The following is a 288,358-nucleotide window of genomic DNA, read 5'->3' as shown; positions in this document are numbered from 1 at the left end:
CATTGTGTTCATGTTGATCCTGTGCATGCCTCACGAGGCAGATGTGCAAACAGAACAAGGGAATTCTTCCTGGTTTAAAATTTCAAAAGATGTGCAACAGGGTTGTAGCTTCTCACTTACTTATTCAATTGGTATGCTGAGCAAATAATCAGAGACGCTAGATTATATGAAGGAGAATGTGATATTAAGTTTGGAGAAAACTAATTAACAACCTTCCATACGCAGATGACACTAGCTTGCATGCTGTAAGTGAGGAAGATCAAGGATTGTAGCCTTCAGTATGGATTACAATATAATGTACAGAAAACCAACATAATAAAAACTGGACCAATAGACAACATCGTGGTAAATGGAGAAGAAATTGAAGTCAAGAATTTCATCTTGCTTGGATTGTAAAATCAATGCTCATGAAAGCTGCACTCGAGATCAAAGATGAGTTACATTAGCTAACTCTGCTGCACAAGACCTCTTTAAAGTATTAAAAAGCAAGGCCATTACTTTGAGCACTTTCAAATGTCTCATATGCATGAGAACATTGGGCATCGATTAAGACTGAAGAAGAGTGGATATATTTATGGTGCTGGCAAAGAAAGTACCATGGAGTTTATTTGTGATGATCAGGAATGAGATTGAGTGGGGTGGGGGGGGGGGCGGGGGATCACATTGATTAAGGGCAGAGATGCATAGCTCATTGTTGAATGACCATATTGTACAGCTATAAAGGTATTTTAATAAGAGTTGTATGGTATTACAACAATCAAAGAGAAAGTGAGAGGGGGAGCAGAGAAAGCCACTAAGCCTGCTTATGTACATCCAGACACCTCATGGGATTCGCTTCTTTGATTTAGCGGTTTAGAGTCATGGTTTCATGAGACATCCCATTTAACTGGCTTAATAGCATGCTTAGTGCTTCAGTTCTAACTCTTAATTTCAGTATGTGGTTCCTAGTCTCTTAAAAGCTTTCAAATGGTCATCCAAGGTACAGTAATTGGCCTCTATTCAGCAGGAACAAGAGGGGAGGGTCAGGAATTAGACAGGAGCATATGAAATATGAGACTCTTTTCCCCCATGAAAAACTGCCTCTTTTTTCATGAGACCAGAACTGGATGCTGCCTGGCTACTGCTACTGAACATTTTGATTAAAAAAATCTCTAAGAGAATCCTGATCAAAAGGTGGGAGGGTTTAGCACAGAATTTCACATACTCGTGAACTCTAGAATCTCTGGAGCCATGGATGGTGGATACGTCCTTGAAATTGTTTCTCTAAAATTATCAATGGCTCTTAAACTAAAAATACCCCGTGAAGTCTTCTGGAAAGCAAACAATAGTTTAGATTGACTAGTAAAACATGTCTGCCTTGAGCATTATTCTATTTTAAAAGCTTTATATACTGGATCAAATTGACAACATTAACTTGAAAGATGAAGTAAGAAACCATGAGTTGATGTTACCAAGGAAAGGAACCAGTGAGAAAAGAGCAGTGAGAATGGTTGCATAATTTAAGACTGTAATCAATGTCACTCAGTTACACATGGAGACATGCTTTAATCAATGTGTTTTTCAGTACATAGTCTCAACGATGAAAAATATGTAAAAATTAGGCCAAAAATGGTTTTAAAAATATACAGACATATTAAAGCAAAAGAGAACCTAACCTAGTCCCCTCAAAAATGCTTAAAACCTCCTGAAGGCCAGAGGGCATAAAAAAGATGCTGGAAGGAAAAAAAAATCAGTCGAACAAGATTTTATACTTAAACAAACAAAAAAAAGAATTTTATATTTAACTCCTCAGAAATGAAAGAGAAATCAAGACATCCACAGATAAAAGTTGCAGAAATTTGTTATTAGTAGCCTCCCTCTGCAAACTGGTAAAGGAAGTCTCCCCGGTTGAAATGAAGGAACTCTAGACAATAACTTGACACTGCATTAAGAAGTGAAGACCAGCCCCTGGGTGGCACCACCACTTTGCACTCAAACACTCACTGAGATGCGGGTGACTTGAACTCCCTCGGCAGTATTACAGAAGAAAGACGTAGCGATCCACTTTCATACGTTCACAACCAAGGAAACACCTGGGAGCCCCAGGAGTGGGAAATGACTCAGATTCAACAGATCTGGTTTTAGTTTGACAAAATACAAAGAAAATGTCATGGGCAAAAGTGAAACATTTTATGTGCACATGATTTAAACTGTGAAATATATGTATATATATACATATATATATGTTATTGGCTCTACATTCTATAATTTTTAAATTACCAAAAAAATTGGAGTGAAAAATACATAATTCTATGATAATACTTGAAGCCTTCAAGATACCAGTGTCAATAATGAAAGGGTATGTAGACAAAAGATTTTCATGAAGAATTAGAGAACTTAAATAATACTATAAACCAACTACATATAGCAGGAGGTTCATCTCCAATCATAATGGAATGAAGCTTGAAATAATTCACATAAAACTGAAATATTCACAATTACTAGGAAATTCAACTACATAGTCTTAAGTACCCCAGGAGTCAACAAGAAAACTGTACCCCACATATCGAAGCATATCGCATGCGGTGAAAGCAATGCTCACAGGGGAAGTGGGAGGTGGAACTAGATTACAAAGCAACTTACTCATAAGCCTCAAGAAGTGGGAAAAAGAGAAGCAAACGAAATCTAAAACTCGCAAAGAGAAGGAAATAAAAGCAGTGATTACAGAACAGATCTCTTAAAATTAGAGAAACAATAAAGAGAATCCTCAAAGCCCAAAGTACTTTCCTTGAAATAACCAGCACCATTTGCAAACCTTTACCAAAGGTTGAAAAGCAAATAGAGAATAAATCAGATGTGAGTATTGAAAATAAAATCAGATGTGAGTATGGAGACATTACTACTAAACTTACAGAAATAAAAATAGCCATTTTTATTTAGTTGGCTATTTATTTAAATGGCTATAAGAAAATACTATGAATACTTATATCCCAAAGGACTGGACAACCTAGATGATATGGGGGGTGGGGGAATCCCATGATATAGACATGAAAATATTCTAAATGAAATCAAGCAAAAACAGAAAATCTGAACAGAGTTTAAAACAAGTCAAAATATTAAGTCAATAATCAAAACCTTCCCAACAAAGTACCAGACTAGAATCTTTGATAAAAAATAAATTACAGTGAAAACTTAAAGAATTCATACTAATTCACTCCTCTCAAAGTGGGCTTCTGTCTCAATACACATTTCTTTGTTGGTATAAATTTCTCACACATATATGAGTGTCCTGGTTTTCTTTTCTAGAACATCTAGCCTGATATGCCATATAAATTGAGTGAAGAAAAAGCAAACATGATTCTCTCAATTGATGCAACCCAGAAAAGCATTTGATAAAATCCAACGCCTTTTCTTGTTAAGACACCCAGAAAACTAAAATTAGAAGGAAACTTTCTCACCATCATAAAATCTACTTGCAAAAAAATCCACAGTTATATATCACATTCGATGTTGAAAGATTCAAATCTTTCCCCCTAAGAACAGGAAAATGACAGGATGTCATTTTCACCACTTCCATTCAACAGCGTAGAGGTAACTTCAGCCAGAGCAATTAGAAAAGAAAAGAATTAAAAGCCATCCAAACTGGAAAGGAAGTAAAGTTATCTCTTTAAAGAAAATATGATAGAAAGACACCACAAAAAGCTACTGTAACTGTAAATATATTCACCCAAATGACAAGGAACCAGATCAACAGTCAAACATAATATCTACACATTTCTCTCTGTACTAAACAATTTGAAAAAGACATTTAGAACACAATCCCGTTTATTATAGCATTCAAAAAATAGAAATACTTAGGAATAATATAACCAGAGAAGCGAAAGACATGTACTCTAAAAGCTAGAAAACACTGCAGAGGGAAATTAAGGAATTAAATGAATGGAAGGAGATTTCACGGTCATATAGATGAAGATTTAATGCAAACTATTAAGATTTCAATACTACCTGCCTTAGATGGAGTGATCCAGGAAAGCAAGACCAGCTGACCTTATCTATGTATATATAGAGAAAGGTTTTGACTCAGGAAAATGCCAGTCTAGAGGCTTCTCCTTACTCTAGTAACTGCCAAGTGTGGTGATGTGAAATTTCTTCACATGGCTCTTCTACCCAAGCCTCTATAACTCTCACAAAATGTTTGGGTGGGACTATGTAAATAGGACACATGTAACACTAATAAAGGGGATTGGTCAGTTTTGTTGTTTGTTTTGTTTTGCTTTTTGAAGTAGCAGCAAGAGAGAGAGAAACCCCAAAGACCTTGAAACAGTATGTTCAAGATCTCTGTCTGAAGTGGTGGAGGCTGCTGAGACCTGATGCATCAGAGACTGGCAGGGAGACTCAGAGGAACAGTGCTGAGACAAGGAGGGATCTATCTTCTCTTCATCTGCGTGGAAACTATGGGACTGTGGGATGGAGCTGCCTTCCTAGCCCATGTAGGCAAAGGTCAGGTGACCACGTGACTGCAGGTTTGAGAACCAGAAAGAGAAACTTCACTGTTGGCTGAGGAGACTAACGACTGTATTCTTACTCTTTGCTGTCCTGATTTGTGGTAACCTTTAAATGTCCCTAATAAACCCCCTTAATTGTGAGTATTGGCTGGGAGCTCTGTGTGGCCATCGCAATGAATTTTCCAACCCAATGGAGATATTTGTATAGTGGCATGGGAAGAACAGTTGGTGTTAGGGTAGGTAACAAAGGATGACGAGTGGAGGCACGTCTGACTCTTACTCATGTCAACAGAGAAGCCAGAGGAAATCAAATATGCCCACGTTCATGCCATTTATTGCACAAGGTCAGAAAGACCCAAGATCAGCAGATGCAAATGAATCCAAGCTTGGCAGGTCGTTTGTCTGACTTCAAAAGCTAATGAATTCAAGGTTTGAAGGCAATATGGCAGACTGCTGGCAACTCTCAGGATTGGCAAGCAATGCAGCAGGCCTCTGGCTCAAGTCCAAAAAAACCCCGAGATTGACATATTAAATGCAGGATCCAGGTAGAGAAAATAAAAGAAGGACGGGGTGGGGGGAGGGTGGCTAGCTTTTCCATAGTGTTCGATTATATAGGAAGCAGGACGCACCCTTGAGAAGATCTCTTTATGGAGATTTCTGGGTCTTTGAGAATTAAGTGGCACCTGACCGGTATTTTTAATCACCTCATATACAGGTGAAAGTTAGACAGTGACTAAGGAGCACTGCAGAAGCACTGATGCATTTGGATTATGATGTTGGTAAAGAATACTGATAGACCACGGACTACCAGTAGAGCAAACAAGTCTGCCTTGGAAGAAGTAAAACCAGAATACTCCTTAGAACTGAGGATGGCAAGACTTCATTTCACACACTTTGAGCATGTTATTAGAAAAGGCCAGTCCTTGGAAAAGGACATCATGCTTGGCAAAATGAGGGGTCACCAAGCAAGAGGAAGAGCCTTGATGAGCTAGATTGACACAGTGGATGCAACAGTGGGCTCAAGAATGACAACGATAGTGAAGGTGGCCCAAGACTGGTCAGTGTTTCATCCTTTGGACAAAGGATGCTATGAGTTGGAACCAATTCAATGGCTCCTAACAACAACAACACCTTGAAAAGGAAAAAATAAAGTAGGAGAACTTATGTCATGAGTTCAAAACTTACCACAGTGCTGAAGCAGTCAAAACATTGTGTCGCTGGTATAAAGTAGGCTTGTCCTTAAAGGTTGGTACTAGCACTGTGTTAGTCTGGGTACTTTAGAGCAACAAATCCACTGAAACTCATGAATAAGAGAGAGTTTTATATAAAGGGTAAGTGCACATCAAGAAAACAACCCAACCCAGTGCTTCCCAAGCCCACAAGTCCAACAATAACCCATATGTCCAACACCCATCCACAAAGTCCTCCTTCATCTCACAAAACACACACAGTGATGCTGACTACAAGAAGAAAGCCGTATCAGTGATCTCAATAGAATCATCTCAATGCCGGCAGGGGTCTCCACACACCTGCTCCAGCACCCAGGGTTGCATCAGGGTAGGTCCATGTGGCTTCTCCTTGGGAATGTCTTGCAGGAAGTCAGCCTTGCCAGCTGAAGCTGGCTAAGACAGCTGCACCCTGTTTCAACCATCAGAGAGCAAGAGACCGGAGAACTAGAAAGGAGAGTCTCACCGAGCCATTTATCTCTCCGCCCTTCAATTAACCCCATAGCTAGGTTGACACAATAAACTTTAACTATCTCAAGCACATATAACATCAGAACAGAAATGAGGATTCATAAATTGAGTTTTATATGTATATATACTCAATTTTTTAATGAGGATAAAAAAGCCCTTTTAGCAGAAAAAGAAGTTTCTTCAGTGACAAGATTTTCAGATGTAAAATAATGAAATTGAATTCCGACTTCAATATATAAAAATTAACATAAAATTGATCAATGCCTTAAATGTAAGAGTTGAGAGCAGAAAACATATCGGTTTATCTTTGTGACTTTATATTTCACACTGGAGTCAGCACAGCAAAAGCACACACAATAAAATAAAGATATGTAATCACGTGCACCAAAATTTAAAACTTTTGTAAAATTAAAGAACATTATCATTAAAGAGAAAAGACAACATACAAAATGAAAGAAAAATTTGTAAGTCATATTTCTGATTAAGGTTTAATATCCAGAATATATAAATAAGAACTACAACTGCATAAAAAATCCAACTAAAAGCTAGGTAAAACTTGAGCGGACACTTCTCCAAAGAATACATACAAATAGCAAACGCATTATTAGACTCAGAAAATAGAAATCAAAACAACGAGAAGTAGGGATGGAGGATAAGTTGGCGTCCCACTTGTCTGAGCAATCTCACCGCTGTGCCGCAGTATAAGGAGTAGATAACTAAGAAGATATGCCACGGGAGATGTGTGCGTCCCAAACGTCAACTGGAGAACCTAAAGGAAATTTGCAAAAGGAGGGAGACAGAACATGCCAAGGATGGAGGCCCAGAGTAGATGGACGTACACATGTGACAGCGTGGCTCCAGGAGGACATCTTGAGACCAACGGGCAGGACATCTGAGAAGTAGATGGGGAATTTGGAAACCTGTCCCCAAGCAGAGCGATATGGTGGGAGGGGCTTCTACAGGAATCGGACAGGCCCGAGGATGAAGGTGCTCAGGTGGAACATCAAATGGAGCGTGCGAAACCAGTGGAGGACTACTCAAGAATAGTCCTGGGGACTGAACTAGAGGGAAGCGCAGGCTAGGAAAGGGAAGTGGGTGGGGGGAAGGGAGTGAGGGATCGTGTTCCACAGCCAGGGGGAGCCCAACAATGGATACTCACTGGGCATTTACCCCTAAACCAGTGGTTCTCAACCTTCCTATTGCTGCGGCCCTTTAATACAGTTCCTCATGTGGTGGTGACCGCCCCCCAACCATGAAATTATTCTCGTTACTACTTCCTCCCTGTAATTTGGCTACTGTTAGGAATCCTAATGTAAACATCTGATATGCAGGATATATTTTCTTTTTTTTAAAAAACATTTTATTAGGGGCTCATACAACTCTTATCACAATCCATGCATATACATACATCAAGTGTATAAAGCACATCTGCACATTCTTTGCATTAATCATTTTCTTTCTTATTTTTTTCTTTTCTTTTTTTACATTTTATTAGGGGCTCATACAACTCTTATCACAATCCACACATATACACAGGATGTATTTTCATTGTTACAAATTGAACATAAAGAAAGCATAGTGATGAATCACAAAAACTATGTAATTATCATTGTGAAATATTTATTTCTAATTACAAATAAATGAGATTTTGTCTTGAAGCATGGCATAGCCTGGGTAATAGTCTTAATGTAACAACAGTAAACTACATTGCTACATGTTGCGACAGTATGGGTAAAAGTCAATGTCAGTGTGAAGGTTGAGATCGCTTCTTTCTCACCAGATCAGCATATCTGAGTGTGGGAGACCCGCCTGGAGACAGACAGAGGAGCGGTGTCTCGGTTCCTAAGACCATCGGAAATATGTGTTTTCTGATGGTCTTAGGCAACCCCTGTGAAAGGGTCGTTCGACCCCTCAAGGGGGTCGCGACCCACAGGTTGAGACCCGCTGCCTTAAACTCACATCATCCTGTGATGTCATCCATTGTAGATCCTCAGAGGTGGACCATGAGGCGCTCCCCAGCTCAGACGTCCACTGCAGGCTAGCGGTCCATCTAGTGTGGGGCATCCCATAGGCTGAGCTCCCCGCCGAGATTTAAGGGACCGAATCAGCAATTTTGGACATTCGCAGGCAGAAACATTTTCCTGACAGCTCAACATACCCTCTGGGCCACCACACTGAAACCTGACACCATGCACACGCTGCAAGAATAACTGACCCAACCGTGCGAGCCTGCATTCATCCAACCTCAGGTTGGCACTACTCACCTGGAAACTTGAAATGTACACCAACGCACTACACCTGACCCAGCACCACGATTACCCAACACCTCCCAGGACACAGAAGCCAAGCTACCTTACTCTGCCCAATGCAGACACCAGGATATTATCCCATGGCCTGCACAGATTCCTGGGCACCCCACGCAGGCACATGTGCCCCGTGGAGTCCCCTATGGACAGGTGCAGTGGCTGCTGCAGAGCCTCTGACCTGAGCAAATCCATAGGCTTCGTCCACGTGGCCCCAATTCTGGTCTAGCGCAGCAAACTACGCAGTGGTGCCCACGGACCAGGAGCGCACTGTTCGGCCTGCCCTAGGCTGGTACAGCAGACTTGCCTCACCCAAGCCCATACCAAGCCCAGCACCACAAACACACACTATTGGCCCGGAGCCTGAAACACCTGGACACGGAGAGGTGACCTTGAAGCAGACCAGGTCAAAGTACTTGAGCAAGTTCTCCTGGGATGAGGATGGTAGGATGAGGGTTTCGCTGGGACCGGAAATCAGCAACAAGCAAGCCGAGCAATATAAAAGGGAGGGCGAGACGCTTGGTTTTCTAACGTTAGAATAAATAAGTCCCAGTGTCCCGTAGGCATCAGAAAACAGAATACTACATGAAGAGACTAGAAAGGTGGCGCAAGCAATCAAACCAAGGGATCAGAAATAATCTTGTAGAAGAACAAATAATAGAAATTTTCACAGTGAATTCAAAGCATTAGCACTAAGTAAGCTTAATAAGGTAAAGAAAAACGCAGGGGAAAATGAATTGAGCCTAAGCCACATGTGAAACACCAGGAATAAAAATAATTTTCTTACTATGGGAGTTCCAGAGCAAAACACAGGCGCTCACAGGAATCTGTGAATAAATACTGGTAGAAATTTCTCATAATGAAAGATGGGAATTTTCTCATCCAAGTAGAACTGAGCACTCCTGGCAGGATGGATTCTAAAATAAACTCGTCGAGGTATTTGATAATCAGACTCTTGAGAACCAAGACAAAGAAAAACTTTGACGAGAGCATGAGAAATGTGAAGTATCACTTAGAGCGGTTTCCCCAAAATAAATGTTGACTTTTCGTCAAAAATACATTGTAAGCAAGAAGGCGCTGTGATGACATATTTAAAATACTGCAAAGAAACAACTGTCAGCCAAGAATAGTGCATGCAGCAAAATTATCAATCAAAGATAAAGGTGACATTAAGACATTTGTTGGTAAACAAATATTAACAGAATTTAATATTAACAGAGTAAACCTAAAAGAAATACTGCAGAAGTCCTCGGGAAAGAAAGCTATGAACAGCCACCTGAAATGATGCATGCATGGGGTAGTGGGGACTCCATTATGAAAATATAAAGATCAGTCTAAGACAATTTTGTATGATAAATATGAAGGACATCCTTCATGCTTTTGATGACAAAAATGTAGGAATTTTTTTAATGAAATATAAAATAATTACATAGAATGATAAAATAAATTCAAACTTAGAGAGAAACGGATACAAAAAATGCAACTGATAAATATGTCAAGATTAAAGAGGACTTAATTGTGTTGCTCTTCGCATAGACGTTTCCTATATGAGGCAAGTTTAAAACAGTTTCCAATATAACAGGTTGTTTTTCATGTAAGAGGTTAAACACGATCATCGTGATAAACGTAAAGTCAATCAGTCTACTTACCAAAAAAGAAGGGAACCACAAAGATTCAGTAATAAAAACAAACAACAAGTAAAAGGAAAATAACATGTATTATTTAAAGAGAAATCAGCACTAAAGTTAAAGAGGGAATGAAAAAGTCATTATTCTCACACACATGCACAAAATTGGAATAAAATGGGATCTATAAATCCTCCCTTATGGATAATTAAAATAAATGTAAATGAGTTAAACATTTCATTCAAGAGGCAGAGGGACAGAGTGGATTTAATAAAAAGTTAAACATGGCCCATCGATATGTTGTCTACAAGAGATGCCACTTAGGCACAAAGGCCTAACTAAATAGGTTAAAAGCCTACTGGTTTTTTTTTAATCCTAAGAAAATTGTAACCAAATAAGAGAAGCAGTGGTAACTGATTTTAATTATAACTGGCAAAATAGTTTCTGCGAAATAGGAACAGAAGAGAAATACTTAAACACAATTAAGTATGTCTACCAAAAGCCAACAGCCAACATTGCACACAGTGAAGAAATGCTGAGAGTCTTGCATTTGAGAGGATAGCAATTATGCTTTGGATTAATCAGAGGGCTGCTAACTGCAAGGTTAGTCGTTCCCAACCACTAGTGGTTCCTCTGGAGAAAGATGAAGCTTTCTGCTCCCGTGAAGATTTACAACCTCAGAAACCTGAAGGAATAGTTTCTACTCTGTCCTACAGAACAGCTCTAAACAGAAATCAAGTAGGTGTTTTTGTTTGTTGTCTTTTTCCCTCCTTGAGAACAAGAATGAGAAAAGGATGTCTACTATCAACACTCTTATTCAATGTCATGTTGGGAATCTTAGCGAGACCAAAGAGGTAAGAAAAAGAAATGAAAAGTACCCAAAATGGAAATAAAACTATATTTAGAGAAAAGATGATTCAAAATACCAAAGATTGTTGCACAGGAGAGCTTCTGCAGCTAATACAATTCATCAACTTTCCAAAGTAAAAGATCAACACACAAAATTGTGTTGGGTTTCTAAACATCAAAAAGAAGAAATCTGAAATGGAAATAAAAAACCAGTACTATTTCAATAACTTTTAAAAAACTGGTAATAAATATAATCAGGTATGTAAAGGACTTATACAATGAGAATTTTAAAAGCTGTTGTAAAAGACTAAAAGAGACCAACGTAAGGGATAAGGCATTGTGCATCATGGATTTGAAAGCTCAATGTTCCAAAGATGTAAACAGTATCCAAAGTGATCTACAAATATGAGGCAGTTTCCAAAGGTTTTGGGAAATTTGAATGAAAAGAATGTAATTTTGCATGAAGCTTTAAAAGCTCCTTTATACAATACAATTCTAACAAAAAATCTCCCCAAGATTCATTCCTGAAATTTTAAAAATGTATCATCAATTTTATATTTTCACATACACTTTCCAAGGGAAAGGTGCCCTAAATATCAAAATAAATTTAAAGAAGAATAAAATATGAGGTCTCACAATTCCCAATTTTAAACAATAGTAAACACTCTGGTATTGGTTCAAGTATAAATAGGCAATGGTAAAGAATTGAGAGTCCAGAAATAAATCCACCCACAGTTGGGCAACTAATTTTAAACAAAGAGTCTAAAGTTCATTCAATGGGAAAATAAGCAGTCTTTTTAACAAATGATGCTAGCAAACTTGTATGTCCACAAACAGAAAAATGAAATGGAACCCATACTTCATACCACACATAAAAACTAACTCAAAATGAATCAAGTATCAAAATGTTCAAGCTAAAACTATGAAGCTCTTGGAAGAAAAGAGGCTAAAACATTGCGCCTAGTTTTTCGTTTCACAGTTATTCTTCAACAATAGATTATCAAGCAGAACTACAAATGCACTTGCAGCAGAAGATAAACTAGATTACTTGGATCTCAGATAAATTAAATGCATAGGCTAATTGAAAGACTTTATCATGAGTGGAGCCAACCTACCAACAGGAGAAAAAGCCTTCTAGGATTACATATCTGGCTGGAGTCTAATATCCAAAATACACAAAATGTTGAAAACTTAAAAATAAGACGCATAGTCCATGTGGTAGTTACATAATCTGTTGTCAATTGAGCATTTAAGAGTGAAGGGGGGAGGTTAGCCTGTCAATCAGCTTGCAGCTTAATGATCTCACTTGGAGGTGCTAAGGAGATAAATGGCTTGCTGAAAGCAGGGCACAAGCTTACTCCCTGCAAGACATGCTTGCTGACAACACTCATGGAGCTATGCTGGAGCCCTGGAGCTGAAGGAGCCAAGCAGAGACCCATGCCATCTCTGAGATGCCTCTAATGCCACTGGATCCACAGGACTGCCCACTCACTGCCTGTGATCTTCCTGCATTCGGCATCATTGCATGTGTTTCCTGAGTCTGAAGAGGAATTTATAGATTGGTATTGGACATATGGGCTAATACCAGACTTATGGACTTGGTCTGGACTGGGTAGGATGTTTTCTCAATATTCAATTGCTCTTATATATAAAGCTCTTTCCTATACACATATGAGTGTCTGTCTATGAATTTGTTTCTCTAGTCTACCCAGACTAGTACAGCCCAATAGAAAATGGGCAAGGACATAAGGAGACATTCCGTTAAGAGGATATTCAGACAGCTGACAATCACATGAAAAAGGCTTTAGTTATTAGAGAGATGCAAATCAAACTTGCCATGCGATACCACCTCATCCATGCTAAAATGGCATCACTCCAGAAAGAAAAAAAGCCCAAAACCCCCAGGAACATGAAATACTGACAGGAGTGTGGGGAGATTTCTGTAGATTACTACATTCTTCTTTATGTAGTCAAGCATGTTGGGTTATTTGCTTAGCATGCAGATTGAATAAATAATTCCAAAGGATCCAATTCTGGTGCACACCTTTCTGATTTTAAATCCCGGCCCTATGCCCTTGTTTTTTGTTTTTGTTTTTTAACGACTGCCTCCTGTTCTGCAAGTCCTTTTCTTTACAATTTTTAGAGACCAACTCATGGAGAGGCTTGACACATTAACATATTAATGTTAATAGGGTAACATATTAATGACCTAAGACCACACAATTGGGGGAGAGATGCCAATGACATTATACATAAGGAAAACGAAGGGGCATTTAAAAGATTAAAAAAAGAAAGAGACTGGACCTTGTTCTTGAATGTGGCCCAGTTAAACAAAAGGAGGAACTGATGTAGTAAGAGGGCTGAACAGAAGATTTCAAAGGATCACCTGAGAAGGCAACATAAAGTACACATTACATAATGGAAGGTATAAAGACTTGGAGGGGGGAAACCAAGAGACCATGCTTGGCATTTACTGAGCTGAAATAACTGATGTCATTAAATAACTGAAGTCCAAGCTCCACTGAAGGTATTACCCAAAATTCATGAATCAGGAATTGACAGAATACCAATAGAAATGTTTCAACAAGTAGAATAAAGTGCTGGCTCATTTGTCTATGCCAAGAAATTTGGATGACAGCTTCTTGGTCATATCTATGCCCATTCCGAAGAAAGCTGATCCAACAGAATGCAGAAATTGGCAAACAATATCATTTACACCGCACAGAAGTAAAATTTCACTGAAGATAATTCTAAAATGTTTGTAACTATAGGGAACTTCCAGAAATTCAAACTGGATTCAGAATCAAATGTGGAATGAAGGATTTCATTGCTGACATCAGATGGATCGTAGCTGAAAGCAGAAAATACCAGAAAGATGTTTACCTGTATTTTATCGACTAGGCAAAAGAATCAGAACAAATTATAGATAGTAGATTATACCCTCAAAGAATTGAAAGCAAGAACTCAGAGGCTTTTAGACCTATGTTAATTACACTATTCACAATAGCCAAAAGGTGGAACTAATCTAAAATAGTCATCATTAATATATGAATAAACCAAATGCAATGACTATAAAAATGGCATATAATTTAATAAAAATGAATGAACAATAAACAAACTCTCATGACATAAAACTAACTTTATTTATTTATTTATTTAAATCATTTTATTGGGGGCTCTTACAGCTCTTATAACAAGGCATACATCAATTTTATCGAGCACATCTGTACATATATTGCCGTGATCATTTTCAAACCTTTTCTTTTTACTTGAGCCCTTGGGATCAGCTTTAATTAGTTTTATTATATTCTTATTTTGTGCTATTCAACTCGTCTTCCTTATTATTTATTTCCTTACTTTAACCAGAATTTGATTAATCAGATTCCACTAATTGAAGTGCCCATCCATTAGAAAATAAAAGATTTTTATGTTTTCCTGGGGAAATATTTATTTTCAATGGAGTTGGTCTGCCATGCTCTTATAAATTAAAAAGCTTTCTCTTCTTTCAATGTCGCAGGTATAGAAATTGCGGAGAGGCTATTATTAAACTGTGAGGTAAATAAACAAGAGGTAACCAAGCCTCCAAATTCATGTCTAGTGCTAATGACATAATTTTCTGCACTTGAAGTTTTATAAAAACTACTGACATTTTCATCTGGCATCAACTCTACTTAAAATAAAAAAGTATAAATTGGTGGCGCTTTAGTACAATGATCAGGATGATGAAGATTATCGAGAAAAGGGATTCCACAGTAGCAATTCCACGGTCTTCAGCTTCTGGTGTGCTTGAACATATTAAAGCCAGGTGAAATTAAACTAACCCTCTAAACGTATACAGTTGCTCACAGGCAAAGGAAGAATGCGGTGCCTGAAACTGCACTGCTTTCCTCTCGACACCGTGCCAGCTCCCGTGATGTTGCAGCATGTTGCCCTCGACTGAAATAATTCTCTTCTTAATCTTGTGTAAGTTATGCGACAAATTGCACCGAAGCGAGAAACAGAACTGACATCTGAAAAATAAGGGTAGAGCAACCAACACATCCTAAAACACATTTATAGTGCTTTGGGAAGTGTATGCTGCTGCTTAAATAAAGTTTTTATTTATTATTTTTCTCTTTTTTAATTGGGAAAAGATACACAGTGAAATAGTCAATAACACATTGGAACATTTTCAAGTCAATGGCATGGATGATTTTTCATGTTGTGCCACAAATACTGCTGCCCTCCTCATCCAAAACATTCGGTCACCTTCATGTCCTCCCCTCATATTTCTTCCCCCTATCTTTAGTAATCATCATGCGTGAGTCACAATTCATTCTTTTACATAGAGAATTACAAATTTTCCAGAAATTTTTGTTGAGCATCTCTTTCCTTATCTATTGAATGGACTTAACACTCTTGTTGAATAAGCTGACAGTAGATGCATGGATTTATTTCTGAGTGTTCAATTTGATCTGTATAGAAAGCTGTCTGTTTTTTTGTATGTTGACTTTTTATGCTGTCACTTTGGCAAATTCATATATTAGTTTCAATAGCGAGTGTGGGGTCCTCCATATATAGGCAAGAGAAAGACAACGTGTTGTCGCCTGTAAAGGTGTATGGTCTCTCGGTGGAGTTCTAGTCTACCCTGTCCTGTAGGGCCACTGTGAGTCAGAATCACATTCATGCCAGGGGATGTGGATTTTGTGTAAGATTGTGGCATCTGTATAAATGGATAGTATTTCTTCCTTCTTTCCAACCTGAATAACTTTTATTTCCCCCTTTCCCTACCCGAATTGCTGTGGCGAGGCTCCAGAACACTAATGAATATAACAGTGGTGAGAGAGGGCATCTTTGTCTTGTTTCTGCTCTTGATAAGGTTTCATCCTTTTTCCATTGAGTAAGATTCAAGATGTGGCATTTTCATGGATTCCAGTATTATACTGAAGACTTTCGGTTCCTACTTTGCTGTCATGAAAGGGGATTGCAGTTTGTCAAATGCCTTTTCTGCTTCAATTGAGATCATCACGTGATGCTTTTTCCTTATTGTATTAATGTGATATATTAATTGGTTTTCTAGCCCTCAATCACTCTGCATGACGGAGATGATTATGGCATATCATCCTTTAAGTATGCCATGGGTTTGTTTAATTTTACTGGTGGTTTGTTAAGTATTTGCACATATTTTCCCATCCCTGGGCTCTAGTTTACTCACGGACTCTGCACAGCTTTGGTGTCGGGCTATTCCTGACCTCAAAATGCTTTCGAACATGTTTCCTCCTTTTCCTCCTCCTTGTCTTCTTTTCTGTTTGTTCTGCTTCTTTTTGAGACGTTTAAGCAGGATTGGGGTCACTTTCACGACAAACGCTTGGTAGTATTCACTTGTGGAGCCATCAGGTCCAGGAATTTTGTTTGATTTTTAATTCCTGGTCCAATACCATCTCTTCTTATGGCTCTGTTGAGATATATTATTTCTTCTTGGGTCAATGAAGGGAGGTTATACATTCCAAAGGATTTTCCCATTTAATCTAAGTTATCAAACACATTGTTGTACAGCAGTGAGTCTTATTCTCCTATAATACTTTGGGTATTATATTTAAGATACCTGCAACTCCTCTCTCTTTTTCTTTGTCATTCTAGAGGATGGATTGTCAAACTTTTGAGATGGCAGAGCCAGCTCTGTCCCTCACAACAAATTAAAAATCATTCAAGAGCTATAAATATATATATTTTAAACATTTTATTAGGGGCTCATACAACTCTTATCACAATCCGTACATATACATACAACAATTGTATAAAGCACATCCGCACATTCCCTGCCCCAATCACTCTCAAAGCATTTGTTCTCCACTTAAGCCCTTTGCATCAGGTCCTCTTTTTTTCCCCTCCCTCCCCGCTCCCCCTTCCCTCATGAGCCCTTGATAATTTATAGATTGTTATTTTGTCATATCTTGCCCTATCCGGAGTCTCCCTTTCCCCCTCTTCTCTGCTGTCCCTCTCCCAGGGAGGAGGTCACATGTGGATCCTTGTAATCAGTTCCCCCTTTCCAACCCACTCACCCTTCACTCTACCAGCATCGCCCCTCACACCCTTGGTCCTTATAAATATATTTTTACAAACAAATGAAATCACCATTATCTGAATAATATCCTTTAATTTTTAATAAACTTTACATCACAGCCACATGTATGTCCAAAAGAACTGCAGATGGCTCTCAAGCTGCAGTTTGCTGACCCCACTTTAGACAAAGATTTGTGCATTTTATTGATCTTTCATAAAATCAATTTCTAGTTTTGTTGATTTGCAATATTATTTTCTCTATGCATTTATTTCTGCCCTGATCTATGTTATTTCTTTTCTTTCCTAGCCTTAGTTTAACCTGTTATGGTAAATCGATTATTTAACAGATAGGAAGTGGCCTCAGTTCTGTGAAGAATATTACTTCTGACAGCCATGTTGATAGTCCTGGTAATTTTAATGTCTGAAGGGTTTTTTTAAAGCTGTCTCTCTCTAATTTTAACTTTATTTTTTGTTTTAATTTAGCTATATATTTTTAACATCCCTTTCCCCCTTTTGTTTCTGGAACACAGAGAAAAACACAGTCTATGGAGGTGCACAGCCCACCTCATCCAATCAGTGACCGTCTCCCATTCAAAACCCCTCCCCGCCCCCTATGTGTGATCTTTTCCTGTTTGTTTTTCTTTCCTCACTCTCCTCTTTACCTTTCTCTCTTCCCTTTCCCTTCCCGCCCTTGCTTTCCCCTGCCCTGGCCTCCTCGTAGCCTTTAAAGTCTTATCCTTTAGCATAAAAATCATTTTCCCCTTTATAATAATGGTGTCATAAAATATTCATTTCTATGAAATGGGCTAACGTTGTTGAACAGAATGTCCTCCAAATTTGTCCATTTCATGAAGTGCTTTTATTAAAATCATTTTATTAGGGGCTCATACAACTCTTATCACAATCCATGCATACATCAATTGGGTAAAGCACATTTGTACATTCATTGCCCTCATCATTCTCAAAACATTTGCTCTCCACTTAAGCCCTAGGCATAAGCTCATTTTTTGCCTCCCTCCCTGCCCCCCCACTCCCTCTTGATAACTTATATATTATTATTTTGTCATATCTTGCCCTGTCCGATGGTTTTCTGTTGTCCATCCCCCAGGGAGGAAGTCACATGTAGATCCTAGTAATTGGTTCCCCCTTTCCAGCCTACCCTCCTTCTACCCCCCCAGTATCGCCAATCACACCACTGGTCCTGAAGGGATCATCTGTCCTGGATTCCCTGTGTTTCCAGTTCCTATCTGTACCAGTGTACATCCTCTGGTCTAGCCAGACTTGCAAGGTATAATTGGGATCATGATAGTAAGGGGGGCGGGGAGGTGGGGGAGGAAACTTTTAGGAACTTTGAGGAAAGTTGTATTTTAATGAAGCATACTATTCCAGTGTGTGAATGGATCAGAGTTTGTCCATTCCTCTACAGAGTTTTTTATTGTGTCCAACTTTTTGCTATTAGAGAAAATTGCTGCAATAATCAATAGTGTGTATATGTCTGTTCATGTTTTGTTCTCTAGTTCTTGAGGGATCTCTACCAACTAGAGAGATTACAGGATCATAGAGTATTTGTATTTTCAACTGTTTAAGGAGGCACCATACTGATTTCCCTAGTAGTTATACAATTCTGAAATCCCACCAGCAAAGTTCCAATCTCTCCACATCCTCTCTGCCATTTATTATTTTCTGTTTTTTAATTATGCTAAGAGTGTCAGTGTGAGGTGGTATATCAGTGTTGTTTTTATTTGTATTTCTTTTGTAGCTAATGAACTCGAACATTTCTTCATATGATTGTTGGCCACTTGGCTGTCATCTTTAGTAAATTGTCTACTCATGTCTTGTCCCCATTTATAATTGGGTTATTTGTATTTTTCTTATTAAAATGTAATTTTCCATAGATTTTTTAATTAGCTCTTTTCTGATAGATCATTGCCATTTTTTTTTTTTTACATTCTGTGCCACCCTCATATCTAAGGAGGAATCTGGTTGCGTTTCTTCTAAAATGGATTAATCTCTTTCTGACAGCTCTGGGAGATTCGATATTCTTCACCAACACGGTTGAAATGCATCAGTTCTTGTGTCTCCCTTTGTCAGGGCTGAGTTTTCACATACATATGTGGTAATTGTAAAAGATCCTGGTTTGGGTCAGGTGCATTATGGTCGTCATCAACGTGCATCTTTCTGAAACCTTGAAGAGGTCTTTTGAAGGACAATTGCCACTGCATAGATCTCTGGACTACTGTTTCCGTGAGTGCTGAGTTTTGATCTAAGTAGAATAAAATATTTTAAAACTTCAATTCTTCCCTCCATTTTAATGTTTATTGGTTCAGCTGTGAGGACTCTCATTTTTCATGTTTAAGAGTAATATGTACTGAAGGCTTCAATAGTGCGGGGGATTCCTCCTCCAACAACACCTTTAAGGTTTTACCTTAACAATTATTTACCTAATTAATAATTAATCCTATTCTATGTTTTCTGTTTTGAAATAGAAACACTTAGCTTTTAGCAGCGTCCAATTCGTTCCAGAGACAAAGATAAAGTGCTTTAGATAAAGGAGACAAAACAAAGAAAAGGAAAATGATTAGGAGGTTATTGTGCTGCTGGTGACACCGATGACTGTCTAACTTTGGGTAGGTCATGGTGACATAATGGTGAATCATACAGGTTCTTCAAGGTTGTCACGACACAGTAACTTCTCGTCTGGTGGCCCTGCCACTATTCCGATCCCACAGTACCAGGAGTAAAATGATAGAGGAGGCTAACTGTGTCAGTAAGTTAGTGAGTTACAAACCCACGTAACAGGGAGCGTGTCTGGAGATTACGAGCAAATAGCGTAGCTGTGCAGACCCACTGCCTTTGTGGTACAGTCGGAGAATTCATTCAGAATGAAAGATTCAACAACAGAGAGGATCCAGGAGAAAGAGGGAGAGGGAGGAAGAGGATCAAAAAGGAAATTTCAAGATTCTGATTATTTTACTTACTTTTTTGTAGTGATTCTTCTGTGTTGATTGTAACCAATACAATTTTGATAAATAAACTAAGTGATTTAGAGCAAGCTGAGGCTCAGACCAAGTGATATCTCACTTGTCGGTTGATGTTGTAAATGCATTATAATTCTAAACTTTTAACAAATACAAATACTTGGGCAGGATTTAATTTATAAAATGTTTAATATAATCTACACCCTTTATAACCTGAAGTTCAAATAGTAATCAGGTTTTCTGGATTTGATGTTAAAATGTCAGGATATATATTTGTTCCTAAAGTGTGTAATTATTTCTTCTATCAACCATATTTACTATTGGTATTTATCTAATATTGGAATAAACTATTATGTACAATATGCCAAAATTGGACTGAAATATGAGATATTTTGAGAAAGATTGAGTACTAAGGACTATATTAGAATGTCGACACTATTTGTATTTTAAATATAAACAACATGAAGCAATATGCATGTATCGCATTACATTATGGAAATACTTCAAGGTAGGAAGAACTAATGCTACAACCAACTCTAGCTGCTTAAGAAGAAACAGCCTGTGGAGAATGTCATAAGAAGATGTAAAAGATTCATATAAGCCTTTGTAGTGTATTTTCTCCTAGGTTTAAGATTAATCATCAACTTCATTTGAAAAGGAAAGAGACACAGGATAAGCAAAACACTTCTCAAGAATAAAGTAGGATATCTAGGAGGATCTCAAAATCTACTGTGCAACCACAGAAGTCAAAATAGCCCGGTATTAGTATCATGACAGATGAATGGAACTGAACTGAGATCCTAGAAGTCAATCTGTTTACCTAGCGGCAGCTGATCATTGACAAAGGGCTGGGAAATGCATTAACTGGAGAAGAGATAGTTTCTTTTAAAACATATGCTGACAAAACTGGATTTCCATTTACAGAATAATTAAATAAGCTCCACGGTTCTCACAATATATAAAACTAACACAAGATGTATCAAAGACCTAAACGTAAAACCTAAAGTCACAAAGATCATCAATGAAAAAATAGGAGCAAACTACTACATGGGATAAAGGCACTATCAAAAATAACGGAAAATGTACAAATAGTAGAAGGCAAAGTAAATGACTGCAACTTCCTAAAAATTAAACTTATGTACACATCCAAAACCTTTACCAAAACAGAAGAAAGAAATTACAGACTGGGGGAAAAGTCAGCAATGACATATCATTCAGGGACTGATCTCTAAAATGTATCAATAACTATAAAATATAAAAAATACAAATAATCATAATTTTTAATGACCAGTGGACTTACCAAAAAAAAAGATATTCAGATGGCCAACACAGGAAGACATGATCTCAATCATTAGCCATTAGAGAGATGCAAATCAAAATAACAAGGAGATATCATCTCACCCTAGCTTTAATATCAAAGTTTAAAAAAACACAAATCAATAACTTCTAGAGAGGGTGTGAACATGCTGGAACACTAATACAGTGTAACTCCTATAGAAACTAATGTGGCACAAGCCCTGTGAAATCACTGTGGAAAATGACACAGCAGCAAAAAAATGGCATGGTGCTTCCTTAAAATTTCAAACTGAAATACCATATGACCCACCGATGCTGCAAGTACATATACATGTCTAAGAATAAGAGCCCTGAAATGAACAGATGTACCCACGTTCATGTTCATAGCCACATTGGCTCAACAGAAAAAAGCCTTAAACAAAGTGTTTACCAAAGGGCGAAGGAATAAATATCCCTGGCATAAGTACGCAATGGAATACTAGGCAATGTAAAAGAAAAACCATGAATCTGTGAAACACCTCATGACATGAATGAAATCAATCAGTCCTCAAAAGACCAATATTGCATGAGACCACTAATGTTAAAAGTCTAGAAAAGGCTTACTCACAGAAAGAAACATTCTTTGAAGACTACCAGAAGTGGGAGGAGAAGGGAGAGTGAATCACCAGGTAGGGCAAAGGCACATATTAATTTGGTTAAAGGAAAAGACAATAAGCAATAAAGAGTGAGTCAGCACAGAACAATGGAGGCAGCAAAGGAAGACCTTGGGTAGAACACAGGAAAAAAAGAATGAAAGAGAACAAAGATAAATACTATTACACATGCAATGAGACAACAACAGTAGATTAGTAATTATAGAAGTAGATATGCATGATTTAAGAAAGGATATTGAGGCTGAACAGATGTAGGTTAGCAAATATATGTATTTCTTCATATATATATATGATTTTAAAAATACTCACTGGGTCTTCAATGCTGGTGAGCAGCTGTCTAAGGTACAACTATTGGTCTCTCCCCATGCAGAGCAAAGAAGAGTGAAGGAAAAAGGCATGGGAATAATGAGTCCAAAGGACCTGTGGGGCGCTTGAATTTCAGCTTCCATGACTCCCTAAAACCACCTTGATGCTATCAGCTACTTCCACTAGCTGTTTTGAAAAGGTTCACATTAGAAGATCCTGGATAAGTGAGAAAATGTGGATCAAAACACAAAATCACGGAAGATCAGGCTTACTGGTTTGATAGGGAGAGATTCGTGGAACTACCAAGAGCCCTGGCAATGTAGTGGTTCCAGGTTGGACTTCCATCTGCATGGTCAGCAGTTCGTAAACACCCGCAGCTCCACGGAAACAACTGCAGTCTCAGAAATCCACAGGGGACCCATATGAGTTAGCATTGACTGGATGGCAGGGAGTTTGGTGTTTTGAATGGAAGTGACCCTTAGGACACTTCAGGCCTGGAACTGAACTCACGCCTTTGGCTCAACTTTCAGCCATAGGAAAGGCCGATTAGGTGAGTAGAAACACCACTGAGATACACGCTCATTAGAACATTCAGCTATACAAGATCAAAAGGCAGCAAGCACCCAGGGAGAAAGCTCAAGAGGCAGATGAGATAAAAAAGAAGGATGAATGAAAATGGCAAACACAGGAAATGGAAACGATTGGGGTTACACTGTGTGGACTGCAACCTACAAAATCAAAATGTGTCTACACTGTTCAACAGAAAACCAATTTGCTCTGTAAAGTTTCACTTTTTTTTTTTAAATTGGTGACTGGAGGTAAAAACTATGTGATTATCTATTAAAGCATAAGCCAGATAAAATTGAATAAAGATGAAAATGGAAATCGCCAGGCTCAATCATTGTCTCGGTGGATGGCCACTGGACTTGAATTACTCCGCTGTGAATCCTACTGTGAAGAACACTAACTAAAGTTCTGACCGTGTCTTAAGAAAGAAAGAGTTGGCATTTACTGAGTGTTTATTATGAAGAAGTCACCATCGGCACTTGATTTTCATAGCCCCACTTATTCCTTACAACAGCCCATGGAGATAAGTGTCATTTAGTATTCACTTCACAGTTTTGAATTTAAGACTCAGAGGATCCAAGCAAATTACCTCCCGAGCCCAGCACTCTACATGATCGCTTCTACTAGCTACCATCACTTCTCTGACATCACACACTAGTACTCTTTCTGCCCTCTTCTGTCCCAGTCACACTGGACTCCTGGATATGCCAGACATTCCTCTGCCTCTGGATTTTCTGTTTCCATGGGGAAACTTTTCTTCTCTCTCTCTCTCTCTTTCTCTCTCTCTCTGTCTTTCTCATTTCCTTCAGTTTGTAAAACCATCTTTGCGAAGACTGCTCTAACACTTCAGAGTGTCATTGAATTGAACGTTCTATGCATGCATCCTGGGAAAGCTTTCGACTGAATAAGGAAAACTGAATCGGCCTGAATGATAGCTGGTCTCATGGAGACAGGGGCAGGACCAGGAACAGAGCCAGCTGCAGACACTTAGGGACACATATAGAACTGTGCGCTTATTTCAGGTGCCTCCTTTGCATTAGCTATGTCAAATATTCCTGAACATTCCATCTTCATGTGGCTTTATAGCTTGGCATCCCTAGTGAGAATTAGATGCCAAGGAGTGGAATGCCTGCTTCCTTGTGGCTGGAGGTGGCAGCAGGAAGACTTTGGGTCCCTCACAAGGGGTCAAGTCTCCATGGCTACATTCCCAGGAAGAAGCCGCTGGTCTAAAGACAGCATCTTACATCCTGATGCGAAGGCTACCTGCCCACACCTCAAGAATTCACACAAAGCACACTGGCAGTTGCTGGTCCCCTCAGTAGATGGAAAACCGAACCGTGATGGATTTCCGCTGTCAAGCTTGTCGTGTTGGGGAGTGATTCCCGGGCCACTGTCACTGAGCTTCCACTGACTGAAGCACATCCACGGTTATTTTCTGATTTTGAGTTTGCCCTACATGTGCACATGAATACCCATATGAAACTCAATGATCTTAATGAAAAAATGGCAGTGCTATTGATACAAGGAGAGACAGAGGCTCAGATCAAGTGATATCTCAAGGTCATTGTCCATTAAGTGCCTGGGCTTTTTGCTCCAGGAACAATGTTTCTTCCAACATACCAGGACATCAGTGCCTATTACTAATGCGCACCCGAGTGATTATCGGGCTGCAGCCCCAGGAGCCTCGTGTTTAATAAACTTTCCGTATTTGTTAGGAAACTTGGTGTCACCGTGGCAAAGTGCTAGGCAGCTGACTGTTAGAACAGCAGTTCCAACTCACCAGCTGGTGCCCAGAGAAATTGTAGCAGTCTGCTTTTATAATGGTTCAGTCTTGGGTTCCTCCTCAGACATGACTCAGCCAGAGGCACTCAGAGCCCGAGACCCCATAGAGCAGCCCCCACCCCCACCCCCTGAGCAGCTCAGAGGCAGTGAGTAATAACTCTTCCAGCCTGCAGTTGAAACAAAGCAAAGCCCCCAACAAAACTGCATGGGAAAAGGGGGTGAGAAACAGAGCAGAAAGAACACAGGAAGCCGGAGGCCGGCCCTGAAGGATTTGTCCTCCCAAAAGTACGGGAGCGACGGGTTGTGGATGGGAGGACGCAAAATGGAAGGGCTTGACAGATGCTGATAATACTTGGGAACCTGAAGAAAACCCAGGTGGTCTGGAATTAATGGACGCAGTTCTCGATTCTCAAAATGCTGGTAAAGACAGAGATGGCACACAAAGAAAGTCTGACAGTGAATCTGATGACTGCAAGTCCAAGAAGCAGAGAGGCTGCTGACAAACCAAGGGGCTTGGCCAGAGGCCTCGGGCCTGCACGAGCAACCGGGACCCAGGCAGCAGCGGGCAGCTCATGGTGCTCACGCGAGGGAGACCTGGTGCTGGCAAAAGGCGCAAACACGAAATGCCCTCAAATTGTAGTTGTGTTTATGAAGAGGCTAACTTGGCATGCCTAACCAGGAGATGAAGCTCAATAATTGTGTGTGTGTATGTGTATATATATATATATATATATATATATATATATATATATATATATAATAATTTGGGTTTGGGTCTTGTTTTTTTTCTTCAATTTTTAGTGTGAAGAACAACTACATTCTAATGGAGATAAAGTTTGATATGTGTTTGTTTTGTAATATAGTAGTATTAGGGGAATTGTTGGGGTTATTTTGTTCATATTGCATCAATAGCTTGGTTACTTTGAGCAAATAAAGCTTTCTGCAGTTGCTTCATTTCTCAGAAAAGAACACTTGATACAATAGTTTATTATTTCCTCTGCATTAGAGAATAGCTTTTCTAACTATTGGGAAATTCTACTTAGTCATTACTAAATCAGAACTTGTTTATCCACTAATGCATGCCTTGGGACCATTCTGGGTTTTTTTGTTTGGTTTGTGTGTGTATGCATAAATATATATGTACATTTTAATTTATATTATTCACCAAAAACAAGACTATTCTAAACAAAAATAGCATTTAACAATCATGGGTCATTGTTACCGGAAGACTATCCTTCTGAACTATTCAAGTAGATCGGGGGTGGGGGTAAGCCATAGCGTTCAAGCAAATAAATAATCCAGTCATTAAACAACTTAAGAAAATACTATCAAAATCAATACCTATAGAACCAAATAAATGAGTATTTATTTGTAAAATCCCCTGAGTGAAAAAATCTTACCACTGCTCACAGCCTCTCCCTACCCAAATACAAAAACTAGACTAACATGCCGGTATGTCTTCAATGTTAAGTGGGCATTTGGTCCTTTTATATAACCATATCTTTATGTTATATTGATTAAAATACCATGAATGATGGAATGTCCTGAAGACCTTGCTGGTGAAAACCTAGTAAGATGATTAGAAATGGTACCGTTTAGGACCGACTGGAACAAATGGGTGAACAAACTGTCATCTCGGCTATTGACCTGCAAGGTCTGTTTTTTATCCCAGCCAATTCTCTACATGTAGGTTCAACCTTCCCGGTTTGGGGTTACTCCAGTTCAGCTGCAGCCAGGAAACACAGCTCTTTAGTCATCAGAATATTAGTCCAATGGTATGTGGTTTACTTTCTTGTGAATACTGGTGAACACTGGTCAATAAATAGTTTTATATTACAATTTAAAAAAAAGATTTAGTCCTGGGAACTCATCTAGAGCAGTTCTCTGTTCTCTAAGGTTACTATTGAGTCAGAATTGACTAAGAGTTGGCAAACGGAGGCTTTTGAGTTATATGCTACTCTTTCAGTACATACAAATGGCTCTGAAGTAAAACTGAAAAATGTAAAGACTATTATTCAGATAAGGGTCCCTGCTTTTGTTTGTAAAAATATACTTATGGCTCTCAATTTGATTTTTAATTGTTGTGAGGGATAAAATTGGCTCTTCTGTCACAAAAGTTTTCCGACCCCTGGACTAAGTATTAGTGTATGGGGTCAGTATTTTTTGAAAATACAATCTTAATATAATGCTCCCATGAAGCTTCTCTACCAGTGCCGTTTCCAGGATCAGTTACATTTTTATTTACTACCAGGGACTCTGGGTAGAAAAAGCAAGTGCAGTTATGTATATATATAGGTTATAATTTATTTCATAGCACCTCATTTATAGCATTTTCAAGTACAACATTTTGCTCAACATCATTTACACTTAAAAACAGACACAACTTGGTAAGGCACGAGGTTACACGAGAAGACCTTGCTCTCATTTTGGCTCATGGAATAACAGGTGTGGCGTTTCTGTTAAGTATGTCAAAGACAAAGAACAGCATTAGAGAATGTTCATTTTTATATACATGGTAAAAAGGGGCAGAAAAACAGTTTGGGAGTATATCGTATCTTTAAATCTGTGACATTAACTACACTTTGGACGTTAACAGAGCATTCTCGAAAGCACATTTCTTATAAAAATCTTCCCTGCACACAGAGTTGCACACGTAATACTCTTTGCACTTTGAAGTGAATCAATTTGATCCTTAACTCAAACACATATTTTAAATGCATTTTTCATCCAATTCCATTTTCACATACAAGTTCAGTAAATCTTGAAGACAACCACAACTTTATCCTACTCTATAAAATAAAGCAACATATTTAAAACTGTTGCATTTAAATATCATCCCACTAGATTTTCAGCCCCAATAGTCCCGACTGTCTAATTTCTTTACTCTCTCAGGTTTCCAGCACAGCATTAGGGGCCATACCAGCCTTTTCTTCATCACAGGCTGGCCCAACCACCCTTAAGGTAGAGGATTCAGAAGGCTTACCCCAGGGGTACTAAGTGCAGCCCAAGTACATTGTCATATGAATAAAACATCTTTTAAGTTTTGTGTGTCCCTTTAAAAATCATTTTCACAGGACTGTATGACATTGACTTTCATATGAAAATATGTAAACTCACTGACCAGTTAAATAACCACCCCACCCCTATCTTCCTGCTCCCATTATCTGGGAAATTGTCCCATGTTCTTTGTACATCCAGGCAGGGAAAGCCCGTGTGGAATGGCTTTTCCATAAATGTGTAAGCTAGGCATGGCAAGATGAAAATGCATTTAATTAGGTTTATTTTACGCATCGTCACAAATGAAATTATTTTAATCATTTGAGTTGCAACGAATTGCTTTAGAAAACGATGGCATAATCAATTTCAAAGTGTAAACAGTCTATGTATTTTAGTGATTTAAATATTAACTTTTATCAAGCAAAGAAATTCTTTGATTTATCAAGAGGAAGAAAAGAAGCCTCAATCTAAAGTGAAATGTGATCTTTAACTTTTCTATAGAAAAACACCAATTGGGTTTTTAAAAGTTAAAACACAGTAAGACTCCAGAAAAAGATCAAATTCGTCTACCCACTGACTTTCTTTACACAAGAGTTTCCCAAGTTATTGCATTCATTTTGGATAAATCTGCTTAACCCAATGCAAGCTTGGGATCACAATTCAATATATTTATACTACTTTTTGGCATACCCCAAACATACCTAGCACATGATCAAAGCTATCTCCTGATACGGCATTTTTTTTTCCCTCCAAAGGAGTAAACCCTAAAGACTACCTTGAAGGAGAGACACATTTCACAAATACATGATTTTCTTAGTGAAGCAGCAGAATGTAAGAGATGTGGGCCCAGTACCCCTTGGTTTTGGCCAGCCTACAGAGGACCCAACCCCCTGGGATCCTTCACACAATCATCTGGGAATTCAAGGAACAGTTTCACCAGGTGTTAGGATTGTCTTATTTTTGCTTTAAGGTGGCCAGAAAAAAGGATGTCCAAATCAAGATCCATTTAAAGTTAAACCCACTTCCACCGAGTCGACGCTGACTCACAGCGACCCGAAAGTAGGTTTCTGAGATGGTCACTGCTTAGAGCAGAAAAGCCCAGGCTTTCTCCCTCAGAGCTGACGGTGGTTTTGAACTTCTGACCATGTGGACTGCGGCACAGCGGTCAACCACTACACCCCCAGGGCTCCCTAAGGTTATCTCTAGGGAAGGATAAAAGAGATGTCTCAAAAACAAAACACACAAAAAAACTTACCTTCTCTGAAGCCATTCGTTCTTAAAATCCGTCTTTTGTGGAATTGCTTCTTCCCTTCCCCCCACACCCCAAAATAACTTTTTGAAATACTGTATCAACAGCAAACACAGCCATCTATCCACACAGGTGAATATACAGGTGCGGTTGTGGGTGTGCACACACAGAATACATTTTGGGGCTGATAAGAATAGGTGTGTTTAATGCTCCCTAAACATTTGCTGTAGGCCCTTTCCTACAGACAGGGTCACTTAGGCACAGATGTTTAAATACCCACAGGGTACTTCCTGTTCCTCTACCTAGGATGTCAGCAGTTTAGTACACATGTCACAGCGCCCGGATGACAACACTCCATATTACAGAGCATGAAAAGGCTCCCGAAGAACACCTTCATGCTCTACATGCATGTTGTCTGTGTTTACACGCTGTAACGCAAGTGGTCGCAGAATAATTTCCTTTTTCATTTACGCTGAGACATAGGGTCAATAGCTTGCTCGTTGGTGAGTTCTTTATACATTTTCATCAACCAGGTATGACAAAAACTAAATTAGTGGATGTTCTGGGTTGCACAGAGAAAAGCCTTTTATTTTCTCATCATTTTGTTTTTGAAAAAGTAAAATAAAGCAAGGAGTTGACGTGGGATTTCAAAGTCACGTTCCATGGCTGACCTGGGCACAGAAAATATTAAACTAACAAAACAAACAAACAAACAAAACACTAACAAAACAAATGACCTTATTGCCAAGGGGTTGATTCGACTCACTGACCAGGGATGATAAAACAGAACTGTCCCAAAGGCTCCCCAAGGCTGTAATCTTTATGGGAGCGGAATGCCACATCGTACTGCCATGAAGTGGCTGGTGGGCTCAAACGCCCGACCTTTGAGTTAACAGCCAAACCCCCTAACCACTGCACCACTGGCGCTCCTTCACTGCACATGAAGCAACCTTGAATCAAGGGCAAGGTCATCACTTGCCCCCTTTTTCTTCTATACATTATAATATAGCAAAATATCATTCTTGACATCCATATCTGAGGTGTCTTTTTCATGTGAGATATAATTAATTCAAGAGGTGTGGAACTCTAAATTTCCAGAGTCGTGAAATATTCTAAACTTACTTCAGACACATTTTGCATAAGCATCTTATTCCTACCTCAAAAATCAAGAGGATTAAAGGCAAGAAAGAATACAGAAATAGAGAATTCCACTTGTCACACACACGTTCTCCATACAGGTGCTACACAGTCAAAGGAATTATTTCAGCTAATATAGCATCTAATATTGATTTCATCTGAAAATAGCTTTTCTGAGTCTCTTGCCAGGATTAAACAAAGCAACAGTATTTCTTCCACCAGGACTTGGAGAGGTTTTTCACCTTGTCCGGAGTCCTACTCTTGGACTTCTTTGGCTGCTGCTGAGAGTCTGAGTACTGAATGCCAGCGACGATGGCTGTGTCGAAGACTTCCTTGAGGTTTTTCTGAGTCAAGGCCGAGCATTCTATGTAAGACGACGCTTTGATTTCTTCTGCACATAACTTTGCCGCCTCTTCAGCCACTGGCTTCTCTTTGCATTTGTCTAATTCAATGAGGACTTTGACATCTTCGCGGAGGTCGGACTGAGTGCCAACGAGGATAATAGGCGCTTTGGGGCAATGGCACCGGATCTCCGGTACCCACTTCTCAGTCACATTCTGGAAGGATGACGGGCTGACCACACTGAAGCACAGCAAGAAGATGTCTGTATTCGTGTAGCAGAGAGGCCTGAGCTTGTCAAACTCATCCTGCAACCAAGACAAGGATCCAGCAGTTATTTGCCTCAGCAAGTTTTCATCCGCAAAAAAGACCGGTTGTAACCTTTTCCTTAAAAGCATTCTGGGAGTGAACAGACACCCAATGGAGTATAAATGGAAAGGATAAGACACCCTCCTTCTATCTAAGTGGGATCCACACTCCCAACTTGGCAGTTCTTCAAGGGTCAGCCGTGACAGCAAAACCCACTCCAAACCCATTCCAACACTTACAGACTGGCCTTATAGAAGGTCTCCGTGGCTGCAAACCCTTACAGGAACTGACGGGCTCCTCTCTCTCTTCAGAAGGAGCTGCTGCTGGGTTTGAATGTCCAACCTTGCAGCCCACCACTTCGCTAATAACTACCAACTCTGCCCCCATCACTATTTTATACATAAAAACATAGTTTTTAGCCCAGAGAACTTCAGACTGACTCTCTCAACGCTGGAAACTTAGCTACTTTCAAAGACCTCAATGTATCTAGGCGCACCCCCGAGACTTCAGCCTGACACCCATCAATCACAGTCTAGGAGGACGCCAGCCTCTGCCAGCTGTGGAGTAGGAAGCATGCAGATTATCATCTCACCTGCACTGGCCCCACACAAGACAGAGGAGAATGTCAACCAGACGAACTGGACAACCCAGAAAGGGAGTTGATGACCTTTGTTAGATCAGCCTCGCACTGGCGGCTCAGAGAGCATGTGACTCTCTGTGCCACTTCCAGCACTGCTTAGTGCCTTTTCCTTCTTGTTTAATGGATGAGTACCTCCTTTCTTCTTGTGTAACCTTCTCTTTCTGGTCCATAGTTAACGCAACGGACAATTTCACACTAGCGAGAAAAAAGGTATCCAGTCCTTCTGTCACCCAACTTGCATTACTGTCAAACTAACACATTTGCATCAGTCTCTGCCTGTGGCTTTTTCTCTAAGCAGAAAGGAAACCGTGCCTCTTTTATTTCAAGGAAGTTCCTTTGAGACTCAGATTACAATTGTGGGACAGCAGCCACTAATCAATATTAAAGCCAACGACCCAAAAGGATCCGAAATGAGTACAGTCATTTGCCAAGCTTCTCAAACAGAAAACCAAGAGGACAGTTTAAGTTTCATGGTGCCACTTTTGTGCTGAACGAATAAACAGAGAAACTCAACCAGGTAGATTATAGCTCAGCTCTGAATGGATTTTAACTGTTCCCCATGTTATCTGAAGATCTCTCTCTTTCTCTCTCCCTCCCTCCCTCTCTCTCTGGCAGGCACACACACACACACACACACACCACTGAAGATCTCTCTTTCTCCCTCCCTCCCTCTCTCTCTGGCAGGCGCGCGCGCGCGCACACACACACACACACACACACACACACACACACACACCAGTATTAAGTAAACCCTTCAGGAAGCTAAGCGTCACCACTTGAGAACGGTCATCCTGGTTATGCCCTAGAATCTGGGAGTGAATTGCCAATAGAAAGAAAGGCAAGCACCAGAGAGCCTGGGTTTGGAAAGCTGACTGCACAAAACCTCTTGAGAGTCCGAGGGCTCAGGAAGCAAACTAGAAGTTAAACCCTGCTGTTCATTGCCTGACCAGAAACCTTAGATATTTGCTAAAAATCAATGCAATACACATAAGCACAAGGAGGCCAGCTGGAATGCACCACTCAGTGAAAGGAGTTCTGGGGCCAAGCAATCTGAGTGTGCTTGCCAGGTCCGCCTCAAAGAAATTGCACAAGATTAAGTTTGGTGGCTGGGTGCAGGTGGGGCAGGGTAAGGGAGAGTCAGGCAGCTCAATAGCACATGGCCCTCTGGTCAAGCAGCAACCTGATCCCTCTCTCTCTCAAGCATACAATTTTTCTGAGAACGTCACAGGTCAGAGGTTGAAGAATTTTCAGCTCCTGTTGGCAGTCTGCAATGAATTACTCCCATTTCAACCATACTCTTCGCATGCCAAATGTATGTTTCTTAAAGTTCTGTCTCCAATCTGGTTCCACTGGGGGGAAAACTTTAAGTTCTGCATTAACTCTGAGTCCAGGGAGTCTTATATACTCACACCCTCTGTAATGAGAAAACCCCAAAGCACAAGATATAATTTATATAATCCATTCAGGCAATAGTTACCCACTTCCCTTTCACTTATGAACTCCTATATGAAACCTGCATTTTAATCTGCCTTTATGTGCTCAAGTTCTCCTAGTACTTGAAGCTCACTTAGGTAGATGGAGTCACTTTATCAACCCCATGAGGCTATCATGCAGACTGCCTAGGGGAAGGATGAATGCCATTAGCAGAGTCGATACTAGAAAATATAGCAGATGCCAATTCAAGTCTATTAAAGGATAACTTTTCTGGGTTTGAAACCACGGAGAAGATTAGCACCACGACCAGTTTTGCTAAGCTAAAGAAAATGCTAATATTTCTCTGGGGAATGATACACAGAAGAAAAAAATATACGTCTTTTTCCCGGTTATGTATATGGTAAAAGATATTCTTCTGTGATGAGGGTTTTTCACTGCAGTGCTGTCTGCTCTGTGTCTAAAAGGCCTCCGTAGCCTTTACATGTCCTGTGTTTTCCTGTCTTTTCCACCAGCTGTGAGCTGCTCTCCCCACACAAGAACCAAAACCAAATGCAAGTCAATGCTGACTCGTAGCGACCCCCTGTGGATTTCTGAAACCATTTACAGGAGTGAGTTAGAAAATATCCCCATAATAGGAAAATGTTCTTGCCTTTTCCAAAGCGATTTATATTTAGTTAGAAATACCAGCATGACATTCAGAAAGATGAAACACTAAAAGAGACTGTGTTCTTTTGCTTTCAAAATATTAGCATATAGATTGTTGTTGTTTTTTCTCTACTCCTGGTGAAGGGAAAGCTAAGGAGTTCCCAGGGTTAGGGTAAGGACGGATGAGGTTGGAGTACAACTGCTTTGGCCACGGCCAAACTGGTGCTCAGCTGGGCAGCTAAGGCTGCCAAATCTGTGCCACCTTCAGGTTAAAAAATAAAACCTGTCCTCAGTTCCTAACACTGGCTTGGGTAAATAACCTGGCTTCCCTGTTTTGAATAAGAGGTCTGGGAACCTGGGAAAGGCAATTTTTTTTTAAACACCTATGTTTAGGGAAGTTACCTGTCTACAGAGTATCCATTTCAGCAAACTCAGGAGGTACACCTCACATCTCTGGGCTCTGCCCTCAGAAGGCACTACATGACTTCAATGACTTGAATATTTGTGTTAAGAGATCATGAGTACCTTGGAAGTTCTCCAGTGGAACCTAACGGCGAGTCACACCACATGTCGCACTTCTGTACTTTCCCCATCATTCACTAATGGTGTTTTCTAAGTGACTGTATTAGAGGACTAGAATAAATGTTCAAAATGACTTAGAACAAATAAGTTCTGGTTTATGAATTTCTTTAGCTTATGATGTATCCAAAACCTGTATCTTTGGTACAAGAGCTGGGCTGGCCCATAGTGAGTCAGATCACAAATTACAAAGACAAATATTAACAAATACTGACCCACATAAGCACTCTCTTTCTTGAGCAATTTTCTAAAATATTTAGTTCCTTGCCCTTCGATAAACTATTGTATGATTACTGACCGTTTATAATTAAAAAACCCCAAATTAAATTATATTAAAAGTTTCAATAAGATGTTCTTGACTCTACTTTCCCCCCTGTGCTGCCCACACAAAGCTTGGCGGGATCCTGTTTGATGGGTGAGGACTGCGGGGGCTCTGCTTTCTCCCCCTCCCCCTCTGAGCTGCTGCCAGCCAGGGGGAGCTTACTGCGGGAGGCTTTAGAAGGACCCATTTATTGAAGAAATCATTCGGAAACTCATAAAAAGTTATTTGGAAACCTTTAAAAGGCTATTTCCTTTCCCAGGACCGAGCAGTAAGGTGATACTGACCTGGCCGGCTGTGTCACAAAGCTGAAGCTGAACAGGCCGCCCATCCACAGACACCACAGCTTGGAAACAAGGACAAAATGACCGTCAGAAGGTGGCTTTTTAACCCCTTTTCAGAAGAGCAATACAGTTCGTTTGTTCTTCCATTTTTGTTTCAAACCCTTCAACCCCTCTCCTGGGTCCCTCAGTGGATTAAAGACTTGCCTTAAACAAAGAAACCCAACCCAAGGCAAACATTTTTGTATACAAACCCTTCAGGCCGCCACCAGTCACTTCACTGAAACAGACAGGCAGCAAATCACTGCGCTCTTTGATGGCACCACCAGAAGGGCCCTTGTTTCCCTCCTACCCCAAGATGGATTTTCCTGTCACACTTCTTTCAAAAGACCTAAACACCACACTGAGAGTAAGTGGGAACTAACCTTACCCTTCTAAATCAGTGGAAATTCGCACTAAAATTCTGTTTTCCTTGGGAAGTTTTCCTGAGTTCAAGGCTGATCATAAAAGGTGAGCTTGTTTTGAGAACATGTGCAAACACAGCCTGATCTCGTCCCCATCGTCCTGTTTATGAAGCGGGCTACTGCTTATCTCCCCTCCCCATGTCATTGCACAGCGAATTTAAAAAAAAATGTTTTTAAAGGAAAGGACACCATGGTGCTGGAATTTGATGGGAAGGGGGTGACCCATGGGGTCCTTCTTTAGGGAAGCCTTGGCGGTTTCCATTGCAATTAAATAATCCGTTTTGTCTCCAGACAACTTGACAACCTTGTTGCCAAAGCTTGTTTATCCATGTCTTTACTAATCAGTGTGGAGGATAGGGGATTCGAAAGGAAATTTAGTATCGTTTAGGTGGGAAAACTCACTTGCTTAAATTAAACCCATTGCTATCAAATGGATATTGACTCATCGTAAGCTTGCCCAACAGAGTAGAACTGCCCCATAGAGAACTGCCCTGGGAGAATCGGAATCTGGTGGATTTGAACCTCTCAACAGTGGGTTAGAAACCAGAGCTCTTAATCACGGCACCAGGAGGGCTCCTGGGACTGCTTTATCTAGTCTGCCTTTGAGGTTACACTTTGGACAGCTAACCGCAAGGTCAACAGTTCAAATTCGCCAGCTGCTCTGCGGGAGACCGATGAAGGTTTCTACTCCCACAAAGAGTTATAGTCGCGGAAACCACCGGGGAAATTCCGTCCTGGTCTACGGGGTCGCTGTGCCTTGGAATCGACTCATACAATACAATAGTTTATGGAGTCTTGACTCTACTGTACTGTACCGCCCACACAAAGCTTGGCGGGATCCTGTTTGATGGGTGAGGGCTGAGGGGCTCATACACATTAAGAAGACGTCTAAAAAGAGGCCAGTGAGGCATTTTGTTTTTAAATGGGGGGGGGGGGACAAGAATGTATCTAACACGAACTTCTGTGAGGTTTAACTGTTTTCTTAGATTTAAAAAGACCTTAAATATTAAAAAACCAGCCCACAATGAAAAGGCTTCCTTTAGCTGTGTACCTACCTATCCAACCATGTGACTTTACACCCAAAATGGAAGCGCTTGCTAGTAGCTTAAGGAGACAACTGGGAACAAATCTTGTTCGCCTTGGAATCGATTCTGATTTATGGGGACCCAATAACGGAAGGGCAGAACTGCTCCCCGGGGTTTCCTCAGCGGAACAGGTTTCCAGGTTTGTTAGGGGTGAGGTGGCCAGGCCCATCTTTCGGTTAACAGCCTGGGGCTTACTCATTGCGCAATCAGGGCTCTTTCCCAGTTCTCTAGACTCGGGAAAGCCACTGACCTCGGAACTCAATCCATTTCCCAGCTAGAGCCTAACGTGGTGGCCAGCCAACCCCTTGGGAATCCCTCCAACAGCTTAAAGAGTTTCTGTAGCCAGGCCCTTCCTCTTATCAAAATCCCATTGTGGGGTGCCCTACAGCCAAGTGCTTGACAGCCCCAGAGGCCACCCCCGGCCCATCCGCTCCCCCACCCGCTCGGGCAGCCGACCCCCTCACCGGAGAAGTTGTCGAAGGCGGTGGGGATGTATTCGGTGGGGTAGCCGTTGGTGGTATAGCTCACCACCAGGCTCGTTTTCCCCACGGCGCCGTCTCCGACCAGCACGCACTTGATGCAGCGCCTGTCGGCGCCTCCGGCTCGACAGCGCGTCGCCAGCGCGGCCGTGCGGCCGCTGCGCACCCGGCGCGGGGGCACGGGGGGCACCTCGTAGGCACAGCAGCCCGCCACCGGCTTGCTGATGTACTCGGGGTTCCCTTGCTGCGGCGGCATTGGCTTCCCGATTCGGACCTTGCAGGCGAAAGGGTCCCGGGGGAGCGAGGGCTGGGGGTGGGGAAAAAGGAGGAGCCCGGGGTCTCCGAGGGCCCACCGCTCAGTGCCTTCACTGTGCCCGCCACCGCGCGTCCAGGGCGCCCTGAGATCCGGCTGGCGTCCACGCCGCGCGGCCCGGAGAGGAAGGTGAGCCGCTCCGGTGTGTCCCCCTTCCTTCTGAGCAGGCGTGCTGGCGGGCGGAGGGCATCGGCCAGGGAGCCGGCAAGGACCGGCAGCCACTCTCCGGTTGGCCCGCAGGGTGACGCGCGTGGAGAGCCGGGCTCCGGGAGGCAGGGATCGCTCACGGAGGGTGGGCTGGGGCGCAGCGATCTCCCCGAACCCGGCGAGCCCCGGCGCGCAGACAAAGGCGATCGCGCGGAGGGTCCCCGAGAGCGCGCTGGGGCCGCGGCCCCCGCGGCTCCGTCCGCTGGGCGCAGAGCACGCAGCCGACCCTCCTCTCCTACCCGCTCGGGCGCGACGCGGCTCGTGGGGCGCGGCGGGGAGGGAAGGACGAGGCGGCCCGGTCGGCGCGGCGACCGTCCAGCGCCGAGGCCACAGCGCTCTCTGCCTGCGCGCCGCGCCCCTGCACCTCCCGCGCGGCCTCGCCTGCGGCCAGGCGCTCCCACCCGGTGCCCGAGGTCCGTTCCCGGTGGGCGCGGCCGCCGCACTGGGCTGCTCCCTCCGGGCGCGGAGTCCGAGTGGAGCCGCCGACTCCAATTGGCGGAGCGAGTCTCCTCCCCTCGCCCCAGCGTGGGCGGGGACAACGGAGCCAACGCCTTCCCTGCTCCCTCCTCCCTCCCTGCGCCCTGGCCGCTTTTTACTCGGCACCGAGGTTCCAGCCCTGGTCCCAGACCCGCCCCTCAAGGACCGCTCCCGCCCCTCACCCGCTGGGCAGTCTCGCTTGCAGGCTGGGGTGAGAAACGGAGAGGAATGGAGTGTCCTCATTCAGAGGCCTTATTAACGCACTCAACTTCTTCGTCTTCTTCTTTCTGAAAACTCCAACTCTAGACCCGCAATGTAAACGTTCTTCTAAAACAGGCAGCAAGATGCCAACCCCATTTTTAAAGGTGATTCGCCTTTTTTCTTTACCATACCATAAACTTTTATTGCTTTTACGGTGCAGTAAATTTCTTTATAGCTTCAATTGGCTTCAGTTACTTAAATGTAATTTGGGGACATTAATATTCTCTGGGCGAGAATGACCCGCCTTTCGACTTTTACTCTAGTAGTTACAAACTCAGAAATTCACCGGGGCAGTTCTGAGCCCGAGCATGCGTATCTCTGACGCCTTATTTTCATCATATAGAATTGACCTGAATTCCTTTGTGTGGAAGGACACAAATCACAAATAGTGTCACAAATTGCAAATCCGTCGCTGTGTGGAGTACCTTTCAATCCTTCCTATAAAGATATAATGCAGTTACAATATTAAAACGGTGAGATTATGAAACTAAAACATATAGAAAAAACACAGCATTATGCAGGTGTGTCTTGGGAAATTCCTACCATGCGATCTCCGGCATCATTTGTATCATCAAGGCCATATTTTCCAGCTACTAATCCTTTTCATTTCCAACTTTGTTATTCCAATCACCAATAATTATCCATGCATCTTGATTGCATGTTTGATCAATTTCAGATTGCAGAAGTTGGAAGATTCTTCATTGTCTTCATCGTTGCCTGTAGTGGTTGGCAGATAAATTTGAATAATAGTCATATTAACTGGTCTTCTTTGTAGGCATATGGATATTATCCTGTCACAGATAGCATTGGACTTCAGATAGATCTTGAAATGTTCTTTTGTAGTTTACTTCCATTATTTGCTTATCCAGTGCTTTAAAAATTTTATTGCAAATTAGTAGAAAGTTTCCTGAGCAGATCATGAGTTTTACATACAATGATTCATACATATTTTGTTTGATCTCAAGCGTATCCCACTTCATCGTGGTGTGTCTTGTCTCCATTCAGTCTTTCTTAACCCTTCTGACATGTGCTGATGGATAAATGCTCCTCCCTTGATCCCAAATTATGTTGATTATTCTAAAGTGTGCACACCTCACTAGCACCGTTATTGTTCCCTCTGTACCTCTGGTAATTGTGCTGAAAATGGAATCACAGGGGTGAGCTCAATTGTACACCTAAGAGGTGACCAGGGAACATAAATTCAGGCATTACACCAGTCTCCATTAGACCAGCAAGCCTGGTCAATTTTATGATTTTGAGTTTTGTCTCACATTTCTCTCCCACTTGAAGACCTTCTAGTGCATTTAATAATGGTAGCAGAGCACTATCTAGTTCTTCTAGTCTCACTGTCCTGCTCTTGGTGGTAGACAATATTGTTCGAGTGGTCTACTAGTCTATTTGGATTAATTGACTCTATGTGTCTTCAATTTCCATCACTCTTCTTTCCTCCAGACAGGGAGATACCAATAGGTGTTCATTAGGTGGTCCCTTGTGAGATTAATTTTTTTTATTTCCCCGTTGAGAATTAGGTGAAGGGTTACAGAGCAATCATAGTTTCTCATTCAAATTCATACACATTCTGGTTCAACTCATCCATTGCAGTGCCTATCCCCAATCCAAGTTCATCCATTGCAATGCCTATCCCCAATCCAAGTTCATCCATTGCAATGCCTATCCCCAATCCAAGTTCATCCATTGCAATGCCTATCCCCAATCCAAGTTCATCCATTGCAATGCCTATCCCCAATCCAAGTTCATCCATTGCAATGCCTATCCCCAATCCAAGTTTCCTGCTTCTAATCCTCCCTCCCTACGTCTTTGAACTTTGTGCTTGGGTGAGTGCTGCCCTTTTGATCTTATATGTAGCAGTTCTGGTGACATTGTCATTATGCAGCGAGCAGCTACCTGCAAGGTCAGCTTTTCAAAACCACTAGCTGTTCTGCCCCGGGTGAAAGATGAGACTTTCCATTCCTATAAAGAATTAGTCTCAGAAACCCATGGGGGCAGTTCTATCCTATCCTATAGCCCCACTCTGACTTGTAAATTGACTTGATGGCAGTGAGATTTTTGTTTGGTTTCATTTTGTTTTATTTTTCATCTTAAATGGGTAATGATTCCAATGCAGAGGTCAGTTCAATTTCACAACCGAAGGGTAAGGGCCATAATCTTGGGGAATCCCACCAGCCACTATACCTCCAATAAGCCTGGTTTCTTTCATGATTTTGACTTTTGTGCACACCTGGTTTGCAGAAGGCTATGGATGACAGCAGAAGTCCAAAATCCACTTGCAAGATTCAGACATAGATGCAGCCTCTGGCGAATTCCCTTTGACTACGCTCCAGAGATATGAATAGACTTGTTATCCGAAAAAGAGCACTGCACAGCTGGTTATGGCAGATGCAGTTAGATTCAAATGTAATATCATCATTTGATCTCCCTTTTGACTCATTTTAAAGTTGTTCCCGTTTTTTAAAAAGCAAAAGCGTGTACAGGTGGATTAAGCCTCTGGTGCATCTCCTCTGACCATTAGACCAGGGATGGGAATAGCCTTACTATCATGCAGAGTGTATTGGAAAGCAGATTATTAAAGTTACTGTTATCATAGAATTCCATACCTTATCAATTGATATCCCTTTGGACCCCTTTAGTATAGATTACAATTCAATGTAAAGTAAACCAAAATCCTCACAACCAGACCAAGAGGTGGCATCAGAAGTGAAGAACATCAGTTTGGCAAGGCATTCATCTTGCTTGGATGCTTAATCCGTGTTTACGGAAGCAGCAGGCAAGAAATCAACTATGCATTGCATTGAGTGAATCTGCTGCACAAGACCTTGTTAAAGTGCTGAAGAGCAAGGATGTCATTTTCAGCATTCAGGGGCGCCTGATCCAAGCCATGGCATTTTCAATTGCCCCACAAGCATGTGAAAGTCGAACAGTGAACAGAAGACACTAAAGAAGAATCAAGGTATTTGACTTGTTGTATTGATGAAGAATTGTGAGGACAAACAAATCTTTCGTGAATGAAGTGCAACCAGAATGCTCCTGAGAATCAAGAATGGCGGGACTTGGTCTCACATACTTTGAACATGTATCAGAAGAGACCAGTCCCTGAAAAAGGACATTCTCCATTCAGCAAATGGACTGACGCAATGGGCTCAAACATAACAGACCAAGCAGTGTGTTGTTTCGTTATGCATAGATGGAGTCACTGTAGCTGGAAGTGACTCGACAGCTGGACAACTTGTCCTTGACATAAGTCAAACCAAACCCAATGCCAACACGTCGATTCCTACTCAGAGCTACCCTTTAGATCCCAGGAGCTCATAAGGGTTTCCAAGGTGGCTAATCTTAATAGAAGCAGAGAGCCACATCATTGTCCCAAAGAAGAGATGATGGGTTTGAACCCCTAACCTTAACCCACTGCACCCCACAACTCCTTTGTTCTCTTCTATTGTGCTTATCTATTCAAATAGGACTTCTCTCACTGCCACACTTGTTCACAATTTCCTAGAGGACGGGGCCCCTTGCTTTACATAATTCTTTAACCCCAGCACAGCATAGCTCAGCATTAATACATTTTCTAGGATGTTTTCTTTCCACTAAATACTTTTACCTGTGCTACTAGCAAAGGATGACTACTTCCCAAATTTACTAATTATAGTAAGTTTACAGGTGTTTAAAAATATTTTCCTACAATTATAACTACTGTCCAAATATACTTTCTACTTTGCATCTCTCACCTGTGTATATTTTGGCATATTCAACAAATATTACTGCATAGCTTCAGGTCCATTCCTCCTCCAGCTACCCTTTAGGACAGAGGAGACCTGCCCCCAAAGGGTTAGGCTTTACTGTTTTACAGAACCAAGTTGCCACATCTCTCTCCCAAGGTGTGGCTGGGAAGTTCACACCTCTGACCTTTCACACCCTTTATCATCTAAGCGCTCAACCATTATGCTATCAGGGTACCTTGTGAGAAAGCTTGGGACAGAGAGAAGAGTTTCCCTGTGGGAAATGCAAAAGCAAACTTGCATTAAAATTGCCCTGCTTTTACATGTGTGGGGTAATTGAAAAGATTATGGCTTGGGTCAGATACATTTAGTCATCAAAAGCAGCGACATTTTTGCTTTTAAGATTTTAATGAGGTCTTTTGCAACAAAATTACCCAATGCAATCCATCATCGGTTTTTTTGGCTGCTACTTCCATGGCATTGATTGTTGATTCAAGTACAATGAAATCCTTGATATCTTCAGACCTGTCTTGCTTATTGGTCCGATTGTGAGGATATTTGTTTTCTTTGTGTTGAGGTATAATCTATACTGTCGTCTTTGATCTTTAACAGTAAATGCTTCAAGTCCTTTTCATGTCCAATAAGAAAGATGGTTTTATTGGCTTATCACATGTTGTCATTGAGTCTTCCTAAAATTCTGATGCCTCTTTTTTTCCCCATATACTACAGTTTCTTGGACTATTTTCTCAGTAATCGAATGAAGTAATACATCTTTCTGATATCCTTTGTTCTCAGCCAAAGGCTCTCTGACATCAGGAATGACACCTTGCACTACTAAGTCCTCTTCTGTGTCCAGCTTGAACTTTTGGCTAGGATTTGGCTCTTTCTTCAACAGTGTCAATTTAATTCCTGCCCAGGCAAGTCTAAAAAGTCAATCTGTCACAAGTTAATTTTTTGGTCATGCAAAATTTACTGCAGATCAAGTGTCTCTCTAGAGCAAGTGAGGGAGGTCCTGTCTAAGTAGTTAGAAGATGGGTGACAGGTCATGTACCAACTACTAAATGCATCCTGTTGGACATGACTGCCTTTTCAACTCACTGACTAGATCCCTCTTCAGTGACAGGACACATGAGAGACATCTGGGAAGCACACAGGCCTTCTCTGATCAGTAAATGTCTGTCTCCTACTTTTCAAACTATGATTAATATCCTGCCCCTAAAAACCCACACAAGATATAAAGAAGAAGAAACTTTAGGCTTTATATTAACTATGTTTGAGGTATTGGATTCATCAGAATATTGACTGAAAAAATCATAAAAATATAAGGTTAGGCAGGTGTTCCTGTATGGAGGAGAGGGTAATAGGCCTCTAAACACGTGGTTCTCACGGTTTTCCCAGTGACAGCCTCCTATCATTGATGTTGTTAGACTCTAACACTTAGCAACCCTACGTACATAGAACAAAGCACTGCCCAGTCCTGCATTGTCCTCCCCAGAGTTCTTTGGTTTGAACCCATGGTTGTAGTCACTGTCAATGCGTCTGGTCAAGGGCCTTCCGCTTCTTTGCTGCCCTTGGACTTTACCAAGCATCATGCCTTGGTAAAATCTCTCCTGACAACTTATCAGTCAGTGTGTAAGACAAAAATCTCATCATCCTTGCCTCTAAGAATCATTCTGGCTCTACTTCTACTAAGAAAGATCTCTTCCGGTCAGTTGGCCAAGTAGCTGTTGTACAAATTTGCTGGCGTTGAGGCCTCCTCAGCTTGTTGAAACATTTCAGTTATCATTCCATCGATTCCTGGAGCCTTGTTCTTGGCTAATGCTTTCAGTGCAGCTTGAACTTCTTCCGTCAGTGCCATTGGTACTTGCTCCTATTCTTCCTCCTGAAATGATGCAGTTCTTGTTGGTATGGTGATTCTGTGTGTTCTTTCAATCTTCGCTTGATGTTTCCTGCATCATTCAATACTTTTTCCCATAGAATCTTTCAATATTGCAACTCAAGGCTTGAATATTTTTCTTGAATTCTTTTACTTTAGGATATGCAAACCATGTTCTTCCATTTGGGTTATTTAATCCTAGGCCTGTGCACATTTTTGTGTAATATTTTCTGGTTTTCTTGAGCTGCCCTTTGAAGTTTTCAGGTCAGTTCTTTAGTGGTATCATTTCTGCCATTTGGCTTATCGTTAAGTGTAAGTTTCACTCCGTGGAGTGAGAAGAAGCAGATGACTGATATCCAAATGGCACAGAACTGGTGGTTATTAGACTTTGGTTGAGCTATCTTGCCTTCAAGGTGCACAATAAATGGTAGCCTGGGACTACCATATGCTTTCTGTTTTAATGCCCTCTTTGCTCTGCTGTTGTTAATGAGGATTATTGAAAAATTTGCCCTATCACCAGCCCTCATTATTTGTGTAAATAGTGTCAAGTCACTTACAAGTTTAATACATACAAGTCAACAATTCATATATTTCAGTTCATAGCTATCCTATACTGGTATAATTTTCTTTTTCTCAACAGTGATTTCAATTCTATACCAATGACTAAATTAATGACACTGTCAGTAGTGCCCCAAAGGGATGATTTGTAATATTCTGTAACATAAAATGATAATAATATCTCTAATGAGAGCCAGTGACATATATACACCATAGATATATGAGTGGAACATAATTATAGTCCCAATCTAAGAACAATTTGTTCTAATGACATGGCCCTGCTTGATGCCCACACTCATGAGGAGATAAAGATATGGGTGATATAGCAGAGTATGGTGAAGGAAGTACATGGTGCCTGGCTATCAGAAAGAATAGTGTCTGGAGTCTTAAAGACTTGGCTTCAAATGAGCAGCCATGTAAGTGAGGCATCAACAAAGTCCACATGGAAGAAGCACACCAGCCTTTGGATCCAAGGAGTATAAATAACAAAATCCAAATCCAAAGGAGGGAATGGTAGCAGAGCATAAATTATGAACACCTGGTTTGCAGAAGGCTATGGATGACAGGGGAAGCCCAAAATCCATGTGCAGGGTCCCCACATGGATGAATCCACTCTGATTATAGTTGAGGAATATGTGAATCAGATAGAAAGGATTGTAAAGTCCCTTATGACAGAAGTTATGACAGAAGTCATCTCCTATCAACTTGCTAGCAAAAGGGTAGTCTAGCCTGCCAATCAGGTTTCAGCTTGATGACCTCATTTGGAGGCTCAATGGAGATAAATAGCTCACTGGAGGCCAGACACACCTTCCCTGGGAGACATTCCTGTTGACAAGCCACATGGTGACACAATGATGGAGCCAGAGACCTGGAGCTGGAGGAGCCACATGTAGACCCACACCAATGCTGAGATGCCTCCACCACTACTGGACCCACAAGACTGTCCACCCACAGGCTGGAATCTTCCTGGATTCAGCATCAGAAACATCCCAGCCCGGTCCAGATCAAGTCCATAAATCCAATATTAGCCCATATATCTGATACCAATCTATAAATTCCTCTTCAGACTCACACAGAAATTGTTAAGTTAAAATGTAATGCCTTATAATATGATCTCCCTTTGACCCATTCTAAAGTTGTTTCAGTTTAAAAAAGAAGAAGAGGAAATACACATGGATTATGACTCTGGTGAATGCCCTTTGATGACAGACCAGGAATGGGAGTAGCTTTGCTACCATGGAAGGTAGATGATTGCAGGTGCAGATGATTCCCTGGTGTTCAGGAGCCATCTGTGCACTACTGAAGGTGGATTCATTCAGCTGACTTCAGATCTCTGAATCCATCCGCCTGTGGCCTCTGTTGCCTCTGCTTTGTCATCTTGCTTCATGTTCATCAACTTCCACGGGTCAGGAACAGTCTGACTTGAACTAATCTGCATAAACCACTTCTTGATATAAATATCTGTCTGTATACAACCCACACAAGGTCACTGGTTTTAATTCTGTCGAGAAGCCACCCTAACACAGGCGGGATGCACCAAGCTCATGCTTCGGCTCTCACGGACTTGGTTTCGTTGTCTTCAGACTCCAACCTGAACTTCCATTGCACACTCTGGCGTGCGTTCCACAGTCAGCCTCGGGCCTGGTTTTAGTGGCTGATAGTGAACTTCTCTGTCCTCTCCTCCCACAAATATGGGTAATTTGATTTCTGTATATTTCATCTGAAGAAGTCCACGTGTATTCCATCTGGGAAAACCTTGTGTGTTATTGGAAAAAGGCATTTTCCATGAAGGTGTTGATCTGGCTGAATTCTACCATGCGATCTCCAGCTTTATTTCTATCACCAAGACCATATTTTCCAACTACTTGCCTTCATCTTTGTTTCTAACTTCTGCATTCCAGTCACCAATAGTTACCCACGCACCATGAGTGCATGTTTGATCAACTTCAGCCTAAAGACATTGGTAGACGTCCTTGATTGCTGAATAACTAGCTCTGTGGCTAGTGTGTACATTAGAATAACATTTGTATTGTCTAGAGCTCCTTGTATATGGCTAGATATTATCCTATCACAGACAGCACTCTACTTCAAAATGGATCTTAAAATGTCTTTTTCGATGATGACTGTGATGGCATTCCTCGTGAATCTGTCCTTCCTGGTATAATAAGCCAGATAGTTTTCTGATTCCAAATGGCTAACATTAGTTCATTTCAGCTCACTAATTCCTAGAAAGTCGATCTCTAAATGTTCTGTTACATTTTTTCATACCTTCCAATTTTCCTAGCTTCATATTGCATATAATCCAAGGTCCAAGTATTAATAGATATTTGCAGCTGTTTATTCTCATGTGAGTCCCGTACCATCTGCACATGGGGTTCCTGAAGACTTCCCTAAATCCTTGTCCTGATGGTTGACTCTGCTTTGAGGCGGCAGCTCTTCTTCAACCGTATGTTGACAGTCTTCTCACTTGAGGGGCTCTTCTTCTGGCCCTATCTCTAACAATGTTCCACTTCTCTTCCCGGGTTGTCGGTATTTGACAATGTTTCAATGTTGTTCATAGGCTGCTCCATGGCTAGTCCTCAGAAGTGGACAGCCTAGTCATTCCTCATATTCTATTCTTATCTGGAAATGCTACCGAAACCTGTTCATTTGGGATGACCCTGCTGGTATTTGACATGCTCGTGATATAGCTTCCAGCATCATTGGAAAACGTAAGCCACCACAGTCCAACAAATTGACAGACAAGTGGTGGATGGGTGCCTGTTGATATGAATCAATCAGACTGTCAATAGAATCTTTGTCTCTGTTCTGGGTAGCACTGTTTTCTAGTTTCAATTCAACTAAGATTTATCAGTACAATTTTAAATTAGAATGGGCAAGTTACATGTGTCTTAGTTTTTAAAGGCCCAACATAGAACCAAATGTTTCTTAGACAAATATGCTATTGTCCTCTGGTAAGAGTTCAGAGCTTCTAAGAGGTTACCTACTGATCCCCACTTCTCTCCATCCTGGCCCCCTGGCCCCCCGCACCACTGTGTTATAGAATAATTGCCTTGGGTGGCACACGCATTGGTGATGGGCTGCTAAACTAAAGCTTGACGGATCCAACCCATCCAGTGGCTCCATGGAAAAAAGGACTAGCAAATTGCTAAAGTGCTTCTTTAAAGATTAAAAAGACAAACAAATGCCATGGAACAGTTTTCTCTAATACATTAAGTCATAATCAGGTAGATGAAGATGAAATTCATTTGGAATGTATGTGCTGGCCAGGGCCTCAAATTTTAAAATTAGCCAATTATTTTTCTATTTAAAAACGTGTCCCTGAGGGTTAAGAGCTGTAAGTTTGGCAGTTCAAATCCACCAGCTGCTCCTTGGGAGAAAGATGAAACTGTATGTACCCGTCAGGGTTTACAGTCTTGGGAGTGCAATATAGGTTTGCTTTGAATCAGAAATTGCTCATTGCTCAGGGATTATTGATATTTTTAAGAGAAAATATTTTGAAAGAGGAATAAAGAATTTCCTTTCTGAATAAAATACTAAAACATAAAAGTGAATTTATTTACAAATACATATACATCTGGATTCAAGCAGTTACTAAGGTGTTATCGTGAGGTCTTTAGAAGAGAAGATGGAAAATCTCACGTCCTTTGGACATTTTATCAGGGAAGACCAGTCCCTGGAAAAGGACATCGTGCTGGAGAAATGGAAGACCTTCGGAAAACGAGAAACCCCTCGGCGAATAGATTGATAGAGTGGCTGCAACAGTGGACTCAAGCAGACAAGCAACGAGGAGGGCGAGGCAGGTCTGGGAAGTTTCTTTCTGTTTTCCGTGCGTCGCGAGGATTCGGCATCACTCAACAAAAGCCTCTAACTCTAAGTTAAAGAAATGACTATTTTGGGGTATATATCACCACATAACAAACCACTCCAAAAATTGCATCATTTACAACAACTGTCCTCATTTCCCCTCACTCTCCTTTGCTTGGTTGGGCAGTTTTTCTGTCAGTCTCACCTGAACCCATGCCTCTGGCTCCCTTCTGCTGGTGGGTCCATTTCAGCTGGACTTGGCCTGTCCGGTGGAACACCTGGGCCTCCAGGAGATATGAGAATTTTCCAAGCCATAGAAAACACGAACTATAAAGAATATATAAGGCATAGGGGTAACCATCACATAAAATTCACCCCTGTACATTCTATTGTTCAAAAAGTTCACCGCCACTCATAATTCTCAGGAAGAGGAAAAGACTCTATCTCACAGAGAGGCGTGGCATTCACGTTCAAGCACAGGTGTACTTGTTACTAACGAACATGGCAGATAGTCTACCTCATGCGTCTTCTGAACCAGCAATAGACCTTTCCCAGGATTTACTGTCTTACAATCTGGGAAACTTTATACTGGGTTTACTATCAGTGAGAATCACTCGATGGCAGTGAATTTGCCTGAAGTTCTGGAGCTCTGTTGGTTTGTTTTAAGCAGCCATTAAAAGGCCTATGAAACACGCTCTACTCAGACACGCATGGGCCTCCGTGCATTGAAACAGATTTGGCAGCAGTGGGTTAGGTTTTCTGGTTTATATAATGACTGGACAGAAATGCATGCACGCATGAGTCTCAGAGAGGGTACACATGCCTTTCCATATGTGCAGACCTGCATTTTGTGCGTAAGTACGTGGACAAAATCGTATTTTTTAAGGGTTAAAAGATTGACTTTTATTAAGTGGTGGTGAAGACATGGACCAACTGGAATGCTCCATCCATGACCACTGAGAATGAATATTGAACAACAGTTTAATGTGGTTTTTATTTAATTACTTAATTGAAAGTCTAACAACATGGAATTCACGAATCCTACGGTTCAGTGGGTTAAATATATTAAAGGGAGTTGTGAATTATTAGAAAATACATTTTAGAACATTTTCCCACTCATATTCATTATTATTAGCTCCCTGTTTTCCTCAACTTTCCCTACTAAAACCCAAAGAAACTATTAACAGTTGCTGTTTCTGTAGATTTACTTATCTTGGATTTCTTACACACAAAAACATGCCAAACCTCATCCCCAATAACAATAACAAATGAAACACAGGAAAACTTCAAAAGAAAGCAGAAAAGTAATAAAAACTATAACACGTTTTAAATGAGCCAAACAGAAACCAAATGATAGCGTGCTGTATTTTAACCTAGTTCATCTGCATGAATCGGCTTTCCAATGTGCCCTGTAAGGTTATTCATATTTCTGGTCCCTAGTCAGAGTTTAATTCACATGGGGACTCTGCAGATGAATTCAGGGCATTCGTTGCCATTCATTCAGAATTCTGGGTGTTCAGTTGCCTCCTGTGGCCTTGGATTTTATTAGTCATAATACTTGGATTATACAGGCTGGTATGCCGCTTCTGTGTGTCTTAGCTGACACTCACTTAGATAGCTGCTTGTTTTAGGACAAGCCGTTAAGATCACAGTTGCTATTCTTTCTGATACCAAGGAGCCATCCAAAAATAGCATTTTTATAAGAGCTAATAAATGGGAACCATCTAAATGTCCCGGCGAGTACAGTGGGGTTGTTATTTTTGGAATTTATGTGGCACAATCAAATTGAAACAATAAGCGCACTACAGGCACATGTACGAGAATGAACCTCAGCAACAAAGCGAGGCGTGAAAGAAGTTAAACGTGAAAAGAACACGCGCTGTGCTTTAGTTGATATGAAGTGTATAGAAATGGGCAAAACGTATCTACAACGGTAGGTATCAGAGTAAGTATTACTCTTAGGAAGGAGAGGGGATTTAAGGGGTTTTGAATGCTCCAATCATATAGTTTCTTTTTTAAATTTATTTGATTGGGAGCGCTTACAGACATCATAACATCCCATAGTTCAGTTACAGCAAGCTGTATTGTACAATTGCTGCCACAATCCATTTCAAAACAGTGTCTTTCTTAAACTAATGTTTCTTGATTTGAGTGATAGTTGCAGGGAATGTTAACTTTATAATAATTAACTACGCTGTTTACTTGTTTTATTCATCTTTGTGTGTCGTCTTATGTTTAAAAATTATACCATTTAAGAATAATTAAATTAAAAAATCATTAAGCATCTATTTCAAGAGGCTATTTGTCTTCTAGCCTAGCACAGTGCTAATTACACACGGCCCTCTTTTAAAAGTAAATAAGCTCATATAATAAGATTTAAATATGACTTGATTTACCATAACTTTACTTTTATGAAACTTTTCTAGGAACACGTATTACAGTTTTTACACCGCTGATATTTGGTTTTTAACACGAGTATCACTTTCCATTCGTACTATTTATTGACTTTAACTGTATTTAATAAAGTGAATATGCTGTGCAGGAGTGTTCATTTAAATGTCCATTTATCATAAGTTCTTGGAGAAAGATTGAAACTCTCAGAGAGCCCTTGGAAGGACAGCAGGTAAATATGAACTACGAAGAAAGGAGAATCACTGCTCATCCTGAAAAAGGACGCTGGGAAATGTAGCCTGGGCCTCTTGGGAGGCTCCTTTCCCCCCATCTTTGTTTATGTTACTCTTGAACATCTCCCATCCTAGCTCTTCCCAGCTGTTGACCTCTGCCATTCCCCTTGGTCAGGACTGCCTTTCCAGTCCTGCAGCACCAGCCTGTCAATGTTCCCCGTGTGACCTTCCAGCTGTTCTAACCCTACGCACATGAAAAACTCCTTTTCTCCGTCCCTGACCCTTTTAGCAACTGATGCGCTTCCAGCTTCCCTCCCCAAAAACACATCATAGAAACTGCCTTGGACAAACATGTTCCAGCTGCCCAAATTCTCACAGTTGATAAGAACTCTTTAGAAACCCCTCTTAGCTATTGCAAAACCTTGACCTCCGCTAACTTTTCTGCCATCCTGAAAATAACAACTGGCCACTTAATTATTTCATAACAACCATAATCACCCTCACGAGCAATTCTGAAAGGAAGAGGCTGTCCTCCTCCCACTCACAAACGGTAACCTTCTCCCTCTTTTCTAGGTCTTATAAATTGAGGGGACGGAAGCACCCACTAGCTGACAATGGGAAGGGGAAAGGCATGTGCCAATATTTGTAAAACAAAATTACTGAGTTTGCATCAACAGAATAAGACTTAATATAAATGTGTGGGTATTCAAATGCTATGCAAACACACTTGCTATGGCAGGAGGTTTGTTTTCTCATAATTATGATGTAAAATACTGTATAGTTAGCATAATGGGATGTGCAAAATACAATAGAAATTAAGAAGATCTTTCAAGCTAACTTGGGAAAATGCAGTAACCTTCTGCCTGGAGAAGACTGTTTTGGCCTATCACTCCCTTTTCAGGGAAAAAAAAATTACTCAGTGCCCCCTGGCAATTAAAAAAATTGTCTTAATTGGCCATAATTCAAGATAAAGTATAGGTATCTGCTTTTGCAGCCCTGCTGAATTGCTCTCCAGGGGACGGTATCACCCACTTTGGGAAACACTGGCTTAGATGGGTCCATTCTTGCCTCACCAGCATCTTCTGATTGATCATTTATTCGAAACAATTTTGAGCTACAGCAATTAGGCTCATGATGTCCTAAGTATTTTACATTATTTCATATTTAACTCTTACAAAATCTAAACATGTACCTAATTTTATGGGTTAGAAAATTGTAATTTGTAGAAACTAAACCTTCAAGGTTGCCCAGCTAGCCAGTCAAGAGTTCCTAGTTCTGTTTGACCCCAAAGTTTGTTTGTTTTTTAAAAACCATATCCTATAAGCTCTTAATTAAATCACTTGATATATACTACACAGCAAAGTAGTGAAATGATCTTAACAATAAGTTTTAAGAAATTTCAGCAACATAGTCACAATACAGTGCTTAGATTTAATCAAATGGTCTTCTTGATTATGAATTCAACATAAAGTCCACACTGTACATGAGGAAGCACTGATATGTAGGGAAAGACCATGTGAACAGGGCTTAAAATATTCATGGTACTGGAAGAGGGAAGACAATTTTAAATGCCCTTAGATATGGTAAAATTGGAAATTCAGAGGGGCATTTCTACCCCATCCTATAGGTTCCCTATTAAGTTGGCATCGACTCAATGACAGTGAGCAAGAAGTACTAGGAAGGACAAAAAAAGAGAAAACTCACAATAAATGGGAGTGTAAAAAATCACAACAAGAGGCTAGAGCAAAGATTTTTCTCCTTATAGCTATATTTTATATTTACTAAGAGGATTGCATATTTCCTCCTAGGTAGTTAAGGAATAGACTATACCTGGTGTATGTGTTAGGCTGGGTGGTCTAGAGAAACGAATCCTGTGATATGCATATATGTAGAGGAAATAACTTTGTATCAAGCTGTAAATGTATATCAAGGAGGTATCCCGAAACAGTCCAGCCCAAGTGGATGAATCTGATGCAACCTGGGGCACTCTCCAGGCTCACACAGCTGAAGGCGATGGTGCCGCTGGTCTCCCTGAACACCAGTGAAGAGCGCTCTGAAAAAGACATCAAGCAAACAATATCGTTTATCCAAGGCAAACAAAAGATAAAGTACTTAGGAATAAACTAACCAAAGAGACAAAAGACCTACACAAGGAAAATTATAGCCCACTGTTTGAGGACATCATCTTTCATGATCAAGTTCAAGACACTTTTGAAGCAGTGATAAATAATGAGTCATTTAAGTTATCCCTAAAGAACTGAACATACTGGGAATGTAACCATGTCAATGCAGTCTTTTTGACATTACTTACTGATGAAAGATGGGTGTCTTTAGAGACTTTTCTAAGATTGGGAAAGAAAAAGAAGTCAGAAGGAGCCAAACCAGGACTGTAAGGAGTATGCCTAATTATTTCCCATTGGAACTCACAAAATTGCCTTTGTTTGACAAGAGGAATAAACAGGGGCATAGTTATAGTAAGATATCTAAGGAAGACTTCCTTGATGTTTGTCTGCTGAAGCTTTGGCTAACTTTCTCAACACACTCTCAGAATAAGCGGATGTTAGCATTATTTGACTCTTCAGAAGGTCAATCAAAAAACCAGACAGGGCAAGATATGACAAAATAATAATAAAATAAATTATCAAGGGTTCATAAAGGAGGGGGAGCAGGGAGGAAGGGGAAAAATGAGGACCTGATGCCAAGTGCTTAAGTGTAGAGCAAATGTTTTGAGAATGATGACGGCAATGAATGTACAGATGTGCTTTACACAATTGATGTATGTATGGATTGTGATAAGAGTCGTATGAGCCCCTAATAAAATGATTTTTTAAATTCCATTTGAAAGCTCTGTTCTTGTCTGCAGCTGATCTGGGTGCAACAATTTTGGCTCCCATAGAGCAGATCATTTACTCAACGTTAATTCTCAGAGTTATCCATGCTGAAACAACTGAGATGTGTTGACTATTGTTTCTGTTTTAATCATTAGTCAAATTCAATTAGAGTATGGAGGAGAAAGGGGGGAATATCACCAACAGATAACAAGTATGGGGGTGAGCTCAGCGACTGCCAGAGAGGTTCTCCTAGGAGGGATATATTGCACTTCCTGGAAGCAATAAATTCAAATTAAAACCTAAATAAACCCAAGTTTCTTAAAGCGGGAAGGCAGTAATGCTAGTGACAGACTCCTCTTTCCCGCTGCAGAGTGTCACAAGTCACGTGTGTGAGCTCCATTCCTCCCCGGCCCAGCTGATTATAGCTGGTCCCTGAGGCAGCCAGCCAGCCAAACCTGTTACCTCAACTGTCTTGGGGAGCACTGTTGACTAGCAGGCAGTGTGGGTAGTTTGGCGCAGCTATATCCATTACCCAAGCTCTACTTTTCACCATATTTTCCCTTCCTCTTTCTTCCCCGCTTTGTTCCCTGGTGCCTTCCTCCCATGCACACGGCCCATCTCCCCCACACAGCACACGTGGACACACAATAAGACGACCAAACGAACAGGAATCTCATCCACGGGCAGTTTTCTGTTTTGCTTTATTTTGTTTTCTTTGGTGTTTGTACTGTTGTTCTATTATAATACTTTTATAATGTTTTTCTAGTTCTCTCCCATTTCCTCTCCTGCTGTGTGTTAGACTGGGTTGACTAAAGAAACAAATCTAAGGACACTCATATGTCAAAAAACAATTGTATATTGACAAACCATCATAGCCCAACCAGATCAAGTCCGTAAGTCCAATATTATCCCATAAGTCTGATATTAGCCCATGAATTCCTCTTCCGACTCATGCAGCACATGCAATGATGCCAAACTCAGGAAGATCACAGGCCAGTGAATCCAATGGCAGTGGACACATCTCATCGCTAGCTTCTCCAGCTCTCTCAGTATGTCTCCTCAACAGGAAGGTGGAACAGAGAGAGAATGTGTCCTGCCTCCAGGTAGGAAGAGAGGAAGTTCCCAGATTCCTCATGAGAAAGCCACACCCACAGGGACAGATCATCAGGCTAGACTCCACCCCTTCATTCTTATATCAGGTTGACATGAAATTACATAAGTACCACAGGTTATCCCTTGTCAACTTGACACCTTTATACAACTCATTAGCAGTATGTAATTCTTAAAACAAGGACAATAATCCTATTTTGTCTAACAGGATCTAATCAAAATGCATACAAATAAAAAGGGGCCAGTCTTATTTAAACATAATATTCTATGTGAACAAAATAAAAATAGTCTATACCTAACAATTGCAGTTATGCAATCACCTACACCCGAATCCTATAGTTCAATCAACATATTCCCCGACCCATAAAAGTTTGTAAGCCAGTCACTTCATGTTTTTATCCCACCAATTTTGGGTATATAATTTCTATACTGCCCACATATCAACTCAGTGCTCTGAAGAGACACACATGTTCTTTGATTTGAAGAATCATCATTCCAGTTGAAACCTTGTGAGTCTAGATCCATCAGCAAAGTCATCTCAGGACAGAACTTCCAAAAAATCAGCAGCAATATGGATCAATTCTCAGGCTCAAACATTTTATCTTCATCTGGTCAGGTTCTAAGCAACTCAATGTGTGTCACCTTGCTTAGTCTCATCAGGGTACACATTGGCCACCTCACCTTTTGACTGTGAGCCCTATCACAAATACTCAACAACCCATCTCTTTATTGTTGTGTTTCTCCTACTTCCACTGAACAAGTGGATTCAGAAGGTTACCTAGCAAGCATTTCCCACTGTCCACTGGCTCGCTTTATCATTCAGTCCTGGAGAGGAGAGTTCTCTCATAGCACCAAATTTTTCCAGCTTCAGGCACAAACCACTAGATCAAAATTTTAAAAGCCAAAAAGTTTCATTTCTCTTCTTCAGTCTGTCAACAGAACCCCTAGCAAGTCTTTTTGAATGTAAATGTCCTGAGTATTCCAAAGCACTGTGTGAGGCTTATCTTCAGAGCTTTTTTTGCAGGTGTGTGCTACATCCATTTAAAGATCCATTTTAATGGTTGCAGACAAGAATGCTTACAACCTCTCTATTTTTACTTCCCAATCATTATTTCCATCAATCACATCAATAACAATAGTCAGAAGAAAACAGTATAAACCTAGTACACAATTCTTTAAAAAGACAAGTTGAAGCCTTATCTATCTTAATCCTTTTCTAAACTATACCAATGATACAAATTAAAACCTTAGGCCTCTGACTGCATCAAGGTGCGGCCAGACATTTTGATCTACTGTCAGCCATTTTCAGAGGGCAATTTTACCATGAGCTCAAAATATACAGTAATCATATCATTTTTGTCATTCCAAACAGGAATAATCAAGATAACCAAAGAAAATAATAAAAAATGTAACTTCCCATATGTAGCTTACTGACCGAGTAATCTGCATGGCCATATCTGACCTCTGGCTAGCCAGAGAAGAAAAACTACCATGAGGCAGAGGTCAACCAAGCATCCACTCTCCATCCTTATGATTTGTTTCTCTAGTACCCCACTCCCAAGGTACCATAAAGCATTAGACTGGATTGACTAGATAAACAAACTCAAGGACACTCATGAATGCGTACAATTAAGATTTATATCAAAGAGCAATTGTATATTGAGAAAACATCCCAGCCCAGTCCAGATCAAGTACATGAGTTTCATATTAGCCCATGAATTCCTCTTCAGACTCACGCAGCACATACAATTTTGTCAAAGGCAGGAAGATCACAGGCCAGTGAGGGGAAAGACCTGTGCATCCGTGGCAGTGGACGCATTTCAGCACTGGCTTCTCCAGCTCTCTCACTGTCTCCTCAACTGGAAGTTGAAGCAGAGAAAGAGTGTGTCCCACCTCCAGGGAAGAAGAGAGAAAATTCCCAGAATCTTCATGAGAAGGCCACACCCACAAGGACAGATCATCAGGTGTTGTTGTGACCTGATTGACAGGCTAGACTCCATCCTTTCGTTCTTTTATCAAGTTGATATGAAATTGTGTAACTATCACATGGTGAAACCCCTACACCTTGATACTACACATTCTCCCTGCAGGCAAAACCAGGAAGGCCAGTAGATTCCAGCACACCCCCACAGAAAAAAAGATGGTTTTTGTTTGTTTTTTGTTTCTGAGTACACAAACACACATATTCATACTGCCATAGTAATAGCACTTCAGTATCATACTCAAGCCACACCCAAGTCTTTTGCCTTTTTTGTCCATCCTTTTCCCTGCATCCCATTAACTCTTTATTCTTTCTCTTTTTCCTTGTGAAGTACATTTCCATGAAACCTATTAATTCTTATTACCCCTCTTAAAATGCATTTCCCATTATTTTTACAAATATGCTGGCTTATCCAGATAGCCACTTATTATTACTATCAACTATCATTACTTGTATTTATTTTCACTCTTCTTTCCTTCCCGCTTTCCCCACTTACCCACTTCTCTCTCCTTTTCTCCATTTCACCACTATATGTTTCCCAGTTCCTATTAGACCTCTCTCACATCACTAAACTGAGCCAACTACCTCTACATGACCCTGCAGCTCACACATCATTAATAACTGTATCATCATACCAAGTCAACCATAATCAGCCACACTAAACCCAAAAAATCAAGAAAAGCAAACACAAAGAATGGAAAATATCTCAAATTCAATGGAATATTCTGAAAAAGTGCCCTTGGAACTACCAGAAACAGAATTGAGGAGAATAATCTTTTGGCCCTTTCAAGAGATGTTGGGAACACTGATGAGAGCAAGGGATGAAAGGGAAAAACCAAAATCCTTAACCCAAATATAATCTCATAAGATAAACAATGAGATAACAGAATTTAGAAACAGAGCTAAAGACCCAAGAAAGAAAAGGGTGATAGAACCAGTGAGCTTGAAGACAATTGCTCTGAATACAATCGATGAGAGAAAAATTAACAACATAAAAGCAAAAGAATCAGGAGAAAGCCTGAGAATGATGTTGACACTATCAGTAGAAACAACCTATGTCTCATCAGGATCCCAGAACATGAAGAGAGAGAAAAAATCTACAAAGAAAATAGGACAAGAAATCATGGAAGAAAATTCCACATCACAAAGGAGAAAAAGCTGAGAGAACCCCAAACTGGACAGATGCCAAGAGAAAATTCTCCAGTTCCAAGGAAAAAGTATCCTGAAGGAAGTTAGAGAAAAAACAGTCACCTACAAAGAAAAACCAATAAAGGTAAGTTCAGATTCTCAGCAGAAACTACGCAAGCAAGAAGACAATGGAGTGACATATAAAAATTTCTGAAAGAAAACAACTGCAAACCAAGAATCCTATATACAGTAAAATTATCCCTCAAATATGAGGAAGAAACAGAGGTATTTCTAGAAAAGTGAAAACTACAGGAATGCATAAAAATAAGGCCACTGCTGTCAACAACTAAAGCCAAATCTGAAAGCATGACACAGCACACCACTCCCAAAAAACCAATATTATGAAACAACACAGAAATAGAAGAGGAATAAGGAAATCGATAAACCACAACAAAGGGGAACACAGGAAAATGGAAGAATCAAAACTGCACTGTAATTCATCTGAATTAACCCAAAGATGAATAAAATTAAGGAGTAGTACCACAGAATAAAACAATATCCATTTGTTTTCCGTATTTGTGTGTGTGTGTGTGTGTGTATGTCTGTGTGAGAGAGAGAGGTGTGCAGGACAACCAACAAGAATGAGCAACTTTGCTCTGTCTGCTACTAAAAAAGGAATTAAACTGATGGATTTAATTTTGCTCACTTCACTTCTTACCATGTGAATACTGTCTGCGTATCAAGGGTATATATAATATCTAAGTAAATGACATCATGAAAAGGAAGAGTATATTTAGTAAACAAAATGTTTACCTTCCCTTAAGAGGGGACATCACAAGTAACACATGCTGGCCTTCAATGAATTCAAAGGGAAACATTTTCAAGTCACTGTGGATTTAACCTTGATTCTGAGACTGTGGTACTTTCCAGTCTAAATAGGGGACAGTGTGTAGGAGGGATTTCAACAATTTACAATTCACTCTTTCAACAAATATTTAGTGAGGTAAATACTATAATATTTTGGAATACCAGTGAACACAACAAAAATCCTTTGCCTCAATGAAGCTATAACCCAAATAAGTAAATCATATCTTAAAATGTTAGAAGGGTCATAGAAACAAAGAAAAAGGAAAAGGAAGTAGTTTTACTTTAATCACATGTTACAGAAATACCTCTCTAAGGCTCCATTTGAGTTCATAGTTTGAAAGGGTAAGGGAACAACTTAATGAGTCTATAGGGGGAAATGTTCTACGTAAAGGGAATATCAAGGGCAGAAACCTTAATAGAAGGGATATTGAGAGATATTGGAGGGAAAGAATGGAGACCATGGTGGCTAGGGCAGAGTCAGTAAGAGATCATGAAAGAAAAATTTAAAGGACATAGTAAAATGTAAAGATGTTAGCGATTCTGCATGATATTGGAGCCATTGGATTTGAACAGAGTAGTGACATTGTCTGACTTAGGATCTACCAAGATCATTCATGATGGGGCCTGAAAATTAAGAAGAGCAGGCCAATTAGGGCACTGAAGTTCTGGGAAAATGTAGATGGCAGAAATTTGGACCAAGAGTAACAGTAGATATGGTGAAAGGACATCAAGTTCTAGATATACTTTTTAAAGTAGAGACAGTATGACTTTCTGAAGCATTGAATCTGGGTTTGGGTATAAGACACACACACACACACACACACACGTTCATTGCCATTTAGTCAAACCTGACTCATAGCAACCCTGTAGGACAGCATGGAACTGCTCTTGTGGGTTTCGTAGGCTGTCTATCTGTATGGGTATATAGATTCTTTCTCCTGAGGAGTGGGTGGTGGTTTAACATTGCTGACTTTGAGGTCGGCACTCCAATGAATAATCCATTAGGCAACACCATGGCCTAAGAGAAGTCAAGGATAATCCATGATTTTTGGCTTGAAAAACTCGGACGCCATTAACTGAGATAAGAAAGACTTCAACCCCTCAGGAACAATAATGGAAATAGTGATACCATGAGGGTAGGGGGAAGGTGAGGAGAAAGGGGGAAACGGACCACAATGATCGGCGAATTAACATACACCCCCCTCCTGGGAAACAAACAACAGAAACATGGGTGAATGGAGAGAGCAGACAGTTTGTAAGATATGAAAATAATAATAATTTATAATTTATCAAGAGTTCATGAGGTAGGAAGGGTAGGGAGGGAGGAAAAAAGTGAGGAGCTGATACCAAGGGCACAGGTATAAACAAAATATTTTGAAAAGAGTGATGGCAACATCAACAAATGTGCTGGACGCAATGGATGATGGATTGTTGTAAGAGCTGCAAGAATCCCCAATAAAACAATTTAAATAAATAAACTATATAAAAAAGAAAGATTTCAACAGCAGTTTCAGGGAGCAATATTTATACATAGACAAGGCTGTACATACATGAGCTCTCAGCGACCTTCCATGTTGTGTCCCTTGGATTCTCTTGACTCTGTCTCCACGGGCCTGTGGACCCCTTCTCCTGCTTCATCGTCCTAGTGAATCAGACAGGACCTGGGTGAGTCAGGAAGGGTCTTCTGCTGAGCATCTGCCCAAACTTGAGCCAGAGAGAGTCTGCCACTCTGACTTTATGGAAGTTTTTTCTTTCTAACAAATAAGAAAAAGGTTTATTGGCATATAATTCACATATCATACAATTCAATAGGTTAATCATATTAAAAAGAATTGTGCAAACATTACCACAATAAATTTCAGAACATTTTCTTCTTTCTTGTGCTCATTATTGTTAGATCCCACTTCCCCCTGACCAGCCCTGCTATCCGCCTAGGAAACTATTAATCTAGTGACTTTCTCTATAGATTTACCTATCCTGGATTTCATATGCAGAAAACATATGAAATACAAATAAAAACAAACAACCCACACATATATGGAGGGTGTTTATTTCATTTCTTGAGATGGGCTTTATAAATATATATATAGTACGTTTCTTTAGAAAACAGCACAAATAAGTTAAAATTCCCTCCAGATTCTTTATCCCTCAAAACTAAATAGTGGTTTGAATGGCTAAAAAAAAAGGAGTAAAATTAAAATTAAAATGGACTTGAAGTCTTTAGTGGCAAACCCGTTCATCTCAAACAACAAACAAAACTTGACAATGACCAAAAAAACCCAGAGCAGGAACCTTAATTGAAAGGAACCAAAAAATACTAAAAACTGGAAAAAAATTAAAATTATTCAAAAAGGAGATCAAATGGTAAGGTGTTACATTTTAATATAATTATACCTGCAATAATCCACTTTACAAGACATTCTATCTGATAGCAAGACTATCACATATTTACATCCCTGACTATAATCAGAGTCTTAATCCATGTGGGGACTCTGAAAATGGGTTTTGGGTTTCACTGTCATCCATAGCCTCCTGCAAACAAGGTGCTTACAATTCAATCTCTAATACCATTCCTTCCTCTGGTTTTCGATTTTATTATTTATAATCCTTGGAGCACACAGGCTGGTGTACATCTTCTGCCTGGACTTAGATGATCCATCACTTAGATAACTGCTTGTTTTAAAACAAGCTATGAAGGCCACAGACCCTCTACTTTCTGATAGCCGGGCACCATCTAGTTTCTTAGCCACACTTTGCTCTAGCACCCATATCTTCAGTGATCTCCTTGTAAGAGCAAGTATCAAATAGACCCGTGTCATAAAAAAACTGTTTTAGACTAGGGCTTTGACTAAGTGTGAGCTCAAAATCCATTCGTATATTTATGATTTATATATCCATGATTCACTTTCAAGATTTCATTATTATTTTAGTAGGGATTATTATAAAGCATCCCCTGGGGCATATGGTAGTGCTGCTGAGAGTATCATTAATTTAGCTAATGCTATAGAATTTAAAACACTAGTAAGACTAGAAAATATCTATATATACATATACATATCCAATATTAGCCCATCTGTTCAATACCAATCTATAAAGTCCTCTTCAGACTCATGAAATACATGGAATGATGCCAAATGCAGGAGGATCACAGGCCAGTGGGTTGGAAGTCCTGTGGATCCAATGGCACTGGATGCATCTCAGTGCTGGCAGGGGTCTCTACTTGGCTCCTCCGGCTCCAGAGATCTGGTTGCATCAGGGTAGGTCCATGTGGCTTCTCCAGCTCCCAGGGCGTAGCGCCATGTGTCTTGTCAGTAAAGTGTCTCTCAGCGAGTGAGTCTTGTTAGTAGAGAGTCTCCAAGGGCGTGAGCAGAGAGAGACAGTGTCTCCCACCTCCAAGGAGGGGGAAACAGGAGTTCCCAGAATCCTCAGGAGAAGGCCAGACCCACACAGAAGCCTCATTGGCTATGATCCGACTGGCAGACTAGATTCTACTCCTGCACTCTTAATCCTCCCAAATCCCAAATTGATACCAGATATGTTACTAGCATATATATATATGACTGCTCTTTAGACCAAACTACATGGATTGTTGACTTGTACAGATCAACAACCTAAGTGGGTGGATACTATTTATATGTCATAAGGGTTGGCCATAGGAGAAAACTTTCAATAATAGTCATTCACAAAAGTATGCCTGCTAGAATAAGACATGTCATAAAAAAGCAAAGAGACGCTATATCTTTTGATAGCTGGGCAACATCAGCTTTCTTCACCACATTTGCTTTTGTACCCATTTTGTCTTCAGTGATTATGTCGGGAGGGTGAGCATCACAGAATGCCAGTTTGTTAGAACAAAGTGTTCTTTGGTTGAGGAAGGGCTTAAGGCTTGAAATTAAATAAGGGGCTATCTAGCAGAGAAGCAAAAAAGCCCACATGGAAGAAACACACCAGCCTGTGTGATCACAGGGGTTGATGGGATCAAGTAACAGATATCAGAAGACCCCAAACAAATATATATATATATATATATTGCTGAAAACAACAGGGGTGACAGCAGAGACCCCAAACCCATCTTTAGACAATGGGACATCCCCTCTCGGAAAGGTCACAAGGAAGGATGAGTCAACCAGGGTGCAGTATAGCACCAATGAAACACAACATTCCTCTGGTTCTTTGAGGCTTCCTCACCCCCCATCATCATGACCTAGTCCTGCCTATCAGTTCTGGCTAGAATGGAGCATGCACCCTGGTTTAGATAAGAGCTCATAACATCCAGGTCAGATTAACCCCTCAGGAACAGAAATAGGGGCAGTGATACCAGGAGGGTAGGGGGATGGTGAGAGGAAGAGGGAAGGAAGGGGGAACCTATTGCATTGATGGACTCATAACCTCCCCCACCCCAGGGGGATGAACAACAGAAACATGGATGAAGGGAGACAACGGTTAGTGTAAGATATGAAAACAACACTAATTTATGATTTATCAAGGGTTCACAAAGGAGGGGGGGAAGGGAATAAAGAGGGGCTATGACTAAGGGTTCAAATAGAAAGTTAATGTTTATCAAATAATGATGGAAACATATATACAAATATGCTTGATGCAATTGATATATGGATTGTTATAAGAGCTGTAAGAGCCCCCAATAAAACTATCTTTAAAAATGTAAAATAAAATAGAAAACTAAATGCAAACAGAGCATGAAAATAGTAAGCATAGGGGAGTCCGGAGTCGCCATTCACTGGGCACCCTCAAAGCAAGAAATCCAAACCAAAGTACAGCCATCTATAAATCCAGAACCTTGGGATAGCTCACCCTCTGCTGTTTCTCACACTAGGGCATTTGGGCTTTAATCCAAGGTAATATTTCGGTTCCTTAAATCTGATACAGGTGAATTTAAGGTAAAATATCATTCATTTATTGGGGTTTCCAAATTGGATCCTTCTGCTGTGACCTATGAAGAATGTTTTTCACCTCAAAAGGAAAAATCTAAAGTCCCAGTTGTCTATAGCTTGTAGCCTCATCACCAAGGGCTTGATAGACACTAGGTCAAAGGTTTCCAATTAGGAATATAATAGTGGGCACATTCTCCCTTTGGGGGTCTATTAAAAGGAACTGTTAAACATTTTTCCAAATGGTGGGTTACCCTACCTGGCTTACCCATCAACTTGAATTTCCAGTAAGGTTCACTGAGCACGCTTGTAGAAGGTCAGTGAACTGGGGGTAACTGTAGAACAATGTTGTATAGCAGGAACTAATAGGTTTTCTCCCTCTCCCTCCATGATGAGAAATTGACCCCAACTGAAGTGAGACCTCCTTTGTCCAAGCGGTTTTCAATAAGTATAAATGAGGGGGTGATAATGGTCCATGATCACTGGGCAGACACATTACGTCCTTGCTTGGGAGACCGTATTAGAAGAGAACATGTCTTGCTGTTTATTCTTACAGTAGAGCTCTCTTCCAATATTTGTCCTTTTGTGATTACGTTCACGTAGGATAATGGCTTCCAGTCTACCCATGCCATGAGGTGATTCTTGCTTTCATCCCTCTGTTTACGGGATTCATAGTATTCTATTTTGTATACTCATATGTACTAGAGTTGCTCTGTCCATTCTTCTACTGATGGGCGTTTGGGCTGTTTCCAACCTCTTGCTTTTGTGACTGTGCTACAATGAATATGGGATAGCATATGTCTGTTTCTTATATGTTTCAGAGGTATTGCTGGGTCCCATGGTATTTCTATCCCCTGTAGTTTTAGGTAGCAACATATAGCTTTCCACAATGGGTGCATATGTTTACAAGCCCATCAGCAGTGTATGCGGGTTTCAACCCTCAGCACCCTCTCTAGGATTGTTTCCTTCCTACTTTCCCTCCTTCCTTCCTTCCTTCCTTCCTTCCTTCCTTCCTTCCTTCCTTCCTTCCTTCCTTCCCTTTCTTTCTTCCTTTTGAGCTATCATTGTGGAGATAAGTTTATATCTCATCATTGGTTTGATTCGTGCCTCACAAATGGTTAGTGACCAAGAACATTTTGTCATGTATTTGTTAACTATTTGAGTGTCACTTTGGGTGAACTGTCTGTTCATATATTTTGCCCTCTTCTTAAGTAGATATTTTTTTCTTATTGAGGTGTTGCAAAACTCTATAGATTTTAGTATTTCATACCCTGTCCATTATATCATTCCTAAGAATTTTCCCTGCAATCTGTGGGTTCTCATTTTACTCTTTTGATGTGTATAAGTGTTTGATATTTACAGGCTCCAGTCATCTATTTTGCCTGTCATTGTGCGTGCCTCATGTATTATATTTGGTAATCTGTGTATGCCCTGTAATGTTGCCCTTAAAATTGTCCCAATTTTCTCATTGATGGTTTTTGTGACATAGTGGGGTTTAGGCCTTTGATACATCTTGATTCTATTTTTTGAACATGGGGAGAGGTATAGGTCCTGTTTCATTTTTCTGAAGATGAAGATTCAATTTTGCCTGTAGCATTTGTTGAAAAGGCTGTTCCTTTTCTGTTTAATGTGTTTTTGGGGTCCTTTGTGAGGTACAGGGAATCCAGGGTGGATGATACCTTCAGGACCAAGGGTGTGAGGGACGATGCTGGGAGAGTGGAGGGTGAGTGGGTTGGAAAGGGGGAACTGATTACAAGGATCCACATGTGACCTCTTCCCTGGGAGAGGGACAGCAGAGAAGGGGGGAAGGGAGACTCCGGATAGGGCAAGATATGACAAAATAACGAGGTATAAATTACCAAGGGCACATGAGGGAGGGGGGAAAGGAGAGGGAGGGAAAAAAAAAAGAGGACCTGATGCAAGGGGCTTAAGTGGAGAGCAAATGCCTTGAGAATGATTGGGGCAGGGAATGTATGGATGTGCTTTATACAATTGATGTATGTATATGTATGGATGGTGATAAGAGTTGTATGAGTCCCTAATAAAATGTAAAAAAAGGAAAGAGGAGAAAAAAATGACTAGGGCAAAGACTGTACAGATGTGCTTTATACATTGATGTATGTATATGTATGAACTGTGATAAGAATTGTATGAGCCCCAATAAATTGTTAAAAAAAAAGAAATTCAGGTAGTATAGATTCAAAAAGAAAAAAGAAAAGATCATCCTCCTAAGGGGGAGGAACAACAGAAATGTGGGTGTAAGATATGAAAATAATAATAATTTATAATTTTCCAAGGGTTCATGAGGATGAAACGGTAGAGGAGGAAGGGGGAAAAAGAGGAGCTGATACTAAGGGTTCAAGTAGAAAAATGTTTTGCAAATAATGATGGCAACATATGTACAAATGTGATTGATACAATTGATGTTATAAGAGCTATAAGAGTCCCCAATAAATTATTTATATACAAAAAAAATGTATCGCCTGTAAGTGGATGTATTTATTCTCGGGTAGTCTAGTCTCTTTTGCTGTACCATTTCTTTAAAGAATGAAGTTGGGATTTAGAGTTGAATTACATTGTATTTAAAGATTGCTTTAGGTAGTATTGGAATTTTCACAATATTAAGTATTCCTATCCATGAACATGAATAGAACGTTCATATTCATTCTTGCTACTGGTGACCGCTTGATGCATCCGTGGCCCAGGTGATGACTGTGGCTAGGATTGAGTTAACTGGAACCCTGCCATATGAAAAGAGAAATATTTTGACCCTGTGCGCTGATGTACATGGCTGCAGTTTTAATGAATGGACAGTTCTAGACTAGACTTTGATTATGGATGAGATGGGCAAAATTCCAACTGGACTGGATTCATCACATTAAAAAAATATGCTTGTCTCCTCAGAATATTGGTTTAGAAGAATGGGCAACTTAAACATTGGATGTCCAAAATGGAGGGAGATGGATGTGTGAAATGGTTGGCTTGCAAACTTTCCAGGATATTTTGTTTCAAATAGGTGGAACAAGGAAGGATCCTCACTGAATCATTTTCTATTTTCCTAAAGGGTCTAGGGAATAGGGTATGAGGAAGATGATAGGATTGGAGGATATAGTTGTGATTGTTAACAGGATTAGGCAGCACATTTTTTGTTTTGTTTTATGTAAGTGGGATTAGTGTGTTTTTATATGTATGCATGCTAATTGTATCATGCTAGGCACAAGTATGCTTTTATTATTGTCTTAGTTTGGAGATTATGTATACGGTCAAAGAGATGTGTAACAAAGAGTGGACTGTGATAGTTAGATTTTGTGTCAACTTGACTGAGCCAGTTCCTCAGTAGTGTGCCAATAGAGTACAGGTGACAGCCTGGTGGCATCTCCTTGGGAGTTGGGCTTATTTTGTATCTATAAATAGACAGTGGATAACTGGTGTTTGATGCTTATTCCTACTGCTGGCCTGAATATTGTGTCTAGTTCCATGAAACTTAGGCCAGAGGCCCTCCACATGGCCTTCCAGCCATGGGAGCTTTTAGTCTGCATGTTGCCTGCTTTGGTTCCATTTGACTCTGTCTCTGCCAACCTGTGGTCTTCCTACCACCTGCTTTGTCTTCTTACTTCCTCATTCAGCAGCCATCAGTTGTGTGAGTCAGAAAGGAATCCAAGCTGAGCATCTATGCCCAGACTTGAGCCAGATTGGGCTTGTCATGCTATGATTATGTAAACTACATTCTGATACACATTTCTTTCTTGATATGTATTTTTTCTTAGACATATATGTGTGTCCTGTTTTGTTTGTTTGTCTATCTAGAAAATCTATTCTAACACAGACAGCATTTCTGTGACTGGAAGTGCCACAGCCTCATTCACCCTGCAACTTGTTAATTCACCCACTACCAAGAATATTTCCCTTTATCTTTCTTAATTTATTATTCTCTTCTCCTTTTTTGCCCCAATGTTTCTTACTCTTCCTTTTATTCTACCTAGATACCATGATGTGGATGCCTGAGCCCCTCCCAACAACCTCCACAGGGAGGAGCACCCGCCCACACCTCTCCCTGGTCAGCGTTGTTGACTTCCATGGAGTACTGGAGTACCATGGCCATGTAATTGACAGCTAGTACCTATGTCAATAATGTGCTACATTTTATTCCTTTATCTTTTTCTTATCCTTGGTACCTCCGCAATTTTCTTTTCCTTTCGCGCTACTCTTTTTTGTTCGTTCTCTCTTCACTAAAAATTGTTAAAGATTTGCTGGAAGAAAACTCATGGAGATGAGGAGATATTCATTAAAAAAGTCCAATAAGCTCAAAATAGAATAGGGCCCAAGAAAATCACTAAGATATATTATAATAAAACTTCCCAAACCAAGGATAAAAGACACTTACACTTTTTACCTATGTCTCCTTCTGCCATCTTATTCAGGAGCACATTCTGTGGTGTGTGCTCCCATGGGCAAGTGGCCACATACCTACCACAGTAGCTGTGTTTGGCAGCTAGCACTTACACCAATGTTCTGCTGCATTTATTTTTCTCTCTTTCTCTATTTTCCTATTTTTTCCCTTTTTCTTAGGCCAGTTTTCACTGTTCCCCTTTTTTTCTCTTCCATTTACTTCTTACCTCCTTTGAGCATTGAGCAGCCAGATGCTGTTCCTATCCATACCCACTATACCTACTGAAGCACCCGATTCAGCACCACTGGGTTAATACCAGACATCAGACAATACCCACTCAATTCTGTCCTCAAGTGTTCTACACAAATAGAGATTTGATACTTGTACCCCTACCCCTCTTCCCTTTTGGCAAATCCACCCTGAGACCAGTGGTGAATGACCCAGTGCCACCAAATCAGCAAGAGTAGAATGCCACCCTGCTGTCCAGAAAAAGTTAAACAAGATGAAACAAAAAATCAGGCTAAAGCAAACCAATATACAATAACAAAATTAAACAATATCATTACAATGCCACAGAGACAAAAAAACTTCAAAGAAAAAACAAAACTATAGAAAAATTCAGGAAAAGAATAGCAGAAACAAATTACACAGAGAAAATGAAATTAGAAATCATACAAAAATAACAAATAGAAATCCACATGATTAATACAAAGATTTCAGAAATCAATAATACACTGGAAGGATAAAGGAGTAGACTTGATCACCAGAAAACAGAATTTTCCAAATTGATGACAAATATGTAAATACTAATTTCACAGAGGAACAGTCAGAAAAAAGATCCCAATGACATGAAATATGCCTAATAATTATTTATCAAAAAATAAAATAAATATACAACACTGAAGCTAAGGAACCAGATATGCCAATTTGTAAGGAATAATAACTATAAAACAAAAAGTAGGAATGAATTGTATAGGTACAGAACTTCCAAATGTAGAGAAAGTAAAGACAATATAAAGACAAAGATGGAGCAGACTATTTTAAGCTTGGAAGGATAATAATAAATTACATGGCACCATCAAAGAAAATTATTAAACTTCACCACAATAAAAAATAAGAAAATTATAAACGTTCAGCAAATGATAAAATAACAACAAAAGAAAATGTGTAGGCAAAACAAAATAAACTCAGTACAGAGAAATAGATGGAATAAAGAAACCACCAACACATACACTGAGAATGATAGCAGTAAATTCATACCTATCAATATTTACACACAATATAAACATTCAATGCACCAGTCAAGACACAGAGGGTAGCAGAAATTAAACCCATCAATATGCTAATGAAAACACATATATGTGAGTCATAAAAGTAGGCTAAAAGTCAAAAAGTCAAAGGGTGAACACATATATCAAGCCGATGACAATAACAACCAAAGAGTAGACATGGTAACATCCATTTCTGGAAAAATAGACTTTAAGGCAAGAATTAGCAAATAAAACCTGAAAGAAATTGTATGATAATTAAAAAATCATTCCAAAAAGGAGGACAACCATAGTAAATATGTGTCCACCCAATGAAAGTACCCCAAAGCAAACTTGAACAGAATTTAAGAGTGGTTGAGAGCTCCACAATAATAGTGATTGTTGTTGTTAGGTGACACTGAGTCTGTCCTCATAGTGACACTATATATAAGAACAAAACCCTGCCCGTCCTGTGTCATCCTCACAATCATTGTCACATTAGAAAGAGCCCATCGTTGCAACCACCACATCACCCCATCTTGCCAAGCGTCTTCCTCTTTTTAGCTCCCCTTCCATTTTTCCAGGGTCTGGTCTCTCCTTTTAACAAGTACATGAGACTAAGTCTTACCATCCTCACTTCTAAGGAAGATTATTGTACTTCTTCCAAGACGGAAAGAGCAAGGACTACAAAAGAACAGTAATAGTAGGAGACTTTAATGTACCACGTTTGATGAAGGGCAGAAAAATTAGAGACTCAAGCTCTACACAACACAATAAACCCACTTGACCTCATAGATACATGCAAAACACTCTGCTTAACAGCACAAAAGATGCTTTATTTTCCTGTGCACATGGAACATTCTCTAGAATGGACCATATATTAGGCCTCAAAGTAAGCTTCAATGAATTTCAAAATATCAAAATACTACAAAGCATCTTCTAAGATCATGATGCTATAAAATTATAAATCAGGAAAAGTAAGTTCAAGAATAAGACATCAAATACATGGAAACTAAACCACACTCTGCTGAAAAAGAACTGGCGAAGAACTAAAAAATGAAATAGAAAAGATGAATGAAATGAGAATGATAACACAACATACTAAAATATTTTGGACATGTCAACACTAGTTCTCATAGGGCATTTTATAGAAATAAATGTACACGTCAAAAAAAGAATAAATATTGACACATTAACCAACATTTCTAACTGTTTTCAACATTAACCAACATTTCTAATTTTTCTAATTAGAAAAAGAATAGGAAAGTGTGTACAATCACAAGAAGAGAAATAACGAACAGTGGAACAGCAATAAATGAAACAGAGAGAAAACAAAGGTATCGACAACACTACATATTGATTCTTTCAATGGATTAATAAAATTGAGAAATCATTGGCAAATTTAGCAAAGAAAAAGGGAACATGAAAAAAGTGAAATTGACAAGATCACAACGGAACCAAATGAAACAGAAAAGATAATTAGAGACTACTATGAAGAACTGTATTCACAGGGAACAGAAAACCTACAAATAAGTGACATATTTCTTAAAATGTACTACGTATCCAAAGTAACAAAATTTGAGGAAGAAAATTTGAACAGACCCATCACAAGAGAAGAAAATAAATAGGTCATTTAAAAACACCAAAAACCACAACATCCTCCCCAAAACAACAAAACAGTCTTGGCCCAGACAGCTTCACTGACAAATTCTACTAGACTCAGAGAAGAGTTGACATCAATCCTACTCAAAGACATACCAGAACATAGGGAAATCATTCTCAAAATCATTCTATGAAGCGAGCATGCCATTGAAACCAAAACTAGGCAGGCAAACACACCTAAAATAGAAAATTATAAACAAGTATTTTTTATGGACAGAAACACAGTTGCTGACTGTGGTCAGATGAAATTTTGGCAGGGTAGAATCACATTGAAAGGCCTTGTTCCTATCTATCCACAAACTTTCTACTAAAAGCAAGCTCCCTGAAACACATTTTCTTGGAGTCTGATTCCATAGACGTTGAGGAAAATTAGCTTACATTGAGTTGTAGTAATTATTAGGTGCCATCAAGTCCATTCCAGCCCATAGCGACCCCACGCACCACAGAATAAAATACTGCAAAGTCCTGTGCCCTTCTCCCAACTGTTCCTCTGACTGAGCCCATTGTTGCAGCCACTGTGTCAATCCAGCTCATCGTGGGCCTCCCTCTCTTTCACTGCTTCTTCACGTTGCCAAGTAGGATGACCTTCTCCAGGTAGTGTCCCTCCTGACACTACATCCAAAGTATGTAACATGACCTTTTGCTATTCTTACCTCTAAGGAATATTCTGGCCATACTTCTTTCCAGACAGATTGGTATGTCCTTTTAGCAGGCCATGACATGTTCAATATTCTTCTCCAGCACCACAATGTAAATGCATCAAGCATTCAGTCTTCCTTACTCAATGTCCAACTTTCATACACATAGGAAGCAATAGAAAACACCATGACTTAGGTCAGACACATCTTAATCTTCAAAGCAACACCCTTGCTTTTCACCACTTTAAAGAGGTCTTGTACAACAGATTTATTCAGTTCAATGTGTCTTTTGGTCTCTTGACTGCTGTTTCCATGAGCACTGATTGGGGATCCAAGCAAGATAAAATCCTTGACAACTTCAACAATTTCTCCATTTATCATGATGGTACCTGCTGGTCCAGTTGTGAAGATGTTGGTCTATTTATATTGAGTCATAATCCATCCTGAGGGCTACAGTCCTTGATCATCATCATCAAGTGCCTCAAGCCTCTTCACTTTCAGCAAGCAAGATTATGTCATCTGTAGATCGCAGGTTGTTATAAGCCTTCCTCTAATCCTGATGCCATATTCTTCTTCATGTAAGCCAGCTTCTCTGATGATCTGCTCAGCAAACAGATTCAACAAGTATGCTGAGAGGATGCAACCCTGATGAGCACCTTTTGTGATTTTAAACCAGGCAGTATCCCCTTGTTCTGTTTTCACAACTGCCTCTGGACCCATGTGCAAGTTCCACATAAACACAATGAAGTGCTCTTGAATTGCCATTCTTCTCAAGGTTATCCATAGTTTGCTATGCTCCACACAATTTAATGCTTGGAATAGTCAACAAAACACAAGAAAACATCTTCCTGATAGTCTCTGTTTTAGCCAAGATCCATCTGGCTTCAGCAACAATATCCTTTATTTTCATCTGAATTCTTCCTGAACCTCTGGCAGCTCCCTGTTGATGTACTGTGACAATTGTTGTTGGATGATCATCAGCAAAATTTTATTGTGTGAATATCAATGATATTGTTCTATAATTTCAGCATTCTGTTGGGTCACCTTTCTTTGGAATGGGCACAAAAATGGATCTCTTCCAGTTGGCTGGCTGAGTCACTGTCTTCCAAATTTCCTGGTATAGATGAATGAGTGCTTCCAATATTTCATCAACTTATCGAAATATTTCAGTTGGTATTGAATCAATTTCTGTCCCCTTGGTTTTGGCTAATGTTTTCAGTGCTGTTTAAACTTCTTCCTTCAGCACCATTGGTTCGTGCTCATATGCTGTCTCCTGAAATGGTGGAATGTCAACTAAGGTTTTTGGTTGGGTTTGGTTTTTGTACAATGATGGTGTAGTCATTTTATCTGCTTTTGATGCTTCCTGCGCCATTCAATATTTTCCCCATGGAATCTTTCACTATTGAAACTCTAGGCTTGAATTTTTTCTTGAGTTGTCTTGAATTTCAGATATGCTGAGTGGGTTCTTCCTCTTTGATTTTCTAACTCTAGGTCTTTGCACATTCCATTATAGTGTTTGGCATTGTCTTCTTGAGCTGGCATTTGAAAATTTCTGCTCAGCTCCATCAGCTCTTCCATGTGCTTCAGCTACTCCAATTGGAGAGCAAGTTTCAGACTCTTCTGGCATCCACTTGGATTTTTTTCTTTCTTTCTTGTCTTTTTAATGACCTTCTGTTTTCTTCATGGATGATGGTTGTGATAACCTCCCACAACTAACCTCCCACAACTAATCATTAGTGTTCAATGCAGCAAGTCTGTTCTTGAGATGTTCTCAAAATTCAGACGACCTATACTTGAATAGAAGCCGACCCGAATATCAGCCAAGACACCTAATTTTACCACAAAAGCTGCATAAAATTTGCTGAAAAATCTCGGCTTATACACGAGTATGTATTGTGCTTTGGTTCTGCTGGACTTGTTTTAATTTTCCTCAGATTTAACCTGAACTTACAAATGAAAATGTGATGGGCTGTTCCACCGTCAGCCCCTGTTTTTGTTCTAACTGCTGATATTGAACTTCTCTCTCATCTCTTCCCACTGATGCAGTCAATTTGATTTCTGCGTATTTCTTCTGGTGAAACCCATGTGTGTAAGTTGCCTTTTGTGTTGTTGAAAAAAGGTATTTCCTATGAACAAGACTTTGGTCTTGCAAAACTTTATCATTGAATCTTCAGCTTCATTTCTATAATCAAGTCCATATTTTATAAGCAATGTTCCTTTCTCTTTGTTTCCAACATTTGCCTTCCAATAACCAATAATTAGCTCTACTTTAAGTAGAGGTTTTCAAATATATGATGTGTGTGTGTGGCTTTAAAATGTTTCTTATTCATCACCAAAAATCCTATGAGACATGTCCTAATAAGGTTTTTCCTTGGAAAGTGTTTTATTATTATTTATTTATCAGTTTATAGTAAAAACTCAGTTTAATTTGGTTTGCCTCATCTGTATTTTATCCTTGTTTTCTCTTATTTTAATAGCTTATTGTTTGACATGTGTGCCTTTACATATTATACTTGTGATAGCAAATTGTGTGTATCAATTTGACTATGCCTAGATTCCCGCTGGTTTGACAATCGTGGAGACTAGATGGACTGTTTCCTGTGATGTCCTGGGATACGTTGTGAGCCTATGGAATGTAATCACTTTCTGTGCTGTGATATGATCTGTTGAAAGGTGAGTTTTCTCAGAGATATAGCTGCCTTCAGAATATAAATGAATATTCTAGCAGAGCTCATTCTCTATCTTGATCCTGCAGTCTTCTCTTTGCCTGATTTGACCTTTAGAGTTTGGATTCACCTGCCCCTACAATCTCATAAACAAGCAGAATTTTCATCTTGATGCCCACCCTATGGATTTGGAGTTTGCCAGCCCTCCACAACTGCATAATTTCATGAGCAATTTATCTAGGGAATTGAAAGGTAATGGAATTTTCATCAATTTCTTTTGAAGCCCTCTCATATACACATCATCCTGATTTTGCTTCCTCAGAGGATCCAACTATGACAATATTAATGTAATAATTTAGTATTTATTGGTAGAAATTGATTAAGTATGTTAAGAAAATTAACATATAAGAAATTATTACTTGTAAACGATGAGGAAAGATCAGCTGATAAATGGGTAAGCAAAATACAGACATAGAATACTACTCCGCCATAAAGAAAAATGCAGTTCTGACGCATGCTACAACATGATTGAATCTTGAAAACATTATGCTAAATTAAATAACTCACACAAAATGAAAAATATTGTAGAACTTCACTTACATGAAATATCTAGAATTAAAAACCTGGTGGTTACTAAGGAATGGGGGCCAGGGGAATTAAAAGTTATTGAAGAAGCACTAAGGTTCTCTTTGGGGTGATGAAAAACTCTTGGAAATCAATAGTGATGTGATTGCACAACATGGGGAAATTAATTAATATCATGGAATTGCACACTTCAAAGTCAAAATGGCAAACTTGTTGGGTGCCATTGAGTAGGTTCCAACTCATCGCTACCTATGTACAACAGAACCAAGCATACCCCAGCTTACACATCTTCACAACAGGTCCCATGCTTGAGCCCTTGTTACAGTCACTGTGTCACAGCGTGTCATTGAGGGCCTCCCTCTTTTTCGCTGCTTCTCTACTTTATCAAGCTTGATGACAGAGTAGCTTTTCTGGTTGGTGCAGACATCTGAAAAATTGTTGTAGTGGTTGTGTTTCCTTGAAGGCTGATAAATCCTAGCACAGACAGGAATACTTCAAGATAGACTGTGAGTTATCCTTTTTCACAATGAATGCAACACCATTCTTCTTGACTGTGTCATTCCCAGCAGAGTAAACCGTATGATTTTCTGATTCCAAATGCTCATTACCAGTCCATTTCAGCCCAATAACACTAGGATATCCATTTTTATGGGTCTGTTTCATTTTTGATAACTTCCAATTTTCCTTGAGCCATACTTCATAATTTCAATATCTGATTAATAGTAGATCTTGTCGCTGTTTCTCCTCATTTTAAGTCATGACCCATCAGCAGATGAAGCTCTTGGGGGCTTTCCTTTAGTCTATCTACCATAGTCAACTCTACTTTGAGAAAGCAGCTCTTCCTCGGTCACATTTAGAGTGCCTCCAACCATTGTCCCTGACAACATTCTACTTCTATTTGTTAGGCCTTCAGTATCTGACAATGTTTTGATGCTAGGCCTAAGGTTTTCAGTGTCTACTTTCTACAAAAGGGGCAGCTGATTCCTTCTTTGTAGTCTGTTCTTGTTCTGGAAGTTCCGCTGAAACCTGTTCACTTTGAGTGACCCTGCTGGCACATAGCTTAACACAGAAATAAACCTATTCACCTATAAACAACTGATTTCTGATAAAGGGTCAAAATATACTAATTGGGGAAGAGATAATCTCTTCAAGAAATGATACTAGCAAACTTGGATTGCCATTTGGAAATAAATGAAACAGGTCTCATCCCTCACCCTGTATGCAACAGTGAACTTTAGATTAAAAACCCAAATGAAATTCTTAGAACTATAAAAATCATCAATCAGAACAGAGAGAAAAACTTAAGGGTTCCAACAGAGGGCAGGAACACACTTTGAAGCATAGCAAAGAACACACAGCAGAAGATAAGATAGATGACTGGGATGTACTGAAAATAAGACCATTATGTACATCTTCAGAATTCATCCAAGAATGAAAAGAGAATGCACAGATTGGGAATATTTATTTTTCAGCCACGACACATAGGGCTACTCTCTAAAGTCTATGGAAACGTCAACCTTTGAATTAGGAACAGATGAATAATCCAATTTTACAATGTGCAAAAGTCATGAACAGGCGGTTCCCCAAAGAAGTCATGCAGGCATCCCATAAGCACATGAAGGAATGCTCATGAATGTGATCACTAGCCATCTGAGAGAGATGCAAATAAAACAAAGGATGACGTACCACCTCCCACAGCCATTAATAACACAGTTTTAAAAAACAGAAAATCAATGCTACAGAGAGATTGTAACTCTCATCCCTGCTGGTGGGACTGGAAAACTACAACACTGTGGAAAGTGTTATGGGGCTTCCTCAGACAACTAAGCATAGAAACACCCTGCTTGTTATACACCCTAAAGAAGTAAGGGACGTAATGTGAACAGACATATGTACATTCATGGGAATGCAGCACGAGTCACAACAGCAAATACTGTATAAGAGCATTATTTTATAATTCAAAAATCAAGATAAAGGTTTTTCATGTCATAAGAAACAGACTTTGATGTTTACTAGGGGATGAAGGGGGAGAAAGAGAAAGAGAAGCAATAGACTCTCTAGCCAGCAGAATAGAGCTGTCAGATGCCGTCAATCAGCTCCGACGCTAGCAACCCTATGTACAACAGAGTGAAACACTGCCTTGTCCAGCACCATGCTTTCAGTTGTTCTTATGCTGAGCCGTCACTGCAGCGACTGTGTCCATCCATCTCCTTGAAGACCTTCCTCTTTTTCGCTGCCCCACTACTTTACCAAGCATGTTATCTTTCTCCAAGGACTTGTCTCTCTAACAACATATCCAAAATATAAGAGACACACCTTCACCACCTTTATGAATAAGGAGCATTCTGGTTGTACTTCCTCCAAGACAGATGTTTGTACATTTGGCAGCACATGGTACCTTCAGCATTTTTCGCTGGCACCATAATTCAAATACATCAATTCTTAGTTCTTCCTTATTTAATGTCCATTTTTCACATATATATGAGACAAAAATATCACAGTATTCGACAGGCACATCTTACCTCTCAAAGAAAGTCTCTTTGCTTTCAAATACATTGAAGAGGTCCTGTGGAGCAGGACTACCCAATGGAATGCATCGTTTGACCTCTTGACCTTTGCTTCCATAAACATTGATTGTGGATCCAAGTACAAGATGGATGGGTGTTAATTTGGGTGAAGGACAAGATAGTATTCTACATGAGGGAGAAAAGAAATCTAGCTAATTAGAGGTTTGATAAGAAGTTTATGTTGTTATACCAGCATGAAACAGGGACTCCACAGAGAGGTCAAAGGGGGCTGGCCCCAATCCCAACTACAAAGATATACCCCCTCCCGCCAGAAGAACTCACTTCAGAGGACAGCACTGAAGCTACAGCTCAGGACATGTCTCATCAGAGCACACAGGAGCAAATGAAAGGGGAAGAAGAAATTGTGGAACACATCTTGGCTCACCAAGTCCTGAGGATGATATTCCTGTTCAGAGCAGCCAATGCACAGAGAGGACCATAGGGCCGGTCCCATTATGAGACAGGACACCTCTCAAGGACCCATAACGCTACCGGGAACAACATTGGAGACACAGTGCGGGAATTGCTCCTGATCTGACCCCACCACACTGAGAAGGTATACTAAAGGTGTGCAACAGAGCAGCAAGGAGAGCAGAGCAATGAAGTCCCCAAGGAATACCAAAAACAGACTTGGGGCCAGGGCTGGTACCCCATCAGACTCATCCAGAAAACACTCCACAAGGTCAACAAACAGATCTTGAACAATTTACAGGCTTTTCTTTTTTGTGTCATTGGTTTTTGTTGCTATTGTTTTGTTTTCTTTTGTTGCTTTGTTTTGCTCTGTCTTGTTTTTTGTGCATATTGTTATCTCTGCAGGTCTATTTAGATAAGATAGGCTGGATAAACAATCTGGAGGAGAAAACAATGTGATCAAAGGTTCTGGGGGAACATTGGAGAGGGGGAGGTAGGGGAAAGGAAGTGGGTGTTAACAAACCCAGGGACAAAGGAACAACAAGTGAGCCAAAATCAATGGCGAGGTGTGTGTAGGTAGCCTGGTAGGTATTGATCAAGGGCAATGTAACCGAGAGGAATTACTGAAACCCAAATGAAGGCTGAACATGATAGTAGAACAAGAGGAAAGTAAAAGGAAATAGAGGAAAGAACTAGGAGGCAAAGGGAATTTACAGAGATGTAGATATAGGCATTTACTTATGTAAATATATTTATATATGATGATTGGAAAATAGATCAATGTACATATATTTATAGGTTTTATATGAAGGTAACAGATGGTCATGGGGTCTCTACTCAAGTACTTCCTCAGTGCAAGAACACTTTGCTCATTAAACTGGCATTCTATGATGCTCACCTTCCTGATACGATGCTGAAGACAACGTGGTGCATAAGCAAATGTGGTGAAGAAAGCTGATGATGCCTGGCTATCAAAAGATATAGCGTCTGGGGTCTTAAAGGCTTGAAGATAAACAAGCAGCCATCTAACCAAGAAGCAACAAAGCCCACATGGATGAAGCACACCAGCCTGTGTGAGCACGAGGTACCAAAGGGATCAGTTATCAGGCATCAAAGAAAAAAGAATCATATCATTGTGAAGGATTGGGAGAGTGGAGTGGAGACCCAAAGCCCACCTGTAGGCAACTGGGAACCCCCTTACAGAAGGGTTGCAGGGAGGAGACGAGCCAGTCAGGGTGCAGTATAGCACTGATGAAGCATACAAGTTTCTTCTAGTTATTTAATGTTTCCTCCCCCTCACTATCATGATCCCAATTCTACCTTACAAATCTGGTTAGACCAGAGGATGTACACTGGTAAAGATAGGAACTGGAAACACGAGGAATTCAGGACAGATAAAACCTTCAGGACCAATAATGAGAGTAGCCATACCAGGAGGGGAAGGGGATGGTGGGGGAGAAAGGGGAAATCGATCACAATGGTCTACATATAACCCCTTCCCTGGGGGACAGACAACAGAAAAGTGGGTGAAGAGAGACATCAGGCAGTGTAAGACATGAAAAAAAAATAATTTATAAACTATCAAGGGTTCATGAAGGAGGGAGGGTGGGGAGGGAGGGGAAAATGAGGAGCTGATACCAAGGGCTCAAGCAGAAAGCAAATGTTTTGAGAACGATGATGGCAACAAATGTGCAAATATGCTTGACACAATGGATGGATGTATGGATTATGATAAGAGTTGCATGAGTCCCCAATAAAATAATTAAAATAAAAAAGTTTATGTTGTTGAATACAAAACTGATTATATGAAATATAACCCCCTATAATCCATAATAAACAGATATATATGAAAATTTCTCTTGCATTTCCCAATTCAATTATTTCAGTCTTCAATACTGTTCATTTTCTTTGCTTTCAATCTTCATACTAAGTTTCTCATTTTTTTTAATCTTATTTTGGTCCTGGATCTCCATTAAATTGTTTTCTGTGTTTTTTGTTAAACATATTTAGTGCTGCTTTCTGGAAGTGTATTCTTTTAAATCCTCTTTGCCGTAGGAGCAATATCTGCTTCTTAATGCTTTGATTTTGATTGGGGGTTCTTCTTTTGTGATCCAGTATATTTTATTATTTTACTTACCATGTGGCATTGTAATAATTTATGGGGGTAATTTGTGAGTTTTCTTCTGTGAGTGTCTTCTAATGTCCACAAGAGGGCACTCTAAAGCTTTGCTCTTTCAGTCCTGAGTTGGTTCTGTCTGAGGATTTAACACTATTATTATCCATAGGCTTTAGGTGTTTGGGGAAGTTTTGTGACTTTGATTGCCTATTCTGATGTTTTTTTCCCCCCTAAAGTGTTTGAATTTATTGGTGTGAGACAGTTCTGTCTTCTGTAAAGTAGGCTAAAGGCTAACCAGACCCTTACACTCCTGTATCAGTATTCCTTCGCTTTCCTTTGTAGGATCGGGACACAGCTTTGTCAATCAGTGACTGGCATGGACAGGACTTTGTCACCGGCCACCGGTAGAAGTGGTGGTACTAGTCTTTGCTGAACTAGGGAGGGGAGCGTGGTATTCCCTCCCCGGTGATCCTGGATAGTCTCCTGCATTGCCTAATTGTAGATAGAAGGTAAGTTGGTGAATGGTGTTGAAACCTCAGTGGTGATTGGTTGTTTGGGATGCTTTTGTTGTAGTTTTCGTTGTTTTTACCTGGGTGATGACTGGGCCCCTCGACTCCTCTGTTGCCCTGGGTTCTGGTGAAAAATTGGTAGAGTCTGAAGGAGATTCCATAGCACTCAAATGAGCATACAACCTTCCATGCTCCACTTCCGGTATGAATTCCCCTAGCCAATCTGCATCACCCAAATTAGACTACACTTTTCTCCGTTTTTCCCCACCTGAATTCCTTACTCAGAGTGTTGCTATCCATCTTATACATATGAGTTTCTGTGGATTTGTTTCTCTAAAGTCCCCAGACTAACACACTGGATCCTCATCTCTGATTTCATGACTCACCTCAGATATTTTATTATTATTGTTATTAAACATTTTATAACAATCTTATAACAATCCATAATTCAATTGTATCTCAATTCAATTGCACCAAGCACACTCGTACATATGTTGCCATCGTCATTTTCAAAATATTTTTTCTATTTGAGCCCTTGGTGTCAGCTCCTTTTTTATCCCCACCCTCCCAACCTCATGAATTAGTGATCAATTACATATTATAATTGTTATTTCATATCTTACACCGTCCACTGTCTTCCTTCACCCACATTTCTATTTTCATCCCCCAGCAGGGTAGGTTATATACCCAAACTTCTGGTTGTTTTCCCCTTTCTCCCACTTCCCCACTCATGGTATTGGTAATCCTACTACCGCTCCTGGATTCTATTTGTGGAGAGCTCTTATCTGTACCAATGTATATGCTCTGGTCTAGCAAGATTTGTAAAGTAGAACTGAGTCATGATTGTGGGGGTGGGGTGAGGAAAACATTCAAGAACTAGAGGAATGTTGTGTGTTTGGTCAGTGCTAGCCTGCACCCTGGCTGAATTGTCCCTTCCTGTGACTCTTCTGTGAGGGGATGCCAAATTGCCTATAGAAGGGATTGGGTTCTCCACTCTAACCCCCCTCATTCACATTGATATAGTTACTTGTTTTGGATCTTTTGATACCTGATTCCATCCACAACTCATGATCACACAGGTTGGTGTGCTTCTTCCATGTGGGCTTAGTTGCTTTCCTGCTAGATGGCCATTTGTTTAACTTCAAGCATTTTAGACCCCAGATGGTATATTTTTGATAGTCAGGCACCTTCAGCTTTCTTCACCACATTTGCTTCTGCACCCACTTCGTCTTCAGCAATCATTTTGAGAAGGTGAGTATCACAGATTTCCAGGTTATTAGAAGAAAGTGTTCTTATGTTTAGAGAGGCCTTGAGTAGAGGCCCAAAGTCCATCTGCTACACACACACACACACACACACACACACACACACAAAAGCCTATATTTATACCTCCATAAATGTCTTTTGTCTCCTAGTTCTTTCTTTATTTTCTTTTACTTTCTCCTGTCCCACTATCATTTCACCCTTTATCCGGCTCTCAGTAATGCTTCTCAGATATATTGTAGTTGATCAAACTCCAACAACAAGCATTCTATATCCTATCACCATCAATTTTAGATCCCTTATTGTTCCCTTGTCCCTGAGTTTGTTGGCTCCCTTTTCCCTGCCTCCTCCTCTTCCATATCCCCCTGGAATTGTCGGTCCCATTGTTTTCTCCTCAGGGTTGTATATTCTGCCTATCTTATATATATAGATATAGAGAAAAAGAAAGAAAAAAGCCAATACATAGTTCTAGGTATGTCTGCTGACCTTTACGAATGTTTTCCAATTGGGTCTGATGAGGCAAGCCCTGGCTGCCAAGCCAGAAGTCCATTTTCATGATTCCTTGGGGACTTTGTTACTTTGTTCCCTTTGCTGCTCTGTTCAACTAGCTTCGTGTTTTGTGCCAGTAAGGGTGGGGTGTCAGACCAGGCACAGTTATTGCCTAACTATCTCTCTAGTACATATCCCCAAAGTGCTGTGGGTCTGTGAGGGGACATTATATCTGTCTCGTGGTGGGCAGGCCCTACGGCCCCCTCCGTGCCTTCCCTGCTTCAAGCAGGAGTGTTGTCTTCAGGGCTTGGTGGGCCAGGATGATGCGCTGACTTGCTCTCTCTCTCTCTCTCTCCCAACACACACACTCTCTCTTAGTTTGCTCCTGTGTAGTTTGGACAGACTCAGCACTCTCCCCAGTGTTTGTCCTCTGTATTACATTCTTCTGGGGAGGGGGTCAATATAGCTTGGCTTGGAATCTGCCCCACTGTCCTCTCTGTTTGCCGCTCCATGCCAGTGTGTTTACCTCAAGGCCTGAGCTCCAGGTGAAGTCTGGTCCCTTTTCCCTTTCCTGTGGAGACATAAACAATACCCTCCCCTCCCCATGGGGTGATTAGCACTCTCTTCCCCCACCACTCTCATCTTTTTCTCCCCTCCTTTTTACTTGGATGCCATATGCACCCCTGGGTTGTGTCTGATCCCTGCCAAAGTTCCTGGACCTCGACCTGGGAATCATGCATTAAGCTTATCAGTGCTACATAGAGCACAAGGCAGGGACACCAGCAAACTCCAGCATTCAACTGACGGTTGGCCCCAGGTATGATCTTATCTTTGAAGTAATCCCACACAGCATCTGTGGAACCCTACATCAAATGGGTACACCACGCCACTACCTTGAGGAAGAGTTGGAATTCATCCAGCCTCACAGACAGGTGATGAAGTCTCAGTTATCTCCTTACCTACTACTCTATTATTTCTCTCTCTATTCACTACCCCTCTATTTTTCCCACCGCAGTCAGCCTCAACGAGCTCAGGTATGTGTTGGGTTTCTTTTTCTCTCTCTTTCTTCTTTTTCCCTCTCCACTCCCTCTCTTTATCCTCCCCCACTCTCTCCTATCATATGCCACTACTGGCTTCCAGGTCAATACCCTGCGCTTAGGGCAAATTAACCCAAATAGCAGGAGGAACTCCAGCCTGCCCTCCATGGAAGTGCTGTACACCACACAAGGCAGCTGGGTCAACCATCTACACCGCACTGCTGAGGAGACCTCCATTGGACCATTAAGGCGATTGTGTCAACTAGGGCAATTCTGCCCAACACCCCTGGGTCCCGGCACTAAATGGGCACACCAACCTGCCGTTGTGGGCCAGGGTCTAAATCCTTCTGGCACCACATTCAAGCAATCAGGGTTCAGTTATCTCTTTATTCTTTATTTCCTCCTTCTCTCTCTCCTCCCTCTTTACCATCACAGCCAATATTAGTGAACACCGTTGGGTTTTATCCCCTTCTTTCTCTATATTCTCTTTTTCTTTCTTCTTTCTGTCTTTGTTCTCTTTGTTTTTCTCTCTGCTTGGATGATTTTCTCTGCTCCCTCTCATTCCATTCACATGCCACTGCTGGTTCCCAGATTGCTACACTCTGCCTAGGGCAATCCCATCCTCCCAGTGGGCAGCCTGACCCCTAAGACAGTGCTGCACACAGGAAAAGTCAGTGCTACACACAGCACAGCACAGGGTTAGCTATTTCTTGAACTATTTTAACATTTGTCTCTCCTTCCTTTTCTCTTCACTATTTTTCTTTCTTTGTGTTCTTCTTTCACGTTTTCTTATTTTCTCGTCTTCTTCTAGCTCTGCTCTATTTGTTACCACAGCCTCAGCAGATTTAGGTCTTCTTTTTAGTTGTTTTCTTTTCTTTTATACTGTTTTCACTTTTGTTTACTCTGTGCATTTTAGTTGTGTGTGTGTGAGTGAGTGTCAGTTTGCTTGGCATTACTGCTCTAGTCTGTGTCTTCCTCTTTCTTTCTTTTTCCTCTCCTTTCACTCTTTCCTGTCACAAGCCACTAGCAGCCTCCAGGCCACTATCCTCTGCCTAGGGAAACTATGAAGGCCCAACTGGGGCAACTCCCACCCGCATTTATTGGCTTGGCAAGCAGCGAGAGAATTCACGCCAGTCCTCTTCCACACACCAAACAGCAGGGGATAATCCCCTACAAAAAGTGGGGACAACCCCAGCCTAAATCCTGAGGCCCTACAAGTGACTAGGGGAAATGCCTGACCACCACTTGTGGGGCTCCATGATACTGTAGTAATATCCCACCCAACCTCCAAGGTGATCTCTCTGTATACAGTAATTCCCCTGTCAGCTACAGAGCTCTACACCAAGAAGGGTATACCCGCATGCCCTCCTCAGCACTACAGTTGCAGACAAAAACACCACAGGCCAGCCGAGGTGCTCCAAGAACTGTGAAGCCTATTTAGAGATATGCCAGGGAAGCAATGCCCTCGGGGGCCCACAACAACCTGACCAGTGTCACATGAGAGGAATATCCAACACACATTCCAAGTAATGGAATACTGGATGGCTAGGATAAGAGTAAAACCACAGGAAGATATAGCAATAGCCTGACCCCTCAGTACAGCTACCGGCAAGTAGTTCATATAAGTATTCATACAAATCCCCCAAGAGAGAGCCCAGGGCTCTTAAACTCAGGAAGATGGCTCCAGGCTCCTCTAAAACAACACGTAAAAAGCTTCGACAGCTAATAGCTTCAACGAAAAAAACAGGAGAAACAGAAGACAATGCCAGAAGAAGTCATGAACCTAATGATGGGCATAGAAGTAGCAGATATTGACCTGCCACAAAAAGAAATTTTCAAAATGCTGTTTAAAGTCATAAAGGATATGAGGGAAGCAATGCAGAAAAAGATAGAGGAGATAAAGGCAACGCACCAAGGGAAATACAAGAGTTAAGGGAAGAAATAACAAAATCCAGTGACAAATTGACAGACCTTGTGAATAGGCTTGAGGAGGCAGAGAATTGCACCAGCGACCTAGAGTACAACCAAGCAGATCTCAGCAAACGGGAAAAGCAGTCAAATAAGACAATCAAAGAAGCTGAAGAAAACTTGAGAGCCATGTCTGATACTATTAAAAGAAATAATATTAGAATAATTGGACTACCGGAACAAGACACAACAAAGAAGTCAACAGCGAAAATAGCAAAGGAATTCTTAGAGGAAAACTTCCCCAGCTTAATAAGTGAAAATCAGGTCACCATTCAAGAGGCTGAAATAACACCAACCAGACTGAATCCCAAGAAGTCACCAAGACACATACTTGTCAAACTATTCAACTATGAGGAAAAGGAGAAGATCATAAAAGCAAGTGGGGAAAGGCAAACAGTCACGTATAAAGGTACCCCAACAAGAGTATGTTCAGATCTATCAGCAGAAACGATAAAGAAGAGGAGGGAATGGAGTAACATATTCTAAAAATTGAAGGAAAACAACGCAAACCCAAGAATACTTTACCCAGTCAAATTATCTGTTAAGATAGATGGAGAAGTAAGAGTCTTCCCAGACAGGGAAAACCTCAAAGAATACATAAAAAGAATCCAGCCCTACAAAAAGTCCTTACCAATCCAGTATGGGCAGAAGATCAATACTCACTGGGGGCATATAAGAGACTATCACATAGAACAACTCCACCCATAGGGCAACAAAGAGGAAACAGCCCCCAGGATACCATCAGCTCAATAGTGGAAAGAAGGCAAACATAAACCATACACACAAAACAAGCGGATAAGATAGGTAGATGGACGGATATAATAACACTGAATATCAGTGGCCTTAACTCAGGCATTAAAAGGCAGAGGCTAACAGACTGGCTCAGGAAACATAACCCATTGATCTGCTGGGAGACTAAGAATCTGAGAATCCTCGTCCTCGATCTGAGAAAACTCATCTCAAGCTTACAGACAAAAACAGGTTGAGAACTAAAGGCTGAAGAAAAATATACCAAGCAAATGGTAATGGGAAAACGCAGGGGTAGCGATCTTAATATCTGACCAAATTGACCTCAAGATACAGGCCATAACAAGAGACAAGGATAGTTCAACATATGAAAGACCATCAGCATTATTCACCACATTGGCAGGAAAAATGATAAAACCACATGATAATATCGATAGATGTAGAAAAAAGCATTCAACAATATCCAACACACATTCCTGTTTAGGACACTTAAGAAGATAGGAATAGAAGGAAAATTCCTCAACATTATACAAACCATATATGAAAAACCAACTGCTAATGTGGTAGTTAATGGAGAAAAGACGAAAACAATTCCACTGAAAAAGGGGACCAGACAAGGATGCCCCTTGTCCCCACTCCTATTTACCATTGTACTGGAGGTCCTAGCTAATAACATAAGACAAAGGAAAGATATTAAAGGTATTCAGCTGGGGAAGGAAGAGGCAAAATTATCATTATTTGCAGATGATATTATTCTATATATTGAAGATCCCTTAAACTCCACAAGTGGAGTGTTGGAAGCAATAGAGGAATATGGCAGAGGGGCAGGAAACAAAATCAACAAACAGAAGTCTATTGGACTGCTCTACACATCAGACAAGATCACAGAAGAGACAATTAAAAAGGTATTACCCTTTACAATACCCAAGCACAAATTGAAATACCTAGGGATATACCTGACTATAAAAACAAAAGATTTGCATGAGGAAAATTATAAAACACTACTTCAAGAAATCAAGAGTGACCTCAACAAATGGGAACATACCCCATGCCCATGGATTGGCAGACTCAATATAGTAAAGATGTCAGTTCTGCCCAAGGCACTATATACGTTCAATGCAATCCCGATACAAATACCCCCTTCATTCTTCAAAGAATTGGACAACTAGATTACCAACTTCATATGGAGAGGGAAGAAGCCCATAATTAGCAGAGAACTCCTCAAGAAGAAGGACAAAGTAGGAGGGCTTTCTCTACCTGATTTTAGCACGTACTGTACGGCCACAGTAGTCAAAACAGTGTGGTACTGACATGACAGATATTCAGACAAATGGAAAAGAGCCGAAGACCCAGAAATAAAAACATTAGCATACAAGCAACTGATCTTTGACAAGGGCCCCAAAAATATTAAATGGGAAGCAGATGCCATCTTCAATAAATGGTGCTGGAAAAGTGAATATTTAGCTGCAGAAAAATGAAGCAAAACCCTTACCTCACTCCATGAACAAGAATAAACTCAAGGGGGATCACAGACCTTAAGATAAAACCCCAAACAATTAGGGCCATTAATGAGGTAATTGGGACATACTTGAGAACCTTGGCACAGGGAATACATAGGCTATCAGAAACAGGGAAGGATTCAAATACAGACAAGTCACAAATAGACAAGTGGGATATACTGAAGATAAGACACCTGTGCACATCGAAAGAATTCACCAAGAGAGTAATAAGAGAGTCCACCGACTGGGAAAACATCTTTAGCAACGACACATCAGACCAAGATCTTAATAATAAAATCTACAATAATTTGCAAGTTTACAATAAGAGAAAAACTAATTGCCAACTGAAGAGGTGGGCAAAGGACCTGAACAGAAGTTTCATAGAATCTGAAATCCGAGTGGCCAATAAACATATGAGAAAATGTTCCTGATCATTAGCCATAAGAGAAATGCAAATCAAAACAGCTATGAGATAGCACCTAACACCCTCAAAGATAGCCCAATTAAAAAAATCAGAAAACAACAAGTGTTGGAGGGGCTGTGATGAGATAGGAACTCTCATCCACTGCTGGTAGACCTGTAGGTATGTACAGCCACATGGAAATTGATTTGGCGATTTTCTCAAACACATGGGAATTGAATTACCATACGACCCAGCAATCCCCCTACTGGGCATATACCCAGAAGAGGCAAGAAACAACCACGGCCAGACATCTGTGCTCCAATGTTCATTGTGGCACAGTTCACAATCGCAAGGAGCTGGAAACAACCCAAATTCCCATCAACAGACAAGTGGATTTAAAAACTGTGGTACATACATACAATGGGATACTATGCATCGCTAAAATGCAGTGATGAACGCATGAAATGTATCGCCACGTGGGAAGAACTGGAGGAAATTATAGCAAGTGAAGTAAGCCAAGCACAAAGGACAAGTACAACATGAGTTCGCTGAGGTAAATTTATATATATATATATTTTTTTTTCCCACAGCATCTATTTATTTATTTATTAAACATTTTATTAGGGACTCACACACTCTTATCACAATCCATACATATACATACATCAATTTTATAAAGCACATCTGTACATTCTTTGCCCTAATCATTTTCAAAGCATTTGCTCTCCACTTTAAGCTTTTGCATCAGGTCCTCTTTTTTCCCCTCCTTCCCCGCTCCCCTCTCCCTCATGAGCCCTTGATAATATATAAATTATTTTGTCATATCTTGCCCTGTCCGATGTCTCCCTTCACCCCCTTTTCTGTTGTCTGTCCCCCAGGGAGGAGGTCACATGTAGATCATCCTTGTAATTGGTTCCCTCTTTCCAACCCACTCTCCCTCTACCCTCCCAGTATCACCACTCACAACCCTGGTCCTGAAGGTATCATCCGCCCTGGATTCTCTGTGCCAAGTTTTATATATATATATATATATATATATATATATATATATATATGAGAGAGAACAGAAAGATAAGTGCAAAGGAGGCACAGGGAAAAAGCAACTGTACACAAACACTCCAGGGGTGAGGTCCAGGTAGTATGGCAGGGGCCAGAACAAATCCAGGAATATATATGGTAGCCAACTAAAAATTGGGTGGAGGGAGGAAAGGGGAAAGGAAAAAAAAGATGTGTGATGGGGGAATAGGGCACTGATCCACCCAAGGGGAGGGTTTGTTTGTGTCTCACAGGGAAAGAGGGACCAGTCATAAAGCCAGTGCCAGATGAATGCAGTGTGCCGGCAAGGAGTGGGGAGCCAGTTCAGGGGCCTGAGGTCTAGGCCCCCAAGCCAGCTACATGGACAACTGCCCTTCCCCCCAGAAGAATTTACTTGAGAGGACAGCACTGAAGCTTTCCCACAGCATCCAGTCCACTGGTACAGGAAGTAGACCACACCCTCCAGGAAATTTTGTTTCCATTGCATCAGGGTGTGACCTGATTAAGGGGGTGGCATTTCACCCTCATCTTTTAACCACTGCGTGGCTACTTGTAGCCCAGTTGTTGCATTGTGCTCACTCACATCACATGTATATTACTAGATTTTAATTGCCAATTCACTGAGAATCCTGTCCTAGTCAAGTTTATGCAAAACCTAATTATAACATACCTATTCTTTCATACACATTATCACACATATGTATTCTTTCACACTAACAGTAGCCTTAATCATAACCTAACCCTAGTACTAGCCTTTATCCCAGATAAAACCCAAATGTTAGCCCTAACTCAAGCCCTCTCCCTATCCTAAACATGATGCCTGTCTTAGTCATCCTATCCTATCTCTAGTCCTAGCCCTAACCATAATTCTAACCCTAAACTTAACTTTAACCTTAGTCATGATCTTAACCCTAATTCAAAGCCCCTAAATACTGATGTATTTCAATATTTCACTAAAGACATCTATACATACTTAACAAACTGTTAAAACACACACACACTTAAATGCTAAACTGACCTATAATTTTAACCCCGGTCCTATACTTAGTTTTAACTCTAACCTGTTACCTAACATTAATTGTAGCCCTACATATCAATCACCTTCAACCTAATCCAAGCTCCAACTTAAACCCTTAGCACTAATCTTTGTCCTACCTGGTACCCTATTGCTAACACCAAGCCTTATTTAAATCATAACCATAACCACAATCCTAGTCTAAGCCCTCTATTTAAGAAAAAAAACTAGAACAAAAACTGTCAACCAAGAAAATGGTACACAGGAAAAATGCCCTTCAAAAAGAAGAGCAAAATTTCAACTTTCCTCCCAACAGCCCACACCCTCCCCCACCCCACCTGCAAAAAAACACAACAATAACGAGAGTTTATATCCACCAGATTGGCTGAATAAGAAATGCTAAGGGGAGGTTTTCAGAAGATGCAAGGGAAAAGTTTTGGTGATCTCTTCTTATAGTGATTGCATCAGAAACTCTGTGGGCAGTTCTACTCTGTCCTTATAAGGTTGCTACGAGTCGGAAGCAACTCATCATGAGTAATGCAATCTACTAAAATATTAGGAAAACTATATTTAACATAGCTATTTTCAAACTTCCTAATTATGTCTGTGCCTACTATTTTCTTGTATTTATAACACCAAATCTATTGGCATACTTTACAAAGTCCTGAATAGAGTGGGAGAAAAATGAGACAAGACTCAAAATCATAAGAGAGACCTGTGTTATTGGTTTGGAAGGAACTGATGACCCCCAAGACTATGACTCCTAGTCACACTTCAGGTCGAGACCTGAACTCACCCCCATGTTCGAACAAACAACCACTTAATATCAAGGAGCAGCATTTACCCAAGGACAGAGGGTTAGGAAAGGAGAAGAAATAGAAATAGGAAACCGTGGGATACCCAGTGGTACACTGAGTGGGTTGAAATGGATAACTTGAAACAAAGCATGTAACAATTACTTAATATAAAGCTGATAATATGTTCTTCAACTTTCACCTAAATCACAATAAAAAAGTTTGAAAATATATCTCTATTGACCCCAAAATAAAAATTATATTTAATGCAACTAGATATAAAAAGGATATCTTATACTGTTATATGATGACAGGGAATTGAAAAACTAGGTGAACATAGCTAACTGAAAGAGATAGGCCAGGTAGTATTATGTCTGCCAAATTATGTATTTAGCATTATCTGTCACTTGTAATACACTCTGTGATTCATTAATACCTAAATTCTGACCATAGGTTTGTAGGACGCTATGGTTAACAGTGATAACCCTAAATCCATTTTTGAGCATACATATAGATTCAGTCTCCTTTGAATTCTTTCTGATTATTATTAACCAGCAAGGTGAACAGCTTTGCACTCAGAGTGTGTTTGAAAGTACATTGCTACCAATTCCCTGGCTAGCAAAGGGAGGGGAAGCCTAGCCTTTAGGAACTTGCCTGGGTATGCCCAGAATGAACTTTGAGGTACTAGGATCCACATCATAACAACTCTATAGGCAACAGTAGAACTGCCTCTGTGGGTTTCCAAGACTGTAAATCTTTATGATTGATATAAGAATGAAATGAACCAACTCAATGACGGTGAGTTGCAAGCCCAAGTGGTCATAAGTTATATCCTGAATGCCTTGGCTGGATAGTCCTGAACCAATCTTATAAGGTCTTCTATTTGGAATCCTGTACCTATGCCAATCCCTGCCTCTTTCCTGCTTTTGAGATTCTGCCTACAACTCTGATGAAATGATCTGACACCAATCATGATTTTGTGACAGTCTCCCCTGTACTCATCTCTGTCCTGAGTACAGAAACTCAGTCACTGAGTTTCTGTAAATCCTTGAATACGATTATAGCCTCTTGCTGGTGATCTCCTTCAACCAGATGATGTCTTTTTTTCCCTCTTTTAAAAAAAACTTTTAATCATTTTATTAGGGGCTCATACAACTCTTATCACAATCCATACATACATCAATTGTGTAAAGCACATCTGTACATTCATTGTCCTCATTATTCTCAAAACATTTTCTCTCCACTTAAGCCCCTGGCATCAGGTCCTCATTTTTCCCCTCCCTTCCCACTCCCCCCTACCTCATCAGCCCTTGATAATTTATAAATTATTATTTTGTCATATCTTGCCATGCCCAGCATCTCCCTTCACCCACTTTTCTGTTGTCCATCCTCCAGGGAGGAGGTCACATGTAGATCCTTATAATCGGTTCCCTCTTTCCACCCCTCCCTCCACCCTCCTAGTATTGCCACTCACACCACTAGTCCTGAAGGGATCATCCGCCCTGGATTCCGTGTGTTTCCAGTTCCTATCTGTACCAGTTTACATCCTCTGGTCTAGGCAGACTTACAAGGTAGAATTCGGATCGTGATAATGGGGGGGGGGGGGTGAGGGAGAAAGCATTTAGGAACTAGAGAAGACATGTACATATGCAAATATATTTATATATGAGGATGGGGAAATCGATCTATGTGCCTATATTTGTAGGTTTAGTATGAAGGTAGCAGAAGGACAAGAGGCCTCCACTTAAGTACTCCCTCAATGCAAGAATACTTTCTTCTATTAAATTAGCATTCTATGATGCTCACCTTCCCACTTCCTGGCACAACCACTGAAGACAAAGCAGGTGAATAAGCAAATGTGGTGAAGAAAGCTGATGGTGCCCAGTTATCAAAAGATATAGCATATGGAGTCTTAAAAGCTTGAGGGTAAACAAGCGGTCATCTAGCTCAGAAGCAACAAAGCCCACATGGAAGAACACACCAGCCTTTGTGATCACGACGTGCCGAAGGGATCAGTTATCAAAGAACAAAAAATCATATCATTGGGTGCACACCTCCATGATACGCTCGCTGAAGACAAATGGGTGCATAAGCAAATGTGGCGAAGAAAGCTAATGGTGCCTGGCTATCAAAAAGTATACGTCTGGGGTCTTAAAGGCTGGAAGGTAAACATGTGACCATGTAGCTCAGAAGCAACAAAGCCCACATGGAAGAAGCACACCAGCCTGTGCTATCACGAGGTATTGAAGTGGTTAGGTATCAGGCATCATCAGAACAAAAAAAAAATCTTACCATAGTGAATGAGGAGGGGAGTGCAGAGTAGAGACCCAAAGCCCATTTGTTGGCCACTGGAGATCCCTTGCAGAGGGGTCTAGGGGAGGAGATGAGCCAGGAGATGATATGTCTTATCCTTGTCCTGTTTAAGACTTTAAACGAGTCTCTTTTCTCCCCTAGAACAAGGTGCAAGAATCTACTATTGTCTTTCACTGTGTTGAAGGTCATTGTAAAATTCTGCTTTGTAATGGTATGTTTTCTCTTAACAAAAAAAATCACAGAAAGTCTAAAACCTGAAATGACGCTAACTTGTTTAAATGCAATCAAATATGTGTGCCATGTTGAGATAGAGATGAATGAACTGTTTCAATTTCCACATAGCTTTCATTTCCTTTATGAAAGTTACATCAAGAAAAAAGAAAAACTCCCCTAATTAGTCTTACGATATTTTTTCTGAGTGAAACTATAATCTCAGAAAAGCTTGCTCTTGGTATCAAAAAACAGAATTTCGGTTCTTTGGGGATTATTATCACTTAAAATATGTGTTTAAAACTTATCTCTATTGAGAAAAGAGTTGTATTTCTTGTCTCAGATATTATGTTATAGTTTGATGACGTGTCACATTATTCTGTGGGAAAGGCCAATATCCAACAGCCCTGAATATATCTACATAATGTACACTTATGTTGATATCTTCAAAATACAAAAATAACAAAAAAATTATATTGGCTGCTCTAATAACTCTAATAAAATATATTTAAATACATGTGTTTTTATAGATGTTGAGAAAAAATGAGATTCTACGTTAAATCACAAAGTCAGTCTTCAAAAACAACTTAATTATATTTATAACATTTTTACATTTATAAAATATATTTGCTGAGAAGAGAGCTCTTGACTCTGCATATGTTTCTATCAGAATCTGTGCAATCTTTTATAAACACAGAAGTCACCATCAAGCTGATACTCAGCTCATTAATGGTTGCAAAGTTCAGAAATTAAAGCAAACCTCATTGGTAAGCACAGATTGCAACTTGGGGTTGTTTGCTACAACATCACTGCAATAACTGCCATTTACGATGACAAATGTGCATGATCTGAAGGTGGAACAATTAAAAAATAAACAATCAAGTTTTTCAATATTACCAAAAAGATTTTTCCTCATCTAAGAAGACTGATCAGCTCAATTTTACAATGACAGCATAAGCAATAATCATAGATTTATGTTCACTTATGTTTATTGCAACATTGCTCACAATAGCAAGAAGATGGAGACCACCTAACTGCCCATCAGTAGCGACATGGGTAAATAACCTTTGTATTTGTACATGTAATGGAATACAATGAATTGCTAAGGAGTAGTGAAGACACTATCAAATACCTCATGACATGGGTGAATTTTCTATCATGAGATGTTTGACATATTTGGTTGAGCAGAGTTAGTTAAGTTTATAAAGATAAATACTGTATGAGACCCCTTTTATGAAAGAAAAATAATCCAGAAAAATGTGTTTCGCACTAAAACCAGACATTACTGATTCCAGAGAAGCCAGAGTGTTAAAGGAAGAAATGGGAAAAAGGGGGAAGAAAAAAATATATATATAATAACATACATAGATATATAATTAGTAGAATAAATAGATTCATAGGTAAATAGATAATAACAAATAGTACCAAACAAAAATAGGGGATAAAACTAATAAAAAGTATAGATTTTTGCCATACATTTTCATCTATATAAGAAAGTGTTACAATTTTTTGTGTCAAATATAATTAAGAATACTCGATGGCAACGAATGTTAAGGGTGCTTTACTCAATTGATGTATGTATGGATTGTGATAAGAGTTGTATGAGCCCAACAAAAAGATTTACTAAATAAAAAAAAGAATACTCAAAAAAGTATAGATTTTAAATTTTATTATAAAGCATATTTTTTAGTTTTTTCTTGTCTATCTAAGCAAATGCCAATGATTAATATGGTATTTAACTATCTCAAAAGCAATCACATCTCGTCAAGCAAGGTTCCTGCTACTGATGTGTGAGACATGAACTGTCACTTCAATTTTAATCCAGACTGAACTCAGATATCTGAGGCTTATGATCTTCTGATTCCATTTAATGATGTAGGGAAGTTTACTTGGATATTAGACACTGCCTCCATTATTTAGTTAAATATGAATTCATGGAAAATAGAATTTTTAAAATATCAAATAAGGTTCATGGAAAATGGAATTTTAAGAGAGCACTTTGAAGACCCTTCATATTAGAAACCATTTTCTAACAATAAGAGCTGTTAAAAAAAGGAGTAGGCCACTTTGGAAAGTAGAAAGAAGATTAGCTTCACATGAACTGACAGGTGATCTTTCTGGCAGATTGAGATGATGTCGAATGTTCTATCCAATTATAAGATGGAAATAGTGTCAGGCTGAGAGTCTCCTAAGATGAGGGACCATGGTCTGGCTTGCGGATGCCAGTAACTCAGTTAGCTTTCCTTTTTGATTCCTCTTTATTCCCAAAGAACCTTATATAATAGATATAGTTGAAATTGTGCTTAGGAAAATAATAGAGCTATTTTCAGCCCAAGTCACATAAATAAGGATATCATAAATCAAAATGGAATGGTGACAAGAAGGGGGTACACTAGGACTTTGACTTCTTGTATCTCCTTCCACCTTAAGCTTTCTCTACCCCTTCCCATATTTATATTCCTTCTGAAGTCCTGTGTGGCAGAGGCACACGTTGAGAAAACCTGTCGGTGAGGGAGGAAACTTTTCTGCCTCTCAACTTCACTCCCTGCTTCCACGACTGTCTGATCTGAAGCCCAGCTCTTCCCCATCTTGATCTGAAAAACCCATTAACAATAAAGAAGGAAGCACTAGGGGCACATCTTTGTTTGTTCTTGTTTGTCCTCAGCGGCCCACAGCTGGAAGATGGGTTAGATCAACAGGTGCCAGGTAATTTCTGGGGGAGCTCCAGGTCTCCTCAAAGGTAATTGCAAAACCCAGGGGGGGAAAATCAGTGTTTTCAAGAACTGCAAGCTGAGAGGAACTGGTGAAAGATAACTTGGAAAGGTTCACCAGCGTAGGCTACTTTATACCCCCATTGTTCTCCCCAGCCCAGGTGGATCTCCCAAGGCAGCAGCTGTCTACACCATCAACCATGGTGAATAAGGGAGAGTACCATTTAGGGAAAGTACCTCAAAATCACCCACGCACCCTCCGTCACCCACTCATCCAGCGAGACTTCTCTAGTTACCTTTTCTAATGGAGTGAAGGTAGAGTGACTTCCTGGAATGACCCTGACCTCACGCTCAGTCATTTGGGGAGCAGAGGTGACAATCTACTCCACACCAACTGTACACAGACTTGGCTCCCAGTTTTCTCAGCTTAATGTTAGCGCTCTTTAATGATAAAACGTTTCCCTTTCCAGCTCCTTCTTCTTCGCTTTTCATAGTATTTGCTGGTCTCCCTTCTTCCACCAGCCCTATTCTCCACCCCCCCCATATGCTCCTTTCATCAGTTGCCCCTTTTGTTCTTGCCTTGATTTAAAGAGCTAACATTTCCCATGCCCTCGGGGAAAATGCTTCCTGCCAAACATGTTGTATTGCTTTACCCCGCTTAATCTTCATAAATTCTCTATGAGGTCAGTAATGTCACTCTCCCCATTGACAAACCAGAGGGTAAGTTCAAGGGTGCTGCCTGCAGTCATTATTCTACACCGCATTCCTATGCTGCCTCTTTCGCGAGTTGACTTCTGTGCTTCAGTTTTATTCAGCAAAATCTATTAAGTACCTAACCTGTTCTTCTCTGGAGTAATTGCACACACTTGGCTAGCAAATGACTTTGAGGCTTCAGCAAAACAATAATCGCACTAGCTCTCACTTCCTCATCTGAAAAATGAAAGGGCGTGAGCCAAATTACTGCCCAATGCCAACACATTGCGGATTCAGAAAGTAGTCGGTTTCTTTTGAGAAATTATCATCTCCCCAGAGATTCAGGTCTCTTCTCTTTCTCCCCTATGCGTCCAGTCCGCTGTGTACCCTACACACCCTGAACCATCTTCTACGTTTGTAGCACAACAATGACTCACTGCTCACAGTCAAGATGAGACTCCCAGCAGGTGAGCAGAAGGAAGGAGGAGAGTAATGTCCACCCTATCCTATGACGTCATTGCTGTGCTCAAGGTTTTCTTTCCCCTCGATTTCCGCTGGGCGCAGAGGAGTGACGAGAGCGGCTCTGTCATAAGGACCAGAGTAACTTTACTTCCCTTTGTGCCCACACCATTATAAATGGGTCCCTTTGTTCATAACTGACCAATTGTACTATTTGAATGTATCCTCTCTTTCTCTGTTGGGACCCTGAAACCAAGGATTGAGCTTGCTCACAAAAAAAGACAACTATGCAAGAGAAAAGAGTATATTAATACATAGTGTGTAATGCTCACAACTATAGATATTTGAGATGGAGAAACTGATGGAGAATCCTGTAGCAAGTTTCCAACAAGCCCCAGAACCCCTTGATGACCCAGCATGGACATGGAATTTAGGGTTCAGGGGCAGCTCCTGTGTCCCTAATGCTCAGTATTAATGAATCTTTCCTATGGTTTCATTACAGCTTGCCTGAGACATAGTCTTTTTTTTTTTAAATCATTTTATTAGGGGCTCATACAACTCTTATCACAATCCATACATATACATACATCAATTGGATAAAGCACATCCGTACATTCTTTGCCCTAATCACTCTCAAAGCATTTGCTCTCCACTTAAGCCCTTTGCATCAGGTCCTCTTTTTTTCCCCTCCCTCCCTGCTTCCCCCTCCCTCATGAGCCCTTGATAATTTATAGATCATTATTTTGTCATATCTTGCCCTATCTGGCGTCTCCCTTCACCCCCTTCTCTGTTGTCTGTCCCCCAGGGAGGAGGTCACATGTGGATCCTTGTAATCGGTTCCCCCTTTCCAAACCACTCACCCTCTACTCTCCCAGTATCGCCCCTCACCCCCTGGTCCTGAAGGTATCATCCACCCTGGATTCCCTGTGCCTCCAGCTCCCATATGCACCAGTGTACAACCTCTGCCCTATCCAGTCCTGCAAGGTAGAATTCAGATTATGGTAGTGGGGGGGAGGAAGCATTTAGGAACTGGAGGAAAGCTGTATTCTTCATCAGTGCTACATCACACCCTGACTGACTCATCTCCTCCCCTAAACCCCTTTGTGAGGGGGTCTCCAGTGTCCGACAAATGGGCTTTAGGTCTCCACTCTGCACTTCTGGGCCATATTCTTATCTTACCTGATTGAAGGCTAGAGTTACAAGTCATTGCTACAGTGAGACACAATTAACCAGGTATTTTCTCCATTGAACAGAAGTTACTTCAAAGCTTACGGAGGTCTTGGCTACCCGAATAAAGGTAGTGAACGTGGTGCCTGGTGCAGTTTTAGAAAGCAAGACTCTGGATCCTTCTTTGCTCCCCCATTCCTTTAAATCCCAGTTTGTTTTCCTTACTACATTTACCTTACTTTGCAAAAAAGACAGGCTAAGAACAAAACTGGCCACAATCTAAATACTCAAAGATCCTGATCCAGCTACACAGAAAAATGCAAATATGGATGTAAAAAGAAGTAACGTAACATGGTGGGGGTGGGGTTAGGGGTGGGTGTGGTGTCCAACCTTCTCTAACTTCACAAGTTAGGGGGAAGCAGAAGAATCAGCAGCAGCAACAGCAGCAGCTTCCCAAGGGTAATTCCTATGAAGTTGAGGTCAGACATGGCTCCACCCTCCGACTATTTTAACAGTCCTGACACACAGTAATCTCTACCCCTCAACTGGGTTCAATGCCTCATTGCAATTATCACACATAACCCCCAGACAATATTCACAATTTTGGGGGTTGTTTGTTTGTTTATTTTCCCCCTTTCCCCACTTCCTTTTCAGTTGTCTACCATATGTATCCCTGGATTTGGCCTGGTCCCTGCCATACTACCTGGTCCTCACCCCAGGAATGTTTGTATACAGCAGATTTTTCCCTATGCTCCTTTTGCATTTTTTAAAAAAGTTTACCTCAGCGGACTCATATTGTACTTGTCCTTTTGTGCGCTTGGCTTACTTCACTTAGCATGATTTCCTCCAGTTCTTCCATTGCAGCAAGGTGCTTCATAAAGCAGTTCATCACTGCTTTTTAGTGATGCGTAGTACTCCATTGTATTTTTAATCCACTCGTCAGTTTATAGAAATTTGGGTTGTTTCCAAATCCGTGCAATTGTGAACTGTGCCGCAATGAACATTGGAGTACAGATGTCTGGCCTTGGTTTGTTTCTTGCCAGTAGGGGAATTGCTGGGTCATATGGTAACTCAGTTTCTATCTGTTTTAAATATCGCCAGATCGATTTCCATAGTGGCTGTACATACTTACAGGTCCACCAGCAGTGGAGGAGAGTTCCTGTCTCCCCATACCCCCTCCAACACTTGCTGCTTTCTGATTTTTTGAATTGGGCTATCTTTGAGGGTGTTAGCTCATTGTTGTTTTAATTTGCATTTCCATTATGGCTAAAGATTGGGGACATTTGCTCATATGTTTCTTGGCCATTCGTATTTCTGGCCCTATGAAACTTCTCTTCAGGTGCTTTGCCTACCTCCTCAGTGGGAAATTAGTTTTCTTTTTTTTTTTTTTTTGGAAGCTAGCAGAGTATTGTAGATTTTAGTAATAAGGCCTTTGTCTGATGTGTCATTGCTAAAGATGTTTTCCCAGTCTGTGGACTCTCTTATTACTCTCTTGGTGAATTCTTTCGATGTACACAGGTGTTATATCTTCAGTATATCCCATTTGTCAATTTTCGCCTCCTCTGTGTTTGTGTCCTTCCGTATTTCTGATAGCCTGTGTATTCCCTGCGCCAAAGTTCTCAAGTTAGTCCCAATTCCGATTGATGGCCTTAGTAGTTTGGGGTTTAATTTCATGGTCTGTGATCCATCTTGAATTTATTCTTGTGCATGGAGTGAGATAAGGGTCTTGCTTTATTTTTCTTCAGGTAAATATCCATTTTTTCCAGCACCCTTTGTTAAAGAGGGCATCTGCTTCCCATTTGATATTTTTGGGGCCCTTATCAAAGATCAGTTGTCTGTGTGCTGATGATTTTATTTCTGGGTTTTCAGTTCTTTTCCATTGGTTTGAGTATCTGTCATTGTACCAGTACCATGCAGTTTTGAGAACTGTGACTGTATAGTATGTGCTAAAGTCAGGTAAAGCAAGCCCTTCAACTGTGTCCTTCTTCTTGAGGAGTTCTCTGCTAATTCTGGGCTTCTTCCCTCTCCATATGAAGTTGGTAATCAGTTTTTCCATTTATTTGAAGATGAGGGTAATTGTATCGGGATTGCATTAAATTTATATAGTACTTTTGGCAGAACTGACATCTTGACTATATTGAGTCTTCCAATCCACGAGCATGGGATATTCTTCCATTTGTTGAGGTTGCTCTTGGTTTCTTGTAATAGTGTTCTATAGTTTTCCCTGTATAGATCTTTTGTTTGTTTTTTTCAGTCAGGTGTATCCCTAGATATTTCAATTTGTGTTTGGCTATTGTGAAGGGTACCACCTTTTTGAGCTCCTTCTGTGGTCTTATCTGATGTGTATAAGAGTCCGATGGACTTCTGTTTGTTGATCTTGTATCCTGCTACTCTGCCAAACTCCTCTATTGCTTCCAGTACTCCCCTTATGGAGCTTTTGGGATTTCCCATATATAAAATAATATCATCTGCAAATAACTATAGTTTCACCTCTTCCTTCAATTTGGGGGCTTATTAAGAAGGTTGAAAGGTTACAAATATTCAGGATATAATAATTCAGCTAGGATGATCTCTTCTTAGCCATTTCAACAGGAAGATCACTTTCGGTCTTTATGTCTTTGGCTTCTCAACTAATAAGGTCCATTGGCCTCCATCCTGCTAGGCAATGTTACCAAGCTCCTTCAGGGCACCCAATAAATACCAAGATGGTACACCATTTCTTTCTAAACCTCCACCCTATGCAATGCTACAAACCTCCTTCAGGGAAGCCAATAATTACTAAGATGGTGCACAATTTCTTTCTAAATGTCCACCCAAAGGTGCTCAGATCTAGCTCCATGGATCCAAAAACCTGGCTTCCCCAATTAAATGCCTAGGCGGCATCATCCCACTCCACAAGCCAGCCTCCTGACAGAAGGTACTTAATACTTGCTCTGTGGACTGGGAAATCCACTTCTCTGTACCATGCTCTGACTCTTGATTCTACCATTACTGCTCCTCTGCCTTTCACTCCTCTGTTGTTCCTCTGCTGTCAGAGCTGTCTCCTAGATCAAGGAAGTTCAATGTGCAGGGATCTTGGGGCCCACAGGACAGGCTCCACTCCTAGCTCTTCTCTTTTGCTATTAGCAATAAGTCCCCTTCTCTGCTTCTGAAGTTACCTATTTTATACCCAGAAGGTGGCAATCATAATTAACTGCATTAATTTTCTCTACAAGGAGCCCTGGTGGTAATATTCGGTAACTTCCTAACCTCCACGTAGATGGTTCAAACCAACTAGCCATTCTTTGGGAGAAAGATGGCACTGTATCCTCCTGTAGAGATTTATAGCCTCAAAAACCCCGTATAGAGCCACTATGAGTTGGAATCGACGTAATGGCAGTGAGTGAATGATCTATGTACAGGTTCCACATGAACACAATGAAGTGTTCTGGAATTCCCATTCTTCTCAATGTTACCTATAGTTTGCTATGATCCACATAGTCCAATGCCTTTGCATAGACAATAAATCATAAGCAAACAGCATTCTTACATTCCGTTTTCAGCCAAGATCCATCTGACATCAGAAATTAAATCCAGCTTGAATATCTTGCAGTTCCATGTCGAAGCACTACTGCAATATTTTAACATTGTCCTCAGCAAAATTTTACTCGTGTGATTTCAAAATACTGCTCAATAATTTTTGTTGGATCACCTTTCTTTGGAATGGGTATGCATATGAATCTCAGCTAGGCAGCTGCTTCCCAGATTTGGTGGGCTAGTTGAGGGAACACCTCCGGTATTGCATTTGTTTGTCGAAATTTTTCCATTAGCATTCTGCGAATTCCTTGTTTTTCACCAAGACCTTCAGTGCAGCTCAGACTCATCCCTTTAGTCTACAGATTCCTGCTGTGCTGCTGCCTGAAACGACTGAACAGCGGCCACTTCTCTTTGGTACAGTGATTCTTGTGTTCGTTCTTCTTCTGATGCTTGCTACATCAGCCAATATTTAACCCATATAATCCCTGAACATTTTAGGGTATTAAAATATCAATTCAAGATGGTATGTTTTTCAGTTCTTTTAGCTTGAAAAATGTCGAATGTGCTTTGTTCCCTTGTGATTTTCTCACTTCAGCTCTCTGCACACCTCACTGTGATACTTTGCTTTAATTTCCCAGCTGCCCTTAGAGATCTTCTGCTCAGCTCTAAACATCTCAGTTTCTTCCTTCGTTTTAACCTTGCCATGTTCAAGAGCATATTTCAGAGTCTCCCCTCACATCTATCTTGGTATTTTCTTTCTTTCTTTTCTTTGAAAGGACCTTTTACTTTATAGAGAATGCTCTTACTGTCATGGTGCAGCTTGTCATTAATGGTCAATGTGTCAAAACTGTTCTCAATATTGTCTCTAAATTCAGGTATGATATGCTTAACGTTGTGCTCTGGCTTCCATTTCTTGTCTTAATTTTCTTCAGCGTCAACTTGAACTTAAATTTGAGCAACTTGTGCTCTTTCCCCCAGTCAGCTCCTGGCCTTGTTTTGACTGAAAATATTGAGGTTTCCCATCAACTCTTTCCACAGATGTCGTCAATTTGTTTCCCATGTATTCCATCTGGCAAGGTCCACATGTACCATCATCATTCATATTGTCGAAAAAGGTATTTTCAATGAATAAATCATCGGCCTTGCAAAATTCCATCTTGCAATCTCTGGTGTCACTTCTATAAGTATAGCTTTTGACTGGATGCCATGGAGTTGATGACAACCCATAGCAACCCTAGAGGACAGGGTCAAACTGTGCCCGTGAGCTTCGAGATGAACTCCTTGTGGGAGTAGATCCCCTATAAGTTTTAGGGGATAAGAATTATGTCTGTCCCCTTCTCTCTCTTCCCAGCACCCTAAGGACAACTGGCACAGAGTAAGCCTCAAGAAATATTTGTTGGCTGGTGAAATGAGGAAGCAGAGGCATGTAGGCAGCAAGTTCTGAGAATGAATTGAAACCCAAATGTGAAGTAAGTTAAAAGCCCAAAGTGGTTTTGGAATCATCTCGAGGTGCTCAATAGCAATCACAACCGAGCATCTGTAGGGTCTTCCAAAGTTTAAATACTCTTAACATGTAAATTCTCCTACCCTTCAAGTTCCAAATGACAAGGTTTTTTCCCAGGCATTTGAACCCAGCCACCAATCTGTGTACCATAAAGATACAGTAAAAAAAAAAAAAAGGAAATAATGAACAGTATTTATTGAAGAGTTGTTATGTATCCTGTACTGTCTTAAGATTCCTGTGGGTATTAATTTGTTTCGCCGTCAATATTCTATGAATTGGTGATTTTACTGTCATTTTCAAACTGAGGAATTCAAAGTACAAAAAGGTTAACTTACTCTTTTGAGGTTATACTGTTACTACATAATAATGATACTGTTACTAAATAATAGTGTTCCAATAAAAAAGAAATATAGCCATAGTCCAGGCCAGATGCAGAGACTGTAACTACCAAGAGCATACCACTCTGATGAGATCACCCAGCTAGCAAGTGGCAGAGCTAAGACTTAAACCCTCTATTAACCCTTATTTGAGCTAAATCTTACACCTAAGAGTTCTAGCTGACCCCCAGAGCCTTCCTTCATGCTGTGGCCTGATCACTCAAACAGATGGACCAGCTGAGGTTTATGTAATCCATCTCATCAATTCTGCCTCTCTGGTGATGAGAGACAGCAGTATGAATGAAAGTTCTGCCACCAATCGTATCAAATCCAAAGTCGTGGTTCAGAGAAGTTTTTTTAATCATTTGTAGATGCTGTCAAGTCCACTAGACTCATAGTGACCTCAAGTATAATGGAACAAAACACTGCCCAGCCCTGCACCATCCTTACAATTATTAGTTTGAGTCCATTGTTGCAACCACCGGGTCAATCCATCTGGATGATGTCTCTTCTGAGAACATGTCTGAAGTTCATGAAATGAAGTCTTCTGACCCTTGCCTCTAAGGAGCATTCGGGCTTGATTGTTGCCCAAGACAGATTTGATTTGTTCTCCTGGCAGCCCGTGGTGCGTTCAGTGTTCTTTGCAATACCCTAATGCAACGCACCAATCCTTCTCCAGTCTCCACGGTCAGTTTTCAGATGCATAGAGGAGACTGGAAATACCACGGCTTGAGTTAGACACACTTTAGTCTTCAAAGTGACATTTTTGCTCCTAAACACCTTAATGGGGTCTTGTACAGCATATTTGCCCAGGTCAAAGGGTTGTTTGATTTTCTTACTACCGTTTCCATGAGTGTTGATTGTGGATTCATGTAAATGGAATGCTTAAATATACAAAATGTTCTGCCCTATGTCTTTGTATACTATTATGTATTAGACATGGGGAAGGGGCTAGTCCCAAGAAGAAAAAGGTGAGCAAGAAAATTATATATTAAATATGTATGTGTGTATGTATATATATGTTTGTGTGTGTAGACACAAATAGGTAGACACACCAAAATAGATGACCTATTTATTAAAATAGATTTGTAAAAATTAGTATATAATTATCACCATAATTATAGTTGTCATTACTTGACCTCATCAGTCCCCAACTCATGACAATTCTACGAACAATGAGAATAAAATACTGTCTACTTCTGCCTACTCCCCATGATTATTTGGTGATCAGAGTGCTATGATCCATGGAGTTTTCAGTGACTGATTTTCAAAAATAGATCAGCTCCCTGTCCATCTTAGTCTGCAGTTCTACCTAGACCTGTCCAGCATCATGCAGCACAGACACCTCCACTGACAGGTAAGTGGTGGCAGCACATGAGTTGCATTGGCTGGGAATCAAATCTGGGTCTCCCACCCAGAGGGCAAAACTTCTACCAATGAATCATCCTTACCTCATATGTCATAAGAAAAGTGTGATGAAAGTCGCGTATTCACACATCTGAGTGAGTGAGAGAAGCAGGAAGACCGCAAAAGAGGTGATAGATGGTTGAGAGGTTCATCTGAATATAGGCCCACACATCATATTGGGTCTCTTCAGCTCTTGGCTGGCTGGTTCTGATGTCTTGAAGGTCAGCTCGTGTGGTGAGTGTCCTGGGAGATCCTCTAGAGGGGGCCAGAGGGCTGTAAAAGAGAAGCAAACGAGGTGGCAGGCACGCTACTCTTTGGCTCAATACCCTAGTCACAAAACTGTCAAGGTGTCCTCAGCCCCCAGGGCATCATTACATCGAGTGGTGTTACAAATGTGAGTGTTCATTCTTAACAGTTTTCCTTACTTCATGCACACATGAAACCCAGACCTGCTAATTGGTATCTGAGCTTGGGCAACCATCCAAGATGTTACCTTGTAATGTAACAGTTAGGGCCTCCTGAGTGGCATCCCCATGCTGATTCGAAAACTGCCTTCCCCAGGGCTCTCCAGGAGGATTTTGAAGGGCCCCGGAGCTTTTCATTACTTTAGGGCTCACTAGATTCTTCTCCTTCTCTGACAGGGAACAAGCTAAGGCGCTGGAAAATGAAGAGGATCTTGGCAAAAATAGAAAAAAAATTGTTTTAATCAACATACCTAAATTACCCTTTCTCTAGGGGCTAGTTCCCAGGCGGCTAGAACTGCAAACTCTACGAATGAGTAAGAATGTGAATGTGTCACAGAAAATCCTTCGTGGTCCGTAGAGTTGACAACCCCCATGCAAGGTGTGGTTGATTGTGACTGAGTTTCTAAGAGTAAAAGAGAGAGAGAAAGCAAAAAAAAAATAAAAGAACATCTTGTTCTCTGAGGCTTCAGAGTGATGATTAAGCTCAAGGACTGAGGTTTACATTCAGACTCCACATATAACTTCAGAAACAGCCCCTTGCAAGATGGCAGTGACTCAAAGAGCGAATCTCTCCAAACAGGCTGGGAGCTGACTGAGGCCTGGGGCCATGGCTGGTACTGGTCTTGGGTCCTGCTTCATGACAAGCACAGTGTCAAGAGGGCAAGGTCAGAGCAATTACCCGAGCAAGGAGTGCTCTCAAGAATGGCACGTGTCTGGTCTAGAGACCTTGCTTACCCAAGACACCTGTGAACGCCTGGTCCACACACACCTGCCACTCAAAGTGCTCACTGTACCTGGCCTCAGCCACTCCATTCCTCCAGACCCAGTGTGCCACAAGGGGATGGGGAACCTCTGGGGAGGCCACCCGTGGTTTCCTGGTATCGAAGCCCTCACTCTTCTTGACTCCAACAGACGTTTCCTAGACCTCTTAGAGCGCTTGCCTTTTTTATGTTTTGATCATGGTAGCTAAGTCGTTACTTTGGGTCTAGAATGAAAAGCAACCACCACAAGCTTCTGGTGCACGATCTCCTTCCTTCCAGCACAGAATAAACTCACTCACTACCACGGAGTCAGTTCTGACTCACCGTCCAAGACCATGCTCTGGCCTGGTTCATTCAATACATGAATGGGGGCACCGAGATCTGAAGAGCTATGAGATTTTGTGGTACTAAACGAAGGAAGGAGCCCAGACGTAGGTGTACCCCATCTAGGCTTCTAGGCCTCCTGGGTGCCCTACGAAGAGCCTGGGTGTTTGGTTGTGTTAGTGGTAATGGTTGAGTAAAAAAGAAGATGTGTCAAGAATGTAACCTTCAGAACATGAGTGTTGTACGTACGTACCATCAGAGACAATAGCTAGAAAAATCACAGACGGGGTGATCGCTAGGTCTAAAATGAGACACTTTCATCATAAGTGAAAATCACTTACTTTTGTGGGCTACCTCCTGTTTCTTTCCTCCCCCAAATTTAAAACAAATGAAACAAAACCCCTCCATTCCAAGGGAAGGCCTGGGTCCCATGAGGACACACACAGCGGTCCATCCCCGGGAACGACCAGCTGTGCTCAGGCTTCCGAGCTCTACTCCATCCAACAGGCAGCACTGTCATTTTGGGGACGCATGGAAAAGCCATGCATTCAAAAAATGATACTTTTGGGGTGAAAGGGAGATGGTGTCAAGGGGTCTGTGTAGAAAAAGAATGGTTGGAAACTGATTGTAGTAACAATTGTACAATTCTACTTGACATGATTGAAATATAGAATGATAGGTTATATTATTAAATCCCAGCTAATAAAAAAAACCCTATGTGTGAAAACTGATCTCAAAATGGTGATTTGGTCTAAGCCACATAGTAGGTAAATGAAATGCCTCTAATTTTATTTTACAACTTTCCAATAACAAATAATAGTAAATTTTCTAACTTTCATAGTGCTTATTTATCTTGACATTTTGATTATTAAAAGTATCATTATTTTCTTAGTAAAAAAATTGTACTTTGAGTGACAAGAGTTGCACTTTCATCATTCTTACCTTTTAAAAAATGATCTAGGCGATTCTTTTACTTACAGAATTGGACACCCTCTGGCACTCTGAAAAGCCCTAATTCTGGAATAGAAGCTGTATCTATAGACTCTCCAAGGGAAAAAGTTCAACTTCAAGTCTGAGGAGGTGGGAGGGCAGCAGTGAGTCTAAGGGCATCCTTTTGCTACACAAACTAGTAAATTGCTAATTCCGGAAAGCCACAATCTCACCAGAGGTTGGCACCCGTGGAAGCCCTTTGATGGTGTGGTACCACATGATGGAAGGGGCTCAGATGGAGGTGTACCCCACCTGGGTTATGGGGTTGCTAGATGCCCTCGGAAAAGCCTAGATATTCTGTTGTACTAGTGGTAAGGGGGAAGTCTTATTTCATGGTTGTTTCACTGGTTGATACTAAAACTCTGAGTGGGCTGTGTTCTCGGGTTGCATCTTGAACTCTCAAGACAAGGTCAAAGGCAGAGTGTCCGCTACAAGACCTGGAGAGATACTCGGGAGTTTCCGGAGGGCATGGCAGGGAGCAGTCCTCAGCCCTGGGAAGGACCCAGGCTTACAGCGGCCAGACAGGTGGAGGCTAAAGGTCTTCTGTCAGGGCAGGGTGTGGTGAGGCTGGATCTTCTAGAGAGGATGGGATGTCCTAAAGGCTGCCATGGCCATGTGAAACCCGTGGCCAATAGCAGTTCAGGAATGTCAGGCTCTCTGTTCTTTGAGAAACTGAAAACCCTGATTCTGCATCTCGAAAGTGAATTTTCTCCGACGGTAAAGTGCTGGCAATGAATCAAGTTTTGAAAACACCTTGTCAAGCCTTACTGAAGTCATTCTTGTTTACCGAAAGCGAAGAGATGATAGGTTGTCAGCACCATGAACACTGCCTAGCACATGGAAGTTGTCTAGTAAGATGTTGTTGAATCAGTGGCTGAGAGTCGGCAGCAGGCCACACGCCTCTGGTAATGTCCTTAATGGTAAATGACACGAAGTCTCACTGCACCCAACTAAATTGTAAGCACCTTGCAATTGCTCCCAATCCCTCTTCTTCACGGTCCTTCCCTGCTTTCCCAAGATTGTATTTGCCAGTAAAAATCAGGAAAGTCCCTTCTTTGCACATGTTCATTGTCTTCTTTGGGCATCAAGTAATCTAGGCCTCTTTCACATCAATCCAGGTGTCGCTATATCTTTTATTGGGAATGATTGCTGGTCCACAGGCACCAAGTGATGATGGAGGCCTCTGCTCCATGGTCTCAACCCACGTGTGCTGTTTGGCCTCCCTGATCATCTCCTGTCCCTGGGTTCTCAGTTCTTCCTTGAGAAGAGACCGGGCTAGTGATTCTCAGCCCTTCCTTCCTGTGGCACACATGGCAGATGACACCCACATGGGTCACAAAGAAAGTGATGTGTCCAAGAGGATGCACAGCACCTGATGAAGTGACTGCACCCACTCTTCTCCCACTTAGGAAAGTCTGCACATGTACAGTAAGCAAGACTGCTTTGATGGCTCACAGGGGAACTTTGAGCCCTTTCTTTGTTTTTAACGAGCCACTCATCACCCAAGAAGCAGGATTGGGGGGAAAAACCAAACATGAATGGAGTTAAACCACTTGATCCAACAACCCATGTACCAAAAATTCAGAGGAAAGGATAGTATGTTAAAGTATGGAAATTCAATCAGCAACATCTGGATGGTGGGAAGCTACAGGAAGGAAAAAAATATTGGGTTTTTTCCCACAAGTAAATGGAAAGAGAGACACAAGCCAAAAGTATATTTTAAAAGACAATCCTCACTCCCTCAGCAAAATAAAACAAAATAAGAGTATAAACCTCAGAAGTGAAACTAACCTATGGAATGTCACCTTGCTAGAAAGTGATAGTGCTGGCAGAACAATGAAGAAAAGTAAAGATATATTTAGCATAAATTTCTCAGGGTGTTTCTAGCTGAAGAAGGTGGATTTGAGATTGGGGGTTAGGGACTTGTATGGATTTATAATTTGGGCATCTAGATTTTATTTCCAAGTTCAAAGTGTGGATAAGATGTTTGCTCATACTCATGTGTTAAGTGTTCAGTTTTCATGCAGTTTGGTATACTGGTATTGCCTGTAACAATAAAAATTAAATTTCAAAACTCTTGTAACTTGGGAATTGGCTCTCATTTGAAACAAGCGATTGCAGATCACGGCCAGAATAAGAAGTGTGCGCTGAAAGTTCCGTGCCGGGAGCTGGGAGGTGTGTGAGCTTAAATTGTCAGGAAATCAGCAGCTGAGCGTACAAGGGGTCTGATGACCTTGAGAGCCGAGAAGAGAAAAGACAGGGCCCAGACACAGTCATCGATGAGATAACAATGGCGACCCAGAAAGAGGCATCCTTGGGAACAGTGGGAATCAAGGTCAATTGATTAAATTAATGTCAACGGTATCTACACAACCTAAGGCTGCTGCAACATGCGTTGTGCTTGTGTGTGCATATGTGAGTAGGTGCGAGCATCTGTGTTGGTGCATGCATGCCTCTGTGTGAGTGTGTATGTATGTGCACAGGTATGTGCCTGTGTGTTCACACACAGAATTTGGTCACTATGATAAAGGATGCCTGAAGACAGGTGAGGGGGAGGCAGTATGTCTAAGTTCAAATTTTAGTTCTATCATTTTCTGGCTAGGTGACATTGACATAGCTAGGTGTTTTCAGTTCTCTTTTTTTGCTATCTGAAAAATGGAAATAATATTAGGATCAATATTTTAGGGTTTTATATCCAGATAAAATAGATTAGCTCGCACAGGTTCCTGAAATCTCATGAAGTAAGTATTATAAAGCTACTTATCACTAAATAATAATTACATAAGAATTTTGATAATGATAACATAGGATTTATATATCAAATTATTCTGAGATAACCCTGTGAGAGGAAGGACTGTACCATTTTGTCGGTGCGTTTTACCTTGTGAATTTAAAGAATCCAGCACCTTGGGGTATTCCCCCGGACAGCTACCTCCCACACACTGAGCACACATTTCCCTAGAATAGGGTGATTAGCCTTCCAGATCCCCCATTCTCAGAGGGACACCTTGCACGTTCCAAAACAGCAACTTCCTCAATGCACATCTGCTATATTTTCCTTCCCCTCTCTCCTCTTTGTTTCCTTTTTCTCATCTTACTTCTAATTTCTTGAGCATATTAACCAAGTTGAGAAAATTTCCCCAGTTCCCCTTTTAGCTGCAACATGATTCAGCATACTTCTGATCATTCTTTTATTCTGGATATGTGGGCTTTCTTGACCTTTGGGGGGCACCGATCTATGTGTCTGTCCTATGTGACTTACTGTGACACAGGAAATAGACGCTGTGATTAATCACCTCTCAAAGAAAAAAAAAACACCCTGCTATCAAGTTGATTATGACTCATAGTAACCCTGTATGGGGTTGTGAAGCTGTACATCTTCACAGGAGCCGTCAGCCTCATCGTTCTCCTGTGGGATGGTTGGTGATTTTCAACCACTGACCTTGCGCTTAGCAATAACTACAGTGTAGCTGTAAAAAGAAAGTCACGATCATATGAAGGTATAGTTATCATTTACTTTAGGTCACTGGGGTATTATTTTTGCCATTTATTAATCTGAAAGTCAGGATTCAGAGGAACTGGGAGAGTAATGGCTTTGCTCAAGACAACAAAGCAATTGCAAAGAAAACTATGGTCTGAGTTTCGGAATTCTAAATTTAATTACATTATTTAATTCTACAATTAATTACATGGGATTACATTTCATTCCTGGCTAACTGATGAGGCAGAATGGGCATGAGCAGTACTGTATGAAGCGGGGCCCTGGGCAGTGGAAGATTATTTTGTTTGGTTGTATGTTTTCATCCAACTCACTGACAATGAGTTGGGTCTCACTCAAAGTGACTGTATAGGACAGGGTAGAACTGCCCCTATGGGTTTCTGAGACTGTAACTGTGTATGGAAGTAGAAAGCCCTATCTTTCTCCTGCAGAGCAGCTGGTGGATTCAAAGTACTGACCTTAAGGTTAACAGCCCAAGCCATAAACCATTACACCACAGGGCTCCTTTATTTTCATCCAAAGGGTATAGGAATCTTAGTAGGAGACAAGAGCATGAGGCATTAAAAAAATGCTTCTTTAAATATGAAGAGGGGCCAAGAATTAGATGACAATAACTAATTACTGTTAATTTTGTTAAAGATTACTAAAGATTATACTGGCATTATGATGCCACTATATAATGAAATATAAGGGTGAAATGTCATACTTGTAATACTTTATGTTTAAGATATTTTAGCAGATAAGAGACTTGGAGCAGATTGGCAGGCAAGGCATCAAATTCGTGGTTAAAAAGAAATTTCAAGATCTATTTTGAAGTTTAATGTTGTCTGCAATGGGTAATATCCATATGCCTACAAAGAAGGCACATTAGTTTGACTATTATTCAAAAGTAGATCAAATACTGACTGAAAAAATACTACACAAAAACAGTGAATAATGAGGCACAAGTGGTGGTGCGTTGTCAGCTGGTTTAACACAACGCAGCCACTTTACGTGTTCACAAGCAGGCAGTGCTGCGGTCCATCGTCTAGGGCTCTGATAGTCCGCTCTGCTTGCCCAGGACCACACCAGTGCCTACTCTTTCCCACACTCAAATAGCTGGGTCACATGCGCTCCTTCCCCACCTTTGGGGACACTTGCTCTCTACTCTTGAGGTCACTAGAACATGCTATCTGAACCAGGTGCCCTTCCTTCCTCAGCTCCTCCTAGACTGGCAGAAAAATCTTCCTAGACAGGGTTCCCTACCCCCAACTGGCTCATAGAGCAGGAGAAAAGCCCCCGTCATGTTGTCCTGCACTTGACCACCTATCCCCAGTCAATTTTCAAGTGGACAGAAGTGTTTTCCATCACCAGGAACTGCCTCCTCCCAGCTTTGTATTTCCTATTAAATTTTCCCTTCTTTTTTTTCCTTTTCCCTTGCTTGCTTTCCCCTTTTTTCTCTTGTCCCTTCTCTTATTGGTCTGTTTTCTTCTTCTTTGTACATTTTCCTTTGTTCCCTTTCTGTTGTGTTTCTTATTCCCCTTTTCTCTTCCCTTGTTGTCTGCCTGTTTCCCTTTCCCTTTTCATTATTTTATTTATTTGGGGGTTATTGCTTTTAGCTTGTGTATTTTCTGGTTTGTTTATTTGTTGTTACTGCTTTGTCCCACACAGTGGGAGAGGGCAACCACATTCCCATCACTCACTTCAACACCCCTACAGCACTGCACACTGTGTTAGTGGCGTCATCCACTCCTGCACTACCTGATGAAGAGGAAAATAAACACGAAATTAAGGAAATACTAAAAGGATTCAGGTAAACCATACAGGAACAAATTTGTAAAGTTAGCATATTAAGTGAAACTTTAGGAACACTATATACCCAGTATAAAGCAATACAGATGATAAGTCCTAAGATTTTAGTAATGGATAAACCATTGGTAGGACGAAGGAATAGAATTGAATAAATAGAAGACAGAATCAGCAGAATTGAAAACAAATCTCTCAACACTATGCTGTAAAAAGAACACTCAGAAAAAAAAGAGTGGAAGAAAACCTAAAACTTTTGTGGGACACCAACAAGAGAAATTATGTGTGTGTGGTTGGAATTCCACAATAAAAATAGGCAAAGAAAGCACAAAGAAAATTGGGAAATAGTAACGTGATATCAAGACTATGGCACATGAAGAAAGCAAAAGGTGATTAAAAGGACAAAAAAGAAGAAAAGACTACAGGGGTTCTCAGAGGAGACTTTTTTTCTTCTATATTGATTTTTTAAAATCATTTTATTGGGGGCTCGTACAACTCGTATCACAATCCATACATCCATCCATTATGTCAAGCACATTTGTGCATTTGTTGCCATCATCATTCTCAAAATATTTTCTTTCTACTTGAGCCCTTGATATCAGCTCCTCATTTCCCACCTACCTCCCTACACCCCCTCCCTCACAAACCCTTGATAATTTATAAATTATTATTTTGTCATATCTTACACTGTCCGATGTCTCCCTTCCCCCATTTTTCTGTTGTCCACCCCCCAGGGAGGAGGTCACATGTAGATCCTTGTAATCGGTTCTTTAACACAGAATAGCTAATGTGAATGGAAGAAAAATGAAGAAACAAAAAATTCCACAGAGCAGATTGAGAAGACAGAGTATTATAATGAAATGTACAGATACCTGAAGAGAGAAAATTAAATACTCAAATTTTTCACATTGAAAGACTGAGGGGGGAAAATTGAAGTCTCAAGTTACAGCGCTGAAGGATTCTATGGACAAAGTAACTAACCATTGTAAGAAACATCGAAAGAAGATGAAAGGAACATACAGAGTCACTGTATCAAAAAAGAGTTGATCAACATGCAACTATTTCAAGAGGTGGAATATAATCACGAACTGATGTTACTTAGGGGAAAAGTCCAAGCTGCATTGAAGATATGCTTGAAAAAACGGGCTCTAGGAGTTGATGAACAACAATAGGATGTTTCAACAAATGGCAATCAGGATTTGCGGAAGTCTCATTCACAACGCATGCTATGAGATGGCTCAACTTTGCTTGCTGAAAGGAAAGAGGTCTTTAAGCATTTGCTTATGAAGACCAAAGACTACAGCCTTCAGTATGGAGTGCAGTTCAATGTGAAGAAAGCAAAATCTCACAACTCTACTAATAAGCCACACCACGACAAATGAAAAGATTGTAGTTGTCAATTATTTACTTGGATCCACAATGAACGTTCATGGAAAAAGCAGTCAAGAGATTAAATGAGGTATCACACTGGACAAACTATACAAACCTATTTAATTAATTAAAGAGCAGAGTTGTTACTTTGAGAGCTAACGTGCACCTGATCCAATTCACTGTATTTCCAATTGCACCATATGCATGTGAAAGCTGGACAATGAATAAGGAAGACCAGAAAATAATGGATCTATTTGACTTATAGTGTTGGTAAAGAATATTGAAATAACCATGGACTGCCAGAAGATCAAAGTAGAGTTGCTAAGGGTCAGAAATTGAGTTGATGGCAGTGAATTTTGAGTTTTTTCTAGAAGATCAAACAAATCTGTCTTAGAACAGTGGTTCTTGACCTTCTTCATGCCGCGACCCTTTCATACAGTTCCTCATGTCTGGTGACCCCCCCCCCCAACCATAACATTATTTTCATAGCGACTTCATAACTGTAATTCTGCTACTGCTATGAATCAGGCGACCCCTGTGAAAGGGTCATTGGACACCCAGAGGAGTTGCAACCCACAGGTTGAGAACTACTGGTCTTAAAAACTGTACAAGCAGAATGCTCCTTAGGAGCAAGGTGGACGAGACTTCATCTCATACACTTTATATATTCTATCAGGAAAGACAAGTCTCTGGAAAAGAGCCTCATGCTTGGTAAGGTCAGTGGGGGGAAAAAAGATCCTCAATTTGACTGTACCTAACAACAAACTAAAGTTTAGCATTTCTTGTAACTTTAATTTGTCGTTAGGTACTATCAGGATGATTCTGATTTACAGTGATCCCATATACAAAGAATAAAACAGTGCCCAATCCTGTGCCATCTTCAGAATTGGTGTTAGCTTTGGGCCCATTGGTTTTTATCCATCTCATTGAGGGTCCTGCAGTGACTGTCAGGAAACAGGATGTATATGAATTACTAAATGGAAAACTGATGCATTCTGTAAGCCTTCATCCAAATCACAATACATTAAAAAATAAAACAGATATATAAAATAAAGTGGAAGAAGTCATACTTCTTGATTTCAAAACTTATTATAATGCCACAGAACTTAAGGCAGTGTAGTATTGACCTAAAGATAGAAAAAATATATCTATGGATTAGGAAAAAAGCAAGTAAATTAGCCCAGCATAAATATGGTCCATCAACTTATGAAAAGTTGTAAAAATAACTTGGTGGGAAAAGATAAGTTTATCAACAAATGATGTATTTTATAAATGGAGGAAACTGAACCTTCATCCATAGTTTACATCTTATACAAAAAATTCAACCATATGTGAACTGTAAATGATACATCTCTAGAAGAAAACGTAAGTTAACATCTTGGCATATGTCTTTCTAGTATTCTATTCATAAAATTGTGTAAGACTGCATATGCTGTGCTTGCATTAAGTCTTTGTCACTTAGTATTCCATAATCAACATTTTGGTGTTCTTTTTGAAATAATGCATGTTTATTATCTCACAGTTTCCAAAGGTCTGGATCCAGCTTACTGAATGGGTCTTCTCCTCAGGGTCTCTCACGGCTGCAAGCAAAGAGTTGGCTGAGTTGTATTCCTCCAAGTGCCTCCATCACTTTTGTTGCCATCTCACTAAATGCCAACTCTACAGGGTTATCTTTCTGGCTCTGGGATAAAGGGGAACTCTAAGGCAGCTGATCAACAAAACACTTGGATCCTCTAATGAGAATCCAGAAATGTGTTTAGTTACCCAGTTCATCTGTCCATGGGGATCATTTTAGAATGAAGAGAGTTGATCCCATTATACTGACAAACCTCAGATCTGTACTGGAAAGCTTGGCACCTCTCTCAGAATCCTAGGAAAACAAACAAACAAACAAAAAACCAATCATACCTAGAAAGAGAGCTTATACTTCATGGGGTCTTGCTACACTTACTACCGCTTGACGGTCTAACTTATTCGGGTATAGAGAATATTTGCCCTTTTTCCTTTGAACCTTTTGTATGTTTTCTAGGATCACAAAATACTCAGCAATGCTTGTGTCTGGGCCTGTCTTTGTCTTAAGTAAATCTCAAGCTACAGAAATTGTAATGAACAATGGTATTTTAAATTCTTACTTTTAGGTTTATTATCATGTGAAAAAACGTACACCTATTGGGTGTAAGTTGGTTTACACTGGTGAATTCATTATAGAAAATGCTCATATGGTATTGTTCTATAATGAATTCATTATAGAAAATGCTCATATGGTATTGTCTTTGAAGGAGGCAGTAGTTTGACCCATGTCAAGGGACATTAAGATATTTTTAGCCTCTAATAAGCATGAGCTAATGGTGTTTTCAGGTCAATTGTACTCCTTTGTTTGGTCCTGAGGACTGTTGAGTATATTAGTAGATTTTACTCTCTCTCTCAGTTCCTCTAGGTGAACATGAAAATGTATCCACAAGAGCAGAGGCTGAACCACACCTACTTGGTTTACCACTTTATTCAAAACAGCAATCAGAGCCTGGCATTTTATAGCTATGAAATATAAATTATTAGGTGGATGGATGAGCAAATGAAATATGGGTATGTGGATAAGTGTATAAACTGGTGGATGAATGGATAGATGATGAATGAATGGGTAGATAGATAAGTGTAGAAGGGGAAATAGGTGGAGGACTGGAAGGGTGAGGTGGTCACTGGATGTGCAGATAGGTGAATGCTTGGGTGGATAGGTGGGTGGATGGAGAACTTGAGATGAGAATGCACTGACTTATTCAATTAGGTACTTTATTAAAGTGATGAATTCACACTGCACTTTCTAATAATCCAAATATTAGGCTACTGTTTAGAAAATGCTATTAGTCATGATAGGGACCTCTTCATTTTTTTAGAAAAATACCTCGGGGTGCCCACTAAAAACAAGTCAAGACAAAACAAAACCCAACAGGAACAAAAACTGAGGTGAGGCAGCAATACATACAACTGCCCAACTAACCCCCCCCCCACACACACACACACACACTCCACTGGGGCATCCAATTTGACAGGCTCCATCTGCCAAGTCATCTGCATGGGTCCATCCAATTCAGACAAGTGTACCTATCAGGCCAGACTCTTTATAGGCAGGGTCAACTCGCCCTAGTCCAGGGGTTCCTGCTATGTTGGGAAGCAGGGGTCGCCCCACAGCGACCCCACAGAATCCACGGATGATGGTCCCTTTCCCTCAAGTTGATGTGTCTGTGCCTTTGCCTTTCCATTAGCTGCTAGCGCGCCTCGTTCCTCAGTTAAAGAAAAATGCAGCGCAGCTGCAGGCAGCTGCCTAGGTTGCCTAGTACCCAGGCAAGTGTTACCCAACTGGGAGAACAGCAGCCCTCCCACAGCTGGTTGGCATTCTGGGCCTTGTTCATTCCAACTCTGTTGTTAACTAAACCAGAAACATGCATAGGGAATGCTACCCAAGCACAAAGAAAATAAGCTTTGGGCTATTATTACATGAAAGCCCTGGTGATGCAATGCTTAAGCGCTTGGCTGCTCAGCAAAAGGTCAGTGGTTTGAACCCACCAGCCATTCCACTGTAGAAAAAGGTGACTCCCTGCTTTCATTAAGATTTACGGGCTTGGCACGCTATGAGGCAGGTCTGCCCTGGTCTATAAAATTAACCGACGTGGAGTCAATTCTGACACAGAGTGACCCCATGGGATCGAGAGTGCAACTCTTTACGGGAGTTGAAAGGCTCAGCTTTCTCTGGCCGAGAGGGCAGTTTTCTAACTGTTGACCTTGAGGTCAGCAGAACAACATGAAGCTCGCCGCTCCTTCAGAGATCCTCCCTCCACTACAGGGCAGCGAAGAATTGGAATAGACTTTATGGCAGGGGGCTTGGTTTGGGCCTAAGTGTTTTTTGGTATTTTGGGTTTTTTTCTTTGAAAGTCTCTGTGAGTCGGATTAGACTCAAGGGCTGCTGCTGCTTCTTTTTCCTCCTCCTCCTCCTCCTTCCTCCTCCTCCTCTTCCTCCTCCTCCTCCTCCTCCTCTTCCTCCTCCTCCTCCTTCTTCTTTTTCATTATAAGACATAGCACCTTACTTAAAGGGGGGTTTGGAATTTGACTCAAGAGCTGGATGTGTCATTAGAGAACACAGGCCACACTCTCCTAAAGTTACTCTTTTCTAATAAAAGAAGAAATATCCCAAACTGCAAAATGTAATGACAACACCAAGAGAACTATGACGACATGAGTCAGAAATTTTTGATAAAATAAACCAGAACTGCCTTAAAAAAAACAAAACCAAGCCTCTGGGATGCCGGCAGCAATACCAACTATCTGAAACACAGTTGCAAAATTCGGGAGTAGACGACAAAAGACTTCTAAACCAAAAAAGACCTGCAATAAAATGTATGTGCTTTTTGTATAGGTGAACTCAAATGTATTTACTCTTAAACATAGTTCTTCTCTGTTTTAGTTCTACTTATTAAACAAACACTAGCCATGAAAGGTACTTAAAAGAAAAATAATGCTCCGATCAGTTGGAAACTCTATATTTGGGTTGAAGGGAAGCAATTGATAATGAAAAACTGCATTAAAACGACTTTTAAACATTAGACCCAGGAACTCAAATAACAGACTAGACTTAAGGCCAGTTAATATCCTGAAAAACAACTGTATACCTTCATATTTTCTCAAAACATTATTTTATTACAGTGCAATGCACTCTGAACATTAACCAGTTTCCTAGTTCTGTAACGTATTCTATTATTAGGCCTGTAAATGAGATGTTTGGGCCTATGGGTCATTTTCTGATGTTTGATGGCATAAATAATATTTGTGAAGAGAAACAGGCGGCCATCTAGCTGACCACAGAGGAGTCAGTGGTCTCCACAATGTAACTGTAATATTTATCAATTGCAAGAGACAATATTTTAAAAATCCTAAAGCATAAGAAAAATAGACTGTGGGGTCAGGGCACGGCACCCCATAAGACTCGACCTGAAAAACATTCCTAAAGGTCAACACACACACCTTGAACTATTTATAGGCTTGTCTTTTTTGTTATTTTGTTTTATTGCTTTGTTTTGCTCTGCCTTGTTTTTGTGCATATTATTATCTCTGCATGTCTATCTATATAAGATAGACAGGGTAAACAATCCAGAGAAGAAAAAAAATGGGACCAACAATTCTTGGGAGACACAGGAGAGGGGGAGGGGGAGGAAAGGAAGTGGGTGTTAACACACCCAAGGATGAGGGAACAAGTGATCTAAAATTAATGGCGAGGAGGATGTAGGATGCCTGGCAGGGCTTGAACAAGGGCAGTGTAACTGAGAGAAATTACTGAAACCCGAATGAAGGCTGGACATGACAGTGGGACAAGAAGAAAGTAAAAGGAAACAGAGGAAAGTACTAGGAGGCAAAGGGCATTTATAGAGGTCTAAATACAGGTATGTACACATGTAACTATATTTACATATGACGATGGGAAAATAGATCTATATACATATACTTATAGGTTTAGTATTAAGGTAGCAGACAGACAGTGGGCCTCTATTTAAGTACTTACTCAATGCTAGAACACTTTGTTCTATTAACCTGGCATTCCATGATACTCACCTCCCGACACGATCGCTGAAGTAAAAATGGGTACATAAGCAAATGTGGTGAAGAAAGCTGATGGTGCCTGGCTATCAAAAGATATAGTGACCATGGTATTAAAGGCTTGAAGATAAGCAAGTGGCCTCTAGCTGAGAAGCAACAAAGTCCACATGGAAGAAGTATATCAGCCTGTGTGATCATGAGGTATTGATGGGATTGGGTATCAGACAGCAAAGACCCAGAACAAAAAAAATCATATCACTGTGAATGAGGGGGAATGTGGAGTGGAGACACAAAGCCCATCTGTAGACAACTGCACATCACCTTATAGAAGGGTCACAAGGAAGAGATGAGCCAATCAGGGTGCAGTATAGCACTGATGAAACATACAACTTTCCTCTAGTTCCTTAATGCTTCTTCCCCCTCACTATCATGACCCCGATTCTTCCTTATAAATCCGGCTAGACCAGAGCATGTACATGGGTACAGATAAGAGCTGGAAACTCAAGGCACCCAGGACAGATAAACCTCTCAAGACTGATACTGAGAGTAGCGATACCAGGAGGGTAAGAGGAAGGTGGGGGGAGAAAAGGGGAACTCATAACAATGATCTACATATAACCCCCTCTCAGGGGGTGGACAACAGAGAAGTGGGTGAAGGGAGACATTGATCAGTATAAGACATGAAATAAAAATAATAATTTATAAATTATCAAGTGTTCATGAGGGAAGGAGGATGGGGGCGGGAGGGAAAAATAAGGAGCTGATACCAAGGGCTCAAGTAGAAAGAAAATATTTAGAAAATGATGATGGCAACAAATGCACAAATATGCTTGACACAATGGATATATGAATGGACAGTGATAAGAGTTGTACAAGCCCCCAATAAAATTATTTTTAAATATGATAATCATGCGAAAATATTAATAAAATAGGTTTCAAAGCTTACAATATTCCCACTGCCACCAGCTCAGAACTCAGACCTCTTTGGTAGAAATTAAACTTCCTTTATTGCCTGGCCTTTGCCCAATTCCCTAACAAATCACTGGAATCGTCAGCAGGGAGAAATTAGCCTGGAAAAATGTAATGTTCAATGATAGAGTGTGAGTATTTACTTCAGTGAGGTCAAAAGGGATTGAGTTTGCCTTTAGGACACCTACAGGATTATGGGCATTCCTATGGATTTGTTACATTCTTCAAGGGCGTCTTAAAAAACCAACAAGGCAACACAACAGAAGGCTCTCTCATAGTATTCCTGGCAGCTAGTGCCTGAGACCTGGTAGACAATAAACGTTTTTCAAACAAACGAATGAATAAATGGCTGTTAATACCTTTCCTACAGAAAGGTACCTATTGAGAGACTGTCATCCTAGCCCATGATGAAGACATGGTCTCTGTGCTGCCGACTCTCTGGATTTCTGAGCTGTGAGCCTGGAGGAACGGGAGCTGACCACGGAGCAGATGATTGGAAACCACAGCTTGTTGTGCAATGCACGGCCAGCAAGGATGAGCAGGAGGGAGATAAGAGACTTCTTGAGAAGCAGCAGCTGATAAGGAAGTGCATTCTGCTAAGGAGAAGCATCCAGGATTCTCAGAGTGAACTAGTGGTAACAGGAAAGAGAGAGATGAACTGGCAGACAGAGACAGGCAGGTAGGACGGAGTTACCTTTGGAATCCCAAACTGCAAATAAACTGAACAAATTCCATGAAGGGGCCTGCTACAGGGTTAACTACAGCAATAGCAACATCAACCAAAAAATTGCAAGGAACCTAAACACCTGTTAACAGCAAAGTCAAATAGTACAACACTATGACAATGAAAGATTAAATAGCAATTGAGTGTTTACTATCTTACCCTTGAAAAAGAAATTTTCAAGATGATTCCTATACTGTGATGTTCATTATAACACAAACTATACACACACATACACGGTAGATATTGTTGGTGGCAACATTTACCCCCTTCTTCCATGATACCAGAACTCTGGTTTAATTCTGATGTCCACTCCTAGGCCACATAGCTTTATTAAATTCTAATGACAACAACCGCCATCGAGTCAATTTTGACTCTAAGAGACACTCTAGGACAGTGTAGAACTGCTACATAGAATTTCCAAGGCCACCAATCTTTTTGGAAGTACACCGCAACAGAACAGCTGATGGGTTCAAACCACCAATCTTTTGATTAACAGCCAAGCACGCTAGCTCCTGTGCCACCCAATTCATAAAGCAAAACAAGTCGATCTGGGCCATAGCAAGCCCAACTATGGTTTCTGAGGTTTTAAATTTTGATGGAAGCACATAGCTTCCCCTCTCTTCATCTGAGTGGCTGGTGGGCTTGAATTGCTGACTTTGCAGTGAGTAAACAGTGCAATGCTTACCCATCAAGACTGTGTTAGTCTGGGTACATTAGAGAAACAAATCCACAGAAAGCCATATGTATAAGAGAGAGCTTTATATAAAGGGTAAGTGCACATCAAGAAAACATCTCAAACCAGTGCTGCCCAAGCCCACAAGTCCAACATAAACCCATTAACCCCTACGTCCAACACCAATCCACAAAGTCCTCCTCCATCCCACAAAATACTCACAATGATGCCGACTGCAGGAGGAAAGCCGAGTCAGTAAATGTGTAAGCATCTCAGCACTGGTAGGAGTCTCCACTTGGCTGCTCCAGCACCCAGGGCTGCATCGGGGTAGATCCATATCTCCTCAGGGATGTCTTACAGGAAGTGAGCCTTGCCAGCTGAAGCAGGGAGCTGGCTAAGGCAGCTGCATCCTGGTCCGACCATCAGAAAGCAAGAGACCGGAGAACTAGAAAGAACTCACTGAGCCATTTATCCCTCTGCCCTTCAATTAACCCCACCTGTGTTTATCGGCCAGGTTGGCACAATAAACTTTAACTATCTCAAAGACCATCGGGGCGCTTTCAATCCTGACTGGTTAAAGCTACTCGTCCTGTTGCCGTTCCCCTGGCTGATGATTGGTTAAAGGGTGGGGTGTGACTAGTCCGTGTAATGGAGTAGCAGTCTGATGAAGACTGCTGTAAAAAGCTTCCTGAAAGACGTGGAAAGAGGCAAAAGTGCAATCCTTCTGTTGGACTGCTGTTTATCCATCTTGTGTCAAACCACAGCAGGGGTTTTGTGATTATGGACTAGTTACCTTGGTGAGATATTGAAGAGTCCATATAGATGAAGAAAAACTTTCTATGTTACCAGCAAGTTACTAAATCTTCAAACTTCTTTAAGGGAGTCGAAGAAAGAAAATAAATTAACTTATTATTTTAGGCAATTTTAAATTTCAGGCATTTTAACAAGTTTTTTTGCAAGTCAAACTATCCTGAGACACATCCACAGAAAGATGAAATAGGACCACATAATGATGAACCCAGTTCTTGAGAGAGAATGGTGAGATTGGGTAATTTCCTCTCCAGTATTTACAACCGCTGCCATGCTAATATTTCCTTTATAAGAACACTTTGTAAAGTAACACGGATCTGTTAACATTCATGTTCATACTATTTTCATCGGTTTCCATAGAAGAACTCTGATTAAGAGACTAAATACGGAATAGAATTTCAGATTCGCATGGACTCCATAAAGTGTGCTGGATCCCTGCGGCAAAGTGACACGGCTTGAGGTGGCTCTTCTAGCCATCATCTTTGTTAACTCCAACCCAGTGACTGGCCGGAAGCCCGCAAATAAGGTGTAAAGGGCTCAGGTGCGGGGTTTGGCTTGGTCTGTTTTGCTATTCCACTGGATATGAGCACCATCTCATGAGAGGGAATGGAAAGAATCCCATGATGATCCTCCCCCTCCGCCCCCGCAAAAAAAAAAAAAAAAGCCACCAGAGGAGCATGTGGAAGATCTCTGTCTGAAGTGGCAAAGGACAACCAAGGCATCAGAAGTAGCAATACTAAGACCATGGAACAGAGCAAAGGAGTCGTCTGGAGATACTGAGACCAAGCAGAGGAGCCGTGCCAACCAAGATCACGAGGGAAAGCGACAGGCTGCCTGCCTTACTGAACAAAGCAGCGGCCAGGGGACTATGTGGCGGAGTGGCTGAGGCCAGAAAGAAACGTGATGCTGGCCGAGAAACACGGCTGCGGACAAAAGACTACATCCTTCATGATTTCTGATCCCGACTTGCGGTAACCTGTAACTACCCTAATAAGCCCACAGGCTCCTGAGCATTGTCCACGAGTTCTCTGTGCCCATTGCAGTGGATCCACAAACCCGGCAGGGAAGGTGAGCGACATAGGAGGAATTATTTCTGTTAGAGTAGGGAGAAAGAAGGGTAGAAGGTGGAGGCAAGTTTGTCCTTTGCCTTGTGGTAATCACCCTTGGGCTGGAAGGGAGTTGGATTCTCCTCCTCCCCCTGAAGCCAGGGGACGCAAGATGTGGTTCCTTGTGCCCTTTTCTAAAATCCTGAGAATTGCCCTGAAATAACCTTTAAATCTTAAACCCCAAATTTCTTCTGGATCTTCTTAAAAATACAACAATACTTTAGCTTAAGTAGTTAAAAAAGAAGTCTGCTTTATTTTCTTTTAAGAACTATGTAATCAAATGGAAACAGTAGTTCTAAAGATAATATAGGGACTTTAAGGGACCATGATTTTATGTTAATTGAGGAGAAACATCTCAGAAAAAGGGGATGAGAATAGTTACACAACTCAAAGAAATATTCCAGTCAAAATGTAATTATTTGCAATTATCAATGTCAGACTCCAATTATCTGGTAAGAATCCGAGTTCTAGCCAAAGGTTCCTCATATACTTTAAACCAAGTATCACCTCATACTCAGATATACCAGCAGAGCATGTGATTGTTTAAAAAAACACATTTAATCTAGAATTAATTGCTCACATTAAAGCATTTAAGTCTGTTGCAACAAAAAATGAAAGATTGATATCTATGAAGTAGTAATAATAGTAATTTGTTAATAAAAAGTAATGTTTATACTGAAATTATCTCTCAAGCAAGGGGATGGGGGAGGATTAAACAGTGGTTAGTGGTTTCTGAGGGAGAGAAACCAAACTCAACTGCCATCAAGTCACTTCCAACTCATAGTTACCCTATGGGACAGGGTAGATCTTCCCCTGTGAGTGTCTGAGACTGCAGTTCTTTATGGGAATTGAAAGCCTCATCATTTCCCCACAGAGAGGCTGGTGGTTTTGAATTGCCGACCTTGCAGCCAGCAGCCCAATTTGCAACCACTACTATAATGAAAATGTTGAAACTATCTAAAGGGATCTACAGATACAATATGATCCGGATACAAATGCCAGCAATATTCTTTAATGACATGAAAAATTAATAACCAACTTTATATGGGAAAGAAAGAGGCCCCCAACGTCTATGTAATCTTAAAGAAGAACAAAGGTGGAGGCCCCATGATTCTAGCTATGACTGGCATCTGCCTCCCTCCCAACACCATCGCACCTTCCTACAGATTCAAAATCGCTTTTCAAATTTACAAGCCCTCAAAGAGGTTCAAGACCCATGGAAATGTTCACAAGTAAACCAGTACTTGTCTTACTTATTGGGTATGTTGCTCCTGGATAAAAGGCCTTCCTGAGAGACCACATATATCATGAAACAATACTACTAATAATGAAAACATCAGTTACCCCCTAGTAGTGCCTCTTTCTAACGGACTCTTCGATAGGGTCACAAGTCAATATTGGAAGAAGCAATAACAGTAAAACCAAAGTGTCGGTTAGGTTAGGTATATGTTAATGACACATGACAGGATATCTCTGCATTAATACATGTGAAGGAGACTCCCTATCCTTGAGATTTATTCAACGGCTGCTCCCTTCCTTTTTTCCTATAGTCTATGTCAAGGCTTCCAAGATGTCTGTGGATTCCTTAAGAGAGTGAGAGTCTCTTGGCCATTCCTGGCTCTAACATCTAACTTCCAATAAACTCATGATCTTCCTTGGACCTCAATTCTCACAATTATCTTTGTTTACCTCCTGTACACAGACTCACTGCATGGAATTCATCATTCCTTTTATGTCAATCCCCCTGTGATAGCTAGGTTTATTGTGCCAATCTGGCCAATAGAAACATGTGGGATTAATAAGGTGACAGTTTGATTGGAGGGCAAAGAGATAAATGAGTCAGCAAGCTCTGACCCTCTCTCACTTGCTCGCTGGTGATCCGACCCGTATATAGCTGCTTTAGCTAGTTCTCTGCCTCAGCTTGTGAACTACACTACCTGTGTGACAGCCAACCTGTGGATCATGTCACTAGAGCTGAGGTTCCTTTGAGATCTGCTTTACCACACTGCTGGTGTATACATTGACTGAGCTTGAGGCTGGCGATCCTGTCATCCTGCATTGCTTGAGTTTGATATCACTTCCAGGCCTATTTCACTAAGCTCCTGAGCTGCTGAATGTTGGTAACCCACCCTGCTGTTTGCTGCCTGTAGCTGGACTGCCTTCATTGCCATAGGGAAGACTCAGCTGTCTGCTTCTTTGCCCTTGGACCTAGCAGCCCTCGTGAGTTGAAGGACTTCCAGTATATTCACTGTTCCACAGATATGAGTTGAACTGAGTTCTCTGTACTGGTGTGTGGACTAATTAGCTATTGTATTCCTTGTGTGTGTGTGTAAATTCATAAGCTGATATATATTCATAAATATATTTATATAATCATAAGTTTCCTGGTTGTGTTTCTCTACAGAACCCTAACATAACCCCTTCTCCAAAACCATAACCCAAAACATTCCTAATATATAAATAACTATTGAAAGCCTGTATGTCAGAGAGACTTTGCAATGAGACCGAATTCAAACTCGGAACTTCATGTTCACATCATCTTTTCACACCAGCCTGTCTCCTGGGAGCCCTTACCCTTAGGCTATCCACTGTTCCAAGAACACGTTTTCCTACTTACTTCTTCACTTTTTACTCAACCCAGCTCACTCTCCTCCCACTCATTTCTCAATCCACCTCTTCCCATAGCCTCTCACTCTACTCAGATTTAGCAAAACCCAGAAACAAAACCAGTATAGAATTTGTAGTTCCTTCTAGAATTTTAAAAATCATTTTGTTAGGGGCTCATATAACTCTTATCACAATCCATACATACATCAATTGTGTAAAGCACATTTATACATTCATTGCCCTCATCCTTCCCTCCTAAAATTTTTGTGTTTCCTTTGCTGTCTCCCATGCAAGGTATAAGTATAAAGATTTCCCTCATTAATAATGATAGAAATTGTATCTCCATCCCTAGAAAATAGAACATTTCAGAAAACAGCTAAATTTGAAAAACCTCAAGTTTTCTGTTATTGCAGTAGGGGAAAATGAATACTAGTTAGTAATTCAGCCGCATATGACGTGTTCCAAAAGTAACACTTGCTCTGTCACATTCACCCTCCAGGCAATGTTGAAGCTGTTTCCTCAACCTCACACTTCACCACCTTTCTTCCCCTCCTAACCAATCTCCAGCAGGACACTCTTCTTGCTTCTTCCTTCAGCCAGCCACCATCCTGCTAACTCCAAAGGTCTGCCTCTGCCTCCATGACTGAGCACCTCATGCTGCCTTTTGCCCCCACTCGTGATCCAAACCTTAGTTTTTGCTTCATTTTTAATCAGCTGCTGATGAACCAGGTTTCTTGCTGTGTGCCCACTAGGTTCTACATGACCAGAAAGAAGTATGTGTTGTCCTGACAAAGAGCAATTTCATCCTAAGGCAAAAAGCTGGAACTTCAACAGGTATGTAAGTGGGTTAATAACTTTTATTTTATAGTGAAATCTATCAAGTCCTCAAAACAACAGTCTTAATTTGGTTGTAAGGGAACCTAACGATTCTGAAAACAATTTTTTTCCTCTTTCAGAAAGGGCACTTTTACAAACTGGTTTCACAATTCAGTTCTTTGAAAACAAAAGGATTCCCCCTTTTAACTAGAGGGGGAAACATACATCAAATCCATCACCCTTGAGCTGTTTCCAACTCATGGCAACTCTGTATGTTTCCAATTAGAATTGGGCTTCACCGGATTTTCAATGGCTATATCCTACAGAAGTCAGGCTTAGGTAAAAACAACAACAACAAAGTATCAAAGTTGTCAGGGATTAAATTGTACTTGGATCTACAATCCAACTTCATTGAAGCAGCAGTGAAGGCATCAAATGATGCATTGTATCGGGACAATCTGCCGCAAAAGACGTGTAGCAGAAATGTCACTCGGAGGACTAGGGTGTACCTGACCCAATTCGTGGTATTTTCAAAGGTCTCACATGCAGGCAATGAATAAAGAAGAGCAGGGAATAATTGACACATTTGAATTCTACTGATCTATAAATATCTTTTAGCTGCTAAAAGAACTAACAATTCTGTCTTGGAAGGAGTGCAGCCAGAGTGTTCTAGGAGCGGGGATGACAAGACTTCATCACATGTACTGTGGACATGTTGCCATATCTGTTCCAAGCATTGAGAGCAGACATAGACAGTAAAGGATGTGCCAAGCATCGAGGGCAGATATACACAGTACGGGATGTTCCAAGCATCGAGAGCAGACATAGACAGTAAAGGATGCAGCTCTCTCAGTGGGGCCTGAATTCATGTCACAAAAAGCAGAAAGACGGTAGCTAAAGAGAACTGCAGTAAGATTTCTAGATCCCAATTTTTCTATCATTCTTTTCATTGTGCTGAAAATATACAGAACAAAACATTTACCAAGCATTGACTTTCTTAAAAGGGAAATGCTCCTTCTAGAATGGACAGGCGGGCAGAGGAAACAGAACAGCTACCTGTTCCGAGAGAGGAGCTGGGGAGGTACAGGGAAGGGTAGAGAAGCCATCGCAACGGGCAGGTGGGGTTTCCCTTTCCCTGGGGCAGTCCTGCGTTGGGCATGTGTTGCTGACTTCAGAAAAGAGACATTGGGTTCCAGCACCCCGGACATTGGGGTACAGCATTGTGGACACAAGAGAAGCTAACCGTAGGACTCGGTGACTTTCCAAAGGGCTTCACCAGGAAGAAAAGACCAGGTTGGAAGAAACGGGACTTGTGCTGCTTAAAAGGCAGCATGTGTCACTCACTACCAAGGAGTCAATTCCAGCTCACAGGGACCCTGCAGGACAAAGGAGAACTGCCCCTGTGGATTTCTGAGACAAACTCTTCTCAGAAGTAGAAAGCCTCATCTTACTCTTGCTGAGCAGCTGGTGGTTTCGAACTGCTGACCTTGCAATGAGCAGTGCAGTGCATAACCTGCTTGTGTTAGACAGGGTTCTCTAGAGAGATAAAACCAGATCGCTGATAATTTTATAGATAGATAGATATAAAAATAGATATATAACACAAGAAATGAACAGTTAAATTATAAACAGATAATACAAGAAATGAATAGTTAAGTTATAAACATTGATATATAATATAAGAAATGAACAGTTAAATTATAAAGCAGTACAAATGGCTCAGTGCGACTCACTCCCGTGAGAGAGTTGTGAGACACTGGCAGTCCTTCAAGTCTTGAGGGTCGTCAGGTAGTCCTCTGTAGAAAGAGAGAGCTAAGCTATCCCAGCATAGGCAGCAAACAGCAAGGCAGGTCACCAACCGTCAGCCAGGTCACCAACTGTCAGTTCTCAGCTCCGGAGATGTAAATTTCAATCCTGTGGTCTTAAAGGGACCTCAACTTACAACGACACAGTCCACAGGCTAGGCGTCCCACAGGTAGTGTACCCTTTAAATTGAGGCATAGAACAAGCAAGACAGCACACACTGGTCCAATGATTAAAGAGCGAGAGACAAGAAAGGCGAGGCTCACCGAGCCATTTATCTCTCCGCCCTTCAATGAATCCCACGTGTGTTTATCGGACCAGAGCTGCTTTAAAAGGTAGCACATAACATAATGAAATCATTAAAGTTGGAAGCAACCTTGAAGATTTGTTGATTCCAATTCTCTCATTTTACTGATAAAAAGACTGAGACCCAGAGAGTTGTAGCGACATGCCTGGGTCACATCTATATGTCCTGTGAATGGAAGAATAGAACCAATTCTCTTAGCAATGGTCCTACACTCTTCCCAGTATCTCACACTGCAGAATAATACATTACTGCAGTAGTGGGGAATGAGGGGACTCTTGCTTAGATATCAAAAGTGCCTTTCAGTAATCCTGTAGGTCTGAATGGTACTGCTCCATTGGGTTCTGTGACTGTGATATTTCTATGGAAGCAGACTGTACAGCTTTCTCCCATGAGAGGGGATGATGGGGTTGAACTGCCAATCATAGGGTTGGCAGCTGAACATTTAACAACTGTGTCACCATGGCTTCTTGAAACAATACATGGCTTATTTATAGGTCATAGGAGCCCTTTGTTTGGAATCCAGACACAAAGCAGAGCATCATTACCAACTTGTGGAGAGTTTTACTCTGTCTGACAAGGCATGAGTTCTAATTCAGGAGGTGCTACCAATACTTCTGGTTTTCTGTAAGCCTCGTTTCAGATGTGTGGCACTTTAGCTGAGCAGAAAGGAAAGGTGAATGACACCGAAAGAAGAGAAAAAACCCACACGTGAGTAAGTACATTTAAAAACTGCCACCTCATGGAAGAAGCAAACTAGCCTGTGTGATCACGAGATATCAATGGGATCAGGTATTAGGCATCAGAAAACCCCAAAACAATCATGTCGATGTGAACGAGGGGGCCTGAAGTGGAGACCTAAAGCCAACCTGTAGACAATGGGCATCCCATCAAAGAAGGACCACAGGAAGGGCCAGCCAGGATGCAGTATAGCACTGACAAAATACACAACATCCCTTTAGTTTTTGTTTCTTTTAAAAAATCATATTATTAGGGGCTCATACAACTCTTATCACAATCCATGCATACATCAATTGTGTAAAACACATCTGTACATTCATTGCCCTCATCATTCTCAAAACATTTGCTCTCCACTTAAGCCCCTGACATCAGGTCCTCATTCTCCCCCACTCCCCACTCCCACTTCCCTCATGAGCCCTTGATAATTTATAAATTATTGTCATATCTTCCCCTGTACGATGTCTCCTTCACCCACTTTTCTGTTGTCTGTCCCCCAGGGAGGAGGTCACATGTAGATCCTTGTAATCGGTTCCCTCTTTCCAGCCCACCCTCCCTATGTCCTCCCAGTATTACCACTCACACCACTGATCCTGAGGGGATCATCCACCCTGGATTCACTGTGTTTCCAGTTCCCATGTGTACCAGTGCACATCCTCTGGTCTAGCCAGAATTTCAAGGTAGGATTCAGATCATGATGGGGAGGAGGGGGGAGCGGGGGGAAAACATTTAGGAACTAGAGGAAAGTTGCATTTTTCATCACTGCTACATTGCACCCTGACTGGCTCATCTCCTCCAGTAGACCCTTCTGTCAAAGGATGTCCAGTGGCCTACAAATGGGCTTTGATTTTCCACTCCGCACTCCCCGCCTCATTCACTATGGTAAGATTTTTTGTTCTGATGATGTTTGATACCTGATCCCTTTGACACCTTGTGATCCCACAGGCTGGTGGGCTTCTTCCGTGTGGGCTTTGTTGCTTCTGTGCCAGATGGCCCTTGTTTACCTTCAAGCCTTTAATACCCCAGACACTCTATCTTTGGATAGCTGGGCACCATCAGCTTTCTTCACATTTGATTGTTCACCCTCTTTGTCTTCAGCGGTTGTGTTGGGAAGGTGAGCATCATAGAATGCTAATTTAATAGAAGAAAGTATTCTTGCATTGAGGGAGTACTTGAGTGGAGGCCCAAATGTCCTCCTGCTACCTTAATACTAAACCTATAAATATATGCACATAGATCTATTTCCCCATCCTCATATATAAATATATTTGCATATGTACATGTCTTTATCTAGACCTCTATAAATGCCCTTTGCCTCCCAGTTCTTTCCTCTATTTCCTTTTACTTTCCTCCTGTCCCACTATCATGCTCAGTCTCCACCAGGGTTTCAGCAATTCCTCTTGGTGATATTACCTTTGATCATGCCTAACCAGGTCTTCCACACCCTCCTCACCACCGATTTGGATCACTTGTTGTTCCCTTGTCCTGGGTTTATTAACACCACTACCTTTCCCCCCACCTCCCCCTCTCCCATGTCCCCCGGAACTGTCGGTCCCATTGTTTTCTCCTCCAATTGTTCATCCAGCCTATCTTATTTAGACAGATCTGTGGAGATAATAACATGCACAAAAACAATACAGAGAAAAACCAAGCAACAATGTACAACAAAGCAACAACAAACCAATGACAATAAAAAATCAAAACCAACAACACAACAAGAAAGAAGCGCTTGTAGTTAGTTCAAGGATTGCTTGTTGGCCTTTAGGAGTATTTTCCAGTCCAGTCTGTTGGGGCACCATGCCCTGGCCTCAAAGTCCACTTTCAGCCTTCCCTGGGGACCTCACTGTTCCATTCCCTTGCTGTTCTGTTACACCCCCTTAATGTTAGCCTTGGTGTAGTGGGATCCTATCGGGTACAATTCCCACACTGTGTCTCTGGTGTTGTCCCCTATAGGGCTATGGGTCAGTGAGGGGCTTCATGTCTCATAGTGGGGCCGGCCGTGTGGTCCTCTCTGTGGACTGGCTGCTCTAATTGGGAACATCGTCCTCACGTCCTGGTGGCCCAGGATGTGCTCTACTCTCTCCTCCTCCCCCTTCATTTGCTTCCGTGTGCTCAGATCATATATCTCCACAGGAAAAGAGAGACCAGACTTCAATCCAGGGCTCCAAGATGTGAATGCAACATGCCGGCATGGAGTAGGAAACCAGTGGAGCGGTCTGGGGGGCCGGCCCCTTTAGTTCTTTAATGCTTTTTCCGCCCCCTGTGCTCCCACCCCACTATCATGACACCAGTTCTATCTTACAAACTCGGCTAGACCAGAGAATGTGCACTGGTACAGATAAGAACTCTCGACACACAGAATCCAGGACAGATACACCCCTCAGGAACAGTAATGGGACTAGCAACACCATGAGAGTAGGGAGAAAGTGAGGGGAGAAAAGGGAGAAAGGGGGAACCTATTAGAATGATCAACGTATACTCCCGCCCCCGGGGATCAACTACAGAAACGTGGGTGATATACGATATGAAAATAATAACCATAATTTATCAGGGTTAATGAGAGTGGGAGGGTGGGAGAGGGAAGAAAAAAAGAGAAGCTGATACCAAGTGCTCGAGTAGAAAAACAATATTTTGAAAATGATGATGGCAACATATGTACAAATATGCTTGATACAATTGATGCGATGCATGGATTGTTATGAGCCGTAAGAGCCTCCGATAAAATGATTTTTTTAAGTTAAAAAAATTAAAACTGCTACCTGAAACATTTCCATGCAAGTACAATTTGCTGACAATCATCCAACAACTGTTGCAGCAGCACATGGACCGGGAGCTGCCCGAGGGCCAGGCTGGATTCCGAAGAGGATGTGGAGTAAGGGATATCTTTGCTAATGTCAGATGGATCTTGGCTGAAAGCTGAGAATACCCAAAATAGGTTTACTTTTTCTTTTTTTTTGACTGTGCCAAGGTATCCAACTATGTGGATCATAAGAAATGATGAGAATAATCACTTCATTGTGCTGATGTAGAACTTGAGCACGGATCGAGAAGCAGTTCTGGGAACAGAGCATTAGCACTCTGCATGGTTTAAGGTCAGGAAATGTGTGTGTCGGGGTTGTATCCTCTCGCCATACCTCGTCAATCTGTTTCCTCAGATGTAAAACACTATGATATCCACGGTCCTGCAATACCTCTAATGATCATCTATATGGATATGTAGTTAGACACACAGTTGAACAGGTGACAAAGAGAGAGATCAGCATTTTACTTGCTTTGATATAACACAAAATTTCAAAGACTAAAATTTTTAAAATGTGACATGCAACCTTTAGTGAGGACCCCTAGAACACCTTGTTGCATTTCGTTTAAAAGACAGTCACGGTGGACTGAGAATCAGTAACAGCTCGCTTTCAAAGACCACGATGCTCAATAAAGGGTTCAACGGTATTGGGCAGGCCCTCATTTACTAGCTGTCTTGGGTGCCTTTTGCAGCCAAAGCCACAATTCAGTTATTTTAATGTCAAGAGAAGCACCTGGGGAGTGACTGCTTTTTCTCAGAAGTAAACCACAAAAACAACAACAGAACCCCCTGCTTTTATTTATTTATTTTTTTCGATTGGTAAAAGTTGTAAAGAGTTTGTAATTCCCAGAGCTAAAAGCTACACTACACAGGAAGTGATGAATTTGTGGTTCTGTATTCGTAAATTGACTAACAGCAAGCAAGCAAAAAAAAAAGAATGAACTTCATACACGCATAGACAGACAAATATCAAACTTCTACTTTGGCTTCTTTCTAAACAATTGCTTTCATGTGTTCTAATGTGTTCCTTTAAAAACAAAAAGCAAGCGAGTTGTAAAGTTGGTTGGCATCTGTGTGTAGACCATGGCTGAGCAGTATTTTGAAAAAGCCTGCGTTAAAAAAAGAAAAAAAAATTTTTTTGTACTGATGTCCAAAATACTCAGTTTTCCTTACTCGGGCCGGAACGTTTCACAAACCAATCAAATGGGTCTGCTGAGAGTTGAATCTGTCTGTCTCACTCATGAAGACACGTGTCCCGGGGCAAGCCTGCATTTCTGAGGCTCTCTAGGTACGTGCATTTGAAGAGTTGGTGTTGGCGATTCTGTCGGGCTGGTATTCCTGTGCTTATAAACCCATGATGGAAAAAAGTCAGTGTTTTTACTGTGACAATACATTAGTTTAGAAAGTTTCCAGTGGAATCTTAAACACACACACATATTTTTTAATATGGCCATTAACCATGACCGTATACAATTTGTTATCTACAGATAAGCTTTTGCTTTGCTGACCTGCTAAACATTTGGCCAAATTTTTCATAAAATAAACTATATTAGACTTATTTAAAAGAAAAACTAATGTTCTGAGTCAAAACAAGATTTCTAAAACTCTGGAAGGTGATGCGGTTCATGAAATCAGCCACTAAATAAATGAAATGTTTCTATAAGTTCTATATGTGAGAACATTATGATCAAAAAGTATCCTCTGTATGTAAGTAACTACTTTTCTCATTCCTCTGATTGTTTATGTTGCAGATTCTAAAATAGCATGACTCTCAATTTTAAAATTTTTGTATAGTGGTAGCCCATTGGCTGCTAACCATAAAGTCAGCAGTTCAAAACCACCAGGGGCTCCAGGGGACAAAGACAGGGGCTTTCTTCTCTCCTAAAGAACTGCAGTGTTGGAAAATTACAGGGGCAGTTCACTGTCCTCTCAAGTCGCCATGAATCGGCACCCACTTGATGGCAGTGAGTTTGATTAGGTTTATTAGATTTAACAAATTTATAAAATAAAGATTAGAAAAGCCAGTAAGATTTGAGCTATGAGTTATAAAATGACAGTAAGATTTCCTGCTAAGCTTCTTGTCCAGAAGCAAACTGAAGTTTTCATGTAATGGAGCTACTATTGGTGTTATTTAGACAAATATAGACAATTCAGTGCCCATGGAGAGCAGCAGTCATGAGGTCAAAAGATGAGTTGTATTAGCTATGTCTGCTACACAAGACCTCTTGAGAGCAAAGACATTACATTGAGGACTGAGGTGCACTTGACCTCATGATACGTATTGTTCTCAGTCTTATATGTCATTTTCAAATATTTAGTCTAATATGATTAATATTTATTTTTGGTTTATAACTTTCTTGTAAATTGGGATAACTCATATGTGAACCATTTAACCCTAAATGTTATCTTTTCTAAACTTTGAGTCTTAAAAAGCACGTGAAAACAAAAACTGGTGCCTGAAAGCCATTTTGAATTTAAATGAAAGTCCACAAAAGCCAGTAGATCATTTTGCTCTCTCAGGACTGCCTCAGACAAAAGAATTCTGTGTATTTAAATAAACAGGCTCCAGAAAAAGAAAATCAGACTCGTCATTTGATCTAGGGCAGATCATGCTATCATTTAATCTGGTCTCCCAAACCATGCCATAATGTGCCTACTTAATGTTTATAATCAACGTACCTCTCCCTATTTGCATATCTGAAAACCAATTCTTCCTAGGCTTCCTCTCAGGAGTCAGTGTCTCATTTGAGAAGGACAGTGAGAAAGACCAAAGCCTTTCCTGCCCTGCACATCATCCCAGTCACCCTCAATCACTCAGCACGCTGCACATTGAATTTCCACGTAAGTCCATGACCAAAGGAGAGAGGAGCTAAGTCTGTTTCTGAGAAAGTGATTTCATGTCTGTGGGTAACTACACTAGAGAAGGGCAACTTGCCCATCGAAAAACCCCTAACATTACTAGTGTGGACCCCCAATGAATGATCTGCCCTGTATCCCCTTACTAATTATGCATTTCTGACTAAATTTGTTTTCTGCTTTTCAGTGATCCCAACCTTGTACTCTAGGCTGCCTGGATTTTAGACTTTTTTTCTTTTGAAGGTATACAACCTCCTCACAAGTCCCATCATTTTGGAAACTTAAATGAATCGGTCTTTGCCTTAAACATACCTGTTGCAGATGAAAAAAGAACTGAACTTCTCTTTTGGAGTTTTAAGCTGAACCACCCTAGTGTGAGAAGATGCAGAGGACTGCTATCCCAAGCTCATAGACTCTGAGATCATTAGATTCTAGCTCAAATTATATTGCTTTGAAGTTACCCAATAATCGACAATTTAAGACTGCCATAGATGCATTGTTTTCATGCTGTCTTTGATGTGCCTTAGCTCTGAGACAAATTTGCCTTAAGGCCTTATATCTAACCCTACTTTTCATTACACAGTGTTCTGTCACTTAAGTTCTTTAAGCTGCATAAGCATATGTTCTATGTAGTTTTGTTTAAAAGGCTTTCACACACTTTATGCCTTTTGTATTATTTCAAAGTTCTATACCATTAGCTAGATTTAGGATAGTATTATTAGAAATATCAAAAGTCCCCTGGAGGTTATTTACAATATTCCACAAGCTGATAATACTGCCTTTAAATTAGGCTGCACACATATAATATACACATATGAATGTCTTAATTTGTAGATTTATAATATAGATAAATACACATACTATATATATACCTTAGATACATAGATTTTAGTTCATGCTTAATCTAAGCCTAAATCTAAAGACCATTAGTTCTTATAATTTGGTCCTGTTTGATATTCAGTGTCTGAAAAAGATCACTGAAAATATCAGATTATGTCTGGCTATCAGAGAGTGGAGTATTTAGAGCCTTGACAGCCTATCTCAACAAGCAGCCATCTAAATGAGGCGTCAGCCAAGTCCACAGAGAAAAAGCACATCTGCCTGTGGGGGTCAAAGAATTATTAATATTACAAGCCATCATCCAGAAGAATGAAATTTGAGTTGAAATTCTGAGCACGTTGGCAGGCTCTGGCTGTGGGGCACAAATGCACTTGCAGAGTCCCCACAGAAATGAGCACCACTTGCCTTTCAGTATGCTGGGCTGCAGTGCTTTGTGTGTTGCTGTGATGTTGGAGATTATGTCGCCAATATTTCCAATACCAGCGAGGTCACCCCAAATGAACAGAGTACAGTAGAGCTTCCAGACTAAGAACAGACTGTGAAGAGGAAATAGGCTGTCACTTCTGAGGAATTAGCCACGGAAAACCCTATAGACAGAAGAGAAACTTTGTCAGCTTCTGTAAACCTCATTAAAAGAAGCAGCACACTGTCAGAGGCAGTGCCGGAAGATCGGCCCTCAGGTTGGAAGGTGCGCAAAACCTGGCTGAGGAAAGCTACTTTCTCAAAGCAGAGTGGACCACAGGACATGGGGGGAGTAAAGCCTGTGGGGGTGAAGGATTCTGGACCTTCTTTTACTGACCTGACACTCCTCAAAATGAGAAGAAACAGCAGGAAATATCAATTAATACTTGGAACTTGGAATGCACGAAGTATGACTCTACGAAAATTGAAAGTTGTAAGAAATAAAATGAAGCGCATAAAGATCGAACTGGTCTGGGCCACTTTGCATCAGAAAATCATATGGCTTACTATGCTGGGAACGAAACGACCACGAGGCATGGCATTGCATTCCTCATCAAAACTTCAAGATCTACTTGCGGTGCAATGCTGTCTGTGATAGGATTACAGCCATTCACATGCAAAGAAATCCAATCAATACAACTACTATTCAATTTTTATCACCAAACACCAAAGCTAGTGGTTAAGAAACTTAAGAATTCTAGCAACGTCTTCAGTCTGAAACTGATCTACTGTTAGTCAAACACTGAAAATTTAACATAGTTTAGGATTTGGTCCGTTGAGATTTACTGTTCAAAAGGACGCATGATGTAAGGGTACCCTTCCTTGTAGTTAAAAACAATTTCTTTTTTTGGCAAGGATGCTCTAAAATTTTTATTAAAAACCAGCCATTTAAATAAGCATGGAAGCTGAACCCTTAGAGAGTGACTGCCCAGCCCCTAGAGCAGTAGTTCTCAACCTATGGGTTGTGACACCTTTGGGGGTGGAATGACCCTTTCACAGGGGCTGCCTGATTCATAACAGTAGCAAAATTACAGTTATGAAGTAGCAATGAAAATAATTTTATGGTTGGGGGGGGCGGTCACCACGACGTGAGGAAGTGTATGAAAGGGTCGCAGCATTAGGAAGGTTGAGAACCTCTGCTCTAGAATAATGAAGATGTCATTATTGTAGACAATTTTCTATGAACTTTGCTCGCTTTGTTTCACTGTTTGAAAGTCCTCTGATCTTTGTAAACCCTGTTCATTACCCCTGCCCCCAACTTACCACAAAGTTTGGAGTATATATAACTTTTAGGATGTCACTGACTCTTGAAACCGTTTAGATGTAGAAACCCCACTGTTTCCTTTTGTCAGTGCTTACAGGAATTTACTTAGAATTTCTTGAATCAACCTGGCCTCTGTCTTTGACTACAACAATGACAGGCACTCTGGACCTCTTGTGTGCTAGCAACACGTATCAGGTACCAGTAGCCATGGAGCCAATCCTGACTCCTGGCAAACACACTTCTATCAGCGTGGAACGATGCTCCACAGGTTTCTCACGGCTTTGACTTGGAAAGCAAATCACAGATCGCTATTTGAAACTGACTCCTCTGCAAGCCATACTTGTAGTTTCGCTCCTAAGTTATAATCGTCAAGACTGAGGCCATTGGCCATCATGACAGTAGCTTTACCAGCTGTAGGGACACACATAAACGCATCAAAAATGGTCACCGAGGCAATCCTTCTGGGTCTTGGGCGCGCTTGAAAGGTACTCTGCCAACACAGATGACCAGGGCCCCGCAGCAAAGCCAAAGGCACAATAAATGTTTTCTGTTCCCTCCTTCTCATCTGAGCTTCAGGAGGCTCCTGGGCATGTTCGCCTCCTAATGTGGACGGCTGCAGTAGTCCCCCAGCTACCCACCAGTATGAAAGAGCGAGCCCCAGCATGGCGTCCTGTAGGGAAAACTTCCCCCTGCTCTCTGGAAGAAGCAATACAGCTAGATCATCCTCAAACTAGAATAAAATAATGCCTCAGATCGGCTTCAGGCCCCTTGTTCAGTCTCTCAGCACCTGGGTATAGACAATCTCCTCCTCTCGGGTTTGAGTAGATCACACACCAACCAGCTTTAGAATGAGTGGCATCGGGTCTGATCACAGTTTCTTTCCTCTGTCATCTCTTCACTGCCCGAAGGAGATACCCAGGGGGTGCAGACACGCTTATTTCCCCCAGAGACATTTTGATTGGCATCATTGTGGCAGGTGATGATTCTCTGGGAAGCAATGCTAAAGCCTCTGGCCACATGTAGCCTCAATGGGGGATTACTTGGTTCTTAAATCATGCTGTCTTACCTTGTCATCTTGTCCTGTCTCCACACTAATGCTTCCCAGAGGGAGGAAGCAGAGCTTCCTCAGTCCCCAGAGCTGTATTTCTCCCATGGATTCTGGCTTTCTGTGATAAGGATGACTGCCTTCCACGCCTGGTCCCATTATGTGTTTCTTGGAATTTTTAGACATTTGAGGTGGACGTCATTAATAGGGGGGAAAAACTTCAGCTATTTTAATGCCCCAACCCCTACTTTCAAATTTCTCTAAGCCTGTTGAAAATGAGCACGTTTTCTTAGAAGTAAATGCTTTCTCTTGCCCTCTTTACAAAAACTAAAGATCAGAAGAGCTCTTTCCAGAGTTAAATATGCAGTAATCATGATTTGAAGGCCCTGGAACTGCGTCAGGTACAAACCAGACATTCCTGCTTCAACCCAAATGCAGACCTTTGCTCCATTCCCGGAGCTAAACTGGAAACAATACTGTTTATCACCGCCAACGAGAGGCTAGGGAGTTGGATGCAAATATCTTTCTTTGTTGGCCAAATGCTGCCAGCTCATTCTTGGAATCATGTAAATGTAGTTTTACATGGTGTGGACATATGACTAGGACTGTGTTAGACAGGGAAATATGACTGAGGGAAATAGACTGAGGGAAATATATATGTGTGTTAGACAGGGTTCTCTGGAGAGACAAAACCAGATTGGTAATAATTTTATATATATTTATATTTATACAGATAGATAGCTATATAACATAAGAAATAAACAGTTAATTAATCTATAAAGCAGTACAAATGGCAACTCACCCTGTGAGACAGTTGTGAGACACTGGCAGTCCTTCAAGTCTTGAGGGTCGCCAGTTAGTCCTCTGTAGAGCAATTCAGGCTATCTGGCCACAGGCAGCAAACAGCAAGGCAGGTCACCAATAGTCAGCCAGATGACAGGGTCCGACAGTTCCCAGCTCAAGAGATGTAAATTCCAATAGTGTGGCGAAGCAGGTCTTGAAGGAACCTCAAGTTACAGCGACACAGTCCACGGGTTAGGTGTCCCACAGGTAGTGTAGCTTGCAAATTGAGTCAAAGAACAAGTAAGGCAGCTGCACACTGGTCCGATCATCAAAGAGCAAGAGACAAGAAAGGAAAGGCTGCGGGGTGGGGTGCAAAAAAAGAGTAAAGAAAAGAAAGGCGAGGCTCACCGAGCCATTTATCTGTCTGCCTTTCGATTAATCCCACATGTGTTTATCGGCCAGGTTGGCGCATACCTCCAGGACTATATTCCCTAACTTATAACAGAGGGAATTGGGAAAGCTAGTATTCCATGGTAGGAAAGCCACCACTTTGGTATGTTAGCAATAAAGTCCAATCACTTTATCCTGCTTTAAATAATATTCCTACCGATTCTTCACTAACAGCTACACTGCCTTAAAGTGAGCACATGGTATCTTCTACCTCCCTGTGGGAGCCGACCTTCTTGTTATCTCCTCCCACCTTGCGGCACCCATCTCCCCTCATATTTCCCCCAATGCAGGTATTAGGTTTCCTCACCTGTGAGTTCAGAGAGTTTACTGTGGTTACCACCCACCTTGTGACGTATGTAACTACTGAATATGCATGTCTTATGGCTACCTACAAATATCCCAAGACAGTAACCACCCACTCTCTCTACGCGGACTGGCTGCTGAATCATGGAGCTACGCATGTTACCATGAAAAATGTCTGACTCCTTTATCTCACGTGCTCTCCTATCCTGCCTATGCTCTATGACTTTAATCTTTATATATTAAAGCCGTACACTTGCACCTACTGACCCTGCAGTTGTCAGAGGCTGGTTTACTCTGACACACTGTAGGCCCCCAAAGGCATAACAGAAAAGATCGTCAGAGGAATCGGTGGGTGGAAGCAGGGTCCGGTGGCCAGGAGTGGATTTCCTGATGTTTTCGTCATGGGACCTACTCATCTCCTCTGAATCGAGGGTTAAGCTCACAATGTGGACAAGAACTCAGCAACATAGTTGTTTTGCAAAAATATTATTTCTTTTCTCTCCTCAACTCAGCCACGGTGGGGGACTTCCTCAATAACCACCCGTGCCCGCAATAACTGATCATGGGACTCACTGATGAGGTTTGATAGACGTCTGATGTTCTAGTTCTACTGCAAACAAATCACATCCAAATCTCTGGAGGTGGACCCCAGGACGCTCTTTCCATAAGCCTTAGTATGTGATTCTTATAAGTACTGTGCACTAACCGATTGCGCAACTGGGGCACCTAGTATGTGATTCTAATGCACCGTCTAACTTACAAATGAGTAACAGTTTTCCCAACCCACTTGGCATGGCTGGTGTGGGAACAGGTGCATGCCTCCATTACAGTCTAGGAGGAAGGTCTGATGGAACCTCTAGCAAAGAAGGAACCCCCTTTTTCATCTAGATGCGCCTGCCAGAGTTGACTCGCAGAGAACATTGCAGTTTGAAGAATCACCACGGTATAAAGCCAGAGCCTGTTGGGTGGTGTGTAGAATTTGACCTACCACTGGGTTTCTCATGTGGGTGGTAATATATCACCTTAAGAGCCCCAGTGTTGTAGTGGGCTACACTTTGAACCACTAATCGTAAGGTCAGCTGTTCAAAAACACCACCTCCTCCCCTCTGACACCGCCCCCCGCCCCCCACCCACTACACACACAGAGCTCTCTACTCCATAAAGAGTTACAGTCAGAAACCCAGAGGGGCAGTTCAACTCTGTTCTACAGGGTTTGCTATGAGTTGGAGTCAACTTGATGGCAGTGAGATTATGCTTGAGGTGCTTTGTATTGGTGTGCTCCTTTGGTTATATGTAAAGAAAAGCATTATCACCAGTTCTTTGGGGGTTCCTTCTGCCCCTCGGGAAGAACCTAGGGGACAAGTTTCTGGTGCAGGCATTTCAGGTTCTAGCTGTGTGACCTCATGCTGAGGACTTGCTCTTATTTAATCTGCCCGCCGTCTGCAATGCGGGGGAAGCACAGCGCAGCCACTCTCTAGGTTGCAGAGGGCGTGTGAAAGCCCTTTGGATAAAGAGCCTATTACAGGCAGCGTGGCACCGGAGTCAGGCTCCCAAGGCACCCTCCTTTGGAAAACCAAAGTGTTTTCCTCTGTGTGCAAGCCAACCATGTTGACTAACCGGGGGGTTTCAGGCCATGAAAGTGGGCCCTGCATGTAAATCTCTGCAAGCCCGCTGTGAGACAGGTGTTTTCAGGAGGGGATGCTCAGCGGGGTCGAGTGCGGTGCAGCTGGGGTTGGGCCACTCAGTGTGGCACGGATGGAGCAGTTAGGGACATGCGCAGAATGCACGGCAGGTGCAGGCACTTTGGAAATAGAAAGAGTGCGGTCTTGTGGTAAAGAGGCCCTGTCTGTCGTTGGCATCAACAAACAAACAAACTAAAAATCTCAGCCTTGCTTCTATAGTTTCTGTCTGCGTGACCTCAGAAAGATTGCTTAAGCAGCGAACCTTGGTTTTCTCACATGTAAAATGGGGGTCAGCAAATCTACCCCCAGTGTGTTATGGGTAAAGCAAGAGACTCCTGTTGGTGTTCAAGCAAGTGCTTGCTATATTTACCTCACCAAGTGCACCCCATCCCGAGTCCCCTGACTGTAACGTGGAGCCTTTAGAGGGACAGCGACAGGCACTGAAATCAGAGCACGTGTGAATTGGTGCTCACAAGGTAGGGTAAGAGTGGGTCCACACTGTGCTCGTAGTTCAGAGCAGGGGTGGCGTGAACCAGGGGAAATGTCTTCCTGAACAGACCTGGAACCCACGCAGATATCGCATTAGATCATTCCTCTGATGCAGACAGAGCAGTGGTGGTCCCTTCCAGACCCGGCTCCTGGGTGGCGGGTCCAGGAGCTCCCTGGGGCCTGACATGTGGAGAAGCTTGGTTGGCTGACACTTTTAGAATCTCTTACTCATGTTTCTTAAAAATTAATAGTTCCTCTGAGGGACAGCGGTGAAAAAATAGAGAGCCTTCCAGGAATAGCTTACTCCATCCGAACACCTTGCAGGCTCTTTCACAAAACTCGCCGCAGGGAGAGAGAACTGACTCGTATTACTGCTCTGACTCATCTGTCCCCATCCAGCTGAGGGCCAGTGCCTTCTTTACTTCCCTGGGCGGTGTCAACTGCCCTCCTGCTTCAAGGTGACCCAGTCCACTGCCAGAGAGCCCATTCCAATGGAACGTTACCCTACATAGCATTTCTGAAATGGTCAATCTCAATGGGAGCACACAGTCTCATCTTTCTTCCCCTGAGCAGCTGGTGGATTTGAACTGGCCACCTTGTTGTTAGCAGCTCAGCATCTAAGCCACAACACCACCAGGTTTTCAGGAGTAAAAGAGAGCTTTTCCTCTAAAGGATATAGCGTGAAAATTCCTTGGTACGGCTGATTTTCCCTCTGAACTTTACTTACCTTGCAGATAGGTTTTGAATGATGCTTATTCCTCGGGCCTGGGAGAGACTATGCGGTTCTGAAGCCATTATCTGTGAAGTCTTATAAATGTAGCCTATAAACTCCTTCTCCAAGGAGCACATGCACCTTCCCCCCAACTCTCCAAGGCTGTGGCTGTGCACCCGCTAGTTATTTTGACTCACAGGCGTCCTACAGAACAGAACTTCCCCTAGGGCTTCCTGGCAGGTGAGCTTTATGGAAGCAGACCGGCTGGCAGGTGTGTCTCCCGCAAAGCCAGTGATGCCCAGGAAGCACCGACCTTCCAGTTACCAACAGCGTGTGAGCCAGGAGACCATCAGTGTTCCGGTAACGCTGCATTAGACAACATTACAAGTACAAACAACACTATTTATGGTAGGCTGTTTTATGCTGAGCACAATGGAGGTACTTAGCATATCTTTTTTAACAATTTATTAGGGGCTCATACAACTCTTATCACAGTCCATACATATACATACATCAATTGTATAAAGCACATCTGTACATTCTTTGCCATAATCATTTTCTTTTTTTTTCTCCTCTTTTCTTTTTTTACATTTTATTAGGGACTCATACAACTCTTATCACAATCCATACATATACATACATCAATTATATAAAGCACATCTGCACATTCCCTGCCTCAATCATTCTCAAAGCATTTGCTCTCCACTTAAGCCCTTTGCATCAGGTCCTCTTTTTTTTTCCCCTCCCTCCCCTCTCCCCCCTCCCTCATGTGCCCTTGGTAATTTATACATCGTTATTTTGTCATATCTTGCCCTATCCGGAGTCTCCCTTCCCCCCCTTCTCTGCTGTCCCTCTCCCAGGGAAGAGGTCACATGTGGATCCTTGTAATCAGTTCCCCCTTTCCAACCCACTCACCCTCCACTCTCCAAGCATCACCCCTCACACCCTTGGTCCTGAAGGGATCATCCACCCTGGATTCCCTGTGCCTCCAGCCCTCATATGTACCAGTGTACAGCCTCTGCTCTATCCAGCCCTGCAAGGTAGAATTCAGATCATGATAGTTGGGGGGAGGAAGCATCCAGGATCTGGGGGAAAGCTGTGGTCTTCACTGGTACTACCTCGCACCCTAATTAACCCATCTCCTCTCCTAAACCCCTCTATGAGGGGATCTCCATTGACCGACACTTGGGCCTTGGGTCTCCACTCTGCACTTCCCCCTTCATTTAATATGGTATATATATATATATATATATGTATATACACACACATACATACACATATATCTTTTTTTTTTGCATGATGCCTTATACCTGGTCCCTTGGCACCTCGTGATCGCACTGGCCGGTGTGCTTCTTCCATGTGGGCTTTTTTGCTTCTGAGCTAGATGGCCGCTTGTTCACCTTCAAGCCTTTAAGACCCCAGACACTATCTCTTTTGATAGCCAGGCACCATCAGCTTTCCCACATTTGCTTATGCACCCATTTGTCTTCAGCAATCCTATCATGGAGGTGTGCAGTCAATTATATGATTTTATCTTATGGTCAAGTTTCCCCTCTATTCTATAAGAGAGGTGTTCCAGGTTCCATTTAAGAGATTAAGAAAGGAAGCAGAAGTAGATATAGGAGAGTGGTCATAGGGGAGGGTGGCAGAAGCGAACTTCCGATCCAGTTTTATCTACGCGCATATACCTTACCCAGCATACGTAAGCTCTGCACTTCTCCTTCCGTTTGTCAGCGTAATTACTCACCAATCTGGCTGGGACATGAAACCCAGTCGCCTCACGGCTATGCACCCTTACCCCACATGTAAGCCCTCGCTTTCTGAGGGACTGCTCCTGCCCACAGCATCCTATCCAGCCAGTGGGGCCACTCTAATGCTGCACCTTGGGTGCCAAACCAAACCCACTGCCATGGAGCTGATTGCAACCCAGTGTCCCTGCACAGGGCTTCCAAGAATATACATCTTTGCCGGAGTAGACAAATCTGTCATTCTGCCACGGAAGCGGTGGTGGGTTTGAACATCTCCATTGCTGCCTGTGGCCCAATGTCTACCCCACACCACCACGAGCGCTCCTAAACTCCCTCTTTCATTGCCATTGAGTCAGCTTGCAGTCCAAGCAGATTACAAGTTGAGCTGCACTTTGAAACCACCAGCTGCTCTGTGGGAGAATGAGGTGTCCTATTCCCATAAAGAGTTCCATGCTCAGAAATCCATAGGGACGGTTCTGCTCAGTCCTATTGTGTCACTATGGGCGCCTTAAAGCATCCTAGTATCTCAAAGGCACCCCGTCCTTTTGCCTTCTGTCCTTCTTGGCCCTTCAGACGTGAACTTATCATCCCAAAGGAACACTGACCCGCTCATCTCACTCGCCTCCAGCAGGGCAGGAAAGGGCCATTGGGAAGACGTCTAGAGAGGATAAGGGAGCAAGTAGGGAAAGCACCTCAGCTCCCTCCATGCGCCTCACCTGCCCAGGCTGGAGAGGAGATGTGACTGCCTTGAGGCACTGCACCCACTTGAGCTTCCAGGGTCACATCCGGGACTTCTTTGTGAACTCTACTGTCAGCTTTAGTCCCAATGGGTAGTACCCTACACAGCAGGAATCATATCTCCTAGCAAGTTCACTGTCGGACTCTGATAGAAAAACGTACTATCTTTCCCCTCCAGGTGCTCAATAAATGGGAGGTGGTATGATATTGGCCTGTGTTCACTTTCTCTGGACGTTTCATTTGAGTCAGAAGAGCGTGTGTGTGCTGATGGTAAGACCATATCCTGGGATAAGGTGTGGCAGCAACAACAGTGTCTCCCTTCAGAGACCACATACAAGATATTAATAAAATGATCTTTCCCCATTAAAAATAAATTAAAATTGAATGTGCTTTATAAAAGGCCAGCCAAACCATATGTAAAATTCATGTTTGTTTACCATCATAGCTTACTATATATAGTTTTTCAATTTTTTTAAGTGAGCGAGTTTTTTGTACAAAAAATTAAATTCTGTTGGCATAACAGATGGTCTGAGAGAAGATAGTATTCTGGTGACACATCCAGCCAATTCCTCTACAATAGGGAGATTTTTTTTTTAATCTTAAAGTGAAATAGATACAGATGATATTCTTGGTACTCTGAGCGTCAAATAAAAGGATAAATAATTGGATTAAATATGGATTGGAAATGGAAACAGAATGAAAATAGTGATGGAGGACAGAGAAAGTGGTATCCACCCCACATCCAGCCAGCTTAAGACACAGAAGGCAATACACACAGGCAAAGAAAAGCCAACTTCATAGAATCCCTCTTAGAACAGAGACATCGCAGGAATAGATCCTGAGTGAGAGGATGTATGAAAGTAGAGTTGAATACAAGCTGGATCTTAGGGGGACATGCAGCAAAGTGGGTGAGAATCCTGCAGAGAGAGGAGGAGCCATTGGAGGAGGACATGACTAGTCAGGAGCAGAGAGCCTGGTCGGTTCATTGAAGGATCCACTTGAAGGGGAAGACTGTGGTGGTGACGCGAGAGCGTGATGCTGGCGCCCTGGTGCTTCTTCTGCTCACCACTCCCACCCCAGGCCCCTGCGGACACCTTCCCCCACCCCCACTACACACACAAATTAAATCTGGGTCAGAGCAGGATAATTGGCTGCTCCCACTCAGATATACACCAGGCCTACTTTCTCCTGCTTTTCCTCATTGGGGCTCCAGGGGGGGAACTGCCCTAGCCCTGCCAACTTGGTGGCTAGGGACGTCACCTCTGTCACTCCACCCCCCACCTGGTTCATTCAGGCTGCCTCCCTTTACCAGACAACACCCACTACACCAATTCTGAAGCAGATTGAGGCATGCCTGTGGCACCTGTAGGATTATAACAGATTGCAACCTCAAGGAACTCACGACTCAAGCCTGTGACCTCGACCTTCACAAGACATATCTGTGGGCAAGTGGACATCCCCTTACAGAAGGTGGGGAGAAGAGGAGATGAGCCAGCCAGGGTGTGATGTAGCAATGATGAAACATACAGCTTTCCCCTAGTTCCTAAATGCTTCCTGTCCCCCCATTATCATGATCCCAATTCTACCTTCCAACTCTGGCTAGACCAGAGGATGTACACTGATACAGATAGGAACTGGAAACACAGGGAATCCAGGACAGATGATCCCTTCAAGACCAGTGGTGGGAGTGGCGATACCGGGAGGGTGCAGGGAGGGTGGGATGGAAAGGAGGAACAAATCACAAGGATCTACATGTAACCTCCTCCCTGGGGGGTGGACAACAGACAAGTGAGTAAAGGGAGACAGTGTAAGATATTTTAAAAATAACAATAATTTATAAATTATCATGGGTTCATGAAGGAGAGGGAGCAGGGAGGGAGAGAAAAAAATGAGGAGTTTATACCAAGGGTTCAAGCAGAAAGCATATGTTTTGAAAATGATGATGGCAACAAATGTACAAATGTGCTTGACACAATCGATGGATGTATGGATTGTGATAAGAGTTGTATGATTCAATAAAAAAAAAAGAAGAAGTGAATGCACATGCAGACCACACACCAAGATCTTGGGCACATGTTCCTGTGGATCATATATCAGACAGTGTTGCTGCAATACCTTTTTGAATTTCCCTCACTTTTTCTTATTTTTCCCTTTTCCTTTTCTTCTTTTACTTTTACCTATTTTTTACCCTTCCTTTCCTTTTTTTAATTCTACACCATTTGATAGAAGCCCTGGTGATGTAGTGGTTACGTGTTGGGCTGTGGCCTGAGAGGTAAGTAGTTCAAACCCACTAGCTTCTCCAAAGGCCATGGGGCTTTCGAATTTCATGGAGAATTACTCTAGGAAACTCACAGGGCAGTTTGACCCTGTCTTATAGGATTGTTATGAGTCAGTATTGATTCAATGGCAGTGAGCTTGAGTGTACCATTTAATGGGATTAGCACATTGTTTTCCCACTAGTCAGTCATACCTACTACCTTACTCCCTACCCAACAGGCAAATGCCACTTCCTGCAATGACAACACCGGCCCACTCTGCCTCAGCTGCTCTTCATGAGCAGCAAGCAGGGGCCTGTGCCCAAACTTCCACCAGTTATTCCCCACACCTGGAGACAGGAGCAGAGTGACCCTGCGCTGCCAATCTAGGTAGCATGCCTACCCCCACCCAGACTTTAAACAAAGCAAATTAAAACAAAAAAATCAGGGTGTAAAAACAAAAGACATAACCAGACAAAATGTCGAAAATATCTTGGATGCAATAGCCAACTTCTAATCAAGTAATGAAGCAAGAGAAGCAAGTGACCAAAATAAAGAATAAGAAATTTCCTTGAGAAAGGGCAGGTAATATAACTACTTGATGAAGAAATCAAATGATAGTCATATAGAACCTTCCAAGATGGTTATGAGTCAGAACTGACTTGGCAGCACCTAAAAACAACACGACCACAAGAAAACCACAAGCAAAGGAGGACCCAGACGATGTTCTAGGACAATTAAAAAAGTAATGATAATACAAGAGCAGAATGATAAAATAAACAGACAGAAATGAAATAGAAATTAGAAATCCAGAAGATTAACACTAAAATTTCAGAGCTAGATAACACATTGGCAGAATAAAAGAGTACAATTAAATTACTTGAAGAATGTGGTAGTTACATAATCTGGTGTCAATTTGAGGATTCAGAGTGAAGGGGTGGAGTCCAGCCTGTCAATCAGGTAGTAGCTTGATGACCTCATTTGGAGGCGCTAAGGAGATAAATAGCTCACTGGAAGCGGGACACATGCTCACTCCCTGTGGAGAAGACACATGGAGAGAGGCTGATAGAGCCAGACCTCTGGAGCCGGAGGAGCCACATGGAGACCCCTGCCAGTGCTGAGATACTTACAATGCCACTGGATCCAGAAGACTAACCACCCATTGGCCTGTGATCTTCCTACATTCGGCATCACTGCATGTGTTTTGTGAGTCTGAAGAGGAACTTATAGATTGGTATCAGGCATATGGGCTGATACCGGACTTGAGGACTTGATCTGGACTGGGCTGGGATGCTTTCTCAATATTGAATTGCTAATGTATATAAAGCGCTCTCCTAGACACATACGAGAGTCTCCCTGGATTTGTTTCTCTAGTCTACTCAGACCGACACAAAGAACAACTCAACGAATTTTAGAAGACAAATTGCTTGAAAGTAATTTGTATCAGAAAAAGTGAGGAAAATCTAATAACTATGTGAGGCACCATTAAAAAGAACAATTTGTCTGCAATCAGAATTCCAGAGTAGGAGGAGCCGAAGCAAAAGGAACACTCAGAGGGAGAGAACACAGACATAATGGGTGAAGACCTGTTCTCAGAAAACATCTCTAAGACGGAAACCAAAAAGATATCCAACCAACTAGCTCAACACATTCCATACAGGACAGATCCCCAAAGAAAGTTACTAAAATACAGCAAAATTGAAATCAGATAAAGAAAGAACCTTGAGAGCTACCGGGGGGTGGGGAAAGGGCAGGGGAAATGTAATGTCACATGAAAAGGCAACCGGTAAGAATGAGCTCTGATTCCTCAGTAGAAGTCAATCAGGCAAGAAAGTAATGAGCTGGCTTGCATAAGACCTACACCAAAAAAATACTTACCAACCAAGAGGTAAAGCTCAGCAGGCAGGACTGGACACAGAAGGACAGATGGAAACTATAAACAGGGAGAAAACGCGAAGGGTGCCATTACATTGCAGAAACAGCAGTCAGTGTCACAAAACAAAATGTGTACGAATCGTTGAATGGAAAAACAAGTTGCTCTGCAAATTTGCGCTCAGATTCACTCGCGATAAAAAGTTATATAAATAGAAATAAAATCTTTTTACTCATCTTGCTCTTTGGGTCAGAATAAAGCCAGCCAGTGCCTTTCTATTTGGTGTGACTTGTCACACACTTCCTCCCTCCACCCCCCGGGTGTGAGGGGGGTGCTCCTCACATTTTTAGAATGAAGGTAAGCACTTTCATTGGGCGGACCAAGACATAATTGAATAACAACTTCTGCAAACATAATTTTTTTCCCAAAGGAGTTATTTCCCAAAACCCAAGGTCCTGTCATACCCTCTAGACTCTTGGGCAGTGCCCATGAACTGTCTGTGACCATGTTCTGGAAATCCCAGAGTGAGGAGTGTTCTTACTAAGGCTTGTGCATTGGGAAGATGATCAGGACAGAAGATGACATCAGAAGTTCCACCTAGAAACCAAGCACCTAAGAGAAGAATTGTCCCCTTCCCCATGTCCCCCACAAGTGGACAGGAGCTCAGCCAGGCAGTGGGCTGTCATGTGTGGACAGATTCTTGCCTCTCCCAGTTTCAATGGTTTTGACAATGAAACTCACCTTGCTGTGTGTGGTTTGGCTTTGTGCTTCAGCTTTAGATGTCCCTCAAAGTCATATTGAAACCCTTCTAACTGGTCTCTTAACAGAGGCTGGCTGACCCTTTAGTAAAGTGTGCTTCAAGTTCATGTGAACTGAAACCAGTGGACTTTTCACAGCCTCGCAGGACCACCTCTACCTCCCAGCCAGCGACACCTGGGAGTCACAAGCTGACAAGGGCAGGACAACTCAGACTTCCCAACAAGCTCCCCTCTTACACCAATGTAGAATATCAAGTCTGTGGAAATTTTAAATAAAAAATGTATAGAATATTTCCACTGACTTTTGGAAGTTCCTCCCATATACTTTCATGTACTTGTACACGGTTCTGAATCTTGCTTTTTTCACTTCATTATATGACTGGCAGAGTTTTCCAAATCGGTACATTTAGATCTATCTCGTTCTGTTTATTAATTGCAAAATATTCCACTGTGTGTATATTCCTTAATTTATGCACTCCTCAATTTATAGACTTTCAAGACTCTTCTTTTGGTTGTTTTATTAATTTTTGGCCTTTCAAATAATGCTACAATGACTATCCTCAGATTTATATATGTCAATGTGCCTGAAAACACGGGTCTATAGGGTAAAAGAATATGGGGACTACCATGGACTGCTAAAAGGACAAACTGATCATCTTGGAAGAAGTATGGCCACAGTGCTCCTTAGAGACACCGAGGACAAGACTTCTTCTTCTATACTTTGGACACGCTGCCAGGAGAGAGAAGGACATCAGACTTGGTACAGTGGAGGACACCGAAGGCAAGGAAGGCCCTCAAGGAGACGATGGACATGGGGCTGCAACAGTGGGCTCCGGCACAGGAGCAATTGTGAGGTGGCGCAGAGCAGGCGGTGTTTTGTCTGTCGTACATACGGTGACAGCGGGTCAGAATCAACTTGATGGCATCTGACAACAACAACAACAATATAGGGTAAAGTGCCTGGGTAAAAATAGGTGTAGCTTATATTTTGACAGGAATTAGCTTATTGTCCACTAAAACGGTTGTACAAATTACCCTCCGACCAACACCACAGAATACTACCCGGCAATCCTCACCAGTACTAGGTCTTCCCAAGCCTGGTTTGCTGCCAATGTTACATAGATTGGCACGTCACTATTACTTTCACTTGAAGGTTCTCAAGAGATCTGTCCCATCTTTGATGGCCATTCACATAACTATTGTCGTGGTAACCACCAAACCCGTTGCTATCCCAGTGGCTGCAGTTCACGGTGCCCATGTGCTCCAAATGAGAGCTCAGCTGCATAAGACTGTCTTAGCCGACGTCTTTAGGACAGCAGCTCGCCAAGTTTTCCTTACACCGCGTCTCTGTGTGGACCAGAGCAGTTCATTTTCCCCATTGGTATGTGAAGACACACCATTTGGGTCACCCAGAAACCTGGCTGTGGCTACTCTGATATTTTTCAGTATACTTGCTTCTCTTTTCCTTACGAAGGTCACAGGGTTCTTGGTGTTTTCAGGAAAGAGCCTTGTGATCTATCGTGTGCATTACAAAAGTTTACTCAGTGTATTGCTTCCCTTTTGACTTGGAGGATTTATTATTATTATTATTCTAAGAGCTTAGGGGTGTTAAAATGTATCAGTGTTTTCCTTTATTTAATCTAATTATCCTGAATTTCTTCTTTAATGTAGTTTGTTAAATCACCCATCTTTTCTCATAACTTCTATAATTCTAGTATCTGTTTATATGTAACACTACTTTCAAAAGTTGAGATTTTCTAATTTATAAACACAGAGATTCCTGGATAAAAGTCCCACGAGACATTTTATGGTTACAGACAGAATTTTGTCTTCTATGCCCTTGACTATGGGTGACAAAATTGAATTCCATTGGTTGGTAGTTCTACCCATTAACATGATATTACATGAAAGGATAACCACTTCAGCAAGTTGCAACCAATTAAATAATTATATAAACATCCATGGTAACAAATGACAACTAATCTATTATTTTTATTGCAAAAGATACATAGACTGTCTTAATTAAATTACAAATTATCTTCAACTTGGTGCTGTTTCTCTTGGATTAGTTAGGCTAATATTATTTATACTGCAATACTTAGAAGAAGTGCTGTGGAGACAATTGAGAGTATGCAACAACAAATGTAGATGCAACTGGACAGGGGAATCCTAGATATTACATGCCCGGGCCAAAAAAATTAACTCTCATTTGTTTCCATATGAAAGCATTAAAGATGTTTTCTCTGAGTTCTGAAAAATCTCACCACGTGTTTCTGAAGAACTGAAAGCAATCAGGAATGCTTTCAGTTGTAACAGGAAGCATGCTGAATAGTCACTTAAGCATAAAGGTGTTTTGAAAATGACATAATAAAGTGTAAAGGGGAGTTCTCGGGTCTCGGGTCTGTTATGGTCGGACCAGGGTGCAGCTGCCTTAGCCAGGTCCCTGCTTCAGCTGGCAAAGCTCACTTCCTGCAAGACATCCCCAAGGAGAAGCCACACAGACCTCCCCCGATCCAGCCCTGGGTGCGGGGGAAAAAAATAAATAAAGTGTAGAGGGTGGAAGTGCAACTGCTGGTGCAATACTGTCAGCATCTGTGTTTCTATGGCCCTCCTCATCTTTCCCTCTTGGTGGCAGGAAAACTGAGGCAGCCTTGGGCATGGATGGCATTCGCAATCAAGATAAGGAGAGGGAAGGTCATGCACTCCACCGTTCAGTACTGTGTCACTTAGTTATCACTGGATACAAGGTAGACTGAAAACACTCAACACTGATGCTACAGCATAGGTAGGAAATCTTTTAAGTGGAAGGAGTTGGGTCTGCCACATGGGTGTTTGGGACCCATGATTCCCTTGCAGTTTTTGTCAACAATATGTGGTTCCGTGATGCCTTGTGATAATGTTTTCAGAAATGCCAACGGGTACCATTGTGCTCCATTGGTTTCATTAGCTGATTTTCTGAAGTATATGGCCAGGCCTTTGTTCCTGATCCATCTTAGTCTGAAAGCTCTGCTGGAACCCATTCAGCACCAGAGCCCCGCACAAGCATGCACTGACAGGTGAGCGGTAGCTGTGATTGAAGTGCACGAGCTGGGAGTTGAACCTGGGTCTCCGTGGAACCACCAATGCTCTCACGATAGTGATAAGAGCTACCATTTATGGAGCACCTACTATGTGTCAGATACTGCAGGGCTGTTGTTCTAATCCAACACAACAAGGAGGAAGGCTCATTAGCCCCAGTTAATGATGCTGATGCTGAGGCTCAAAAAGCTAGAAAATATGCCATAGGCCACACAGCTCAGAGTGTGACTCAGCCAGGAATAGAATCATAGGTTTTCGGGTTTCAGAAATTCGTGCTCTTCCTTATTCCATGCTGTCTGACATGTCCCAGATGACTGATGGAGGCCTGCCAGGCAGGGACCAATCACATGCCTTTAGCAGAGACCTGGTGGGAAGAAGGAAACAGGCAGGAGATTCAGGAGGCGTTTCTTCCTTTTGTGAACCTGAGCAGTTTTGCAGGGAGTCTTACTCAAAGCAAACATTTCATATAGAATAACCGTAACTCCATTTTGAACTGCAAACATGGTTTGCTCCCTAACTCCCTACCAGTGTTTTGATTCTGGCTCATGGCTACCCTGTAGCGTAGAATAGAACTGTCCCTTTGGATTTCCAAGACTTCTTCTCTCTATGGGAGCAGACAGCCTCATCTGCATAGCTCCTGGTGAGTCAAACTGCTGGCACTGCTCAATGCATAACCCACTAGGCGACCAGGACAAAGAATACACATGAGTTGGAAAACACTCCTCAGGAATAAGGACAATACCCTCAGAAGAACTGCTTTGTGCTGTACAGGGTGGTTTGCAAGCGCCGGCTCAATTTCAGAGTTCACTCTTTTCCCCAAGAGAACATTGCTTCTTGCTTCCGTTTCTAATGAGGAAATTAAGGCTCAAAGTAGGCTACTTTCTACAAGACAAACAACAGAGAAATGGAGATCTGAGTACTGAACCACAAAGGCTGACTCTGAGGGCCCTGGTGCCCCACCCAATAGAAGTTTCTGGAAAAGCGGAAACACAGAAAAAGGCTTTACTGTGTGCAATACTCACTGGGAAAAAGCCGCTAACTTCTTGGGAAAATGCATTCATCTTTTTTTTTTTGCCCAGGGTGTTTTATTGAGAATGGTGATGGTGGCCCGGAGAGAGTATATGTAGCAAATTGGGATCATCATCTGGGAGGATATTAGATTGCAGGAAGAGAGATCTGGGGAGAGACGAAAGGAAGCACAGAGGAAGGACTCTACCGCTCTTGTGTCAGATTAAAAAATAACTTTATTACAATGAGAGATTTGTGGTTATTACAAATTTTTATCGATGAATAAGTAACCATAGTAAAAATATCAATGTTATATTGGTAAGTGCCTAATACAAAATAATATTTAAAACATTGTTTTTTTATTAAAAAAACTTTATCAATATTAGAATCCCTGGATTATAGGCGGTTTACCTTTTCCCCCCCAAAGGGTCTACAATGTGTTCTCTTTGTCTATGATGTTGCTATTGTCGGGTGCCATCGAGTCTGCTCCAACCCGTGGCGTCCCTGTGCACAACAGAATGAAACACTGCACGGTCCGGCACTACTCTCACAATTGTGCCTGTGCCCGAGCCCACCCAAGCAGCCACTGTGCCAATCCAGCTCTTGGAGGGCATTCCTCTCTTTCATCACCCCTCCACTTGATCTGACAATATGTCCAAAGTACGTGAGATGAAATCTTGTCATCCTTGCCTCTAAGGAGCACTCTGGTCTTCCGAAGAAGGAAGACAAAGCAGTTTGTCCTTTTGGCAGTCCATGGTTCATTCCATACTCTTCACCAGCACCACAATTCAAGTCCATCTACTCTTCTCCGGTCTTCATTACTCAATGTTCAATTTTCATATGCATATGAGGCCATCAACTCCATGGCTGGAGTCAAGTATCCCTTGGTCCTCAAAATAGCATCCATGCTCTTCAGGGCGCTAAAGAGGTCTTGTACAGCATATGTGCCTAATGCAGCTTGTCTTTTGACCTCTTGACTGCTGCTGCCATATTGATCCATTTGTGAGGGCTTTGTTCTTCCTTACATTGAGCTGTACTCCATACTGACGGCTATAATCCTTGACCTTCATCAGCAGTACTTCAAGTCCTCTTCATTTTCAGCAAGCAAGGTTGGGCCATCTCCATGGCGCAGGTTGTTAATAAACCTTCCTCCAATTCTGATGCCACACTCTTCTTCATATAATATAGCTTCTCTGATTATCTGCTCAGCATATCAATTGAACAAGTGTGGTGGGCGGATACACCATGATGCACACCTTGCCTGATTTAAACGCTGTAGTGTTCTCTTGTTTTGTTTGCACAAATGCCTCGATCCACGCACAAATTCTAAATGAGCACATGAAGTGCTCTGGAATTCCTGTCCTTCTCCAGGCTGTCCATGGTTTATTCTGACCCACACAGTTGACCGCCTTTGCATGGTCAATAAAACACACAGAAACATCTTTTTGGACTTCTCTGCTTTCAGCCAAGATCTATCTGACCCCAGCAATGCTTGTTCCATAACCTCTTTGGAATTTGAACTGAACTCCTGGCAGTTCCCTACCAACGTACTGCTGCAGCCCTTGTTGGACAATCTTAAGCAAAATTTTACTTGTATGCAATATGAATGATATTGTTCAATAGTTTGAGCATTCTGTTGGGTCATCTTTCTTTGGAATGGGCACATATATGGATCTCTTCCAGTTAGTTAGCCAGGGAGCAGTTTTCCAAATTTCCTGGCATAGACAAATGAGTGCTTCCAGTGCTTCTTCAGCTTTCTGAAATACTTCAGTGGGTATGGTGTCAATTCCTGGAGCTTTGTTTTGGGCTAGTTCACTCAGTGAAACTTGGGCTGCTTCCTTCAGTATCATTGATTCTTGCTCCTATGTCACCTCCTGAAATGGTGGACTGTGAACTAGTTCACCCACTAGTACTTTGCTCCTTAAAAAAAATTACTTCTGGAAATAAAAAGAAAAAGGAATCACCTGTAGAAGACCAAATAGTGAACATTTATCCTAAAGCAAAGATAAAAAGGAAGGGGACAGCGAAACTATATTACTGAAAATGGAACAACCAGTAGGAACAGAATGAGCATGTAGGTATATTGTGAAAAATGAAACCAATGTCACTCAACAATTTGTGTGGAGGAAATTGTCAAATGATAACCTGAATGGCTATGTAGATGTTTACCAAAAACCATTAAAATATTATTTCTAAAATATTATATTTAATTTATATAATGAAAAATACAACTCAGATTCCACCATTGTCTGTCCATTTGTTGTAATGTTGGAGCTTGCACGTTGCGGTGAAGCTAAATGCTGTGGCCCCAATAATTCAAATATCAGAAGGATTACAGAAGATAAACAGGCTGTAACAGATCTTCAGCAAAACATTGTCAGACATAGTGTCTGAAGACGAGATCTTCAGGTTGGAAGGCATTTAAAATACAACGCCAGAAGAATTGACCATACTGACATGGATGGAATAAGCTTTGGGGACCTACACATTTTGATGTGGCATGACTCAAAATGAGAAAAAAAATAGCTATAAGCATCTGCTAATAGTTGGAACATATAATGTACAAAGTATAAATCTATGGAATTGGAAGTCATCAAAAATAAAATGAATGCATAAAGATCAATATCATAGGCATCGGTGAGCTGAAATGGACTGTTAGTGGCCATTTTCAATAAGATAATAAAATGGTTTACTATTCCAGAAATGAAAAGCTCAAGAGGAATAGCATCACATTCATTGTCAAAAAGAACGTTTCAAGAAATTTGTTGCAATTCAATGTTGCCTGGAATAGGTTAATAATTATACAAATACAAGAAAATCGTTTATTTAACTTTTATTTAGATTCATGTACCAACCATTAAAGTTAGTGATGAAGAAACTGAAGGATTCTACCAACTCCTTCAGTCTGAAATGGATCAAACGTGCAATGCATTAATTACCAATTAATGCATTGACTATTACTGGCAAATGGAATGCAAAAGTTGGAAAGAAAAAGGAAGAAACAGTAGTTGGAAAATGTGGCCTCGGTGATAGACACGAAGCTGGAGGTTGCATGATAGCATTTTTCAAGACCTATGATGTCTTCATTGCAAATGTCTTTTCCTTCAACAACATAAACAGCAACTACAAGTCTGCAGATGAAATAAACAGGCATCAAATTGACTACATTTGTCTAAAGATGGAGAAGCTCAATGTCAGCAGCCAAAATGAGGCCAGAAACTTACTGTAGAACAGATCATTTGCTCATATGTAAGTTCAGGTTGAAGTAGAAAATTAAAACCAGTCTGCAAGATCCGAATACAACCATGACGATTTCCCACCTCACTTTCTAGAATGTCTTAGGGATGCATATGATGCATTGGACTCTATTGACAGAGGCCTTGGTGAGCTGTGGGAAGTCATCAAAAACATCATACACGAAGAATACAAAAGGTTATTTAAAAGATACAAGTAAACGGAAAGATCAAATGAATGTAAGAGACTGAAACTTGCAAATGTTAGAAGTGATACAATAAAAGACCTGAAAATTTTTTCAAAGGTCATACTGAAAAGACAAAGTATTATAATGAAATATGCAAACATCAGAAATTAGAAAACCAAAAAGGAAGACCATACTCAACATATATCAAACTAAAAGAATTCAAGCCTGGAGTTGAAATATTGAAGGATTCCATGGACAAAATATTGACCAATGCAAGAAGCCTTAAAGGAAAATGGAAGAAATACACTGAGTCACTGTATCAACCAGAATTAGTTAAGATAATCATTTCGAGAGAAACCATATGATCAAGAATTGATAATACTTACGGAAGAAGTCCAAACATAAGTTGGGCATTAAGGGAAAGCAATACACCAGCAACTGACAGAATATCTACTGGAATGTTTCAACAAGCTGCTGAAAGTACGAGAAGCATTCACTCATTTATGGCAAGGAATTTGAAAGACAGCTCCTTTGTCATTCCATTGCAAGAGATTCACATTTATGCCCATTTCAAAGAAAGGTGCAGAAATTATCCAGCAATATTATTAACATTACATGCAAGCATATTTCACTGATGGTCATTCAACAAGAGTTGCAGTAGTACATCAAATGGGGTTGCGAGAACTCCAAGTCAGAGGAGATCATGGCAGGTCAGCAGGGATTGCAGATGTTAGATGGACCTTGGCTGAAAGCAGAGAACATCAGAAAAATGTTTACTTGTCTTTCCTTGACTATGCAGAGACATTTGACAGTGTGGATAATAACAAACTACTATATATGACACTATGAAGAATAGGAGTTTCAGAAGAACTCATTGCACTCATGGAACATGAGGCAGTCATTCAAACAAGCATGGGAATAATGCTTGTCTTAAAATCAGGAAGTGTGTGTGTGTGTGTGTGTGTGTTGTATCTTTTAGCCATATTTATTCGATCTGTAGACTGAGCAAGTCATCTGAGAAGCTAGACTATAGAAAGGAGAATGTGACATCAAGCTTTGAGGAAGGCTTGTTAACTGTCTGTTATATGCAGATGACAGATCCTTGCTTGCTGAAAGCCAGGAATACTTGCTGAAAGAAAATCAAAGACTGCAGCCATCAGTATGGATTTCAACTCAAATTGGAAAGAAAACCAAAATTCTCACAACCAATCCAATAGATGGCAGCATGATAAATGGAGAACACATTGAAGCTGTCCAAGATTCCATCTTGTTTGGATTCATAACCAACACACATGAAAGCAGTGGTCAAAAATCAAACATGCTACATTGGCCAAATCTGCTGAACAAGACCTCTTTATAGTATTGAAGACAAACAATGTTACATTAAGAAATAAAGTGTGTTTCACCCATTTTTTTAAACTGAAGTGAAATACACATGGAATGGGTCCATGGTGAGTCCCCTCTGACCATGGATTAGGAACACGAATAGCCTTGCCAACATGTAGAATGTATTGGAAAGTGGATTGCTGCACATGTAGTTAAATTAAATTTTAGCATCCCATCATTTTATCCACCTATAAACCATTTGGATATGTTCTAGTTTTTAATATTGTCTCCTTTATTTTTTATTGAGGTTTATCTGTTTCGCTTTGTTGTTCTTGCTGGGTTTGTGTTTGTTCTTAACTGTCTTTGTGTACATGAAATCCAGCATAGGTGAATCTATAGACACGGTAATTGGATTAATGGTTCCCTGCGGGTATTGCAGGGGAGGTTGGGGGGACATGGGGGAGTAATGACAATGACCACAAGAATGAAGAAAATTTTCTAAAACTGATTGTTGTGAGGATCATACAACTCTTCTTTATGTGGTTGTACTATTGAATTGTATGGTATGTGAATTCTATGCCAATAAATCTGTTGTTAAAAAAGAATTAAGGTGTTCCTGACCCAAGGCATGGTATTTTCAATGGTCTCCTATGCATGTGAAAGTTGGACAATGAACGAAGTAGGTAGAATTCAATGCATTTGATATATGGTGCTAGGGAAGACCATAGAAAGTTTCATGCACGGCCAAAAGAAACAAATTTATCTTGGAAGAAGGACACATGCAAGTGAAATTATACTGAAGGCCATTCAACAAGGGTTGCAGTAGTACATCAAATGGGAGATACTAAAAATTCAAATCACATTCAGAGGAGGGATGGCAGGAGGGATTATCATTGCTGATGTTAGATGGACCTTGGCTGAAAGCAGAGAATATCAGAAAGATGTGTTTTATTGCTTATGGAAAGACATTAGACAGAGTGCATGATAACAAACTATGCATAAAATTGGATGAAGGTGTTGTAGAACCCAGCAGTGTTTCTATCTGTTGTAACTGGTATCACTATAAGTTGGAGCCAACTTGATGGGACCTAAGAATTACAAACAATATAACCCAGGCCCGATTTATTATTTTATATACATTGTTAATATATTTATTTTTTCTGATAAAAAATAATACGATAAGCCTCTTAGGTATGCCTCTAAGATTAGTGTGGACCCCGAACACGGCTCTCTGTGTACGATAAATCAGTTGCCCTCACCAGAGCCAGAAGGGCTGTAGGCAAATTTGACGGTGCTGCTTCCTCTCCGTGACATCTCCAATGCCCAGAATCTTTATTTCCTTCTCTCCAAATGAACACAATCATCTTTGCTCGGGGTCACTATAAGGGCTGAATGAGATCATGAATAGAATAAAAGAATATCCCTCCTCAATTCTCTGTGTTTACCCTTTCTCTCCTGGGAAGACTCATGTGCAGTACTTTGTTCCTTGTTCTTGATTTTTCCTTTCTGAAATTACAGATAAAGCATGGTACAGCTGTTAGCAACAGCCGGTGGTCCTAATTCTCAGATTGTTTTCTATGTACGTCATCACACCTCTCTCCTCTTGTCCGCATGCTCAGAACTGCACGAAGACTTCCGTTCAAATGTGCTTGATATAATTGATGCATGGATTGTTATAAGAGTTGTAAGAGCCCCCAATTAAATGACTAATAAAAAAACCCCAAACAAACTTCTCTCTGATGATATCCTACGTTCCCATCCCCAATTGTCACACAGACACAGTCCATCTTTTTATCTAAAGTTATTCACCTCTGTAAAACGAAGATAGAGGAGGAATAACTGTCCACTTTACGGTGACAACAACTAAGACGGATGCAGCCTAGGTTATCTTGGGGCTGCCTTGCTAACAATTCATTTGTCATAAAAAATTGAGCAAGACTTTAGAACAGACAAAAGAAGGGGGGTCTCCTATCACTCATACACTGAAATTATTACCACTTTCCATGCCTTTGAGCCATTTTACAACTCTATAAATAGCAGAAAATAGATAAAATGTAAATAATCCCTATCCTTATAAATGCAAGTTAATTGTGCCTCATTGGAATGCAATTAATTACTGCCCGATAAAAGAATAATTTTATATTAATTTGTACATTTACCTTGTGATTCATATCCTCTCCCTGTCTATAGTTCTTGGAATTCCTCTTTGGACTGATCATAGCATATTACTGCTTCTTTTATTTATTAATTAATGAAATAAATCTTCTATATGTGTTCATTTTTATTTTGGGGGGGAAATTATCCTTTAACATGTTCATCACTCATCAGATAACTCATCCCTCCTTCATATCATCTCGTCATTTTCCAACATGGCCCAAATTCTAATACGAGGCTTTTAAATCACAGGCCCCTATTGGAACTAGATTATCTGGTGGAGGGAAAGGACACATGGTAAATTATTAATAATAAATAGCATATAAGATCTAAATTATAAAAGGAACAGTTTGATTATGAGAAGTCTAGGAACACGATCTCTTGGTTACTGAGGTAACCAGGTATACATATTCATATAAATGTTAAGTGTGTGGGGGTATGTGGAGTTAAACCATATTAATTGCCATTTTACAGGAGTGATGAATTGAATTGTGTCCCATCCATGTATATTTTATAAATCCTCACCTCTCTGCCTATGGTTATAATTCCATTTGGGAAAGAGTTGCTTTATAATGCCAATGAGGCAGGATTAGGTCAGAGTGTGTTTTACATTCATCTCTTACAAAATAAAAGGAACAGATTAAGGAGCCTAGATGGGAGAAGACAGCTGTGGTGCCACATCATGAAGATGATGAAGAAACAAAGGAACAAGGACCTCCCCCCTTGCCCTTCACCCCCCTGCATTTCACCCCCTTCCCACTCCCCACCCGTGCTGAGAAAGGAAGGCTTTCCCTGCAGCTGGTGTCCTGAATTCACACTCTTATTTCTTAAACTTTGAGAAATAGATTTAAATGGTTAAATTTTATGTGTTCACCAACCATATAAATTTGAAATATATATATATTTCATGTACATAGAGTTCATACTTTTATACCAGGAAAAACTAAATATTAAGAGATTTTTAGGCTTAATTTGGGTTAAACAGAAAACTGATTTTGTCTCTGTGTTTCTTCTTCTCCTCAAAGTTATCATTTCTGAAAGTTCCTGTCAGAGGAGAGGCAATGCAATGGAGTATGATAAGAAAGTTATTAGTGATTATAAGACCTACAGTCTAACTCATGTTCTAAAATTTAGTCACCCCAGATGTCACGTTGATACCTTTTTCTATGATACTGAAGAATCTCTTCTTGCTTGGGAATACCATTTTGCAATCTGTTTTCCTAAAGAGCGAGGCTGGACAGAGGTTGGGTTGAGTTGGAGTTTCAAATTCTGTTTTATCTTTGGTTGGCCGACCTCAGGTTTGGAAGAGAATTTTTTTTCTCTTTATATGAACCTCTTTATATTTGGAAGGTGTGTCTCTTCCTACCAGAATGGGAAAGCAGCAAATAGAATTTGGCTGAGATCCATTTAACAGCATTCCCATACATTTTTCAGAATGCAATCACACCCCTCCCACAAGCCTACACACTCCTATATCCGTCATGCTGATGTCCCTCTCACACGTAAAGGAAGAAGGTAGTCCTGGCCCCCACTCTTGCTACCACACATGCTCTTTCGTGTTCAACTGTGGTAATGACCTTTGTTGACTCATCTTCATTAGTCTCATCATCTCCCCTACAATGCATGTGACTTTCAGACACATGCCCCATGCTCTGGAAACCCATACCCATCTGTCTGGATGGCAAAGGAGAGGAGAGGAGGGAGTGTCCCCTACTGGCATGGGAAAAGACTGCTGACATCTATGAATGGGTACAGATGAACTTGAACTTGCCCCTTCGACTACGAGTAAATGAAAAATGTTCCATGACGCAGTGGTTGTTGGGGGACATGGAGGAATCTGGGGAATATATTTATAAAGACTTTGCAAAGTGGGGGGATCTCAAAGCTCTTAGAGTGAGTAACCGTTAGCAAAGGTGTGGTGATTCATAACTTCAGCAGAATTGAGAACACGAACTTCTACGTTTCCTTGCGTCTTAGAGATAGGGAAATGCAATTTCTCCGCTAAAAGTCAATTGCAAGTTTCTTTCTTCATTCTCAGAATTTAATTACACATATACAAGTATTGAGAAAGAGACAAATCTAGTTTTTTAAATGGTTACAATTAGTTTATTAATTCCAGAGTGATTAAAAGAGGACATAATCATCATTTCATCACGAGATAGAGACAACCTTAATTCTATTATTATTTAGAAGAGAGCTTATTTTTCCCCTGATGCATTAATAAGTGCCTTAAACTCATTGCACAAACTTCAGTGAGAAAACCATTGAGGCAAAAGCAGCATTTTCCTTGTGCTTCCTCATTTCAGCATTTTAGCTTTTCAAAGACCACAGATAGTACCTTATGCTTTTGAGCGATTCCACAACCAAGTCATTCTCTCCAACTCTACCTCTGCTACTCCTGAACTGAGATGATTTATGGATTAGGAAATGTTTTTATTACCAGATGACTCTGGTTTCTCTTTAACCAGCCTAGCAGTTGGATTATATAGAAGTTATTTAATCATTGCCCAATGAAGAATTTCATGACACCTAAACTCTTAAGGACTCACCATTCCACAACTGTGAGGTTATTAATTCCAGGAAATTTGGAAGACAGCTATTTGGCCAACAGACTGGAAGAGATTCATATTTTTCCCGTTCCAAAGAAAGGTGACCTAACAGAATGCTCAAATTCTGGAACAATATGATTGATATTACACTCAAGTAAAAATGTGATGACCACCATCCTACAATGGTTGCAGGAGGACACTGGCAAGAAACTGCCAGAAGGTTAGGTCAGAGTCAGAAGAGGACATGGAACAAGGAATATTATTTCTGGTGTCAGATGGATCTTGACTCAAAGTAGAGAAGACCAGAAAGATATTTACTTATGTTTTATTGCCTATGCAGAGGCATTTGACTGTGTGACCATAGTAAGATATGGATAACCTTGAGATGCATGGGAATTCCAGGACACTTCATTGTGCTCCTTTGGAACTTGTACATGTACCAAGAGACAGTTGTGCCAACAGAACACGGAAAGACCACATGGTTTAGAATCAGGAAAGGTGTGAGACATGTCTGTATCCTCTCAGCATACTTATTCAATCTGTATACTGAGCGAATCATCAGAGACAATAGCTTATATGAAGAACGTACCATCGAGATTGGAAGAAGGTATATTAATAAACTGTGATATGCAGATGATAAAACCTTGTTTATTGAAAGCGAGGAGGACTTGAAACACTCGCTGGTGAAGATTACTGAAGGATTGCAGGTAACATATTGATAAATGAAGAAAAGATTGGAATTGTCAGAGTTTTGTTTTGCTTGGATTCATAATCAATGATCATTCAAAAGATCAAAAGATGAGCTGTATTAGATAAATCGGCCACACAAGACCTCTTTAGATAATTGAAGAGCAAGGATGATACTTTGAGGACTAAGGTGCACCTGACCCACACCATGGTGTTTCCATTGCTTGTGAAAATTGGACACTGAATAAGGATGATTGAAGAATAATTGGTGCATTTGAATTGTGGTGCCAGTGAAGAATACTGACAATATTATGCACTGCTGAGAAAATAAACTGATCCGCCTCGGAAAAGGAGGGCCAGAATGTTCCTTAGAGACAAGCACGACAAGACTCCATCTTATATACCTTGAGCATATTGCCAAGAAAGACCACTCCCCTGTCATCATCCCCAGTCAAGGGGAGGAACAACGAAAAAGAGGAAGTCTCTCAAGGAGATGGATTGCCCCAGTGACGGCAACAGTGGGCTCAGGCCTATGACCAAGTATAAGTATGCTGCAGGACCGTGCAGCGTTGTGATCTTTTATGCATAGGGCCACTATGGGTTGTACAGACTCGATGGCACCTAACAACAACAGCAGCAGTCCTTCCGTGGCCTGAAGTTTGGATGTAGGCTTTGTAGCTCTCTGTGCAACCTTCAAAGGGTTGGCAGTTCGAACCCACCCAGAAGGACACCGGAAATAAGGTCTAGCAATCTGCTACTGTAAAGACTCCAGCAAAGAAAATTCCAGGGAGCAGTTCTACTATGCTCTGCACACGACCACGATGCAATAACACTGGTGGCAATAACTAATTTTACCTCTTCTCTCAAAAATTATACTTCTCTTTAGAAAAGCGATATTTACTTACTGATGTCTTTGGATGAGCCTTTCCAATCACACCTTTTGCCATACTTAGATAAATCATTCATTTTGAAATGATTCCAGACTTACAGAACATATTCAGGACAAAGAATTTCTGTATATTCTTCTTCTGGATCCCCAAATATTACTAGTTTTCCAGGTTTACTTTATGTGATCTCCACTGTGGATTATGGAACACGGATTCTCGTTCTATCAAATGGCAAGAAGTCAACTAACATTACAATATAAAGTGGTAAATGAGAAGCTTCGCTGCTGTTCAGAACTCATCTCCAGCTTTCTTAATCAGCCAGTTTTTATTTTCTTCTGTATCTTTGCTTACTTCCCAATTCTATTTTTAAAAGTCTTAGAAACACACCTTTTTATCCACTGAAGGACCAGAAAAAGCATCTCCTGAGTCATTTCATTACTGAAACAAAGGCAAGTTTTAGCATGTCAGTATGCTATTGTAAGCCCAAGTACCTGATTCTTATTACAGAAGTAGACCAGATATCCTTGCAGCTATTAAAATATTCCATAAAGTACTCAATCATTGTCATGTATCAGCATGTATAGCTTAACCCAGATACTAAAAGCACTCGAGAGACTTTCATTTTCTACCTGAAAGTGAAAGAGTAATGATCACAACAGATAAAATCATAACAATAACTAAAAATATTTGGAAACCATGAACTACTTCTTTTCTCATTTGAGAGAAATAGTAAGGAGATTATTTAGACACAATAACTACTCTTCCTTTTCCACTTTTTTCGCATTCATGAACAATCAGAATTGGCTAATGATATTCTCTTTTGATTGATCCATGCATGGCCCACTTTTATTAATTTACTCATTAAGTTACTTTGCTAATGTAAAATCTGCCCATGAACCCAACACTCCTTACTACCAATACACCAACAAAAAATCCTGAAATTTAACAATCATTACATCTTGTTTTCTAGTCCCCTTCCAGCTTAGGTCTCTGCGTTTCCCCACCTAACCAGAAGTCATGGCATCCTAAGCCCTGTATTGATCACTCTGTTGTCTTCCTTTTAAATATAGATTTTTCTATTGATCAACAGGTTGATTTATCTCATTTTACTTTTTAATCCTTCTTATGGCTTTCACATCATATATTTGAGATAGTGCTTGGCTCATCAGTGCTGGGGTGATCAGTTCAATGTTATCATATGATTGACACAGTCAGAGCAAACTCCTACCTCATTGCACAGTAAAACCAAGAACTCCTATGTGATCTGTCTTTGTTACCTCATATTGGCTCTGGATGCTCCCTCTTTAGTTGGTTCCTCTTCCATGTGTTGAATAATGTCTGTGACGAGCCACGCCCAGTGATGATTGGCTCCCAGAGTTTCCTTTTTTGAGAATTTTTCGACATGAGCGTTGAATGATGAGCCCCTACAGGGGAAGTTGTCAAGAGGGGAGACAGACTTCGGGGGCTTTCTGACTGCATTATCTATTGATGTCTATGAAAGTTGGTTCAAGAGGAAGAGAGTATCATAGGATGTCACATTCAGGGTATAAATATGTGAATTTTAGTTTCAATTCTGCTTGGCTAACTGTGGGACCTTGGGAAAATAGCTTTTAACTCCTTGGCGGGCGGGGTGTGGGGGGGGGGGAAGTTTCCTCCTTTCCAGAATAAAGACTTAAAGCAAATAATTTCTCAAAGCCATTTCAGAGAAGAAATATGAGGAAAACAGTATCTAAGTCACTTGCTCAAGGTCCCACTGCTTCCCCCTCACTCATTTACTCATAGAGTCAACACGCATTCCATCAAGCGCCTGCCATGTGCTGGGCACATAGAGGTGAATAAGCTCCATAAGGTTCCTGATACAGGAACGCAGAATCCTACCACCCTGGGGGGGGGGGGTCATTGCCCAATAGGTGTTTGTATCTTTCTTACTAAGTTGAGATCCATTAAGGAGCAAGAAGATCGTGTTAAGATTCTTTTGAAAGCCGCTAATAGAATCACACTAGGGATAACACAAAATATGAGCTTATCTGCTCCCATAAAGATTTACAGCCTTGAAAACCCTCCACAGAGATGCAATGAATCAGAATCAATTTGACCTTAGTTGGTTTGGGTTTGTGGTAAGAACACGGGGCATGGTGTATTTCATAAAAATCATGTCTCCGGTTTGTAGAGCTGCTGAAATAGAAATACTACAAGTGGGTGGCTTTAATCAACAGCAATGTATGTTCTCCTAGTTTAGGAGGCTAGATGCACCAGGTAGAGGGGGAAGCTTTCTCTCTCTGACAGCTTTGGGAGAAGATCCTGGTCTCTTTTTAGTTTCCAAGACAGCAAACTTCATACGACATACCATCTATCTTCCCCCATCTATGCTTGCTTGCTTCTGTGTCTAAGCACCTTACTTGATATTAAAGCAATTTATTTAAAAAACGCTCTACACCAATAAGGCCTCAATAACAATCGGAACCAAAAACATATTCTAAAAGTGAGATTACCTCAACAAGCATAAAGGTTAGAATTTATATAACATAATTTGGAGGACACAATTCAACCTATAAAAATCATAAACAGAGATACAACTGGACCTTAATAAGCGACTAGAGACATTACCTTGAATATGCAGGGAACCCAAGAAGTCACTTCTTTCCCTCTCTAGCCCCTCTTCTCATTATAAACTGCTTCATGCTTCAATTTTATAGTAATTGCTCCTCAGTAAAAATAGCTTTTCTAGCTCTAAAGGCTCATTTAGAGGAAGACCAGCAATAGCTACAACAATAACAACAGAGTGAGACAAGAGGAAAGGACACAGAAATAGAGGAAAGAACGAGGAGACAAAGGGCATTTATAGAGGTCTAAATACAGATGTAAATATATTTATATACGATGAGGGGGAATAGATCTCTGTATATATTTATAGGTTTAGTATTAAGGAAATTGATGGACAGTGGGCCCCTACTCAAGTACTCCCTCAACACAAGAACACTTTGTGCTAATAATTCGGCAGTCTGAGATGCTCACCCTCTTGGCACGATCACTGAAGATAATGGGTGAACAAGTAAATGTGGTGAAGAAAGCTGATGGTCCCCGGCTATTAGAAGATCTAGTGTCTGGGGTCTTAAAGCTTTGAAGATAAACAGGCAGCCATCTAGCTGAGAAGCAACAACCACACATGGAAGAAGCTCACCAGCCTTTGAGATCACGAGGCATTGAAGGGATTGATCAGGTATCAGCAACAAAGACCAATAATAATCATAGCATTGTGAATGAGGGGGAGGACGGTGTGGGGACCCAGGGCCCATCTGTGTGAAATTAGACATCCCCTTCCAGAAGGGCCATGGGGAGGAGATGAGCCTGTCAGGGTGCAGTGTAGTAATGATGAAACATAATTTTCCTCTAGTTCTTAAATGCTTCCTCCCCCCGACTATCATGATCCCAATTCTACCTTACAAATCCGGCTGGACTGGAGGATGTACACTGGTACAGATAGGAACTGGAAACACAGGAAATCCAGGACTGATGATCCCTTCAGGACCAGTGGTGAGAGTGGCGACAACCTGGAGGGTGGAGGGAAGGGTGGAGGGAGAAAGGGGGAACAGATTACAAGGATCTACACATAACCTCCTCCCTGCGGGACCGACATCAGAGAAGTGGGTGAAGGGAGACATCAGAAGGTGTAAGATATGACAAAATAATAATAATTTAGTAATTATCAAAGGTTCATGGGGGAGGGGGATCTGATAGGGAGGGGGAAAGTGAGGAGCTGATACCAAGGGCTCAAGTAGAAAGCAAATGTTTTGAGAATGATGAGGGAAACAAAAGTGCTTGACACGATGGATGGATTGTGCGGAGTGTGATAAGAGTTGTACAAGCCCCCAATAAGATGATTTAATTATTAAGAAAAATTAAAATTTAAAAATGCCTGAAGGAATACGAGTTGAAGAGAACAATAGCCATTCTGATGGCAGTGCGCCGGGCAGTGTTTTGTGCTGTGGTACACAGGTTTGCTCTAAGCGCGAAACCACTGATAGTAACTAGGAACACACCAACAGTCGTCTGGGGACTTGATAGAGACATCATGTGTTACGAATACCGTGACAGAGATGAAATTGGTTGTGACTTCTGGAATTCTTATAACACATCAAGCAAGGAGGAAGTAACAATGGAATAAAACCCTTTTAAGTTTTCAGTGAATTTGAGGTCTTTCTGAGCACTCTCACTTCCCTCTAGAAGGGGCAGCAGCGATGAGGAATGCTTGGCTCCAGGCTGTCAAGGAGGCCTATTTGTGATGTGCTTCCTTACAGCCAAGACCGTAGAATCCGCAGGAATCTTCTGATACAGAGTCACTGCCCTTTAGAACTCCCTCGAGCCTGATCTATCGTCTCATCCTATGCCCTCATGATACAAAAGGGGAAATTCAATCCCAGAGTGTGACTGGCTCAACTCCTCACTGCAAACGAACTCGGGGCACAGTCGGCACTGTGACTCCAGCACAGAGTTTCAGTGAATGTCACCTTTAGGTTACTATTAAGTGTGAAAGTACATAAAGCCTACGGTGGGTGCCTTCATTCAGAGGCAGTGAGGTGTGTGTGTGTGCGTGGGTGTGGGGGTAATGGGGAGCAAATTCATCCACGGCAACTCCTTGTCAGCAGTGAATAAGACAAATCTGGATCGGATCTGAACACCCATCGTTGAGCTTTGTAGTTTGACATCAAGCTATTTGTTTAGGACGATCTAAAATAGGTCTCCTCCGACAAGGATAGGATGTGATTTGTGCTAAGACTTTCATTCTCCCAGGCCTGTGCTAACAGCTTACGTGTCCCAGCTTGACTATGCAAATCTGGAGTGTGGGGGCAGCTGCCCCTAGTAAGGGTAATGGGAAACTAGTATCTGCATCAGCAGCCAGTCAGTCCACGAACCCACAAAGCCTTGGCATGTTATATTAAGTTATATGACTTATATATGATTATGGGAATCAGGAGGCCTGGTGGCATAGTGAGTTAAGCCTCAGGCTGCAAGCCAAAAGATTCATGAATAGGAACACACCAGCCACTCGGGAAGAAAGAGGAGGCACTTCACGTCCATAAAGATGTGCAGACTTGGAAACCCTAAGGACCTGTCCTCTTCCTTACAGGGTCACTACAAGTCAGCATGGGCTTGATGGCAGTGTGTTGGGGGTTTTATATTTACTGGAATATGTCTGTATTAATTTCCATTAAAGTATCATTTATATTGAATGTACCCATGTGGTGTGGGCGTATGTGTAACTTGTGAGGAGATATTCTTTGCCTAGATTTTATCTGTTTCGTATCTAATTGGCCTCTTTTAACGAAAAGAACACATGGTGATTTTTTTCCCAAATTGATCACCTTGCAAATCAATAATGTAAAACTTTAACTGAGATTGAAAACTCCTTGTGAAAATAACTTCCTAATAAAATTTCCAGCACGAAAATCCTACTTGTGCCATTGAACAGAAATATGCCCATGCACATGTGCAATCAGTGCGTTTTCCTCTAAAACACTTAAAAACTCTAGAAAAAAAACACTTCCTGGAGATGTGGTTTCCTTTGAAATGTTATTTTATTTTGATCTTACTGTCGTTGGTTGACTAATTATGACAAATTTCTGTGATGAAGTAGTTCTAATTCAGACACTATTACTATGGGTGAGAACAGGGTAAGATAACCTACAATTTTGCCTTAAGAGGAAATCAAAGTTTCGGGCAGGTATTCACTCCACTGGAAACAATAATATCTCTGAATAAGTAGGATTTTTATAAGCTTACAAAATAAAAATGTTATGCTTAAAAATTAGAAATGATTACTAAAATGGATAAGGTAGACATGATTGTAAAGTTATGTTTGTAAATTAAACAGCAGTGTGGAAAGAGCATTTTATGATAGAAGTGAGTATAAATTGAGTAAAATTGAATTTTCCTACTTTAAAAACTGTAGCTATGGAGGATTCTGGGAACTTCCTCTTTCTCTCTGGAGGGCAGGCTACACTATCTCTGCTTCACCTTCCTGTTGACAAGCCCACGTGGAGCCACACTGAGACCTGCGAGAGCCCTGGAGATGCTTCCACCGCCACTGGATCCACAAGACTTTCCACCCACCAACCTGTGATCTTCCTGCATTCGGCATTATTGCATGTGCTGCGTGAGTCTGAAGAGGAATTTATGGACTAGTATTGGACTTATGGACTAATATCGGACTTATGTACTTGATCTGGCCTGGGCTGGGATGTTTTCTTAATATACACTTGTTCTTTGACAAATGGGTGCATAAGCAAATGTGGCAAAGGAAGCTGATGGTGCCCGGCTACCAAAAGATACAGCGTCTGGAGTCTTAAAGGCTTGAAGGCAAACAAGCGGCCGTCTAGCTCAGAAGCAACCAAGCCCACATGCAAGAAGCGCACCAGCTTGTACGATCACAGTGTCAAAAGGATCAGGCATCATCAGAACAAAAAAATCATATCATTGGAATGAGGGGGAGTATGGAGTGGAGACTCAAAGCCCATCTATAGGCAATTGGACATCCCCTTACGGAAGGGTCGCCGTGGAGAGGAGACAAGCCAGTCAGGGTGCAGTGTAGCAACGATGGAACATACAACTTTCCTCTCATTCCTAAATGCTCCCCCTGCTCCACAAATCATGATCCCAATTCTACCTTACAAATCTGGCTAGACCAGAGGATGTACACTGGTACAGATAGGAACTGGAAACAAGAAGTCCAGGGCGGATTGACCCCTTCAGGACCAGTGGTGAGAGTGGCAATACCAGGAGGGTGGAGGGAGGGTAGCATGGAAAGTATCTACATATAACCTCCCTGGGGGATGGATAACAGAAAAGTGGGTGAAGGGAGACATCGGACAGTGTAAGATATGACAAAATAATCATTTATAAATTAACAAGGGTTCGTGGGGAAGGGAGGAGAGGGGAAGGAGGCAAGAAAATGAGCTGATGCCAGGGGCTTAAGTGGCGAGCTAATGTTTTGAGAGTGCTGAGGGCAATGAATGTACAAATGCTCTTTACACAATTGATGTATGTATGGCTTGTGATAGGATTTGTATGAGCCCCTAATAAAATTATTCTTTTAAATTGCTCTTTGAAAAAAAAAAACTGTAGCTATGGAAATAGAAAAACCTCTCTGGGCTTGCTTCTTTGGTTCTGGAAAGGACTTTAAGCTACTCCTTAAAGCAATGCAGAAAATGTTCTGTCTTGGTCTGGTGGCAGCTCCATGACTGCATGAGAACAAATAAATCCACTCACTGCCACAGAGTTGATTACAATGCGTCACAATCCTATAAGACAGAAAGCAGAACACTGCTCTCCAAGGTTCCTAAGGCCGTAAATCCTTACGGAAGCAGAGTAAAATCTCCCGACTTAAACAAAATGGACGACTATCTTAAAAACGCAAGCCTTGTGTAGAACAAAGGAACCATCAATCGATTTGAAACCTGTCCTGCATGTAATTATCGAAGAGGCTATCGTGTTTGAGGGAATACGTGAGGCTTAGTTGTAGGTAACACGGGGACAAAACTGAGAGCAACAGGAAGTAGATTTTAATCCTAGTAGTCTCTCTGGTCAACGGTAGGGTAAAGTAGAGTATTTCTTAAGAGAGTAACATGTCGGAGCTCACTGGGTGCCTGCAGACAGAGTGCAGACAGATGGCTGTCTCAGCAGTGTTACTGGTGAGACTGAACTTGGTGCTGTGTTGTCAGCTTCCTCCCACATGCAGTCTGTGAGTCTACATGCACATACTACCTTGTATTCTAATAACCATACCTCTTCTTAAGATTATTAAGTAAATAAATGTGTTTGTGGAGGACCAGTGAGAGTGCAAGGGTAGAAGAGATGGGTTCCAGGAGCCAGGACACGGGTCAGAAAAGTGACTTGAATAAAGGGTCACTTTATTTAACATTGTCATTTCAAACGCATTGCCTCCTCCACCTGTACTGGCCTTGGCCCATGAAAAGAGACATGCGGACCATTCAGAAGTAGCGGAAAGAATATTTTCTTGTTCTTCTTTACCACCCATCCAATCCTCCCTGAGGAGTCCTGATTCTGCCTGCCCTTCAAGGACCCAGACTCAGTGTGTAAGGACCACTGCTCTCCTCTCTTCTAGGTCCTCTCTCTCGTTCTCTCTCAAAAGCCTGGCCACAGGATGCACCTGTGGGGTGAACTCAGAAGCCAGATGTTGCTTTTTTGAGGAAGGTCTCCAGCTGCCTTGCCTGGGGAGTAGATGGTGTAAATTCTACCTGAAGACCATTTTGGACCCAGCGTCCAAACCAAGATGATTAATTCATCTTTATAGGTAGTAAAGCCAATATGCCAATCCCTATGTATCTTCTGTATCTGATTCTCAACTAATTCAAAAATTCATGCAATATATTAGTATTCTCAAAACCAACCATAACCATGGGTTTAATGTTCCTCAAAAATGAAAAAAATAAGTTAACAAATAAAGATTAGCCAATACTTTCACATTTTAAATTCTGTAGGACATCGGTCTTAATGGAGGTTTCCAGGTTTGTAATGTCTGTCCTTACAAAGTTCTGAAGATCAGTGTGGGAATTAAACAATTGTCATCCTTTTCCCCCAAATGGGTCAGGACCAGTAAAGGGCAAATGAGTTGATAGATAGGGCCAGTGGTAGTTACATAATCTAGTGTCAATTTGAGGATTCAGAGTGAAGGGGTGACGTGTAGCCTGTCAATCAGGTTGTAGCTTGATGATCTTATTTGGAGGCACTAAGGAGATAAATAGCTCACTGGAGGTGAGACACTTGATCACTCCCTGTGAGACCTTCCTGTTGAGAAGACACATGGAGCTATCCTGGAGCCCTGGAGCTGAAGGAGCCACATGGAGATCCCTGTCAACACTGAGATGCTTCTACTGCCACAGGATCCACAAGACCTTCCACCCACTGGCCTGCGATCTTCCTGCATTCGGCGTCATTGCATGCGTTGCATGAGTCAGAAGAGGAATATATAGACTGGTATCAGACATATGGGCTAATATCGGACTTACAGACTTGATCTGGACTGGGCTGGGATGTTTTCTCAATGTTCAACCTCTCTTGTATATAAAGCTCTTTCTTATATGCATGAGTGTTATGAATGGGTTTCTCTTGTCCATTCAGACTAACACAGGGCCTATGAAAAATAAAATAGTATTACTAATAAATGCACAGCTGTAGCTGCAGGCAAGGACAGACCTGGTCTTGTGGGACAGATGTTTCTCAAGGTTTTCGGCAGGGAGCAACAGGTGGGAGTGACTTCCCACTAGGATCTTCCCAAGCAGATGCTCCCAAGAATAAGAACAACCAATAAAAGGGAAGGGGCTTGGCTGTGCATTGCAGCCTCTTCTTCCAAACACAACCTGGGTAGGAGTAATTGCACAGTCAGGAAGCAACCAAGAGGGCTACATGGATAGATGACAGATACCCCTCCACAAGGAAAGGAATACAAGGAAGGGAAGTAAGCATGCTCCAGTCAACAACAAAGATGGCCTATGGGACCGGCACAAACTGCACATCTTCTTCAGGGACCACATCATTGCTGGCTGAGGGCCAGCTGACAGAGCCAGCCATGAGACATATGAGGTATAAGAAGGCAAACGAAGCAGCTCTTGTTAGACTGCTTGATTGCTCCCTTCTTATGGGAGTACAACTTACATAAAGTGTTCATACTTACATGTACACTATTTTTACACTCATGTGGCATAGTAAGATAAGAATTGAGCTGGTAACCCAAAGGTTGACAGTTTGAATCCAACCACCAGCTACTCTAGTTTATTTTACTAGTTCTTTTACTCTAGTCTAGTTTATCCTACTGTTGACCAGATAGAATACTATGATTAAAATCTACTTCCATACCACTTCAACCTGTTGCTCTCAGGTTTGTCCCCGTGTTACCTAGAACTAAGTCTCACGTATTCCCTCAAACGCGATAGCCCTTTAGATAATTAAACACAGGACAGGTTTCAAATTGATTCATGGTTCCTTTGTTCTACACACGGCTTTCATTTTTAATATAGTCGTCCACTTTTTTAAGTTGGGAGATTTTATAGAATAACCCAGATTTCCGGCTACTCTTTGAAAACTGGAAAACCTAGTACCTCAGGTTCTTATTCTCTGAAGTCAAGGACTGGCTGGGGTAAGGAGCAGATACTATTTGTAGACATTTTCACCAGGATGACCTGTAGCCACTACCTACAACTGCCTTTGTGTCCCACCCCAGCCCCACCCCCTGCCAGAAAAAAAGAAATCGATTGAAGTTCTAACCCTCACTATCGAAAGTGTGAGCTTATTTGGGAAAAGAGTTGTTGCAACTGAAATTAAATTAATACGACGTTATACTGAAGTAAGGTGGGCCCTAACCCAAGATGAGTGGTATCCTCATAACAGAGACGAGCCCTAGATTGTACAGAGGAGAGACAGTCATGAAAATCCAGAGACAGAGAGAGATTGGCGCTATACTGCCGGGGAACCAGGAAGCATTTGAAGGTACCAGAAGCTGAAAGAAAAAGCACAGATCTTCTCTACAGATTTTTAGAGCGCACAGCACTGCCTATACCTAGGTTGCAGATCTCCCATTTTCAGAACCACTAGAGAACACGTGTCTGTTGTTCTAAGTCACTGCCTATGTGATAGTGTGACAGCGCAATCCTAGGAAACCAGTACAGATGTTGGTACTAAGCAGGAACAAAGACGAGTTTTGTAAACTAGCTCTGAGATGTGGGGAATTGGTTCTCTCATCGGGTTAGATTTAAAATCACTAATGACTTGATGTGGCTCTAACCTCAAACTTACTGCCCTCGAGTCCACTCAGACTGATAGTGGCCCCGGAGCACGGGATGGAACTGCCCCTAGTGGGTTTCGGAGACAGCGTCACCTTTCACCTGCTGTGGAGTGGCTGGCGGGTCGAAGCCCGGACCTGGTGATTAGCAGTGCAGTCACTGCCAGGAGCCCTGGTGCCCTAGTGGTTAAGTCTTAGACTGAGATCTGCATGGTCTGCAGTTTGAAACCTCCAGTCACTTCATGGGGGAAAGGTGATTTTCCTACTCACATAGAGATAGTGTCTCAGAAACTCACAAGGGCAATTCTATCCTGCCTTATAGGGTCACTCACTATAAGTTGGCAAGGGCTCTGTTTAGTTTTTTGTTTGATTTTGTTTTGGTGTGTGTGTGTGTGTGTGTGTGTGTGTGTGTGTGTGTGTGTGTGTGTAGCACACTACGCCATCAGGGCTCCCTGGTGTGGCAATAAAGCAAAAGCAAACACACTGGCATCAAGTTGATGCCCACTCAGAGTGACTCTGTAGAACAGGGTAGAGCTACCCGCTGTGTTTCCCAGACTGTAACTCTTTACTGGGTGTAGAAAGCCTTGTCTTTCTGGCGCGGATCAGTTGGTGGTCTTGAACTGATAACGGCAAACACTAGGGCACCAGGGCTCCTTAAGGTGTGACAAGAGAAATATCCAAAATATCACCATTGCCTACTGTAGAGCCAGGGTAATCATATCTTTAATACCTTAGAGCAGCGGTTCTCAACCTGGGGGTCATGACCCCTTTGGGGGAGGTCGAACGACTCTTTCACAGGGGTCGCCCGATTCATAGCAGTAGCAAAATTACAGTTATGAAGTAGCAATGAGATTAATTTCACGGTTGGGGGTCACCACAACATGAGGAATTGTATTACAGGGTGGTATGAGGAAGGTTGAGAGCCACGGCGTAGAGCATTACAGTCAAACTAACAAATCATGAAATTGGTTGGTTGTCCCTAATTGTGCTGGATAAATGGAGAAATAGACCAAGGAACTCAGATTCAACTTGCAGATGCTGCATAAATGACCTGAATGTTTTCAATCTTTTCTGAAAAACGTATGTCCTATTGCTGAGGCCTGTGTAAACTGATATTCAATTATAAATCACTTATGTCGTCTTACTAAGATTTATCTCAACTTAACCAAAGAAGTTAAGATTTACGTAAATCATTTAAAACACTGAATTAGAACACACACTGAAAGCCCAACATTACAAAGCGCCTGATATTAAATTGAGGACATTAATTGGGACGGAATGGCATCTTGAGAACTGGACTAGGAGCAGGCAGATCCTGATGGAGTTAGTCTGGGTACAGTGCGTTACATGGTGGTACTTCTTTTATGTGATGATTACACTTCTGTTTGTGCCACTTGGTTTGTTATTTGCGATACTGTTATTTTATCAGGTTATTGATTCGCTGGAGCTTTTCTGTCATCTAAAATCCGCCTGCTCCGATTTTTATTAACGCTGTTCATTCTTTTCCATTCATATTTTGTTTATTCACATTTAAATGTATACATTTCCTTTTCTATACCTCCTGCTTCATTTTACTGATTTTAAGACTATCATTTCAGTTCATCGGAGACTGCTTCTAACTCACTGTTCTGTCAGCTAATGTATTCTCGGCAGCCTGTCTTCTATAGATGTTGCAGAGGAGATGGTTACTATATGTCTATGTGCCAGCTGTTTACTATATGCTCCTTAAGCTCTTCTGATTCTCAGTGATTCACTGATGAAAGTTCCTTTGGAAACAGCTATCAACTCATTTTTTGCATGCTTTTTTTTATTTGATTGGATAGGGTCACTGTGAGGTGAACTCAACTAGTTGGTGGGGGGTGGGGTGGAGTTGGTTATATTTAACGTGTGAGGGAGAGAAACTTCAAACCATTTCATTTGGTCCGCATTGTAATTGGATCAAAAGCATAAAACATGGATTTAAATTGCACCACTGGTATTTCAGTATTGAAGATCCAAAAGTTGAAAGTAAAGAATTAAAAGTATTGTCCCGAGACTATCCTTAGGTTGAATGAACAATGGTGGGAAGCTTTTTCCCCACCAAGGACCATTTCGGGACATGACTCGCAGGCCATATTGGTCAAAATCTTTAATTAGCTCATCCCTAAAATAACTGCTGGAACAGCTTCTCTCTGGCGAGGCATGTGCTGTTAGTTGGCACTGGGGATGGCTCAGGCCTCACGTGGTCTGTGGGCGGGATGCTCCCCACCCCAGCATTAGAAGACCTCACAGAATGAACTGACAAGAGTTGTTGTATGCACACATCCTGCTGTGAGTCAATTCCTACTCACAGCAACCCTGTAGGACGCAGTGGAACCGTTTCCTAGTGTTTCTAAGTTTGTAACTCTCGAGGGAAGTGGATTGCCTCATCTGGCTTCCCTTGAGCAGCTGGTAATTTCGAAGGAACCATTCAGTTAGCAATCCAGCACTTAACTAACTGCACCACTAAGGCTCCCTGTGACAGTTGACACTCATCCTTACAGTTTATTACCGGAAAAGGATGCAGATGAATAAAGTAGCAACTGAAAATGCATAGAGCAGAGATCAGGTATAAGATGCTAGCTGTCCTTTCCCAGTCACGTCTGAAGAACAGTGCTTAAATCTCCCAGCAATGAGAACACCAGCTCACCCACGCCTCGGTGTCCAGGCTTCTCCCTGGCAGTTGGTAGTACGGGCCCGGCTAGTTGCCTGTGCAGTTGACCCTTCTTCAGGTCCTTCAGAAGCCCAGCTGTTACCATGTGGTGTAGAACCAAACGAGCCAGTCTCACTGCCATCAAGTCAGCCTGACACATACTGACCCAATAGGACAAGTGAGTTTCAGAGATTGTAACTCTTTGCGAGAATAGAAAATCTCAACTTTCTCCAGCAGAGTGGCTGGTGGTTTCGAACTGTTGACCCTGTGATTAGCAGCCCTATGCCATCAGGTGTCAAACCCACAATAATTCACCTTATTAACACATAGGTTATCTGGTATGGCCAAGGGCTTAGGTAAACAAAAGCAGTCTTAGCAGCAGGATATTCCGAAAGTTTTACGGTTTATTGCCTAGGATGTGAGGAGGGTCGAGTCTTTCTTTGGAATGTGCAGCTTGAACAATCCAACTATGTTACATGAATCTTTCACTGCATGGAAGGTATTCCCCTGTTTCAGCGATTCCACTTCAACCTGTTCGTCCAAAGGAGCCCTCTTAGTCAGCTAACTGTACGATTGGAAGGTCAAACTCACAAGCCACTCTGTGGAAGAAAGAAGAGACTATGTGCTACTGTAAAGATCTAGCATCTTAGAATTTCTAAGGACCAGTTCTTATAGGATCCTTTCCTACAGGGTTGCTATGAGTTGGAGTCACTCAGATCTCAGCGAGTGTTTGGTTGCTGTGGCAGTTTGGGTTTGGTTTGGTCCCATCCTCCGTATTGAAAGCCAGTAGGACAGTATATTTAAATTTCTCTGGCCTTTCTGCATTTCTTAATTTTTGTAAGGACTCTTGTGATTACACTTGACTGGCCCAGAGAGTCCAGGATAACTGCCTTCATTCAACATCCTTAATTTAATCACATGCGCACCATCCTTTCTCCATGTATGGTATGTAAGGTCTGAGGATTAGGAAGTGGACTTCTTCGGGTCTTATTCTACCTACCACACATTTGTTGACTGATTGTTGGTGGAAAGTCAAAACCATCAGCTGAAAAGTCTATTATTAGTTTTGTAACATTCTCTGGGGACATTTTAAATATGACTTCATTCCATATAAGAAGACTTCAAAGAGCTCATAGACAAATTGAAATGAAAAGATCATGGAGTTTTCCCATGAACCTTTTGAAACGCCATCCTATTTCACTGGTTAGAACATCTGCTTCCCTGTAATCATTGTTGCAGTTGTCAGTTGCTGTCGTCACTTCCTACTGATAGTGACCCCATTTACAGTAGAATGAAATACTGCTGGATCCTCCTCTACCGTCCTCACAATGGTTCCTGTGCCTGAGCTCATTGCTGCAGCCTCTGTGTCCATCCATCTCCTGGAGAGCCTTCTTCCCTTTTCCTGCTCCTCTACTTTACCAAGCATGAGGTCCTTCTCCAGGGCCTGGTCTCTCCTGCCCAGGCCTAAGTACATGAGATGACGTCTCCCCATCCTTGCCTCGAAAGAACATTGCAGTTGTACTTCTTCCAAGACAGAGCAGTGTGTCTTTTCAGCAGTCCACAGTCCTTTCAATATTCCTCTCCAGCACCACAATCCAAATGCATCAATTATTCTTTTTTTTTAAGTTATCAAATGCCATTTTTATTCTCTATTGTTGATGACTGTAAATAAGTGTTTCCACTGTGGGAAAAAAAAGTGAGCACAGTACATTTTCATGACTGGGGAATGGATTTTCTGAAATCGTCTTCGAGAGGACGAAGAAAAACAAAACAAAAAAAAAAGTCTGGATGTTGGGAGTTCAAACTGCTTCATATAAAGTTCCTTGTAAACAAAACAGAATAAAAAATAGATTCAAAAGGAGGTGGGATAAAAAAATAAGGAAAAGAAAGGGAGAAGGGATAATATTAGCCCATTTATTGCTTCTCTTCCACCGTCTCCTTGACCGCCTCGCCTTCAGGCGCCTTGGTCCCAGAAGCCTCTTCACTGTCCACCTGCACGGAAAGAGCTTCTAGCTTCTCGGCCACCTTCTCTGTGTTTGTCTTCGCCGCCCCTGCTTTCTTTTCTCTCTCTTCAATCTCTTTCCTGCACTCTTCAAACTTTGTTTTGAATTTCTGTGCATTTTCAGCATTGAGAAACCGGATGGCGAGCAGCTCTGGCTTGGGGCACTCATCGGCAAAGTCGGCATGGGTGTTCCAGACCCAGGCTCGGTCACTGCCTGCATTCGGCTTCAGCTCCATCAGCGGTGTGATGTAGTGGTTGGCACATATCTTCAGGGTCTTGTCCCTGCGCATGAGCAGGCGGATGCTCCCCTTCTCCTTGTGCTTCAGGAGCTTCACGTCGCCCGTTCCCCGCTCCTTCCACTCTGGGAGGTCGTTCTCCGAGGCGAAACGGTACAGCTTTGCTCACATTTTAAAAAGCTCTTCTTCATCTTCCTCCAGCGTCTTAATTTCTTGTTCGGGTAGGGAAACAATTGGCTCGAACTGGGGGTTGTGGTTAGACTCATCTATATTTTCGGTGGTGTCCCGATCCTCATGCAAATCCTTGGTGGCCGCCATGGGGGTCGTCGCTGGCTCCGTGGCCTCTCAGCAGCTGGCCGTCGCTCCTTCCCTCCGCGTCTGGCGCATCAATTATTCTTCTGTCTTCCTTGTTCTCTCCCCCCTCTCTTTTTCAGTAAATCATTTTATGGGAGGCTCTTACAGCTCTTATAACAATCCATACATCAATTGTACCAAGCACATATGTACATGTTTGCCATCATCGTTTCCAACACATTTTCTTTCTACTTGTGTCTTCCTTATTCAAGGTCCAACTTTCACATGCATATAAGACCATGAAATGCCATGGCTCGGGTCAGGTCTGCCTTAGTCCTCAAAGTAACATTCTTGCTTTTCAATACTGCCAAGAAATCTTGTGAGGCAGATTTACCTAATGCAACTCGTCTTTTGAGCTCCGGACTGCTGCTTCCATGAGCATGGATTGTGGAGCCAAGAAAGATAAAATCCTTGAGAACTTCAGTCTTTTTTCCATGTATCATGATGTTACCTATTGGTCCACCACAGCACCATAGCTCACGTTCATGATCTTTACGATTGATGATATTCTTTAGTTTACTTCTTCACTATCTGTTACCTGTCTGAGCTAACTAATGTGGAACGGGATGTGGTATATTAGAAAGAGCTATGGCAAGTCTAATTTTCTCTACCAGTGGGATTTGGGTAGTTGCCCTTTACTGACCTATTTTCAAGCCTTTGTTTTTTACTGCTGACAACATCCTTGGAAGGGGACTTGTGACTCATGTCATCAGATGAGTGTTCACTTGTGGACCTCAGGATACGCATGCTCACGGCCCACACCTAGCACTCCCTTCCTGCCTGAAGTCACTCCCTCATTTCATCATCAGGGCACTGTGTCCCTTACTCCACCATCAGTTCCTCCTGGAAACTATCTTTTTCACCTTTTATTCCTGGCTTCCCATCTCCTAACACTAATTTCAGTAGCTTATGAAAACCAGTTGTTGTGCATGCTTTCAAACCAATTCTAACTTTTAGGACAGAGTAGAACTCTCCCATCAGTTTCATGGCCATCATCTTCATGGAAGCAGATTGTCAGATCTTTTCTCCGGTGGAGCCACTGGTGGGTTAAAAGTGGTCATTTTTGGTTAGCAGATGAGTGCTTAACCATTGTGCCACCAGAGATCCTTTATGCAAAATTAGAACTCAATACATGTTTGTTTTGGTTTGTTTTTTTACTTACTAAAATAAATGCTCATAACCCTAACCTTACCACGGTAGCATTTGCTACTGATGCATATCAAAGGTGGCAAAAATAATCACGTTCTTCTAAAACGAGCATATTGTAAGATACTACTAAAGTTTAGGTTGCCACTGCGCTTGTTGCCTTTATCTTGTGTAACCTGGCTCTCTCTGTTCTATGTGGCACCTGATAAGCCAGAGGCACCTGAAACGCAGCATAAGGAGATTGCCATCATTTTCCTGGCAAACCTGTTCTTCCTTTGAGTCCTCTGCCTTTGTGAACGGCATCATGACCTTCATAGTTTCCCAGGCTTGAGACAAGGGTGTTACCCTTGCTCCTCCTTCCTCACCTCTTTCTGTATCCACTCTGTCTCCAAGTCTTGTGAACTCTTTATTTGTTCTCTAAAAAGTAGCCTTCTTTGTAGTCCCACTATCAAGCATCTTTAAGAGCTCCAATTTTTTAACTTGACTTTATGCAAAAGTCTGATGACTGACCTGATCTTCAGCCTTGTGGATAGGATAGCTAGACTATGCGCTCCTCCACATGGCTCTCAAGGTGTTTATTGAGAAATCCAGGTCCTTTAAAGAATCCTCACTGGCTCGGAGAAGGAACTAAAACGTTGAGAACATTCTTAATCTGGTCCTGCCTTCTTTGTCCCACTCCTTGTCTCTCTCCAATTTGCACCTCTCTCCTCCTACTCTGCGGACTGCCTGAGGTCCCAAAGTTGGCACTGCCTCTCTTGTCATCATGCTTGCATGTCTACAAATTCTCCTTTGGAACTGCCCTGTACTTGGACTCTGTCATCTGGCTGGTGACATCTGTTCATCTTCATGGGATGCAGCCTGGGCTGATGGACTTTGAGCTCGGCAGACCAGAGGGTGAATGTTGACTTAACCTCTTGCTCAACTTCACTGAGCCTAACCTCCTATGTGTAAAAAGGAAATAACATTCATCTTCCAGGATTGTTGGGAAATTGGACATAATAAATATTAAGGGCCTGGTGGCATTAATAATAAGTAGGACAGGGATCATAAAAACATCTCACTTTAATTAGGTCCAAGTATATTTCTAAGTGCTCTACTCATGTTCGCTCACTTATTATTAATATTAGCATGATTCCATTCAAGAGTGCCACGTCCGCACAGCCTTTCTTGATTTCTCAAGTCTTGATTACCTGCTCCACCCTCCTTTACCCTACGATGAGCCCTGGGAAGGTGGCAGGTGGCTCCCACTGGGCGATCTTTCTAACGAGTGACAGATGCGAGCAGTCTGAGCTTGCATCCCTGATTTGGCTGAGTTCCCAGTAAACCTGTTTTCCCTCTTCCTCTTCAGGCCTTGGGTGGTAACAGCTCCCTACTCTTACTGGAGGGTGGCTGGCCAGCTCCTTTGGTTCTCTTAACCTTGGCCCACCTTTAGTGAAGCGCTTCCTCACTGAGGTTACTTGAACCGTCTTACTGGATTGGAAGTCCTGCCTTTCTATTTGTTCCCATAGCCCTCTTTCTTTCTCCACCTCAAATACTTGGCGTATAGCATTGGAGGGAGATACATAAACTGTGGTCTTCTTCTTTTTCTGTGCTACCCTCGAAGATAAATATGGCGCCACTTTAAGTTTGTGTCTGTAAGCCTAGCCAGGTCCCAGGCGGAGCAGTGCGCAAATACTTGTGGTATGATCTGATTCTTGGCTACTGCTCACCTCACCGCCACTTTCCACCTACCACTCTCTTCTCAGCCTTCCAGATTGAGACCCTAGCGCATAGTGCGTTAGTTAGGTGATGTTATGTCATCTTGGTGGTGTGTAAGAGTGTAGAGGAGGACTCAAATTTGTCAATGAGGTGACAGCCTGATTCTGTGTCCTTGGGGAATCTTAAAAGGAGGACCCTGGCAATTCCCTTTCTCTGTCCCCTTTCACCTGGTTGCTTGCTGGCCACCCTGAGAACTGCCATTTTTTTCCACTGAATTTGGAGCCACATAACTGCAACCACTGCCCTGTGATCCTCTTGTTTTCTGCATCATTACATGTGGCTGCAGGGGCGAGTCTGAAGAGAGGCTTGCAGAATAGTATTAAACTTGAGGTCTTGAGTTGGACTGGGCTGGAAAGCTTCCGTGATATATGATTATTTCATCATATACACAAATGAGTGTTACTGGGTTTGTTTCCTTAGACACTGTAGCCTAACACACATATCATTCCCTCTTTCCATCTCCAGAGCGGCTTCTGGTCTCCAAAGACACATTCATCTTCCTGACAGTGGCACTCAGATGGGTTGGAGCTCCTAGCATCTGCAACCCACCTCAGCCTGCCTTTAGTTTCTCATGCTCCCAACTAATCCAAGCCCAGAGCACCCGCTGCTCTCTGTGTTTGAGCCTCTGCTCCACGTAACCTCTAAAGGCCTAGCCATGACATTTAACATTTGACTCTTCTCCACTGATGTCCCTTTGTCCCAGTGTTCCAGGGATGACAGTCCACATTTACAAGTATTGACCTAGTCCAGCAACAGCATGCTGAAAGAAAGTACAGTCTGAATATTGAGAGTTCGCATGTGTCCATTCCATTTTCCTCACAGTATGATAAAAAAGGGCTTCTCTTGATAAGGTTGAGCATCGCCCACACCTGAATTTATAGAATCATGCTGCTTTTACTGATTGATCTAAACCCCAAAGGCTTCCCTTCTGAAAATGGCACCTGGAAGAGTCCTATCAGAATTGACTCGATGTCAGTGAATTTGGTTTTAGAAGAGTCCTGTGTTAGGCAGGGTTCTCTAGAGAAGCAAAACCAGGACACTTATGATTTATATATATATATATATATATATATATATATATATATATATATATATATATATATATATATAATATATATATATACATATATATATGAATAGGTTTATACAACAAGAAGGAATATAACAGCTGGTTAACCCACATAGCAGTACAGAGGCTCAGTTTAACTCACTTTTGGGGAACAGTTAATATACTGCAAGTCCTTCAACTCATGAGGGCTACTGGTCCAAGGTCAAAGAAGCAGACAGTAGAGTCTGTTCACAGGCAACAGACAGCAGGGTGGATCAGCAGCAATCAGTAGCACAAGAGCTTATTGAAGCAGACCCTAATGGGATCTCAAACTCAAGCAATGTACATACCAGCAGTGTGGTGAAAATGGGTTTCAAAACAAGCGCAAGCTCTAGCAAATAGATCCTTGGGTTGGCTTGGCCCACAGGTCATGCAGCACATGGTTGAGGCAAAGAACTAGCTCAAGCAGCAGCATTCTGGTCCAATCACAGGGAGGAAGAGAGAAGGGAGCAGGCCTTGGAAGGCATTTATCTCTTTACTCTCCAACCAAGTTGCAACTTGATCAAACTCTGCCCATATGGTCCTATTGGCCAAGTTGCCACAATAAATCTGTCACGAGTCCCATAAGAGGCGAGGGGCTACAGATAGTTAAGAGAGGGGAAGATTCCAAACCAGTGCAGTCTTACACAGAAGTGTCCATTTTGTCAGGGTCCTTTAACTAGGTGAACAGCACGTCTATCATCCCTCTATTACAGATGCTCAAGAAATGAATCTTTATGAGCCATAAGGTTCTGGAATGTAGCACTGTTAGGTAGGGTTCTCTAGACAAAACCAGGACATTTATGATTATATATAAAAAAGGGTAGGTTTATATAGCGAGACGGAATACAAAAGCTAATTCGTCCACACAGCAGTACAGAGGGTGCAGTCCAACTCACTTTCATAACTCACTTTCATCAGACAGTTAATATACTGAAGGTCCTTCCAATTCACCACAGCTGCTGGTCCAAGGTCAAGGAAGCAGACAGCGAAGTGGCTGCTGGCAAGTGCGAGTCTGCCCATAGGCAAGAGAACAGACTTGGATCATAGGCAGCAGGCAGGCTAGGTGGGGCGGCAACAATGGGAAGATGAGATGTTGAGGTGTAGTAGAAATCAGTAGCACATCAGCATAGTGACGCGGGCCACAATGGAACTTCAAAGCATAGCGATGCATGGTATGGCGACAGGATCTACCACTCTCTGCTCCACAGGTTGGCTCGGCCCACAGGTAGGGCAGAGGCGCTAACTTGGGCAGAGCGTGCTTGTCCAATCACCAGGGAGAAAGAGGAAAAGGCCAACCTCAGGAGCCATTTATCACCATTGCCCTCCAAGCAAGCTGTGACCTGATTGACAGCCTAAAAGTCTGCCCACATGTTCCTACAGGAGCTGTGGTGGCACAAAATATCTAACTGTCGCAAGCACTAAAACAGGCCAATCTTGTGCCCTGGCACAGATAACTAGAATTTCACCTAGAATGTACTGATATGTGTTCGCTTAGAAAGAACACTTTGTACCCCAGGACCACAGAAATACAAGGACATCCATATTTACAGAAAACTAGGGGCAGTGCTAAGGGTCCTCCTTTATGACCAAAACAAATGTTACAAACTCAGAATATACCATCTCACATGAATATTACTCACGCACAGCACCTCTTTCCCATGGACTTGTAAATAAATATGGGGGAAGTATGGGTCAATTTTGCCCTTACTTCTGTATCCCTGGGGTCCAGCAAATGCATAGAGCAATGTGAACAGAATTTTCTAGTTCAATAAATAAAACAGCTGCCTCAATCCAAGCAAATGGGGAGCATACATGGTACCACTCAGGACCAGGATCTTGGACCAGTGTCTGGTCTGAGATTGTAGGCAGTAGGGGATTTAGGTTGAAGTAGATGATTAAGTGATATGTTTCTATACCTTCACCCTCTATGTCATAACATTTAATAACACTTAGATGACTATCCTTTGAAATAAATACTTATTCTTCCAAGCATTCTGGTATCTTCATTTTAATATTATAAGGAATATCTATTAGGGTGTTCATAGCTATTCTGAGATGGTTTCTGGTAAAACATATTCTAGTGAATCTGATGCCCTATGAATATATTTCAGCAAAAACCAAACCGTGCTTTTCCCCAGGGAGAACTATTGATATTATCTTTCCTTCAACCAATAGTTGCCTTCTGGAAAACATCAACCGCCTATCGCAATCCTTGAGGAGAAAGCAGTTCCATGTATATAAATAAAGCAGGTGGAAAATGCCTGGCCCTGTCCAACATTTTATTCAGTGTCTTAGGCTGGATTCTTTAGAGGAGAAAAACCAGTCTCTGTGCATATATAAAGAATCTGGCTTGTGCAATTGTAGGAGGTGTCAAGTCCCCACTTTGTGATTCAGGCTGGAGACTTCAGCAGGCTTCGGCTCCATGAACCAGAAGTTAAGCAATGAGGAAATGCAGGGAATGGGCAGGAGAGAGGAGGGAGGGCAAGGGGGTTGGCTGATCACATCATGGAAAGCAATTGCGATACACTACATCACATTATGGAAGAGCACCCAGTCTCGTGTCTGCCAACCCACTGAGAATTATAGTCTAGCCAAGTTGATACAAAGAATAAGATGATGAAATCATAATTTTTTTCTCATGTAAAGGAAGTGTATATTTCACCCAAAGAAATCCTAGTTATAGGGTGATCAACAGTCCCAAATGGTGTGGGACTGAAGGTTTTCCTGCGATGTGATACTTTCAGTTTCAAAACCAAGACATTCCTGGGCAAACCAGGACCGGTCAGTCACCAACATGGTGAGTGCATTATATCAAGTCAAAGAACCCTTTCCCCTTTTCATGTGATTTTTAAACCCTTTGAAAGTAAGAAATTCTACAAAATGTAAAAGAATAAAATGATCCCACTATATGAAGCATCTACAGTAGCCAAAGATCTATGACTGGTTACCAAAGGAGATGGGGTGGTAAAAAGGATCCATTCCTTAGTGGGCACTGCATTGCTGTTAAGGGTGCTGGAAACATTTGGAAAGGAACGGCGGTGGTGGCGACACAACATGCTGAAAGTACTTAGTGTCACAGAATGGCATACGTAGAAAATGTTGAATGGCAAGTGTTCTGCACATGTTGTTGTTTGTTGTTTGGTTCCATCGAGTCAGCTCCAACCCATCGTGAGCTTATGCACAACAGAATGAAACGCTGCCTGGCGCTGTACTATTCCCACAGGTATTCCTGTGCTCGAGTCCACTGCAGCAGCCACGGTGTCAACCCATCCCCTTGGGCGTCTTCCTCCTTTTTGCTTTCCCTTTAACAAACATGTGTCCTTCTCCAGGGACTGGTCTCTCCTGACAACATGTCCAAGAGGTAAGACAAAGTTTCTCTATCCTTGCCTCTAAGGAGCACGCTGTCCCTACTTCTTCCGAGACAGATCAGTGTGCCCTTTAGGGTGCTAAACTAGCTCCAATATTCCCCAGCACCACTATTCAGATGCATCAACTTTTCTTTGGTCTTCCTTATTCAACGTCCAACTTTCGTATGCAGATGAGGCAATGGAAAATACCATGGCTTGGGTCAGGCACACCTTAGTCCTCAAAGCAACATCCTTGCTTTTCAACACTCCAAAGAGATCTCGTGTAACAGATTTGTCTTTTGATCTCTTGACTGCTGCTTCTATCAGTATTGATTATGGATCCAAGCAAGACAAAATCCATGACAACTTCAACCTTTTCTCCAGTTGTGAGGATTTTGGTGTTCTTTACATTGAGTTGTAACCCACACTGAAGCATACAACACTTGCTCTTCATCAGCAAAGTGCTTCACACCTTCCTGACTTTCAGCAAAGATTGTGTCACCTGCGTATCACAGATTATTTATAAGATGTCTTCTGATCCTGATGGCACATTCTTCTTCACTTAATCCAGCTTTTCTAATGATTTGCTCGGCATGTAAACTGAATAAATATGGTGAGAGGATAAAACCCTGGAGCACATCTTTCCTGATTGTAAACAATGCAGCCTTCCAGGTTTCTGTTCGCCCAACTGCCTCTTGACCAGTAGAACTTCCTCATAAGCGCAATGAAGTATTTTGGAATTCCCGTTCTTCTCAAGGTGATCGACAGTTTGCTTTGATCCACCCAAATGTCTTTGCATCGTCAATAAAACACATGCAGTCATCTTTCTGGTGCTCTCTGCTTCGAGCCAAGATCCACCTGACATCAGCAATGATATCCCTTGTTCCATGGCCTCTTCTGAATCCCTCCTGAACCTCTAGCAGCTCCCTGTCAAAGTATTGCTGTAACCATTGTTAGATAATCTTCAGCAATATTTCATTTTCCGTGTGATATCAGCGATATTGTACAATAATTTGAGCATGCTGCTAGGCACCTTTCTTGAGAATGAGTATAAATATGGATCTCTTCCAGTCTGTCAGCCAAGTAACTGTCTTCCAAATTTCCTGACATAGATGGGTGAGTGCTTCCAGTGCTTCATCAGCTTGCTGAAGCATTTCAATTGGTATTCCATCAATTCCTGGAGCCTTGCTTTTAGCGAATGCTTTCAGTGTAGCTTCAACTTCTTCCCTCAGAACCATTGGTTCTTCTCATATGCTACTTCCTGAAATAGTGGAATGTAGGCTAGTTCTTTTAGGTACAGTGACTCTGTGTAGTCTTTCCATTTTCTTTCGATGTTTTCCATGACTCACTAACTTTCCCATAGAATATTTCAATATTGTTGAGAATGACGATGGCAACAAATGTGCTTGACACAATGGATGGATGGATGGATAGTGATAAGAGTTGTATGAGTCCCCAGTAAAATGATAAAAAAAGAATATTTCAATATTGCTACTCAAGGCTTGAATTATTTCTTAAGTTCTTTCAGTTTATATTTGTACCATGATTAAAAATAAAGGAAAGTGAATAATGTAAAATAAAATATGGTACTTTAGCTATTTAAAGAACTAGGTAAAGAGGGCTATGAGATTATTTATTTAAATTCTGTGAAACCATTGCACTTACCTAATAACTACAACAGATCATGGTCAAAGATCATTTGCTTTGTTTCTACAGTCAGATCTGTAATTTTCCAATAGAAATCAATACTTATTCCAAAGTTCTAGAATTGCTGTTATTCAGGGGAAGGGGCAAACAATAAAAAATGAAGAATGCCTTCATACGAAAAAAAACAACAACAACGACAACACACAAACAAACCCTTCACGACATGGTTTGAAAAATAACCACAATGTTGAGCTTCCTGCCTGGTTGGCTTGGTGTGTCATGACTGCAACAAAAGTAGTTGGGTTTTAAAAGCAAAAGTTTGTCTTAATGAGAGGATCTATTGCTCCTACTGCAGTGAGTACAGAGAGCTACCCATCACATTATCTGACAGATCAGTGATCTAAATCTGCTTCTACCCACCTATTGAACATATCTGTCTGTCTATTGTTGGGCCCAGCCTTACCCAACAGGAGGGGGAAACCCTGTGTAAAAGTTACAAAATTTTCTGTCTCTCGCAATAGAGATTACATATCACCTGGGAGATGCATCATGCCTTCAACTGGGAGAAGAATTATCCTCACAGATTACTAAATAAATGAATTTACTAAAAAAATTTAAGTAATATTTTGGGGGTGCATTGAAGGTGACACGATACTAGCCAGTGTTACTATCATGACAAATATAGATTGGAACTTAAACATTGCCCTCATTTTAGATTGGAACTTACATATCGCCCTCACCATTCACTGATGCAAGCTATACCTTGGTGAAGCCCCGAGCTCAGGCTCACACTTTGTCTTTCAGAGGATGAGGGTCTATAAGAGGAAAAAGAAAAACCTCTTAACTTTGCATAAACATAGAGTGCTTTGTGCTACATGCTCTGGGGCCTCTCTTTCGCTGTTCAATACTCTTAGTCGTTTTTTGTGTGCAGGGCATCTGGCTGTCAAGGGGCCTCCAAGCTGTGACAAGCACAGGAAAACCCTGCCTGCAGACTGCATGGTTGCAGTCCTACGGCCTGACTCATGTCCCATGTGCACCTGCTGCCTGCTGTGAGCATCGACAGAGATAGCCCTCGAGTGCGGTGTCCCCTCGGAGGAGCACTGCATGATGAGGATTTTCTCACCATCATAGCGTTTTTTAGGATGAATGACTGATTAAAATAATGATACACATGAGCAGATGTAAACCCTGGTAAAGAGTGTTAACAATAAAAACCTTATGTCATGTGAAATGGACTTCCCCTCTAAGTGTACATGAAATCACTCTTGGGACATTCCATCCTCGCAGGAAAGCCCCTGGTCCCTCCAGACCCTCCTCAGACATTTTTGGTTTTTCATGTCTGCAGATCCAGTTCAATTTTGCTTTATTTAAAAGATGGAAAGTACATACACTCACACACACACACACACACACACACACACACACACACAAGCCCAAACTCCTTGTTGGGAAAGAGCTCCCAAGGACTGAAGCAAAGGGTGTTCTACCTCCGAGGAGGGCGGGTTTTGTCAGTGGAGCAATCCTCAGGATGGAGATGTGAGAATTGCTCTGAGCACTAGCCTGGCCCCTGCAGGTATTTGAAGAAGCAAAGGTGGTCGGTGCCACCAAGGATGGGCCATTCACTCCAAGAGTACAGGCCCTGCTGCCAATCTGATTGGGTCTTGTGGGACTGGTAAGCTAGGAACAGACATGTTACAGATCATGCTAAGGGCTCCTATGCATGTTTCCCTGTGCCCTTGTGGCCCAGAAGAAAAGAGTGGGAAAGCTAGGTACATGGGAAGCATCTGATGCCAGCCCTGCCAGAAACAGATAAAAAGATGATTGCCCTGTCGCATTTAAAGGGACACTGATGAGTCACATTTGGTCAGCTGTTCTGGCCTGAGGTTATGGACAATGCTTCTAAGCACCTTACTCATTGTCTCAGACAGACCTGTCTTCCCCCAGGGAGGAAAGCATGTGCATCAGGTCAAATGATTCCAGGTAAGGGAAATGACTGCAGCCAACCTACAAGATGGGGATGCAACATCAGGAATGGTTTCTTTCACTTGAGCTACTAGAGTACCACAATGGCAAGACAGCAGCGCAGGAAGCATGTTGAGTGGGAGGGCTTGCAGGGGTGTGAGGAGGTGCAGCCCTCTCTCTATTGGGTGTGCACGCTTGATCTCAAAAATGAAGGACCGTGGGAACTAGAGCTTCCGACAAGAAACCGATATTGCTTTGGGGGAAGATGCGGTGTGGCTGCAGTACTGGCATGAACAGGATGAGTTGTGAATTTGCTGCCTGGCCATGTAGTACTCTCCTGGTTTTGTTTCTTCCCTTCATAAACCAAAAGCTGTGTTTTCCCACCTGTCAGGAATGGTCCTAGGTGCCAGATGGGACACTAAGAGCAATAACACCTGCTCCCTGCCCTCCCAAAGGCCACGATGTAGAAACTAGTCGTATTGATAAGAAGGAACATAGTAGCTTGTGCATTGGGCTGCTGACCACAAGGGCACCAGCTACTCCACAGGAGAAAGATGAGGCTTTCTACCCACTTCCAGAGTTACAGTATCGGCAACCCACAGGGGAAAGATTCTCTGTCCTAGAGGGTCGCTATGAGTTAGAATCCACACCATGCCAGTGTTGATTAGTTAGATAATCTGTTGTCAACTTGAGAGGATTAAGAGCGAAGGGGTAGAGTTTAGCCTATCAAGCAGGTGGCAGCTTGATGACCTCATTTAGAGGTGCTAAGGAGATAAATAGCTCTCTGGTGGTGAGACAGGCTCACTCCCTGCAAGACTTTACAAACAAGGAGCCTAATGGAGCTACATTGATGCAACTAATCAGCCGGAGGAGTCACATGGAGAGCCCTACCACCGCTGAGATGCTTACAACGCCACTGGATCCACAAGACTTCCCACCCACTGGACTGTGATCGTCCTGCATTTGGTGTCATTTCATGTGTTTCCTGAGTCAGAAGAGGACTTTATAGATTGGTATCAGATCTTTGGGCTAATATCGGACTTATGGACTTGATCTGGACTGGGAAATTTTCTCAATATTCAATTGCTCTTGTATGTAAACATTTTTGTTATACACATGAGTCTCCCTGGATTTTTTTCTCTCATGTATCTAGACCAGGCGTGTATTAGACAGTGTTCTCCAGCGAGATAAAACCATATTGCTAGTAATTATATATAAATATATTTATAAAGATAGGTATATAGCACAGCAAATGAACCGTTAAATTATATACAGATAGATAATACAAGAAATTAACAGTTAAATTATAAATTATAAAACAGTGAGACACTAGCAGTCCTTTAAGTCTTGAGAGCCGCCAGTCCCCTTCTGTAGAGAGAGCTGGGCTATATATACCCAGGCAGCAAACACCAAGGCAGTTCACCAACTGTCGGTCCCCAGCTCCAGAGATGAACATTCCAATCACGTGGGCTTAAAGGGACCTTAACTTACAGCGACACAGTCCACAGGCTAGGCATCAAACAGGTAGTGTATCCTTTAAACTGAGGCACAGAACTAGCAAGGCGAGGCTCACCAAGCCATTTATCTCTCCACCCTTCAATTAATCCTACTTGTGTTTATCAGCCAGGCTGGCACAATAAACTATCGCAAGGGGTCCTCAAACTTTTAAATCAGGGGGCCAGTTCACTGTCCCTCAGATCCCTTGGAGAGCCAGACTATAGTTTTAAAAAACAACTATGTACAAATTCCTATGCACACTGCACATACCTTATTTTGAAGTAAAAAACAAAACGGGGAAAAAACACCCGGCGGTCCAGAAAATGTCCTTGGCGGGCCCCATGTGGCCCGCGAGCTGTAGTTGGAGGATCCCTGATCCTAGACTAACACTGTTTGCTTTGGGGTTTGGAGTACTGACAATATACAGAACTACCTGCTATGATCTGTAGGTCCCCAAGAATGTCAACCAATGCTTTAGGAACTCAGGTTCTTCTTATTCTCCTGCTATAATCTGCCAGATAGCTGCATTCCCAAGACCAGCTTTGCCTGTCCAAACTTTCCATGAGCTCCACATGCTAACAGACTCTCATGACTCCCAAGCATATGTACACTTCTCTCCACACTCCCTCCTCCCAGCTCTGCTCCTCTCACGTCCCTGTGCCCCTTTCTTTTGCTGTTCTTTCTGACCTCCCTTTCTCTGATACCTGAGCTCTGAGACAGGAGCCCTCAAACCTCATGAGCAAAAGAAGGAAATTAAGCGCATGATCGAAGTTAGCTGGGGGTGGTTTGAAGTTGGTGGTCTTAAATACTGACGTTCCAGACCTGTGATAAACCACCTGGCCAGTCCTTATCGTCAGCTTGCTCCGCACCACTCCAGGACTCAAGCAGTTGGCCTGAGTACCCTCTCTTTGGACAACGGGGGCAAAATGGAGGAAAACGTTTTGTGCTTTTGATTCAGTCATTCTAGACCCCACCTTCTTTCTATAATTCAGTAAGTTCTAACTTGCTTTTTGTCATGTAATTTCTGAAAGCGTCATTTTGATAAGCAGGACAGGGAGGGTGGGCCTTCTGGCTATTAGAGGTTAGAGGTGTGGGTTGCTGCTAAACATCTTACAATGCCCAGGACAGTCCCCCCAACAAACACTAATCCAGTCCAAAATGCCCACAGTACTGAGGTGGGAAAACTGAACTATTGTGTTTCAAGGACGAAGGAAGGTTACAATCATTTCATTTGGAGGGCTCTGACGCACTGCCACTAGCTTCGAAGCCCGGGGACACTGTCGGGTAAGCATTGGGTTGCTAACTTGGAACAAAGTCAGCTGTTCAAACCTACCAGCCATCCTTTGCGAGAAACATGAGGGCGTTGCTCCTGGGAAAATGTATTGTCTCGGGAGCTGTAAGTTGGAATCAACTTGATGGCAGTGGATTTGTGTGTGTGCGTGTGCGTGTGCGTGTGCGTGTGTGTGTGTGTGTGGTACCAATAGCATGCCTAAAAAATTGGCTGATTATTGATTGAGCGTTTTACATACCCACACTATAAGATTCAAACATGTTCAAGAAGTGCGCCACCAATCCTGAGTTAATCTTTAGTCCCGCTGATTCGCAGGAGTCGCCAACCAGTCCTTACTGGGCATGCACGCAAGGTTTGCGTGGCCAAGAGCTCTTGCCAAAATCGGAGCCAAAATCGGAGGGTTGGCTGTGCTAAGAGTGAGGAAATAGTCAAGAAGGAAAGTGGAAGTAAACTTGTTAAACGAAGTGGAATTCCGTTAGGCTTTTGATTCTTAATAATTGTACTGAATACCCAGTTGATTCCGATGTATATGGACCCTACTCAGACTCACTGACATTAAATCGAGCAACCCTAGAGGACAGGGCAGAACTGCCTGGTGGCTTCTGAAACTGTAACTCTTTATGGGAGGAGGAAGCTTCTTTTTTTTTTTTCCCTGTGGAGTAGCGGCTGCTTTCAAACTGCTGACCTTGTGGTTAGCAGCCCAAATGTGTCACCACTGTGCCACCAGGGACCCTGAGAACAGAGTAAGAGTGCCCCATGGAGCTTTCAAGGCCATGCATCTTTATGAAAACAGATGGCTTCACCCTTCCCCAGCAGAACACCTGTTGGGTTTGAGCCACTGAACTTGTGGTCAGAACCCCAAAACTTAACCTATGTGCTACCAGGGCTCCGTATTTTATTGAATAGAGAATGCAAATGAGTAAATAGCTCCTCTTTGTGGGGAGTAGGCCAGCTCCGAGGGCTCTTCTCCTTCACTCCCTCCCTTCTTTCCAGAGTGAGGTGCTCAATGGGATAAAAGGAAGACAGGGGAGCGCTTACTGATTGTCTGGAGGAGGGAAGACTTGAAACCTTAGAGGCAAAGAAAACAAAATGAAACTCACTGCCAGTGAGTCAATTCTTACTCATAGTGACCTATGGAGTAGGTAGAACTGCCCCTGTGGGTTTCTGAGACTAACGTTTTTTAATTTTAATAAATCATTTTATTGGGGGATCTTACAGCTCTTATAATGATATATACATCCATTGTATCAAGCACATTTGTAAATAGGTAGCCAGCATCATTTCCAAAACATTTTCTATCTGAGCCTTTGGTATCAGCTCCTCTTTGATGGGACTAGAAAACCTCATCTTTTGTCCACGGAGTGGCTGGTGGTTTTGAACTGCTGACCTTGTGGTTAGCAGCCCAGTGTGTAACCACTCTGCCACCAGGGCTTCTTATCTCCATGGCAGTAATGCAAATATGAAAAGAGAGAAAGGGAGGAAAAGGCAGGCTTGATACTCAGTGAGATCCATCATCCTCTGTCCTTTTCTGTAGTCCGAAGTTGGAGGACACGATCAACAGATCATTACTGTGTTATGATGGAGAGGTGGGCTAGGCACTAGGATAAAGTAGAGTGCAGGAAGGCAGATCTTTTCTAGAGAACTATCCTCACAGTCAATAAAAAGATAAACAGAAAAATAGTCTGACTCCTCTGACTTCAGTGCTAATGAGTCCCTCTTTAAAAGCATGTAGCCCAGAAAGGACATTTCAGATTTGGCAATGAGCTCTGGGCCTGTGGATCTCCTAGGTGTACCTTGCCTGCAGGCAGAGTTGGGTGGTTTTGGCTGTCAGGAGATCGCCATGGCTGGTCCTAGGCCGACCTATGCAGGACTGTCAAGTTTTATGGCCTGAACTGGAGCAATATGCTTATAAAAAGAATATGAATAAGAGAAGTTGCTCAGATGAATGCAGAAGAAAGAAATGGGCACAGATGTGTCACTTATAGGTAAGTAAGGGGGTCTGAAGGAACCCTGGTAGAGGCCTGGTGGCATAATTGGGTTACCTGTTGGACTGCTAAGCGAGGTGGGCAGTTCAAACCCACTAGGGACTCTGGGAAAAGATGAGGCGGTGGGTTTAAGGAGGCCTGGTGGGCAGGGAGACTGAAGCACTTGGCTGCTAAACAGGTCAGCAGTTTGAACTTACCAGCAACTCCACAGGAGAAAGATGTGGCAGTCCGTGTCCATAAAAATCATTGTTTTGGAAGCCCAGTGTGAGTTGAAGTAGACTGGAGGGCAATGGGTTTGGTGTTGGCTTCTGGAGCAACTAGTGAGAAATACCTGGGTGGTAAAAATGATTAACAGGCTTTACTACTAACTGAAAGGCTGGCGGTTTGGTCCTACCCATACTCCCCTCAGCAGGCCTGGTGATCTGTTTTGAACAAATCTGCCCTTGGAAACCCTGTGAAGCATGGCACTACCCTTCTACCCACGTTGTAGCTGACTCGGCAGCCACTTGTTTGTTCTAACTAACACATTGGGTGTGTCTGGTGCCTGCTGGTAATACGGACCAAGAAGCGTAGAGTAAGACAGCAACGCACAGACTACTGAACAGGATCGTAACAAATTCAGTTCAGTATGCTTCTTCAAAAGGCAAAGCTGGTCCAGAACTCTCAGAGATAGGAGCAAGGATCATCCGGGGATCCCCATGAAGGTGACAGGAAAGTACAACTCCTGAAGCAAAGGGCAAGAAGGGTGCTACTTGTCTGGGCCTCATCCTATCTACAGAGAACACAGGGGTGCACCAAGTAGGGACTTCCTACATGTGGGGCTCTGAGACCTTACGCTGCCCAGAAGACATGGTGTCAAAGGCAAGAGATGACACAGTTGTGGCCACAAGCTGCTTCTAAAATGCCATGAATTCACTAATTTATTCAACAAATAACGATCACACCCCGATTTTGTACCAGCCACAGTGGTAATAGTCATGAATAAGAAGAACCCAAGTCAGGTCATTCTTCCCTTGGGCCTACTGTCCAGGGAGAGACAGACAACACATGTGCAAAGAGCTATGGAGGTGTCCTTTGCCTTGGGTGGGCAAGGGCCTCTTTGACAACGTGACATTTGGTTGTGAGCTCAGACCAAGGGAGCCAGCCTGAATCTGGGTGGAGGGCAGAGCAGATTGATGGTGGTCTCAGTTGGAGTAGCTACCTGAGATTATGTATCCAGGCAGCCCCTGGCATTTATTGTGCACTTATGGGGTGCAGAGCACTGGTGGGCACTGCTGCGGCTCTAAAAAGTGAAGTTGAAATATCCCTAGCATAAGGGTTCTTCTAGAACAGCAGTTCTCAACCTGGGGGTTGTGACCCCTTTGGGAGGTTGATCGACCCTTTCACAGGGGTCGTCTGATTCCTAACAGTAGCAAAATTACAGCTATGAAGTAGCAACGAAAATAATTTTACGGTTGGGGGGTGGGTCACCACCACATGAGGAACTCTATGAAAGGGCCTTGGCATTAGGAAGGTTGAGAATCACTGTTCCAGAAGGATCTGTATCCCCAAACAATTCTGCTCCCACTTGGAAAAAGACCCACTGCAGTTAGAACCAGAAAGGAGGAGACATCGCTGCGTTGTTTATTTTATCAAGGGAGGGGGCTTTCCTAGTGACTCTACCAATGCACCCATGCACCTAAGAGAGCCTGTGTATGCTCTGATTGATGCGACACTTCGGGCTGATGTCAGCGGGCCCCGGAGGAGGTCAGGCGGCTCAGGGGGTGAGTCACCCAGCCCCTCGTCTCACCAGGGAGCCTTCCCGGTCTGGGTGGGTGGGGTGGGCCGCCAGAATCTCCCGGCCTAAATCCGTCCCACTGAGAAATCCCACGCCGGTCGGCTCGGCACCTGGCGCGCCCGCGCCGCGGCGTGCGGTCGGGTCTTGCTGGGAATCGGGCCGCGGCCCAGGCCGGCGTCGCGCAGGCTCCGGAGCGCAGGCTCGGGCGCGTGCGCGGGCGCGGGCAGTGGGCTCGGGCGCGGTCCGCGGCCCCAGGCCGGGGTGGGGGCGGCGGGAACGACTACAAGTCCCAGGAGCCGCCGGGGCGCGGGCGCGGGCGCGTTTCCGGGCGGGCTCGGCGTCGGCGCCCGCGGGGAGGGAAGTCCGGGCGGCCCGCGGAGCGCCCTGCCCCGCCGCCGGGCGCCTGGGCGGCGTAGTTGCTGTTGGCACCGCGGGCCGCCAGTCGGCTCGCCGCGCGCCGGGGCTCACCATGGGGAATGGCATGAACAAGGTACCGTGACGCGGCCCCCGTGGGGGCTGGCCCCCGCGACCCGGAGCGTGGGGAGCGGCGAGGGGCCGGGCGTGGCCAGCCTCGGAGGGCGCGGTTGGGCTTTGGAGGGGCTTCCGGGAAGGCGTTTCGCGCCGGGGGGCCGGCCGAGCCCAGCCCGCCGCGTCCTTGACGAGCCAGTGACACGGTCCGCCGCCGAGACTCCGGCTGAGCCCCGAACGCCTGCGGTTTCTTCGCGTCGCCGCCCCCCCCGCCCCCCAGCGCGGCTCTCGCAGCCTCACCGCCCACACCACGGGGAAGCGGCGGCGACGGGGCTTCTGTGCTGAATTCTCCTTCCCAGCAGTGCGTGCTGGCGCTGGGGCTGGTGGCGGGGTTTTTTGGTTTTGGTGTACGCCGAAGTTTTTCTTTCCGCACAGTGAAATCTTCAGGGGCCTCCCTCCAGAGCACTTTTTGGGGCGCGGGTGGGGGGCGGGTAAGTGTAGGGAGTGGAGTGAGAAAGCATTCAGAACCCACGTGTCGTAGGGGCTTGTGCGCCTTCTCCCAGGGCAGCCTGTTGACTGGCTGGTTTCCCCGCCTAGAAAACTCGGTTGCTCTCCTTACTGCCCCGCTGCCCCGCCCTCTGCTGTCCAGTGCCCCCCGCGACTGGCCAGTCTGCCTGTCTTGACACCCAAAGGTGCCAGCCCTTTATGCCAGCAGCAACAGTAGGGTCCTACGCAGTACGTGCTAGATTAAAGGGGAGCAAGTCTTACAAAACCCATCAGCAGGGACAAGTGTCCCTCTGGTTAGTCTGGCTTTCTGCATCTGACACCCACGCTGTGTTGCACCCAGCACACCTCACTCACACCCGCTGCCCTGTATGTGTGGCGATGGGGCTGCCATTCCTTTTTCGATTCCTCAGGTCACTGGGCGATACAGGCGTGTCCTTGCAGCTGGATGCTGATGGAGAGGTGGGGCAGGGCCGTGCATGCTCTGGAGTCCAGGGCACACGTCAGCTGTCCACATAATATTTCTTGTGCCCCGAAGACGGCTCAGTTTATACTGGAGCTGTTAGGTCCATCACTTCACTGAGGTTTCGGGGCTTAAAGGATTTTATCCACTCAAGAAAACAAACCAAACAGTTTCTCTGGAGAAATGCTTATACTTTGCACGACGCTCCATCAGCACCCACTGCCTTCTGCTTTTTCAATGTAAAACAGCAATAAAGGTGCTCACCACAACTTTGTGGGCTCGGCTGGCCTTGCTATTGGCCATGCTTAGACCTCAGCTTTCCTTTGGTTCTAGCACCTGCTTGAGCTGTTCACGTTTTCAGCATTTAATGTGCAGTATTTGTATTGAGAATATGTTTAGGGTTACAGACCCATGCCTAAGTCAAAGTTATTTTCAAGCATTTCAGGAGAAGTGGCAATAGGAATATTCATATCATACTTTTTACTTTTCAAAGAGTAATAAAAGAATTGTTGAGGCTGTTTTGTTATAGCCATCCTTTATTATAAATGGCGCTGCTTGCTATCTCTAGTGCAGAGATGGGGAAGCATGCATACACAGGCATCTAGGGGCTTCCTTGACTCAACACATGTTGAGCTGCTGTGCTCCTTGTGGTAAGGTTCTCCACACTAACTAGAAGTCTAATGTGTGCCACGTGGTAATCTAAAATCTGGTGGTAGCCACATTAAGAAAGTAAAAGGAGGCTGTTGAAATTCATTTTAATTATATATTTTATTTAACCCAATATATTATGAATATCATTTCAGTATACAATCAATGCTTATTACATTTTTGCCTTTTATAATTTTTGACATCAAATTATTCATTATATTTTCTCTATAGTTTTCAAAGTCTAATGTATATGCTTACATCACATCTGATTAGCCAGATTTTTAAATCGTTTTATTAGGGGCTCATACAACTCTTATCATAATCCATACATACATCAGTTGTGTAAAGCACGTAAGTTCTCTAAGTTCTTATTAAACTACTTGCAACTAAGGGTGTGTGTGTGAGAAAGAGAGAGAGAGCTAGAGTGAGCGCACAGGTGCGAGAGGTGGTAGATAGGGAGGTAGGTAGGTAGATAGGAGAGGGCAGTCTGATCTAGGCATCAGTGGTGCCTGGAGTAAACAGGTTTAAGCAGAGATCAAAGGGAAAACCCAGAGTTCAAGAGGTTACTTAGTGGCGAGTAGACTTTGGGTGGAAAGTGTAACGCTAAGAGCATTGACTGTGGCTTTTCCATGTGTTGCTGTCTACCATAGAACGAGGCTTCATATTTTCTCCATCTGTTTAAAAAAAAAGACAAAATAATTGATTTGCAGAATCAGCGGTATTTTTTTGTGAACAAAAATGTACAATGTCCTTGAAATAAAAATGTAACTTCGAATGTGTACCCTAAAGTGGCTGGGAAAGATTTCTTTTTGTTTTCAAGCAAGTGTGCTGTCTTTAGAAAAATAAGACTTAGGAACTAAATAGTACCGAACAGGAACTAAATAGTACCGAGCCCATGCAAACTGCTTGGAAGATAGTTTTTACTTATTTTGTATGGTCCCCATAATAAACCTGTGGTCCTCAGCCTTCCTAATGCCGCAGCCCTTTAATACAGTTCTTCATGTTGTGGTGACCCCCTCCCCACCCATAAAATTATTCTCCTTGCTACTTCATAACTGTAATTTTGCTACTGTTATGAATCAGGCGATGCCCGTGAAAGGGTCGTTTGACCCCCCAAAGGGGTCTTTGACCCACAGGTTGAGAACCGCTGCCCTAGACCAAACCAAATCATTGCCATCGAGTTTATTCAGTCATAGGACATACTATAACCGTCCCTGTGGGTTTCTTAGACTGCGATGGTTTATGGGGTAGAAAGCCTCATCTTTCTCCCAGGGAGCAGATCTCCTCCGTAAGTCCAAGTCAACCTTATAGCAGAATGTTCACCTGCTTGGGTTCTATATCATAGCATGTTCGCCACGAAAGGGCCTTTTCTTTCTTCTCACCAATTAAAAATTACCAGGAGATAGAGAAAGGAAGACAATGGGTTTGACCTATTATATTTTGATCCCATGTCATATGTCTGCCCTCTTTATATAGATTGGGAAACATACTCCAAAGGTTAGGTGCTAATGACAAAGGTCCTAATACAGGAAGCGGTACAGTGGGGTCTGGCTCCTAGTCTCCATCCATTTCAAAGACACTGAAGTCTGTTATTTGAACCAGGATGCTAATTCATCCCACATGAATCCAAAAGAATCTACGAAACTGCCTGAGAAAAAGATTCCCCAAATTCCAAATTAATTGCAAACTAACAAAGACCCTGCTTTTCTTCTTATTTTACACTGATAAAGAGGAAGGAATAAAACAGGTGACCAAAATGGTCTCTCCTCTCTCTCTTCTGCACAGTTCCTAAATTTATGCCCAAAGTTGCCTCAAGTTAACATCGCCAATGAGCGTACACTGTGCCTAGTCCTGATGGAAGTGTTCCGCAGACACCAAATGTCACCCTTGCAGCAGTCCCCCAGAGTAGGTGCTGGTACCTTCACCCCCGTTTTAGCAGTGCTGAGAGCGGGCATGAAACCTGCTTGGGCTCCTGTAGCAAGTGACTAGCTGAGCCTGTGCTTGAGCACAGGAGGCGTGTACCCCAGATTGCAGCACTTCACTGTACAGTGCTGCTGGAGCATTCGCTGAGCAAGGCAGAGGAGGCTTACCTAGAGGAAGCCAGCTCTCATGAGATGTACACTCCTGTCTGACTTTGGGTTTTCTTCAGAGTCTAGAACCCCCAGATATTTAGGGAGATGGCCTGTAAATGGTTCCCATTCGCCCTGCCATCTTATTACTTGTAACTACTACAATACCCTATTAACAACCCCCCCTCTCCAACAACAACAACAAAATCCTTATTTCTCTGCCCTATGTGCCTCTTCTCTATCTGCTGGTCCATAGTCATCAGCCAGAACTAGTAACAGTGGACTGAGGATTGCCATTCTAGGGCGAGCTGGGGGTGGGGTGGGGGGGATGCAAGGACCCTTTGGCTTTGATATCTTGTCTTCATTGACTGCCAGAGTTCATTGCATTTCACTAGCTCCAGCCAGGGGCTCTGGTGAAAATGGGTGCTGTCCAGGATTTCAAAAGGTGCCTGCTTAGCCCCAGAAGAGGAAGTGGACATTTCAGTGGGCGCATCACTCCCCATGAGGAGCCCATTGTTCTTTCTGGGGTACAAGAAAAGGCTGAGCTACCAGTAAGCTGAGCTGATGTGTCTGTGTCTTGTGAGCATGATCTTGAGTAAGTCTTTAATGCTTCTGAGCTTCATTCCTTTTATTTCCTTGGATTCGTAGGTGTTCGGGTATTACCAACTTAGTCTCCAAATGTCTTAGTAGTTGCCTGGTCAGGAAAGATCTCTCTAGGGGGTGTTGCGATGGGGAAAGCCGATGACGGGGAGTACCAGTGGACATCTGGAGAAGAGATGCTTATCTCCAAGGGTAAAAGATGATTAGGACCCATTCTGTATTTATTCCTTACAAGTTGAAAATTGCTAAGCTGTATTACTGACTTTTTCTCCCCTCACCTACCTGACTTCCTCATACTCCAGACTCACTGCCATGGAGTTGATGCTGACTCACAGCAACCTTAATGAACAGGGTAGAACTGCTTCTGTGAGTTTCCAAGACTCTAAATGGAGGCACAGAACAAGCAAGGCAGCCGCACACTGGTCTGATGATCAAAGAGCGAGAGACAAGAGAGGCGAGGCTCATGGAGCCATTTATCTCTCCGCCCTTCAATTAATCCTACATGTGTTTATCAGCCAGGCTGGCAGAATAAACTAACTACCTCAACATAAAATTCATGTACCAAATAATTCAGTATTTTAAATAATCACAACAGTCAATTTTAGAACCCTTTATTCATGTATTTATTATTAGCTTTATGGTCCTCTTACTGCCACCCTATGAAACTACTAATCTAGTTACTTTCTCTAAATTCACCTGTCCTGGATTTCAAATAAAGAAAATCATCCAACAATGATAACTATAAAAGAAACAGAAACGCATCATTCGAAAAGAATGCAGAACATGATATAAACCAGAACCAATTAAAGATGTGTCAAAAGGGAAAACGAATGAGAGTGTTAAATTTAAACCTAAGTTTATCTCCACAGATCCATTTTCCAACACATACTTCTGAGAGCTCGGCTATTCACATAGCAAGACGTGTGGGAATTCAGTGGAGGCTTAATTCACGTGGGGACTCTGCAAATGGATTTTGGGCTTACACTGTTATCCATAGCCTTCTGCAAACCAGTTACTCAAGAGTTTAAACTAATACATTGCCCTCCTCTGGTCTTGAATTTTATTGTTTGTTGTTGTTAGGTACCATTGTTTCAGTTCTGATTCATAATGGCCATTGTACAACAGATAAAACACTGCCCAATCCTGTGTCATCCTAACAGTTGTTCTTATGTTTGAGCTCATTGTTGAAACTTGTGTCAGTCCATCTCCTTGAGGACCTTCTTTTTTGCTGCCCCTTCACTTTACCAAGCATGAAGTCCTTCTCCAGGGACTGCTCTCTCTGGATAAAGTACATAGACTGTAAATCGTATTGGGAATAGGCAACCTCATCTTTCTGCCTATAGAGGCTGGTGGACTTGAACTGCCAACATTGTGAGTAACCAAACGCCCAGCGCCTTAAACATTACTGGAAACATCAAAAAAGTTGGAAGGAATACAGAGTTACTCTACCAAAAAATATTGGTTGATGATCAATGGTCAAGTACATAATCAGAGACCAATGGTATTGTATTAAAGGAAGAAATCTAAGCTGTACTGAAAGCAAGACTCCAGGAATTGACAGAATAACCATCGAAATGTCCCAAACAGATACAGTATTGCAGGTGCTCATTCATCTGTGCCAAAAAATGTGTTCAGTTGACTGAAGGAGATCCATATTCCTGCCCATTCCAAAGAAAGATGATCCAACAAAATGTAGAAATTATAAAGCAGTATCAATATTATAAACAAATTTTACTGAAGATGATTTAATTGTGGGAATGCAGTACCTTGATAAAGAACTACCCGAATATCATTGCTGAGATCAGATGATCAGAGCAGAAAGCAGAGAATCCCAGAAAGATGTTTACCTGTGTTTTCTTGGCTCTGCAAAAGCATTCAACTCTGTGGATCATAGCAAATTGTAGATAACATTCCAAAGAATGGGAATTTCTAAACTCTTAATTATGTTCATTCCCATTCTTCCCAAGACCATCCAAGGCTTGTTATGATCCACACAATCAAATAAAGCACAAGTAAACATCTTTCTGATATTTTCTGTTTTCATCCAAGATAACACCTAACATCAGCCATGAAATCCTTTGTTCCAAGTCCTCTTCTGAATCAGCATGAATTTCTGGTTGTTGAATGATCTTCAGCAGAATTTCACTTGCATGTGATATCAATGATATTGTTCTATAATTTGTGCTTTCTATTGGTCACCTTCCTTCTTTCCTGACTTGTGCCCCCTTGGGACCAGAAGTCATGAAATCCAGTGACATAATGCACTGTGAAAATCTGCTACAAAAGATATCTATGAAATGTAATAAAAAACCTAAAAACCCAAAGATCACCTAACCCAAGCCGTCATATTTTCAGTTGCTTCATATGCATATGAAAGTTTTGAAATCGAGTAGGGAACACTACATAGTTGATTAACAAATTATGTTGGCAAAGAATAGTAACTATACCATGCACTACCAGAAGAGTGAACAAGTCTGTGTTGGAAGAAGTACAGCCAGAATGCTCCTTGGAAGCAAGGGTGACGAGACCTTGTCTCACTAATTTTATCAGGAAAGACCAGTTTGTGGAGAAGGGCCTTATGCATGGTAGAGGGTCAGCAAAAAAAGAAAAACTCAGAACAAGACGGGTTGACAATTGCTGCAACAATATGTTCAAGCTTAGGAACATATGTTGGGATGTATAAACCAGGATACCCTTCTTCCATCATTCAGGTAGTCCCAGACAGATCAGAAAAGTAAGCCATAAGGAGTAAAATTTGTTCAGCATACTCCAGAGCCAAAGAATGCTTCTTTCTCTGAGAGCATGGTCTAAGGTTTGCCACTGAAAATGACTGCCTCTGCCACCACCACAGCTGCTGCCAGGAAAGCCAGGAGGGCGAGAGAAAGGGAGACTGCTGTATGAAAGGTTTTCTTACACAAATATGCCCTTGCTTAGGACACTTCTTGTTATAGTGAACTGTATATACCATTCACTTTTGGTTTTGCCTTGTTTTGAGTACATCTTACCATTGTAGTACATAATTTGCTGAAATATTCTCAGCTGTTCACTCACAGATGTTCAATTTTTATAATTTTCTAGGCAAAACATTGGTGTATAATTTAGTTTTCCAAACTAAATCAGGGACTTTAGTTGCTTGAAAATAGAGACTCAAATGCTGATCATTTTGTTTAAAGTCTAGACAGATTTGGAAAGCAATAAGGTGTTATCACGAAATATATGAAGAAAAACAAGGAAAAGTGCATACAGACAATCGTCACTAGTTTTCTGACTAGAAATCACATCGCTATTCCTCATTGCAATCCAGCTCATCGAGAACCTTCTACCAATTGAGTAATTAGTGCAATGACAAAATGCCAACAGTATTCAACTCTTTTATCATTGTATTGAATATGATTTGTGTACTTTTTATATATGTATGAAAAATAAATTTTTGCGTAATGTTTCCAACTTTGAAAGACAGGTAGGATTTATAAAGTTATGGAAAGGCAATAATAAAGACAAAAACGGAATGAGGTAGTCAGTTTATGTCAGAACTGTTGTATGATGTGAGTTGTTGGAATTGGGGAGTGCTGGAATGAGCTCTGTTCCTAAGTGTGTCATTAAACTAAACTTGCAGGTTAGCTAGAACAGGTGTGTACTGTTGTTATTTAGTCTCACTTTAGTGCAAAAAAAAGCAGAAGCCTTTCCAGTGATTTAAGAGTTGCAAATGTAAGTGAAGATGACTGTGAAGAAGAATGATGTGACTAAGAGTTGGTTCAGTTGTTTCAAAATTAGGGTAAATTTACATAATGTTAAAGGGTAAGTAAAAGTTATCACAGCTCCAGGACTTAATTTATTTTAAAGTTAGTATTATCTTGACTTAGCATTTCTGTTCCTAATTCTGTACTTAATTTTCAGAAATATTAAAAATCATTTCTACTGACTTAAATTTCTTCACTTTGGGGATAGTGTTGTGGGGACAAATGCATAGAAGTCCTCATGTCACCATCTTCCAAGAAGTATATCAAGATTTTCTTTTTAACAGCACCACACATTGTAAGCATCTTAAGAGCATTTCATCTCAAGACAGTTAACATCAAACCCTGGTAACCTTCTAGGGGCTGTCCAGGCCTCTTGATATCCAGGTCACTCAGCCTGCTTGGAAGCCAGCCTTGTCTATCCCTGCTCTTCAATGCTCTGCCGAAAGCCCACTTCACCACTTCTTACTGACTGCCCTTGTCCCACTGCTGCGGTCCATTATTTAAAACAAACAAAAACAAAAAGTTGTTTTTGTTGAGACTACATACAACAAAATTCACCCATTCTAAGATGTTTACTTGCACAATTCACTGACTCCGTGTTCACCTTCCTTCTCTGAGTAACTCCGTGCTGTCTTAGAGAGAAAAAAATCAACCAACCTATTGGTTGACGCTGGAGTGCTTCTTCCTTGTGGACTTAATTGATGGGCAACTTAAATCCCTGTGTGCTTGAAGACAAGCCTCTAAGACTGTGGTTCTCAACCTTCCTGATGCTGCCACCCTTCAATGCAGCCCCTCATGTGGTTACCCACAACCATAGCATTATTCTCACTGCTACTTCATCACTGTCATTTTGCTAGTTATGAATCGTCATGTAAATAATCTGCTGTGCAGGATGTGTTTTCATTGTTACAAATTGAGTGTAATTAAAGCATAGTGATTAATCACAAAAACAATATGTAATTATATATTGTGAAATATTTATTTCTAATTACAAATAATGAAATTTTGTCTTGAAGCATGGTGTAGCATGGGTAACAGTCTTCATGCCGGGTACTCATATGAGGGCGTATCTGCATGTGGGTAGACCTGCCTAGAGATGGATAGAAGAGTGGTGTCTCAGTTCCTAAGACCATCGGAAATATGTGTCTTTCTGATGGTCTTAGGGGACCCCTGTAAAAGAGTCATTTGACCCCCAAAGAGATCGCAACTCATGGGTTGGGAACCGCTGCTCTAAGACCTTAGATGCTGTTCTTTTTGATAGCAGAATACCATGTGGTTTCTTCACACTCAATCTTCACCCGTTGCCTTCATAAGGAAGGGTGAGCATCAAGCAAGGGCATGCCATAAGAATGAACTGTTCTTAGATTGTAGCTATAATTATCAACCCAAAATGTATTCACATATTTGGTTTATATATGACTTTGGTTTACTTTAGAGATATCATTTTATGATAGAGAACATTACAAGTAATTCCCTTTAGGCATAAGGTAATTCTATTGATAGTGTCACTGATTTAGTCAGTGTTATAGAATTTAAAATACTGTTGAGAAAGGGAAATTACACAATTATAGGCTGGCTTTAGAGACCGCAATACATGAATTATTGACTTGTACAGATTAAATTCAAAATGACTGCATACTGTGTACACAAACAATGGGGGTTGGTGAGAGGGCAAACTACTCATTCAGTAAATTTCAGTAACATTTATTCACAAGGATAGAACAAATTAATTCATATCATAAGAAAGCAAGGAGGACATTAAAATAGTAAGTATATGCTAATCCCACACCCCCACTCATTAGGCACTGTCAAAGCAAAGGATGTGAACCAGAGTCTAACAACCCTTCATGCTGCTTCTCATCCGGACGGCATCTGCACCCTAAGTCTAAGGGAGCATGCCAGTTCCTTAAATCTGCTAAAAGTGAATTTGAAGTGAAGCCCAACTCACTTAATGGGGTTCCCACATTGAATCCTTGTGCTCTCACCTATGAAGAATGTTGACCTTAAAGAACAGTTTAAAGTCCCAATAATCTATAATGCCAGCCTGGCTTACCAAGGATTGAGTACAAGCTACCATATATACTCGTGTATAAGCCAAGTTTTTCAGCATGTTTTTTATGCTGTTTTGTGGTAAAATTAGGTACCTTGGCTGATATTAGGGTCAGATTATACTCATATATACAGTAGGTCAAAAGTGTCCAATTAGGATATAATACCAGGTGTCTGTTCCTCTTGGGTTTTATGTAAGTTTTGTTAAATGTTGTTTCCCAATAGGTTGAACCTATCTTGGTTTATCTATATCAGCAGAAATGTTAGATCCTTCCTAGAGATAGGCATGCCTCCTTTCCCAAATCTTGACTTACAGTTCCAATAAGGTTGCCTATTACTCTTGTAGGTGTGCCTGTTGATTTGGGGACCATCCATGTCATAAGGTGTTTTATCACTTTAAAAAAAATGTTGTTGTTTTGTTTTAGGGATGCATAGTCTTCTATGCATCTATGTACCAGAGTTTCTTTATCCATTCTTCTGCTGGAGGGCACTTGGGCTGCTTCCAGCCTCTTGCCATTGTGAACTGTGCTGCAGTGCACATGGGACAGCCTATGTCTATTCATGTTGTCACCTATTTCTTTGGGATATATGTGAGCAGGAGACTATGGATGGCATTGGAAGCCCGGAACCTCTTTGCAAGATCCACACGTGGAGTAAGCTGCCGGTGAATTCCCTCCAAGCATAGTCAGATGTCAGTAGCTTTGCTATCAGGAGAACATTGTGAGTTGATTATGGCAGATGTAGTTAGGTTACGGATTCCTGTTTTACTCTGTTACTGTTGTTAGCTTTATTACTGTTTTTTGCGTGTTTTTCTGTATATGAAATCCAGGAACGGTAAATCTACAGAGATAGTAACTGGATTAATGGTTTCTTGGGGGTATGGCAGGGGAGGTGGGGGGAATGGAAAGCTTAATAACAATGAGTACAAGAAAGCAAAATGTCCTTAAGTTTATTGTGATGACTGTACAACACTTTTTAATATGATTGAACTACTGAATTGTATGATATGTGAACTATATGCCAAAAAAACTTTTTAAATGAAAAAATAATGCTAAATTTGCTCTCCCTTTTGACCCATTTTAAAGTTGTTTCAGTTTTTAATATTTTCCACTTTCCTTTTAATTGAGGTTTTTCTATGTTTTGGCAAGTCATTGCGGTTGGGTTTTTTGGTTAGTTTCCTGTTGTATTTTGTATGATTATCTCTATATGAAATTCAGAGTATATAGAGCTATAAAGAAAGTAACTAAATTGATTATTTCCTAGGGGCCTGGAAGGGAAGTATGATGGAGGGGAGGTGGTAGGGAACTAACTATGAATCGGAAAAGAAAATATTCTAAAATTGATTGTGGTGTGATGATTGCACAAATCTTAATATGATTAAAATATATAATATGTGAAGTTTATGCCAATAAAACAATTTTTAAATGTTTTCACTGGTTGGGGCTGGGTGGGGTTCATCTTGGGTACCCTTTTATAGAGTCAGTGAGGTGATCTACCAAAGCTGCTGAAACTGTTAAATACCATGCTGCTGAAATATCTGAAAGCCAGATCCAGGGAGAGAAATAGAAGCATTTACAATGCCTCTTGTTCTGCTGTGACTCCTTGGCGCTCTATAGGGGAGGAGTAATTCAGTTGGGCCAAGGTCATACAGGGAATGTCTGTTTAGCTGTAGAGGCCATTTTTAGAATTAACTTCTGCCCCTACACTTCACCCCTACACTGTTAATATGGTCCTCACAATCTTACTATCAGTCTTCTGCATTTCCCTTGGACCTGGGAGGTCAGAGTTAATTCTCCAAGACTGCCTTGTCTTTTCTCAAATGGCCAGGGCTTTTATACTTTTCTGGAGTTGAGTATATTATATTTTCCCTAGACTTTATGACTTTCTCATCCAGGAATACAAAATAACCTTTCTTGTGTGTGTCTGGATTTTCTCAAGGCTGCTTCCTTGTTATTATTTTAGCAATACAGCAGGAGCTCTCTAAGCTCATTTTCCAGTGCTTTTGTAAATTATGTCATATCTCTGCCCTCTTTATGAGCACAAAGCAGGGCCATGTCATAAGAACTAATTGTACTTAGATTGGGGCTAGAATTAAGTGTGAGCCCAAGATCCATTCATATATTCATGGTTTATGCATGTTTTTGGTTTACCTTAGGACATTCATTGTCATTTTATGTTAGAGAACTGTATCAATCATCTGTCTCCCTCGGGGAATAGGGTAATTCTATTGATGATGTCATTAATTTAGCCAATGATACAGAATTGAAAGCGCAGTTGAGAAAAAGAGATTTTACAATTAATTGTAAACTGGCTATGAACCACAATACATGAATTGTCGACTTGTACAGATCAAACTCCTCAAGTTGACTGGAAACTATTTATACCAACAGTGGGGTAAGCAATAGGGCAGTACTTTCAATAATATTCATTGACAATGGCAGATCTTTAAATTGTCCCCAAATTTAGCGTCATCACATCCTTTAAAGTGTCTGCATGTGACTTAAAATAAACTTATGGTATTTGCTAAATTGGTTTTAACTCATAGCTTGTGACCTCATAGGAGAGGACAGAAACTGTTCCCTTGGGTTTCTGAGGTTGTAAAATTCGAATGTAAGCACAGTGGTTGATCTTTTTCCCTTTTTTTCCCCTAGCTAATTTACACACTTCAAACTAATCACTGAGTGTTGAAATTGCATCATTTTGAACTGAACACCAGCAAGAGTATTGAGTTGTTGAAGAAGAATTCTCTGTCTTCTCTTGCTCACACATGGGTTGAAGCAGGTGAAAGAGGGGAGAAGCATTTGCCTCTTCACATTTTTATACTATTCATGTCTGAACTGGTTTGGGCTGAGCAGAGTGGAAAAACTGGTCCTTTTCCCTCCTTCTCTTGAAACACCTGGAATATTTAATGCAGGTTACTTATAAAGGCTTAGGTTTTAAGGTGGATATACACATACAAAAGCCTAGCTAATTGAACTATTTCATTAATTCTTCATAACATTAAAACAATTGAATTTTCAAGCACATATAAGTTATAAATTGAAAACTGAGTTCAAAGAAAAGAATGGAAGGGGAAATTTTTTTTAATTAATTTTCCTTCTGTCCTGATCCTGGTTGTGAAGAGTTACAAATGCTTGTACATAAAGAATTTTGTATTATTCAACCTTTCACAGAACAATTTGAGCTAAGATTATATAATAAATTAAGGCTCCATGTAAAGGCCATTTTCTCTGGAGTCTTGATGAGTGTGGGTGGACCAAGCTATACTGATGGTAAACATTATTCTCTTTTAAGTCATAGGAACGTAATCTGAAAGAGACAGGATTCCTCCTAACAGACTTTTCCTTCAGGATAGATACTTCTGCTTCTTTCATTACAGCAGTTAAACCCAAACAGACCAGATACAGACACAAAAGTGTCAGGCCCTCCCGGGGCCAAACAGCAATCTTAGCGGGTGCAAAATGACCAGCTAAGATGTGCAGAGTCTGCAGAAATCAGCATCGGTGGGAGATGTTGGGAGCACTTGTGCTGGAACTCCTCGAGCCAGTGGCAGCAGCCACCAGGATATCTGTAATGCGTGCCCTTGAGGATGCTCAAGGAGCCTTGGGGAGTCTTACCAGCAAGCAAGAATGACAATTGTCCTGACTTACAGAGAAAAACTGAGCGCCGCGATGCAACCAAACGAAGGGTCCGGTGAGGGTCAGGGACATAATTGTCCAAGAGTGTCTCTTCTTTGCTCATATGGCCAGGGGTTTCATACTCTTCTGGGAGGCAGTGCATCACTGTTTTTCTCCCCCCCCCCCCCAAACCTTATGACTTTCCCACTCAAGAATACAAACTATATTTTGTGTATGTGTCTGGCAGTGCTCAAGGTTCATCCCTCACCTTGTTTTTCATTTAACAATGCAATAGTAATGCCGTGGCGTTAACTTCCAAAGCTTAGAGGTCTCAGGGTGGAAGGGGAGGGGGAGTTTCTCCAGCTGTAGGGAATTAAAACCTAAAATGTGGTAAATTAGTGGTCCTCAACCTGTGGGTCATGACTTCTTTAGGGGTCAAACAACCCTTTCACAGGGGTCACCCAATTCATAACAGTAGCAAAATGACAGTGATACAGTAGCAAAATGACAGTGATAAAGTAGCAATGAAAATTATTTTATGGTTGGGAGTCACCACAACAACATGAGGAACTGCATTAAAGAGTCGTGGCATGAGGAAGGTTGAGAACCACGGTGAGAAATGAAGCAAGAGGTCCCCTCTCATTGGCACCAATATGCAACCCTCCTTCCAGCGTGTGGTTGAGCGGAATGGCTGGAGGTAGGCAGGAGGGTAGAGCAGTCTTCTAGACCTGCGGTATCTTGCACTTAGGTGCATGAAAGAGGGTCATCTTTGGCTTTGCAAGCATTTACTTCTCATGTTTCTCCTTCTAGATCCTGCCTGGCCTGTACATTGGCAACTTCAAAGGTGAGTCTACATTTTAAAGGGTTATCGTTAAAGCTCTCCACCTGATTGACAGCCCCGGGTAGACCAGCTTCATGTCTGGCTGCAGGCCAGGCCCCTCCTTGTCCTCCGTGCGTTGGATAAAGTGTCTACTCCATCAGCCAAACCATATCCCAGTCTTCTGTGCACACCTGCTTGAACTGTGGCACAGGTGGCAGGTTGGGATTGTTGATCATTCTTATGTCGTAGTTGCTGTCAGTAGGTTCTCAATATTCTCAATCACAGGGGCCAAATAAGTGGGTATGTCATCTGTGGCCGAAAATGCTCATCGTGTAGTAACAGCTCGTCTCCACACTTCCCTGCAGCATGTTCAGTATTCATTTGTTTGCTGTCAGCTGTGGACACTTCCATCTCAGTCTGCTGGTAGTTCAGGAAGCGGCACAGAACCCCAGGCTCAGTCCAGTGTGCAGTGAACAAGCTCGCCCCACCTGGAAGGCTGGCCCCATGCCTCTGCTGTAGTGCGCACTGTTTTGATTTTGTTTAAGTAAAAACACGTGTTCTTTGCCATTGGAGAGCGAGTGTACTTAGCAAGGTGGATAGACCTAGGGCACATACAAAAACAAGTCCTTCCCTATGCTCAGGTGGAGAGGGCCCGGTCTTACCATGCAGCTGATGCTTTCCTTTCCTGAGACAGTCTGAGCCTGCAGCAGCACCGACTGTCATCTGACTTCTGACTGTTCCTTCAATTTTTGAGTGGACGTTCAAGTTGATTGTAACTGTTTCTTGCATGATGTTTGTTTTCTCCGTGATGGACCCTTAGGACCCCAATTGACCACAGAGGGAGCTGAGCACAGGGAGCTGACAGCTGCTGGTTGCTACTAGAACATTTTAAAAATAGCACTGGGTCGCCAAATTAGTAAGCTGTGCAGTTCTGAGAGAGCTCCATGGCTCAGTGGTAGGGAGGCCTGCTGGTGTGGGGCTCCGTTACCAGCAGGCTGTTCTGGGGTTATTTAGTGAGGTATTACTAACCATGTTCCTGTTTGGGAAGAGAATTTAGATTACATTCTTGGAAATAGAATTGCCAGATGAAACGTTTCACAAATTAAGAATATGAATATGTTTCAGCTAATTTCAATGCTGCCTTCAACTGTATATGAAAAATTTGTGCTCTGCTCTAATAGGACATATATGCAGCTTTATGGAAATATTTAAAACTCTACTTACAATGAAATCTCTGCTTGCCTGGTGAAGACTCACCAACACAGGAGCTTCTCATAGATTCTGGACCCTCAGTTTCCCGTTCCACTATTAGTCATGGTCCACCACAGCCCACACCCCCTCGAGGAAGACAGGTGACCTTTGGTTGTGGCCTTCAGTGCTTTGGTGTTAATAGGTTGTTCTCTCTTAGTCCGCGTTTGGTTCAGCGTCTGAAACACCAGTTTGAGGCCTGTCAGAGACAGAGGAGTGACAGTGCTGTGAGTGAGTCAGCAGCGCACAGAGGGGGTCTAGAAATGGTGTTTCTGTATCACACCTTTGCACCACGCCTCAGACCCCAGCTGGCCTTGTTGCCGTGAAAGTGGAATGTAGGCCACGCCTCGTCCTTGGTGGGCAGAGCTGAGGGCAGGCATGAGATAAGTGGCTTGAGGACTGAGTAGAGGGATCCTGACTTTGCAACCTGCCAGTCGTATCACTTGCCAGCCAGGGTGCCTTCCACACGTGGCAGCCTGGGCGTACCAGCTAGGGCCTTCACACAGCCTTGCAGGCTCCCACTCTGTTGGGGTCTGTGCCTGCCTAGTAGCCAGTGACGAGGCAACAGTTGTTGGTCTCTTTCCCAGGGGAAACCGCACACAGCTCAGCTTGTCAGTGCCACAGGCGCTTAGAAAGCCCGTACATCATGTCTGCTGAGTAGTCCTTCCTGCTGGTAAAGGTTAATTAGCAAAGAAGAGACTTCTACTTGAAACTAGGCCTGTTTTAGACAGGCCGGTGACTCTCACCTGAAAAGGACTCCTGTGTCATTTGGGATTGAGCCTGGTGTCACATGTAGTCATTTATTAATTATAGGACAATATATGCTTGCACATGCATTATTATCTCATAGTGATCAGTACAGGGTATAAAGAAATACTCATAATCACTCCCTTCTTTTGCCCCTTCTCCATTCCCTTCTGTTTTTCTTTCTTTCCTGCTTTTTTATTTTTTGAGCAGCATTCTTTGCATATTGCTCTCCCAACAACTTTGTTTTTTCTTTCCTTTAACTTTTCAGTGGATTATGAATGGCTTTCCAACACCTGGGAATATCCCAACCTATGTTCAGAAAACCCTGAACAACTTTGTCAGCTGGCAAGCCTACAGTGGAGACAGGATGGAAGGCAGGCCCAGGGATATGGTCAGCTGCTTTCTCCCAGCTGAGCACACACACCGCATGGGCTGCCCTATGACAGAGGAAGCCCTTATTATTTGAAGATTCCCACAACATTTAGAAAAGTGGGAAGCAAATGTAAGCATTCTCAGTGTGGCTGGGGTTTCCAGGTGACTCATTTGTGTCTGCAAGATGAGAGGAATCCACTGGTCGCTGAGACATGGTGAGCCTGGTGAATTGGGTTTAGTCTAGACCAGGAGCCATGGTTCCAAACTGTGAAACTCAGGTAGGACAGAGCAGGGTTCTCTGAAGAAAATGTAGATTTTAAAATACTTAGAGGCAAAGGGGTTGGGCTCCAAGGCCAGCCTTGGATTTGATTGGGCAGTAGTGATGGTGACAGCAACGGCATTAAAGACAACAGTGATGGGTACTTGATTGTTACAGCAACCCTTCAAAGTGGCTAGTCCGGACCATTTTACCACTTGCAGATGAGAAAATGAACCTCAAGAAAACTTGTTTGGGGTCAGCTCCAATAAGCATCGGAGCCAGGACTTGACCTGGGTGGCCAGCCTTCCCTCATCTGCATTTCACCATCAGATAAAGAAGAGGGTAGCTGCCACTCCCACCCACCCTCCCCCTACCATTTCAAAGTCCCAGCTCAGTTGGAAATATGCTTGAAGATGGACCCATTAGCAATGTTTAACTCTGTAAGTTATTATTTATGAAAATTGGAACCCCAGAAGCCATTACAATAATTCCTCAGTGGGAAGTATAACTGCAAAACAGACCAGAATCTTGCCTATCACATTGTCAAGTTGGAGGTAAAAATTATTCAGCATGACTTGAGGGTTGCAGGTTCTGTGTTGAATGAGTTTGGTCTCTTAAAATTTCCCCCTTCTTTCCCTTCCCTTCTCTTTCCTTCCTTCCTTCCTTCCTTCCATCCATCCATCCATCCATCCTCCTTTTTTCTCTCCCACATCCTGAAGACCCTGAATGTGGGTGTCTTTGAAAGACACTTCAAAGAAAGCCTTTTCTGCCCAGTGGTTCTTTCCCTAGAGCACGTGTGGAGAGTGTCAGTTTTGTTGAGTATGTTTTGTGGTCCTGTTACTCAGAGGCAATTCTACTTGACTTTTGCTTAACTAGCTTATTTCTAATGGCCACTCTGGCATATACTGCCCCTTTCAGCTCGTCTTCTGTATCACCATGAAAACTAGTGTGCTACTTCTCTGAGATAGTTAAAGTTTATTGTGCCAGCCTGGCCAGTAAACACATGTGGGATTAATTGAAGGACAGAGATAAATAGATCAGTGGGCCTCGCCTTTCTAGTTCTCGGGTCTCTTGCTCTCTGATGGTCGGACCAGGGTGCAGCTGCCTTAGCCAGCTCCCTGCTTCAGCTGGCAAGGTTCACTTCCGGCCAGACATCCCCAAGGAGAAGCCACATGGACCTACCCTGATACAGCCCTGGGTGCTGGAGCAGCCGTGTGGAGACCCCTGCTAAAATCTGTGTTCTGAGGTGATTTGAAATTGCATTTTGGTGAGAATTTGCTGCTTGTGGGATGTGCTGAATCCGCATTCTCTTCTAGTTGGAGACTGGGACACAGACTAGTTGAGATTGTGGTCCAGTGTGTAACTTTGCTGTGGTGCACATCGGAATTTGAAGTTTGAGATGGCTGGAGCTACGTAGAGAGAGGCTTAAGATAAAACCAGCCTGAAGAGTTTCTTTCTGACTTTAAGAATGCTTATAATAGGATGTCTAAAACAGTGTTCCTTAGTTTCTACATTGATCATCGAGACTTGCTAAAAATGTAGATTCCTCAGGCCTGCCGTTAGACCTCTATCTAAGTTGGGTTTTGGAAATCTGCCTTTCTTTAGAGACCTCATCGCTTGTTAAACTTTTAGAATCACTCATGTAAAGAGAAACACACACACACACACACACCCCTATCTTTATAGAAGATCATAAAAACCACTTGTAACCCATTTGTCAAAGATTAATATTGCCTGGTGGGTTCTAAGTCCATATAGCATTTGGTGTGTGTGCATGTGTTTACAAGTTGAGCCCCATATTTTATTTATAGTTTTATACTTGCTTCCCTCTCTTCAAAATAAAACAAAAAAGTTCACTTGTCATTGAGCCAGTGCCGACTCATAGTGACTATACAGGACAGAGAAGAATTGCCTTGTGAGTTTCTGAGACTGTAATTCTTTACAAAGTAGAAAGCTTTGTCTTTGTCCCTCGAAGCTGCTGGTGGTTTGGAACTGCTGACCTTGTGGTTAGCAGCCCAACCAGTAACTACTGTGCCACCAGGTTCCTTCTTCTCCCCCAGTCAACCTTTTATCTTGAGCATTTCCCCATGTCAGTCAGTATCTTTCAGAAGTATGATAATTACACAGTTGCCTCTGTGTCCATCTTACCAAGCTTGCCCAGTGCACTACAGGCACGCTGGGTCCAGGCGCTGAAGGTTTGAGTTCAGGAGGGTGGCAATACTTGGTTTTCTCTCTGGAGGTAGAACCTTAAATGTCCACAGTTTACAAATTCCAACAACAAAACAACCCGTGAAGTTCACTTCCTCTAAACGGCAGCTGCTATGATTACAGTGTTTATTCATCTAAATACAGTTTGAGTTGAAGTTGGCCCCTTTGGTTTTAAATGTGTGCCTATTAAAAATGAATCTTGTTATTTTCATAACATAAAATCAATAGCCCTAAATTCCTTAGGTCATGATTATTGTATTATCAATTGTGAAATTTCAAGAAAGAAATAGGCAAGTCATCTTGTGTTATTTCCTGGTTTAATTTGAGGAGTAATTAATTAGTAGGCGATGTTGAAATGTTCACTTTCTCTCTGTTATGACAGATGCCAGAGATGCAGAGCAATTGAGTAAAAATAAGGTGACACATATTCTGTCGGTCCATGACAGTGCCAGACCTATGCTGGAGGTAAGCGGGAGCTGTGGGGCTTGGACACCAGCTTGTTCCTGTGATTGGCGGTAGTACGGATTTGTGCTCAGCCCATGCTCGCGTTGTTCCCCTTTCTTCATTCCAGTTGAAGGGTGTGTTGTTTTTGTGACCATACTCCAGTTACATTGCTAGCTAGCTCTCTTAGCTATGTGCCAAATATTCACCTGATACCGCATTTCCCTCTGGATCCTAAGGACATTTAAATCTCATTTTCATTCCTTTCAAAATGCTCTCCCCTGGTGTAGAATCCAAAACAAATTTGACTTTAAAATGCTTTTAAGTTCCATTACTACCACTAGCTTTCATGAATATGACACTCAGAAGCAAAATAGCACTTGAGATTTTCCTGGGAATCTCTGAGACAGTGTAGAAGCTGTTGTGTTTTGAGGAGTTAAACATCCTGAATTTTAACACAATGGGCAGTTTGAGCTATTGCTTGGGGTGAAATCTACTTCTGTTTATTCTCCTTGACAAAATCCAAGTCATCTCTTTTTAGAAAATAATGCATTTGTGCTTGTGATCTCTAAGTGGTTTTTCTATTTTAGGATAGGGTTTGGAAGAGGGAGAGGTGACTTATTCTAAAAGAAACAGTATATAAAAAGAGAAACAATCTGCAAACTGCTTTCACTCAAATTCATATCGAAAGAGGTGATTTAAAAAATGTTTAATTTATCTAGTTTCTATAACTGTTAGAACTGCTAGCTTTCATTTAATAGAAAACCAGCTAAACCAAATGAGAACAGTAAATGATTTCATTACACTTTGTAGTATCAGAGCATAGTTGGTGATAAACAAAGAGCAGACACCAATGTTTCTCTATATCTGTGAATGCGTCCTCCCACCTGTCGTTTTAGCCTTGATAGAATTTGTTTCAGCATGACTTTATGTAAAAATAAAATTACTAGAAGTCTAACTATTCTTTCGAAAACTGATTCAGTTGTTAAATTCATCAATAGTTTAAAATATAGCCAAAGGATTGCAAAGATGATGTATTACATTAAACTGCAAACCTGTTATGATTGACTTCCTCTTAAATCACATGATGAGGCTTGAGGTTTCCTTTTAAAAATAAATTATATATATGCTCCTTCCTAGGAGGCCCAGTGCCACTCAGTTGCCGACTGATCGATGGGCAGTGTGAACCCTCCCCGTGGTGGTGCCACAGGAGGAAGACTTCGTATTCTTCTGTGAAGTTCAAAGCCTAGGAAACTGTACAGGGCAGTTCTTTTGTCATAGGGGTTGATGTGGATTGAAGGCAGCCTCTAGCACCATGTTCTGTGCATCCTCAAGGCTGTTTGGATACTTTACATGTAATGTAACACATACTATTTAGGAACCTAGAGTTTAAATCTTCAGATTTATACTTCATTCTGGATACAAGCTCTTTTAAGTGTTGGCATTGAAAGAACTCTAACTCTTGAACCACCCCAATTTATATACTTAGGAAAATAAGGCTGGGGAGAAAAGTGGCTTGTCAGAAAAACAGGTGGGATTATAGCCTAAGGTATAAATAGATCACTGTTTGCTTAAAAATCTCAGCTGTGGGCCAGCTGTGTTTCCCCTGTGTTATTAAAAAAAATGACATTGCATATTTTTTATTCCCTGTGTTTCAGTCTATCAAGACAAATTCTGCCTTTAAAAACAAAGAGAGAAGTAAGGGGTGGGGTGTTAAGAGACAGAAAGGGAGGAAGGGGAGGAGCGAGGACTCGGGATGTCCCATAGAGCTCCAGCGTGTCAGACTTTATTTACCACTGATTACTGTGTGCACGCAGTCATCTTCCATCTAAATCCAGGTCTAGAAGCCCCTACCTTACCCAGGCCGAGAAGAGTTGGGAAGTTATTTGTTTGGTGTGGGTATAGACTTGGTGGGTGCTTTCTTTCTCTGGCACCTCCATGTTGTGCTGGTGCTAATCCTCAGAGGGAAGTAGGTAGGGGAAACTGAGGAGAGGACAGTTAGTGACCAAGGCCACACAGCTGCCAGGGTTGTTACCCAGCCGATGGGTAGTCTTAACTGAGGAGAAGAGAAGAGGACAGGAGCGCCTGCCTCCTTTCTGACATCTTCAAAACCATGGGTATTCACTAAGTGGGCTCTAGCTTGCTCTATCTTTACTGTCCTGGGCCAGAAGTGGGAAGGCGAGTACTATCAAAAATTAAGATTGTGGTGATTTTGCATTCACGAGGGCGTTTTGTGAGTCTCAGTGCTATATAATGGTGTACAAGACGCTGTCCATTACTGTTTATGTGGGTCATTTTCCATAAACATCTGATTGGATATAAAAGCAATATAGAACTTAGAGGTTTCCTGTAAAGAGTGGTACTTAGCATCAATTATCAAGGGCTTTTGGAATCTTTGGTTATGCTTTTATTGGGATGGATGCTTTTATTGGGATGAGAGGGTAGTTTTATTTCTTAATGTGGTTTCTGGGATGTGGGCCTGTGATGCAGTGCTTTGCTTTGCAAGTGTGGGGAATTTTTTGCATACTAGGGTCCTCCTAAAGAGCACTGTGTCACAATGATTATAATGCTCAGCTGCCAACTGAAAAGTTGGTGGTTCAAACCCACCAGCTGCTCCTTGGGCAAAAAGATCTGATTATCTGACCTAGAGAAGAATTAAGATGTATAGAGTCGGCACACAACAGCAGCAACAGGCCCTTCCTAAGGATCCTTAGTTGTGCAATGGTTAAGCACTCAGCTGCTGACCAGAAGAAGATTGGCATTTTAAACCCCCTTCAAGATTCCATTGGAGAAAGACCTGTTTCTATGAAGATCACAGCATAAAACAGCCCTGTGAAGCAGACATTTTATTTTATGTGGTCTCTATAGAGTTGAAATTAACTTGAAGATTCACAGCACATCAGCAGAATAAAGGTTCTGCGGTAAACACAAATATTTGCCAGTCTCTAATCAGATGGTGTGTGCACAGGCCAAATAGCCCATTCCTGCCAGTGTCCATGGTACTTTGTAAAACTAAGGTGTGGTGTTCAGATTAAGGACATCCTTAGAAAACTGCAATGGTTCTGCAGAGCTAGCCTACTGGTGAGCATGGGTTGAGTGAAATGTGCCTTCTAGCAGGTAAACTGAGGTAGCAAGGGCCAAAGAGAAGGCTCCAAACCAGCCAAAACCTCAGTACTAATTGCCACCTTTTGATATTGTTTCACTTATTCTTTTGTAAGAATGTGCTGTAGGTAGAATGGAAAATTATGCAGACTTTATATTTGTTTCATCCTCTCTGATTTGTCATTTGTTGTGATACCCGGCCACTCGCAACCATAAAGAACATCCAGCCCTTCTAAGTCTGATAGATTATGGTAAAGGCAGTTGTTCGTCATTATGCATTTATGAAGTTTACTCAATAAGGAAGGACTTTAGCTTTAAGGAATTTATTGGTTGATTTTAGGTAGTCCAGACCTAAGCCCCTATTGTTTGGGTAGATTTTTTTAATGGGACTTTCCAAAACAGTTAGTAAGGCCTTTTTATTCTTCCTGTAGGAACCTTAATGGTGTGGTGGGTTATGCTTTGGACTACTAACAGCAAGTGCAGCAGTTCAAAACTGCCAGACATTTCACAGGAAAACGGTGAGGCTTTCTGCTCCTGTAGGATTTACGGTCTCCAAAAACCACAGGAGCAGCTCTACCCTGTTGTACAGGGAGCAGCGAGTAGGAGTCAGCTAGATGACAGTGAGGTTGGTGTTTTGAGTGGATTCTGCCTAGCAGTACTTAAAAGTGTTGTTTCTTCCTCCTAGCATTCTAGTTGGAGGAACTAACAGGACCCTAGTCTCAGACTTGTGATGTTCTGGTCTTGCTGTTGACTGAGGCAGGGCTGTCGTTCGGTCGTTTGTAGAGTGAAGACGGGTTTAAAACTCCTTTTAGCTGGAGGAAAGAGTCCCATTGTGCCAATTACTGTTTCTTCGGAAGAGTATTTAAAGGGTGAATCTTCTGCTTCCTATTCATTGGCCTCTTGTCCCATTGGCTTCCTGGGCCAGGCTGGCCTCACCCTACTTGGGCAAAGGTTACAGAGCTTTGTAGCGCTACTGATAGCTCCGGAGGCACCCACTCCACCATACAGTATTCAGCTGTCTCACTCCCCAGGTCAGCGAGCCAAACTTCCATCAAGTGGCACTCCACTCTGCCAGGAAGCTTCTTTCCTCCAAGCACTCAGCTGTCCTGTTTCATAGGCCAGCTTCCATGCCATCTTCTGCCTGTCCCCTTGTTCTGGCACTGCCATTTTTCTGCCACTGCTCCTCCCTGTCTCTGTCTGTCCCCAGTGTTACAGCTCTCCTCATTTCCTTCCGAGCCCTGATTAAAATTGCTTTTGATGTCCTTAATTCCACCAATGGTCTCTTGAAGGTAATCTTGGCTTTTACTATCATACACCCCTTCCAGCCTCTACTCATTACCCAATTTTCAAATTGCTTACACAATTATTCATCAATTAAAGCAGCACCCCACACTCTGGTACCAATTCTCCCCTACTTCTATACCGCTGTGATAACAGAAATACCACAATGCAGTTCTATGAGAAGACTATCACTCTCTGTTGTCTCCATGTAGCAACCTGTTGACCTGGCATTCCATGGAGATCTTCATGTGTCTTGGCATCAGTCTTTGCTTGGGCCGAGGAGGTACTCAGCACATGGACTCCTGGTCCAAAGGACACATTCCACTACTGCTTCTCTTTCCTGGTGATACTATGTTCCCTAGCGCTTTGCTGGACTCGCTCTCCTTTGATCTCTTGTAGATGAAAAGTGATGCAGGTCACACCCCAGGAAAATCGCCCTTAATCAGATCGGCGCTGTGACCTGAGTAGCTTTCCACCCTAATCCCTTACAGAGGATTTGGCTGGTCACAGGTTATATCACAGAGAGCGATCACATCGTTACATCACCACCAAATTATATATGATCAGTTAATAGCTGCCAAACCACTGAAAATCATGGCCAAGTTGACACACATTTGGGGGGCCACAGTCTTGTCTTTGATGATCAAAGAAATTTAAGTCCTGATAGGACTTGCCTATGACCCCACAGCTGTTTTGGGTCATTGGATAAGACTTGGGATCTTCTTTCACATCCAGAGATCCTCCAAGAGTACGTCACTGCATTGCAATCTGTCTGGCTGTCTTTCCTGATGCTATCAACAGATTGGGTGTTCTGTGTCTTAATACTGTGTGGATACCTGTTTATGCATGTACATAGTTATAGTAGTGACTATAACTATTATAATACATGTGCATTACAATCCCTTGCCATAGCTTTTTGATAAATGCTATTCCCAGAATTAAAGTCTTTTAGAGTGAGTAACTTTGAAAGCTAGACTCCAGTCCATTTTTTGTTCTTTTTTAAAACCAACAGAATTTATTTTTTGGTAAGACATTTGAAGCACATGGAGTGAAACAAAATTAATTTAATTGCAATTAAAGTTGTATTTTTTAAATGAGCTTAATTTAAAAGCAATAATGAGGCATAATTTGGGGTCCATGTTGAGATCTTCCAAAGGTGGGGTTTAGGCAAATGAAAAATAAGGACCAGGTCTTTTCATTTCACTTTTTTTCTTAATAAGAAGGCATTCTGACCATCTATAAAATGACAAGTTTTTTATTTTTCTTCATATCCACAGTCTTATAGAGGTTTATAGTACATCTGTTTAGTTTTCCAAGCATCCTTCTGTTTTAGTTACCTAGTATTACTATAACAGAAAAACCATGGTAGGATGGATTTAACAGACAAATTTATTCTCATAACATAGGAGACAAATAATCCAAATTCATAGGCAAGTTCTTGGGGGAAAACTTTTGTTTCTGTTGGTTCCATGGGAAGATCCTTGTCTCCTGTCAACATCTGTGGGAACAACATTTCTTGGAGATCTCCATGTGTCTTAGCATATATCTTCTCCTGGGTCTAGGATAGCGGTTCTCAACCTATGGGTCATGATCCCTTTGGGGGTCGAATGACCCTACACAGGGGTCGCCTAATACATTTATGATTCATGACAGTAGCAAAATTATAGTTATAAAGTAGCAACAAAAATAATTTTATGGTTGGGGTCACCACAATGTGAGGAACTGTATTAAAGGGTCGCGGCATACGAAGGTCGAGAACCACTGATCTAGGAAAGTCTTAGCACAGGAACTCTAGGTCCAATGAGCATGCTTCATTTCCAACTTTTGTTGGTGGTACTGAAGTTCCCGCCCCCCCCCACCCCACACCTCTCTGCTTGCTGCTTTCTCCTTTTATCTCTTAGTGATGCAAGCCAAGGCCCAGTGAAAGTCTCCTTGTGTAGGATCAGGACTTTGATCAGAATAAGGGTGTTCATCCCACCTCAGTCCCCTGATAACCTATTGACTGATTGCATCAGATCACATCATGGGGGTGATCACATAATGACATAACTGCCTGATTACATCATTACATAATTGTAAACCACAGAGAATCATGGCCCAGACAAATGAACACCTACAAGAATTTTGGTGGTGTACAACTGAAAAACCTTTTTAAGGAAAATCTGTTTTTTAGGTAGATGAATTATACCATGAAACTGTTACGTAACTGTTTTCACTAAAGAAAGTTCTTGGTGTGCATATGTGTCATCTTTGTACAGCTACACAAAATTTAGTTTATGAGATAACAAAAGTTACTATATGCATATCCTTTTTTATACAACTCTGCTGTGAACTTGAATGTTTCTCTCTACTGTTGTAATTGTCTGAAAATATCTATAGGGAAAATTCCTGGCACTGATATTTCTGTCAGAGTACACATTCATTTTAAATTGGTAGATATTGACAAAAATTGGCTTTGGAAGGTTTGCACTGTCTGTGCTTTTGTTAGCAGTCTGTCAAAGTTCCCCTTGTTTTACATAGCATCTCCAGCACAGGGCTTTAGTCTTTAACTTTTAACTGGTAATAGTCTTTGTTTTGTTTGTTTGCTACAGATGGCTTCTCAAACCACATTATCCCTTTTTCCTGAGAGTTCTTTCTCCTTCAAGACTAGGTGTTTTTCATGTATTCATTTTGAGTTCCTACTAGGGCCCAGACCTATGATAGATGCTAGAGATATTTCAGTTAGTGAATGAATTCCAGTATCTGCCCTGGGAAAGCATTTAGTGTATACATAAGATAAGCATTAAGGTTTTCACAAATATTGCCAATAATTACAATGAGACCAGCTAAGAGTTATGGCTCAGGACAGGTCCTCATTCTGTAACTCATGTAGGATCAAAGGCTGTGGAGATGGAGGCTCAGGGGAGTCTGCTGGAGGCTTAGAAGGCATCGGGGATGACTAGGAAATTGGAATATCCGGAGCCTGGGACAGAGTCACCAAGTTATGACCGGCTCTGGTGTAACCCAACTTCTTCGTGTGGTCTCTCTTTCTCCTCCATGAACTCTAGGGATCTGGTAAGTCAGCCAGCATGACTCTACTATCATATGGTCACAGTCAAGTGACCTGCTCGTATACCCTATCAGCACGTGGAGAGCTGGACTTGTATCCTGAGGTCTTCTGACTATAGAGACTGGTCCTTCTTGCCATATTAAAACATCAGAGTGTCAGTTGTACTAAGTTCAAATAGGAATTAAACTCAGACCTACAGTGACAAGGACGAAAAAGCTATCTGAGTGTTTCCATTATTGGAGATTTGCTGGGGTGTTGTTAGTGTGTGTGTGCCTGTTTATCCTGGGCTAAATAGGGCTCTTATTTAGGGGGCAGGTGTGGGGGCTGGGGATAACTCGTATTACAGAGATAGTATATTTCAAATCGCAAGCTCGATATTGTTTATAAGTGCTGAGGAAGTAATATTGAGCAATGAAAGGTTTCTCTCTTCCCCTGAAAAAAGAAACAGAATATCTTTCTAATGTAAAACTTTCGGAGCTTGTTTCATTTTTCATTCTGTGTTTTAACCAGAGCACCTGCAGGAAACAACCATTTTCACTATTAACAAAAATGTCTTTTAAAATGTTCCCATGCCTTTGCTGGACTGTTAGCACAACATATTTTAATTTGTAAATGCTGTATTTCAATAGCATGAAATACACTGGAGAAGATACTGTGATTAGTCATCTAGTGCTTACTTCACAGCGCCACCATAGGCAGGCACTTATTCTTGGCAGCACAGTTTTTTTATTTCTCTTAATGCTAGAGATATTTTCCCTGAGGATGTTGTGACCTGTTCTTTAGATGTTCAAGTTTTTATTAGTTTTGTTTGTAGTTGGCTAATGCTTCAGGTTTTACTTGTTGCTTTTGTTTATGTGTATGCATATATTTGCATCTAAGCACAGATATCTAGATCTTATATATATATATATATATATATATATATATATATATATATATATGTATGTATGTATGTATGTATGTATGTATTAGTTTCTGTATCTCTAAGGTTCTTCATTGCTATCTGCTTATGAGGAAACTTGCCCCAAGGTGCAAAGTCCAGTTGGCTTTGATGGTCCCAAAGATGAGTAGGGGCCTTCGAGATACCCTAGCTCCACTGCTTCTGTGTCTTTGTCCCCTGACTTACCCTATTTCTTTCTTTCAGGAGTTTTGTGTGAGTCCCAAATGGAGAGCAAACCTTAATCAATGTCTTCAGTGGGATTTCACATTACGAGAGCCTGCCTCTAGTCACTGGTCTTTCTTTGAAGCCTTCTCGTGCCCAGCCAGATTCTGGCTTCCCCTCAGAGCTTAGCCCAGGCTCTCCTTCCACTGTGCACAGTCCCTCCAGGCCCTCCAACCATGGCAGTCCTTCCTCTTTCTTCTACAGTATTTGTAGTTTCCATTACCCCGGCAGTGAGTTGTATGCACTGTGACAGCTTTGTTGTCACATCCATTGGCAACTGGGCACACATGGAGAGGTTTTACCCTTGGTTGCACTTGTCCAAGCTCCTGAACTGGAGTGTTGCTCTCTAATGGTAGGTAGAGGGAGAACTCCCCCTGCTTGTTTGGGCCTGACCCACAGGGGTCTCCACAGTTGCTCACTGAAGGGCCTTTTTCCATTGCAGAGATGGCAGTCACATCTGTGGTTACCTGTGTCTCTTGCTTAGATTCAGTAATCAGGGCCTTTGGTGATTTGAAAGGCAACCATTGCAGCACCATTAATCTGAAATATTTCACTCTGCAAATTATCATATGCCAGCAATATTTGGCATGTGAAGATATCTATTTCCTTAAACTGGTATAGCTCTAGTGCAGAAATATCTGATAAAGTTACTAGAGCCAAGAATCCCCAGTGAGGCTTTGGTGAGCTTCTGATTGATTTCTTCAGGTTCTTTTGGTTACCTTTCATTTATATTAATTAAAAGCTTGACTTAAAGCCCACATGGGAAAAGCACACCTGCTGTGTGACACGAAGGTGTAGAAGAGACTAGGTATCAGACATTAAAGAACAAAAACTCATATCAGTGGGTGCCCACCTTCCCGATGTGATCACTGAAGACAAATGTGTGCATAAGCAAATGTGATGAAGAATGCTAATGGTGCCCAGCTATCAAAAGATATAGCATCTGGGGTCTTAAAGGCTTGAAGATAAACAAGCAGCCATCTAACTCAGAAGCAACAAAGCCCACATGGAAGAAGCCACTAGCCTGTGTGACCACGAGGTGTCGAAGGGATCAGGTATCAGGCATCAAAGAACAAAAAAAAAAATCATATTTTAAATAAGGGTGAATATAGAATGGAGACCCAAAACCCATCTGTAGGCAGCTAGACACCCCCTTACAGAAGGGTTGTGGAGAGGAGACAAGCCAGTCGGTGCAGGGTAGCCGTGATGAAACTTGCAACTTTTCTCTAGATCTTAAATGCTTCCTCCCCCACCCACTATCATGATCCCAGTTCTACCCTCCAAATCTGGATAGACCAGAGGACGTACACTGGTGCAGATAGGAACTAGAAACAGGGAATCCAGAACAGATGACCCCTTCAGGACCAGTGATGGAAGTGGTGTACCTGGAGGGTAGAGGGAAGGTGGGGTGGAAAGGGGGAACCAATTACAAGGATCTACATATAACCTCCTCCCTGGGAGAGGGACAACAGAAAAGTGGGTGAAGGGAGACGTCGGACAGTGTTAGATATGACAAAATAATAAAAATTTATTAATTGTGGAGGGTTCATGAGGGAGGGGGGGAAATGAGCTGATACCAAGGGCTCAAGTAGAAAGCAAAGAGTTTGAGAATGATGATGGCAACAAATGCATAGATGTGCTTGACACATGAATGTATGTATGGATTGTGATAAGAATTTCATGAGCCCCCAATAAAATGATTTTTTAAAAAAAGCTTGACTATATAAGGAGCTGGACTCTTTCATCTCAGTCTCAGACAGTGAATACGATTATTCATAGCTAATCAACGTGGTTAGGTTCAAGAGACCAGTTCTTGGTATGCAGAAATCAGCATTATTCATAAATGGAGCATGACCACAGATTTCAAAATAGAAGATGACTTTAATTATATACTCGTGTGTAAGCAGAGTTCTTCACATTTTTATGCAGTTTTTGTGGTAAAATTAGGTGCCTCGGCTGATATTTGGGTGGCTTATACTCAAGTATATATGGTAACTGCCAGATTTCATCATGATGTGATTGCAAATCACGGAGTCATGACCCAGCCAAGTTGACACAAAACCTTTACAAGCCATTCCTCTTGCTTTGTACCTCAGGGCTTATTACTGCTAAACAAACTGTGCAAAACAGGTGAAGAGTAGATGTGTTTACTATTATCATAAATGCAAAATGTCAGATTGCAAGGTGGTCAGTAAGCGAGGAATTGCTGTAGTAAAAAAAAAAAGATTTGTTGTGTTCAAGGCAGTATGCTAGATGCAGGGGAAGGCGTTGGTCTGATGTCTTTCAGACTTCTACGAGCTGAGAGTCTGGTTGAGAGGCTAGGTCATGAGACGCTAAGAACACTGCAGCACAGGGGCTCTGCTCCCGTCTTAGAGGCATCCCGTCCGTGGTGGTCCCTTGGAAGCCACAGCACAGGCCCACCTGCAGACCATCATCTCCTGCTCTGGCCTCCATATGGTGGCCGCATCATCTTTAACTTGAGCACAAGGGTCAGGCCTGGTCAAGGCCTGTTGACTATCAAGCTAACGTCCATATTCTATCATGGACATTGTTCGAGGACACAGCACTGGAGAACACAGAGTTCTGGCCATAGCAGCTCTGCATATGATGGTAAAAAATTAGATTCAATTCTCACATTGATCAGAACACTAGTGGCCATCTACAGTACTTTATATTAAGAAATATTTTCACCAATTCAAAGGTAAGGGGAATATTTATATGGTATTTGTAGGGCATAGTAATTGTTAAGGAAGAGAAGCAAATTGTAAAATAATCTGTATGTGTAAATTAATCACCTGTGTTTTTCTGTGTGTACATGTATTAGCATGTAAATGCACAGGGGCTTGGAGGACCATACTCATACCAGATTATTAAAGGTGGTTCCTTTTTAAAATTATTTTGCAATGGGAGCTTCTTTCGGTGATGAGCTAGATGAAAGGCGGGCAGATAGAGAAGCATTCTCCTGCTGTTTGCAGTAGTATCAAGGAGCTTGCATCTCGAGTGTTCAGGTTGGGACCAGTTCCATGTTTAGTAGTGCTGTGTCACCTGCATTCACAGTGACCTCAAACATAAGCTGTATTTGTTATTCACTGTATTTATTAGGCACAAAGCAAGTACTTCATTGACTTTATTTATGATTCTCTTCATCTTCAAAAAGTTGCCGTCTTAGAAACCCACAGGGGTAGTTACTGTCCTGTCCTATAGGGTCCCTATGAGGTTAGAATCAACTCAATGGCAGCGAGTTATTTTCATTTTAAATCTTCAAATGTGACCAGGCCACATGCCTTTCAACTATATAGATTTTATTTTCCTTATCAGTCATGCTCTACTTCTGTTTGACTTGTTCATCTAAATGTGCATGTGTGTTTTTAGGACTAACACATTCCTTGGTGATACAGCCTTAAGCAAAGGACAAATTGACAGTTCAGCTTGCTGTTGCTTCCAGCTATCAATATGCAAACTGAGTGACATCTCAGAAGACCACACTATCAAATTGCTAAAGAGATTAGGGGCTTTTAAAAATGAGTAACCATCTGCCCTGGAGTTGTTTTCAGATGGACAGTTGTTTCCAGAACCTCAGAGGGGCTCATCTCTCTAGGAAAATGTCTTTAATGTCACCCTGATAGTTGGGCACCTTACCAGTGACTTGCAGCAGCTTTGATGTGTGGAGGTACATTTGTTTGACACCAACCCCAAACTGACATAGAAATGACTCAGATAGAAATGACGATGGCAGGTACTGAAAACTGTCTAGTAATTGCTATTTCTTGAATTCAGTTGTATCTTAAGACTCCTGCATGTAGGCAGTCAAGTGTATAAAGACTTCTTCCTCCAACCGCTTGCCCCCACCCCCAGTCAACGTCTCACTTTTAAACCGAATCCCAATATAAGTGGATAAGGAGGGAATTGAATTGAAATTTTTGGCTATTTATTGATTCTAGGGTGAAAGTCGTAGTTTTTAAATCTTGAATTAAGAGACTAACCTTTCATTTGCCAGGCTTTTTAGAGAATATACACAAGGTTTGTATTATCTTTTGTGTTTGTGCTTCCTGACATGCTTCCTACATTAATCCCTCAGTCAAATCCCACTTTCTTGAGCTTTTCCTGATAAGCTCCATCTCATCTCTCTTCTCTCCATAGGTGAACCCTATATTCAGGGAGCAGTTACCTGGTTCTGTGTTATTGGAGTTGAAGGGGATATACATTTGCTCTTCTCTGCTGCCACAATTTACTGATTGAGACCTCAAAAACAATGCAGCACTTGGTCTCTTCCTTATTCTCTAACCTAGGTCATTTTGCATGGTGCATAACTGTAAGACTGTAAGTGCCAAAGTGTGTGAAGCACACATGAGGGCCCTGTGGGGCTCTAGCAGAAGCTTGCCCGTGGGCTGTGAAGTTGAGATTGACTTGTACAAAGAGGGAATATTGAGCCAGTCTTGTAGAATGAGAACAGTTTGCCTCAGTGGGGAGGTGGGAAGAAGGCATGAGTAGGAACCAGCTTCAGGTCTTGTGAAGGTCAGGGCTGGCGGACATGGAGGATGGCTCCAATGACAGAGTGCAGATGATGGACAGGTCAGTAGGATGAGGACCTCTAGTAGTTAGCCCTCCTCTGGGCCAGGTCAGGAATTGTTCCTTCAGAATCGGCAAGCACTTAGCAACTGCCTTGCAGAAGCTGGATAGCATCCGGGAGAGACAGACGATCACGTAGATCATGACTGCAGTTGAGTTGTGAATGCACAGTGGGACACCCGGCTGACCCCGTCACAGGAGTTGGGCTCACCGAGGACTGGCCTTTGGTGTGTTGGGAGTGAGAGTGATCTGGGGCTCCAGGCAGAGGCAGGCTTATGCACTGGCAAGCTCTGCAGAGCAGGACAACGCAGCAGTAGGTTCCGACCAGACTAACATCTTGTTTGTCAAGCTCTGAGGAGTTTGAGTTTTATCTTGTGGGAGCAGGGATTCAGAAAAGACTTAGGAATGGAGTGTGACCCTTTCAGACTTATTTTCTGGGGTTAGGAATGGAATACCAAATGGTGGGGAAATCCTGGACGGATCTGGTTAGACTCAGGAAAGTTTGAATTGGTACAGTGGGAAAGATTTTTTTTTCCAGAAAAAAATGGACTAGTGACTAGTCAATTGTTGATCTGAAGATGAATTTCACAAAGTGACACAGCAAGGATGGGAAATTATATTCTAGCAAACAAAAGAAAGCTGGCACAACGTAAGTTTTATCAGATAAGCTGAACTTGAATGCAGAGTATTAATAATAATAATGAGTGAGTTAAAGAGGGAAACTACACAAATGAGCAAAAAGAACAACCCACCAAGAAGTTTCACAACGGTGTGCTTCAAAATATAGAAAAGCAGTTGTCCATGGTGTGCACTGTGTATCAGTGATGTATGACTGTGCACTGGTTGGATGTGGGGATGGCTGAGTGCAACTGGCTCGGCAGGGGAAACTGGAGGTAGAGCTGTGGCAACTCTCATTGGGGTGGATGTGTGTGTGGATGCAGGTTCAAGGCTCACAGGCTGGTGAGCATCCTTAGTGTACACATGTAACTTTGGGGTTGAAGAAAGCCATGCACAAGTAGAAGACAAGCAGAAGACAGTCACTGTGTCAGGCTCTGTTCTGTCAGCTCTCTTTAGGTGCCCACATGCTATGCTATGGTGTGCATCTTGACTCAGTCTTAAGACAGCCTCCTCCTCTCTTATGAGCTCTAGTTGCTTCCCTCTGTGCACATAGTGGCTAGCAGAAGAGCCTCTGGTCCAGCTGTGTGATCTACGTTCTCCTCCCCCAAGCTGAGTCTGCAGCTGTTTGGCCAACACTCGGGAATAGGAAGGTGCTCCGACACAGCTGAGTGGTGCTATGGGCACTAGGATGGTGAATATTGGTGGTGGTGCAGCAGCAAATACAGAAAGTGTAACGAGGGATACAATGTTGTAAAGAAATTAAAATGGAAAAGTAGCCTGGGTTAGCAGAAGCAACCCAGGAGAGTATCAGCAGAGGTAAAAAGTGTGTTTTGATTCCAGCTCCATGGGATACTCTGTGTAGCTGCCACATCAGCAGAAGCCGGAGCACTGTTGAGAGAGATGAGGATGCTTCATCACGGGCAACTGGTGGGTTGCAGGCTCCTGGGTGAAGGACCTTGAGTCGAAACTAGAAATTTAAATGTGAAGTTAAAGGTGGTTATAGCAAGGTTGAAGGGTTCTCTGGGCACTAATGGTTTTAAACCACAAGAAAAATGATGACTTATATGTAGTCTGGTTTAAACAAATTTGCTTTTTCCAGGTGCTCTTAATAATGCATTACCTAGTAAGCAGTACAGGTGGACTTTGTGTCTCCTCACACCTGTACGGGAAATGATCCAACCTCACTTTTTTTTAAGTTTTCTGAGTGCAAAGCTTGGCAGCTTGCTGGTATCATCACCTCGGTGTAGATTATGTGAATACATCATGGGCCACATTGCCTTTTGCATGGTTTTTCTTCTCATCGTGGTCTTACATTGGGGCATCCTGAGATCCTTGTGTGTGTGTGCCCTGGCAGAGTTGGTGCCAAACCCTGTATTTGGACAGGGAAAATCATTCTACCTTTTCAGTCATCACCATCGTTCCTGCAGTTGCCATATTCCAGCACCCGTTCTTGGGCAAAGCATGTTCAGTATCTCTTGCCCCCTTTTTGCACACAAATGAAAATAGTGAAAGTTAAGGCTAACTGAACCATGGTTTCCTTACAGCTCTGTGTGAGTTTGGAGAAGTATTGGAAGTCTGACCTTGAGCGCTTTCTCTTGAGATCCAACTTGTAAACATGCTGGTTTTCTTCCTAGATGTTGTCTCCACTCAAAGGAGATTAATAATTGGTTACTTCAGTGAGAACCAGGGCTGCTTGTTGGTGATGGAGTGGACACATTGGAACACTACCAGAAGCTCACCTGAAGCTGAGAAAAGGCAGGCCTCCCTGTGATTCTTTCCTGGGTGATGGTGTGAGTCTTGGGCAAGCAAAGCTGAGGCCAGATCCAAGCCTCAGGAACTATTTCTACATCATTTCTGGCTAGAATGGCCTTTAGAACACTTGGTGCCCAGCCCTAATGGACAGCAGAAACCACTTCTCTATTTATTTGCCTTTTCCATGGAGACCATCTCCAGGGCATCCAGGTAAAGGTGTCCACATGCCACACTAAATGATTATAATTTCACCTGCATTATGGAGTGACTTGAAGTGGGCAAGAAGTAACCTTTTCACATGTTTTAAAAAGACCCATTCCTTTAAATGAAGGATTAAAGCTACTCCTTGTACTCCTGCCTTTGTTGTTGAGCCATTTTGATCAAGTCACCTTGTAGTCTTACTCGTCCTAGCATCCTGGTGAGGAGCCTTCTGGGACTGGCAGCCTTGAAGGGGAAAGGGAGGTGTGGTGACTTTGTGGAGGAGGTACTATTAACCACACAATGGAAGCTTCCTCCAGTGCCTGAGTAAGTGGGCATGCCTGCCTGGAAAGTGACTGCAGAGCAAGTAAGGCAAGTGTGGTAGTTCTATAATCTGATGTCAGTTTAGGACTTGAGAGGATGAAGAGTGAAGGGGTTGAGTCTAGTCTGTCGATCGGGTCATAGCCAAGGAGTCCTCTGTGTGGGCATGGCCTTCTCCTGAGGATTTTGGGAACTCCTGTATTTCCTCCTTGGAGGCAGGAGGCACACACTCTCAGCTAACTCCCTTGGAGACTCTCTCTCTGCTCACTCCCTGAGAGACGCTCTACTGACAAGACACATGGCGCTACGCCTGGGAGCTGGAGAAGCCTCGTGGACCTACCCTGATGCAACCTGAATTCTGGAGCCAGAGGAGCCACGTAGAGACCCCTTCCAGCACTGAGATGCATCTAGTGCCGCTGGATCCACAGGACTTCCAACCCACTGGCCTGTAATCCGCCTGCATTTGGCATCATTACATGTGTTTCGTGAGTCTGAAGAGGACTTTATAGATTGGTATTGGACATATGAGCTAATATCGGACTATGGACTTGATGTGGATTGGGCTGGGACATTTTCTCAATATTCACTTGTTCTTATACACATATGAGAGTCTGAATTTATTGCTCTAGAGTTCCCAGGCTGACCTCGGGAGCCCTTCAATAGTGACCACTTCTTTAAATTCTCAACTTGAACTCCCTCCTTTATCCTTTCCTTCATTTGACCACTACTTCTTGGTGCTCTTCGAGGAGAAAGGTCATGGATACTGACAGAAAGATGCCCAAGGCAGGATCTCGGAGTCGAAGGAACTGACAGTCTAGCGGGAGTCAGAGTGACCCCGCCTGCTCACAAGCAGTTATTCAGAGCCCTGTTGTACTGGGTGCCTGTCTGGAGAGATGCATGCAGCTTGAGCCTTGAGCTTTGAGATCACGACAGATTAGGTCGAGAGCACTGGTGGGTTCTCTCAGGAAAGGCTGTACTGAAGAATGTCACTGGAGAGGAGTCCTGAGTGAGAAGGGTATTCCAGAGAGTGGGAACCTCAGCACAGAGGGAGCTGGAAAGTCCAGGCCATCTGGGGAGACTCACCAGCAGCAGCCCTAAGTGCGAATGCGTGGAACTGGTAAGCAGGGCAGGCAGCAGTGGAGACCTGAAGGTGTAGTAGTTCACACAGTGAGGAGCTACCACAGAACAGTTTCTAACAGCTCAGATATACTATAATCAGAAGAAAACTTATTTTTTAACCAAGGTGATTTTTTTCTTAAAGGTCTACATAGAACACTCCTAAAATACCTAATACTGTGACACCCCCCCCAAAAAAATCAATTTTCAATTAAAAAAGCACTGAGTGCTTTTTAATATTGTTACTTCATATTCACACTCCATGCGTCGATCCTGTCAAATGGCCTGGTTGCGCAGTGATTTCTCGCAGGGTGTATTAGGAGAGTCCAGCCCGATGGCAAGAGGAGCAGGGCATCCAGTTGTGAGTGGAGCAGCCTGGGTGCCTCAGCCTCTGATAGCCAGCGCCATATGGGCTCATGGAAATCAGATGTGCCCACTGTGCCCACTCTAGCCTCCAGTAAAACACCTTGAACAAAATAAGCATCTGTCATCTGTTGATTTGACAAGTCAAATGTATGTAGTTTTTTGACTAACCTGAAAGAACCAACAGGTGTTTGAGGTTTATCATTTGCATTTTGTCTCACAAAAAGAGCTAAATCTTTCTCCATTCCGACCTTCCCACCCCCTCTCCACCCCATCGAATACCACACAGTTCTTGGAAGTTGTTATTTGTAGTCATGTCTCTTATATTTAGCTCATACAGGAAGGAATCAGTGACAAGCGGGTACTTCAAGAAAATAGAACTTTGCTTTGACAACTTGACCAGATTTATAGCATTTATTTATCTATAGCATATATTTATAGCATGCAACACAGTATATGTCTGACTTGTGCATTTCTACAATAACTCCCTTAAGATTTTTGTTGTACAAACAAGGAAATAAAAAGAAAGATTGCACCCAGGATTTCATGCCCTGCTGTTTTTAGATATATGCTAATCTCCAATTTTCACCAGTGTTTCTTTTAGATTATCATCATTGTATAGATATAGTTCTAATGTCCACATTTTTTGCATCAACAATTTGATAATTCCTACAAATCTCATTGATTTAGTGGTAGATCTTAAATTAAGGGACAATGAACAGAATCCCAGGAGCCCAATGGCAATGGACACACCATGAGGAGACTTGTAGAGGAGGGTTAGCTCTCAGCCGTCAAAGCATTGGAAAGCACTTCCCAGGTAGTGGTGGCCACCTCATAGGTTCTGTTTTTCAAGAGTCTAGCCAGACTGATTGTTTTAAAGTTCCCTTTTCTGTAGGTTAGGAGCTCTGGTGGCATACTGGTAACTAGTGGGACTGCTAACGGTAAGGTCAGTAGTTCAAAACCACTCAGAGGAAGAAAAATGAGGCTTTCTACTCCTATAAAAAGTATTACAGTCTCGGAAACCCACAGGGGCACTTCTACCCTGCCGTATAGCGTTGCCATGAGCCAGAATTGACTTGACAAGGAGTTTGGCTTTATGTCTGGAGGTCTTGATTAGGTGTGGACCAGCTAGAATTTACTTATTTTTTAGTGGCATTTTTCATTTTTAGAGTCAATTTTTTTATTGGGCTCAAATTAGCTCTTAATCTCATTACTGGGTCTGCTTGCTTGCTGCTCAGCTGCCTCCTAACTGATGGTTTGATAAAATCCTCAAGGTCACTTCAGGGGCCCACCTGTGCACACCTCAGTTGTTACTGGCATTGATGGGATCAGAGGAGAAGCCAGGATGCCTATTGGTGCCTGTTTTAGTGGTTACAAAAGTACCTTCCATTGTGTCGATTTCCCAGTTTCACCCCTTGACTAACTGACTTTCCTTCCCCCGGTGTTTCCTCGTAGGTGTTGGATGGGCACATGCAAGAATATTATATATTCTATCATTGGTTTTCTTTAGCTTTCCTGAGAGCGACAAAACATTCTGAATGACTTAATATTCTTTTGAAAAATACCATGTAAGTTTGATTCTTCAGAAGACTCTTGCTTATGATGTTTCAGAAAGCAAGAACTGTGACTTTTAGAAATTGGGCTCGAAAGAAGCGAGAGTTTGATCTTTTTATCAGTCTCGAAATCAGAATATTTTCCCTGGCCTTTCAAGTGCTTGCCTATGTACTGCTTTAAGTGCAATGTCTAGTTTCAGGGCCAGAGAAAGGCAAAAGTTTTGCTTTTGGTGGTTACTATGCTTGTTGAAACAGAAAACTGAAAAAATATTAGAACTTTTGAGAATATTGACTTAGAAAGCATTAGCTATTGTTCAAAACGAGCCTTCTTAAACACTTTCTAAACTTTCTTCTCAGCCAATTGATGATATAAAAACACACAGACTTACTCCAAAGGCCGTGTGCAGCAGATCCCTCCTAACTCATTCATTTCTTCTCCCCATGTTCCTAAATTGTTTGCCATATTTCTTCTTATGAATGAATCTCTGGTCATTCTGAGTGGTAATTGTGGCCACTCAGTACAGGGAGAGATTTTCCTCTCTTTGGGGCCACTCCCTAAGTATCAGTGTGATTCTCTGAACTTCTGGCCTATAAAAATGCCTGGTGGTGAAGAAAGCTGATGGTGCCCTGCGATCAAAAGATAAAGCATCTGGAGTCTTAAAGGTTTGAAGGTAAACAAGCGGTCATCTAGTTCAGAAGCAACAAAACCCACATGGAAGAAGCAGACCAGCCTGTGTGATCGTGAGGTGCCAAAGGGATCAATTATCAGGCATCACAGAACAAAAAGTTATATCATTGTGTGCTCACCTCCCCAATATGACCACTGAAGACAAATGAGTACATAAGCAAATGTGGTGAAGAAAGCTGATGGTGCCTGGCTACCAAAAGATATAGCGTCTTCGGTCTTAAATCTTGAAAGTAAACAAACTGCCATCTAGCTGAGAAGCAACAAAACCCACATGGAGGAAGCACACCAGCCTGTGCGATCAAGAGGTGTCAAAGGCATCAGGTATCTGGCATCTTCAGAACAAAAAAATCATATCATTGTGAATTAGGGGGAGTGCGGAGTAGAGACCCAAAGCCCATCTATAAGCAATTGGACATCCCCTTACGGAAGAGACGAGTCAGTCAGGGTAGGGTGCAGGGTAGCAACAATGAAATATACAACTTTCCTCTGGTACCTAAATGCTTCCTCCTCCACCCACTATCATGATTCCAATTCTACCTTCCAAATCTGGCTAGACCAGAGGACATACACTGGTACAGATAGCAACTGGAAACACAGGGAATCCAGGGCGGATGATCCCTTCAGGACCAGTGGTGAGAGTGGCTATACAGGGAGGGAGAAGGGAGGGTATGGTGGAAAGCGGGAACCAATTACAAGGATCTAAATATAACCTCCTCCCTGGGGGACGGACAATAGAAATGTGGGTGAAGGGAGACCTTGGACAGTGTAAGATATGACAAAATAATTTATAAATTATCGAGGGCTCATGAGGGACGGGAGAGCAGGGAGGGTGGGGGGAGCTGATGCCAGGGGTTTAAGTGGAGAGCAAATGTTTTGAGAGTGATTTGGGCAATGAATATACAAATGTGCTTTACACAATTGATGTATGTATGGATTGTGATGAGTTGAATTAAGCCCCTAATAAAATTTTTTTTTTAATGCCTCATGGTCAAGTAGGTTAGCTACTATGTCTTTATCCTCTTGGGACACCACAGAACTTCGTACTCATCGCCTCAAAGTCGAGACCTGGGGCCTTTCCTCTAACATTTGCACAGGGCTTGGTCTGGGACATACTTTGGGCATTTTCTCAATTCTAAGACCACACAATTAAACATTTGTCTTCTCCATTAAGTTTACTGGTCAGTGGCCCTCCCACCAGTCCACTTTCTTGAACGATAAAAAATGCTGAATTTTTCTTTATTTAGTGAGAATTTTATTTCAAGGCAGAAGGCAACCAATTTTTTTTCTGCCTTTTAAAAATACATATTAGGAGTGATGTGAAGAAGTATATACGATGTAGCTAATAGTGTACTAATGGAAACATTGCTGGTTTATGTATTACTAATAAAATTTTTAGGCTCTGAAATGCTTTTTATATGTTATTTTCATATATATACCCACATGCACAGTTTTTTAGTTGCCATGATTTAGATTTTTATATCCTATTCCTTATCTCTGTCCCGACATCTCAGCTCTAGAAAATAATCCTTAGTTTAGATTCTGTTAGGTGAATTTATTCCACATTACATTACAACATTTGTAAAGCTGTTTATTAATTCTAGGGTAATTCTAAGTCGGCCCAGCTTTTTAGTTGCATTTCAGTCCCTCATGCTGTTAGTTTCCTGCTGTTTTCTGAGTTAGTAACTTCATGAACCATACAAGTAAGTGTACAGGCACTGGGAACCTTTTTTCTTTTTCTTTTTTAGGTAGCATGAGTTCTGTAGTCTATAACCATGATGGACAGGGACACACACACGCATTTTCCCCCCTGCTGCTAATGACTTGACTTAAGCCAAGGTAAATAGATGCTCTTGGCTGTTGAACAATTGAACTTTTAGACAGTTGTGACTTCCTTTTTTCCCTGATATCCATGACTAGTACCACCTTATAAATCACTGTTTAGACACATCCCATCTGAGTCGCAAGGTGGGAGCTGCTCTCCCTGGAGCAGACTGTGGCAAACACACTCAGCTTAGCCTCTATCTGTCAGCTCACAGTCAGGGCTCACCTGGGCTAGGGGTGCAGACTTGTGCTTTGCACTATTATAATGTGCGATCTTCGTGTGATTTGATTTTTACTTATTTTTATTGTTCACCAGATAGTGCCTACCTGGTAAGAGGCATTTTTCCAGGGATGTTGCTATACTATTAATTTTATATCTTTGAGAGATATGTTATGTTCTTGTTTTCTCTTCTGTGCTTTAATGGAAGGGCTCCCCTAATGTCACAGATGGATCATTATTCACTGCCAGCTGGATGGAGCAGGGATGACTGTATCCAGGGGTCATCATGCCTAGCCAACTAGCCTTGTTTCCTGGCCACTGGCACACTTCCTCATAAGTTGTAACCCTCAAAGAGACATCTGAAAAGCATAGGGCCCCTTCATCTCTCCACCTAGTGCTAATGGTGACAGCTCTCAGTAAGGTGTTTTCCCATCTGGTCTTTCTCTTCCTTTCCTCCCACACCTGGACCACGGTGCTGTTAGACTCCAGTGGAAGAAAGTGATGTCAGTCCACAGTGAGGCCGGCCGCAGGAGCTTTCATCTCACTTTGCAGGGAATTACTTCAGTGTTCTTGATGGATGTAAGCCACTCTGACTGGAGGTCACACGGGAGGGAAGGTCAGGACTGGAGACTACTTCAGCCCTTCTGGGAGGACCTGCCTTTACGGAGCTAGAGGAAGTGTGTGGGCAGGAAGAATTTCACAAGCTGATGATAGGCCTGGTGTAATGCCAACTCTTTAGAGGAAAAGAAGACTATTAAGTGAGAGTAATCTTCATTCAAACCCAGCAGTCCCTCTGAAGAAAGATGAGGCTTTCTTCTCCTTTACAGAGTACAGTCTCAGAAACCCTCAGGGGCAGTGGCAGTAAGTCCAGGAGAGGTGCTGTGACTCGGTGGCAGTGAGTTTGGGTTTGGTACACGATGATCAGTATAGGTATCCACATCCACATAGCCATTTCCTTTTCAATTCTCTTTCCTCTTGGATCATTAATACTCCTGTGTTGAGAGATTCTTTAGAGCTTCCATGTGCCTCACTATTACCTTCCTAGTACAGGAAAATTTAGGACAGACAATAAAGGAGACAACTGAACAGAGCAAAGTAAAACTTTAATGGGAGACAATATGTTGTTTCCCCAATCTCTTCCACTAACTAATCCTTGGAATTTAACCACTGACATGATTAAAGTCTGTTTGTCAGGGTGCACTCTAGCAATAATGAAACATACAACTACTTCCTAAATGCTTCCTCCCCACCCACCCACCCTCACTGTCATTATCCCAATTCTACCTTACAAGTCTGACTAGACCAGAGGATTTACACTGGTACAGATAGGAACTGGAAACACACGGAATCCAGGACAGATGAGCCCTTCAGGACCAGTGCTGACAGTGGTGGTACTGGGAATTTGGAGGGAAGGTGGGGTGGAAAGGGGGAACAGATTACAAGGATCTACATATAACTTCCTCCCTGGGGCATGGGTAACAGAAAAGTGGGTGAAGGAGGATGTCAGACAGTGTAAGAAATTATCAAGGGTTTGTGGAGGGAGGGGAGAGCGGGGAGGGAAGGGGAAAATGAGCTGATACCAAGAGCGCAAGTAGAAAGTAAATGTTTTGAGAATGATGGCAACAAATGTACAAATGTGCTTGACACAACAGATGTATATATGGATTGTGATAAGAGTTGTACAAGCCCCCAATAAAATAATTTTTAAAAGGTAAACAATAGTTATGCTCATTTGTTTAAGTACCCAAATGAGCCTTTGTTGGGAGTTGTAATGATTGACTCATCTGGAAGAAGAAGAAAAAAGCATGGTTCAGGAAATAGGCTTCTTCTGACTTTTCATAGTTGTGGGCATTGGGAAAGTGAATTGAATCCCTCAGATCGAAGTTACAGACAAAATTCTACTGAGTCAGCACCAGCAGGAAGGGCTTTTTGTGTGCTTCCTTCAGAAGAGCTGGAGGAAGAGGCTTTGAACTGAACTGCCAGAACCAGTGCCCAAATCCTCCCTCTCCCCGAGCACATTTTCCCATGCTGTGCTTCCAAACCAGTCTTGGGAAGGTGAGACTCACCTTTTAAAAGGTTTGGGGAAATCATCATCTGGATGTTCTCTGTAACATTTTATTAGCAAATAGAACACAGAAATGTTAAGAGTAAACACTAGATAATCAACTGCAAATCTTTTCAAACGATTCTAGACAGGTTATTTTAAAAGCTATCACCCATCTTATAGATGGAGGTGGACAGTGTAATACTGAGGAATGATCATCTGAATCACTGTTCTACCTATTGGACTTCTTTTATTCATAGGTTATATCATGAATTATATTATTTTCCCCCAAAATATTTGTCAACTTGTCTGAGCCATGATACTCAGGGGGCTGGCACTTATGTAATAACGTGATTTAACAGTTAAGTAATGATATAATTATCTGTCATGATATGCTCTGATGTGATCAGCCATTCACTTGTAAGGGAATTAGGAGGGGATGTGACACCCTTACTCAGGTCACAGCCCTCTGATAGAGGAAGAGTTTCCCCAGAGCATGGACAACCTCACCCTTTCTCTTACAAGAAATAAGAGGAGAATCAACAGAGAGGAGAATTGACCGCTATACCACCAAGAAAGAGCCGGGGATGGCATACAGCCTGTGGATCCAGAGTCCATGTGCTGAGTTCCTGGGCATTGTCAAGACGCATGGAAATATCCAAACATTGCTTGGCCTACAGGTATTGACAGGAGACAAATAACCTCTCCCCAGAACTAAGAGATAAAGCACCCTAAATTTGGACATTCAACCTCTAAAATTGTGAGAAAACATATTCCTGTTCATTAAACCCATCCACTTATATTACTGTTAGCAACACTAGATACACAAAAGAAGTCAATCAGTTATTTCTTACCATATGGCCCTGCCCTATACTCGCCTTCATGAAGAGATCACTGCAGGTAATGGTGCTACAGCAAAGTGAGGTGAAGAAAGCAGATGTATGGTTTTTGTGGTAGTTAAATACTTTCATGTCAATAAATGTAGTAGAGTCTAGCTTGTCAGTCAGCTCACAGCCTAATGATGCCTCCTTGTGGGCATTCCCTTCACATGTGGATTCTGGGAACTTCCTCTCTTTTCCCTGGATATGGGCCACACACTCTGTTTCACCTTCCTGTTGACAAGACATGCAGAGCCATGCTGAAACCTGAGCGTGAGCCGTGCAGCAGAGACCTGCACCAGCAGCCCTGTGATGCTTCCCCAGCTTTTGGTTCCACAAGGCTTTCCACCCACTGGCCTGTAATCTTCCTGAATTTTGCGTCATTGCATATAGCTGCATAAGGCTGAAGAGGGATTTATGAATTAGTATCAGACTTATGGGCTAATATCAGATTTATGGACTTGATCTGGGCTGGGATGTTTTCTTATCTACAATTACCAGTACTCTTTGATATAAAACTCTTATACATGTATGAGTATCTCTGGATTTGTTTCTCTGGTCAACTCGGCCTAACACAGTTATCAATTGGAATAGTGCCTGGGCTCTTAAAGGCTTATATTTAAACAAGCAGCCATCTAAGTTAAGTTTCAATTAAGTCTACATCCAAGAAGCATACCAGCCTATGTAATTCAGAAATGGTGATAACAAAATCCAAATATGATGAAGGAAAAAAACAGTTTCAGAGCTTAAATTGTCAATACCCAGTTTGTAGAAAGGTATTGGAGGAACAGTGGGGGCCCAAAATCCATCCGCAGAGTATCTCGTCAGATCAACCCTCTGGCAGATCCCCTCTGGGCCACAGGCAAGGGACCCAAACAGACTAATTATTGTCAACTTGATTCTGATGGATCCAACCACAGTATAATGCGATACTTGGTCAGTTGACCTCCCTCTGGACTGAACTTGAATTTGCTCTAGGATTAAATATTTCTCCTTTGTCCATGGCAGAAATTTCTCCTCTGGCATTTTAAATATTGTTGATGGTCTTTTCTTTCTTGTTCTTTATTTTTATGTTTATATTACTGTTTATTCTTTCTGTTTTGTTTCTTTTTATTTTTTCTGTTAGGTTTCCCAGTTTGTGAAGTACAAAAAGAGGAGATGCATAGAGACAGTAACTGATGCAATGGTTTATTTGGGACGGGGGGTAGGGAAGGGGAGGGAAATTTGGGGAGCAAACTATGAATGCGGGAGTGGGGAGGGAACACTAGAATGGATTGTGATTATATACATCCAGCTGTTTTTAAAAAGCGACTTAACTGTGGAAGTGTGTTATATGTGATTTTTATATTAAGAAAACTAAAAACCAAAGTTAATCAGTGATTACCATGGGTAAAGAGCAAAACTTTTTGCTTAGCAGACATTGAGTTTATGTTAATGGTGGTGGAATAATTTGGAAAAGGCTATTGATAATGTTTCCACAGCACGAAGAGTATAATCAATAGCTCCGAATTAGACATGAATTTGTTGAGAATCTTTTGTTGTGTACATTTTGCCATAATTAATAAGAAATAATTATAGTAATGAGTATAAGGAAGGAGAAAATGTTTATAAAGTTTATTTTGGTAGTGATTGTACAATTCTTCTTGATATGATTAAACTACTGAATTGTATAATCCATGGATGAAATGCCAGTAAAACAGTTTTTTTTGTTTTTGTCAAGTTCATGATTTTTCTAGTTTCAAGGTGTTGCCCTACCCTATTGTCGATGATGTGTAGTTTTGAGAGCTTAGGCTACCTAGAAAGAACGGCTTTAAAGATACACTGAACCTCTGAGGGCCCTAGAAGTGAATAGGACAGCTTTGTTTTCTCAGGACTCACAAGCTGTCGGTCTTCGATAGGACATAGTCATACCACTTCATCATGCATTTCAGTGGGAATTATTGAGTTTTCCTTGCCTGGCAGGTTGCCATCTTTCACACTGATTGCAGTTTTCATAGGTTTTATTATAATTAACCTAGTTTTTCATAAACCTATATTCTCTTGCAAAGGTCATTGATATTATTAGGTTTTCTATTGTATTTGACAGTTGTTGGTTTTTTTTTTTCTGGGTATAAATCCCTCTAGAACAGTTGTTCTCAACCTGCCGAATGCCATGACCCTTTAATGTAGGTCTTCATGTTGTGGTGACTCCCCCAACCATAAAATTATTTTCGTTGCTATGTCGTAACTGTAATTTTGCTACTGTTATGAATTGGGTGACCCTGTGAAAGAGTCATTCAACCCCCAAAGGGGTTGCGACCTATGGGTTGAGAACCACTGCTCTAGAAGAAAAATTAACTAGATTTTCAATAAAACTAGTGTGGATTTTATAACTCATGGTCAGATTTTTATAGCATGTCTATAAAAAATAAAGTGTTTACAGATTTTTAACAAGGACTGTAATATGTATCTCTTTCCCCTACCCCCGTTAGACCATTGATATACAAACATTACTCTTTTGGCAGACAAGCAAAATGAAGCAAATTGTTTGCAGTGTGGGGAACATACCTTGTCTATTGTTACACTGTACTTTTGATACCAGTGCTGTAACAAGAGGCTGTCATGTTCAGTCATCTCTTGAGACTTACAAACAGGGCTTCATTTTTGGTCACTCAGCATCCTGAGAGAGAGAAAAAGGTGAAATAATGAACACATGTCTGAGATGATGAAATTTATGGTAATGTTCTTAATTATGCCACTTTTTTGTGAACCTTCGAATTTTGTATAAACTTAGAACTGCCTACAAATTCGAGTTATCATAGCTGTATGTGTGGTCATGGCTTCCAGGACCAGGGACTTTAATGAATTTCTCCCAGTTCCTTGGCAACCAAAGACTAATGAAAAACTTCTCCTTTTTATTTTTTATGTTTTTGACCTGAGTAAGTAGTTCCTCTAAATATTTTCTCCACTAAGTATCATTTTTGTCATCGTTCTACAGGGTGTTAAATACCTGTGCATCCCAGCAGCAGATTCACCATCTCAAAACCTGTAAGTTTGTTTCGTTTCTGTATTATCTGAGGATATTAAAAATGCATAATGTATTATAAAATCCGATAAATGAAAGATTGTGGAGCTAGCAGAGCCGATGGGGGAACTGGATACCCATGTACAGCCTGCTGTTTCGGAGGAGGCCGTGGGTCCCCGGGCTAGCAGGCTGGCCAGACCTGCCCCAGGATTGTACTGGGCCTCACATAGTACTCTTTACAGAACCGTATGCTACACACGTCTGTGGGAGTATTTTGGTGTTCCCACAGGGTACCTGGACCTCAAACCAGATATTTAGATGCCCATTCTTTCGCAAGAAGAAAACCCTTACAGAAGCTGTTGCGTTTTGTGCAATGCGGCCTGTCCGGTGGAAGCATAATGTGAGCCACAAATGCAAGCAAGGGTAGAATTTTAGATTTTCTACTAGCAACAGTGAAAGAGGTGGCATTAATTTTAATAATTATTTTGGTTAACCTAATGTATTCTAGTTAAAAATACAAATGAGCTCATTTACATATCATTCCACTCTGAAGTCTTCAAAATCTGGCATGCATGCTCCCATGACAGCACCTGTCCACCTGACCAGCACAACTCCAAGCATTCATTACCGTCAGAAACTTAGTATCTCATGTCTGGAACAACATAATTCTGAAGCCTATATGAGCTAAGTTGGTGGCTCTTTCTAGGTTAGGAAAATTTGTTCTTCATTTTCTGCAGAGCTGAATTAATATTTGGTGCCATCCTAATTCTCTTTGTTGAAGAATCTCAAAGTGCTGCTTCTCCAGATCACAGTAGCCACATGAACTAATAGAATTGGGATTTTGCCAAAAGAAGAGCTGGGTTCTCTGGGAACCCCTGTTCTTTGTGACTTTACCGGCTACACTACTGAGACACCAGAAGTAGCCTAGCAAGAAGATAGTTATTGGAGCATGACCTTGACCCCCATGAACTGCGAGGCCAGGCAGGAGAAAAACACACTGTTGGACAACATGAGATGGCATTCCAACAGGGACCACATATACCCTGGTGGCATCTCTGAAGTTGGGTGGCCACCCACTGAACAGGATTATCCTTCTTGGAATGCTCTATAGTTAATAATGTCCAAGTCCTATGCATGCATGCCCTACTTTTCTGGAAGTGACCAAATATAGGATTGTTGAGCATCCTTATAATGTCACTGTTAGATGGCAGAGAGATCACCGAATATGCAGTAAGTTTGTGAGAGCAACTTAATGAAAACTAGAATCAGACTGGTTGAGAAGGGGGAGTGGGTCACATGACCAGGAAAAGGCATGGGTACACAGAAGTGGTGGCAAATATGTACTACCCAAAAATTCTGTTTCTACACACATTTTTGATATGTCCCCAGAAAAATGAATCTTGAAGATTAAGTATGGTTTGAAAGAGACCACTAGGGTTACTAGAAAATTAAGTAACACTGTAGGCCAATACGGAAGGGAATTAGCATTAGAGAACTTCCTTGGTTACTAGTCGTGTCAAGAAACAGAAGTGGTTGGAAGGGCATGGTGCATACGGAAGGAAGTGAACCTCTGCTTTTCTCTAAAGATCATAGCAATCTTCTGGTGGATGTTGTTGGTGGCTATTTCTGGAATGGCTGCTTTCCTTATCTCAAACTGAGGTTCTGACAAAAAGTAGAACTTGTCTATACCTGATTGCCAACGTGATTCTCTAGAACAGTGTTTCCCAAAGTGGGTGAAACTTCCCCCTTGGGGTGCTGAAACAATCCAGTGGGGCTGCAGAAGTAATATATTCCTACACTAAATAAGTTTGGGAACCTGTGTTCTAGAAGAATCAAAATATAAGCATCATGACTGTGCACTGTTCATCACTGCTTGCGTTCCCTTGGGAACACCACCACCCTGTCTAATGTGGTCTGGGTGCTCATGTTGATTCATGTGTGTCCTATCAAGTACAGAGTAGTACCAAGCAGTCCTGTGCTGTAGGTAAGTGAGCACTAGGCCTAGCAGCTAACATATATAGACAACAGCCAATTCCATCTACCTTGAGCAAGTAATTAGAACCCTTTTAAATCTATAAATAATCTCATCGGAAAAATGCCTGCATTCATAATTTTTAAAGCCGATTTTATATGTGAAATCACTAAGCACATTCAAAAATAAGATTCTATTCTTACGCTACTCAAATTGCATCAATGTATTTTGAGAGTTACAGAAAAGGAAGTTGAATACAAAATTTTGGTGCTCAAAGGTCAATTATGGCCTTCAGAAGATGTCTTATGTTGAAAGACAAGGGACCAAAGGACACTACATCTTCTTTTCTGAACTGTGTTGTCTTACTCAAATCCTTCAAATCGTACACATTTTCTATCATACATGTCCTCTACCAACACTAACCAGCCATCACCGATGGAGCTTCTCTGTAATATCTGAACTCGTTCTCTAAAACCAATAGTAAAGAGTCTTAATTCAATTTGTTAAGTCTATGATTGTCCCATTTTAGTGCATTCCTGGCATCTGGCTGAACATGTGGAGTCTGCTGCAGAGCTCAGTAGCTTCAGTAATAGTTAAACAGCTTAAATGTGAAAGTGAATGACAAAAAAAAATCCTCATATTGCTCTTCAAAGATTTATCATCCTTTCCTTTGAGGTTGTATAGCAATTGAACCGTCTGTTTCAGTTGGAAAAATAAGTCAAGACCCACTCTACCTAAAGGCAGAAAAGACAGTGCTCTTGTGTTGAGTGTTGTACTTATAAGCATGTGTGTGATTCATAGGAGGGGGGGGTTATTTATCAATCCATCAGGAATAGCAAAAGCATATACACATAAATATGCCTATTAGCATTTGAAGTATCCACGACTCCTGACATATTTCTTGCTATATTGAAGTACAAAACCACAAAGGACACCATGGATTTCTGTTTGCAACTTTGAATGGACTCAGTAGGTTGGGAGACAGCTTATAAAATAGTCTGCGTTCTTGATAGCTGTTGCCAATGTTTCATTGAACAGCTTGGGAGTTTTTAATGATGGGTGTATGTTTGTGGCATAATCCACCTCTTGGCCTCGAGTGGGCAGGTGGACCCCTTTTTGGTTTGCACCTCTGGTCCACTGCATATTGCCTGGTTAATTACCCCCAAAACATGAAGGGCACAAGGGAAGACATGAGCCATCCCTTTCTGTATCATCAGCCCTCGTTGACAGGAAATAGTAACCCACAGGAGGGAGAAGAGAATTACGGGGTGGGGGGTCAGCTATTGGGAGGTTTGATTAGTAGTATGAGATGTTGAACACAAAATTGATGAGCCCCAGTGGTATAATGGTTATCTGTTGGGCTGTGTTCTGCAAGGTCAGCCGTTCAAAACTACCAGCCCCTCTGAGGGAGAAAGACGGAGCTTTCTACTTTCATGAAGAGTTACAGCCTCACAGAGGCAATTCAACCCTGGCCTATAGGGTCACTATAAGTCAGTGTCAACTGGATGATTACTTTTTGAGTTGTTTTTAATTCAAAATGGGGGAGAGAAAAACCTAGAAGTTATAGTTAATTCCTGAGGCTGGCCTTAGAGTTCCTATATTTAGTGACAAAATAAATTCTAGAAAACTATATTGCTTAGATATAAGTTTGAAGAATGACTTCAAGCTGGTATAATTTAAAGTCTTACTACCTAAATCTTGCCCCCAAATTTCTACAGAGGAAGGGGTGATTCAGGCTTAACCATACTTAGCTAGAGGCTTTTGACCTTTAAGATTAACTGTTCACACTTGGCATTCAGTTAATGCATACTGCACAAAAAGGTCAATTTCCTGTCTCAGCCTTACTCCTCGAGAATCTCCCACTGTGGTCTTCTAGGAACTTAAAATGTAGAAACCTGGTTTGAGATAACATTCAAACCAAAACCAAACTCCGTGCTGTCAAGTGCATTCCGACTCATAGCAGTCCTGTAGTGCACGGTAGAACTGCCTCCATAAGGTTTCCCAGGAGCTGAATGAATCTCTACAGAAGCAGGCTGCCGCATCCTTCTCCCGCGGAGCCACTGGTAGGTTTGAACCACCATCCTGTCGGTTAGAAGTTAAATACTTAACTACTGTGCCACCAGGCGTCCTTGAGATAGCATCAACACATTCACATGTTAGCTCCGTTCCGAGTGCCTCGCCGTGCAGCAGACAGGAAATGTAAAAGTTCACATTCTCATAGTTTCAGCAGCCCCGCAGCCCCGCAGGGTGGTTTGGGGATGCTTTTGTCACACTAGAGGCCCTGTGAGTTTGCAGGATAGATGCACGTGCTGCTTCCAGATTTGCTCGATAGCGGGGACAGGCTACCAGTGATGGCTTTGGGGAGTAATAATGTGCTTGCTGGCTTCACCTCAAATGCAAAATGCTAATTCACAGGACTCTCCCAGTATTAGGTTGAGACACTAAGTTTTTATGCATTAGGTCATTTATGAGCAGTTATGTATAAGGTTATATTTCAGTGCACTTTAGTAAGGCATCACTGTATCTTCAGATGGATTGCTTGAATGTATATTAACTTTTAGTTACTCATTTTTAATAGATAGTCGATATTCTACTAGATGCTAATTTGAATGTATATTAGTATTTTTTATGTGGGTCTCTCTTAGGGAATGATTAATGGGGTTTGTTTTGTTTTGTTCTGTCAAGTGTGAGGGTGTTTGTACCAGGCTCTGCTGCTGTCACATTGTGTCACCACAGCAGAGATTGCATGCAGAACTGACCAGGTTTCTGATTATCTTGATTTTTTATTGTTTTGGTCGAAGAGGAGGCATTATCAACACAACCCCTATATCAAACACACCAGCAAAGCTCCTTTGCCTTATCCCATCTCCCTGCCTTCTTATCTCTTCTTTACTTAGTTTATCCAATGCCTTCTGCCCTGTTAGCTCTTCTTTTCTCTCATGCACACTTCCATGATGAAGAACAGCTTTGGCAAAATCAGAGCGAGGCGAGCCCTGAGAGTCGTGCGGACTGCCTCCATACGTGCACACACATGCGGTACTGTCCCCCAAGTAGGCAGGCAGCGCAACCGTTCCCTGCTCACAGAGAGAAGAGAAAAGGAAGGGAAATGTGTGAAGAGTGTTTTTATAAAACTTCACTTATTCAACTTAGAGAACTATCTTTGAGTCGTTGACTCTGTCACCTTTGACTTTTTTGGAATTGAACTGTTATTTTGTGACAGGAGGAGAAAGGCCTTTTCAGTTTATTTTTGAAACGACCTTATGTGGTAAATATAAAGTGTGAAATACCCAAGCCCAGTGGTTTCCCATGTGGGCCGTGCTACCTGTGTGAAAGCTGAGGGTCACTGATAGAAGTGTGAGTTGGTGCTGTAGGTTTAAGACCTTCCTCTTTGCACCTGGAGGGACTGGGACTTCCAGATCAGGGAAGGCCTGGGGGTGGCAGGGCATGCTTTGACCCATTCTGATCCGGAAAGGAAGCAGCTGCATTTTCCCAGGACTGGACCGAGAGAGAACACTGTCCCCGTTTTTTAATGCATACCTTTCAGGTGGAAGAAAAAAAAGTCTAATGGTGCTTGTCTTTCCTGGTTTTCTTATCTATATAGACCACACATACATATACCATATATACATGCACATGTGTGTACACACAGAGACATTTTTGTGGCTTTTGCAGTCAAATGCAACCTGGTCTTTGGGGTCAAACTCATTGCCATTCAAGTAGCATGACCACATCCCCAGGGTCCCTGCAACCCATTTAACAGAGTACCTGTCAGTAGGCCGGGACTGCCTCAGATCCATAGTAAGGGGTCACAACCGCCAGACCTTGGAGTCTCAGAAGAAGTACTTAATCTGCAGCTCCAGAATGAGCCAGCCTTCCCTCCCATGTGTCAGATGTGCAGGGGGTTACCAGATGCCTGCCCTGGCCTCTCTGTGGCCGCCTCCAGGGCACAGAGACCTGGGTGCCCGCCGCACCTTGTGGATGGGAGCAGGCTACAGCAAGAGAGTGAGGGTGCCAGTGTCTTAGCCACGCCAGACTGGTTTCAGTAGGGTGAAGCTTCTGCTGACCTGGGATCTCCCAGCACAATTGATTGTGTAGTTTGCCGTTTGCTTGAGAGGTGTAGGTAGCCCGCAGACTCTGTTGTAACAAGATTAAGTAGTGCTTCCATTGGATAAGGCTCTCTCACTCTATTTGGATGAGACTCACTCCACATGTATTTTTTATATCAAAGTAAAAGCTAACTGCTTATAAAGCAAAGAGCAGAAATAGGGAACTTGTGTTCATTGAAACTGCTTGTGGTAGGGAGGGGGCTTTAAATGTGTGCTTCTGCTTCATGTGGGAATTGTGCAATGCAAGGACTAGGTCCCGGTACTTCCCACTATGAAGGAGGGGGGTTCAGTGAACAGGACTTGGGCTTATGTCATTAGTTTCCCTGGAAATAACTCCCTTCTGTAGCACAGTTGGAGTTTAAATCAATAGTAAGCTCATCTGCCTTCTGAATTTTTTTTTTTTGAAAAGGCATTTTTAAGAATGTCTGCTTGGCTTGGTCTTATGGCTAATTATATATATTATGTATATGTGGCTAATTATATATATATGAATGAGCCAGGCTTCTTGTGGTCAACCCTGAGCACCTGTGTACCTGTCCCCTCCCTACTCACCTGTGTCCTTGGGCTGGGCTATATTGTGGCCTGGTCCCTTATGTCATGCCTGAGCCCAATAGCCCCTGTTCCCCCACAAAAGTGGAGGGCACGTTGTTCCATGAGTTGGCCCTGGACTTGTTTCTAGACACAGCTGGGGCCGAGTAGACATAGGCCTGGGTGGGGGAGGCATCCTCCTGGAGACCTCCAGGCCTTCAGATGCCAGGTCATGGTGGGCACTGTGCTGACTTTGAGTCAGCATTTGGCTGCATGAGGGTGTCCCCAGCCTACCTTTTTTTTTTTTTTTGAGATAGTCACTTTGGAAACAAGCTTGAGCCCACCGTCTATAAGGTGGTGATGAGTTGGAATGAGCTCCATTGCAGTCAGTGAGTTTTATCATGGCGATGTTTGGCGCATCTAGGTGTCAGTGCTGGACATAAGCTATTTTTATTCTAAAGTTTCAGTAGATTTAGTGTCTCCTTTGCAAGTCTGTGTGTCCCTAAGGTGCAGAAGTGTGTCCTAGCGGTAGGGCTTCTGACCGTGCAATTGCTGTACTTTGAGGTAGCCATGGGTGTGTTCTCCCGTCATGTGGTTGCACTGGGTTCATCTCAACCTGAGAAGCAAACAGAGCCAGAGGAGTCTGGCTGCTGGATGGAAGAGTCTACACTTAGGACAAACCGGTAAAGGTGCGCATCCCCCACTAAGCCCATCCTGAAGCGATTTTTAGGCCCTTCCATGACTCAGGATCTAGGGTGCAGACAAGCAATGTCTGCCAGGAGTGGGGTGGAGTTCCTGCCTGGAGATCCCACAACACAGATGGCAAATAGGGAACCTGTAGCTGCTTCTAGCCAGAAACCTTGACCTAGGATCTTAAAATATTTAAGTAGTCACTGCTATCACATAGATGACATTTGACTATAAATGACAGAATACCTGATCAGCAGTCTTTTACGTTAAGAAGACATTTACCGCAATCATGTGCCAGGAGGATGACTCCTGGGGCTCACCCTTCCCCCCTGCCCCCACCCCTCACTTGGCTCTGGTGCCTTGCTTATCATCTGGGCTGCAAGGTGGCAAGTACACTCTGTTCAGTGCATGACACCTGGACAACACAGAGAGGCCACACTCACCCACAGTTTTTCTCTTGTCTCATTGACCAGACCGGGAGGGCCCAGAGAATATTCCTGAAGGTGAGCCCTCTGCCCCTCTTGTCAGTCTGTTCAATTGTCAATGTTGGCTCTAGCTCCAACGCGTCAGAATCAGAAGACCCTTGCACAGTTTAGATGGCAGGCTTTGCTAAAGACCACGGCCTAAAATGCCTCTTACTATACCCTACCTACCATCCCTTCTTCCCCCAGCCACCCACCTCATCCCATGCATTTTGCATCCCTACTTTGCCTCTGAGTGCTGCTTCACAACCCCCTGCAAGGTCTCTTTCTGGACTAACACTTAAGAGCTCAGGATTCTAGCAAGAATCCGTTCTGGTGTGCTGTGTACCAAATCGGTTTTGGGGAATATAGTTGCGCTTCCAGGGGTCTCTTCTTCATAAACTAATAACTGGGGGCATTTGCCACAGAGAATGTTCCCTGAGCAGGTTGTCAGTGTGCTGGTAGTGACAACGTTCACGTAAGGGTTTGGAGTCCCTGATGAGCTTTCCCCCCATCCTCCACAGAAAACCAATGCTGGAGGGATCCTGCATTTGTTATGCCCTGCCCCTGCCATGACTCAGGGTCTAGGCTGAACTTCAATGAAACGCACGTCTTACATTATTGTTAGAGTGTGTATTTGTGCACGTAACTGTGTGTGTAGTATGGCACGAATATGACTATATTTACTTGTAACTGTGTGTGTGTGTGTGTGTGTGTGTGTATGTGTGTATCGACAGTGTCTTTTTCTGCCACCTGCCCGCCTGGCTATCACTACCTAAATGACCTCATTGTAACATGTCTGAGTTTGCTATTCCTATTACATTCATTTGCTCTGCTATCCCTCATGAGACAGCAACTGAGGTTTTATTTTGTTTTCAGTCAGAGCTCCGACTTATTTATCTCAGTCTCTTACATCTTATTAGAGTTCCTGGGTAATTGTCATTGCTCAATCAGTATTTAAAGTGACAAGAATTTCATTAATGGGTAACTTTTGGAGCTTAACAAGACTTTCCAAAGTAGAAGGCCTCTACCTCACCTCACATTTTGGAATGCCGTCAGAACCCTGAAGTTTACAGACTCGTCAAAGCACAGAGCGTGAATCCTAGTCGCCTTTGTATCTTGAGGATGTAGGTCAATGCTTTGTTTATTTGTAGGTCCTTCATCAGTGGTTATTGCTTGAGTGAGTACTCAGAAAGGAGTGGAGCCCAAAGCTAAAGGCCAAAGGAAGGACTCTCGCACCTGTGGTTCTAGTTCGCAAAGCAGGTTTACACGTATCCTCTCATAGCTCCCACTTTATAACAGAGAGTAGAAGCAAAAAGACTTTCCCCAGAAAAGTTGCAGAGCAAGGATTGAGCCATCATTTTCATTCCCAATAGCACGGTAAGAACCTGAAGGAAGGGGGACCGCACAAAGTGGGACTGGACCGCTCTCAGAGAGTCGTTGTGCGCTTCTCAAGAACCAGAGCACAACAGCGTGGGTGCCATTCTCAGTGGTCAGGGGTGATGCAGCTCATCTCTGGCGCAGTGTGAGGAGCTGCCCAGCAGTGGGGACACAGGTAATCAGGGCTGGTGGGCAGGGCACAGGAGTCCTTACAGAAAGAGATTCTGAAAACCCCAGTGCTCAGATGCTCAGACCTGACAGCACTCCGGGCGACAGTGTGGGATGGGGCCCTGAGGCCTGCTCTAGAAGCCTCGGTGGACTGTGTTCTATCACTGTTAAATAAAATGAAGTGATGCTTTTTTCCCTTTTCTTTTCTCTTCCCTAGGACAAGGCATTTCAAAGAAAGTATTAAGTTCATCCACGAGTGCCGGCTGAAAGGGGAGGGCTGTCTTGTGCACTGGTACGTAGGTCTCGGCTGCAGAGCTCCATCAGGTTCCGGGCATTGGCGGCTTTTTGAGGTGTGATTATTTGATCTGCTAGTCATTGTTGCCACCCTGAAAATCTTAAGCACAGGCTCCATTCTGGCCCCTGCTGTTGTGTAACTCATCCTTTGCTTCTGTCTGAAGAAAACCCTCCTTGCTTTTTCCTCGTCGCCCCTTGTGAGGTGGTCTGTAGGGCCCATCGTGCTTGCTGAGCAGCAGACACCACCCCTGCCATTCCAACGTCCTGGAGACATTCGGAACTTTTCTTGATGCAGTTTTGATTGCACGTGTGGATGTCAGCCTGGCTGTAACGCCATAAGCACTGTCACTGCTCCACTTGACAAATTGAGGCTTTTACGTGACGTGGCCTCTTACTACATTGCTTTGATAGCTTTGGGGCAGATTTCTAGAATGAACTGTTTGCCAGCAGCTATCCCTTGTACTCAGATGTACCTCGTGCAGATCCACACATTTGTGTGTTTATGTACACACACACACATGAACACAAGAATATTTGCACATGTACCTAACCCCCAAAAAGAGCTGTTAGTATGGTTCTGGCGCATGATGAATTCTTCATGAATGCATGCTGCCTTTGTTCGTTGCTGTGAGTAATTTTACTAATAGCAGAACTGGGAAGCCAGTAGCTAACACTTTGAGCCAGGACTGTGCTGGGGTCTTCAGCTGCACCTTGAACGTGTCACTTCTCTGGCATGGGACTGTTAATCACCCGAAGAGCAACAGTCTTTTGATTTCCCAAAAAGAAGTTGCTACTGAAATGTGCACCCTTGGGAAATGTGGTCTCCCCTGGGAGGTGCTGTCGAGGCAGGGGCAGCCCCACTTGGTAGGGAGGGACTCACATGACTGCTAGAGAGAGCCCTGAGAAGCAGAGTTTGACCTAAAAGCGGGTAGGCCGGTGGGGGGAGGTGGGGGCGGGGGGACTAAGTAGTTTGGTTGCTCTAAGAATGGTAAGCTGCAGTTTTATGCAGTTCTTGAACTCGTGTGAGTTTTGCAGGCATTACGATTTTCGTTTACATGAGCTCCAAAGCACTCTTAAGGGGGTGCAGGTGGCGCTGTGGTAAGGGTTACTCTGAAACCCTGCTCCTCAGCTCTGTCTGCCTCCTGTGGGAGTAGCCTCTCCAGGCTGGGATGATTCAGACCTTCAGAGCTGTGGCTCATGGCAGGAGGGGCTGCTACAGGGAGTGCGGTTTTATTATTTATATTTGAATATGAGTAGGTCTAGTAGTCTAGGGATCTGAATTCATGTAGTCTGTATGTATATCTGAAGATACACTTCTCAAAGAGTGAGAAATTTGCTAAACTTCCCCGTTTTAAACCGTTGCTCAGAGTACTTTAAGTTTGACACAGCACTGCCTCATTGAACTGCCGATGATTTGCATATGCATTTAAAATTGGCCCTTACTCAGCCCGCTAGAGCTCATGAACCGTTATTGTCCTAAGGTGTCCCCGTGGCCACCTGCCAGAGAGCATGGCTGAGGGTGTCAAGTGGACCTGCTTTTACACTCAGCCTGGTGTATGAAAATAAGATGCAAACAATGTCTGTATCTAGTGGGCTACAGATCTAGCCTACATTATATCTATGAAAGCTAGACTTTTAAAACTGAAGTATTTTGAACTAATGCCAGTCAAAAATGAATTTATCACATAGATCTTGGGACCCTTGATATGCTAGATCACCTTGGCATATACTTCAGTGTTTTATCTGAGAAAGCGGAAAATACCTGAGATGGGTTTAGGAACAATAGAGGATTGTGAAACATGTGTCTCTAGCCATGTCTGTAGAAAGTCAAGAACGAATGAGACTAGAGCGACTGAAGAGTGTCAGCCAGCTCCTTCTTCTGAAGGTAATTCTCCAGAGGAGGGGGTGCCTAGGAGATGGGTGCATGTCTTTGTGATGGAGATCTAGCTAGGTGGGGCCCTTCAGCATATGGCATCCAGGTGGGATCAGGGTCTCTGAGTCATTCCCAGTTCAGACAAGAGCATAAAAGGTTCAGATCATTGAGTGATGGGCCAGTTGCATGGAGTCTACTCCAACTCAGGACAAGGCCATGAGAGTCAGAGTAAAGCTGTGTGCCCTGGAGGGGGTTCATGGTTGGTTTCTCTGAAGTAGATACCCAGGCTTGGATCCAAAGGCACTTCTGCTCTGGGTGGACTTGAACGTTGTCTGACTTTGCTGTTAGCAGCCGAGTGCATTAACCATTTAGAGATTTCAGAGAGAGAGAGCGAGAGACTGGCAGCTTTGCTCAGAGGGGATGCCAAATTCAAATTAAAAAACAACACAGAAAATGCCCGAGATGTAACTGTAATAAGAATAAATACAAGGACTTCAAAAAGTTCATGGAAATGGAATTAAAAGATAAAACTAAAAAATATAAATTTCATTTCTCAGCATAAACTTCATCAAGGCCCAGATACTTTTATAAAGAACTGAGGATCGTAGGCATTTAACCTTGTCAGTGAAGACTTTGCTGCAGATTAACTAAAGAGAAGTAGGTGCCCTTTAACTAACTCTATGTTTTTAATACTAGAAAATAAAAAAGAAGAAGGAGCAAAAGCAGGACTATAAGGTCGATGCCTACTGATTTCCCATTGAAACTGGCAGAATCGCCCATGTTTGACGACAGGAAGAAGTAGGAGCCTTGCTGCGATGGCAGAGGACTCTGGGGGAGCTTTCCCAGGGAGCTTCTGCTAAAGCTTTGGCTAACGTTGCTGACATCCTCTCATAGTAAGCAGACGTTGCCATTCGTTGGCCCTTCAGAAAGTCAGCAATCGCAATGCCTCGCATCCCCCAGACAGTTGCCAGACCTTTTCTTCTCGCCTTTTGCTTTGACTGGATCCCTTCCATTACTTGGTAGCCATTGCTTAGATTGTGCATGGTCTTCAGGATTGAACTGGTAAAGCCATGTTTCATTTCCTGTTAAAATTCTTCAAAGAAATGCTTCAGGATGTTGATCTCACACGTTCAAGTTCTCCATTGTGCTCTTGGCTCCAGCTGATCTGTGTGCACTGTAGTTTTAGCACCCAGCAAGCAGAAAGTTTACTCAATTTAATTTTTAAATAATTTTTCTCTTTTCCAGTCAGAATTATATAAGCTGAACCAATTAAAAGCTCTATGATTTTAGGCGTAAATTTCTGCGGTTAACCATCCTTCCTCCTCAATTTAGGATGAACAAGGTACATTTCTTCCTTGCAAATTGATGTGGGTGATCTGCTGCTGCGGGTTTCATGTTCAACGTCCTCTTCATTCTCTTAAAATGTTTTCCATTTGTAAACTGGTTTCTTTGGGGGCATTGTCTCCATAAACTTTTTGTAATGTACCTGTGATGTCACCATTCTCCCACCCATGCTTCATCCTAATTTTGATGTTTGTTCGTTAAATTATAGCAGAATTCCTGTTGCTCTGATAGAGGCCCTTTTCAAACCGATTCATTTTGCTTCTTAGAACCCCATAGCAGAATCCTATTCATACATGCCATAACAAGTTAGTACAAGTTTATTTTGGTGCAAAACAAACCACATGAAAGAACTCCGAGATTAATAGTCATTCCCTCCTCCCCCCCCCCCCCCCCAATTCTCATTTTCATGAGCTCTGAAGACCCTATGTACAGGGAAGCCGGCCGATGTCTGTTTCTGGGTGATTTCCCAGTCACTGATCTTGCTGTTCAGGAATAAACTACGGCAGTAAGACCCAGGAGGCCTCGCTGCCCCTGCTCCCTATAGATAGGTGGTAGGGTTGCAAACATGCACTTGCTCTTGGAGTCCCTCATGTGTGCCAATTTCTTGGCCTGCAGCCTGGCCGGTGTCTCCAGGAGCGTGACCTTGGTGACGGCGTACATCATGACCATCACTGACTTTGGCTGGGAAGACGCCTTGCACACCGTGCGCGCAGGTCGATCGTGTGCCAACCCCAACCTGGGTTTCCAAAAACAACTGCAAGAGTTTGAGAAGCATGAAGTCCACCAGGTAATCCATCCTCAGGGGATCAGTGAGTTACGGAGACAGCATCCTTGTCTACTAGTGCGCACGCACAAAGGGTAGCGGGTCCCAGGACAGGCGAGCTCACAGATTCATGAAGGTCACCACTGACCACCGTGCAGCAGCAGAGCCTCAGACTCTGACCCTGTGTGCTTTTTGCTCTGTGCTGTCTGCTCTGAAAACCTCTGCATTAGCTTCAGGGTGTCTTCCTTTTGGCGAAGGGCCATTTTTCTTGGTTTTGCTCCTTTTCATGCCCAGACCAAACCCTTGAAAAAGCCTACATTTCTCTTAATCAACATTGACAGTTCCACCGCATAGCATGGGTTACCTGAAATGTTTTTATTTCCCTGTGCATATTTAGCAAAACCTGTACCATTGTGTGATAGATAAAGTCTCCGGGAAGTCAGGATATCGTATCTGACCTTTCCTCTTGCCTCCAACCTGTCCAGTACCGGCAGTGGCTGAAGGAAGAGTATGGAGAGAGCCCTTTGCGGGATGCAGAAGAAGCCAAAACCATTCTGGGTAAATATAAAGAGCAAGGGCACGTGGAGGCCCAGCCTGGCATGAGGCGGTGGAGTGGCTTCTCAACACTGGCTCCTCTGGCCTGCAGTGACTATACGTCGGAGACCTAATGGAGAGGGATCCGGCCTTCACTCTCTGACCCTGCTTGTCTTCGGCGCCTGTGTGTGTGCATATGGTGTGCTGGATGCCTCTGCAGCCTGGGACCGGGCGAGGGATCAGGCCAGGAAAGGGTGTTAGCGGGCGATGGTGGTGGTGAAGCTCTCGACTCCTTTCACTGGTACTCCTCCTCTCCTGGCCTTGGCCTGCCCACACCTTCGCTTGCTGCACCAGAGGACGCTGCTCCAATGCCAGACGCTGACCACCAAGGGTGTGTGCGTGCCCGGGTCTGTGAGAGCACATGCATTTGTGTGCATACCTAGGTCAGCATGGTGTACACCCCGTGAGGGTGTGGTGTGGGTGTGTATGGGTGTGTGATATATGCAGATATGCATCATATATGTGGGAGTGTCAGGCACAGAGATGTGTGTGTTCGCTATGTACACCTCAGGTGCATATGGAACCTAGGATCAATACTGCCACCAAAGTCACAAATTACATGATACTTGGATTTGTGTCACCATCTATTCCTTTGTCTCGGTCCCCCAGCCTCCCGTCCTGAAGGCGTGCGAGCGCCCCGTCTGGAAAAGCTGTGCCGAAGGCAGCATCTGTGCCTGGGGCAGGTGCAGCTAGCTGGGGCCTAAGGCCGCAGGCAAAGGGGCTAGGTTACGGGGGCTGGGTTCTGAACTGCTCTTCCCACAGTGCTTGTGCCCATCCTGGGTCCTCACGGCCTTAGCCGTGTCTCTGAGTTCTGTGGGTCCTCTGCGATCTGGGGGCTTCTCCTGGACCCCACTGGAGCTGGAATCAGTGTGTGCCAGGGCCTTCACCCTGCGGCTGCCCAGGCGCACAGCTGTGGCGGCTCCTGCTGGGCGGCAGGCACTCTTACTCTTCGATGTCTCAACACACCCGTCACACCCAGTAGCCACTTGTGTTCAAAAATGCCTGATTGTTTCTTACGCACCTTTGTGTATGCTTTGGATTTGGTATTTGACCGCAGCTACCTCACTAGAAATTTTTGTAAAGGTGTTTTCTGTTAGTCCAGTCAACTCTGTCCCAAGTGTTCAGCCACTAAGGCGCTGAAGCCACAATGGAGAAGCTTCAGTTCCATCCAGCTCGCCATGGTTTTTAACTTGGACTCCAGTAGGGATGCTTCCAGGTGATTGTGCTCCGCCTTCTGGCCTGGCCAGAGGGTCAGAGACCCTGAAGTCGCCATGTGGGCAGGTCTGCGCACCCCATCCTTCATGCCAGTTTATGCTCTTGAAGAGCACAGAGCCACAGGCGCCGGAAAAACTAGAGCTGGTCTCTGCCAAACAGTGCTGCAGCCCAGTCTCCCCGGCTGCCTTTCCAGGAGAACCACAAGGAGCACCAAGCCAGGTAGATGTGGATTGAGGTGAGCTTTGGGGGGAGAGGGATGAAGTTGCCACATTCCACATACCACATCCCCATGACCGAACCAGAATCATCTACAAGATTCTTGTTTTCCTTGAACCAAAAAGAAATGTAAATATGTCAATAGAAGAAGTAATTTCGAGTGGTAATTAGCATGGGTGTATAAACATGTGTGTGCATTTCTGAACATTTCATTGTCTTCCTGTAGATGTTGAAATGTTTTAATATTGGTTGCCAGTGATGTTCTTTCTCCACAGCCTCTCCTGGAATTCTGAAATATTTGGACTTCCTCAGAAGAGTGTAATGTACCGGATACTGCTGAGAGATTGGAAAGCAACAGTGTTTAGGCTCATGCTGCTAAAAACCTAGAGTTGATTTTTCAGTGCTCAGTGGGGACGTGTAAACTGCTTCTTTTTCCATTTTAAATTGTGTGCATGGGCATCATGATGTCACTTGTTGAGAACTAACTCTTAACAAGCCAAGCTGTTTTTTCATCTGTACCTTAACCCTGCCGCCTGGGCTGTCTGTTCAGTGACTGTTAGGGCTGGAGATGGCTTGTCATGGGCAGGCAGCCATGGGGGGGTGGCAAGCCACAGATCTCTGGGGTGTGTGTTACCCGTGGTTTGTGTCTTTCAGGGTGGAATTTACCCAAAAGCTACGCATTTCGGTTAATAAAGGGCAACTTGGCCAAATTTGATTTTGTGTGTGCTCTGTTTCTCCCTTCTGCAGGGCGCCGCTCTGCCTGTGAGGCCGGTGGGCGGGGCTGCCTCTCTGAAGAGGCTCTTGGGTTTCTCACACCCTACACACAGTGCAGTGATTTCTCGTGAGAGCGAATGCTCCTCCGCATGAGCTGAAAGGAGGTAGGGTGTTGGCATTAATTGTTGCCTGTGCAGCGCAGGGATGGAGCTTCCGTGCCCTGGGAATGCCGTGCCAGCAGTGGGCTCCACAGCCCAGGAACTCAGAGCATTTTCTGAGCTGAGCTCACTGAGCTGTGGTTTGAAGTTTGCAACTGGCTTGGAGAGCTACATAAGTCAGTTTCCTAAATGTTTCCATGGAAATCTGTTGAGGGAGGAAGAAACGTAGCTTTTTACCCTAGGTTGAGAGCAGCGGTTCTCAACCTGAGGGACAGGGCTCTGGGCCACCAGGGCTCCTCGGGTGTATCAGGTAGCTCCTATAATAGCACTTGGCATCCTGCTCAGCAATTTTAGTAATTTCTGAGCTTATCTGCAGTGTGAGCACCGGAATGCAGCTGAGTCCCTGGCACCTACCCCTAGGACATGAGTGAGGAAGGAGGGAAAGGCCCGAGGTCATTGCGCACCATTGCCAGTGTGGTAACTGCTGAGTTTGGGTGATGAACATGGCGCGGCCCACACTGTCTCCACAGACTCAGTCTGGGGAGTTGTCAGAGAGAAGCACCAGGAGGGACTGCCATGCACAACGCTCCGAACAACTCCCAGGAAACTGGTTCCAGAAGCTGTGCTAACACTTTGTAGGAGTCTTGGCTCTCTCTGGTCACCCCAGGGCATGTGGACACAGGGATGAGCCCCTGTTCACCTCCCCAGCCCTGGCGGCTCCCCTTCCCTTCCCCCCTTGCCCATGGATTTGGGACAGGAAGAGCCATGTGCAGACAAGCCACCATGAACCTGTGGGTTTGGCTGTATGTAATTTCTTGGCTTCTGCACACTGGACTAGTACCTGCTCTGCAGATTTGTAAGGCTCAGGCTGGCCACGTGCAGGCTCGCTGTGGGATGGCTGTTGTTGGGCCAGACTCTGTCCCAAGTTAAGGAGGAAGGGCGGAGGGCGCTAGACAGGGAAAGGCATATTACCTATGCCACGAGCTGATGCCAGGAAGCCACACCCGTACACACATTAAGACCTCCTTCAGTCTGGGCTTCGAGCTGGCTGTTGCTGCCAGAGTGCTCCACACAAAACAAGGCACTGGCACACCCACAAAGAAGGGTGTTAGGTGAGCACACGGTTCTAGGTCTAGCTGGAAACTAGTGACTCAGGACCACCTGTGTCTCCACCCCACCACCACCACCACCCATCCATGTGGGCCCAGCCGCCAGAGGGGAAAGTACTCGTCACCCTTGTCCTTGGCTCCTGTCCGTAGAAGCAGATCATCACACACATCAAACCTGCCACTTATAGTGAGGGGGTCACAGGTTAATGTTGGAGCTCGCCTGCCTTTGGTTCAAGTCAAGTCTCTAAACCAGTGGTTCTCAACCTTCCTCATGCCCCGACCCTTTAATACAGTTCCTCATGTTATGGAAACCTGCCAACCATAAAATTAATTTCGTTGCTACTTCATAATTGTCATTTTGCTACTGTTATGTATCGGGCAACCCCTGTAAAAGGGTCGTTCGACCCTCCACTCCCCCCAAGTGGCCGCGACCCACAGGTTGAGAACCACTGCTCTAGCGCTTCAACAGAGCTGTGGTGGTGTAGTGGTTACACGGTGGGCTGCGATGCACAAGGTGGGCAGTTTGAAACTACCACTGGCTCCTTGGAAGAAAGGTGGGACTTTCTACTCCCATAAACAGTTACACTCCTGGAAATTCAGGGGCAATTCTGCCCTGTCCTCTAAAGTCAGCAGGAGTCAGTATTGACTGGCAGTGAGTTTGGTTTTGGAGAGAGCCTCAAAAGGAACCTTGGACTACAGCATAGCTTTGCTCTTTAGTGAACCCTGGCCTTCCAACTCAGTCAGTCAGCCCATCAGCCCACCCAAGGTAGGGTACCAGTAACCAGACTCACCGAGACTCAAGAGTTCATATGGCCAGCATCTTAGTTGGTGGGAAAAGGAAAACTAGGAGACTCATCTTACTCCTTGGCCAAGTTAGGTCTCTCGTGAGCAAGGTTTTGGGGAGAGCACATTCACCATGAACATTGTGTGATAAGTCCTGCCTGTCAGGACATGAGCAGGAGAGATGGGGTTTATCTTGACCTGGACCTCGTGCTGTCTGCCTCCTGGACCAACTCTCCCTCTGTTTACCTACCCTCTAACTGACCTACCCTTGTTTAGAGCACATTCATTAGGTATGGGTGTCCCTAAGTCCCTTTAGCAGGGCCACAGCTCTCCCTGGGGATGTGTACCTACAAGGTCCTGTGTTCTGTCTATTTCATTACTGGGTGCTGGTTCCTTCTAGGGTCTGAATAGGTGGGGAACTCCATCTCCAGCCTTGAGGGTTACACAGTGGCACTCCTGTATACAGATAGCAGATAAATTCTAAAGGCTGGTGTATGAGTATGCATGCACATCTGTGCGTTGATGGGTATACATATGCGTATGCATTCATTGTTTTTATGTTAAAGAGCTGATTGCCTCAGTACAGTCCTGTGTGCAGTGGCTAGGGGTGTATTGAATTCATCGCAGTTGGTTAGCAACTACCTACGGAGCTCACAGGAACGGCCCCAAAAGTCAGAGCTCGGTCTGCGTACCAGCCTCTCGTCTCAAAATAGGGAACACAGAATCAACACCCTGTGATCCCACATGAGGTGACTCCTCCCATCCTGACTCTGAGTTATTAATAATTTTATTAAGAATGCTTTCAACATGCTTGTATTTATATACACATTTAACAAGAAGTCACCAAGACTTCAGAGGGTACTTCCTCTTCCCTTTCCTTTCCTTTCTATTGCCCGGAGAAAGGGAGACACTGAAGACAACGGAAAACAACCCAACTCGCATGACACTCCAGGGCTTGAAAAGAGGACTTCATTCCTTCATGGAAGCCCTTAGGCTGCCTGTGCCGCCACCTGGTCAGGGCCCAGCCGAGGGTGTGGATTAGTGTAGCCCCTGAGAGCATGTCATGCCGGCAGGGAGAGGGGCCTTTTGCTTTCTTATATTCCAACTCCTGCAAGAGATTTTGAGGTCAGTGACCATAGTAAAGGGGGTGTAATTATATTAGCATCATTCTGCTGGTATCAAAATTGCGTGTTCTATCTTGCCGGTTAGGTGTAGCCAACATTGGGAAACGTGGACATTAGTAAGCTGAAGTTTGCAACTGCTGAGTCTGAGTTTCTTCTCATCGGGGGAGTGTGTTGCCAGGAGACGGTAGAACATCTGTGAGCTGAAAGTACGAGCTTTCCTGAGAGTAAGCAAGTCACCTTTGCAGGCACCTGGCTTGAGGGGACACCTGAAGGTGCTCTAACCGAGTTGTTATGACTATTTCAAATTTGTTTAGTCACAGCTTCATTGGAAGAGACTTTTTGGTGGGATTAATGCTGAACACATCCTCTGTACAAAGTCCCTGTCAGGTGGAAATGGGGGGAAAAACATTAGGTTCTTTTTGGGTTACCATTTCCTCAGTACTTCAAGGAATGGGGTTTAGAAATAGCCTGGTCACGCTTTTTACCCTCTACCCAGTCTGACCTGAGAAAGTCGTGGTGACGCACTCCCTCCTCCCACCCTGGGCTTGTTCCCCTCGAGCGGTGTGGAAGGAGCACACGCACACTCCTGCACCACACGGCCTGCCCCTGGCCCCGCGTGCCAGTCTCCAGAAGTGCCCCAGCAAGGGCCACCCTCCCTAGGGAGCTGATCCACCATTTGTTGACTGCCTTGGATTTCCCCACGGGACTGATGAGCCTTGTAGAAGAGAAAAAGGCCCCACGAGAGCGTTAGAAAAGGTCGCCTTCTGCTTTAAGAAGGCTGTGTGGCTTCACTGAGAGGCCACTGTGGCATGAGGCTTCCCTAGACGGAGCCTGGGGAAGGCTTCACCTGGGTTTGTGTGAAGTATACTGGTGTTGGCACAGGTGAGAGAGGGGATGCACCTGGGTGTGCCTGAGTATCTCCAGGAGCTGGGTGTGCCCAGATGAGTCACACCTGTCAGCAGGGGACAGACCACCTTCTGCTCTCCCTCAGATTCGTCCCCACCCTGGCCCAGAACGTGGCAGTGTAAGTCCACTGACACTTGGGGCCCAGGTGCCTCTCCAGACAAAACGTCCCAGTCCCTCCACTCAAGCAAGCAACCTGGTAATTTAAAGTTGGTTCTCTAGAATATGAGAGGAAGTCTGGAGGTCAGCCCACTCATGGGAGGACCTTCTTAAGTCTGGCCCGAAAGAAACTCCCTGGCAGAGTTGGAGGGTGCCCAATCTGCTGGTGACACATGGAGGTGGCCAGAGTCTGCCTGGGGTGTTTTTAATATCCAGCCTCAACCATCCTGTGAAACAGGTATTATCCTTGTTATCCAGGTGTCAGATGAGAAACTGAGTCCTCGAGCACTTGAATGAGTTGCCTAGCCCAGCATCTGACCGTGAGCGAGTTAACAGTGGGAATACACTCGTTTCTTCACCAGAGTCTGAGGTGCTCTGAGGTTTCAGCCGAGAGGCTTCTGAAGTGCAGTTTGGGGGAGCATGCACATTCTGATAACCCGCCTCTGAAGGTGAACTCCTGACATGCCAGTCCTGATATGATGTGAGTGGAGAAGAGATTGGTGGAGATAGGTACCGGTGCACAGGAAACATTTCCCCTTTCAACCAAAGCCTGCTCATGACTGACACATGTACCTCTGAGGGCAAGCTCCTGGAGAAGCCATCAGAGTCCTGAGGTTATAGAGTGCACTGAAGGAATGCAAAAATAGGTGTGCAGGGCGGCGCATGCTTGGGAGTGGAATGTGTTTGAAGTCCTTCGGGTGGGGGTATGCTTGTGGAGTAGCATGTGTACCCATTCATGTGTGCAGATTTGGGAAGATGAGTGTGAATGCATGGGGGGACACGTGTGGGTACTTGTGTATGCAGAGGAGCATTCCTATGGTGGGTGGCATGTATACACAGTGTGTGTTAGGGTTATTTTAGGCCCTGTGTCCACCAATGGCAAGGGAAACAAGGTGCAGAGTGCATCCAATGATAAAAGCAGTCTCAGCAATTAATCAGAGGCTTCAATGATCTCAGTGACAAAAGGCTTTCCCCTCAAAAAAGCACTTCTTCGTCTAAGTTCTCGGTATAAACAATTCCTGTGATTGCTTAGTTTTAATAGCATAGACAGAGTTCAAGTGAGCACATTGTAAACATGAGTCCTTCCGTCCCTAATGTGTTCTTCCTAGGTACCAGCTCCACATCATCTACGTAGAAGTTAATGCAAAGAACTCCCAACTAGGAGATGGGACAGGAACTCCACTACTGCCACTTTGTATAGTCCATTCTGGTGATGTGGGATTAGTTCCAGCTTTAGTAACAGCCCATGTGAGAGACACATTTTTGCATGAATCATTGAATGTTAAACTGATGCTGTGCTCTGTGGAGTGTTATTTAAAAGGGCAGCTTCACAGAGAGTGCCCGGCGATCAGAAAGAAAAGCACCTTGGGTCAGACTTGTCTCCAGTAGCACACCAGCCTGTGTGATCCCAGGATTATAAATAATAAAATCCGAATACAGGGTCGGTAATGGTATCAGAACTTAATTTATGGGCACTCAGTGTGCAGAAGGCTATGTATAACAGTGGAAGGCCAGAGTCCATTCGTAAGGACCGCAGGAGGACTAAGCATCTGACCCAAGGCCAGACATGTGATTGGTCTTGTTTGTCACATGGAGAACATTGTACAGCTCATGGCTGACACAGTTAGTTAAAATGTAACAGCGTAGCATTTGATCTCCCCTTTGACCCATTTAAATTTGCTCCAGTTTTAGTCTTTTATGTTTTCCTTTCAATTGTGGCTTTCTCTGTTTATTTTGCTTTTTTATGTCTTGTCCCTCGATTTTGTTTTACGTGTTTTATTTTTCTGTCTATGAAATCCAGGATAGGTAACTCTATAGAGACAGTAACTGTATTAATAGCGACGTAATAACACGGCAGGGGAGATCAGAGAGATACGGAGAGCTAGCAACGAGTCCAAGAAAGAAAAAAAAGTCCTAAAATTGATTGTGGTGGTGATTGCACAACTCTTCTTAATATGACTGAACTATTATTATAGGATATGTGTGTTATATGCCAATAGATTTTTTTTAAATAAAAGGGTAGGTTCAAAATAACCAATGGTAGAACCACTTGAAATATTGTTTAAATTTTTTTACTATGAAGACATTCACAAGCCACAAAAATTGATGCTAAGGAAACAGATATGCAATTTTAGATCTGGTATGCAATGAGATCTTTATGAATCTTTTCAGTCTTACACTTAAAAAAAAATACTTTTACTGGGGGCTCTTACATCTCTCATCACAATCCATACATTCCTCTAATGTGTCAAGCACATTTACACATATGCCGCCGTCATCATTTTCACAGCATTCTCTTCCCACTTGAGCCCCTGATATCAGCTCCCCATTTCTTCCCCCCTCCCTCCCCCACCTGCCCTCTCTCATGAACCCTGGATAAGTTATAGATTATTTTTTCCATATCTTACATCGTCCTCTGTCACCCCTCACCCACTTTGCCATTATTTGTCCCCCTGGGAGGGGGTTCTAGGTTGATCCTTGTGATCCATTCCCCCTTTCTCCCCGCACCCTCCCCTAATCCTCCTCATATCTCTACTCTCCTTGTTGGCTCTGAGTGGGTTATCTGTCCTGGATTCCCTGTGTTACGGGCTCTTATCTGCAGCAGTGTGCATGCTCTGGTCTAATCCGATTTGTAAGGTAGAATTGAGGTCATGATAATGGGGTGAAGGAAGCACCAAAGAAATCTTACCTTTTTAAGGTATGTTTACATACCTTTTGATCAATGTGAAAGTTATAAACATTAAAGTAAGTGTTCTTTGCTCAATAATTAATGAAGATAGATTGACAAATCTGGTTATCCTAATTTTTGAATACTATATAGAGTCAGCGGAGCCCTGGTAGTGTAGTGGGTTATTCATTTGGCTGTTAACTGTAAGATCAACAGTTCAAATACCCCAACAGCTCCTTGGGGAAAAGATGTGGCCTTCTACTTTCTTAAAGAGCTACAGCTTTGGAAACCCACAGGACCCTCCCTCTAGGGTCCCCATGAATCAGAATTGACTCTATGACAGTGAGGTGTGTGTGTGTGTGTGTGTATATGTGTATATATATATGCCCCAGTTCAAAATGATTAGCCCATATGCATAGTTAAGGCATGAAAAAGGCATCCTGGTAGTACTATAGTGAAGCATTTGCTGCTAATTGAAAAGTTGGCAGTTCAAACAAACCCAGTGGCTCTGCCGAAGAAAGATGCTGTGACCTGCTCCCATGGAGACGGCAACCAAGAAAACCCTGTGAGGCAGGTCTCCTCGGTCCTATGGGGTCTTTATGAGTCAGCATCCACTCTGCAGCATGCAACAACAAAAACAAGGGACAAAGTCAGAAGTCATTTTTTAATTAATGTGACTGAGCAAGGTCTATGTCTTTCTCTATTTTTCAAAGACTATTACCCATGCATGCTACACCATGCTTTATTTGTGATTAGAAATAAATATTTCACAATATACAATGACATACTGTTTTGTGATTAATCACTACACTTTAATTATGTTTAATTTGTAACAAGGAAAGTACATCCTGCATGTCAGCTATTTACATGACAATTCATAACAGTAGCAAAATGAAGTAGCAACGAAAATAATGTTATGGTTGGGGGTCACCAGAACATGAGGACCTGTATTAAAGGGTCTCAGCATTAGAAAATTGAGAACCACGTCAAAATAGAAAGCTTGATTAACAGTCTGAGTTGGTGGAATGCAGTACGAGTCAAAGATATTTTGGTATTCGGGAAGTTGATGGATGTCCTTATCAAGGTTTGTCACCGATCTACATTTCACCTTTTTGAAATAAGAAAAACACCCCGACACTTGAGTTTTCCCATAGCAGTGTCCTCGTCAGCTGTGTTCAACATCACAACCATTTCTGTGGCATTTTTCCCAAGAAGGAAACAAAATTTCACAGCCCCACGCTCTTCTCTTAAATCGCCCACCACAAAAAAACAAGGTTTGAATGAAACTGCTTTTACAAAAAAATTCACTGTGACTAGAGAGAACCTTCACAGGTGACACCACTGGGTGCACCAACAAAGTGAGGTGCTAGATGCTCGCCTAGCAGTAAAAATGCATACTACAAAAGCTCCGCTCTGCCCAGCTCAATCCTGATTGGGGGAGGTACCCCCATACATATATATGTTTAATTCAATTAAAAGAAAAAATTCCTGATGTGATTTTCTGTTGTTTTCTTTTTTAATTTTATTAATTGGGAGTTAATATATACACCATATCATTCCATAGTTCACTCATGTCAAGCATTATTCTACACTTGCTACAAAAATTAGTTTCCAAATATTTTCCTTCCCGGACTCCTTGACACATACCCTTTCACACACACCACCACTGTACCCACCCTCACCCCCACGCCTACCCCCAAACCCTTATTCTACTTGCTGTCCCTATAGGTTCATCAATCCTAGGTTTCATAAACCGAGAAACAGAAAAGCATGTAATACAACTTCAAGAGGGTGACCCCCAGTGACAGTACACCTCTGAGATAAATCCTAATAGAAACAAACAAAAATACAAAAAATATCGAAAACCAGATAAAAGTCCAGCGCACATCAGAGGGGAAATCAACTGACAATGTTTTAACTGTCAGATTTGTCCCTTTGATCTACACTCATGTTTCCAGTGAACTCGTTTTAATAACGACTCTCCTCCCATCCCTCACGGCGAGAGGGCAATCACTGGAGGCGTATTTCCTGTGTAGATCCCACAGATGTATCTGGGCTCCCACTGTCTCCATAACCTGCTGCAAATTGGAGTCCCTCCTTTAACTTCGGTTTATATGTTTTACAATCTTTGGGGACTGATGATGGTGTTGACATCTCATTTAGATGGCTGCTTGTTTGGAGACAGGCCTTTAAGACCTCAGATGCTATTTTATCTGCTAACTGGGCACCATCTAATATTCTTCACATTTGCTACAGCACCCATATCTTCTGTGTTCCCTGTTTGATGGCGAGCATTGAGCAGGGCCGTGATGTGAGCACTAATTTCCTAAATTGGAGCTAGGATTTAGTGTGAGCCCAAAACCCATACCAGGATCTGGTTTGTGGTTGGTTTGTTTTTTATCTGCCTTTGGTTCCCTTTCAAACCTCCTTGTTGATTTATGAGTCTTATTGATCACCCTCCTGGGACACAATGATCTTCCATTAGTAGTGCCCTTGATTAGCCCCTGGTACTCATTTTTTTAAATCCCTGTTGAGAGAAGGATATTGGGCCAATGTTAGCTAAGTCCCTATCACAAGTACCTGAACTATTCACTTGTACAGAATCAGCCCTTTCATGGCTGGACAATATTTACACAAACAATGGTGGGTTAATTGTTTGGGTAGTTTACAATAATAATCATTGAGAATGTCAGTCACAGGCTTGCCAGAATAACACATTTCTTAATACAGCATATAGGGCATTGATAAAGCAAGGCCATATTTGTCTGCCTGCCAAAGGTTCAACAATCATGTCACAGCTGTCTCCCCCTTCCTCAGTCAGACACCGTGTATTTTCTGACTGAAGTCCTCTGGTTACAGAGGTGGAGTCTGAGGTGGAGTCCAGTTCACCTAGATCTCACTAATGCAGCCTCTGGAGCATGCCGTGCACCCTGAAGATCCAGGATTTAGTATCCCAGCGCTCCACATGACCCAGCCTGGCTCCCCAGGGTGCGCCCAGAAGCCTGGATCAGTGTGGCCCATTCAATGTATGCCACCAAGACACTCCCCTCAAAGACATTTTCAGGCATTCTTCCCCCCTCGGTTGGAGGCTGATCCTTCCTCTTTTCCTACCAAGAGACATGCATTTGTATCCCCCAGATGTGTTTTCCCCTTCTCTCCTCCTGACTTGTTTTTCATCATTATCCCTCATCCCTATAGGGCTTTTGACCTGTCCCAGGCGGGGGCAGGGGTTGGATGTGGGGGCAGCCATCATCATAGATTTACAAGCTGCCAGTCAGTAGACAACACCCCCTTCCCCTCCCTTGGCCATTTGATCCGAGCTGACGTGAGGCATGTTCCGGAAAAGGGACCTTCCAAAGACGTCCCTAGAGTGGGTGGGGTGGGCTTCATTGGCACCGGCCAGGCTCTCGAACAGCCTGTCTGACCCCTCTGTTTCTTGATACTCCCTGTTTCTCTCCATCCTTCCAGGACCATGACTGAATCTAATGTCGTCATACAAATGTTGTCATACAGGGGTCTGGCACTAGTGATACACTCTGCGTGTCAAGTGCATGAGGTGTACCTCTGGGAGACCGTTTTCTATTCAGTTTCTATACAGATTATTTACATAGTTCTTCAGGAGAAGCAAAATAAGCTTTTGTGTACTTCACTTCCATCTTTCTCCATCTGCCTCCTTTCATTCGGAAACACTGAGGACCATCAGATTCACTGCATGTTGTTTCAACAGATACACTGTCTCGCTAATCACATTCTGGTTTTGTCAGATTTGCCTAACAAGTGAGACTTGGACCACTGTGTGTGTATTTTTTTTCCTACAGAAACAGAAATTAGGTTATCGGGGTTGTTACAGTTTTCTTTTTTATGGTCCTTTCTTCAGAGATAATTCTTTTTCAAATTTCCCTATATTATATTTCCCCCTGGGTATCCCTTCCCATTTTAAAAATATGTAATTAAATATTAATAATTTAAATACTTATATTTTAAAATAGTTAAAATTTACATTTTAAATCTCAATATTTAAAAATCTACATTTTACTAGAGCTCAATGAAGGCTAACTCTTCCCCTAATCAAACAACCATCTCATTGTCAAAGAAGTACCATTAAAATGTCTTGATGTTGTGATTATTATTGACCTGCTAACTGTAAGGCCAGAGTTCAAAACCAACAGCTGTCCCATGGGAGAAATATGGAGCTTTCTACTTCAGTGAAGAATTACAGTCTTGGTAACTTACAGGGGCAACTCTTCCCTGTCCTATAGGATCACTGTGAGTCAGCAATGACTTGATCACAGTGAGTTGAAGTTACCATCTGCCCTAGTACCCTTCAGATAATCCGATGTAAATAATTCCTCATATATGCAATTTTGGTTTGCCCCCAACTACAAACATCATGATAGATTTTTAGTTGACAATGGGCCCCAGTAAAAATGTTTGTGGATTTTTAGGATTCCTGGGTAGTCGGAGACACTGTCTTAAGCCCTCCGGCACTCAGATTGTGAGTGTCTTGAGGAGAGGGCCTCCATCAGCCTGGCGCATGGCGGTCCCCGTGGAAGGAACCTTTGAGTGATGCCACACGCTGCTGGCGGGCTCCCATTAGATCAGCGCTTCCACAGCTCTCCGCAGATCTGAGGCTTTCTTAGCATGACCTAAAGACATTTCGCCAGCATTAAGGATTGTAATCATGTATCCGAAGGCAAACTCCAACATCTGATTTGTAACTCCTGGCTCATACTGATGTCCTGCGGGACTTGTGCCATCGTCTGCATCTTATTTTTTTCCATCATCTGCATCTTTTGGCATGCTCTTGCAAGAAATCTTCTTGCCCTTCTCCATGATATCCAGTGATCACATTTTTTTTTGTCACATCACCCACATATTCATGTACATCAACCCTGACCTTGATGCAACGTTTTTGCCTAGAGTGGCTTTTCCAAGAAGTTTGGCTGCAGCCTAAAGTCAGGTATTTTGAGTCCTGAACCTTCGTCTCTTAAATCTGTTTTATCAAGACATTACTACTCACATTCTAACCTTGTTTTATTATTATTATTGTCGGTTTAAAAAAAAGTTGTGATGACATGCTAATCACATCTACTTGTACTTCAGTCAGTTCTCCATGAACGTTTTTACTTGTGCCCTGTGCCCATTGCAGAGGCAGAGGGCCTTACCCCACTGATGCCAGCTATCCAATTCGGGAGGTGCTGGCTGCATTTGAATGCATGTGAAAAGGCTCCTTGATGGGCAAGCTTTGCAGTTAGTTAAAACTAGTCTCACTTGTGGCTCATTGCTCCTAGATCCTAGATATTGACCCAAGTCTAGACTATTCCTGCCTTTTCCTGGCTCAGATCTTTAAGCGTGGGTAGATGGGGCCTTGCTGTTTTATTTTGTCACCTCTCTCTCCAATCCATGCACTTCCTATCCTCTGGCTTTGGTCTATTTCCTGCATTTCTTCATTCTCTGCCGTTCTCACAGTTTGCACTTATTTCTCAGAAGAGCCTGTTGCTGACTAATGCTGCGAATCAGCTCTGAACAAAGTTCAGTGTGCAGTTGATACATTACCTTAAAGCAGCCTCTTTTTCTTTTTGTCCTTTGAGAGATTCGTGACCTTTGATGCTGGGATCTCACACCTCTCTCTAAAGACAGGCAAGGCCCATCTGTAGGCAACGACATCCCTTTGCAGAGGGGGAGGAGACGAGTCACTAAGGGTGTGGTGTAGCATCGATGAAACATCCAACTTTCCTCTAGTTCTTAAATGCTTCCTCCTCCCACCCACTATCGTGATCCCAATTCTACCTTACAAATCTGGCTAGACCAGAGGATGTACACTGGTACAGATAGGAACTGGAAACACAGGGAATCCAGGACAGATGATCCCTTCGGGACCAGTGCTGAGAATGGCGATACCGGGAGGGTGGAGGGAAGGTGGGGTGGAAAGGGAGAACCGATTACAAGGATCTACATATAACCTCCTTCCTGGGGGATGGACAACAGAAAAGTGGGTGAAGGGAGACCTTGGACAGTGTAAGATATGACAAAATTATAATAATTTATAAATTATCAAGGGTTCATGAGGGAGAGGGGAGCGGGGAGGGAGGAGGAAAATGATTTGATACCAAGGGCTCAAGTGGAAAGCAAATGTTTTGAGAATGATGAGGGCAACAAATGTACAAATGAGCTTGACATAATGAATGTGTGTGTGGATTTTGATAAGAGTTGTACAAGCCCCAATAAAATGAGTTAAATAAATTTTTGAAAAGACAGGAATTAACAGTGAACATTGAATGGTGCTTTCTGCGAAGGCATTGGTGCCAATTTCCTCCCTGCAGTGCCTGCTTCAGGCTGAAGCACAGCCACAGTGCCCAGGCACACTGTCTGTTTTCGCTAACATGTATTTTCCTCCAGCTTTGGACCCTCTAGATCTTCTGTCCCACAGCTCTTTTCCTGAGACTAGAAAAAAATAAGGGAAACCCACAATGCAATTCAGAAAAGGACTTTAATTTTGTCGATTCTATGAGACTTTGTAAAATGTTCTCCGTTTTTAGAGTAGTTTGACATGCATTCATGCCGGGACACAGAACGTAGTCTTGAATGTGGGCCGACTCTCGGTCTCGTGCTTTTTACACGATACCATGTTGGATCCAGTGGATAATGAGGAGAGCCAAGGCAACCCACCCAAATAATGCAGAAACAAAGATCAGGGCAGCCTTCCCCTGTAAAGGTCCGTTCTAAATGGATCCACTTGAAAGTGAATTTTGCAGATGAACGGTAAAGGAGAACACCGTTAACTTATCCATGGGAGAGTATTTCCACATGATACATTTATGCAAAAAAATGGATTTCATCAAGGATAGGCCTGCTCATCTGTAAGACTGTGAATGAACCTGTGTCTGAAGTCTGCAGACTTGCGTGTCTGGGGTTCCGTCAGGTGGTCTTGGTCAGAAGCAGTAGCACACACACACATACCTGTCTGGGAGGGACACTGTTGAAAGAGCTGGTGGCAGCGCCCAGAAAAGAAACACGAAGCCTGACAGAGGCAGAAAGGACAAAGGATCACAGAGGGCAAAGGCATGTGGTCCAGGGCAGGAGCGGGTCCTCCTGTCGAACCATGCAGGCTATGGACTGCTAAACTGTCCCCTAAGAAATACACTCCGCGGTCATTGACAGCTATGAAGCCTAACACCAACTACCCCAATCTAATATCTTTTTAAGGTCATGGACAGCAGATGCTCTTTTCCCCAGCAGCATGATTTTTTTTTTGCTCCAAAATGTCCAAACATTTCTATTAACAATGACACTTTTTCAAGAGAAAAGTTTGAAAAGGAAACAAGAGAGAGGAGCAATTGAAAAGTGGTTCTTCAAATAGCTATTTTATAAAACAGGGATTAAGTATAATGGTGACTAATCCTATTTAACATGTTAAATAAATCCCTCTCCAACCACCCTACCACTCACCACCACTTTGACTTCTACCAATCTGAGACTCAAAGGCTAGGAAGCAGGAAACCGCAATGCTCTTTGGAAGTAAAAGGCCCTGAGGTAGTTAAGGTTTATTGTGCCAACCTGGCCGATAAACACATGTGGGATCAATGGAAGGGAGGAGAGATTAATGGCTCAGTGAGTCTCGTCCTTCTGGTTCTCGGGTCTCTTGCTGTCTGATGGTCGGACCAGGGTGCAGTTCCCTGCTTCAGCTTAACCAGTTCCTTAACCAGTTCCCTGCTTCAGCTGACAAAGAGCACTTCCTGCAAGACATCCCTGAGAAGCCACATGGACCTACCCCGATGCAGCCCTGGGTGCTGGAGCAGCCGTGTGGAGGCCCCTGCCAGTGCTGAGATACTCACACATTCTCTGATTCAGCTTTCCTCCTGCAGTCAGCATCATTGTGTGTGTGTGTTGTGAGATGGAGGAGGACTTTGTAGATCGGTGTCAGACATGTGGGATAATGTTTGACTTAAGGGCTTGGACAGCACTGGGTTGGGATGCTTTCTTAATGCACACTTACTCTTTATATGAAACTCTCTCTTATACACATGTGAGTTCCTGTGGATTTGTTTCTCTAGTCTACCCAGACTAACATAGACCCTTTGGTACTGTAGAAAGGAACCTAACTTGGACCATTTAGACAGCAAGAAGTTCACTCTGTCCCAGCTTATGTGCTTCTTGATCTGTTATCAGCACATTGGTATACAGATCTGAAAAGAAAGCTTTTCAAAACTACTGCTGAAATTTGTATTTGCTGATTTTCCAAAAGGAGACAGGCAATGTTCAAGGAAAGAAAATTTTAAAACCTGTAAATCTTCTCTGGTAACATTATCTTTATCTTATTTCCATAGTAGATGAGATGCTTGTTTTTAAAGTCAGTTTGTTGCCTGAAACCCACTCAAGACGATGTCACTGAGAAGTTGTGGTGTGTCTATTTGAGAATCTGAATGTGACAAATACGACTGTCTTGGTGATCTCGCAATGCCTGTGAGTGATCAGTAAAGATCAAACAGAATTTTCTGAGTGACATGTTTTAGGAAACCGGTGGGACTTAAGCAGATCAGCATCTCCCTGCCCTCAATCTCTAGTTTGTAAATTGGGCCTAATCAGAAGTGTTCATTAATTCAATTGTTTTTCCTGAAAATGATACCCGCTGCGGTGAGACATGACATCCTGACCGCCTTGCTGCCCGGAACAGCGTGTTTGCTTAGGTCTCCGTTTACAGGGTCGTAAAATAGGGACAGGTTTTCTCCTAGCATCTATGTTCTCTAGCATAGCAGATGTAGAATGATGAACAGAAGAAAGCATCGTTTTTGTGTGGCCTTTAGGGAAGTTGAGATTATTAAAATGATCTCTTTTCCCTGTTCTCATAGTTCCCTGATGAAAAGAAATAATCACCTTCCTTCCTTCCTTTACCCAAAAGAGATCTGATACCCAAGCCCAAATGTTGCACCCATTTTTCACTTTTTCAGCTGCATCAGAGCTGAAGATTCTAGAAATTTAGAGTGTTCCCTCACTTACCACTGTATATTCAGTCTAGTTTTTTCTTTAACATGACCAGGAAAACCCTGGCCTGTAGTGGACAAGCACCCTCTTACTTCCAGCCCACAGAGGTCATGAACAAATCACTAGATGTCTTAAAGGGTTAATATTTTTTATAGTAAATGAACATTCTTCAAGTAAGCCAAGTGCTGTCCCATTTACACAAGAGAGTCTGTGGGATTTCTTTGACTAACAACAGCATGTAGTGTAATGCAAAGCAAAAGAGAGAGAAAGAAAGAAGACATTCTACTGTGTTAGAGGTTTGAGTGGGCAATGGGGAATTCTAGGTGGTTTCAGACATTTTCCCCTTTACATATCATATCTCCTCAAGTGTATCTCATCATTAATGTGAATTATTAGATATAGTAAGAGAAAACACATGATAGCTTACAAGACAAGCCGATGCTAATTTCTGTGTCTTCTTCCTGTTCATGTTGGTCATGGGTGACCATGCATACCCAGTATTTTCCATAGAAAAATACACATTAGAACTAATTAAACAGCCTGTTGCATTACATCAGGTGCTAACAGACATCACAGCTGCCTGACTGTCACAAATATTGTGGGCTTGCTCTAACGGTCATCTGGGTTAACAGAATGCGAGGGCTTTATTTGAAAGAGACTATTTCTCCCCGTCAAACGAAATGACTGGGACTGAGTGAGCTCCGGTTTTGAGTCTCCTCTCCTGCAAAATATTTACCTCCTACATGTTTTCCCTCCATGTGATCATTGAGGTGAAATTTATATAACCTGATTTTACCCATTATAAGTGAACAATTCAGTGATTGCTCAAATCCAATGACAATTCTAGCTCATGGATAGCCTTAAGGATAATGGGAATTCCAGATCCCTTCATTGTGCTCATGCTGAACTTAAACATGGATCAAGGGGCAGCTGTGCAAACCAAACAAGGACACACTGCAAGTTTCAAAATCAGAAAGGTGTATGTCAGGGTTGTATCCTCTCACCCTATTTATTGAATCAGTATGTTGAGCAAATAATTAGAGAAGCTGGATTATATGCAGAAGAACATGGCATCACAATTGGAGGAAGGCTTATTAATAACCTCCGATGTGCAGATGATACAACCTTGCTTGTTGAAAGTGGGGAGGACTTAAAAGTACTTGCTGATGAAGGTCAGGATTGCAGCCTTCAGTATACATTACAACTGAAGGTAAAGAAGACCAAAATCCTCACAACTGGACCAATAGGTAACATCATGGTAAATAGAGTAAATGTTGAAATTGTCAAGCATTTTCTTTTGCTTGTATCCACCTTCAATGCTCATGGAAGCTGAAGGTCGAGAGTTCAAACAGCCAGTTGCATTGAGTAAATCTGCTGTACAAAACCTCTGTAAAATATTGGAAAGCAAGGATGTTGCTTTGAGGACTAATGTGTGCCTGGTTTGGACCATAGTATTTTCAATTGCCTCATATTCATGTGAAAATTAGGTTTTGAATAAGGAAGACCAAAGAAGAATCAATGCATTTGAAGTGGTGCTGGAGAACCCTGTTGAAAATACCATGAACTGCAAAAGAACACACAGATCTGTCTTGGAAGAAGTACAGCCAGAATACTCCTTGGTGACAAGGATGGTGAGATGTCATCTTAAGTACTTTGGACCTGTTGTCAGGAGAGACCCTGGAGAAGGACACCGGGCTAGGTAAAGTAATGGGGCAGTGAAAAAAGGATGGCCTTTGACAAGATGGGTTGACACAGCGGGTAAAATGATGGAACATAAGAAAATTGTGAAGGTGGCACAGAACCAGCCAGTATTTCCTTTTGTGTGTAGAGTCGCTTTGAGTCAGAACCAAGTCAAAGGCACTCAACAACAGCTACCACCAAGTTGTACCATCATCACCTCAGTAGGTTCCTCTACTGTCCCTTGACGGGTAATTCCCACTCCCATCCCCAACACAGATAATTACTGGCCTACTTTCTGTCTCTAGATTTGCCTTTTGGGTTATCTCGTGTGCATGCAATCATACAGTATAGATGATCTGTGTGTTTGGGGTCTTTCCCACAACATAATATTTTTGAGATTCATTTGTAGTATGAATCAGTAATTCAATCCTTTTTATTAAATAGTCTGGTTTGTTCTTTTTTACTAGCGTTAAGGACTGACTGCTAGTGTGGTGCATTGATGGCTCTCCACTGGACACGATTTTGGCTCTAGGAAGATATTTGGCAATGTTTGGAGTCATAATCACTTCTTGATATAAATGAGCGTGCCTCTAGTCAACCCCACCTAACACACATACATTTGCATATTCACAACCCTAAACATGTGTGCATCCCATCCATGTGTGCAAACATAAACATGCAACTACATGTTCATGCACATAACAAACATACATATCTATATGCACACATGCATAATACATTCCTCAGAATTCTAGAAAGAAAACCTGAAGGGGAAGGAGAATGACACAAAAGATAGCTATTGCTTATAAGCCTCTGTAATACTTTTTATAGTATAGACAAAGTATAGTATAGTATAGTATAGTATAGTATAGTATAGTATAGACAAAGACTTAGTACACATTACTTATCCATTACTGCCAGGAAGACATGGTGCTGAGTTAAAGTTGAGGTAGTTTATGCTCAGAGAGGTTAAGCAATCTGCTCAGAACCACACAGCTGGGGAATAGTGCAACCAAGAGTGAAACAAAGTTCTCATAAATCCGCTCTCCTAAGGTAGGGGGAAAATAAGTGGACACCTTGCTTTTAAAAAGATGCCACTGAACACATAAGTAGTCCGACACAGTCATGGGTGATTCAACTAGAGATGATCAAATACCCAATTTGAATGGGAAGGATGCACCTAAGTCTCTCCCTGTCATAATCTCTATCCTCAAAACAAACAACAAACCCTTATACTTTTGAAAATAAAAAGTATACATGCTCTTTATTGAAATACTAGGGATATACATGAAAGATAAAGAAGTAAAGCCCTCTCATGGCCCCCACCATCACCACCGAGTGATAAACAATGTTAGCATTCAGTGGGCACAACACGCAGGTAGCTCCAGTTTGTATCCACGGCACTGTGTCACTCAATCTTTCTACTCAGCATACTTGCTGACATTTCTGTCCACACGGCTAACTCGGTGCCATCAGCTTACTGGTTGCATGGCACTCATTCACAGGAACTGGATTGGCCTGTGTTGGCTGACTGGAGCCTAAAATTGGAGTCAATTTTGTTTCAATCTTAATCGCTCATTCAGTAGCTATTCCCTGGTCCCCCGCCATAGGCCATGCATGCAACTAGGCCTTGGGGACACATTAGCAAATAAGAGGCACAAAGCCCTGTTCCTGTGGTCTGTGCCTGCCAGCAGAAAAAACAAAAGCAGGTGTATAAGGCCACAACCAACCCATGCTCTCAACTTTGCAAACCTCTGTCATTACCTCCTTCGGACCACTTCCCAGAAGGGCCATGTGTGATGAATGGAGGCACATTACACCACACCCCCTCACCCCAAGATGGGTAAGCATTGGACTGTTAACATCAAGGACAGTGGTTTAAGCCCACTAGCTGCTCCTGGGGAGGACGATGAGGCTAGCTGCTCCCATAAAGATCTATGGCTCCCAAAACTCTATACTGAGTCCCTGTGAGTCGGAATCAACCTGATGGTTAGGGCTTTGGACAAGGGCAATAGCCTCATCCAGAGTATAGCGGTGATGTGGTCTATGTTTGCTTTTTTTGAAAAGTAATTTAACAAGGGTTTTTTAAGTAAAGGCTCACTTTTTTGGTTGTTGTTTTCACTTCGATTTTTTAAAAATCATTTTATTGGGGGCTCGTACAATTCTTACCACAATTCACACACACACACATCCATGGTGTCGAGCTCATTTGTACATTTGTTGCCATCATCATTCTCAAAGCATTCGCTTTCCACTTGCGCCCTTGGTATCAGCTCCTCATTTTCCCCCTCCCTCCCCACTCTCCCTCCCTCATGAAGCCTTGATAATTTATGCATTATTATTATTTTGTCATATCTTACACTGTCCGACATCTGCCTTCACCCCCTTTTCTGTTGTCCATACCCCAGGGAGGTGGTCATATGTAGAACCTTGTAATCGGTTCCCCCTTTCTACCCCACTTTCCCTCCAGCCTCCAGGTATCACCACTCTCACCACAGGTCCTGAAGGGATAAGCTGTCCTGGATTCTGTGGTTCCAGTTCCCTTCTGTACCAATGTACATCCTCTGGTCTAGCCAGATTTGAAAGGTAGAATTGGGATCATGATAGTGGAGGGAAGAAGCATTTAAGAACTAGAGGAAAGTTATGTTTCATCATTGCTACCCTGCACCCTGACTGGCTCGTCTCCTCCCCGCAACCCTTCAGTAAGGGGATGTCCAGTTGCCCACAGATGGGCTTTGGATCTCCACTCTGCATTCGCCCTCATTTACAATGATATGATTTTTTTGTTCCTTGAAGCTTGATACCTGATCCCTTCGACAGCTCGTGGTCCCACAGGCTGGTGTGCTTCTCCCATGTGGGCTTTGTTGCTTCTGAGCTAGATGGTCACTTGTTTGCCTTTAAGACCGCAGACACTAGATCTTTTGATACTTGGGCACCATCAGCTGATTTTTAATGATTCTGCAGATCAATATTTTGAGTCTCAGTCATAGGAGACAATAAGGAGAGAGTGTGTGTTTTGAGAATGATCTTTGTTTGTCTTATCCCTCCAGAATTGATTACTGGATGAAGCTCTGAGGGTGTCAGAGGGGAGCAGTTCTCACCATCGTGGTTAGTGGGCCTCCCTCGTCAAGTGTCTATTGTTCCATGAGGGCAATACTCTGGTCCCCTGGGAATGTGTGCTGCCATGGAGAGCTTCAGGGGGTAGCAGCCTTCAGTTTCAGAGGAACTTCTTACAGCTTTACCCCAAATCTATTGGCTGGCCTCAAGGTTTCCCAGGTGGAGCTTGGCTCAGGGCTCTCTTGATGTGGGTCACAGAGATCTTACTTCTCTGCACAAGCGTCTCTCTGGGATCTTCTCATCGTTCAGTCTTCTGTGGAGACGCTTTGTCTTATAAAATGAGAGCTTTTTTACATGGCACTCTGGAACTCAGGAAATGTGTATCCTAACTTGAAACACATGCAATGACCTGAAGTGCAACCAGAAAGGAAAGAGAATGTCCACCCTAAAGGATAAAATATGATGAAACCACCTCAAAATTGACAGATGATGAGTCTTTCATCACAAAGAGGACATGCTATTTTGTATCTATATAATACTCTCTTTCCTACCAAAGCTCACAGAGGGTTTTGCAAGTTCTTAGGAAGAGGCAGTATTGTTCACGAACTCTCAAAAAGGTGTGGGGGCTCTGTTGTACAGAAGTGTTTCAAAGAGTTTGGGGAGATAATGGAACTAAAAGATAATGGAAATTTTACGTGAACAATTTATAGTCCCCACGTAGGTTTTTGGTCCATTGCAGAGAGCAGAATGACTTGGAGAACGATCTTTGCTCTTCGCCCCTGGGTTGAGTCAGTATTCCACGCGACCTGCTCAGGGTGATGGCATCCCTCATTGCAGGTTGTGTTCCAGGGCCTTCCAAGCATACTGCCTCTTAATGTCAGCATTGGGCTAACAAGTCCACATTATCAATATGGAAACTGAGGCCCAGGCAGCTAGGAAACTTGTCCACGGTCACTCAGAATCAGTGTGGCAAGTGCTCACATCTAACCACAGCCAGAGTTCTGAACTATGACTATTCACTGTGGGAACTGGGTCCACTCTAGTTCTTCAAGACAGAACCCCCTCCCATTGTTCCCGTTTAACCCCATGCTCCAGGAGACGGGAACAAGAGTCCACAGACAGGTCCAGAGGCATGGCATCCCTGGGTAGACGTCTTGACAGTGCATCTTTGCACCTCCCTAATGAAGACTCACACAACTCCCCCGGATGAGATGAGGTTCTGGTTTCCAGAATTGGGATGAAGTGAATCTGATGTGGGGTTGTCAGCCACTGACCCTCATGCTTTCCTGGATTATTAAGAAAAGGCATAACATAACATAGCACACGCATAGCTACCTTGCTTGGGCATGAACTGACCCCTCAAACTGGCCTGCTGTTTTTCGTCTCTGCCTGCTGAGCCCCCTCTTACTCAGGACGTAGCTTCCCGTTTCTGAAACACCTCTACCGCCCCAGTCCCACCGCAGCAGCAGTCAACTCCTTTTGACCCCCAACTTTTTATGTGAATTAGATGAGGGTTTATATTTCAGATCATCATTTTTGTCTTCAACAACTTACTAATTAATAAAAACTACTTAACAAACCTCCCAATATATAACCCAGCCCCACTTTCCCCCATCTTCTTCTTACAGTATATTATTTCCCCCTTCACCCAAGTTAACACCTGTTTTTCCTCTAGCCCAGGGGAGTCAAGTTCAATGAAAACACGGGCCATTTGGTGCAACAGGCAAGATTCACACGGGCCACATCACATTTACAGGTTTTGTTAAATTTATATTTTGAAGTGAGGGTTCAGGAATATGGATAGGATAATTAACACACTTGTGCTTTTATTTAAACATTTATTTTATTGAATGTATTTATAAAACTAAAATTATTCTTTTTACCTGAAACTTGCCAGCTCTTTCCTCCTACTAGTTTGCACTTGCCTCTTATGTTGTGACCAGAAAATATAGCAAAGTAATTAATAAAAAACACAAAATGTTGGACAACTGACAAACGTGATGTACAATCGTAATGGCTTCCCTCTAAAAATGTTAACTAGCGCTGCTGCTAGGTATGATTCATAACAGCACAACCCAGAGTGCTCTTTTTAACCTTTTTGCTATTGGGATCTGTGTACATGATGTGACACTGAGCGTGGCAGACACACTGCTTCCAAAGTGGAACTGAGTCATTGTGTTTATACACGTGCACAGGCCTCCAAGAAAGTCACTGGGCCACGTGTATACTCGTCTTCAGTAGATGAAGGGTTAATGAGGGAATTGTATGCACAGTATTGCCTCAATCTCCCCTAAGTGCTATTTTCTTCATAACAATTTTTTTCTATTTTCATTTTATTTCAGAGCATCTTGGGCCACAAAAAATTAACTCGGGGCTGCGTGCGGCCCGCCTGCCGCCAGTTTGACACCCTGGTCTCGCCTATTGGTTTTCTCTTCTTCCCATTTCCCCCCCATCACTAGTAACCATCAAAGTCTGTTTCTTGGGTATGGAAAACTTTATTTTGCTGTTTTCCTTTATAACAGTGGTCTCATGTAATATTTGTCCTTATGCTGTTGACGCACTTCACTCAGCATAATGTCTTCCAAAACCAGTGTGTCATGACATGTTTCACTATTTCATCATTAAGCAATGCACAGATTTCTGTTGTCCGTATGTACCAGAGTCTCTTCCATTGACTTGCTATCAAAACCGATGTGAGGTGGTATCTCATCATTGCTTTGATTTGTAGCTCTTGAATGGCTCGTCATCCAGAGCATTTCTCATTTGCTTTGGCAGCCTGGATGTCTTCTTTGCTAAAGTGTCTATTCATGTCCTTTGCCTATTTTTAATTGGATTATTTGTCTTTTTCTTGTTGAGGTGATAGAATTTTCTATATATTTTAGAGATTAGTTCATTGTCCAATACATAATTACCAAAATGTTTTTCTCAATAGGTCTTCTTTTTTACTCTTTTGATGCACATAAGTCTTTTTTTTAAAAGATCTCAGTTATTTTGTCTTCTGCTGTGTGTATGTTTTGTTATGTTTAATAGTGTGTTTATGCTGTGTATACAGCTCTTTTCCCCCCACAGGTAAAAAAAAAATAGGGCCTAAATTCTCACTGGTGATCTTTATAGTTCCAGAGTTTAAAAATATGTCTTTAATCTCCCTTGAATTTATATTTGAATATGGAATGTGGTACGTGTCCTGTTTCATTCTTATGCAAACGGAAATCCAATTTTGCCAGCACCGTTTGTTAAAGAGCCTCCTTTTCATTCAATATATTTCAGCTCTTTGGTGGGTGGATTTATTCTGGGTCCTTCCTCCCATTGGCCTGCATGTCTATTGTACCGGCCTGTGCAGTAGGTTTTGAGGTTCGGAAGTGAGAGGCCTCCGACTTTGTTCCACTTCTAAAGTGGTACGTTGCTTATCCTTCATCTCTTTCCTTATAAAGTTAGCAACTCGCTTTTCCATTTTGTTAAAGAATTATGCTGGAATTCAGATCTAAATTTCATTATATTTAGAGATTGCTTGGGATAGTATTAACATTTTGCCAATGTTAAATCTTCCTATCCAGGATCATAAAACATTTTTTCATTTATATGAGCTTCTTTTTGTTTGTAATGTTTTGTAGTGTCCCATATATAAATCTATTTGTTCCTCTGGTTAGGTTTATCCCTTAAATATTTGATCTTTTCAGTGGCTATTGTAATTTGATATTGAATCTGACTGATTTTTCTGTTTATCTTGTAGCCCACAATTAAATACTTCAATTAATTCCAACAATTTTCTTGT

The 288,358-nt window shown here is 42.2% G+C and overlaps 3 protein-coding genes and 1 pseudogene across 6 annotated transcripts; 1 reads left to right on the top strand and 3 right to left on the bottom strand.

The window, feature by feature from the left end:
• Positions 1-26,855: 26,855 nt before the first annotated feature.
• Positions 26,856-37,484, bottom strand: RHOU (ras homolog family member U). Its single transcript, XM_075531698.1, has 3 exons — positions 36,525-37,484; positions 34,518-34,576; positions 26,856-30,612 (listed from the first exon to the last, which is right to left on the bottom strand). Exons 1-3 carry the CDS (start codon positions 36,793-36,795, stop codon positions 30,157-30,159), a joined length of 786 nt encoding a protein of 261 aa, XP_075387813.1. The 5' UTR covers positions 36,796-37,484; the 3' UTR covers positions 26,856-30,156.
• Positions 37,485-166,442: 128,958 nt separating this feature from the next.
• LOC142440234 (uncharacterized) lies at positions 166,443-200,124 on the bottom strand. Its single transcript, XM_075542731.1, has 5 exons — positions 199,666-200,124; positions 198,074-198,207; positions 169,535-169,646; positions 167,373-167,476; positions 166,443-166,533 (listed from the first exon to the last, which is right to left on the bottom strand). The coding sequence occupies exons 1-5, from the start codon at positions 200,122-200,124 to the stop codon at positions 166,443-166,445; spliced, it is 900 nt and encodes a 299-aa protein (XP_075398846.1).
• On the bottom strand, positions 181,476-182,117 carry LOC142437448 (ran-specific GTPase-activating protein pseudogene; annotated as a pseudogene).
• DUSP22 (dual specificity phosphatase 22) lies at positions 199,996-263,964 on the top strand. Of its 4 annotated transcripts, XM_075531681.1 has the most exons (8): positions 199,996-200,143; positions 214,622-214,655; positions 219,848-219,930; positions 247,619-247,668; positions 257,168-257,242; positions 261,077-261,248; positions 261,710-261,782; positions 263,525-263,964. In XM_075531681.1, the coding sequence occupies exons 1-8, from the start codon at positions 200,123-200,125 to the stop codon at positions 263,569-263,571; spliced, it is 555 nt and encodes a 184-aa protein (XP_075387796.1). In that variant the 5' UTR covers positions 199,996-200,122; the 3' UTR covers positions 263,572-263,964. The 4 variants fall into 4 exon arrangements, with proteins under 4 accessions (XP_075387796.1, XP_075387787.1, XP_075387800.1 ...); XM_075531672.1 differs by having other exon boundaries at positions 261,710-263,964; XM_075531689.1 differs by lacking the exon at positions 219,848-219,930 and having other exon boundaries at positions 200,077-200,143; positions 261,710-263,964.
• Positions 263,965-288,358: the final 24,394 nt, after the last annotated feature.

The sequence above is a fragment of the Tenrec ecaudatus genome, chromosome 1 (assembly GCF_050624435.1).
Source record: "Tenrec ecaudatus isolate mTenEca1 chromosome 1, mTenEca1.hap1, whole genome shotgun sequence".
In the NCBI taxonomy this organism is placed as follows: domain Eukaryota; kingdom Metazoa; phylum Chordata; class Mammalia; order Afrosoricida; family Tenrecidae; genus Tenrec; species Tenrec ecaudatus.
The sequence above is the reverse complement of the archived record's forward strand: the minus strand, read 5'-3'. Positions and strand labels throughout refer to the sequence as shown.

Bases quoted from the DNA above. Each gene is read 5' to 3' on its own strand.
- RHOU (XM_075531698.1), bottom strand. From the start codon at position 36,795: ATGCCGCCGCAGCAAGGGAACCCCGAGTACATCAGCAAGCCGGTGGCG. The intron at 34,577-36,524 runs GTGAGGGGGTCG...CTTGTTTCCAAG, and splicing joins CGCCTTCGACAACTTCTCCG to CTGTGGTGTCTGTGGATGGG. The intron at 30,613-34,517 runs GTCAGTATCACC...TCTTGGTTGCAG, and splicing joins TTTGTGACACAGCCGGCCAG to GATGAGTTTGACAAGCTCAG.
- DUSP22 (XM_075531672.1), top strand. From the start codon at position 200,123: ATGGGGAATGGCATGAACAAG. The intron at 200,144-214,621 runs GTACCGTGACGC...TTCTCCTTCTAG, and splicing joins TGGGGAATGGCATGAACAAG to ATCCTGCCTGGCCTGTACAT. The intron at 261,249-261,709 runs GTAATCCATCCT...CAACCTGTCCAG, and splicing joins AGAAGCATGAAGTCCACCAG to TACCGGCAGTGGCTGAAGGA.
- LOC142440234 (XM_075542731.1), bottom strand. From the start codon at position 200,124: ATGGTGAGCCCCGGCGCGCGGCGAGCCGACTGGCGGCCCGCGGTGCCA. The intron at 167,477-169,534 runs GTAGAATTGGGA...TTCTCAAAAAAG, and splicing joins AGTCCAGCCGGATTTGTAAG to GAAACTCTGGGAGCCAATCA. The intron at 166,534-167,372 runs GTAACAAAGACA...CCTTTGTTTCAG, and splicing joins GCATCCAGAGCCAATATGAG to TAATGAAATGACTCAGGAGA.